This window comes from Salmo salar, chromosome ssa23 (genome assembly GCF_905237065.1).
Source record: "Salmo salar chromosome ssa23, Ssal_v3.1, whole genome shotgun sequence".
Classification (NCBI taxonomy): Eukaryota; Metazoa; Chordata; class Actinopteri; order Salmoniformes; family Salmonidae; genus Salmo; species Salmo salar.
In genome coordinates, this window is record NC_059464.1 from 39511953 (window position 1) to 39789969 (window position 278017).

Sequence of the window (278017 nt, forward strand, 5' to 3'; positions counted from 1 at the left end):
GGGCCAGAAGTATACAGAATGGTGTCGTTTGCGTAGAGGTGGATCAGAGATTCACCAGCAGCAAGAGCGACATCATTGATGTATACAGAGAAAAGAGTTTGCCCAAGAATTGAACCCTGTGGTACCCCCATAGAGACTGCCAGAGGTATGGACAGCAGGCCCTCCGATTTGACACACTGAACTCTATCAGAGAAGTAGTTGGTGAACCAGGCGACGCAATCGTTTGAGAAACCAAGGCTACTGAGTCTGCCGATGAGGATGTGGTGATTAACAGAGTCAAAAGCTTTGGCCAGGTCAATGAATACGGCAGCACAGTATTGTTTCTTATCGATGGCGGTTACGATGTCGTTTAGGACCTTGAGCGTGGCTGAGGTGCACCCATGACCAGCTCTGAAACCAGATTGCATAGAGGAGAGGGTGCGGTGGGATTCGAAATGGTCGGTAATCTGTTTGTTGACTTGGCTTTCGAAGACCTTAGAAAGGCAGGGTAGGATGGATATAGGTCTGTAGCAATTTGTGTCAAGAGTGTCACCTCCTTTGAAGAGGGGGATGACAGCAGCTGCTTTCCAATCTATGCGAATCTCAGACGACACGAAAGAGAGGTTGAACAGGCTAGTAATAGGGGTTGCAATAATTTCGGCAGAATTTTAGAAAGAAAGGGTCCAGATTGTCAAGCCCAGCTGATTTGTAGGGGTCCAGATTTTGCAGCTCTTTCAGAACATCAGCTGAATGGATTTGGGAGAAAGAGAAATGGGGGAGGCTTGGGCGAGTAGCTGTGGGGGGTGCAGTGCTGTTGAATGCAGTAGGGGTAGTTAGGTGGAAAGCATGGCCAGCCGTAGAAAAATGCTTATTGAAATTCTCAATTATAGTGGGCTTATCGGTGGTGACAGAGTTTCCTATCCTCAGTGCAGTGGGCAGTTGGGAGGAGGTGTTCTTATTCTCCATGGACTTTACAGTGTCCCAGAACTTTTTAGAGTTTGAGTTGCAGGAAGCAAATTTCTGTTTATAAAAAGCTAGCCTTGGCGTTTCTAACTGCCTGTGTGTATTGGTTTCTAACTTCTCTGAAAAGTTGCATATCGCGGGGGCAGTTCGATGCTAATGCAGAACGCCACAGGATATTTTTGTGTTGGTTAAGGGCAGTCAGGTCTGGGGAGAACCAAGGGCTATATCTGTTCCTGGTTCTAAATTTCTTGAAAGGGGCATGCTTATTTAAGATGGTGAGGAAGGCATTTAAAAAAAATAACCAGGCATCCTCTACTGACGGGATGAGGTCAATATCTTTCCAGGATACCAGGGCCAGGTCGATTAGAAAGGCTTGCTCGTTGAAATGTTTCAGGGAGCGTTTGACAGTGATGAGTGGAGGGCGTTTGACCTCTGAACCATTACGGGTGCAGGCAATGAGGCAGTGATCGCTGAGATCTTGGTTGAAAACAGCAGAGGTGTATTTAGAGGGCACGTTGGTTAGGATGAAATCTATGAGGGTGCCAGTGTTTGCGGCTTTGGGGTTGTACCTGGTGGGTTCATTAATAATTTGTGTGAGATTGAGGGCATCAAGCTTGGATTGTAGGATGGCTGGGGTGTTAATGTCCCAGTTTAGGTCACCTAGTAGCACGAGCTCTGAAGATAGATGGGGGGCAATCAGTTCACATATGGTGTCCAGAGCACAGCTAGGGGCCGAGGGGGGTCTATAGCAGGCGGCGACGGTGAGAGACTTGTTTTTGGAGAGGTGGATTTTTAAAAGTAGAAGTTCAAATTGTTTGGGTACAGACCTGGATAGCAGAACAGAGCTCTGCAGGCTATCTCTGCAGTAGATTGCAACACCGCCCCCTTTGGTCGTTCTATCTTGTCTGAAAACGTTGTAGTTAGGGATGAAGATTTCAGAGTTTTTGGTGGACTTCCTAAGCCAAGATTCAGACACAGCTAGGACATCCGGGTTGGCAGAGTGAGCTAAAGCAGTGAATAAAACAAACTTAGGGAGGAGGCTTCTAATGTTAACATGCATGAAACCAAGGCTATTACGGTTACAGAAGTCATCAAAAGAGAGCGCCTGGGGAGTAGGAGTGGAGCCAGGCACTGCAGGGCCTGGATTCACCTCTACATCCCCAGAGGAGCAGAGAAGAATGAGTATAAGGGTACGGCTAAAAGCTATAAGAATTGGTCGTCTGTGACGTCCAGAATAGAGAGAAAAAGGAGCAGGTTTCTGGGGGCGATAAAATAGCTTCAAGGTATAATGTACAGACAAAGGTATGGTGGGATGTGAATACAGAGGAGGTAAACCAAGGCATTTAGTGATGATGAGAGAGATATTGTCTCTAGAAACATCATTGAAACCAGAAGATGTGTCATAGCATGTGTGGGTGGAGGAACTGAGAGGTTGGATAAGGTATAATGAGCAGGGCTAGAGGCTCTACAGTGAAATAAGCCAATAAACACTAACCAGAACAGCAATGGACATTGCATATTGACATTGAGGAGAGGCATGCTTAGCCGAGTGATCAAAGGGTCCAGTGAGATTCAGACAGCTAGCCGGGCCATAGGAAGCAAGCTGGTGGAAGATGGAGGGAGGTCTGTTTTTAGCCACCTCGTGCGTTTCCGTCTGTGGGTTAGTGGGGTTCCGTGTGGAAGGGGGGACCAGTCCAAGTTGGCAAAATAGTTAGTTATAGTGGCCCAAGAAAAGTGTCCGATAGACCTATTCAGATCGCAGCCGATAAGACAGCTAACGATTAACGATTAGTGGGCCGCAGATGGGCGATCAGGTTACGTCGCGACAGAGGGGCCAGTTGGATAACTCCCTCGGGCAGATAAAGTCGGTGGTCCAGTCGTGAGGGCCCGATGGGGCTCCGCATCGGCAGTAAAGCGGGTCAGGATAGGTGATTGTAGCCCAGGAGACACTTCAGCTGGCTAGCTCAGGAAAAGCCCACGAGTGGCTGACGGAACTCTTCAGCTGGCTAGCTCCGGGATAATGTGTGTTAATTCCGGGACCGACGTTGCCAATAGTCACTCAGGTAGCAGCTAGTTAGCTGCAAGATCCAGGTGTAAATGTCCAGAGCCTGCGGTAGAAATCGGGGAAAGGAGAGAGAATAGGTCCGGTGTGCTCTGGTCTGAGTCGCGCTGTACAAAAACTGGCGATAGCTTTTCGAGCTAATGGATAGCTGAGGACAGCTAACCGTGGCTAGCTGAACTCCAACGTTAGCCAGTGAAAATGGCTAACCTCTGGCTAGCTTCTGTATAGTTATAGTTACTCGGGGAGTATAGTTAGTCACTCAGGGAATATATCCACTTCTGGAGTATAGTTAGTTACTCATTGAGTATAGTTAGTTACTCAGAGAGCATAGTTACTCAGTGAGTATAGTTACTCACAGAGTATAGTTATTCGGGGAGTATAGTTACACTCTTGTCATCTCTGAAGAAATTAGTTTTGATGGGCTCATGTTGTGAATTAGATGTGAACCCGATGTTTCCCAAAATGTCTCTATTTCAACTTAATGTCATTTGAACCCATCCTCTCGTCTCCCTCAGGTAAGTCTAAGGGTGGTGCAGGCGTGGAGATGCAGCCCCTAAACAGTGACGATGGAGGAGAGGAGAAGAAGAAAGCCAACCTACCAAAGAAGGAAAAGTCTGTGCTCCAGGGGAAGTTGACCAAATTAGCGGTGCAGATCGGCAAAGCAGGTAAAACCATCACAAGGGAAGCCCTCTATTTCAGCCAAGCAAAATTCAGAATTCTGAAAGTGCGTTTGATTTCCACAGCGGATTGTCTCAGTTTGTCATCATTAAAGATATTTTCCTCTTTCCTATCCTTTCCCCTGTCCAGGCCTGTTCATGTCGGGATTAACAGTAATCATCCTGATAACTCTGTTTATGGTGGACACTTTCTGGATCCAGGGCCTACCATGGGTCGCGGACTGCACACCCATCTACATACAGTTCTGTGTCAAGTTCTTCATCATTGGCGTAACTGTGCTAGTGGTGGCCGTGCCCGAAGGGCTCCCCTTGGCCGTCACCATCTCATTGGCATACTCTGTCAAAGTAGGTATCACTACTATGTTAATACAGTATGTATAATTCAGACAGGAGTAATTAAGAAACGCATTGCCAGATCACAAATAATAGCCTCCTCTCTTCCTCAGAAAATGATGAAAGACAACAACCTGGTGAGGCACCTGGATGCCTGTGAAACCATGGGCAATGCCACAGCCATCTGCTCTGACAAAACGGGGACATTAACCATGAACAGGATGACCGTGGTCCAGGCTTATCTGGGAGCCAGGCACTACAGGGTGGTTCCTGAGCCTGACCTCATCCCAGGCAAAGTCTTGGACCTGCTCATTATGGGCATCGGAGTCAACTGTGCTTACACTTCCAAGATCATGGTAAGTGAAAATATTTCATTCTGTTGAGATTTTCAACTCTGGCAAACAGAACACAAAAAGATCTGCAATAAAGCTCTTTTCTTGGCAATCTTTTATTGACATCTGTGCAAATACATTGAGTGCCAGGTCAGGGATTTCAAGCCAGAGCCAAATCCTCTTGCATTGATATCAATGGGAAATATTTGTAAAGAATTTCATTTATGTTAGCTGATTTGAAGTTTGGAACTGACCTTAATGTGTAAATGGTGTGTCTCAGTCTCCTGAGAAGGAGGGCGGGCTGCCGCGCCAAGTGGGCAACAAGACTGAATGTGCCTTGCTGGGCTTTGTCTTGGATCTGAGACGGGACTATATGACCATCCGCAATGAGATCCCAGAGGAGAAGCTCTTCAAGGTCTACACCTTCAACTCAGTCAGGAAGTCCATGAGCACGGTGCTAAAGAACGCAGATGGGAGCTACCGCATGTTCAGCAAAGGAGCATCAGAGATCCTCCTGAAGAAGTAGGCCGGGACTTTCTGTTTTTCCCTTTCGTGCAAATTAACTCAACAAATTAACTTGCTCAGTATTATTTGTCAGAAACCTAATATGAATATAAACTTAATATAAATATAAACCTAATATATATATATATATAGTATATAAATATAAACCTAATATATACAGTATATAAACTTAATATAAATATAAACCTAATATAAATATAAACCTAATATATACAGTATATAAATATAAACCTAATATATACAGTATATAAACTTAATATAAACCTAATAGAAATATAAACCTAAAATAAATTCTCTCTTTATCTCAACGCAGGTGTTGTAAGATCATGACAGCCAATGGGGAGGCTAAGGTCTTCAAGTCCAGGGACAGAGATGACGTGGTGAAGAAGGTGATCGAGCCCATGGCCTCCGAGGGCCTCAGGACCATCTGCCTGGCCTACAGGGACTTCCCCCCTGCCGATGGCGAGCCTGACTGGGAAAACGAAACTGACATCCTCACTGGCCTCACCTGTTTGTGTGTGGTGGGCATCGAGGACCCCGTACGGCCAGAGGTAAAAGGGCCATTGGAGCCCAAACAAAGGTTCTTGTTGCAAAGGTCCAATTAATTGAAGAAGGTAAATGTTTGTGTTGCTATAACACTCAACAATGTACATGTATAATCACCCTAAAAAGGAAAGCAGGTGTTTGTGAGTGTGTCTCTGGGGCGTTGGATTATAAGCAAAACACGCATTTCCATAATCTGAAGAGAAAAAATGGACAGTAAGGTATTCTTCTTCCACCCTAGGTCCCTGACGCCATTAAGAGGTGTCAGCGCGCTGGCATCACGGTGCGCATGGTCACAGGTGACAACATCAACACGGCTCGGGCTATCGCTAGCAAGTGCGGCATACTGCAGCCCGGAGATGACTTCCTCTGTATAGACGGCAAAGAGTTCAACCGACGAATTAGAAACGAACTGGGAGAGGTAATATTCCTCTCACAAAATAGAACTGTTTCTGTAAAAAAAAAATGGGATGATACAGTAACCCAAGGAACTGTCTACTTCCAGATTGAGCAGGAGCGCATTGATAAGATTTGGCCCAAACTCCGTGTGCTTGCAAGATCCTCACCCACTGACAAACATACCTTAGTGAAAGGTATGTTTGTGGTTATTCTTTTTCATTCATCACTATCTTTGGAAAGTTACAGATACATTTTTGGGTCACACATATTATTATCTAAAGGGATGATGCTTGCCTCTGTTCACAGGTATAATGGATAGCACTGTACAAGAACCAAGACAAGTTGTTGCTGTAACAGGAGATGGTACTAATGACGGCCCTGCCTTGAAGAAAGCTGATGTTGGATTTGCCATGGTATTATTATACTCCAAGATCTGGCACATGTTATGTCCCATCAATATTACATGAGTAGGTTCTCTCTCTCATTCAACCAGACAGATACTTTTGGTGCTGTGACTAATACGCTGTGACATGATGTGCCCACAGGGCATTGCAGGCACGGATGTGGCCAAAGAGGCCTCAGACATCATCCTGACAGATGACAACTTCAGCAGCATCGTCAAGGCGGTGATGTGGGGACGGAACGTCTACGATAGCATCTCCAAGTTTCTCCAGTTCCAGCTGACGGTTAATGTGGTGGCTGTCATTGTGGCCTTCACCGGAGCCTGCATCACACAGGTGAGACACTCTCTATTTCTGCCATGTTCATCCTTCCCATCTTGCCTTTCTGCTTGTAAAGTTGAGGCACAGAGAGTCTAACTGCCTATAGGGAGTTTTTATTATCTACTCTACAAGTTACAACTGTCTTTGAAAAGTGGAGCGCTACACATAACTCAAACTACATCTCCCCTCAGGACTCTCCTCTCAAAGCTGTCCAGATGCTGTGGGTGAACCTGATCATGGACACCTTTGCCTCGCTGGCCCTGGCCACTGAGCCCCCAACTGAGTCTCTCCTGCTGAGGAAGCCATACGGCCGCAACAAGCCCCTCATCTCTCGAACCATGATGAAGAACATCCTGGGCCACGCCGTCTACCAGCTCACCATCATCTTCACTCTGTTGTTCGCCGGTGAGTACCGCCTGGGGTCAATTCAGTTAGTCGTGCCAATTGGACATTGACATTAAAATTCATGTATTTTTTTCCCCTCTATGAAATCTAACTTTGTTCTTGATAAAGTTATGAAAGCAAATATATCGTATTACGTGATCGTATTGCTGGTCTCCAGTGGGCCTGTCAGTATGCACTGCACCTATGTTTCCACCACAGGGGAGCAGATGTTCGACATTGATAGTGGGAGGTACGCGCCACTCCACGCCCCTCCCTCAGAACATTACACAATTGTCTTCAACACCTTCGTCATGATGCAACTCTTCAACGAGATCAACGCCCGCAAGATCCACGGCGAGCGCAACGTCTTTGACGGCATCTTCAAAAATATGATCTTCTGCTCCATTGTGTTCGGAACGTTCATCATCCAGGTGAGCAGCATTCAGATCCATACAGGAAATTCACACAGGGGATTTCATATTGGAAAGAAAGTAGCAATGCTCTCCAATCACCCTGTGTTTTGTCATCCAGATTGTGATAGTGCAGTTTGGAGGGAAACCTTTCAGCTGTGTGGGCCTCACCATCGACCAATGGCTCTGGTGTGTCTTCTTGGGCTTTGGATGTCTACTGTGGGGTCAGGTGAGCTTCTTGCCGGTTTCTAATGTCCTTCAAAGTCCCTGTGATCTACTTGCCTGTTAATAAATGACAAGAGGTAAGCTGAATGACTCTACCTCGCACACAGTTCCTTCCTCCTCTGTCTCTCCTTCAGTACTGCATCGTCACTCTGCCTCCCGCTTTGTATGTTTTCACCATTTGAGTTTGTGTTTCATTTATAGGTGGTCACCACTGTCCCCACCAGCCGGCTGAAGTTCCTGAAGTCTGCAGGCCATGGCACACAGCAGGCGGAGATCCCTGAGGAGGAGCTGGAGGAGATGGAGGACCTAGACGAGATCGACCACGCTGAGATGGAGATGAGGAGGGGACAGGTTCTCTGGTGCAGAGGTCTAGGCAGGATCCAGACTCAGGTATGTATGGTCAACTCACAATTACATCTCAGCTCACAATCATCCCTCAGCTTTACACCAAACCATAGCTACCATTGGCCTGGATACAAACTCAGTATTGTGCTTTATTAACTTTCAATGGGGTCTCAATACTCATATTTTGACTGTGTCTTTGTCCCCAAACTGTCCAGATCCGCGTAGTGAATGCCTTCCGAGACACTATGTCCCCCTACGAGGGCCTGGAGACCCCGGAGTCCCGCAACTCCATCCACAACTTCATGACAACCCCAGAGTTCAGGATAGAAGACTCAGAGCCACAGATCCCACTCATCGACGACACAGAGGGGGAGGACGATGCTCCCACCAAGCGCAACGCTACACAGACTCTGCCCCCACACTCCAAACTGGCCACCCTCCCGTCCTCGCCCAACCAGAACAATAACGCTGTGGACATGGTCATCCCCCTCCACAAGGAGAGCCCAAAGATTAGCGGGAATGAGAGTGCTGTGCTTCCGACATGCCCTGGGAGCCCGCTGAACAGCCTGGAGACCTCCCTCTGAGCTGGACCGTAGTACCAGTAATGGCCCACTGACCTCAGCCCACTTAACAATACCAAGATGTGGGGAGAGGGGGCTTCTAGAAGTTTTGGTTTGGACTGGAATTGAGGACATCAGATATTTCAGATTTTGATGGTCTTGTATCGATGGAGAGGTGCACATTTTGAGTGAAAGAGGCTGGGACGCATTGCTGTACATCAGCAATACTTCTAAAGAATTAATGCATTGGCTATGTATATTTTTACGATTTCATTCATGTTGTGAAAGCAGACCTGTTTACACATTTGTGAATCTTTGATTGTCTGTGAAAGACCTACGTAATAACATGTACAACGTGGGGCTGTGAAATTAAAAAAATATATATACTGTATTTTAGATATTGCTGTTTTTTAGGAGAAAACAGGTTTCTATTGAAACTGAACTATTTTGCCTGCAAGTTCTATTTGGTATGTATTTTGCTAGGTACATAGAAATATCTAGCAAAATAAGAATACTTGTGTAGAAACTTGTGTAAGAAAGTGGTTTTATGGTCTGTTAGGAGAGGTTACAATAACTGGAAAACAGCCACAAATATCCATGAACACAATTCCACACTGTAAATATTCACTCTGTTCCCAATCATTCCAAAACTAAATTTCATGTTTACTGGAAAGTGGAGCTTCCATTTGTCACTAGTGCTATAAATCTAGACCACAGATGATAAGCACCGACTCCATGGAAAGGCTCATTATGAATCAAGGATACTATACATACTCTACATACTGTACAATGTGTCTGTAGAGATAATTATGTGTAGTGGGTGTATTGTTGGTTTTAAGTCATTTTTTACCATTTTAAATCAGGAGTAGGTTGTTGCCTGATCAAAAAGCACGTAATTCAAAGACGTTCAATGTGCTGAATGGTTTTGATGACCTGGGTTGTATTTCACAAATAGGATCAAAGGGTTTGCCCAGCTAACTGATATAACTTGATTCTCCTTATCATTAACATGTACAGTGAGTTGATAAAGTAATACTTACCCATTGATGCCCCTTTCCATTTGACCTCTCCTGTGAACTGACCTGGGAGATTTGGGTTGTTATTATTTTAAAGCTGACTACCATATTGATTCTGCTTTTTGAAATACCCTCCAGGAAACATAGAACTACTCAAGATACAGGGGACTTTAGACTCTCAGCACAGTACTTTAATGCATTAAACCTCCTTCAGAGAGACTTGATATTTTGTCAAATATAGCCTAGCTTTGTATCTTCTTTGAGAAAACTAAGTAGTTTTCATCCCTCACAAAAGTCAGAGTATCATCATTTTGGAGGTAGGATTGAAAAGGATTCAAAACAGTTTTTGGGGGGGCGGGGGGGGGGGCAAGCCTACAGTAAAAACACCATTTATCTCATTGGAAATAGTTTACATGTTTACCCAATGAATTGCTTTTGGGTGCTATTCAACAAACACAGAAAGCAAAAATCCTGAAATGCCAAAATAAAAACGTTGTCCTGGGCTGTGGAGATTGTTTTGTTACGTTACTATTGTTTTATTACATTTTCACAGTGCAGGACCAATTCTATGTTTCTGGAATCCAGGGCCCATATCCATAAACCATCTGAGTAGGAGTGCTGATCTAGGATCTGTCCATTTAATCTTGTTCATTATGATCTAACAGATTCAAATGATCCTAGATCAGCACTTCTACTCTGAGATACTTTGTGGATACGGACATATTTATTTGGGATTTCTTCTCTGTATTGCAATTTCAAACTTCATATTAAGAAGAAAGAAGGTATAAATCACAATCCAATGGAAGTACTGTAGGTGGTAAAAAATGAAGAAAGATTCCATAAGCAACTTTTGTTTGTTTCTCTGTAGTTTCATTCCACATTGGGAATTACTGTTTATCCACCTCTTTAAGTATTTTTTTTATCTCAATATTTGGTAATAAAGTACTTTGTGTCTGTTTATTTTGAGCAGTGTAAATGGCTGTTGTGGTCGATATTCATTTTCGAAACTTGTTGAGTAATGTGTATGGTTTTTGAAAATAAAATATGAATATTTAGCTTATCTAAATGGTTTTGAATCTGTCCTCTATATATTTTACCTTTTCTCAACATTCAGTCATTATTGCAACACTAATTTAAAAAGACTACACCACACCATCATTCCCGCAACAAGGTGGATAAGTTAGTGCTATCCATCATCCCAAGGATCCCGATTAGCATGGACCATGGTGGCTATGTCCTAAGGATTCCAAAGAGCATGGACCATGGTGGAGACTATTTTACTTTCAGTTTTTTTCCACCAACTTCAAACAGCCGTAAACACTATTTTTTGTTATTGGAAATATATTTCACAGCAATTTAGATGGTACAATGACTCCCTACACCGTTCAGGGCTTTTTGTATCACATAAACTGAAATTGAAGAGTGTAGAATTTCAGCAACCAGGAAATGACAGAGCGATTTCTACATTGACGCTTGCGCCAGTCTGCCATTTTTCGTTGTGCTCGAGGAGATTACCACACTTTTTAGTGATGCCAATATAAGAGAGGGAGGGTGGTTTTCCCCTCTCCGGTCTGGCTTTTTTTGTCAGAAAATCTGCAATCTGCAATTTTTGTATTGGCCAAAATGTTTTTTTTTTTTTGTGAAAAGAAATTGTGAAACACTATCATTCCACTATTACTGCAGATATATTATGCACATTTTCTGAAATTACAATCCAAAAATTCTACATGTAGCTCCTTTAATGAGGGATTTTTCGCTTTTACTTCAGTCATTTTCTGTTAAGGAATTTCACTTTAACTCAGGTATGACAGGTATTACTTTTTCAATAATATACTATTATAATACTAGCATTGTAAACAGGGAGAACCAGATACTGGTTGGGAATGGGATCAGTGTTGCCAACAAATTTTCAGGGGAAGTTGCTAGAGGCAGGTCGATTTGTTGCTAAAAGACATTGTGATGTCATTGCGTGATGACGTCATTACGTAATAACGTAAAACTGCATCATTACGTAGAATACACAATAGCGTTACTCAAATTGACTGGCCATCTCGGCTAAAAATATGATTTGACATTTGTTAGTTTACATTTGTTTGTTTATTATCATATATTTTTATTTGTAAAAGTAATAGAAACACAACACATTTTATATGATCAGATATTTTTATTTTTAAACACAACACATTGAATTATTAAACAATTACACATTATTGAACAATTACATTTTATTTATTTTATTTTCAACTAGTAAACCTACACATTCTGAACAATTATAGTTTTAAGCAGTGTATTGGTAGTTAACATGCTACCTAACTGATCAACAATTATAGGTACAAGCTAATAACAAGGTATATATGCTATCTTATTGAACAAGCAACTTAACTCAAATAATGATGTGTGCGCTAGGCATCTCTCTCCAGCTCTCTCCATGTTGTTGTGCTGCTTGGCTGGCTAGCTGCTCAATGGTTTCCTCCAGATATTGCCACTGTTCTCGCACACACTGCAGTACACACTGCCACCATCAGCTGTGTGTCTCCGCCAGTTCCAGAAAGTCCACTCCTTGCATACGTACTGTAGATATGATGAATCATAGATAGGCAAGGAAATCCTCTTCATCTTCACAGTCCAACTGCATTGTCACGGAGCTGGAACCAGCAGTAGAGGATGGAGTGGCCTTAAAGCTGTATGCTGCTGTGGTGCCAACCTGCTGCAGAACTTCACTTGGTAGTTTATGCTGGTAACAGGTATCACCAGCCAGCTTCAGTCCATACTGCACCAGGAGTATGGAGTTGAGAGTGTGCAGTGACATTCTATTTCTTAACTTTGACTTGACCACACTCATTAGGCTGAACAGCCGTTCAACCTCCGCATTTGAGTGTGGCAAGGAGAGGGCAGCGAGTGCAGCTTTGCACAGTTCTTCAAATGGATTTGACCCGGAAGAGTCCGTGTAGTTATTGACTTCACTCCAACACTTGACTGTATTTTCAGTTGAGTCCCACCTAAACAGATGGATGTTTCTCCATTGGGAAATATTGTATCAATTGTTTGGGGCTGGTATCCCAGTAGCTCAGCTACATTAATCATTTCAGTGGTGCCTTTATTATGCTTTAGCGTTTCCTTAACACAGAACAAGGCCATGTTTCGCAAGGCTTCAAGGTTGTCTGGGAGCCTTGCTTGCAGCTTCTTGCTTAAAGCAACAATGTAGTTGATGCACCGTCTCCAAATTACCTTTTTGTCCTCTGGCGCAAGACTGAGTTGGTACACCGTGCTCTCGAAAAGGTACTCAATGGTGATGGACTGAGATGTCCATCAATGGCATCCTTCAGGACATACATTTTTTGCCACTGAGTTGACTACTCTGCTGCAAATTGATGTTAAGAGGTGTACCAGATTGTCCAAAAGCTTGACAGGATCTGTTTGCTCTCCCTCAAATGACTTTACTGCAACTTGTACGTTGGACAGGATTGATTTCAAGAATGTCAGGTAGACATAGTTGGTATTGTCCATGTACATGGCGTGGAGCACATCCGCCATGTAGCAATGCTCACTGGCCTTGGTCACCTCAAAGTGGAGTTTCAGTTCTTCCCACTGGCTCAATATACGAGTTACCGCAGGTTCAATCGATAGCCAACGTGTGGCACACACTTTGGTGATCTGCAGGGGATTCTGGCCACAATTAATGGAGGCATACACTGCTTTGTACGACTCGCGCCGTTTTGTGGGAATCGAAAACCAGTTGTAGGTTTCCCTGATTAAGTACTCAACACTCCTAGGGATGGTTTCTTTGGATGCTGCACTGACAGCCAATTGTAAAGAATGGCACACACAGCAGATGAGTACCAAATTGGGCAATGCACATTCTTCCTTTAAAGTCTTGTGCACCCCATTGTGCACCCCAGTCATCACGGACGCATTATCAGTGCCAATACCATGAAGATTCTCTTTTTTAAGGTTACACTTCTCAAGAAACTCAACTACCGCCTTTGCTATTGATCTGGCATCGCCCCCCCTCCAATTCAACCAGCCCAAGAAATGTGGACAACAACGGTTATTTTTTTTAGCACTGAAATACCGAATCACCACACCAGGTATTTCGAGACACTGACATCAGTGGACTCATCCAGAAGGAGACTGAACTTCTCATCCCCCACATCTGATGTTACCCTTTTGAGAAAATAAGGAGCCGGTACTCCCCTAATCATTTCCGTGCACTTGGTGCGGTGCATTTGGAAGTTTGTTGCTGCCACAGAATCTGAAAAGGCAGCTTTGCAAGCCATACCTAAATGGTCGCATGCTAGCAGAGAACAATGCTCCGCAATGGCCATTGCCATAGTAATTTCTGCACTTTTGCAGTTATCCACTTTCTTAACCAACTGTGGTAATGTAGACTGCGTTGTGGGGTTGTACGGTTTAGATTTCTTTATATGCTTTGCTGTAGTACAATGGTTTTTGATGTCATATATTTTTGCAAGCATATCTGATTTGCAGTACGCACAGTATGCCAGACAATCATCCCGAATTACTGGCTTCAGCCACCCTTTAAATTCAGGTACAGACTCCCACTCTTTTCTGTACTTCTGGCTGTACAATTTTGATTGAGACATGTTGATTGATGTTGTAAGTTCTGTTCAAGATCAAACATTTGTGACCAACTATATTCATTGGGTTTGTCTCGTCAAATGCATACTACTGCTGCTGCAGTCAGCCAACAATGACTTGCAATTTGCTGAAATTGGTGCTGGCCTGCTGCTGCCTGTGCACGAGCTGCACGCCTGCTGGTGACGTCACTCACAATGCACTTTTGCAGCCAGGCAATATATATATATATTTCCTCTCTCTCTCTCTCTCTCTCTCTCTCTATATATATATATATATATATTTTTTTTTTAAATAATTTACTTAACCTAGTTTACACATGAGTGAGATATTTTAGATGTAGCACCTTTAAAAGTCAGAAAGTGTCTGGTTTTAAATGTAGGGTACTTGAGTATAAAACTAATGGCTGTAAATCCAAATCCCTTATATTACAAAACAATCTTTATTGGTCCATACACAGGGTAAACCGGTACCACACAACAGGCTGGGAGCAACAGGGTCTTGATCAAGGGCACATCAGCAGTTAGTGGCAGCTGATATGTTGATTCCGATTGCTAGCTCACACCCGACAGATTTATTTCCATCAACATTGGGATGCTAAGTTGCAACCCTCCGTTTGCCTACTTCTCTGAGGCTAGTTCCGCCGCAGTTGGCCAAATTAGTTTGATTTTGTTTTATAAAGTTGTTCTCAAATAGGTGGGCTACTCCAACACTCAGAATCAGATGCCATTTACCGATGCAGCTATGCCAGAGGCGAAACAGAAGGGACGATTGCGCGTTCTCTTGATAAGCCTGCGAATGGGAATATGTTGCTGTCATGCAAGAATAGTCTCCACCAGGAATTATAAATGTATCGGAGTAAAAAGTACATACATTTTTTTAGAAAATGTAACGTTAGCTAGGAATGTAGCTAGTTAAGTAAAAATAAAAGTTGTTAGAAATATAAATACTCAAGTAAGTACAGATACCCCTGCCCCTGTAAAAAAAAAGTATTTGTTGGCTACTTACTTTATATTTCTGTTTTTGCCCAGTCTAAATAAATGTTAAATAAAAATGTAAAGGCAAAATTACTACAATTCCCATGAGCGCTCTGGTGTCGCTTCTGCCAGACGTTTCAACCAATGTCGATGTAGCCTGCATGTCACATGGACTTGTTTGTTCACGAAATTTGAAATATCTCTTACTCTCGGACCAAATACATGTTTTTGAAATAGATGTTGAACTGCATGACATCGATTTATCAGAATATAACTAGCAAAGATTTATTTACTAACATAAGACGGTAGGTGCTGTTTTGATGTATTGGAAATACGACATTTGTCCAAACGACCTACGTAGCTAGCCAGATGCATTTTATTGTGTGTTGTGCCAGCTAACGCGTTAGCTAGATTGCTGCTAGCTAGCTAGATTTTTAAAACGGCCACAAATACATTACCAACTAGAATAAGGATTGGGCTAAAGTTAGCTAGCTAACCAACAATGTAAATGAATTCTGATATGTTAGCTAGTTACGTTCATAATACATGCTAGTCAGTCAAAACTAGCTAGTTAATGTTAACGTAGTTTTATTAGATAGAGAAGCTAGCTAAAAGCTATCGTTATATCACACTGTTTTTCATAAGTTTTCAATTTCTGATTTCCCTATTTAGGACGACTAACGTTAACCAACTAAGACATCTGCACTCTGGGCCCTAGCGACCTGTCCTTGTCCCGTGAGGAGTATGGATTCCCATGCCAACAGTGGTAACTCGGCTTTCTTATCCTTATTTCTTGTTAACTATGTAATATATTCCATTGCGATTCACATTGTCAACTGTTTAACGTTATGGTCCATAAGTCAGACACCCAAGTTTGGGCCGTCGAGTTCACTTGGGTTGACAAAGTCGCATATGATTGTGACATAACTAGGTTTGTTAGACATTCAAGAAAATCACTGCGAAATCGTCACCCCAAGTGAGCCGACCAACCCCCATGGCTCATGTACTATTAGTACCGAGACAAAAACTGTCCTTCCTATCAAAGGATTTTATATTTTTGATGCATTGTTTGTTTAAATTTCCTTGTTCCTTTCCCACAAGAATTCTTCTCATTGGCCGAAGAGAAGTTTGATTTTGACATTTCACTGTCACCTGCCAGGTTGGTGTCATAGATATCTTTGATTTCCATTTCTTTGGTTTGTATGTATTTCTCTCTTGAATGCATTGCCACTGAACTCACAATCTCTCTTTGTATTTGATACTACCATTGTCTATACATTTTACTTGGGAAATGTTACATCACTTACATATGAAAAATAACATTGTAAAATCAATCCCCCTTGTTTAAAGCTCAAGAGGAGATGAAGACGATGACGAGGTCTTTGTGGGTCCGATCTGTCACAAGGAGAGGTGTATCTCCGTCGGTCTGGAGACCAGTGTCAAGGAAAACGTCAACAGTTGGCCTTCAGTGGGTGAGGGGCCCAGCTGGAGTCCTTTGGCTGTGGACAAGTTTGAGGAAATCTGCACGGAAGCCAACCTATTAGCCAGTCAACTAGTAGTCAACCAGCAGCACCCTGATGTAAGGGTAACCAATGGTACACTCGCATTGAGTAAAGAAGAACCGAAAGAAGACTTTGTGCAGGATGCTGGGGCCAAACTGGGCATGTTCAGAAAGCCAGTTGATGCTGTGCTAAGCCCTATCAAAAGGGAGACCTTCTGTGTGCAGGACAGTCCATTGAAGCAGCTCCCACCTGCTATTCAGCAGCGGCTGTTAAGGGATGGTGGGGGTTCTAACTCCACTAAGAGCAGTGTTGGCACTTCCAGCCCTGTGAGAGCAGGGACTACGACTCGGACAAAGATGGTGCGCCGAGGCAGGGTGGGGCTGGCCTGCAACACCGGGGTGCTCCCTAGCAAACAACAACCAGCAGCCAGAGGAGCGACCGCAATGACAGCGCTGCAGACAGCCAAGACCAGACCGTCGCCTGCTGAAAGGACCACCATGCTGGCTCCTCTAAGCAAAGTATGGCCTCTTAGAAGATATCTAGCCACATGGACCATACAGAATGATCGAGGCTAAGGTCAAATCAGTACTGGAGAAAGTTTTCTCAACTCATGTAGTCTGTTTCTTTCAGGGTAACTTGGGGCTGAGGCATAGCCCAGGTAGTCGTAACTCCAGCAGAGCAGCCTCCTGCGAGGACCTTCTCTCTGACACGGCCAGCATAGCCTCCGACATCAGCGACACCTCCCTCAACTCCAGTCTGCAGGGGAAGAGGACCCTCGTACCCCCTAGCAAGGTAACCCAGAGGAATTTGCTGATATAATCAGACACTGACATTTTAAACAGAATTCTTCATTCATATATATATATATTATGAGACTTCAGATCAGGTGGTAAAATATGTGAATACTCTCTGATAAAATGGCAGGTGTTGAAACATGAATGTCCTTGTTCTATTCAGAGTGGGATGCGGGCTCCGTCAGCCGTCAAAGCCCCCCCTCAGACCAGGAGAGTGACTGACCGGAGGAGAAACACGTCTTCCTCCTCTTCCTCAGTGTCCAGCTTCAACTCCAGTCTGTCTGTGTCACCCACAGGGAAAGGTGAGGCCCTATGTAGAGCTTCAGTGTATTTTCAAGGTGCTGTCTACAGTTCAACCATTTCAAAGATGTGAAGTGTATGGAAAGTGCAATGCAAATATCTGACCTGTCTCTGATTTTAGGTAAACTCAGCACGTCCCTCAACTCCAGCGTCAGTGGCCCTAATGGCCGCCTGCCCGCTGGCAAGAGCCGACTCACCAATCCTGTTGTGAGTGCCACCAAGACCTACAGGTCTACCCTCATCAGCCGAGCTCCGGAGCTGCCCTCTTCCACCATAGTAGCGCGCCGTGTCATCTCAGACCCGGGAAGGAAGCTCTCTGAGCAAGACCGGTTTAAAATGGTTCAGTCCACCCCTTTGAAGAGAGTTGAACCGGCGGCCACAACCACCCCCTTGCACCAGACCCCAGCAAAGATGAACATGGAGAGAATGTCCTCTGTGCCCAACATCCCCACCTCATCTTCAGCGAAGACGAAGAGCATTGTCAAGGGCAACCCCAAACTCAAGGTGTTCATTGCTCCAACCCCTACTAGTCAGTTCAAGAGGAGGTTGGAAGGTGAGGACTGGTCAACTGTTGGCTAACTATGAGCAGCTACTACTGATCACTGGCTTGTCTTACTTCATGTTTCTGAATAGAAAGGCTCATAATTGTTTGCTTGCAAAAATGTAAACGTATTTATTTGTCTTCCCTTCAAAGCTGTTTCATCCCCTGATGCCCCTCGCATCTTGAAGCCAAAGAGATTGATGTCTACTTGCAGTGTGGAAAGGTACTGTAACTAGGATTTAAAAAAAAAAAAAGTGTCCTAAGCATCTGGAGTCGGAAATTGTACACCATTGAAGATTATTAGAATGCAGAAGATGTTAGTCATCCTAATCATACCATTAGCATTGAATATGCCCCCCCTTCTATCCTTCAGTCTCCCCCACAAACTAGCACTTCCAGTTCCAGAGCTGTTCCAGACGCCCCCTGCTGGGGGGAACAAGGCAGTGCAGCCCAAGATGAGACGCCCCTCTGCCCTTCCCACCCCTGTGAACCGGAGGATCTCTGGTATCCCCATGCTCACCCCGAATAGCATTTCACGGCCAGGCAGGCCCTCCCTGAGCATGGCCATCCTGCCAGCCTCAATCCAGAGGGCCAGCTACTGGAGGTGAGAAAGCAGCTGCCACACTTGGACCACCACACTGGACTCTGTCTAAAAGGGCCAAGATAATAGTCTTGCCATAAGTGACAATGAACCAGTGTTAGGGTAAGGTGTTGTGATGTAATAAAAATAGGTGTATTATCAGCTAGTTTGTGATAACATGGCTTTTTTTTATTTTCTCCAGTCCCGCCCAGGTGAAAGGGAGCCACCAAGAGGACGTGGCAGCAGCACCAGAAGAGGAGACCGTCCAGCCCTTTTCCCTGGAGGACGAGCCAGAGGTGCAGCCCCCCATCCCTGCTACAGTCCCCCATCCAGAGGAGCAGGAGGTATGTCAGGATGACCCAGAACCAGGAGTGGACCAGGCGTCTCCTCCGACTAACAAGCAAAACAACCACTCTGAGCCGAATGAAGAATCCAAGGTGCTCGAGAACACTGAAAATCTGCTAGAGCAGCCTCAATGCAATTGGATGAAAACTCAGGATGTTAATGAGGTAATGTATTGATATGTGGAAGTAGTTGATATGTTGTCTTGTTTCAGCTTGCATAACTTATTTGTCTTTGGTTGAATGACATTTGTATGTTCTGGGTTGTTTCTTGTCCAATAGGTTTTTCTGGTAGATGCCCCGGCACCTGTGTTGAGGCCATATGAGAAACTCCTAATTGACCTCTCCAGCACTCCTGTCCTGATCAGAACAGCCTCTGCGAAGCCCTCTGGTGGTCAGGTGAGAGAATGCACTCCATACATTATGATGACTGACTCAAATTATTTAAAAATTCCTATTGAGAAAGGCAGTGCCATGATAGCCAGTTGACTCATCACATATGTTGTTAGGATTCATGACCACACTGATTTCTGGTAATTGTATGTGCATTTTTTTCCCACTTACAGCTGATTGACCTGAGCTCGCCCCTGATCAAATGGAGTCCAGAAGTCAAGGACCATGCCTTAAATGAAGCACCCCTGATCAACTTATCCTTTTGATTAATAATATCGCAATAGAGCTAGATTCCAGCATTTCCTCTACACGTATATTGATTCCAATAGCCTTCCTGCTGAGCTGACGCTTGTGCCTGTACCATTCACAAATGACATTTATAATGAGAAAACTAGCTGCTGATGATCAAGGGTTTAAGAAAAGAAAAGATTGTGTTTTAAGTCGAGACTGTTAGTATACATACTATGTAAGTCACCAATCTGATTTCTTTTTAAGAATGGTACTGTACCTTTTTATTTTTGTTTGTTACCGTCTTGCAGCTCTGTGTGATTCTTTTAAAATCTCTAATAAATGTTCTTCATTTAACTTATTGTGATGCTGAGTCTTGCATGTAAATTAATGCAGGTCTAGTATTAGGGCCAGAGAGCTGACCTGTGCTCATTGCCTCGGAGACAGTCTACTCCACTATTGGCTGGGCACCCAGAAGTTTGACTTTGACTGAAGGAACAGCTCCTGCCCACAGACAGCTTTTGCTGTGCCTTCATAAATAAGATATCATCCACTACATATACAAAAGTACGCGGACACCCCCTCAAATGAGTAGATTCGGCTAGTTCAGCCACACCCTTGCTGACAGGTGTATAAAATTGAGAACACAGCCATGCAATCTCCATAGATGAACATTGGAAGTAGAATGGCCTTACTGAATAGCTCAGTGACTTAATGTGGCACCGTCATAGGATGCCACCTTTCCAACAAGTCAGTTTGTCAAATTTCTGCCATGCTAGAGCTGCCCCAGTCAACTGTAAGTGCTGTTATTGTGAAATGGAAACGTCTAGGATCAACAGCTACCGCAGACTGCTGTAGTGCGTAAGAATCGTCTGGCTCGGTTGCAACACTGACTACCGAGTTCCAAACTGCCTTTGGAAGCAATGTCAGCACAAGAACTGTTCATCAGGAGCTTCATGAAAGGGGTTTCCATGGCCGAGCAGCCGCACACAAGCCTAAGATCATCACGCGCAATGCCAAGCATTGGCTGGAGTAGTGTAAAGCTGGCCTCCATTGGACTCTCCAGCAGTGGAAACGGGTTCGCTGGAGTGATGAATCACAATTCACTATCTGGCAGTCCGACTGACAAATCTGGCTTTGGCGGATGCCAGGAGAAGACTACCTGCCCAAATGTATAGTGTCAACTGTAAAGTTTGGTGGAGATGGAATAATGGTCTGGGGCTGTTTTTCATGGTTCGGTCTAGGTCCCTTAGTTCCAGGGAAGGGACATCTTAACACTACAGCATACAATGACATTCTAGATGATTTTGTGCTTTCAACTTAATTTTTTTATTTCACCTTTATTTAACCAGGTAGGCCAGTTGAGAACAAGTTCTCATTTACAACTGTGACCTGGCCAAGATAAAACAAAGCAGTGTGACAAAAACAACAACACAGAGTAACACATGGAATAAACGAATGTACAGTCAATAATACATTAGAAAATCTGTATACAGTGGGTGCAAATAAAGTGAGGAGGTAAGGCAATAAATAGGCCGTAGTGGCGAAGTAATTACAATTTATCAATTAACACGAGTGCTAGATGTGCAGGTGAGGATGTGCAAGTACAAATACTGGTGTGCAAAAGAGCTGAAAATAAATAATATATATGGGGATGAGGTAGGTAGTTGGTTGGATGGGCTATTTACAGATGGGCTGTGTATAGCTGCAGGGATCGGTAAGCTGCTCTGACAGCCGATGCTTGATAGTGAGGGAGATATGTCTTCAACTTCATTGATTTTTGCAATTCGTTAGTCATTGACAGCAGAGAACTGGAAGGAAAGGCGGCCAAAGGAGGTGTTGGCTTTGGGGATGACCAGTGAAATATACCTGCTGGAGCGTGTGCTACGGGTGGGTGTTGGTTTGGTGACCAGTGAGCTGAGATAAGGCAGAGCTTTACCTAGCAAAGACTTATAGATGGCCTGGAGCCAGTGTGTTTGGCAACGAATATGTAGCGAGGACCAGCCAACGAGAGCATACAGGTCGCAATGGTGTAGTATATGGGGCTTTGGTGACAAAACGGATGGCACTGTGATAGACTGCATCCAATTTGCTGAGTAGAGTGTTGGAGGCTATTTTGTAAATTACATCGCCGAAGTCAAGGATTGGCAGGATAGTCAGTTTTACGAGGGTATGTTTGGCCGCATGAGTGAAGGAGGCTTTGTTGCGAAATAGGAAGCCAATTCTAGATTTTATTTTGGATTGGAGATGCTTAATATGAGTCTGGAAGGAGAGTTTACAGTCTAGCCGAACACCTAGGTATTTATAGTTGTCCACATATTCTAAGTCAGAACCGTCCAGAGTAGTGATGCTACTTTGTGGCAACAGTTTGGGGAAGGCCCTTTCCTTTTTCAGCATGATAATGCCCCCATGCACAAAGTGAGGTTCATACAGAAATGGTTTGTCGAGATCGGTGTAGAAGAACTTGACTGGCCTGCATAGAGCCCTAACCTCAACCCCATCAAACACCTTTGAGATGAATTGGAACGCCGACTGCGAGCCAGGCCTAATCGCCCAACATCAGTGCCCGACCTCACTAATTATTTTGTGGATGAATGGAAGCAAGTCCCTGCAGCAATGATCCAACATCCACATACAGAACGTTTGGTTATGTAGTGTACTTGGTATAGGTGTCAAATGTGAGATAAGATGCTGATGTTTTGTATCCTTGGACATTTAGTAGAGCATCTTATGATGTAATGATGTTCTACCTGTATGTACCAAGAAATATAAAATTCCGATGCATTTTAGAAATGCCAAACATTTGATATATAAAATTAGATCATTTGTAGTAGACAGAGAATTTAGGCAAGTCTGGTTATCAGTCTCTGTAACATTCCACTCCCTGTACTCTGTGTCCTGCGCCAAAGACATGGGCAAATGACACAGAGTACAAGGAGTGGAATGTAATATCTAAATTATGACTGGCAACCAGGCTAACTTTAGGCCACATGATAGTAGATTCTTCCTATAGCAGGATTCCCCAACTGGTGGCCTGAGGGTGGTTTATTTGGCCCTCCAAGTTTTCTGACCAATTAATTAAAAAATAAATACATGTTGGACATAAAATACTGTAAAAACACCAGGAAATCAGCTCCAAGTGATTTTAATTTAGGAAATCTGTTCCCAAGTATTCCCACGCATAATAGAGACTTGTGATTGTATACAAATGCAAGCAAGGTTTGAAATGAATATGTTTTAGTCAAATAATAGATCTGTTTGGGCTTCAGCCCCCCGACCATCCTCTCAAGAAAAGAATCGTCCCGCAGCCGAATCTAGATGATCCCTGGCCTATAGGAAAGTATGTCCACTAGGTGACATCATTTAATCAATCTTCAATTGTCTGTGAATTTCTTTATGATTTTTTTAATACGTTATACAATGAGGACAGTTTTAAAATGTGAATGTAATTTTGCAAACCTAAGTCAGACGTCGCAGAAAAACCATGTGCCTGTACAAATAGGAGGTTTTTAGAGATCATTACCCACATCACTTCATAGTACATTGTGATCGGCTGCTGAGATTTGCGAATCAGCGTTTGACTGACAAACAGTTTGACTGACAAACAGTGCAAGTAGTCCAATTCTGAACTCTATTCCACTAAATTATCTTTTAACCAACCACATCAGATCTTTTTTAATCAATGATCTGTTTCAGAGCAGATCGGTCAAAATACCAATTATTGAACAAAAATATAATTTGGTTGCCTGTGTAAACGCAGTCTAGAGTTGGGGAGCAGGGTGGCTTTCAGATGTGGGGCGGTGAGAGAGTGCACAGATGATCGATATACTGACAAGACACATCTCTGCCCTAACAATGGGCGGTCTGCCCTAACTGTGGGCGGTCTGGTCTCCGCCTATACTTTCTTTGGATTGGTGGATAGATCTCACTACTGTAATCTAGTTGTGTATATTCAATGACGGTTGTTGAAGTCAACCGCCGGAATTCAACGGAGATGCTATGCTACTAGCCTCAAATCATGAATATGCATAGCCATCTCGAGACAACTCCGATATAGAGTTTTTTTGTCAAAGTTGGCGGTGTGTAACGTGTCCTACTTATATCAATACACTAGTAACAACCTAAGCGTTATGAAACTTATATTTGATCAATAAACCTCACATAGCAAATATGCCATACATTTTTTGTTAGCCATCTCGAGACAACTCCGATACTGAGTGTTTTTTGTTATAGTTGGCGGGATGTAACGCATAGCAAATAAGCCAAACATTTTGTGTTTACCAAATTCGACACCCATTTACTGCCATACAGAAACTTGCTTGGAGGGCAAAACAACGAGAAAAAAAACACCTGCTGGAGGGGGACTGATTTTCCGCTGAGTTGGGCCTCTCTCTTGTTCTGTGGAGAGTGAGACCAGTTCGAACTATTTAATGGGCGCGCTGTGCTCTGCTCCGATCCTCGCAACATTCTAACTCACCATGGAACTGGATTGGACGGCGAGGACCCGGAAAAAAGTTGTTCAGTGGATTTTATAGATGTTCTTGACAGATTCGGTGGATGCCATGCGTTTTAAACCATGGCATTACAAATGCTTTGGCCGTGGATGTGTTTTCTATCACACGTTCCAGTAAATGCATGTTTTGATGTACACGTTTCGGATACTCTGCAGCCTGGAGTAGTGCTCGGAAATGTATCTCTTGGACGGGGTTGGATCTATCAAATAGACAGGACTTTAACTCCTAAATACGTGAGACACATTTTCAATATCGAGAGACAACACGGAATTGTATATTTCTCAGGAAAAGTTAATTGTGCGCTGTTGCAGAAGAACCCTGCGCCGCTTTACGTTCAGATCAAATCAAGTACCTCGGATAACTTTATTTTAATTCACTTCAATACTTTTGTGCACGGACAGAATTGTTTCATTAAATATAGGAGAAAGATAAACGAAGGTAAGCCCAAGATTTACATGAACATTCTCTCAAAAGTAGAGCCATATCCATGCGTCTCAAATAGTATTTTGCTTTTGAACATTTATGAACATTTACCACTTTTTACTCGAAAACCTCACTCTTACCTTTCGTTATGTAAGGGAGGGAACTGGAAAGTAGTTTTTCATAACGGGAGTGTTTTGCCAAACTGTCTGCAACCCAATGAGCGAAACGAGTTGGATTTATTCTGCAGGGTGCAACATCTTTGGAATTACACCACTGTTCGTGTGAAAGTGCGATTTAATTATCTTCATAGTCATGCCATGTTTACAGACGGGGATTTGGGTAGACTGGGTTCATGGACCAAACGTAAAAAAAGAAATGTGAATACCGCTCCCCAGTTTCAACTGCCCAACTATCAGGTGTCTGTCCCGGAGAATGAACCGGCGGGAACTCGCGTAATTACGCTCAAAGCACTGGATACCGACGATGATGATGCTGGTGAAGTAGAATATGATATTGAAGCTCTGTTCGATAGCAGATCCAATGATTATTTCAAAATCAATTTGCAGACCGGCAGCATAATAACGTTGCAGCCTTTGGACAGGGAGGTCAAGGACACACATATCTTCAAAGTTATTGCTACAGACAATGGCACCCCTAAGAGGTCGGCCACTGCTTACCTCACTGTCACTATAAGTGACACTAATGATCATGGGCCTGTGTTTGAGCAGACAGAGTACAGGGTCAGCATTAGGGAAAATGTGGAGATAGGTTTTGAAGTGTTGACTATAAGGGCCACAGATGGGGATGCCCCATCAAATGCCAACATGATCTATAAGATTGTGAATGAGGGGGAAGATAATGCTGGTTTTGAAATCGATTCTAGAAATGGACTAGTCAAGATTAGGGTTCGGCCTGACAGAGAAACCTTGACCCAGTATCAACTGATAGTGGAGGCTAATGACCAGGGTAAAGACCCAGGCCCCCGCAGTGCCACGGCTACAGTGTATATCTCTGTGGAGGATGAGAATGATAATTACCCCCAGTTCAGTGAGAATAGGTATGTAGTCCAAGTGCTTGAGAGCGTGGCAGTGAACACCAAAGTGGCCCAGGTGAAGGCCACAGACAAAGACGAGGGCAACAATGCAAAAGTCCACTACAGCATCATCAGTGGCAACGTGAAGGGCCAGTTCTACATCCATTCTCCTACAGGTGTCATTGACATAATCAACCCTCTAGATTATGAGATGATCAGGGAATATAATTTGAGAATAAAGGCACAGGATGGGGGAAGACCACCTCTGATTAATGGCACAGGGATAGTTGTAGTGCAAGTTGTGGATGTCAACGATAATGCCCCTATGTTTGTTAGCACACCCTTTCAAGCCACATTATTGGAAAATGTGGCCATTGGTTGTTCTGTGATCCATATTCAGGCTATTGATGCAGACTCCGGTGACAACTCTCATTTGGAGTACAGATTAACAGCTATGGCTCCAGGCTTCCCCTTCATCATCAACAACAGCACAGGGTGGATTACAGTTAGTGTTGAACTGGACAGGGAGACCACTGACTTTTACACGTTTGGCGTTGAAGCAGTTGATCATGGGGTCCCTGTCATGTCTTCCTCGGCCAGCGTCAGTGTGACGGTGCTCGACGTGAACGACAACGTTCCCACTTTCACTCAGAGGTTGTATAGCCTGAAGATGAATGAGGATGCTTTGGTGGGTACGAGCGTGCTAGCACTCTCTGCCATAGATCGGGACACCAACAGTGTGGTAACATACCAGATTTCCAGCGGCAACACGCGGAACAGGTTCGCCATCACCAGTCAGACTGCAGGGGCAGTCATCACCCTAGCACTGCCACTGGACTACAAACAGGAGCGCCAGTATGTCCTGACGGTGACCGCCTCAGATGGCACGCGTTACGACACAGCACAGGTCTTTATCAACGTCACTGATGCCAACACCCACCAGCCCGTGTTCCAGAGCGCCAACTACCAGGTAATGATCGGCGAGGACCGGCCTGTGGGCTCCACCGTGGTGGTGATCAGTGCCATGGATGAGGACACTGGGGAGAACGCACGCATCAGCTATGTTATGGAGGACAACGTGCCACAGTTCAAGATCAACCCTGACACAGGTGCCATAACCACACAGATAGAAATCGACTATGAGGATCAGGCCTCCTACACGCTAGCTATCATTGCCCGCGACAACGGCATCCCCCAGAAATCTGACACCACATATGTGGAGATCATCGTTCTGGATGCTAACGATAACGCGCCACAGTTCCTCAGAGACATATACCAGGGGACAGTGTTTGAGGATGCACCCGTGTATACCAGCATCCTCCAGATTTCTGCATCTGACAGGGACTCAGCGTCCAATGGGAGACTTAGTTACACTTTCCAGGGTGGGAATGATGGAGAGGGTGACTTCTTCATTGAGCCGTACTCTGGCATTATTAGAACAGCCAGGAAACTTGACAGGGAGAATGTGCCTGTGTACAATCTGAAGGCCTTTGCTGTGGATAAGGGGTTTCCGCCTCTTAAGGCATCCATGGACGTCCAAGTGTCCGTCCTGGACATCAACGACAATGCTCCTGTGTTTGAAAAGGACGAACTGTACGTATATGTGGTGGAGAACAGTCCTGTGGGTTCCATTGTAGCCCGCATCACTGCTACAGATCCTGACGAGGGAACCAATGCGCAAATCCTGTTCCAAATCGTGGAAGGAAACATCCCAGAGGTCTTCCAACTAGACATCTTCAACGGGGATCTTATCGCTCTCACTGATTTAGACTACGAGTCCAAGATGGAGTACACCATCATTGTCCAGGCGACCTCTGCACCGTTAGTCAGCCGCGCCATTGTGCACATCCACCTGCTGGACGTCAACGATAATGACCCTGTCCTACGCGACTTTGAGATCATCTTTAACAACTACGTCACCAACAGGTCCAACAGCTTTCCGGCTGGGGTGATCGGGAAGGTTCCTGCCCAGGACCCGGATGTGTCAGATAACCTCCACTACAATTTTGTGGAGGGCAACGAGCTGAGTCTACTAATCCTGAACAAGGACAACGGGGACTTGAGGCTGAGCAGAGACCTGGACAACAACCGGCCCCTTGAGGCCACCATGAAGATATCAGTCACAGGTAATTAAACTGTGTTCATTTAAATGCAATAGCTCTCCATATGCATGGCAGATATTTTCTATTTTGTCTGTCCCTTCCACCTCCTCTCTTCATTCTGCCATGTTGTTTAATTTTCTTGCTCTTGTCTTGCAATGTGACCTCTACTAATTCTGCTAGTTGTAAATCTGTTTTATCACTGGTACTTGTCTCTACTTTGAAAGGGAGTCTGTCGCATGTCTACTATGGTAAGATTGGTGCTTGTGCCTAAATCACCACATTACTCATTACGGGCTGGTTATCTGCTAAAAGATCCACAAAATGTTGTCCAACGGTATTGTTGCCATGACAACTACACCGTTTGTTCCCTTTGAGGTTCCTGAGGGGTTCTTTGTCTGGGGTTCTTTGTTCATGCCATGAAATGCTACACTGTTAAAAAAAATACGGTACACTACAGGCAACTGGTTGCAGTGAAAGTACGGTAAACACAAGTTACTGAATTTTGTGCCAACTGTCAGTGGAAGTGTTGCACCAGTTTAAGTGGTTGATGGTTATGTTGGATGCAGTCTATCACAGTGCCATCCGCTTTGTTACTAAAGCCCCTTATAACACCTACCACTGCGACCTGTATTCTCTAGTCGGCTGGCCCTCGCTACATATTTGTCACCAGACTCACTGGCTCCAGGTCATCTATAAGTCGATGCTAGGTAAAGCTCCGCCTTATTGCAGCTTACTGGTCACGATAACAACACCCACCCATAGCAAGTATGTTTCACTGGCCATCCCCAAAGCCAACACATCCTTTGGCCACCTTTCCTTCCAGTTCTCTGCTGCCAATGACTTGAATGAATTGCAAAAATCGCTGAAGCTGGAGACTTATATTTCCCTCACTAACTTTAAACATCAGCTATCTGACCAGCTAACCAATCGCTGCAGCTGTACATAGTCCATCTGTAAATAGCCCACCCAATCTACTTACCTCCTCCCCATATTGTTTTTATGGACTTTTCTTCTCTTTTGCACACCAGTAGTTCTACTTGCACATCATCATCTGCTCCATCATCTGTCACTCCAGTATTAATTTGCTAAATTGTAACTACTTCGCTACTATGGCCTATTTATTGCCTTACCTCCTCACGCCATTTGCACACACTGTATATAGACTTTCTTTTTTTTCTATTGTGTTATTGACTGTACGCTTGTTTATTCCATGTGTAACTCTGCGTTGTTGTTTGTGTCGCACTGCTTTGCTTTATCTTGGCCTGGTCGCAGTTGTAAATGAGAACTTGTTCTCAACTAGCTTACCTGGTTAAATAAAGGTGAAATAAAAATAAAATAAAATGTTGTCAACGGTTGAGCACATTATCAGTTCTGCAAACTTTGCAAGGGCATGTGATAATAAAGAGCTGGAATATTAACAGGTTACTGTGCATTCCACAGTCATTTAATGGCAGTTAGTTGTCTGGAAGTTGCTGTGAATATTGCGTTACCTAACTGGAAACTAGCTGTCAGTAAGTTATTGTAAAATTCTCAGTAACTTAATTGCTAGTAACTTACTTGCAACTTACTTGCAACTTTCCCTTAACTATACTGATTACAAGATAGCTTAACTAAGTATTCTTTGTGGTGAGCACACTTGGTTCTCAACCTCTTGGTTGACAGCACACTGACCTTCCTACCACACCATCAGGTCAGTGAGTGTGACAGAGACCAGCCACAGTAAGTTACTGTGAATTTTACAATAACTACTTGCAGCAAGCTGACAGTAAGTTATTGAAAAAGACTTTCTGGTGACCAACTGCAGTTAAGTTACTGGAAAATACACAGTAACCTTTTAACCTTTTAACAGTGCAGCTCTTGATTGTCACAAGCTTTTACAACAATGATAGAACTGGGAGTGGACAAATTATGTGCTCAACCTCCATCAACACAACGATAAAACCACTTAAACTAGCACAACACTTCCACTAGCGGTTGGCAAAAATACAAAATGTTTTACCATGCTCCCAAAGGTGCCAAGGAGCCCCCGCCAGCACATTGCACTCACCTACATTTAAAAGTACAGTAATGATTGTACCTTATAGTGAATATAATTGCTTGACATTTTTTTAAACATTATTCTAGATTTTGCACACATGTACCCTTAAAAGTTCCGAACAGAACCATGGGAGTACGTAACAGTGTGTGCCACAAGCAAATCTGAAGTATCCTTTAAGTATAACGGTTGAACCTGTCATTGTTTCTACCTGGAATCAGAAGGTTCTTCATGAGAGGGTTCTAAATGGAACTCTAAAGGGTCCCCCTACAGGGATAAATTAAAGGGTTCTACACGGCACCCACAAGGATTCCCCCATAGGGACAAATGACAGAATGTCTATTAGTTCTAATATTCTAACAATCTCTGTCATACCCATGAACCAGGTGGTGTAGCAGGAATGTCAGGTCGCTGGTAACCGAGAGGTTGAGAGTTCAAATCCCGGAGTGCGATTAACTCCTAAGTAAGCAGAATACAGCAGCATGCTGTTCCTTACAGCAATAATACCTTAATCCAGCTCAAAAATACAGTAACTTTTGTATATTTACTGTATTTTCACTGCAATAAGTAGCCGGGAAAGGTTTTACAGTGTAATGAAGAACCCTCTGGTTCCATCAGTGTAATGGAGAACCATACAGATGTTTATATTATGGGTTATTCTGATATAAAAAGGTTCTCCACAGTCTAAAAAAGGGTTCCCCTACAGCATTTTCCCAACTCCAGTCCTCGAGTACCCCCAACAGCACACATTTTTTTGTAGTCCCTGACAAACTCACCTGATTCAACTCATTGAGGACTTGATTATTAGTTGACATGTTGAATCAGGTGTGCTTGTCCAGGGCTTCAACAAAAATGTACTGTTGGGGGTACTCGAGGACTGGAGTTGGGAAACACTACCCTTCAGGGAAAAAATTAAGAACACTTTTTTGGTACTAACTAGCGCCTTTTTTGAGGGTGTATGGCCTGACTTGACGTATTCAACATTAGTGATCAGTGCTATGCTTGTAGCAGAAATAGCGACAGCATTGCATGAAGTTGTCAAAATTCTATAGTGTCTGGGTATCCCTTTGCAAGACCATCCTCAGGCAATGTGCTCTAATGTTATCTGAAATCATGTGACAGTAGTTACCATGGTATTGACTGTGCGTCTTCCAGAGAAAGGGTTTTCTTGAAGTAGTTCACAGTAGTTTCCATTATCCATTTGGTAATCTATACTCAATTTCAGCAACTTGTTTATTGTTATTCCTGAGAGTCACATGCTATTTATTACCCAAGCTTGTTGTATTGGTACAAGAAGAACTAAGGAGGGACTTTTTCAAAGTTGATGCACTTGTCACCACATTTCTGTTGAGACAAGCAGACTTTAAAGTCAAACCATTTCATGATAAGACACATTCAAACCAGCATCACAAATAATAGAAATGCATAGAAAATATTTGAACTCATTTCAGCTAACCAGACGTTCATTTGAGGCCTACATTCCAAGCGTACTCCCTACACAAGCTTTGCCCCAAGCTCTGGCTTACATATTCATTATAAAACAATGATTGATTAGGCCTATGTGTCAGGAAGAAATTCCTCGTAACTTATGATTCCTAGTGCGTCTCATACGCACGCCAGTCTAAGATCAGAGCATGCTGCAACTAGCCCACTCTTGGGTTAATTTGAGTGTCTGGGCAGAGTATCAGTATATGTCTTCATTTTTTTCTTTCTCTCAGAAACATACACAAACATAATCACCATCTTTCATTTCGAGATCTGTGTCTCCGTTAGTACGAGTCTTGCTGCTACTAGATACAAACCAACACTGCTGCTACTAGATACAAACCAACATGTCTTTCAATTTTTTGCTCATGTACTCCATTCTGTTCAAACAATTCTAAACAGAGTTATCTTGAATCTCTGGGCATTGCTTCTCTACCCTTGAGATTTGAATTAGCGTCCATGCCTAGCCCAGAATATTGGCAGGTCGTAGTGTCTGCGCTCACTGGACTTCTATCAGACCCAGTTCCCCCTTACTAATTCAATTTGGAGAAATTACCAACAGCATGTTCTGCTGCTTATGACATGTCCTAATGCAAACGAATGGCCTTAATTTCTTACAGTGGGTTTGACAACGTTGAGGCATATAAGGAACCAGGCAAATACATTTTCCAGAGTTTGTCACGCGAACCCCATGTTCACTTTGAAACAAATGTAGCTTTTTCCTGATCATGTTTTGTCTTGCGATTTGTTTTGGGAAAGGGACTGTTGAGATTGTAGCATCTTCGGTGAGGGAAACATCAAGGGTTCTTGCAGTGCCTCAGAGTACTTATAAAAAAACTGTGTTGTTCATTCTTTGCACTTTTGGTTGAATTGTGCTTATCTCGCTGTGGAGTTTAATATTGGGTCGTTCCATATGAAACTGTCACAGTATCTAATGAAGGTGGCGCCCCTCCTCGGTCGGGCGGCGCTCGGCGGTCGTCGTCGCCGGGCCTATTAGCTGCCACCGATCGTTGTTTCTGTGTCTTTTGGTTTTGTCTGTCTATCCCGCACCTGTTTTGTGTTTGTCATTAGTGGGGGGTTATTTAGTGTGTATTTTCAGTTGGGGTTCTCGTGCGGGATTGTTTATTGTCCACTCAGGACAGTTGCGAGTGTAAGCTGTTATTGTCCATTATATGCTTTTTTCAGTGCGCTTATTTTGGGAATGTGTTTTCCCCTGGCGGACTTCGCCACGCGTCCTGTGCCCTACGGCTATTGCGTTTGCAATTATTATTATTAAAACACAGTTGCTCCGGCCCTCTGTCTCCTGCTCCTGATTCCACACCTCCACTGGTCCTAGACAGCCGTGACAGAAACTCTAACATTTGAGTTGACGTGTTTTTAGATAACTGGCGTTTTAAGGTAAAAAAATAAATCAGTTATTATTATTATTCTTTTAAATCAAGACATTTTTACATATTTTGACAACTCTGTAATCTTTCAAATTATATGACACGCAAACATTTATATTTTTCAGTGAGGAAGACATGGATGTCTCATGGTAGGGTGGAGTCATGCAAAATGGGTCAACTTCTACCACTTCTACCATGGGCAAACATGTATGGAAGGTTTAGTTCAAATCAAAAGTCAGAAAGGGATTGAAATCATATGGAACAACCCTATTACAGTAATACCATAGCCTTGGAGATATAAGATGGCCAGCAATTCAGGACTCAAACTCAGACTGGGTTGGGTTCATTTTGGCCACTCTACAGAAGATGTTCGTATACGTTAGAATATCATCTGATTTTACTCATGTCACCTCAAGGGAAAGTTTGGGAGGACAGCGTTCGGCAGCACATTTCTCCTCAGTGTCTTCACAGTGAGTGAGTGTCAAATGAAATGTAGTAAGTACCATAGCGAATGATCAATGATGAATGTGTTCCTGTTGAAACATTTGTTCCCAGTGGAGATTTATGATTTCCTTAATCTCTATTGACAATCTCTTCAGGCGATCCAATGACGAAAAGCAGGTAATGACATATCCGCGTAATTTGTCATGCTCTCCCTGTTATGTGAACAATGGTTACATGTACTGGTCAACAAAAGCATGTCTGTTTGGAATGTACAGATGTCAGCACTTAAAGGTACAACTTCATGAAAGGTAATTTTGTGGGTGTCATATTGTACATCTTTATGTTGGAATGTACTTCATTTGATGTTAACTGCCCAGTGATTTAATTATATTTTATGCTCCTCAAGAACAATGTCTCCATGTACTGTATTCTCACCCTGCATGCAATCTAGGGATGGGGGAGGGATCGATACAATAGAGTATTGCGATATTAATTTTGACTATATTATACCGATTCTATGACTCGAAGTATCGATCCTCAAAAAAAGAAAAAGTATATTTTTGCTAGTTAGTTACCATTAGCTAGCACTAGTCTGCTGTACCAGCACTAGTCTGCTGTACCAGTGCCAAAACTCTGGTATTTCTCCTTCTACAGCTTTGCCTCAATCTTCTTTTTAAATGGTGAGCCAAAATCACCATTTAAAAAGACGATTGAGGCAAAGCTGTAGAATTTTATTTCCTTGACTGATCAAAAGTCTTTATTATGGCTCTCGCTTGTCCCGTTGCAGCAGACATGGTGAGCAATACTTTTGGAACATCGGGCAATTCAGGCGGATGTTAGAGGGACTTTTTTTTTACTGAAGAATGTATTTGTTCCATATAATTGTGTTATGATTTTATTGTTTTGTGTTTGCTTTTCATGTATTGTGTAATTGATGTGTACATACTGTATATATATGTGTAGTGTAATTGTTGTTCATGCAGGTCTAAACTGCGAAAGAGACCATGGTCTCAGCATGACTACCTGCTTAAATAAAGGTAAAAATAATAATAAATTGAATCACAACAAAATCACAGTATCAAATTGCAATACAGAATCGTGATACATATCGTATTAATACCGTATCATGAGGTCCCTGGCAATTCTCAGCCCTAATGCAAACCACATTTTCTGATAAGACAATAAAGAGAAATGGTTTACATTGACGGTAGGCCTATATCATAAAGCATAGGCTATATTACACATACATATACTGTGTATACAGTGCCTTTCGGAAAGTATTCAGACCCCTTGACTTTTTCCATATTTTTTTAGGTTACAGCCTTATTCTAAAATTGATTTAATTGTTTTTTTCCCTCATCAAACTACACACAATAACCCATTATGAAAAAGCAAAAACAAGTTTTTAGAATTTTTTGCTAATTTATAAAAAATAAAAAACAGAAATACAGCACATTTACATAAGTATTCAGACCCTTTAATCAGTACTTTGTTGAAGCCCCTTGGGCAGCAATTAGAGCCTTGAGTCTTTTGGGGTATGACTCTACAAGTTTGGCACATCTGTACTTGGAGAGTTTCTCTCATTCTTCTCTGCAGATCCTATTAAGCTCTGTCAGGTTGGATGGCGAGCATCGCTGCACAGCTATTTCCAGGTCTCCAGAGATGTTCGATTAGGTCAAGTCCGGGTCTCTGACTGGCCCACTCAAGGACATTCAGAGACTTGTCCCAAAGCCACTCCTGTGTTTCTTTTGGCTGTGTGCTTAGGGTCATTGTCTTGTTGGAAGGTGAACCTTCACCCCAATCAGAGATCTTGAGCATTCTGGAGCTGGTTATCATCAAGGATCTCTCTGTACTTTGCTCCGTAATCTTTGCCTCGATCCTGACTAGTCTCTCAGTCCATGCCGCTGAAAAACACCCCCACACCATGATGCTACCACCACCATGCTTCACAGTAGGGATGGGGCCAGGTTTCCTCCAGACATGACTCTTGGCATTCAGGCAAAAGAGTTGAATCTTGGTTCTATCAAACCAGAGAATCTTGGTTCTCATGGTCTGAGAGTCTTTAGGTGCCTTTTTGGCAAACTCCAAGCAGGCTGTCATGTGCCTTTTACTGAGGAGTGACTTCCGTCTCGCAACTCTACCATAAAGGCCTGATTGGTGGAGTGCTGCAGAGATGGTTGTCCTTCTGGAAGGTTCTCCCATCTCTACAGAGGAACTCAAGAGATCTGTCAGAGTGACCATCGGGTACTTGGTCACCTCCCTGACCAAGGCCCTTCTCCCCCGATTGCTCAGTTTGGCTGGGCGGCCAGCTCTAGAAAGAGTCTTGGTGGCTCCAAACTTCTTCCATTTAAGAATGATGGAGGCCACTGTGTTCTTGCGGACCTTCAATGCTACATTATTATTTTGGTACCCTTCCCAGGATCTGTGCCTCGACACAATCCTGTCTCGGCGCTCTACGGAAAATTCTTTCGAACTCATGACTTGGTTTTCGCTCTGACATACACTGTCAACTGTGGGACCTTATATAGACAGGTGTGTGCCTTTCCAAATCATGTCCATTCAATTGAATTTACCACAGGTGGACTCCAATCAAGTTGTAGAAACATCTCAAGGATGATCAATGGAAACAGGATCCACCTGAGCTCAATTTAATTTAGAGTCTCATAGCAAAGGGTCTGAATTTTTTTTTTTTTATACATTTGCAAAAATGTCTAAAAACCTGTTTTCACATTGTCATTATGGGGTATTGTGTGTAGTTTGCTGAGGATTATTTTTATTTAATCAATTTTAGAATACGTCTAACGTAACAAAATGTGGAAAAAGTCAAGGGGTCTGAATACTTTCCAAATGCACTGTATATATTATATGTGTGTGTGTTATATATATATATATATATATGTATATGTGTGTGTGTGTGTGTGTGTGTGTGTGTGTGTGTGTGTGTGTGTGTGTGTGTGTATTGGCATTGTTGAATACTTGTTGAATACCAGAAATACAGTGTAGACATTTTTTATGGAATATTTACATAGGCCCATTATCAGCAACCATCACTCCTGTGTTCAAATGGCACGTTGTGTTAGCTAATCCAAGTTGATCATTTTAAAAGGCTAATTGATCATTAGAAAACCCTTTTGCAATTATGTTAGCACAGCTGAAAACTGTTGTCCTGATTAAAGAAGCAATAAAACTGGCCTTCTTTAGACTAGTTGAGTATCTGGAGCATCAGCATTTGTGGGTTCGATTACAGGCTCAAAATGGCCAGAAACAAGGAACTCTCTTCTGAAACTCGTCAGTCTATTCTTGGTCTGAGAAATGAAGGCTATTCTATGCGAGAAATTGCCAAGAAACTGAAGATCTGGTACAACGCTGTGTACTACTCCCTTCACAGAACAGCGCAAACTGGCTCTAACCAGAATATAAAGAGGAGTGGGAGGCCCCGGTGCACAACTGCGCAAGAATACCAGTACATTAGAGTGTCTAGTTTGAGAAACAGATGCCTCACAAGTCCTCAACTGGCAGCTTCATTAAATAGTACCCCCAAACACCAGTCTCAACGTCAACAGTGAAGAGGCGACTCCGGGATGTTGGCCTTCTAGGCAGAGTTGCAAAGAAAAAGCCATATCTCAGACTGGCCAATAAAAATAAAAGATTAAGCTGGGCAAAAGAACACAGACACTGGACAGAGGAACTCTGCCTAGAATGCCAGCATCCCGGAGTCGCCGCTTCACGATTGATGTTGAGACTGGTGTTTTGCGGGTACTATTTAATGAATCTGTCATTTGAGGACTTCAAATACAGATTCAACCACAACGACCAGTGAGGTTTTCCAATGTCTTGCAAAGAAGGCAACCTATTGGTAGATGGGTCAAAATGAAAAAGCAGACTTTGAATATCCCTTTGGGCATGGTGAAGATATTAATTACACTTTGGATGGTGTATCAGTACACCCAGTTTCTATAAAGATACAGGCATCCTTCCTAACTCAGTTGCTGGAAGGAAACCGCTCAGGGATTTCATCATGAGGTCAATGGCGACCTTAAAGCAGTTACAGAGTTAAGTGGCTGTGATAGGAGAAAACTGTAAATGGATCAACAACATTTTATTTACTCCACAATACTAATCTAAATGATAGAGTGAAAAGAAGGAAGCCTGTACAGAATAAAACTATTCAAAACATGCATCCTGTTTGCAACAAGGCACTGAAGTAATACTGCAAAAATTGTGGCAAAGCAATTCACTTTTTGTCCTGAATACACAGTGTTGTGTTTGGGGCAAATCCAATACAACACATTACTGAGTTCCACTCTCCATATTTTCAAACATAGTTGTGGCTGCTTCATGTTATGGGTATGCTTGTAATCATTAAGGACTGGGGAGTTTTTCATGATAAAAAAATAAACGGAATGGAGATAAACACAGGCAAAATCCTAGAGGAAAACCTGGTTCAGTCTGATTTCCACCAGACAATGGGAGATTAATTCACCTTTCAGGACAATAATCTAAAACACAAGGCCAAATCTACACTGAAGTTGCTTACCAAGAAGACAGTGAATGATCCTGAGTGGCTGAGTTACAGTTTTAACTTAAATCTACTTAAAAATCTATGGCAAGACATGAAAATGGTTGTCTAGCAATGATCAGCAACCATTTTGATAGAGATTGAATAATTTTTTCATGAATAATAGGCAGATGTTGTGAAATCCAGGTGTGGAAAGCTCTTAGAGACTTGCCCAGAAATGCTCACAGCTGTAATCACTGCCAAAAGTGCTTCCACAAAGAATTTACTTATGTAAATGAGACATTTCTGTATTTCATTCTTAATAAATTTGCTAACATTTTTATAAACATGTTTTCACTTTATCATTATGGGGTATGTAGATGGATGAGAAAAAAATATATTTAATCAATTTAAATTCAGGCTGTAACACAATAAAATGTGGACTAAGTCAAGGGGTATGAATACTTTTTGAAGGCACTGTACGCTCATCATATACCTTTTTTATTTTTGTACTTATAATACATTCTGTTTGCAGTCACAATATCTATTGTATTCAGAGCTTTCTGAGCTGTCAGTGCTTTCTCTATGTAGCTATAATGACGTTTAAATGTGTAATACATCCTGAATTATATACATAAACAGTGCTTGACTTGGGCAGGAGCTCACCGGAACTGTGTTCCGGCAACTGAAATGTTCTACTGCTTCAGTTCCTGCACCTCTTAGAAAATATGGGCTTAAAGTTATTATAGAGTTCCCGAGTGGCGCAGCTATCTAAGGCACTGCATCTCAGTACCAGAGGCATCACAACAGACCCTGGTTCAGCCCTGGCTGCATCACAACCGGCTGTGACCGGGAGTCCTATAGGGCAGTGCACAATTGGACCAGTGTCATCTGGGTTAGGGTTTGGCTGAGGTAGGCTGTCATTGTAAATAAGAATTTGTTCTTAACTGACTTGCCTAGTTAAATAAAGGTTAAACATCCATTTGAGATTTTACATTAAGGACTGTTTTCTTCCCTCGGAAATCATTGCATGCGAGATAGAACAGCAGAATATGTACTGCAATTATTTTTCCCACTCTGCCAAAGGCTCCTCCCACTCCGCCAGAGGCTCCTCCCACTCTCCCAGAGGCTCCTCTTACTTACTGACTGACTTTATTGTCCCCATGGGGAAATTTTGTTGCAGTGTCATGTACACGTTTAAAGTGGCGTTTAAATACAAAACAAAATTGACAATACAACTTTCATAACAGTTACATACCAATATTTTTTTTTTAAAGACTAGCCTGCTGGCCTTACTGAGTCGATAAGAACATTAGCCCGAGCTATTTAGGAGGGATATCACACCTGGCACAAATGATTGTCTACTCTGTTTCAACAACAAAACAAAAGCAATGAATGTGCTGGGATGAACAGTGGTGCTGTTTCCTCTAATGTGCATTTGATCTCAATGTTCAACTTGAAAGCTGTTTCGGGTTGGAGGGATTGTAGTTGATGAAAGGTGAGGGCCAATGTAAGGGGCCGATGTGTCACTTCCCAAACCAGAAAAACTTTCATGATAATCCTCCAAAGCTTTCGCTAAGCCCACAAAATTTTCTCAGATCACTCGCCCTTTACAATTCAGGATTTTCCCAAGTTTTCTTAAATGCATTCCCATTCCCTGGGAAAAAGGCCTACCTTATTTGAACAAGTTTGATCAAAGTCTTACCCTTTCGTTTGAGTGAATGGTACTACTGGATAGCAGCACACACTCCTCTCAGCTTTGCACTTAATTTCCGTGGTTACTAGACTAAGCACATAGGAATGATGACATCATCGTGACTTAAAGTGCTTCAAGTCCTGACGGATGGTGATTAGGGGAGAATCTGAATTGCATTTCCTTGATTCTTCACGTCCTCTCTCCTCGCCTCCTTCTCAAAACCTATTGGATGAGATGGTCAGCGGGGAGGGACTTCTGACTTTCTCATCCAATGGGTTTTGAGAAAGAGGTGAGGAGAGAGGACGTGAGGAATCAAGGAAATGCAATTGAGATTTTTCCATAGGATGTGTGACGATGGGGTTGGACTCTTCAACTGATGTCATTCAGTAGTTAATGTCTTGAGCTATCCCGTGAAGTCATATCACAGCTCATGTTGACTTTAGCATGCCAATTGTCAGTGACTTTTCAGTCAGATCCTTTAATGGTAGTATGAATCCCAGTAGCCCATGTTGGTATACTTGCTGGCGTACTTTTTGGATAACAGGAATGGGTTTAGGGGCTTGGGGCGGCAGGTAGCCTAGTGGTTAGAGCGTTGGACTAGTAACCAAAAGGTTGCAAGATCAAATCCCTGAGCTGACAAGGTACAAATCTGTTGTTCCACCCCTGAACAAGGCAGTTAACCCACTGTTCCTAGGCCGTCATTGAAAATAAGAATTTGTTCTTAACTGACTTGCCTAGACAAATACAATTTAAAATAAATTAGGCTGTCAAGTTGGCCACTGTTTAATTTGTTTACTACTACACACAGCACTGATGTTTTGGGCCTTTTTTTAACCTTACTTGGGGTTGGACTTTAACTTTAGGATGTGATTCACCTTATATGTATGACATTTTTTTCTTTTCAACTTATAAGACTACCTTTTTTTGTTACTGTAGTTAATGGCCCGCTTTCAACTCTTTGGGCTACCCCCAGTTCAAGTAATGGTTAACCTGGCCGTCCCTCCTAAAGAGACTGTGGGGGAGGTGTCTTTCTCCCTCTACACCCAAAGTGGTTCAGCCCTGGAGAAAGGGGCAAAGAGGGGGTAATTCAGAGGCTGAGAGGCTTTGGCAATTTGTGGGGTGTCACCATAGCAACCGGAAGCATTTTTGCTCCTTGGGACATTATTGGGGAGGGGTGGGGATTCTAGAACGGGCCCCTTTTTTGGGAGTTACAGAGAGGGGGACCTCTCGGGCCCATTAGAAGCAGGGCATTGGGGAGCTATTGTTCCCATGCAGATTTCTGTCACGCTCACACAAAGCTGTTTGTGGGACAGCGACTCGGAGGAAAGACAAAACCGCTGAAAGAAGGGATTAGTTTTTTCTCTTCATGTCTGGGGCTGTCAGACAAGGATCAGACAGTGGGCCTGTCAAAACAGGGATTTCATCCAACTAGCTCACATTTGATCATATAAGCTATTTCACACTGGGCTTCTAAGCAAAAGTTCAGCTTTTTTTGTGTGAGATGCTGAACAGCGTTGGTTCTAGGTTGGCTGTTATATTTTGTATTTTGAGTTGGTTGCTTTTTCAGTTAGCTGCTAACTATATAGTATCTGTGCAAAATAAGCATTCTGCGTTTTGTTTCACTGTTCATCATGAAGCTGCAATTTATTGACAGCATTGATTCAGAGTTTGTTGGGAAATTATATTTGTTGAGTGTCAAGGCATTGGTTGCTTTTTTTATTTGAGTTGCACATATTGTTCCCCTTTTCCTCAGCTACCCACTCACCAGAGAGGAGCTTTATTTTCAAATGGAATAAAGGGTTGCTGCGGGATACAAAAGGAATTGTTGAAATCTGAGACAGAAAGCATGAGTTCTGTGATGGTATTTTCTCTGAGATTACACAAATACACTGGGGCCAATAGGGGCCAATAGGGCATCAGCCACTGCTAGTACTAAGCTCTCTCTAACCTCTGAATTCCTCAAACACAATTGTGGGAAACAATGGTTTATTACAGAACATTTTGATTGAACATTTTGAGGAGAAAAACAAGGCAATCTGTTTAACAATTGCATTTCTGACATTCCAGAGTTAATGAATGCTGTTATTTCACCTCAGATATAGACCAGAGAAAAATAGAATGCCGACACAGTTAACACCCACTCACCCCTCAGCGTTTTTGGTAAAAGTTAAATTCCCTTTCAGTTGTGGAAATCCCCAAGCATTCTATTCAATTTATGGTCATTTGTCATAATGGTAAGTCAGCTATCACTATTAGAATGACAGTGTAGTGATTTATGTGTTGAACACCTACAGTAGCGGGCAAGTTATACAGTGTACATGCAAACCTAGTCATTTGTAGCAATATGTCTGGATTCTTGACACCTGGCAGGGTTCCACTGAAAGTGGAGGAGTGCACTGAAATCCATTCCAAATTTGAAATCCTTTCTCATTGATGCAAATTTGAAATCCCATATGGTTATTTGCACTTTAAATTCCCCCAAAATGCCACCGTCATAAGTACTGTAGATCTAGGCTATACTATTAAAACGATGCTAGTTAGTAGCCATTAGGCCTAATTCTTTTTTCTATATCTCTTCCCCATCACTTTACTTCCATATAGGCTTAGTGTTTTTATTCACCCAGCTCCCTGTCTGCAGTAGCATCTCCTTATGGCACTGTTGAACAGACATGCCCATAAACTAAAATACCATGGTTAGTTGAGGACCACCCCATGCTATTCTCTCCTGGTGTTTTATACCTTTACCATGATCAAAGCCTCAATGTTCCCCACCGATGTTGTTTAGAACCAGAGTCGGATGAATGGGGACAAGCTCAGTCCCTTCCCCTCCCTCCACTCCACTTTCTCTCCTCTCTGTGTTCTATCTCCCCCCACCACTCTCTTTTCCCTCTCTCCCTTTAACATGTTTTTAAAATGTTTATTTCACCTTTATTTAACCAGGTAGGCTAGTTGAGAACAAGTTATCATTTGCAACTGCGACCTGGCCAAGATGAAGCAAAGCAGTTCAACACATACAACAACACAGAGTTACTTAAATTTTTTTTTTTTTTACATTTTCCACTCCTTTCTTTCCCCATCATCCTTCTTCTCCCCCTCTTTTGTCTCAGGTCTGAATGAAAAGCAGTCGACTTGAACTGGCCGACTTCCATTGTGAGCCTCATCCATTCCTGAGTGCCTATAAGATCCTTATCATGAGCTTTATGGCACAACATGGACACGTTTACTGCTACAGGCTTCATGAATGAACCTGGCGGTGCCTCACTCCGCTTTGATGGCATTCCTCTGGGGTTGTGTTGGGGCGGGTATGACCGTATAATGTCTGTATTGTGGCAGTAGAATGCAGCCCAAACGCGTGTAAGGGAAAGTAATAGAGTAACTTCCAGTTGCATGTCAGGCAAATGAATAGACCTACTCCTGAGTTAGCCATCTTCAGTCAAAGCTGATAGTTTTGTTTCCAGGAAATGGCTAAATGCGTGTTAGAGCTCTGATGAAGGCCATGTGGCTGAAAGGTTGGCACAAAATAAGAACGTGCAAGCTCAGTGTGCGCAAGCTTCTTTTCACTGAACTACAGCATGTTTTAATGTCACGTGCAAAGTACGGTGAAATGCCTTTCTTCAAAGCTCTACACCCAACAATGCAGTAATCAATATCAATGTAGTACTAAAAATAACTTTAGGTAGAACAAAAACACAATAAATAAAACTAGAAGAAATAAGAAGCACACGAGTAGTAAGTAAGCATACTATATACAGGGACAGTTTTAATACCATATTTACAATGTGCAGGGATACTGGAGTGATAGAGGTAGATATGTATAGGGGTAAGGTGACAGGGATACTGGAGTGATAGAGGTAGATATATATAGGGGTAAGGTGACAGGGATACTGGAGTGATAGAGGTAGATATATATAGGGGTAAGGTGACAGGGATACTGGAGTGATAGAGGTAGATATGTATAGGGGTAAGGTGACAGGGATACTGGAGTGATAGAGGTAGATATATAAAGGGGTAAGGTGACAGGGATACTGGAGTGATAGAGGTAGATATATATAGGGGTAAGGTGACAGGGATACTGGAGTGATAGAGGTAGATATATATAGGGGTAAGGTGACAGGGATACTGGAGTGATAGAGGTAGATATATATAGGGGTAAGGTGACAGGGATACTGGAGTGATAGAGGTAGATATATATAGGGGTAAGGTGACAGGGATACTGGAGTGATAGAGGTAGATATGTATAGGAGTAAGGTGACTATGCATCAGGATATATGACAAACGGAGTAGCAGCAGCGTATATGATGATTGTATGTGAGTGGGTGTGCATGTGTGTAGAGTCAGTATAAATGTGTGTGCATGTTATGTGTGTGTTGCAGTGTGCGTGAATGTGCATAAAGACAGTGCAAAAAAAAGGGCTCAACTCAGATATTCTGTTAGCTGTTTAGCAGTCTTATGGCTTGGGAATAGAAGCTGTTCAGGAGCCTGTTGGTGTCAGATTCGATGCACCGGTACCACTTGGCATGTGGAAGCAAAGAGAACAGTCTATGGCTTGGGTGGCTGGATTCTTTAAGGATTTTCCAGGTGTGTGTCAACATTTCTGAAGCATCTCCTGCAATCCCTAGATTTAGTTTGTTCTGTGTAAAGTATAACAAAGCTATTTGACATGGATTCAAGTAAGGTGTCATTACTTTTCTCCACCATGTGCTGCTGAATAAATGTCATCAAATTTCTCTATGACGGGCTGGGAAATGCTCATGTTCGGGTGCCGCTCCACGCTCAAAGTGTGCACTTGGGGAGGCAGATTGGCACACTGACTGTTGTCTTTCCCAGGGCTCTTTGTGCGATGGCTGGCCACTGGCCCAGCACCAAGCACCAATGCATTATTTGGGTCAGCCACCAGCAATGCTGTTGCCAAGGCTTTTTTGGGGAGGTAGAACATCTTGTATGTTGTGCTACTGATCTAGCAGACATACTATAATCTTCTACATAAAGAGCGATTGACAAAGCCGGAATGGGAGGAGGATCCTAGATTTGTGGAACATAGACCCTGTTAATGATGGAAAGCGAAGGGATGTCATTTGATTAGCTACAATTCAGACGCAGAAGGATCCAATACAGAGTCAACAGTGCGACATTGCCTTTGACAATCTGTTGAGCTAAAATAAATGTTAGATTTCTCAGTGTTAGCCTACATCCACCCAAATTATATTGTACGGTATTTTCAAACCTATGGATTCAATGGTGGGTAATGACATGGATTAGTGTACTCAGACGGGTTACATTCCAACTGTGAGGACTTGAACATTCACAGGGACATTCATTTAGAAAAGTATCTCTCTCTTTGTTTACGTCATTTCAATTTTAAAGCTTCTCATCTTAAACTCTTACTTTCAACATTGTTTCAACCTAATCCGTATTATTTATATCAACCGTACTTGTCTGCACGACCAGTTGATGTAATAAGACAGACCACAGCTAAAAGCTAAACGAAGTAGCTAACCTCAAACCTCCCAGGAGTAAAGAAATAGTTAGCCCCTCAGTGCAGCTGCTTGTCATTTTGGTATAACAGTGCTCTGCCTGGCTATAACAGTGACCCCATTCTTCCTCACATCGCTAAGAGGTCATGGACAATTAAGAGCACTCCTTGTCTGCCAAAATGCAATGCCTATGCCTGTGATGGGGCGTAGTGGAGTTGATTGTTTGTTAATTTACTTTTTAGACCCTGAAATAAAAACATGCCAAATGCTCAGTTTGTTGTTTTTGTTATTTACCAAAAATATGTTATAAAGACAGTATTGATGGCAAAAAACAAATATTATGTCCAGTATATCTGAAGATCTAAAGCATCACTATGCCATTTAAGATTTATCGATTTGTGTTTGAGGTGGTGAATCAAATTCTATGTTGGGTCGGGTGTTTGTCATTGGAAAGAAAAGGGAGGTTGGGTCTTGAAAGAGCATAGATAAAAGTAGTTGTTTGTCTCAGTAGGGTCATTCTGTGAGAAACAGAAACATCTTCCTCCAAAGGACATTTCTTTGTGCTAAATTCCTGGAAAATACTGAATCCGATTGACGTTTTTTGTTCCATGTTCACACAGAATAACCCTATTGGGAGGAGGGAGGGTGTCTTGTCAAGGAATAACCAACCCTATTGGGAGGAGGGAGGGTGTCTTGTCAAGGAATAACCAACCCTATTGGGAGGAGGGAGGGTGTTTTGTCAAGGAATAACCAACCCTATTGGGAGGAGGGAGGGTGTCTTGTCAAGGAATAACCAACCCTATTGGGAGGAGGGAGGGTGTCTTGTCAAGGAATAACCAACCCTATTGGGAGGAGGGAGGGTGTTTTGTCAAGGAATAACCAACCCTATTGGGAGGAGGGAGGGTGTTTTGTCAAGGAATAACCAACCCTATTGGGAGGAGGGAGGGTGTTTTGTCAAGGAATAACCAACCCTATTGGGAGGAGGGAGGGTGTCTTTGTCAAGGAATAACCAACCCTATTGGGAGGAGGGAGGGTGTCTTATCAAGGAATAACCAACCCTATTGGGAGGAGGGAGGGTGTCTTGGCAGGGAAGAGCTAATGGCTAATGTTGACATTTGATCCGTCTGTGTCCCCCAGCCTGCTGAACTCCCATCTGTCACTCCCCTGTCCATAATGCATAGCTAGTAGTCTCCCAGTCCCACACACAACTCACCTTAACCCAGTCCTACACACAACTCACCTTAACCCAGTCCTACACACAACTCACCTTAACCCAGTCCTACACACAACTCACCTTAACTCAGTCCCACACACAACTCACCTTAACCCAGTCCCACACACAACTCACCTTAACCCAGTCCCACACACAACTCACCTTAACTCAGTCCCACACACAACTTACCTTAACCCAGTCCTACACACAACTCACCTTAACCCAGTCCTACACACAACTCACCTTAACCCAGTCCCACACACAACTCACCTTAACTCAGTCCCACACACAACTCACCTTAACCCAGTCCTACACACAACTCACCTTAACCCAGTCCCACACACAACTCACCTTAACTCAGTCCTACACACAACTCACCTTAACCCAGTCCCACACACAACTCACCTTAACCCAGTCCTACACACAGCTCACCTTAACTCAGTCCTACACACAACTCACCTTAACTCAGTCCTACACACAACTCACCTTAACCCAGTCCTACACACAACTCACCTTAACTCAGTCCTACACACAACTCACCTTAACCCAGTCCTACACACAACTCACCGTAACCCAGTCCTACACACAGCTCACCTTAACCCAGTCCTACACACAACTCACCCCAACCTAGTCCCACACACAACTCACCTTAACCCAGTCCTACACACAGCTCACCTTAACCCAGTCCTACACACAACTCACCTTAACCCAGTCCTACACACAGCTCACCTTAACCCAGTCCTACACACAACTCACCTTAACTCAGTCCTACACACAACTCACCCCAACCTAGTCCCACACACAGCTCACCTTAACCCAGTCCCACACACAGCTCACCTTAACCCAGTCCTACACACAACTCACCTTAACCCAGTCCCACACACAGCTCACCTTAACCCAGTCCTACACACAGCTCACCTTAACCCAGTCCTACACACAACTCACCTCAACCTAGTCCCACACACAACTCACCCCAACCTAGTCCCACACACAGCTCACCTTAACCCAGTCCTACACACAGCTCACCTTAACCCAGTCCTACACACAACTCACCTTAACCCAGTCCCACACACAACTCACCTTAACCCAGTCCTACACACAGCTCACCTTAACCCAGTCCCACACACAGCTCACCTTAACCCAGTCCCACACACAGCTCACCTTAACCCAGTCCTACACACAGCTCACCTTAACCCAGTCCCACACACAACTCACCTTAACCCAGTCCTACACACAGCTCACCTTAACCCAGTCCCACACACAGCTCACCTTAACCCAGTCCTACACACAGCTCACCTTAACCCAGTCCTACACACAGCTCACCTTATCCCAGTCCTACACACAACTCACCTTAACCCAGTCCTACACACAACTCACCTTAACCCAGTCCTACACACAGCTCACCTTAACCTAGTCCCATTTCAAAGGTCTTAATATCTGTGTTTGATAACTGTACTAATTGGCTTTGTCATCGTCTCATTTGAAGGAATGGTCTCGTTATCTAGGAGAGGTGCTGATGCTCGCATGCCCAGGCAAACAGGACACCCTGGTCTGTGTCTGTCGGACACTGAGATACCCGCCACTAGAGTTGGCACACAAGCCAAAGAGGTGCTCTTTATCTCATGGGTGCCAAGCAGACCACTCTCTGAATTCATGACTGGGTTGTAATTGTGTTAGACTGGGATTTTAATGCACTATTTATTACCAGGGTCTGCACCACCACGCTACTGCCTACTAATTCATTATTGCTGATCAGACTATTCCGTTTAATTTAAAGCGAAAAAGCATTTCGATTTTTTAAAGTAGTTCATTTGTTTGCTGGTGGTATCTGCAACCTTGTCATCTGCTATTTGCCCTTGAATGAACCTTGTTGTGTTTTTAAACTGAAGTAACAAGTTGTCTGGCAAATGCTGCCTCTTCAATTTACTGCATATTTCTTCTGTTTGTACCAGTCTTCTCATTTTACAATGCAAAGATATGCTGTTAAGCAATAGTTCATCATTATTAAGAGTTTAGAACCACCCAGAGGGGGTTCTAAATCTGAGGCATTCGCCGTATCCTATGTTTATGTAACCAATTTGATCTAACCACCTAATCACTTATAATAAATGCTAATGCAGGGAACAGGGTGCAGACATCTTACCAAATGTACAGTGCCTGGCCTTTAGCAAGTTGTTGGTTGTGTATCACCCTGTTTGTCTTCAGTCAGAGTGCCTTTGAATTTCTATTGTGATCAAAGCATTTTATAGCTCAAGATTATTTACCAGGATGGGCTTGGTAGGCCTATTTAATGTTTACCTCAAATGTACAGCTTTTATATTGTATTGCATGATACAACACAAATAAAAGCCTTGAAAGATGTTCTTTAGGCAAATATTCAGATAGCTTTCGTTCTCATCTTGTTACTTGGGTTTTGAAAGACGTAATGGGAATTAGAGGTTGACTGAATAATCGGAATGGCCGATTAATTAAGGCCGATTTCAAGTTTTCATAACAATCGGTAATCGGTATTTTTTGCCACCGATTTGCCGATTTTAAAAAAAATAAAAAATTGTACACCTTTATTTATCTAGGCAAGTCAGATTAAGAACACATTCTTATTTTCAATGATGGCCTAGGAACGGGGGTTAACTGCCTTGTTCAGGGGGGATACGGGGATTTGTTTTTGCAACCTTCTGGTTACTAGTCCAACGCTCTAACCACCTGCCTTACATTGCACTCCACGAGGAGCCTGCATGGCAGGCTGACTACCTGTTACGTGAGGGCAGCAAGAAGCCAAGGTAAGTTGCTAGCTAGCATTAAACTTATCTTATAAAAAGCTATCAATCTTAACATAATCACTAGTTAACTACACATGGTTGATGATATTACTAGTTTATCTAACGTGTCCTGCGTTGCATATAATCGATGCGGTGCCTGTTAATTTCTCATCGAATCACAGCCTACTTCGACAAACGGGTGATGATTTAACAAGCGCATTTGCAAAAAAAGCACTGTCATTGCACCAATGTACCTAACCATAAACATCAATGCCTTTCTTTAAAATCAATACACAAGTATATATTTTTAAACCTGCATATTTAGTTAATATTGCCTGCTAACATGAAATTGTGTCACTGCTCTTGCGTTCATTGCCTGGCTCGTTGCGAACTAATTTGCCAGAATTGTACGTAATTATGACATACCATTGAAGGTTGTGCAATGTAACAGGAATATTTAGACTTAGGGATGCCACCCGTTAGATATAATACGGACCGGTTCCGTATTTCACTAAAATAAAAAAACGTTTGTTTTCGAGATGATAGTTTCCGGATTCGACCATATTAATAACCTAAGGCTCGTATTTCTGTGTGTTATTATATTATAATTAAGTCTATGATTTGATAGAGCAGTCTGACTGAGCGGTGGTAGGCACCAGCAGGCTCATAAGCATTCATTCAAACAGCACTTTCGTGCATTTTGCCAGCAGCTCTTCGCAATGCATTGCGCTGTTTATGACTTCAAGCCTGTCAACTCCCAAGATTAGGCTGGTGTAACCGATGTGAAATGGCTAGCTAGTTAGCGGGTATGCGCTAATAGCATTTCAAACGTCACTCGCTCTGAGACTTGGAGTAGTTGTTCCCCTTGCTCTACATGCTGCTTCGAGGGTGGCTGTTGTCGATGTGTTCCTGGTTCGAGCCCAGGTAGGAGTGAGGAGAGGGACGGAAGCAATACTGTTACACTGGAAATACTAAAGTGCCTATAAGAACATCCAATAGTCAAAGGTATATGAAATACAAATCGTATAGAGAGAAATAGTCCTATAATTCCTATAATAACTACAACCTAAAACTTCTTACCTGGGAATATTGAAGACTCATGTTAAAAGGAACCACCAGCTTTCGTATGTTCCCATGTTCTGAGCAAGGCTCTTAAACGTTAGCTTTCTTACATGGCACATATTGTACTTTTACTTTCTTCTCCAACACTTTGTTTTTGCATTATTTAAACCAAATTGAACATGTTTCATTATTTATTTCAGGCTAAATTGATTTTATTTATATATTATATTAAGTTAAAATAAGTGTTCATTCAGTATTGTTGTAATTGTCATTATTACAAATAACCAAAAAAATCGGCCGATTAATCGGTATCCGGTTTTTGGGTCCTCCAATAATCGGTATCGGTATCGGCATTGAAAAATCATAATCAGTCGACCTCTAATGGGAATGTGGTCATTGGATCCTGAGGTAAAGTAAACGGTATCTGAGTGGGGTAGGGACAAGCATGGATTTGGACTGCGGTAGAGTTTCCCAGATTGTAGATACTTAATATACACAAATACATGTTCCTTGTAATTATGTGGTGCATATCAAGGTCACAAGTACAGAAAATCTCTTTTTTGTCTACAAACCTTTGTGTGTCTTGCACCATATGTCTTTGTATGACCAGCTGCTACTGGGGATCTTTCATGTGTGTGTGTGTTGGGGGGGGGGGGCTTTTGTTGTGTCTACCCTTGCGTGTCTGGCTGAGTTGACAGTATGTGAGAGGACAGTGTAACAAGAGTCGAAACCTTGTCCTCTTTGTTTGGTAATTATACCACTCTGCGTTCACATGGTAGAGGGGTACTGTGAAGAACCATCAGGGGAGAGAGAAAGGAGCACGCCAAACAAAGCCTTAACAATCTGGAAATAATTCCCTTGACCCTATTCAACCCACTGGTTTTAGGCATAGTCCTTCATCTCTTACTATAGGGCTATGGTGTAGGGCTATGGTGTAGGGCTATGGTGTAGGGCTATGGTGTAGGGCTATGGTGTAGGACTATGGTGTAGGGCAATGGTGTAGGACGATGGTGTAGGGCTATGGTGTAGGGCTATGGTGTATGGCAATGGTGTAGGGCTATGGTGTAGGGCGATGGTGTAGGGCTATGGTGTAGGGCTATGGTGTAGGGCGATGGTGCAGGGCTATGGTGTAGCGCTATGGTGTAGGGCGATGGTGTAGCGCTATGGTGTAGGGCTATGGTGTAGGGCTATGGTGTAGGGCTATGGTGTAGCGCTATGGTGTAGGGCGCTATGGTGTAGCGCTATGGTGTAGGGCTATGGTTTATTGGACATTATGTCTGTCAGATACTGACAAGGAACACTACACCATGTAATTTATTAATGCACTGTATTGTTAGTGTTGCAACAGTGAACTTGAAAGTGCTTCTACCTACTTTGCTAGCCTATATCCCAAATCCCCAAACACTTTGTATAAAAGTGAGAAGGTGCTGTGAGATTTAAGCGCCAGTCGAACACTGTCAGGAAATTTCAGTTTAAATGTAGGAAACACTGTCTGCGCTAATGTTCACAGGTTGGAGTTTTACCTTGGATTTGGCACTGGATAAAAAAGTGGGCACAGTCAGTAGGAATCTTTCTCCAGTGATCATTGTTGAAGAATCTTGCTTTATTGTGGTGATAAAGTTGAAAAGTTACTGGAGCATTCTTCAAACCAAAAGGCATTACTTTAAAGTGGAACAAGCCAGCAGAGGTGAAAAGCAGTGCTTTGTTTGCAATTAGGTTAATGGGGTATGTTTGTAAATGTTGACTGACATGACCTTTGTGTCTTTAATGTATCTTTAAAGTGTTATTCTGTGACCCTTGTTGATCCTGGTTGTCTTTGATTCCAGACGGTGTCCACCGTGTAACGGCCTTCTGCACCCTGCGTGTCACCATCATCACCGACGACATGCTGACCAACAGCATCACGGTGCGCCTTGAGAACATGTCCCAAGAGCGCTTCTTGTCTCCGCTGCTCGCCCTCTTTATGGAGGGAGTGGCAGCGGTCCTGTCCACCCGCCCTGATGGCGTCTTTGTCTTCAACATCCAGAAGGACACACACGTCCAAGGGAGCATCCTCAACGTCACCTTCTCCGCCCTGCGCCCTATTGGAGGATCCGGGGGCACCATCCCCCCTGGACCTTTCTTCCCCTCAGAAGCCCTGCAGGAGCAGATTTATCTGAACCGGACTCTGCTCACCCTGGTGTCCAGCCAGCGTGTGCTGCCCTTTGACGATAACATCTGCCTCCGCGAGCCCTGTGAGAACTACATGAAGTGTGTGTCGGTGCTGAGGTTCAACAGCTCGGCACCCTTCGTGTCCTCGGATACGGTGCTGTTCCGGCCTATCCACCCGGTGACGGGGCTGCGCTGCCGATGCCCAGCAGGTTTCACGGGGGACTACTGTGAGATGGAGATTGACCTGTGCTACTCAGGGCCCTGCCAGAATAACGGCAAGTGCCGGAGCAGGGAAGGCGGGTACACTTGTGAGTGTCCGGAGGACTTCACCGGTGAGTGTTGTTATCCACTTTTTGGTTTCCTACTTGACTCTTTTTCTTTCACCCCATTCTTGATCTGCTATTTTTCACGTCAGTCTTTCTTTCACCTTTCACTCTGACTTTGCTTTGGTCTTTCTTTCCCATCTCTCTGTTGTTAGGGTTAGGGTTAGCCTCTCTGTTGTTAGGGTTAGGGTTAGTCTCTCTGTTGTTAGGGTTAGGGTTAGTCTCTCTGTTGTTAGGGTTAGTCTCTCTGTTTTTACATTTACATTTAAGTCATTTAGCAGACGCTCTTATCCAGAGCGACTTACAAATTGGTGCATTCACCTTAAATATCCAGTGGAACAACCACTTTACAATAGTGCATCTAAATCTTTTAAGGGGGGTTAGAAGGATTACTTTATCCTATCCCAGGTATTCCTTGAAGAGGTGGGGTTTCAGGTGTCTCCGGAAGGTGGTGATTGACTCCGCCGTCCTGGCGTCGTGAGGGAGCTTGTTCCACCATTGGGGTGCCAGAGCAGCGAACAGTTTTGACTGGGCTGAGCGGGAACTGTGCTTCCTCAGAGGTAGGGAGGCGAGCAGGCCAGAGGTGGATGAACGGAGTGCCCTTGTTTGGGTGTAGGGCCTGATCAGAGCCTGAAGGTACGGAGGTGCCGTTCCCCTCACAGCTCCGTAGGCAAGCACCATGGTCTTGTAGCGGATGCGAGCTTCGACTGGAAGCCAACTCTGTTGTTAGGGTTAGTCTCTGTTGTTAGGGTTAGGGTTAGTTTCTCTGTTGTTAGGGTTAGAGTTAGTCTCTCTGTTGTTAGGGTTAGTCTCTGTGTCATTAGTACTTAGATAGAGACATGCCTACCCCCACCGAGAACTCACATCTGCTTTGACATAGCGTCTGTCTGCAGAGCTTAATATTCCCGCTATATTAAAGACATGGCCCACAGCCAAAACCATGATTCTGCAGAGAGGCTATTACCTGTTAATCAAACCCTAGCCTTCTATGCTTTGAAGACTCTTGGCCAGCTCCAGGTAGTCTCAAGTCATAACGTGGCTGATGATGGTTGACCTGACAGTGTTGGCCTCAGGTTTCTCACACTTTCGGGAAAAAGATCCCTTGTAATTCCCTCCAAACCGGAGATTATCTGTCTTGCAGTCGGGTCATTACCTGCTGGAATTCCGTGCTCCGTAAGTCATAGGTGTTCTCTTTATCCAGATCTTGTCAGGGTAATTTGCAACACACAACACCCCACACTAGGAGCTGGAAATAGATCTGGTAGTGGCACATTGGAATGCAAAGACCTTGTGGTGTTGACAATGCAACTTTTGACCTGTGGGAAAATCATCTCTTGACTCCTTGGTGCTCTCTTTCATAATATGTAATACAATGACCCTTAAACGGTGACATAATCCCACTTCACTTTCCACACACATTTCTCTGTGGTCTTCCTGTCTCTGTTCCCTATCGCTTCAATATAAAAGCCTTGGCGTGTAATACATTGTTACCATACTGTAAATGATCCTTTCCTGTTTTTTTTATTGGGAGCTATCTTTCAGCTCAGTACGTGACCCCTTAATGGTCACCCCAAGCTGTTAGGGAAAGGAAAACAGAGTGATGTCATCACTACTGACATCAGCATCCATTTGAATGGTGTCACCTCTGGAACACATCTCAGGTCTAGTTAACCAGGCAGGACAGTGTCAGTGTGGGTTGCTGACAGGTCGTGACAGGTGTCTTACAGACCACCAAGGTGGCCTGCTGCTTGGCCAAAGACACTCCATTGTCCTGTTGTCATTATGCCACAGGCCGTTTGGTTCCAGCAAAGAGCCAAGGGTCAGTCTGGGTCACAGAGCATGGTGGTTACAATCTACTGTGTTTTGACATGCTTGTGAAGGGGGCCCCAACCCCCCTCTTTCTGAGTCCATTCAGACTAGCTTGTAGGTTGTGTTGTAATGGAGTTGAACTTGTGTCTGCTGAAAACCTGACTGATTTCAGCTTGTTCCCCAAAATATATTTGTGGGGCTTCGTCGAGGACACATCACAATATATAGGCCTGAAAGGAGGATTTAAAGGAGAACATGTGTACCCGTTTACACACCTACCTCAACTTTTGTCAATAACAGTTTTTCAGTTTTTTATACTCAGCAGTTTTTTATACCCCGGCCGCCCGGCCGCCCGTTTCTGTTCCCTTCCTACAGGTGAGCATTGTGAGGTGAACTCCCGCTCTGGCCGTTGCGTCCCGGGGGTGTGTAAGAACGGGGCCAGGTGTGTGGATCTCCTGGTGGGGGGGGTTTGTGTGCCAGTGCCCCCCAGGGGAGTACCAGAAACCCTATTGTGAGATGAGCACCCGCAGCTTCCCTGGCCAGTCCTTCATCACCTTCAGAGGGCTACGGCAGAGGTTTCACTTCACTGTGTCCTTCATGTAAGTACACCTATGTATCTTATAACATGTCTCTATAATAATGTGTACGTGTGTATGAGTGGCTTTTTGTTGGGGGGGGGGGGGGGAGGGGTGGTGTTCTCTTTGCACTCAAGAACACCTGGAGATTTTTTGACATAGTACTCAGCCAAATGGTACACATCTAACGCCATGTCTGAATATACAGTACCAGTCAAATGTTTGGATACATCTACTCATTCAAGGGTTTTTATATATTTTTTACTATTTTCTACATTGTAGAATAATAGTGAAGACATCAAAACTATGAAATAACACATATGGAATCATGTAGTAAACAAAAAAGTGTTAAACAAATAAAAATGCCTTGATGACAGCTGGCATTCTCTCAACCAGCTTCATGAAGTAGTCACCTGGAATGCATTTCAATTAACAGGTGTGCCTTGTTAAAAGTTAATTTGTGGAATTTCTTTTGTGCTTAATGTGTTTGAGCCAATCAGTTGTGTTGTGACAAGGTAGACGTGGTATACAGAAGATAGGCCTAATTGGTAAAAGACCAAGTCCATATTATGGCAAGAACAGCTCAAATAAGCAAAGATAAACCACCGTCCATCATTACTTAAAGACATGAAGGTCAGTCAAAATGGAAAATTTCAAGAACTTTGAAAGTTTCTTCAAGTGCAGTCGCAAAAACTATCAAGCGCTATGATGAAACTGCCTCTCATGATGACTGCCACAGGAAAGGAAGACCCAGAGTCACCTCTGCTGCAGAGGATAAGTTCATTAGAGTTACCAGCCTCAGAAATTGCAGCCCAAATAAATGCTTCACAGAGTTCAAGTAACAGACACATCTGAACATCAACTGTTCAGAGGAGACTGTGTGAATCAGACCTTCATGGTCGAATTGCTGCAAAGAAACCACTACTAAAGGACACCAATAATAAGTAGACACTTGCTTGGGCCAAGAAACACGAGCAATGAACATTTGGTCTCATGAGTCCAAATTTGACATTTTTGGTTCCAACTGCTGTGAGATGCAGAGTAGGTGTACGGATGATCTCTGCATGTGTGGTTCCCACTGTGAAGCATGGAGGAGGAGGTGTGAGGGTGCTTTGCTGACACTGTCAGTGATTTATTTATAATTCAAGGCACACTTAACCAGCATGGCTACCACAGCATTCTGCATCGATACATCATCCATCATCTGGTTTGCGCTTGTGGGACTATCATTTGTTTTTCAACAGGACAATGACCCAACACACCTCCAGGCTGTGTAAGGGCTATTTGACCAAGAAGTAGAGTGATGGAGAGCTGCATCAGATGACCTGGTCTCCACAATCACCCGACCTCAACCCAATTGAGAAGGTTTGGGATAAGTTGGACTGCAGAGTGAAGGAAAAGCAGCCAACAAGCGCTCATCATATGTGGGAACTCCTTCAAGACTGTTGGAAAAGCATTCCTCATGAAACTGGTTGAGAGAATGCTAATAGTGTGCAACGCTGTCATCAAGGCAAAGAGTGGCTACTTTGAAATTGCTAAAGTATATTTTGATTTGTTTAACATTTTCTTGGTTACTATATGATTCCATATGTGTTAGTTCATAGTTTTGATGTCTTTACTATTATTCTACAATGTAGAAAATAGGAAAAATAAATAAAAACTCTTGAATGAGTAGGTGTGTCCAAACTTTTGACTGGTACTGTACATACAACCCTTTGTAATAAGCAGTAATGGCTGTATCCATGGAAACACAAATAAATATCGCCCCATTCTCTTTGTCTCACTCACTGGACATGCTTAGGCATAGGCACATCTGAACCTCAAATCACAGAAGTGCTGAATCACAGGGCTGGTACATCAGCCTTGACATTTGTGTTCTCTTTTCATGAAAGAAGCACAAGCCATTTCATCCAGTGGTTAGATGCAGATATTGGTTCAAATAGTATTCATTTTTAATTTGAAATACATTAAAAGTTTAAGAGCTTGCCTGGAGTGACATTTTATATATCAAGGCTGTAGTGAAACATCTCTTCCTAGCGTCCAGCTCAGGTTCCCTGGCAAAGGTAAAAACAGGAAGTGATGCGTGGAGCCAGGGGACTCTAGATGTTTGGCTTTGTTGATCATGGTTTCCTGTGACGCTGCCCTGTGCCATATGGCTTTTGACTTTTGTGTCCGTACCCGCTTCGTGCCAAAGGGTTCATGACACACAGCGGAATGCCTCCCAGTACTAGCTCTGGTTCTATGTCTGTCCGCACCAATCTTCCTTCCCTCCGTAATTTTCCAAATTCCTTTTGCTCCTCTCATTGTCCCTAGTTCAATAGGATAATTTTTTTAATTTTCCCTTTTCACTCTCATTGTCCGTCATTTCCCAGGTTCATTTGTCTCTCAATGTGTCCCACTCTCCCCCATTCTTTCACCTCAAGACAGGTTTAAGTCTTGAGACAATTGAGACACGGATTGTGTATGTGTGCCATTCAGTGGGTGAATGGGCAATACAAAATATTTAAGCGACTTTGAACGGGGTATGGTAGTAGGAGCCAGGCGCACCGGTTTGCCAGGCGCACCGGTTTGTGTCAACAGTTTCCCGTGTGTATCAAGAATGGTCCATCACCCAAAGGACATCCAGCCAACTTGACACAACTGTGGGAAGCATTGGAGTCAACATGGGCCAGCATCCCTGTGGATTTCTTTCAGGATTTCTTTCAGGAAGGTATTCTTAATGTTTTGTACACTCAGTGTACTGTATAATCAATGATAATATAATATATTGTACTGTATAATAAGTTATAATATACTATACAATCAATGATTATATACTGTACCAGGGTTAGGGTCAATTCCATTTCAATTTCAGTCAATTCAGAAAGTAAATGAATTTCCAATTCCAAATTTTCCTAATTGAAAAGCATTGGAAAATAATTGGAATTGGAGTTAGAATTTCATTGTACTTCTGGAATTTAAATGTTTTTTACCCTAAGCCTGTACTGTACAATCAATGTGACCTTTGCTCCTGTCTGACCTCCTGTATGGCCTGCAGGTTTGCCACCAGAGAGAGGAATGCCCTGCTGCTTTACAACGGAAGGTTTAACGAGAAGCATGACTTCATCGCCTTGGAGATCATCGAGGAACAAATCCAGCTCACCTTCTCAGCAGGTAAGGACGTAAAGGATGCTGAGATGGCCGCCAGACTTCCATTTACTCTGTTCCTTTTGCTTCACTTCACTTCACTTCTCTCTCCTATCCCCCTCTCTGTGAAATACTAAATCTCATTAACAGGGAGGTTCTGACCAACTGGGCAGGGGTCAGAGTTTATGGAGCCCACCCTCAGATACCTGAGAAAATTGAGGGTAAACAGTGATCATGCAGTTCACCCAGTGGACCGTGTTGTGTTGAGTTTGGCAGGGAATTACGGCCATGGAGGTATTAGCCTAAGTAAACAATCATTAACCGACAGTCTATCTAACTATAATAGTGTTCACTGATCTGGATCACTAGCACCGATATTAAAATAACCAAAACTTCCCCTTCCCCAGCCCCATCCCTCAGCTTTATACCAAACCTTCCCCAGCCCCATCCCTCAGCTTTATACCAAACCTTCCCCAGCCCCATCCCTCAGCTTTATACCAAACCTTCCCCAGCCCCATCCCTCAGCTTTATACCAAACCTTCCCCAGCCCCATCCCTCAGCTTTATACCAAACCTTCCCCAGCCCCATCCCTCAGCTTTATACCAAACCTTCCCCTGCCCCATCCCTCAGCTTTATACCAACCCTTCCCCAGCCCCATCCCTCAGCTTTATACCAAACCTTCCCCAGCCCCATCCCTCAGCTTTATACCAAACCTTCCCCAGCCCCATCCCTCAGCTTTATACCAAACCTTCCCCAGCCCCATCCCTCAGCTTTATACCAAACCTTCCCCTGCCCCATCCCTCAGCTTTATACCAACCCTTCCCCAGCCCCATCCCTCAGCTTTATACCAAACCTTCCCCAGCCCCATCCCTCAGCTTTATACCAAACCTTCCCCAGCCCCATCCCTCAGCTTTATACCAAACCTTCCCCAGCCCCATCCCTCAGCTTTATACCAAACCTTCCCCTGCCCCATCCCTCAGCTTTATACCAAACCTTCCCCAGCCCCATCCCTCAGCTTTATACCAAACCTTCCCCAGCCCCATCCCTCAGCTTTATACCAAATCTTCCCCAGCCCCATCCCTCAGCTTTATACCAAACTTTCCCCAGCCCCATCCCTCAGCTTTATACCAAACCTTCCCCAGCCCCATCCCTCAGCTTTATACCAAACCTTCCCCTGCCCCATCCCTCAGCTTTATACCAACCCTTCCCCAGCCCCATCCCTCAGCTTTATACCAAACCTTCCCCAGCCCCATCCCTCAGCTTTATACCAAACCTTCCCCAGCCCCATCCCTCAGCTTTATACCAACCCTTCCCCAGCCCCATCCCTCAGCTTTATACCAAACCTTCCCCAGCCCCATCCCTCAGCTTTATACCAAACCTTCCCCTGCCCCATCCCTCAGCTTTATACCAAACCTTCCCCAGCCCCATCCCTCAGCTTTATACCAAACCTTCCCCTGCCCCATCCCTCAGCTTTATACCAAACCTTCCCCAGCCCCATCCCTCAGCTTTATACCAAACCTTCCCCTGTCCCATCCCTCAGCTTTATACCAAACCTTCCCCTGTCCCATCCCTCAGCTTTATACCAAACCTTCCCCAGCCCCATCCCTCAGCTTTATACCAAACCTTCCCCAGCCCCATCCCTCAGCTTTATACCAAACCTTCCCCAGCCCCATCCCTCAGCTTTATACCAAACCTTCCCCAGCCCCATCCCTCAGCTTTATACCAAACCTTCCCCAGCCCCATCCCTCAGCTTTATACCAAACCTTCCCCAGCCCCATCCCTCAGCTTTATACCAAACCTTCCCCTGCCCCATCCCTCAGCTTTATACCAAACCTTCCCCAGCCCCATCCCTCAGCTTTATACCAAACCTTCCCCTGCCCCATCCCTCAGCTTTATACCAAACCTTCCCCAACACCATCCCTCAGCTTTATACTAAACCTTCCCCAGCCCCATCCCTCAGCTTTATACCAAACCTTCCCCAGCCCCATCCCTCAGCTTTATACCAAACCTTCCCCAGCCCCATCCCTCAGCTTTATACCAAACCTTCCCCAGCCCCATCCCTCAGCTTTATACCAAACCTTCCCCAGCCCCATCCCTCAGCTTTATACCAAACCTTCCCCAGCCCCATCCCTCAGCTTTATACCAAACCTTCCCCTGCCCCATCCCTCAGCTTTATACCAACCCTTCCCCAGCCCCATCCCTCAGCTTTATACCAAACCTTCCCCAGCCCCATCCCTCAGCTTTATACCAAACCTTCCCCTGCCCCATCCCTCAGCTTTATACCAACCCTTCCCCAGCCCCATCCCTCAGCTTTATACCAAACCTTCCCCAGCCCCATCCCTCAGCTTTATACCAAACCTTCCCCAGCCCCATCCCTCAGCTTTATACCAAACCTTCCCCAGCCCCATCCCTCAGCTTTATACCAAACCTTCCCCTGCCCCATCCCTCAGCTTTATACCAAACCTTCCCCAGCCCCATCCCTCAGCTTTATACCAAACCTTCCCCAGCCCCATCCCTCAGCTTTATACCAAACCTTCCCCAGCCCCATCCCTCAGCTTTATACCAAACTTTCCCCAGCCCCATCCCTCAGCTTTATACCAAACCTTCCCCAGCCCCATCCCTCAGCTTTATACCAAACCTTCCCCTGCCCCATCCCTCAGCTTTATACCAACCCTTCCCCAGCCCCATCCCTCAGCTTTATACCAAACCTTCCCCAGCCCCATCCCTCAGCTTTATACCAAACCTTCCCCAGCCCCATCCCTCAGCTTTATACCAACCCTTCCCCAGCCCCATCCCTCAGCTTTATACCAAACCTTCCCCAGCCCCATCCCTCAGCTTTATACCAAACCTTCCCCTGCCCCATCCCTCAGCTTTATACCAAACCTTCCCCAGCCCCATCCCTCAGCTTTATACCAAACCTTCCCCTGCCCCATCCCTCAGCTTTATACCAAACCATCCCCAGCCCCATCCCTCAGCTTTATACCAAACCTTCCCCAGCCCCATCCCTCAGCTTTATACCAAACCTTCCCCAGCCCCATCCCTCAGCTTTATACCAAACCTTCCCCAGCCCCATCCCTCAGCTTTATACCAAACCTTCCCCAGCCCCATCCCTCAGCTTTATACCAAACCTTCCCCAGCCCCATCCCTCAGCTTTATACCAAACCTTCCCCAGCCCCATCCCTCAGCTTTATACCAAACCTTCCCCAGCCCCATCCCTCAGCTTTATACCAAACCTTCCCCAGCCCCATCCCTCAGCTTTATACCAAACCTTCCCCTGCCCCATCCCTCAGCTTTATACCACCCCTCCCCAGCCCCATCCCTCAGCTTTATACCAAACCTTCCCCTGCCCCATCCCTCAGCTTTATACTAAACCTTCCCCAGCCCCATCCCTCAGCTTTATACCAAACCTTCCCCTGCCCCATCCCTCAGCTTTATACCAAACCTTCCCCAACACCATCCCTCAGCTTTATACTAAACCTTCCCCAGCCCCATCCCTCAGCTTTATACCAAACCTTCCCCAGCCCCATCCCTCAGCTTTATACCAAACCTTCCCCTGCCCCATCCCTCATCTTTATACCAAACCTTCCCCAGCCCCATCCCTCAGCTTTATACCAAACCTTCCCCAGCCCCATCCCTCAGCTTTATACCAAACCTTCCCCAGCCCCATCCCTCAGCTTTATACCAAACCTTCCCCAGCCCCATCCCTCAGCTTTATACCAAACCTTCCCCAGCCCCATCCCTCAGCTTTATACCAAACCTTCCCCAGCCCCATCCCTCAGCTTTATACCAAACCTTCCCCAGCCCCATCCCTCAGCTTTATACCAAACCTTCCCCAGCCCCATCCCTCAGCTTTATACCAAACCTTCCCCTGCCCCATCCCTCAGCTTTATACCACCCCTCCCCAGCCCCATCCCTCAGCTTTATACCAAACCTTCCGCAGCCCCATCCCTCAGCTTTATACCAAACCTTCCCCAACACTATTCCTCAGCTTTATACCAAACCTTCCCCAGCCCCATCCCTCAGCTTTATACCAAACCTTCCCCTGCCCCATCCCTCAGCTTTATACCAACCCTTCCCCAGCCCCATCCCTCAGCTTTATACCAAACCTTCCCCAGCCCCATCCCTCAGCTTTATACCAAACCTTCCCCTGCCCCATCCCTCATCTTTATACCAAACCTTCCCCTGCCCCATCCCTCAGCTTTATACCAAACTTTCCCCTGCCCCATCCCTCAGCTTTATACTAAACCTTCCCCAGCCCCATCCCTCAGCTTTATACCAAACCTTCCCCAGCCCCATCCCTCAGCTTTATACCAAACCTTCCCCTGCCCCATCCCTCAGCTTTATACCAAACCTTCCCCAGCCCCATCCCTCAGCTTTATACCAAACCTTCCCCAGCCCCATCCCTCAGCTTTATACCAAACCTTCCCCAGCCCCATCCCTCAGCTTTATACCAAACCTTCCCCAGCCCCATCCCTCAGCTTTATACCAAACCTTCCCCAGCCCCATCCCTCAGCTTTATACCAAACCTTCCCCAGCCCCATCCCTCAGCTTTATACCAAACCTTCCCCAGCCCCATCCCTCAGCTTTATACCAAACCTTCCCCAGCCCCATCCCTCAGCTTTATACCAAACCTTCCCCAGCCCCATCCCTCAGCTTTATACCAAACCTTCCCCAGCCCCATCCCTCAGCTTTATACCAAACCTTCCCTGCCCCATCCCTCAGCTTTATACCAAACCTTCCCCAGCCCCATCCCTCAGCTTTATACCAAACCTTCCCCAGCCCCATCCCTCAGCTTTATACCAAACCTTCCCCAGCCCCATCCCTCAGCTTTATACCAAACCTTCCCCTGTCCCATCCCTCAGCTTTATACCAAACCTTCCCCAGCCCCATCCCTCAGCTTTATACCAAACCTTCCCCAGCCCCATCCCTCAGCTTTATACCAAACCTTCCCCAGCCCCATCCCTCAGCTTTATACCAAACCTTCCCCAGCCCCATCCCTCAGCTTTATACCAAACCTTCCCCAGCCCCATCCCTCAGCTTTATACCAAACCTTCCCCAGCCCCATCCCTCAGCTTTATACCAAACCTTCCCCTGCCCCATCCCTCAGCTTTATACCAAACCTTCCCCAGCCCCATCCCTCAGCTTTATACCAAACCTTCCCCTGCCCCATCCCTCAGCTTTATACCAAACCTTCCCCAACACCATCCCTCAGCTTTATACTAAACCTTCCCCAGCCCCATCCCTCAGCTTTATACCAAACCTTCCCCAGCCCCATCCCTCAGCTTTATACCAAACCTTCCCCAGCCCCATCCCTCAGCTTTATACCAAACCTTCCCCTGCCCCATCCCTCATCTTTATACCAAACCTTCCCCAGCCCCATCCCTCAGCTTTATACCAAACCTTCCCCAGCGCCATCCCTCAGCTTTATACCAAACCTTCCCCAGCCCCATCCCTCAGCTTTATACCAAACCTTCCCCAGCCCCATCCCTCAGCTTTATACCAAACCTTCCCCAGCCCCATCCCTCAGCTTTATACCAAACCTTCCCCAGCCCCATCCCTCAGCTTTATACCAAACTTTCCCTGTCCCATCCCTCAGCTTTATACCAAACCTTCCCCAGCCCCATCCCTCAGCTTTATACCAAACCTTCCCCAGCCCCATCCCTCAGCTTTATACCAAACCTTCCCCAGCCCCATCCCTCAGCTTTATACCAAACCTTCCCCTGCCCCATCCCTCAGCTTTATACCAAACCTTCCCCAGCCCCATCCCTCAGCTTTATACCAAACCTTCCCCTGCCCCATCCCTCAGCTTTATACCAAACCTTCCCCAACACCATCCCTCAGCTTTATACTAAACCTTCCCCAGCCCCATCCCTCAGCTTTATACCAAACCTTCCCCAGCCCCATCCCTCAGCTTTATACCAAACCTTCCCCTGCCCCATCCCTCATCTTTATACCAAACCTTCCCCAGCCCCATCCCTCAGCTTTATACCAAACCTTCCCCAGCCCCATCCCTCAGCTTTATACCAAACCTTCCCCAGCCCCATCCCTCAGCTTTATACCAAACCTTCCCCAGCCCCATCCCTCAGCTTTATACCAAACCTTCCCCAGCCCCATCCCTCAGCTTTATACCAAACCTTCCCCAGCCCCATCCCTCAGCTTTATACCAAACCTTCCCCAGCCCCATCCCTCAGCTTTATACCAAACCTTCCCCAGCCCCATCCCTCAGCTTTATACCAAACCTTCCCCAGCCCCATCCCTCAGCTTTATACCAAACCTTCCCCTGCCCCATCCCTCAGCTTTATACCAAACCTTCCCCAGCCCCATCCCTCAGCTTTATACCAAACCTTCCCCAGCCCCATCCCTCAGCTTTATACCAAACCTTCCCCAGCCTATCCCTCAGCTTTATACCAAACCTTCCCCAGCCCCATCCCTCAGCTTTATACCAAACCTTCCCCAGCCCCATCCCTCAGCTTTATACCAAACCTTCCCCTGCCCCATCCCTCAGCTTTATACCAAACCTTCCCCAGCCCCATCCCTCAGCTTTATACCAAACCTTCCCCAGCCCCATCCCTCAGCTTTATACCAAACCTTCCCCAGCCCCATCCCTCAGCTTTATACCAAACCTTCCCCAGCCCCATCCCTCAGCTTTATACCAAACCTTCCCCAGCCCCATCCCTCAGCTTTATACCAAACCTTCCCCAGCCCCATCCCTCAGCTTTATACCAAACCTTCCCCTGTCCCATCCCTCAGCTTTATACCAAACCTTCCCCAGCCCCATCCCTCAGCTTTATACCAAACCTTCCCCAGCCCCATCCCTCAGCTTTATACCAAACCTTCCCCAGCCCCATCCCTCAGCTTTATACCAAACCTTCCCCAGCCCCATCCCTCAGCTTTATACCAAACCTTCCCCAGCCCCATCCCTCAGCTTTATACCAAACCTTCCCCAGCCCCATCCCTCAGCTTTATACCAAACCTTCCCCTGCCCCATCCCTCAGCTTTATACCAAACCTTCCCCAACACCATCCCTCAGCTTTATACTAAACCTTCCCCAGCCCCATCCCTCAGCTTTATACCAAACCTTCCCCAGCCCCATCCCTCAGCTTTATACCAAACCTTCCCCAGCCCCATCCCTCAGCTTTATACCAAACCTTCCCCAACACCATCCCTCAGCTTTATACTAAACCTTCCCCAGCCCCATCCCTCAGCTTTATACCAAACCTTCCCCAGCCCCATCCCTCAGCTTTATACCAAACCTTCCCCAGCCCCATCCCTCAGCTTTATACCAAACCTTCCCTGCCCCATCCCTCATCTTTATACCAAACCTTCCCCAGCCCCATCCCTCAGCTTTATACCAAACCTTCCCCAGCCCCATCCCTCAGCTTTATACCAAACCTTCCCCAGCCCCATCCCTCAGCTTTATACCAAACCTTCCCCAGCCCCATCCCTCAGCTTTATACCAAACCTTCCCCAGCCCCATCCCTCAGCTTTATACCAAACCTTCCCCTGCCCCATCCCTCAGCTTTATACCAAACTTTCCCCTGCCCCATCCCTCAGCTTTATACTAAACCTTCCCCAGCCCCATCCCTCAGCTTTATACCAAACCTTCCCCAGCCCCATCCCTCAGCTTTATACCAAACCTTCCCCTGCCCCATCCCTCAGCTTTATACCAAACCTTCCCCAGCCCCATCCCTCAGCTTTATACCAAACCTTCCCCAGCCCCATCCCTCAGCTTTATACCAAACCTTCCCCAGCCCCATCCCTCAGCTTTATACCAAACCTTCCCCAGCCCCATCCCTCAGCTTTATACCAAACCTTCCCCAGCCCCATCCCTCAGCTTTATACCAAACCTTCCCCAGCCCCATCCCTCAGCTTTATACCAAACCTTCCCCAGCCCCATCCCTCAGCTTTATACCAAACCTTCCCCAGCCCCATCCCTCAGCTTTATACCAAACCTTCCCCAGCCCCATCCCTCAGCTTTATACCAAACCTTCCCCTGCCCCATCCCTCAGCTTTATACCAAACCTTCCCCAGCCCCATCCCTCAGCTTTATACCAAACCTTCCCCAGCCCCATCCCTCAGCTTTATACCAAACCTCCCCGCCCCATCCCTCAGCTTTATACCAAACCTTCCCCAGCCCCATCCCTCAGCTTTATACCAAACCTTCCCCAGCCCCATCCCTCAGCTTTATACCAAACCTTCCCCAGCCCCATCCCTCAGCTTTATACCAAACCTTCCCCAGCCCCATCCCTCAGCTTTATACCAAACCTTCCCCAGCCCCATCCCTCAGCTTTATACCAAACCTTCCCCAGCCCCATCCCTCAGCTTTATACCAAACCTTCCCCTGCCCCATCCCTCAGCTTTATACCAAACCTTCCCCAGCCCCATCCCTCAGCTTTATACCAAACCTTCCCCAGCCCCATCCCTCAGCTTTATACCAAACCTTCCCCAGCCCCATCCCTCAGCTTTATACCAAACCTTCCCCAGCCCCATCCCTCAGCTTTATACCAAACCTTCCCCAGCCCCATCCCTCAGCTTTATACCAAACCTTCCCCAGCCCCATCCCTCAGCTTTATACCAAACCTTCCCCAGCCCCATCCCTCAGCTTTATACCAAACCTTCCCCAGCCCCATCCCTCAGCTTTATACCAAACCTTCCCCAGCCCCATCCCTCAGCTTTATACCAAACCTTCCCCAGCCCCATCCCTCAGCTTTATACCAAACCTTCCCCAGCCCCATCCCTCAGCTTTATACCAAACCTTCCCCTGCCCCATCCCTCAGCTTTATACCAAACCTTCCCCAGCCCCATCCCTCAGCTTTATACCAAACCTTCCCCAGCCCCATCCCTCAGCTTTATACCAAACCTTCCCCAGCCTATCCCTCAGCTTTATACCAAACCTTCCCCAGCCCCATCCCTCAGCTTTATACCAAACCTTCCCCAGCCCCATCCCTCAGCTTTATACCAAACCTTCCCCAGCCCCATCCCTCAGCTTTATACCAAACCTTCCCCAGCACCATCCCTCAGCTTTATACCAAACCTTCCCCAGCTCCATCCCTCAGCTTTATACTAAACCTTCCCCAGCACCATCCCTCAGCTTTATACCAAACCTTCCCCAGCCCCATCCCTCAGCTGTATACCACCCCTCCCCAGCCCCATCCCTCAGCTTTATACCAAACCTTCCGCAGCCCCATCCCTCAGCTTTATACCAAACCTTCCCCAACACTATCCCTCAGCTTTATACCAAACCTTCCCCAGCCCCATCCCTCAGCTTTATACCAAACCTTCCCCTGCCCCATCCCTCAGCTTTATACCAACCCTTCCCCAGCCCCATCCCTCAGCTTTATACCAAACCTTCCCCAGCCCCATCCCTCAGCTTTATACCAAACCTTCCCCTGCCCCATCCCTCAGCTTTATACCAAACTTTCCCCTGCCCCATCCCTCAGCTTTATACTAAACCTTCCCCAGCCCCATCCCTCAGCTTTATACCAAACCTTCCCCAGCCCCATCCCTCAGCATTATACCAAACCTTCCCCTGCCCCATCCCTCAGCTTTATACCAAACCTTCCCCAGCCCCATCCCTCAGCTTTATACCAAACCTTCCCCAGCCCCATCCCTCAGCTTTATACCAAACCTTCCCCAGCCCCATCCCTCAGCTTTATACCAAACCTTCCCCTGCCCCATCCCTCAGCTTTATACCAAACCTTCCCCAGCCCCATCCCTCAGCTTTATACCAAACCTTCCCCAGCCCCATCCCTCAGCTTTATACCAAACCTTCCCCAGCCTATCCCTCAGCTTTATACCAAACCTTCCCCAGCCCCATCCCTCAGCTTTATACCAAACCTTCCCCAGCCCCATCCCTCAGCTTTATACCAAACCTTCCCCAGCCCCATCCCTCAGCTTTATACCAAACCTTCCCCAGCACCATCCCTCAGCTTTATACCAAACCTTCCCCAGCCCCATCCCTCAGCTTTATACTAAACCTTCCCCAGCACCATCCCTCAGCTTTATACCAAACCTTCCCCAGCCCCATCCCTCAGCTGTATACCACCCCTCCCCAGCCCCATCCCTCAGCTTTATACCAAACCTTCCGCAGCCCCATCCCTCAGCTTTATACCAAACCTTCCCCAACACTATCCCTCAGCTTTATACCAAACCTTCCCCAGCCCCATCCCTCAGCTTTATACCAAACCTTCCCCTGCCCCATCCCTCAGCTTTATACCAACCCTTCCCCAGCCCCATCCCTCAGCTTTATACCAAACCTTCCCCAGCCCCATCCCTCAGCTTTATACCAAACCTTCCCCTGCCCCATCCCTCAGCTTTATACCAAACTTTCCCCTGCCCCATCCCTCAGCTTTATACTAAACCTTCCCCAGCCCCATCCCTCAGCTTTATACCAAACCTTCCCCAGCCCCATCCCTCAGCTTTATACCAAACCTTCCCCTGCCCCATCCCTCAGCTTTATACCAAACCTTCCCCAGCCCCATCCCTCAGCTTTATACCAAACCTTCCCCAGCCCCATCCCTCAGCTTTATACCAACCCTTCCCCTGCCCCATCCCTCAGCTTTATACCAAACCTTCCCCTGCCCCATCCCTCAGCTTTATACCAACCCTTCCCCAGCCCCATCCCTCAGCTTTATACCAAACCTTCCCCAGCCCCATCCCTCAGCTTTATACCAAACCTTCCCCTGCCCCATCCCTCAGCTTTATACCAAACTTTCCCCTGCCCCATCCCTCAGCTTTATACCAAACCTTCCCCAGCCCCATTCCTCAGCTTTATACCAAACCTTCCCCAGCCCCATCCCTCAGCTTTATACCAAACTTTCCCCTGCCCCATCCCTCAGCTTTATACCAAACCTTCCCCAGCCCCATCCCTCAGCTTTATACCAAACCTTCCCCAGCCCCATCCCTCAGCTTTATACCAAACCTTCCCCTGCCCCATCCCTCAGCTTTATACCAAACCTTCCCCAGCCCCATCCCTCAGCTTTATACCAAACCTTCCCCAGCCCCATCCCTCAGCTTTATACCAAACCTTCCCCAGCCCCATCCCTCAGCTTTATACCAACCCTTCCCCAGCCCCATCCCTCAGCTTTATACCAAACCTTCCCCAGCCCCATCCCTCAGCTTTATACCAAACCTTCCCCAGCCCCATCCCTCAGCTTTATACCAAACCTTCCCCTGCCCCATCCCTCAGCTTTATACCAAACCTTCCCCTGCCCCATCCCTCAGCTTTATACCAACCCTTCCCCAGCCCCATCCCTCAGCTTTATACCAAACCTTCCCCAGCACCATCCCTCAGCTTTATACCAAACCTTCCCCAGCCCCATCCCTCAGCTTTATACCAAACCAAGTGGCAGGGCTGCCATTGGGTGTCACACACTCAGGGTTGTGACTTCAAAGATAGAAAGAGAAGTGAGAGGAGGTATCTATGAAAAGCGCCAAACTCAGTTGGAATGGATTCCGTGTCGATTTAACTCTTTCCTGTTTGACTTTGTCCTGTTTCCATCGCTCTAGGAGAAGCCAAAACCACCGTATTACCCTTTGTCCTGAGTGGGGTCAGTGATGGTCAGTGGCATAGAGTACAGCTACACTACTACAACAAGGTAAGCACGCATCCTGGATAGGTGGAGGCTATCATGATAACATAAGATTTGATCCCTAAAAGAATGATGCATGTCCCTGTTTACTTGTTGTGCTTCGTGCCTACACCCAGACCACGCTTGGTCTGTGGGGTAAGTGACGAGTGGTGTGGTGGGCGCAGGGGAGAGGGGGGTGGTCATTGTTTGGAAATCCTTCAATTACAGTTACTAGGGCACCAGTAGGATTAGCATGTTATGAACCCAGATGAAGTGCCCTCATAAACCTCCAGGCCAAAGGTCATTCCAACCTCCTCAAACTCCAAACAGAGTTCAGAGTTTGAAAGGGTTGTCATGGGAACAAACACGCTGGTCTTTGTTTTGGGCGATTTTAGAGTTGATTTGAGGCCATTGTATTGACAAAGAATAGAATTATTGAGATTCCATTTTGAGCTTTGTACTCTTGTTTTGAAAGACAATCTGGTTTAGGCCTGTGTAACTTAACGGGATGGCCTCAAACAGAGAAGTATTTCTGGATCCAGGACTTTCTATGCAGGATTTTTTATGTTTATGGGCAGTGGAAGTTATTGTGGTCACCTTCAAAGATGGAACCCACTGAGAGTACTGTTCCTGGAAAGATATTAGTTGTTTTTAGCCTTGCTAAACCTTTGAAAATGACCCAGTAGTGTGAGAATGTACTACGGTGCCCCTACTCATACATACATTCATAGTTGGTCATATGCAGACATACACTATCATTTTGTAAGCTGTAAGAACATGAGCCTGGTCCTAGACTGTCTTCTGGTTTACACATTTCCCCATGTGTACAACATCTACATTAGTGATGCAACGATATGACATTTTTGGACGATACCGATATCCAATATTTTACTTGCCAAAAAAAAGATACCGATTACCAATATAAAAAAATGTTGCGGCCTTTTAATCATTCTAGTACAGTTAAATAGTTAACACACACACGTAGACGCAGTGGTCTAATGCACTGCATCTCAGTGCAAGAGGCGTCACTACAGTCCCACGTTCAAATCCAGGCTGTATCACATCCGGCCGTGATTGGGAGTCCCATAGGGATGAAGTTGAAGTTTACACACACACACACACACACACACACACACACACACACACACACACACACACACACACACTGACCAAAAAGTTATTTTGTTGGAATTTACATATGTCCCCATTACCAGTAAAACATAATCAAAACTTATTTCTTTCACTTACTTTCTGTGCTGTTTCGTAATCTGTTTCAGTAGCTATATAGTTAGCTAGCTAACTATATAGCTAGATGTCATCATCTAAAATAACCCTAATTTATAAGACAGTTCTTATTTGATTAATGGTGGGTCGGACCCATCTATGTTAAGCTAGCCACAATAAGGATTAGCCACAATAGTGGACTTTGCGATTAACCTTCAAAATAAAAGTATGGCATAATTATACTATTTGTATTCATTTGCATCACTGTCAATGACATACTTTCATTTTGAAAGCAACCCGCAAATTCCACTATTGTGCCTAATCCTTATTGTGGCTAGCTTCACAACACATTTTTATTTTTTTATTTCACCTTTATTTAACCAGGTAGGCTACTTGAGAACAAGTTCTCATTTGCAACTGCGACTTGGCCAAGATAAAGCATAGCAGTTAGACACATACAACAACACAGAGTTACACATGGAATAAACAAAACATACAGTCAATAATACAGTAGATCAAAAAGAAAACGAAAAGTCTATATACAGTGCAAATGAGGTAAGATAAGGGAGTTAAGGCAATAAATAGGCCATGGTGGCGAAGTAATTACAATATCGCAATTAAACACTGGAATGGTAGATGTGCAGAAGATGAATGTGCAAGTAGAGATACTGGGGTGCAAAGGAGCAAGATAAATAAATAAATACAGTATGGGGATGAGGTAGATAGATGGGCTGTTTACAGATGGGCTATGTACAGGTGCAGTGATCTGTGAGCTGCTCTGACAGCTGGTGCTTAAAGCTAGTGATGGAGATATGAGTCTCCAGCTTCAGTGATTTTTGCAGTTCGTTCCAGTCATTGGCAGCAGAGAACTGGAAGGAAAGGCGACCAAATGAGGAATTGGCTTTGGGGGTGACCAGTGAGATATACCTGCTGGAGCGCTGCTACGAGTGGGTGCTGCTATGGTGACCAGTGAGCTGAGATAAGGTGGGGCTTTACCTAGCGGAGGCTTGTAGATAACCTGTGGCCAGTGGGTTTGGCGACGAGTATGAAGCGAGGGCCAACCAACGAGAGCGTACAGGTCGCAGTGGTGGGTAGTGTATGGGGCTTTGGTGACAAAACGGATGGAACTGTGATAGACTGCATCCAATTTGTTGAGTAGAGTGTTGGAGGCTATTTTATAGATGACATCGCCGAAGTCGAGGATCGGTAGGATGGTCAGTTTTACGAGGGTATGTTTGGCAGCATGAGTGAAAGATGCTTTGTTGCGATATAGGAAGCCAATTCTAGATTTAATTTTGGATTGGAGATGCTTAATGTGAGTCTGGAAGGAGAGTTTACAGTCTAACCAGACACCTAGGTATTTGTAGTTGTCCACGTATTCTAAGTCAGAGCCGTCCAGAATAGTGATGCTGGACGGTCGGGCAGGTGCGGGCCAGAAGTATACAGAATGGTGTCGTCTGCGTAGAGGTGGATCAGAGAATCACCAGCAGTAAGAGCGACATCATTGATGTATACAGAGAAGAGAGTCGGCCCGAGAATTGAACCCTGTGGCACCCCATAGAGACTGCCAGAGGTCCGGACAACAGGCCCTCCGATTTGACACACTGAACTCTATCTGAGAAGTAATTGTTAAACCAGGCGAGGCAATCATTTGAGAAACCAAGGCTGTTGAGTCTGCCAATAAGAATGTGGTGATTGACAGAGTCAAAAGCCTTGGCCAGGTCAATGAATACAGCTGCACAGTAATGTCTCTTATCGATGGCGGTTATGATGACGTTTAGGACCTTGAGCGTGGCTGAGGTGCACCCATGACCAGCTCTGAAACCAGATTGCATAACGGAGAAGGTACGGTGGGATTCGAAATGGTCGGAAATCTGTTTGTTAACTTGGCTTTCGAAGACCTTAGAAAGACAGGGTAGGATAGATATAGGTCTGTAGCAGTTTGTGTCTAGAGTGTCACCCCCTTTGAAGAGGGGGATGACCGCGGCAGCTTTCCAATCTTTGGGAATCTCAGACGATATGAAAGAGAGGTTGAACAGGCTAGTAATAGGGGTTGCAACAATTTCGGCAGATAATTTTAGAAAGAGAGGGTCCAGATTGTCTAGCCCGGCTGATTTGTAGGGTTCCAAACATCAGCTATCTGGATTTGGGTGAAGGAGAAATGGTGGGGGCTTGGGCGGGTTGCTGTGGAGGGTGCCGGGCAGCTGACCGGGGTAGGAGTAGTCAGGTGGAAAGCATGGCTAGCCATAGAGAAATGCTTATAGCGGATTTATCGGTGGTAACAGTGTTTCCTAGCCTCAGAGCAGTGGGCAGCTGGGAGGAGGTGCTCTTATTCTCCATGGACTTTACAGTGTCCCAGAACATTTTGAAATTTGTACTACAGATGCAGATTTCTGTTTGAAAAAGCTAGCCTTAGCTTTCCTAACTGCCTGTGTATATTCGATGCTATTGCAGAATGCCACAGGATGTTTTTGTGCTGGTCAAGGGCAGACAGGTCTGGAGTGAACCAAGGACTATATCTTTTCCTTGTTCAATTTTTTTTGAATGGGGCATGCTTATTTAAGATGGTGAGGAAGGCACTTTTAAAGAATAACCAGGCTTCCTCTACTGACGGGATGAGGCCAATGTCATTCCAGGATACCCCGGCCAGATAGATTAGAAAGGCCTGCTCGCAGAAGTGTTTTAGGGTGTGTTTGACAGTGATGAGGGGTGGTCATTTGGTCGCAGACCCATTACGGATACAGGCAATGAGGCAGTGATCACTGAGATCTTCATTGAAAACAGCAGAGGTGTATTTGGAGGGCGAGTTAGTTAGGATGATATCTATGAGGGTGCCCGTGTTTACGGATTTGAGGTTGTACCTGGTAGGTTCATTGATAATTTGTGTGAGATTGAGGGCATCATGCTTAGATTGTAGGATGGCTGGGGTGTTAAGCATGTCCCAGTTTAGGTCACTTAGTAGCACGAGCTAAGAAGATAGATGGTGGGCAAACAATTCACATATGGTGTCGAGGGCACAACTGGGGGCAGAGGGAGGTCTATAGCAAGCGGCAACAGTGAGAGACTCGTTTCTGGAAAGGTGAATTTTTTTAAGTAGAAGCTCTAATTGTTTGGGTACCGACCTGGATAGTAATACAGAACTCTGCAGGCTATCTTTGCAGTAGATTGCAACACCGCCCCAGTCCGGTCGACCCTCACTAGCCAGATGAAGCTAGCTGGCTGCTTATAACTTTAGCTTTGGGCAACAGGGTTAAGTAGCTGGCTAGCTATTTATTTTCATGAACTGAAGTTAAATTTCAATAGGCGAACAACAAGTGGCAACCTAGCTAATACTTACTCACAAGGATTCCTAAATCATTCCTAAATTTCAGGCTGGTTGTATTGGTGCTAGCTAGGTACCAAGCTAATGCTAGCTACCCCAGAAGTTGCGGTCGAAACAAATGATGCTTTATTACCAACGCGATATTGTAAGCACATCGTTCGTGGCCGGTGTTTGCTTGTTTACTGACTTTTTTGTACAGCTTTGACAGTGCTACTGAATCTTTTTTGACACGCAAAGACCCAAATGGCTTTCCATAGTGTGTATGTCGTTAAGCTAATAGCATTGACGCTATTACTGTGTAACTCCGGGTAACATCGGAAAAATAGCACACTTGGTAGTGTTAACCAGTGCTTGACCAGTCGGCGAAAGCCAACATCACCCACAACAGACAACGGTTGATTGTCAAGGGCAATGAATTCCATTATCTTGGCTTTAATGGATTTCGCCTTTGAGTTGTCTCGCTGAAATGTTCTTACTCTTTCAAATGACTGCTTGACTTGGTGACTGCTCGATCCACACAGCAGACATTGTGGGCTAGTTTAGGAATGCTGTGTTGCACATATAGCGCAACATTTTACGTGGCATCATTACTTTATGTACCTTCGTTATATAGGTATGCACGTCAGCTTTGACATCGGTTTTGCACATTGGGCGTTAAACTAGATATCGGCTGATACCGACGTTGCCATTTTTAGCTAATCTCGTCCGATTCCGATATGTTCACCGATATATCGTGCATCCCTATCTAACAAGGTTGGGATCGATTCCATTTTCATGTGTACAACATCTAACATGGTTTGGGTCAATTCCATTTTCATGTGTACAATATCTAACAGGGTTGGGGTGAATTCCTTTTTAACTCCAGTCAATTCAGGAAGTATACTGAAATTCCAAATGGAATTTGGTTAAAATGGAATTAAAATGTTAAAATGGAATTGACCCCAAACCTGTGGCACAGTGTCTCAAATAAATATGTTTTTCAGTCAATTTTACAGACATATCCGAAATATCTTTCGACAAACAAATGGCAAAATTTTCGAAACTGAAGGGAAACTAGCCTGTGTCGTCCTGTGATGTTAAGGGCAGCTGAGAGAGTACTGCTCCCTCTCCTGACTTCATGTTCACTCCCCATTGAGCCACACAAGCCCTGGCCGGGCACTCTTCCCCTGTGGGGTCATTCTCGGAGGGGTCGCCCGACAGTGAGTGGCTTGGGGTCCCACTACGACACCAGCCGTTACCTATTTACTCTGTTAGAACATATTTAGTCCCTTCTAAGATTTTGAAATCTCATTATTGATCAAGAAAGAGGATTCAATCTGGTTTGGTTTGAAACTTTAGTTGAATACCTTTTTTTGGGATGTTGATTGAAAGTTTTCTTTGTGACTATCCAGCAGAACTTGAAATATTTGAACAATTCCCAACCCCCTTCTCTTCAACATATGTGCTAAATCAGGGTCACACAGTGTTTCTTGGCAGTCTTATACAAATCCACAAAAGTATACACCTCACACCCTTATGGGCTTAAAAAAAGAGGACTGTACCATGTCAGATATATATTACATGTTGAGTTTGCATCCCAATATTACACTTTATATACATCACAGAAGACTGAAATATAACAAAACCATTTGAAATAGATTCTTTGAAGTAGATTCTCTACATAAAAACAAAAAAAGTGTATTAATTATGAAATTATTAAAAATATGAATAACTTCGCTCTATTAGGCCATTAGAGGGCGCTTTGGTCATTCGACTGCAGGAAAGGGTTTTAAGTAGGGGTAAAATGGTAGGTGTATTCGAATTGAACCGTTCGGTACAGGGTCCACGGTGCACGGTACGCACTGCGAACCGAACAATACATGAATCATATATTATAGCTAGGAAAATATATATATATTTTATTGTAAAAAAAAAAAATGATTGCATAAACCAATGGCGTATAAATTAACGTGTGAAAAATATCCACATAGTAATAAAGTTGTTTATAGTTGTCTGCAGCTCCGCTCATTAGTTATTTCACTCCAGCGAGAACAGAGCTGAGAGACCGTCATAGCAGCAATTAGCTTATGAAGGAATTAGCAGTTAGCTAAATGCAAAGGAGCAACATGGCGAGCCAGAACTTGAAGACGCCCCAGTATCATTCAGGTCTGCCGTCTGGGAACATTTCGGTTTCCCTGTAAACTATAACTATATGGTGGATAAAATGTCTACAACATGTAGGCTCTGTTCATTGCTGATAGCATATTCGAGTGGCAATACGAGTAACATGACTACTCATTTGCGCCGACATCACCCCAAAGTGCCAATCGGTGGGAATAGGCGAAAAAATGAAACGGCAACCACTTCTCCCCACGGCCTTCAGACAACAATATGCAGCTGACTCCGGTAGGGCTAAAGAAATCAACGCAGCGACAGCAAAATTCATAGCGGCAGATATGAGCCCTTTCTCTGTGGTAGAGAATGCGGGGTTCAGAAACATGTTTAAAGTGATCGAGCCGCGCTTCAATTTTCCTTCCCGTACACATTTTGCCCAGACATGAATACCTGCCTTATACAAAAAAACAACTTGAGAGCGAGTTGTCAGAAACGCGGTCTGTTGCTCTAACAACAGACAGTTGGACGTCTAGAGCTAGATAGAGCTACTTTACTGTAACGGTTCATTTCATTACGGAAGAGTGGGAGATAAAAAGCCATGTCCTTCAAACACGTCCCCTTGAGAGTAGTCACACCAGTGTAAACTTGGGGGAAGAGCTAAGGGAAGTAGTTGCAGTGTGGAAGTTGGAGAGGGATAATGTAACGATTCATGTGACCACTGACAACGCTAGAAATATTGTAAATTCAGTTGCGTTAGCTGGATTGGGGCCACAGACAGGATGCTTTGCTCACGTTATTAATCTAGCATCTCAAAAAGCAATGTCAGTGAATCCAATCTCTCGCCTCCTAGCAAAGATCAGGAAGGTGGTATCCTTCTTTCATAAAACCACATCTGCTGCACATGTTTCAAGACAAACAGGAGATGCTGGAGCTGCCAAACCACAAACTAATCCAAGATGTCCCTACTAGATGGAATTCAAGCCATGACATGGCTGAGAGATACCTTGAGCAGAAAGTTGCGGTGTATTCTACACTGACTGATCAAGCTGTGAGGAAGAATGTCAAAGATATTGTGACTTTGTCTGAAAATTATATAAGACTAGCAGAGGAAGTTATCAAAGTGTGCAAACCTCTCAAAACAGTGAGATAATTCCATCAGTTTCCATGGTCCTGTCTATCAAATGAAATGAAATCTAATTTATTTATAAAGCCCTTCTTACATCAGCTGATATCTCAAAGTGCTGTACAGAAACCCAGCCTAAAACCCCAAACAGCAAGCAATGCAGGTGTAGAAGCACGGTGGCTAGGAAAAACTCCCTAGAAAGGCCAGAACCTAAGAAGAAACCTAGAGAGGAACAAGGCTATGAGGGGTGGCCAGTCCTCTTTTGGCTGTGCCGGGTGGAGATTATAACAGAACATGGCCAAGATATTCAAATGTTCATAGATGACCAGCAGGGTCAAATAATAATAATCACAGTGGATGTCGAGGGTGCAACATGTCAGCACCTCAGGAGTAAATGTCAGTTGGCTTTTCATAGCTGATCATTCAGTGTATCTCTACCGCTCCTGCTGTCTCTAGAGAGTTGAAAACAGTAGGTCTGGGACAGGTAGCACGTCCGGTGAACAGTTGAAACTGGAGCAGCAGCACGGCCAGGTAGTCCTGAGGCATGGTCCTAGGGCTCAGGTCTTCCAAGAGAAAGAAAGAAAGAAAGAAAGAAAGAAAGAAAGAAAGAAAGAAAGAAAGAAAGAAAGAAAGAAAGAAAGAAAGAAAGAAAGAAAGAAAGAAAGAAAGAAAGAAAGAGAATTAGAGAGAGCATACTTAAATTCACACAGGACACCGGATAAGACAGGAGAAATACTCCAGATATAACAGACTGAGCCTAGCCCCCCGACACATAAACTACTGCATCATAAATACTGGAGGCTGAGACAGGAGGGGTCAGAAGACACTGTGGCCCCATCCGATGATACCCCCGGACAGGGTCAAACAGGCAGGATATAACCCCACCCACTTTGCCAAAGCACAGCCCCCACACCACTAGAGGGATATCTCCAACCACCAACTTACCATCCTGAGACAAGGCCGAGTATAGCCCACAAAGATCTCCGCCACGGCACAACCCCTCCTAGGGACGGCATGGAAAGCAGTGATCCTGAAATCAATGGTGGCATCTGATGAAGATGAACCCGCAGTAAGGGATGTCAAGACTGCTATCAGAGTTAACCTGGAGCCTAGATATGCTGACCCTGGTGTCCAAGACTTCTTACACAAGAGCACCGCTGTGGACCCCCGGTTCAAGTCCCTGCTGCACCTGGATGCTGCTCGTCTGAGAGTCTACAATGAACTCACAGCAGAGATCGTGACCAATATACAACAGGTATTGCATTTATTTTGTTTTATTTTGTTAATGTGACATTTATTATTTTATTAATTAGTGATTTTACAATTAATTATAAAGTAATAATTGTAATTGTCATAATAGTGTCTGATGTATATTTCTAACAACAAATCATATTTTTAAAGCCACTTCAGAGATAGTAATTTTCATCTAATTTAATTCTACAGGGTCAAGCCACAGATACCACAGGAGCCAACACCAAAGACGGCAGACAGGGGTTCTCCTCCAGAAAATAAGTCTGCCATGGCTGAGCTTTTTGGGGTGTTGCTCACGACCCAGGAGCAGGGAACCAAGTCAAAGGTCAAGGTCATAGAGGAGGAGGTGACCTCATACAGGGAAGTGGACTGTATTCCCATGGATGCTGATCCACTTACATGGTGGAAGACCAAAGAGTTAATATACCCTCATATTGCCATTTTAGCAAGGCGCTACCTAGCTGTGCCTGGGATCTCTGTCCCTAGCGAGAGGGTATTCTCCACAGCGGCTGACATTGTCACAGCAAGCCGATCTGTGCTCACTGCAGATAATGTGGATAGACTAATCTTCTTAAAGAAAAACTTGGAAATCTGATTAAAATGTTTTTATTTTTTATTTTTGTCAAGTAACCAGTCTTAAGTGGTCCTATTTTGTTTAAGGCACTGCTATGTGACTTAATGTTGATATATGCTGCTGGACTATACACTCTTGTTGAAGTTCTGTTTCAAATGATTATTTTATTTCATGTTATAAGGCAGGCACTGCTGTTTTTTGTTGTCCCTTTGTTTCCAAATGCTCCTGGGAATTCAAGCTACCCATGTTTACTATTATAATAAATCGAAAATCTAAATACCAATTACATATTTCTCAGGCGTTGATTTTGTCGATGTATCGAAACCGTACCGAACCGTGACACCACTGTACCGTATCGTACCGAACCATGAGTTTTGTGAACCTTTTCACCCCTACTTTTAAGACAGTTCAGTATAAAGTTAGGCTTAAACTGCTTCTCCAATGGAAATCCCCGATCACACTTGTAGGCGATCATGGCGACGTTGGCTAGCTAAGCTCATGCGTAGAAACACATAATCGGGTTTAACAGGTCATTTTGCTCCAAACTGTACATGTGCAGGCCATCTAATCAAAGGCACTTCTTTGATAAAAAGTTGTTTTTGATGAAAATCAAAATGTGTCAGTTCGTCAGTTTCACGAGGTTGGAGTAATACCAAGTTCAACTACTTAAGACATTGGCTCAAATCTAGGTTATGCCTTTAGATTTCAAGAAAATGTACATCTGAGGAAGAATGTTTCACTTCTCTCATTGACTTCTCTAAACCCCGGCCTGGTCTGCTTGGTCTGCTTCCCAAGGGTTCCCAGAAGTCTGGTGATGTTGCGCCTCTGGGTTTAGAAACTCTGTACTTTCACTCTCAATACAAGAGAGGGATAGAGCAGCTAGTTGTTTGTCTTGTTCATCCTGGCCTTCACAGCCGTGGCATGCACCATCTGCATCATATGCACACGCATGCACGCACTTATGCAGACACACACATACGCACACACACACATACAGACATGGTTTAGAATTTTCATCATTCAGCACATTCTGCACATTTTGGAGAAGATATGCTAAAAGCATTGTTTTAGTGATTGTTTTGTACTCAGGCTTTCCTAGCGGACAGGAAGATGGAACACACGTGATTCATGTCTGAATTTATGAGAGTGTTTGTTTGGAATGTGTGGAAAAGAGAGGGGAACAAGTGTCACTGAGTTCCTGTTGTTTGGATTGACCTTGACATGGTGACATAATGTGAATAGAATGCAGCCTGTATATGGCAACAACAAGGGAGATCTTGTATACTTTACAGTAGTTTTGCTATAATTAGGCTAGTAAGAGCTCTATTCTGAGTATGCCCTCTCTCATATTAAACATAGTGCCAAACCAAACAGTCCAGGGCTCTGCAACAACAGTCTTCCAGGTCCCTTCTATCAGAGCCCAGAGGTCTGAAAGCTAAACCAGAACAGCACAAACAGATGGCAAACACAGTCAATTTACTACCTTTTTATCTACCCCCCATATCCCAACCATGAGAAAAGAGGGATAAAGGAAACAGATGCCCAAAGAGTAGTATCTATGTTACTCTGCAGTTATTAATGAAGGCCAGAACAATATAAAGTAGTGTGGAGTGCAGCAGGCATTTGTGATTGGTCCATAATCAAGTTATTTCAATTCAGTATGCAAATTTGGAAACTTTTGAACTGGGTAGAATGTATTGTGTGAAAAGAGCAAGACAATGTTAGTATTGCAGTAGCTACATTGTAGTACAATGTTCAGGCCTCTCCTCTGTCAACAGAATTACTTCATGATTCATTTCTCCCCAGGGCCTGTGGTCTTTCACTATGATGCTTTCACATTGCTCAGTGTACTGTGTAAACCTAGTGGTGCCTATTACCAAACTGGCGATCATATAGCCTATGTTGTAACCTAGCCTTAGGACCAATGTTTCCCCTAAGCTGCGCGCGTTAGCGGGAGCCCAGCTCCCCCAGGACTGCTGCAGAAGAAATATCAGCCTGCGCAGAGAAGCACGAGATTGAACTTCACTCAACTTTCTAGTTTTTCCCGTTAGTCAACACTATCAAATTAACTTTTAACAAGGAACACCTGTTAATTGAAATGCGTTCCAGGTGACTACCTAATGAAGCTGGTTGAGAGAATGCCAAGAGTGTGCAAAGCTGTCGTCAAGGCAAAGGGTGGCTACATTGAAGAATCTAAAATCTATTTTGATTTGTTTAACACTTTTTTTGGTTACTACATGAGTCCATGTGTGTTATTTCATAGTTTTGATGTCTTCACTATTATTCTACAATGTATAAAATAGTACAAATAAAGAAAAACCCTTGAATGAGTAGGTGTGTCCAAACTGACTGGTACTGTACATGTAGTGACATGTGAACATTTGTACATTTGTTCATATCCTTTGCTAGTTACTGAGTTATTAGCCCAGTTATAGATTATTTGTAGTCAGCAATGGGGGAGTGATTGCTTCCTACAAGAGCACAACAATCTTTTTTTTTTGTCTTACAGGGCCAGTGTTGTATTTTGAGAGTAGCCAATAGGCAGAGGATAGCATCATTTGTCAGATTTTCTGTAATAATGGTATGGAAATAATGATGCATTGTATTTTGTAAAGTGGTTTCTTGCATCAAACAACACAACAGCATTTTCAGTCACCTACATGTCTGAAGGACAAGTGGATAAACAGGTTAATGTCAAGCCCTACATGTTTTCTTCAATAGTCTCATGGAATGTAGACCTACATTGAACACCACACATTGGCTGCTACTGTAGACTGAATGATAGAACAGCTATTTCCATGTTAAAATGTTATGGGATGCATTTTCTCCATTGTTTTTAATGGTAGGCCACTCAGGTAGGCTTGCATTATGGTTAAATAGCCACAGTAGCCGCCTTGACCACTATTAAAACTAACTTAAACCGAGTACAGCCTCAGTGTTCAGAGTAAACGCACGCCGGAAGTTGCACAGAATTTTCACAACGTTCAAGTTTGCGCTCAGCAGACCTGAAATTTTCTCAGTGAGGAAAATGTTTTGAGGGAACATTGCTTACAACTTATGCTTCATGTTTGCCTATTGTCCAGTAGGTGTACATTAGGTACATTTCAAGGCTATAGATTATAGTCCTCACCATTCCAAAGTGAAAGTCTGTATTTATCAAGGCTTGGCTGGATGAGAGAAGAGTGATACGTCTTTATCTTTGTTCCATGGTGTTGTTTTCATGTTCAGAATAAATGACCAAGAGAGAGGGGAAACGGACAGTGGTATACATCAAAATGTCTACATTCAACTATAAACCAGTGGAGTCTCAAGTCTCTGCAGTTCAATGGGAAAATTGCTATTGTTTTTTTTAAGTTAAATGAATTGTCTGCTAAAAGGTTGAGTTAAATGTTGGTCTCTGCTAAACTCGGTTAAAGTAGGGCATCTTTGTTTTACAGATTATATTACAGATTTTAATAGTCACATTTACAGGGCTGCAGATGTAATTACATGGTACAGTGAAATTCTTAAACTCCGAGCACCAACAATGCAGGACAAGGTAATGTCTCTAGTGTGGAGGGAAGGAGGAGAAGTGATGTTTGCCAGAAACACTACCTCTACTAGCAGACACACAGTTGACAGATTAGAGAGATAAAGACTTGGGCGTCTGGAGATTAAACGTAGATGACAGACGTTCCCAAGAGCTTAATCCCACCAACAGAAATATGCTCTTGGTGGGAATTATAATGATCATCCCAATTCCTGAATGGAGGTGTTTTCAGAAGTAACAGTCTTATTCGTATCCTGTGCTGTTACTCAGTAGGGGATATTTGGACACTTCACAACAAAGTTGCTTTGATCACATGTTGGTAGCTTTTAGCATGAATCTTGGCAATGGGGCTTGAAAGGCCAACAGTTAGAGCGTGAAGTCCTCTATTTTCCAACAACCCAGAATATTTAAGCAAATATGTCATCAGGGAATCTGATATGCTCATTGTGTGGAATGTCATCCCTGCTAGAGTAATCAGTTGTCTGAAACTCGACTCTTAGCACCCAATGGGCATCCTCCGTTTGACTTGTGACACCTGGAATGCTGTCATCAATTAGGGAATGTCTCAGAGATTGATCGTAGTCTATATGACTATTGGGGGGGAAGTAATGTGATTATTGTGACTAGCCTGATATTTCGACCAGGGAGATTACTCTTAAACACATTACAATGAGCAATTGAGTTTGGTTTGTACTAAAGTCTCAGCATGCATCTCTAAAAGAAACAGCTGTTCCTACAATATTGTTGTACCTCTTCCTGTTGTCACACCTGCAGTTGCACAGGTCATCCTCCCTGCAATGTCACATCCCCACAGGAAAGAGATCGAAGGTCCACACACACACAGATAGACACACACACACAGACAGACACACACACAGACATACAGTTTGATAGAAACACACATACAGAGTTTGTATTTGCACGCACAGATACACATTGAGGTGAAATAAGGTCACTGAACGTGACGCTGCTTGGGGAGAACTAGGTGGATGTGGTGTTAATAGCTTGAAAAAGGGCAGCAGGGGGGTTAACACTGACAGTTGCTGACGATATCTCCAATTGTTGTTGCCACTTGGTGGAAACTGGGGTCCCAGGGGAGGATTTGACATAGAATGGTGTTCTCAGTCTATGGTATCTCTTCACCCACCAGTGTCCCCCTCTCATAATCCAATTACACTCCATTCAATCAACGGCACCTCAGCTTCACTGAGCGATAACAGCCTCTTCACGCTGGGCTTGAGCCCAGGGGTTCTGCTATCCCCAAATACTGTAGCACCAAACAAACAGTCCTGCGCTTCAAAAAGGGAAAACCATGACCTTCATTAGTCATCGAGAAGATGGTCCCCTTCCAAGAACGACAGTATGGTTCCTCACTTGTATGGCTGAAAGCCCCAATTTTCTCACTGGATATTGGTACCTTAGTTTATTAGCTGCGACGTCCTTACATTTCATATGACCTCCCTTCTCTTTCCAGCCCAATATTGGTCACCTTGGCATCCCCCACGGACCATCAGGAGAGAAGGTGGCAGTCGTTGCTGTGGACGACTGCGACATCGCCATGGCAATTGGCTTTGGTGGCCAGATCGGGAACTACTCTTGTGCCGCCCAGGGCATACAGACAGGACAGAAGAAGTGAGTGCAGTCTCATAGGGTTTATCCAGCCACCTGTCGGACCAATCTTAGCTTTTCTCCCCTCAAGTGGAAAGTGACAGCAATTGACCATTTGGTTTCCCATATTACATCTTAGCAAGTTCTCATGCAGTAGACATAAAACCTACATCAGTATTAGCATGTCCTATTCACTTCTTAACCTCGTGATTCTTTATTCTTATGCAAATGCCCATATCTAAATGTGTTTCTTATTCAAATGTAAATCGCCCCCTGCTAGGGAAAAGGTTGTTGGGTATTAGTAAATCACAAGATTTGACAATAGAGGGCATTTTGTTATATGCGAGCAGTGCATTTTTTTCATAACTTATGAGTTCAGGTTACGCCAGCATTGGTCCCACTAAACAGTGGAGGTTTTGATGCAGGGGTAAAGTAGTTGTAAGAGGCTTGATCAGCCTTTCTCTTTGCCTTTTGGTTTGTGTGTTGAGTCACAATGTTAATAACAATGTTCTAGTGTGGTTGTAGCGTGATTGGTGCACTGTAATGTCAATCAGAGAATCATATTCATAACAAAAGGTCTTGACTCTCCACTCAGAATCAGACCCAGTTGATGGTTGTTCTATGATGTCCATCTCTAGGTCTCTGGACCTGACCGGTCCACTACTTCTGGGCGGTGTTCCCAACCTGCCGGAGGATTTCCCCGTCCGGAACCGAGACTTTGTGGGCTGCATGAGAGACCTGACTATAGACAGCAAGCCTGTGGACATGGCCAGTTATGTGGCCAACAATGGCACGGCCGCAGGTCTGTTCTAATCCTCGCATGTGTGATATTCATTTGATAGTTGTCATCTGTAGCTTAGTTGGTAGAGCATGGTGCTTGTAACGCCAGGATAGTGGGTTCGATTCTTGGGACAACCCTGAATGTACAATGTATGCACCCATGACTAAGTTGCTTTGGATAAAAGCGTCTGCTAAATGGCATATTTCAACGTATTAGTTAGATATTTTTGTCTAACCCTATTGATTCCACTGATTATCATAAGCCTGTATTACATGTCTGTATTCAGGGTGCGCAGCGAAGAAGGACTTCTGCACTCAACATGTGTGTCTGAATGGAGGAGTCTGTGTGAACAAGTGGAGCACGTACAGCTGTGGCTGTCCCCTGGGTTACGGAGGGAAGAACTGTGAACAAGGTAAAGGATTTTAGGAAAAGTGTATTGGATATATTTTTGGGGGGTTTCCTGTACGGTTGTGTGTCAGTCTGCATATCCTGCATGTGTGTGTGCATGTGCCCTGGGTGTATGTAGCTATGTGTTTTATTGTGTGTCTCATAATTAATGGAGTTCAAAAAGTTTCAGTCACGCTCTTCAAGGCTAGCGGTGAGTAAACAGACAAGGTCAATGTGGACAAGTTTCCTGAATCTCCACATTCCTACATTCCACATAAACACTGACCCTACCTCTGGACCTGTTGGAGTACTTTACTAATGCATCCTTCCATCCCTGCCTGCTTGAGGTAATCACAGATGTCAACTGGCCTTATTGGTGGAAGTAATAGACTGATGGTAACCTGGTTTTCACCTATCCTTAAGGAAGGAAGGAAGGATTTTTAAAAGTATTTACACTTGGCCCAGGTCCAAATGACCACTATTACATATAATTGGTGATCTGATTATTACCCAGAAGCATTATGGTGCAGTCAGTGGTACTTGTCAGTTGCAATGCTTGTTTTTATGTCTATAGTTGACTAATGCAGTATATAGAGGTAGGAGAGCAATTCATAGTTTATGGTTGTCACGTCCTGACCATGGTAAGCTGTTATTTTCTATGGTAGAGTAGGTCAGGGCATGACAGGGGGGTTTATTCTATGTGTTCTATTTCTATGTTGTTAGGTTCTAGTTTTTGTTTTTCTATGTTGGTTTGTTTGAGATGATCTCCAATTAGAGGCAGCTGGTCCTCGTTGTCTCTAATTGGAGATCATACTTAAGTAGGGGTTTTTCTACCTGGGTTTTGTGGGTAATTATTTTTGAGTAGTGGTTGTTTCACCTCTGCGTCACGGTTTGTTTTGTTCATTCAGTTTATTTATGTATTGCATAGTTTCACAGAGTAAATAAAATGCGGAACGACACACACGCTGCACCTTGGTCCTCTTCTTCCTACGACAGCAGACCATAGTCCCTGTGCCCAAGAACACAAAGGCAAGCAGCCTAAATGACTACAGACCCGTAGCACTCACGTCCGTAGCCATGAAGTGCTTTGAAAGGCTAGTAATGGCTCACATCAACACCATTATCCTAGAATCCCTAGACCCACTCCAATTTGCATACCGCCAAAACAAATCCACAGATGATGCAATCTCTATTTCACTCCATACTGCCCTTTCCCACCTGGACAAAAGGAACACCTACGTGAGAATGCTATTCATTGACTACAGCTCAGCGTTCAACACCATAGTACCCTCAGAGCTCATCACTAAGCTAAGGATCCTGGGACTAAACACCTCCCTCTGCAACTGGATCCTGGACTTCCTGACGGGCCGCCCCCAGGTGGTGAGGGTAGGTAGCAACACATCTGCCACACTGATCCTCAACACTGGAGCTCCCCAGGGGTGCGTGCTCAGTCCCCTCCTGTACTCCCTGTTCACCCACGACTGCATGGCCAGGCACGACTCCAACACCATCATTAAGTTTGCTGACGACACAACAGTGGTAGGCCTGATCACCGACAACGACGAGACAGCCTATAGGGAGGAGGTCAGAGACCTGGCCAGGTGGTGCCAGAATAACAACATATCCCTCAACGTAACCAAGACTAAGGAGATGATTGTGGACTACAGGAAAGGAGGACCCATTCTCATCAACGAGGCTGTAGTGGAGCAGGTTGAGAGCTTCAAGTTCCTTGGTGTCCACATCACCAACAAACTAGAATGGTCCAAACATACCAAGACAGTCGTGAAGAGGGCACGACAAAGCCTATTCCCCCTCATGAAACTAAAAGATTTGTCATGGGTCCTCAGATCCTGAAAAGGTTCTTCAGCTGCAACATCGAGAGCATCCTGACTGGTTGCATCACTGCCTGGTACGGCAATTGCTCTGCCTCCGACCGCAAGGCACTACAGATGGTAGTGCGTACGTCCCAGTACATCACTGGGGCTAAGCTGCCTGCCATCCAGGACCTCTACACCGGGCAGTGTCAGAGGAAGGCCCTTTAAATTGTCAAAGACCCCAGCCACCCCAGTCATAGACTGTTCTCTCTACTACTGCATGGCAAGCTGTACCGGAGTGCCAAGTCTAGGACAAAAAGGCTTCTCAACAGTTTTTACCCCCAAGCCATAAGTCTCCTGAACAGGTAATCAAATGGCTACCCGGACTACTTGCATTGTGTGCCCCCCCACCCCTGTTTTACACTGCTGGTACTCTCTGTTTATCATATATGCCTCAATTGACCCAACCAACCGGTGCCTGTATATAGCCTCGCTACTGTTATTTTTCATTGTCTTTTTACTGTTGTTTTTATTTCTTTACTTACCCATTGTTCACCTAATACCTTTTTTGCACTGTGGCTAGAGCCTGTAAGTAAACATTTCACTGTATAATACTGTTGTATTCTGCGCACGTGACAAATAAGATTTGATTTGATTTGATTTTTGACTCCAGGATTCTGGCCTTCTAGGCAGAGTTGCAAAGAAAAAGCCATATCTCAGACTGGCCAAAAAAAGAAAATATTAAGATGCCTAGAAGGTCAGCATCCCAGAGTCCCCTCTTCACTGTTGACGTTGAGACTGGTTTCCATGGATAATCCAACTAGGCTCGTAATTTAACAATTGTATTTGTATTTCCAGATTGCATACAAGTTTGTTACTAAGGCACATGAAAGTTTACATGTTCCAGAAGGCATTTCTGCCCCAGAAACAAATTTTGATAAAATATCTAAGTTTACATACAAATTGCACTACTGTGAGTCACATTTGTATATCATTAATTGTCAATCCTTGCATCCATAGCTCTTTCTATGAATTTGTGAGTGATTAAATTACATGGGGTGGGAGATTATTTAAAAAAAAAGTTACTTTAACTATAGGTACCATAGATCTGAGCAAAATAGCTGTAAGTAGCAGTAGAAGTTTTGTTGTCAATTAGGGTAGGGATGGTAGGGTAGGGGTGATTAGAAATTATGCAGACAATGATAGATAGATCCTTCAATCTATCTGTAATATTAAAGCTGATCTACCCCCCACCCCAAAATTAAATAAATAAAACATGTCAAATAGCTTTATTTTTTCAGAAGGCTTAGTTTGACCCAATTTATAGAAGCACCTTAAAAGGACACAGTGAGTGTAAACTCTGTTGCAACCAATGACCTGGTGGGATGTCTCTATATGTCTCAGGTTAATCTAGGTGTGTCCACGTGTGTTTCTCAATCTCATCAAAATCAATGTTCTTACAAGAATGTGATACTGAAGATTTGTGTGTTTGTACAGTATGTACATTTTTCAAATGTTGTTACGTTACAGCCTTATTCTAAAATTTATTAAATAGTTTTTTTCCCCCCTCGTCAATCTACACAAAAAAAAAACATAATGACAAAGCAAAAACAGGTTTTTAGAAATGTTTGCAAACTTTGGCAGCGATTACAGCCTCGAGCCTCCTTGGGTATGACGCTACAAGCTTGGCACACCTGTATTGGGGAATTTCTCCCAATTCTTCTCTGCAGATTCTCTCAAGCTCTGTCAGGTTGGATGCGTAGCATCGCTGCACAGCTATTTTCAGGTCTCTCCAAACATGTGAGATCGGGTTGAAGTCCGGGCTCTGGCTGGGCGACTCAAGGATGTTCAGAGACCTGTCCCGAAGCCACTCCTGCGTTGTCTTGGCTGTGTGCTTAGGGTCGTTGTCCTGTTGGAAGGTGAACCTTCGCCCCAATCTGGAGCAGGTTTTCATCAAAGATCTCTCTGTACTTTGCTCCGTCCATCTTTTCCTCGATCCTGACTAGTCTCCCAGTCCCTGTCGCTGAAAAACATCCCTACAGCATAATGCTGCTACCACCATGCTTCATTGTAGGGATGGTGTCAGGTTTCCTCCAGAGTTCAATCTTGGTTTCATCAGACCAGAGAATCTTGTTTCTCATGGTCTGAGAGTCCTTTAGGTGCCTTTTGGCAAACTCCAAGTGGGCTGTCATGTGCCTTTTACTGAGGAGTGGCATCCATCTAGCCATAAAAGCCTGATTGGTAGGAGTGCTGCAGAGATCCTTGTCCATCTGGAAGGTTCTGCCATCACCACAGAGAAACTCTGGAGCTCTGTCAGAGTGACCGTCAGGTCCTTGGTCACCTCCCTGACCAAGGCCCTTCTCCCCCGATTGCTCAGTTTGGCGGTCAGCTCTAAGAAAAGTATTGGTGGTTCCACACTTCTTCCATTTAATAATGATGGAGGCCAATGTGTTCTTGGGGACCCTCAATGCTGCACAATGTTTCGGTACCTTTCCCCAGATCTGTTCTCTCGAAACAATCCTGTCTCGGAGCTCTACGGACAATTTCTTTGACCTCATGGCTCTGACATGCACTGTCAACTGTGGGACCTTATTTAGACAGGGGTGTGCCTTTCCAAATCATGTCCAATCAATTGAATTTACCACAGGTGGACTCCAATCAAGTTGTGGAAACATCTCAAGGATGATCAATGGAAACAGGATGCACCTGAGCTCAATTTAGAGTCTCATAGCAAAGGGTCTGAATTCTTATGTAAATAAGGTATAATGTGGAAAAAGTCAAGGGGTCTGAAAACTTTACGAATGCACTGTATAACAAACAGTTTCATGATTGTGAATCACAATAATAGGGTCATTCCACCGATTCGGAGCCTTTTGAGAAGTAAAACTTTGGATTTCACCTCATTTTTACATTCTGTCATTTTACATGTTCAACCATAAAAAAAACGAGTTTTCTCATCTCAAGAGATTAAATGAAAAAAGTACTATAGTAAGTGCCTATTAAGTGCCAAATAAAGTAACAGGGTTGACCGTAACAGGGATGACCATTTCTTATTAAATCAGCCAACATGGAAACATGTTGTGTGCAATAGGGAGTGGCAATTGAAGGCAAGCTTCACAAAAAAAAGGAAATTGTTAAACATTTCTAGCTTGTCTATCTATGAGTAACGGGGTTGACAAGTTATGCTCAACCGGCTCAGTTTTCCACCACAAAACACCAGGAAATGGCCAAAAAGAGTAGAAACAGCTCACCTGCTTTTGACTGTTATATGTTCAATCTTTCTTTAGATTTTTTTTTCCTTTTTAAGGAATAGTTTCACCACATTAAAACAAGAGTTCAGGTCACTTAACAGGGTTAACCTTAAAGGACAGATGTAAGTAAATCAGTAATCACAAAATAATTATAATCTTCAGAAATTACTTTGTCAAAACAACAAAATAACTAGGGCTTTACAATGATGGTGAAACCTGGAGAAATGTTGTTATTAAGTGGTTTAATAAAATCTTCCTAGAAGTGACACAGGGTTGATGGAGAGACATGTCAAAATGCTGAACATTGGCACTTTAGCAAGCCTTTATTCATAAAAAAAATCACATTTATTGAGTTGTCCTTGTGGTCTATATTAAAGGGCACTTAATTTAATATAACAGGCTTTTAAATTTCAATATTGGTTTACAATTTCTACTTACAGTATCAAAGTGACGCAAAAGGCACTCATTTCGTGGAACGACCCATCAATCACCATTTCACGGGAAGCAATGAACAAGTACAGACTCTATCCACAACTTTTACTGCTGAGCTCATCGTCTGCAAGACCATACACACAGAAGAACTACCTGTATGGCAATGATGTAATGATAGCCCCTGGATGTGTTGCCATGGATTTGTAGTCAGGATTTAGTCAGGCTGTTTGGAACAAGCCTAGAAAGGACCTAGTCAATAAGTAAAAGTTTACTTGTATTCATTTTACTCTTGTTGGTTCTCCAACTGAAGTGTCCCTATCTGTTTCCCTTCCTCCAGTCATGCCCTCCCCGCAACACTTTGACGGCCATGCCCTGGTGTGGTGGCGAGAGCCAGAGGTCACCATCAGTGTGCCCTGGTACATGGGCTTGATGTTCAGAACCAGGCAGAGCTCTGGCACCCTGCTGCAGGCCAACGCTGGGGACTTCTCCAAGATACACCTTCTGGTGAGTGGAGCCGGGTAGCCCAGAGCCTACACAACACCCAGGGCCTTCCTCCATGTTATTAATGCTGGGTAAAGGCTAAGCTAATGCTATGATACGGCTAAGCTAATGCTATGATAAGGTTAAGCTAATGCTATGATAGCTAATGCTATGATAAGGTTAAGCTAATGCTATGATAAGGTTAAGCTAATATGCTGGCGTTAAATGACTCAAATTCATCTTCTCTCTTTCTTGTCACCCCCCCTTTCTCTCATGTCACCCTCCTCTCTCCCTCTTTCTCTGCCTTCCATCTGCTTTCTCTCACCATCTTCCTGACTCCAGATCAGCGGCAAACATGTGCGTTTCCAGGTGTTCCTGGGGGTGAAGCGGGTTGCCCTGCTGGACTTCTTTCAGGTCAGGGTGAATGACGGGGAGTGGCACCACGTCCTGGTGGAGCTGAAGACTATCAAAGATGGGAAGGACATCAAATACATGGCCCTGGTATCACTGGACTACGGCATGTTCCAGGTACTCACTGCCTCACTGGCTGGCAGCACCATATTTGTGTGTTCTGTACTAGTGTTTGTGAATGTAATGGATGATCTAGTGTAATATCGTATGTATGCACAATACACATGGTCTCTGCAAGTGTTCTATGGGTGGGTGCGTTCCACAGAGGTCAGTGGAGATAGGCAACAAGCTGCCAGGTCTGAGGCTGAGGAGTCTGTTTGTGGGGGGGCTGAGGAAGAAGGATGGGACGGTCCAGAGTGGACTCAAGGGCTGCATGCAGGTGAGCCTCACACACACCATGTAACTGTACCGTACTCATCTTTAGAAAGCAAAATCAGTCAACACCAACACAGCACTGATGGTCCTCTACTCTCCTATGTTGCCAGGGCGTGCGGATGGGCGAGACGTCCACCAACCTGGCCAACGTCAACATGCTTCAGGGTCAGAAGGTCAGAGTGGAGGATGGTTGTGAGGTGGTCAACCCCTGCACCCCTAACGTCTGCCCTGAGCACAGCCGCTGCACCGACAACTGGAGCTCACACACCTGCATGTGCCTACCCGGTAAGCCCCCTGGATGGGACCCACTAAAATTGACATTTCACTTCCTTATATTATAAAATATATTTTACCAAGACAAATATGATTCATCATGTTCTGAATCGTTCAGTCTGGTCTTTATCCGTCATTTCATAAAAATAAAAAAAAATGTTGACCTTTTATTTAACCATTTCATTGACAGTATATCCAAATAGTCAGATTTCGTAACCGAATACGTCCGATAATAAGCACCGAGCTCTGTTGACATGGCGGTACAGGTTTCTCATAATAACCTTTTGAGGATTAATATGAAAAGTGTATACTCAAATATGAAAATACTACATGTCATGTCTCAAAATCGATATCCATCTTACCTCTATATTGTTTTATGTCCTGCGGGGTTCAAGAAGAAAGATGAAGAGTTCAACAGGTTTTTTCTCTGGCCTCCATTGATTTAATCACCCTAATTCTAGCCATCTGTAACAAGCGTCATTGTAGGTAGACCAAAATGCAGCGGGTATATTTATCATCTTCTTTTATTGAAGGAAAAACAAAACACTTACACAAAACAAACGACGAAAACAGTCCCGTAAGGTGCACAGACTAAACAGGAAACAACCACCCACAAACACAAGTGAAAACACACACAACTAAATATGGCCTCCAATCAGAGATAACAACAAACAGCTGCCTCTGATTGGAGGTCATTGACAAAACTAACATAGACGTAGAAAAACTAGAAAAACCCCATAGAAATAGAAAACATAGAACATTAACCAAAAACCCCGAAACACACTAAACAAACACCCCCTGCCACGCCCTGACCAAACTACAATAACAAACAACCCCTTTTACTGGTCAGGACGTGACACCATCCTACAAGGGTAAAAACTCCAAGAACTTTTGAACGGATTATGATAGAGACATGGGGTTTGGACCATTGGTTGTTTTAGAGGATTATTCACCCATTGTTCAAACGATGCATTAATATAATTTTTTCCCAGGGTACTTTGGGAGGGACTGTGTGGACGCATGTTTTCTGAATCCCTGTCAGCATGTGTCCACCTGCGTCCACCAGCCCAGCTCCCCCCACGGCTACGGCTGCCAGTGTGGTCACAACTCCTACGGACAATACTGCCAGAACAAGTGAGTACCAACACTGATCTAAGGACAGTTTACTTTTTTTAGTTTTTGTCTTTTTAGATTCCGTTTTTTTAAACCCCCACCTGCTGTGAGTCAGTGCCAGTTCTGATGTTTCTGGAAAACAATTCACTTTGTTTCAGAGCTTACCCCAGTAACCCCACTTCACCCCTACCGTACCACGCAGCACATTCCATCAACCTCTGTAGTAATTTGGTTTTGTAAACTGTTGCCCCTTGGCTTTGGTACTCGTTGGCGTTAAACAGATTTATAGTAGTTTTGGCTTAGCATATTTCAACTCCCTAATGATTTGCTCATGGTTTTCATCGGTGCATCCTTGCTTGCTATGATAAATAGGTTTCTAAGTGGAATAACACATAGTTCTGTTGTTGTCCAGAGCCAACCTGCCCTGTGCTCGCGGATGGTGGGGGAACCCTATCTGTGGCCCATGTAACTGTGATGTCAGCAAAGGTTTCAATCGAGACTGCAACAAGACCACTGGGGAGTGCAGCTGTAAGGTACGGAAAAGTATTAACCACACGTAGTCTCATCTGGGCATGTGTTCTAGCTGTCCCCATTCCCTCCTGTATTGCTTGCTCAGTTCACGCTCTCTCCTGCCTTCAGGATAACTACTACCGGCCCGAGGGAGGGGACACTTGCTACTCCTGTGAGTGTTTCCAGCTTGGCGCCATGTCGCGCTCTTGCCACCCCCACACGGGCCAGTGTCAGTGCAGGACCGGCGTGATCGGGCGCCAGTGTAACCGCTGTGACAACCCCTTTGCCGAGGTCACCTCCAGCGGGTGCATGGGTAAGGATCTTACTAACTCTTACTAACGCGTCTTACCATCTCATTCGCTCCCTGACCCTAACCGTAACCCTTACTAACTCATTCGCTCCCTGACCCTGATCCTAACTCATTAGCTCCCTGACCCCAACCCTTACTAACTCATTGGCTCCCTGACCCTGATCCTGACCCTAACTCATTAGCTCCCTGACCCTAACTCTTACTAACTCATTGGCTCCCTGACCCTAACTCATTAGCTCCCTGACCCTAAACCTTACTAACTCATTGGCTCCCTGATCCTGACCCTAACTCATTAGCTCCCTGATCCTGATCCTGACCCTAACCCCAACCCTTACTAATTCATTGGCTCCCTGACCCTGATCCTGACCCTAACTCATTAGCTCCCTGACCCTAAACCTTACTAACTCATTGGCTCCCTGATCCTGACTCTAACTCATTAGCTCCCTGACCCTAACCCTTACTAACTCATTGGCTTCCTGATCCTGACCCTAACTCATTAGCTCCCTGACCCTAAACCTTACTAACTCATTGGCTCCCTGATCCTGACTCTAACTCATTAACTCCCTGACCCTAACCCTTACTAACTCATTGGCTCCCTGATCTTGACCCTAACTCATTAGCTCCCTGACCCCAACCCTTACTAACTCATTGGCTCCCTGACCCTGATCCTGACCCTAACTCATTAGCTCCCTGACCCTGATCCTGACCCTAACCCCAACCCTTACTAAATCATTGGCTCCCTGACCCTAACCCTTACTAAATCATTGGCTCCCTGACCCTAACTCATTGGCTCCCTGACCCTGACCTTAACTCATTGGCTCCCTGTGCTTGGTTGTTCTAATCTCTTCACCAGTTGTATATGAGGGCTGTCCCAAGGCCTTTGATGCAGGGATCTGGTGGCCAATGACCCAGTTTGAACAACCTGCTGCCATGAAGTGTCCCAAGGGATCCACTGGTAAGCACAGCAACCCTTTTCAGAATGGGAAAATGGATTGGAAATGCATATATTTGATAAAAATTTGGCCAGACTATACTGTTCATACTGTTGTTATCCTGTGTCAGCTAAAAGGCAATAGAGGTCAACAGAGAATCGTCACAATCAGTCCTGCTCTTCCTTACCCTTATCTCCCCATGTCTTTCTCCTCCCCACTAGGCACGGCCATCCGCCACTGCAGCGATGAGAACGGCTGGCTGCCTCCCAATCTCTTCAACTGCACCTCTATCACCTTCTCTCAGCTGAAAAAAGAGGTATGTCTTGATTTAACCTTTATTCAAACCAGGAAGTCCCATTGATAGTAAAACCCTCCTTTATCATTGAGACACCTGTCTGACCTCTGACGTCTCCCTGACCTCTGGCCTTCAGGACGAGGAGTTGCACCTTAACAGCTCCAGGATGGACGGTGAGAGGTCAAAGGGCATGGCCAGCATGCTGTGGAGCGCCACCAACCGCACGGAAGACCTCCAGGGCAACGACGTGAAGACGGCCTACAGCCTCCTGACCCGCCTGCTGCAGTACGAGAGCCAACAGCTGGGCTTCGACATGGCCACCACAAGAGACATTCACTTCCATGAGGTGGGCCTCTGGAAACATGCTTCAACTAGTGTTGAATGTTTAGTGCCATTCGGTGCCTTGTAGTGGTCTTCATCAGCTCTCAAATAATGTGTTGAGCTTGAAATGATAAGATAGACAGGATAGTTGTGGAGTTAGCTTGTTCATTGGCCTTAGCAGCACTTCTACTTACAATGACGTCACGAACTCATACACTCTTAGAAAAAAGGGTTCCAAGAGAGTTCTTTGGCTGTCCCCATAGGATAAGCCTTTTTGGTTCCAGGTAGAACTCTTTTGGGTTTCATGTAGAACCCTCTATGGAAAGGGTTCTACATGAAACTCAAAAAGGTTCTACCTGGAACCAAAAGGGTTCTACCTGGAACCAAAAATAGTTATTCAAAGGGTTCTCATTTGGGGACAGCCGAAGAACCCTTTTAGGTTCTAGATAACACCTTTTTTTCTAAGAGTGTAGAAATATACCCTCAAATAGTTCTCTATCATATGTTTACCCTAAATGTTCTCTCACAGTTTTCAGAGACTCGCTCAAAGTTGAATGAATGACCCACATTGTTAAGCTCAACTGCTTAAGGATCCTACAAGCTTTAAGTCGCTAATAGTTTCTCACAAATCCTGCTTATACTTGGTGGTACCGGTTTTCTAAGAACCTGTTTTCCCAGTTGGAGATTTCTCCCCCTATAGAAAATGTGATCTAGAGCCTATTATGTGTAAGTAATACAGCGTAATGATTAGCATGTTCTCTATGAGCTTTATTAAGGCTATGACCATAATGGGCGCTGATGGCTAACAGTGTGCATTCTTTGCACCAGACCCAGCTCGATACCAGAAGGTGCATCTGGAAGGGTTTAAGGGATCAAGAACCAATTAGAAAAGAGTGTGTTGGGTGATTGAGCCAATGGGAGTAGCAGTTCCCCCCCCCCCCCCATCCTTTATAGGACAGCTCTCCTTTCCTTCTCTTGTTTTCTTCATTTATCTCTGTTCTTTTGGCATTGTTTTCACATGCTTCATTGAGGATATATGATACTGATTATGTATTCTGTTTGTCTCTGATGTATACTGGCCACACAGGCCAATACAGAGTAGTGCATAGTATCGATGTGATGTAGGTGTATGACATGCCCTGTTAATGTTCTAGAACATGGTCCGAGCGGGCAGTGCCATCCTGGACCCTGCTAACAGAGGACACTGGGAGCAGATCCAGCGTTCCCGAAGGTGGCACAGCTCTACTACTGCACAGCTTTGAAGAGTACGCCCAAGCCCTAGCCCAAAACATGAGGAAGACCTACCTGAAACCCTTTACTGTTGTCACGGAAAACATGAGTGAGTCCATCTGCAGTGCAATGACACAATTATTTTGTTGCTGTAACATCATTTTCATTACTCATTAATGCACAGTAAGGTTACATTGTGCATTTCAAACAACCTACCACCAATACCTCGTGTGATACAAGCATAATTATCACACATTCTCTCTCTCTGTGCTCACAGTTGTTTCTTTGGATTACTTGGACCCGTCCAGGCCAGAACGGACAAACATCCCACATTTCCAAGAGATCCAGGAGGCCTATTCCAAAGAAATGGAATCTTCTGTCCGCTTCCCAGAATTCCCAACACAGCAAGAGCAGCCAGAGGAGGTTAAAGGTGGGATTAAAGTAGTAGTACAGCATAGACATTTTGTGGTTCATTACGTCACTTTCACAACGTAAATAGTCAGTTAATTAAAGAGGCAATCTGTGACTGTGACATACTTTTTTTACTTTTAAATGAATGATATATACTCATTCATTATTGAAGATTATAACTTAACGATCAAATCAAAATCAAATCAAATGTATTTATATAACCCTTCTTACATCAGCTGATATATCAAAGTGCTGTACAGAAACCCAGCCTAAAACCCCAAACAGCAAGCAATGCAGGTGTAGAAGCACGGTAGCTAGGAAAAACTCCCTAGAAAGGCCAAAACCAAGGGAGAAACCTAGAGAGGAACCAGACTATGAGGGGTGGCCAGTCCTCTTCTGGCTGTGCCGGGTGGAGATTATAACAGAACATGGCCAAGATGTTCAAATGTTCATAGATGACCAGCATGGTCAAATAATAATAATAACAGTAGTTGTCGAGGGTGGAACAGGTCAGCACCTCAGGAGTAAATGTCAGTTGGCTTTTCATAGCTGATCATTGAGAGTATCTCTACCTCTCCTGCTGTCTCTAGAGAGTTGAAAACAGCAGGTCTGGGACAGGTAGCACGTCCGGTGAACAGGTCAGGGTTCCATAGCCGCAGGCAGAACAGTTGAAACTGGAGCAGCAGCACGGCCAGGTGGACTGGGGACAGCAAGGAGTCATCATGCCAGGTAGTCCTGAGGCATGGTCCTAGGGCTCAGGTCCTCCAAGAGAGAGAGAAAGAAAGAGAGAAAGAGCGAAAGAGAGAATTAGAGAGAGCATACTTAAATTCACACAGGACACCTGATAAGACAGGAGAAATACTGCAGATATAACAAACGGATCCTAGCCCCCCGACACATAAACTACTGCAGCATAAATACTGTAGGCTGAGACAGGAGGGGTCAGGAGACACTGTGGCCCCATCCGATGATACCCCCGGACAGGGCCAAACAGGCAGGATATAACCCCACCCACTTTGCCAAAGCACAGCCCCCACACCACTAGAGGGATATCTTCAACCACCAACAAACCATCCTAAGACAAGGCCGAGTATAGCCCACAAAGATGTCTGCCACAGCACAAACCGGGGGGGGGGGCCAACCCAGACAGGAAGACCACGTCAGTGACTCAACCCACTCAAGTGACGCACCCCTCCTAGGGACGGCATGGAAGAGCACCAGTAAGCCAGTGACTCAGCCCCTGTAATAGGGTTAGAGGCAGAGAATCCCAGTGGAGAGAGGGGAACCGGCCAGGCAGAGACAGCAAGGGCGGTTCGTTGCTCCAGTGCCTTTCCGTTCACCTTCACACTCCTGGGCCAGGCTACACTCAATCATATGACCTACTGAAGAGATGAGTCTTCAGTAAAGGCTTAAAGGTTGAGGCCGAGTCTGCGTCTCTCACATGGGTAGGCAGACCATTCCATAAATATGGAGCTCTATAGGAGAAAGCCCTGCCTCCAGCTGTTTGCTTAGAAATTCTAGGGACAATTAGGAGGCCTGCGTCTTGTGACCGTAGCGTACGTGTAGGCATGTACGGCAGGACCAAATCGGAAAGATAGGTAGGAGCAAGCCCATGTAATGCTTTGTAGGTTAGCAGTAAAACCTTGAAATCAGCCCTTGCCTTAACAGGAAGCCAGTGTAGGGAGGCTAGCACTGGAGTAATATGATCACATTTTTTGGTTCTAGTCAGGATTCTAGCAGCCGTATTTAGCACTAACTGAAGTTTATTTAGTGCTTTATCTGGGTAGCCGGAAAGTAGAGCATTGCAGTAGTCTAACCTAGAAGTAACAAAAGCATGGATACATTTTTCTGCATCATTTTTGGACAGAAAGTTTCTGATTTTTGCAATGTTACGTAGATGGAAAAAAGCTGTCCTTGAAACAGTCTTGATATGTTCGTCAAACGAGAGATCAGGGTCCAGATTAACGCCAAGGTCCTTCACAGTTTTATTTGAGACGACTGTACAACCATCAAGATTAATTGTCAGATTCAACAGAAGATCTCTTTGTTTCTTGGGACCTAGAACAAGCATCACTGTTTTGTCCGAGTTTAAAAGTAGAAAGTTTGCAGCCATCCACTTCCTTATGTCTGAAACACAGGCTTCTAGCGAGGGCAATTTTGGGGCTTCACCATGTTTCTGTCACGACTTCCGCCGAGGTCGGTCCCTCTCCTTGTTCGGGCGGCGTACGGCGGTCGACGTCACCAGTCTTCTAGCCATCGCCGATCCACCTTTCATTTCCATTTGTTTTGTCTTGTTTCCCGCAGAGCTGGTTTGCATTCCCTCATTACTCATCTTGCATATAACCCTCTGTTTCCCCCCATGTCTGTGTGTGGAATTGTTATGTGTAAATGTATGTGTACTCCAGGCTGGTTTGCGCCGGGTTATTGTAACCCGTGCATGGTTAGTTTTCTGAGTGCCGTGTTTTGTTCGCCTCAATAAAGGGCTCCGTTTGCTCCGCATTTCTGCTCTCCTGCGCCTGACTTCCCTGCAGCCAGTTACGCACTCCTTTACAGTTTCCTTGAAATGTACAGCTGTGTGTCATCCGCATAGCAGTGAAAGTTAACATTATGTTTTCGAATGACATCCCCAAGAGGTAAAATATATAGGGAAAACAATAGTGGTCCTAAAACTGAGTGGAGTCACAAGTGGAGTCTCAGTGCTATGATGGGGTCTAAAACTAGACTGAAGCATTTCGTATACATTGTTTGTCTTCAGGAAGGCAGTGAGTTGCTGCGCAACAGCTTTTTCAAAACATTTTCAGAGGAATGGAAGATTCGATATAGGCCGATAGTTTTTTATATTTTCTGGGTCAAGGTTTGGCTTTTTCAAGAGAGGCTTTATTACTGCCACTTTTACTGAGTTTGGTACACCTCCGGTGGATAGAGAGCCGTTTATTATGTTCAACATAGGAAGGCCAAGCGCAGGAAGCAGCTCTTTCAGTAGTTTAGTTGGAATAGGGTCCAGTATGCAGCTTGAAGGTTTAGAGGCCATGATTTTTTTCATCATTGTGTCAAGAGATATAGTACTAAAACACTTGAGTGTCTCCCTTGATCCTAGGTCCTGGTAGAGTTGTGCAGACTCAGGACAACTGAGCTTTGGAGGAATACGCAGATTTAAAGAGGAGTCCGTAATTTGCTTTCTAATGATCATGATCTTTTCCTCAAAGAAGTTCATGAATTTATCACTGCTGAAGTGAAAGTCATGCTCTCTTGGGGAATGCTGCTTTTTAGTTAGCTTTGCGACAGTATCAAAAAGAAATTTCGGATTGTTCTTATTTTCCTTAATTAAGTTGTAAAAATAGGATGATCGAGCAGCAGTGAGGGCTCTTCGATACTGCACGGTACTGTCTTTCCAAGCTAGTCAGAAGACTTCCAGTTTGGTGGGGCGCAATTTCCAGTCCAATTTTCTGGAAGCTTGCTTCAGAGCTCGGGTATTTTCTGTATACCAGGGAGCTAGTTTCTTATGACAATGTTTTTAGTTTTTAGGGGTGCAACTGCATCTAGGGTATTGTGCAAGGCTAAATTGAGTTCCTCAGTTAGGTGGTTAACTGATTTTTGTCCTCTGACGTCCTTGGGTAGGCAGAGGGAGTCTGGAAGAGCATCAAGGAATCTTTGGGTTGTCTGAGAATTTATAGCACGACTTTTGATGCTCCTTGGTTGGGGTCTGAGCAGATTATTTGTTGCGATTGCAAACGTAATAAAATGTTGGTCCGATAGTCCAGGATTATGAGCAAAAACATTAAGATCCACAACATTTATTCCATGGGACAAAACTAGGTCCAGAGTATGACTGTGGCAGTGAGTAGGTTCGGAGACATGTTGGACAAAACCCACTGAGTCGATGATGTCTCCGAAAGCCTTTGGGAGTGGGTCTGTGGACTTTTCCATGTGAATATTAAAGTAATCAAAAATTAGAATATTATCTGCTATGACTACAAGGTCCGATAGGAATTCAGAGAACGCAGTGAGGAACGCTGTATATGGCCCAGGAGGCCTGTAAACAGTAGCTATAAAAAGTGATTGAGTAGGCTGCATAGATTTCATGACTAGAAGCTTTTTTTTTGTAAATTGAAATTTGCTATCGTAAATGTTAGCAACACCTCCGCCTTTGCGGGAGGCGCGGGGGATATGGTCACTACTGTAACCAGGAAGTGAGGCCTCATTTAACACAGTAAATTCATCAGACTTAAGCCATGTTTCAGTCAGGCCAATCACATCAAGATTATGATCAGTGATTAGTTCATTGACTATAACTGCCTTTGAAGTGAGGGATCTAACATTAAGTAGCCCTATTTTGAGATGTGAGGTATCACGATCTCTTTCAATAATGGCAGGAATGGAGGAGGTCTTTATTCCAGTGAGATTGCTAAGGCGAACACCGCCATGTTTAGTTTTGCCCAACCTAGGTCGAGGCACAGACACGGTCTCAATGGGGATAGCTGAGCTGACTACACTGACTGTGCTAGTGGCAGACTCCACTAAGCTGGCAGGCTGGCTAACAGCCTGCTGCCTGGCCTGCACCCTATTTCATTGTGGAGCTAGGGGAGTTAGGGCCCTGTCTATGTTCGTAGATAAGATGCAGCAGTCTCCCCATTCTCATCTGCCCTGTCTATGTTTGAAGATAAGATATAGCAGTCTCTCCATTCTCATCTTTCAACTGTTCGCTAAAACAATTGTGCGGTGGCCACTTTGTTATTGTTTTAACTGCAGATTGCCCCTTTAAGTCTGAGCTGTTGTATTGTATAAACAGTTGGTCAAGTTTTTCAACCAGTCTGCTAGTTTTTTATGTGAGATTCATTCATTCATTCATTGTCATAGTATCGGTTTCAATCGTTATAGCAGTCTCGATAGCAGCAGCCACAGACGCAACAGCCATAAACGTGCCCCCTGTCCAGGCTGAATCCACCACCGTGGGTCACCAGGCGTCTGCCAAGAAAATGCGTCGTCACGCTGAGGTCCCAGGCCCTCTCCCTGTTGCCGTGGTGATCATCTATAGGACCCTGGGACAGCTACTGCCTGAGAACTACGACGTTGATCGCAGGAGCCTGAGGTATTGTTTACCACTGGGAATGCTGGGTTTGGTTTTTGCCTAGTTTTCCTTGTGATATATGTTTTTATGCTACCTCACTATAGGCCAGGGATGTGGCTATAGGCCAGGGATATGCAACTTTGAAGGGCCGCAGTGGCTCACGGGTCTGTGTACCCACATCCACACCTAGCGAAACAAAACATTTTAGCGGCCCTCTTGACAGCGGAGAGAAAAAAGTATTATTTAATTTCCTGCAATTCTTAAAATGTTGCCATGGGCGTAGAGAAAAGTGTGCAGTTTTAAAGCAAGTTTACTGCAATTCTACACATTTTGCCATGGGGCGGACAGAAGATTTAGCAATTTTTTTATAACAAATTTCATGCAATTCTATACATTTTGCCATGGGGCGGACAGAAGATTTATAATTTTTTTTATAACAAATTTCATGCAATTCTACAAATTTTGCAATGGGGCAGAGAGAAAACTTTGCAGTTTTTAATATGATAACTTAGTGAGAGTGGCTAACAAAATCAATGGGGCCCTCCGATTGGTAATTTGACCATGATTACTACAAGTTTAGATAGCTGGCTAGACTACTGTATCAATCAACAACAAAAAATGACCTGACATGGGCTAATTGAGTGACTGTCAGTGACTAACATACCAAGAGAAGAACTGCTGGTACACAACCACATTTTTTTTTGGGGGGGGGGGGGGGGCACCATTTTCCCTGCTATAGGTCCTTGTGGAAAGTCACTCTCGACATGAACATCTCTTGTATGACTAAAGTCAATGTAAACATAAATGTGTGTGTGTGTGTGTTTAGACTCCCCAAGCGGCCCATCATCAACACACCTATTGTGAGCACTGTGGTCTACAGCGAGGGGGTGCCTCTTCTGGCACAGCCCATCACACTCGAATACACACTACTGGAGACAGAGGAGAGGACCAAACCTGTCTGTGTCTACTGGAATCATTCCATCCCGTAAGGAAAAGCATACCTATCAATACTCTTAATCAGATCGTAAATTTAGAATGGAGTTTAGCTTGATTATGTTCAAGAACATACAGTATCTGTCAAAAGTTTGGACACACCTACACATTCAAGGGTTTTTCTTTATTTGTACTATTTTCTACATTGTAGAATAATAGTGAATATAACAAAACTATGAAATAACACATATGGAATCATGTAGTAACCAAAAAAAGTGTTAAACCAAAATATATTTATATTTTAGATTCTTCAAAGTAGCTACCCTTCGCCTTGATGACAGCTTTGCACAATCTTGGTATTCTCTCAACCAGCATCACCTGGAATGCTTTTCCAACAGTCTTGAAGGAGTTCCCACATATGCTGAGCACTTGTTGGCTGCTTTTCCTTCATTCTGCAGTCCAACTCTTCCATAACCATCTCAATTGGGTTGAGGTCGGTTGATTGTGGACCAGATGGGATGGCGTATCGCTGCAGAATGCTGTGGTAACCATGCTGGTTAAGTATGCCTTGAATTCTAAATAAATCACTGACAGTGTCACCAGCAAAGCACCATCACACCTCCTCCTCCATGCTTTACAGTGGGAACCACACATGCGGAGATCATCCGTTCACCTACTCTGCGTCTACAAAGACACAGCGGTTAGAACCAAAAATCGTAGATTTCCACCGGTCTAATGTCCATTGCTCATGTTTCTTGGTCCAAGCAAGTCTCTTCTTATTATTGGTGTCCTTTTGTAGTAGTTTCTTTGCAGCAATTCGACCATGAAGGCCTGATTCATAAAGTCTTCTCTGAACAGTTGATGTTGAGATGTGTCTGTTACTTGAACTCTGTGAAGCATTTATTTGGCCAGCAATTTCTGAGACTGGTAACTCGAATGAACTTGGCCTCTGCAGCAGAGGTAACTCTGGGTCGTCCTTTCCTGTGGCGGTCCTCATGAGAGCAAGTTTCATCAAAGCACTTGATGGTTTTTGCGACTGCACTTGAAGGAACTTTAAAAGTTCTTGAAATTTTCCGTATTGACTGACCTTCATGTCTTAAAGTAGTGATGGACTGTCATTTCTCTTTGCTTGTTTGAGCTGTTCTTGCCATAATATGGACTCGGTCTTTTACTAAATAGGGCTATCTTCTGTATACCACCCCTACCTTGTCACAACACAACTTATTGGCTCAAACGCATAAAAAGGAAAGACATTCCACAAATGAACTTTTAACAAGGCACACCTGTTAATTGAAATGCATTCCTGGTGACTACCTCATGAAGCTGGTTGAGAGAATGCCAAGAGTGTGCAAAGCTGTCATCAAGGTAAAGGGTGGCTGCTTTGAAGAATCTCAAATATAACATATATTTTGATTTGTTTAACAATTTTTTGGTTACTACATGATTTCATATGTGTTATTTCATAATTTGATGTCTACACTATTATTCTACAATGTAGAAAATAGTAAAAATAAAGAAAAACCCTTGAATGAGTAGATGTGTCCAAACTTTTGACTGGTACTGTAAATCATATAAAACAATATCTATTTTGGGTCCAGATTTCAAGGAACGGGAGGCTGGTCTGCCAAGGGGTGTGAGCTGGTGTTCAGGAACAGCACCCACATCAGCTGCCAGTGCAGTCACATGTCCAGCTCTGCTGTGCTCATGGACATCTCCAAGAGAGAGGTACCACCCCGAGCCCCCTACCAAACATTCAGTTATGGTGACTCAGCTTATGTTAACTTCTATTATTTGATCTTACCCCTGGCCGTGTTTACCTCCTCAGCATGGAGAGGTCTTGCCCCTGAAGATCATCACCTACACCACGGTGTCAGCCTCGCTGGTGGCCCTCCTCATCACCTTCCTCCTGCTGGCCATTCACCGGAAGCTCCGCTCTAACCTCCACAGCATACACAAGAACCTGGTGGTGTCAATCTTCCTCTCCCAGCTCGTCTTACTCTTCGGAATCAATCAGACTGAAAATGCGGTGAGGCACACAACCCTGAGGCACACCCGAAATACACTTTATTTTGTCTTATTGCATTATTATATACTGTTGACTTGTCAATATACACTACATGACCAAAAGTATGCTCGTCGAACATCTCATTCCAAAATCATGGGCATTAATATGGAGTTGGTACCCCAATTCTCTGGGAAGGCTTTCCACTAGATGTTGGAACATTGCTATGGGGACTTGCTTCCATTCCGCCACAAGAGCATTAGTGCAGTTGGGCACTGATGTTGGGCGATTAGGCCTGCACGCAGTCAGCGTTCCAATTCATCCCAAATGTGTTCGATGGGGTTGAGGTCAGGGCTCTGTGCAGGCCAGTCAAGTTCTTCTACACCGATCTTGACAAACCATTTCTGTATGGACCTCGTTTGTGCACAGGGGCATTGTCATGATGAAACAGGAAAGGGCCTTCCCCAAACTGTTGCCACAAGGTTGGAAGAACAGAATCGCCTTAAATGTCATTGCATGCTATAATGTTAAGATTTCCCTTCACTGGAACTAAGGGGCCTAGCACGAACATGAAAATCAGCCCCAGACCATTATTCCTCCTCCAACAAACTGTACAGTTGGCACTATGCAATGGGGCAGGTAATGTTCTTCTGGCATCCACCAAACCCAGATTCATCTGTCGGACTGCCAGATGGTGAAGCGTGATTCATCATTCCAGAGAATGTGTTTCCACTGCTCCAGAGTCCAATAGCAGCGAGCTTTACACCACTCCAGCGGACGCTTGGCATTGTGGTGATCTTAGGCTTGTGTGCGGCTGCTCAGCCATGGAAACCCATTTTATGAAGCTCCCGACAAACATTTATTGTGCTGAAAATTGGTAGTGAGTGTTGCAACCGAGGACAGATGTTTTTTTGAAGGGATGTCCACATACTTTTGTACATATGGTGTACCTGCAGTCTACCCCCCCTACCCTTCTCGCCGGGGAAAGGCCATTCTGTGCCATATCTGCCAGTGCACCAAGGCCATTTTCTAGGGCACCAAGGCCATTAACCAAAATAGCCATTTAAATTGATTTGAAAACCAAAAACAGTAGCTATTCTGTTAAGAAATACATAAGTGTATGTAAATAAATAATTAGCCTACATGTCAAAGTGCGTAGGTGATAGCCTATGCGTATTGGCTACAGCCTGCCCTGTCCAGGCCAATGCTGACATGAGGAAGGCTAGTCCCCCTTGAGTACATTTTAGTCATTTAGCAGACACTCTTATCCAGGGTGACTTACAGGAGCAATTAGGGTTAAGTGCCTTGCTCAAGGGCACATCAACAGATTTCTCAGTTAGTTGGCTCGGGGATTCAAACCAGCAACCTTCCAATTACTGGCCCAACACTCCAAACAGCAGTGCTAAGTGGCTTTATCTTTGATAATAATAGTTCTGTGTCTGTTTGGCAATGTGTGGATTTGGCCTCAGCCATTGCATTGTGTTCTGTTGTTATAGATTAGCAGTTACTGAACCAGACTTAGTTCACAGACAGCTTAATTAACAATTAGCACAGTTGGCTTTCAAAACAGTGGCTTTAATCATCTTTCCCTACCTCTCTGTCCCTCAGTTCATGTGTACAGTGGTAGCCATCCTGCTACACTACTTCTACATGTGTACGTTTGCCTGGATGTTGGTGGTGGGCCTTCACATCTACCGCATGCTGACTGAAGTCAGGAACATCAACCATGGCTGCATGAGGTTTTACTACGCCATTGGCTGGGGCATTCCTGCCATTATCACCGGTGAGTGAGAGACACACACACACACACACACACACATGCATGCAAAGACAGAGAGGGACACTGATGCATTGAAACAACATAATCTGGAAGCACATGCTCACTGTGTGTAATTTTCTTCTCTTGTAGGCCTGGCGGTAGGGTTGGACCCTGAGGGCTATGGGAACCCAGACTTCTGTTGGCTTTCTGTCCACGACACACTCATCTGGAGTATCGCTGGGCCCATCGCTATAGTAGTACTGGTGAGTGTGTATGTAGACGCTGTTTATTTGTTGGACTATACTGGATTGGTTCTGGCCAGTGGATTATATTATTCATCTCCATCTCATGTATCTCCCATAGGTCAACATTGCTTTATTCTTCATGGCCGCCAAGGCCTCATGCGGAAAAAGGACAGTGGACATTTGAGAAGACTGGAGCAATGTGAGTACTTCGAGACAGGATAACCATGTAGAGTTAGAAAATAGTTAGCATGTAGCATACCATGTTGGCTGGATTCCATTCAAAACAATAACAAACATTTCCTCTCTAGCTGTTCCCTACATGTAGCCTTCCTCCTCCTGTTGCTCCTCAGTGTGACCTGGCTCCTGGGCCTCATGGCGGTCAACAGTGACATCCTCTCTCTACACTACCTCTTTGCCATCTTCAGCTGCCTTCAGGTACTTGGCTTTTTGACTTGTCAAAAACAGTGCTTCAAAAAGCCTTACTGTGGGTATATTTATCTGATGTGCAATTATCCATCTCTCTCTCTCTCTCTCTCTCTCTCTCTCTCTCTCTCTCTCAGGGTGTGTGCATATTCTTCTTCCACTGTGTTTTCAACAAGGAGGTGAGGACCAACCTAATGAACATCCTCACAGGGAGGAAATCCATAGTGGAGGAGCCTACTGCCACCCACTCCACTCTCCTCACAGTGAGTACACATCAGTCCATAGTTAAGTGTATTATACCTGTAGATTTATGTTGAGAAATTAGTTATGAGTTGTATCGGGCGGCAGGCAGCCTAGCGGTTAAGAGCCCTGGGCCAGTAACCGAAATGTCACTTGTTCGAATCCCCGATCCGACTAGTTGAAAGATCTGTCAATGTGCCCTTGAGGAAGCCACTTAACCCTAATTGCTCTTGTAAGTCACTCTGGATAAGAGTGTCTGCTGAATGACTACAATTTAGTTTATTACTTCTTTGTGTCCCCAGCGTTCACTGAACGCTAAGCATTCGTACACAGAGGAGGACAGTCTGTACCGCACGGCCATCGGAGAGTCCACTGCCTCCCTGGACAGCACAGTTAGATCAGTCCGCAGCTTCAGCAGAAGCCAGGCCAGGTGACTTACTGGGTGGGAACTGGGTTCTACTTAGCTAACAGATTGTGCCGGGCTAATGTGATGCTCTATTAGCCATTACAGGATAGGTGCTGTTTGGCGTAGCACAGATCATTTTCTATCAACCTTAACTTGGCGATACTTCCTCAATTCCCAACATGGAAGACAACCAACGTCTTCTAAACGTCCATGTCTAGTTGCAGGGACTTGGTTTGAATTTAGAAAATTCTCCATGAAGTAATCCAACAATGTGTATGCCGCCATCTTGTCTATTTCAAATCTTCTCTCATTGATCAAGACAGGTGATTGTCATCATGACATGCGTTACTTTGGGGTGGACCCACCTGTCTCAATCAATGAGAGAAAATTTGAGATAGACAAGATGGTGGCGGACACATTGTTGGACTACTTAAAGTGGAACATACAGCGCCTTAACTACTTTGCAGATATCAAACAAACAGATAATCATAATATCAGTCAAAAATATCAAATGTCCAGTATATACTAAAAAATCTACTTTATAAGAGGTTTAAAAAATAGGCTCTATTTGACAAAGAAATTCCATGATGTAGAGTATGGCATTGTTGGCCGAATAAATTACATTTGTTGGTAGTCCCAAAAATATTGCTCTCAGGTTGTAAATCACAGCTGTCCAAGTATATATTTTGCTGCCTCCACCCATTCGGGATGCACTTTTTCAGTTTCAATTACTCAATATTTTGGATATAAACTTACGAATTTAACTAAGGCATGCATATCGCTTAGTTGTCAATCAAATGTATTTGGCATCGATCAAATGGGCGGGCAGGCATTTTCCATTCAGTTGTCACAACGTGGGTTGGGACAAGCATGCATTTGCTGGCAAGCTGCAGAAGGTGAGCAGGCTACTATTCCCCATTGTTTATCAGTGAAAATTTTATGGCCAACTACAAACGGAAAAAAATTCAGAGAGTTTATCTACTCTTGCCTCATTAGATTTTAGCTCATCCCTCTCTGGCTAACATTATATGTTTATCGTAGGGAGGGAGAATAACCTACCTGTTCATGGTTGTCTGATCAATAGGACTGTAAAGTTCCCAAATGTAAGAGGACACCCTTGGTATTTAAATATTTGCAGAAATCCATTCAGGTGTATTTTCCATATTGTAAAATGTAAAAAAAAAGAAAGAAAAAAAAAAAGAAGTGTCATATTCTTTCTGGGGGTGTATGGGAACACATTTTTATAAGATGTCATGTTGATAAAACCCTGTCCGTTCCACTTTAGTGGAGAATTTTTACATTTAATTTAATAATGGAACATTTTCTAAATTCAAACAAACCCCCTGCAGCTAGACGTGAAGCTTTAGAAGACATTAGATTTCTTCCAAGTCGAGAATTGAGGAAGTATCGACAAGTTAAGGTTTGTTGAAAATTACATTTTCTATGTCAAAAAGTACCTACCTAATAACACCCCATCAGCCAGCTGGAACAGAGTAATGGTCTGACTAGGCAATATTTTTAATGGCTAGGTTCTACTTAGGTTTGCAAAACTCCAGTAACCTTCCCAAAATTCCCAGATTTTTCATGATTTTCAAGATTCTGGATTTCATGCTTATTCCTTCCTGATTCAGGGAATCTTCCAACCAGAATTTCTGGAAAACCTGGGAATTTTAGGAAAGTTAATGGAATATCGTGACCACATTTCATACTCAAGTTATTATTTCTGTACTCATCATGTCTCCTTCTTCCAACAGGAACGACTCAGGGCAGAAGCGCACGACATCCTCCGGCTCAGCCAAAAAGAGTTCCCATGGGGAGGGAGACTCCTCCATCTTCCTCTGCAAGCGCTCCAAGAGAGATGGTACAAGTCCTATATAGTTACATTGAGTGTCATCAAATTTGATTGGTTACATACATGTGTTTAGCAGATGTTATTGCGGGTGTAGCGAAATGCATGTAACAGGGAATATTAATGCATCCGAATGTCTCAATAATTTACGTGCCATTGGCTGCTCAGGCCTATAGAGTGGTGAGGAGAAGGATTCTACCGTGTCCGGAAGTGAATTCACCATTCATTTTCGGGATTCAGGGTTCACTCATACACCGTTTTAAGCTTTGTTTTACTATTGACCGTTTCAGCTGATTTCGGGATTGTATATCGATTCGCTCTTAAATATTAGTCGTCTGATGTATTTGTTTCAGTCTCTGAATTGTTTAATAAAACTTTTCGCGACCAGCTCTTGATATCAGGGCATAAAAATATAATTTGTCTCCTGAATTAGCCTAGCATGCATAGCGTACGGTGCCTTCAGAAAGTATTCACACCCCTTGACTTATTCCACATTTTGTTGTGTTACAGCCTGAATTCAAAATGGGTTAAATAAATTAAATCATCGCACCCATATACTGTGTACACAATACCCCATAAGGAAAGTGAAAACATATTTTTAGATGTATTTATTTTTTAATTAAAGACATAAATATTTCATTTACATAAATATTCACAACCCTGAGTCAAAATATGTTAAAAAAGTCAAGGGGTGTGAATACTTTCTGAAGGCGCTGTATACCTGGTCCGAGCTCGTTTTCCCTGACTAAACTTGCTGGCTAGCTGAACTATGCTAGTTTTAGTCCTCATTGCTAAACTTCATAAATACTGTACCCTCAACTTCAAAACTCATTTGCTAGCTATACTGTCATGTAACTAAGAAATTTGCTGGAAAGAAACTTGAAAACTATTGTCTTGTTGAATAGTCATGACTGGTTCGAGCTATCTGTTGTAAGACAATGGTGGTGAATTATATCATTGCTACGCAGATCCAAGTTCAGTTTTGAGATTCACCAACGTCACTAGCGTAGGGTTAGCAGGACGTTTCTGACTGGTCTTGGAACTGTGACAACGGGCAGCCTCTCCCCACTTGGTTCGATGGGATATGTAGGGATTTTGCCAACACAGCCAGATATGCAAACAGTCTTGTACCCTTAACCGTTTGTAAACTGACTATCATATTGGTTGATTAAATCAGACTTTATTAATATAATGAGTAATCTAGGAATGTCCCAAGTTAATTGACACGAGAAAACGCAAAAATAGCAACTAATCAGAGTCCTAATGAATACAATGAATGGCTAAACTATTTCCGAACACTACGGGTCCGCGGAGCACCTCCTCCTCACCACTCTATAGTTCAGAGGTCAGAGAGTAAGTTATAGCTCCTGTGTTTCCATGGTAACAGATTCAGACTCAGACAGTGAGCTCTCGGTGGATGAGCACAGCAGCTCCTATGCCTCGTCCCACTCCTCAGACAGTGATGATCACAGAGGAAGCCGCAAGCATAGGTGGAACAACGAGAGACTGTCCGAGCACAACACACCCAAAGGTAACGGGACTCATGTTCAAACACACACACACATTTTGCATTTGCACATACACGCGCACACACACACACACACACACACACACACACACACGCACACGCACACCTCATATATTTAAAAGTGTTTATTTTTCTACTGTATCTGAAGTGGATACTGTGGCCAATCACGTGAAGCCCTACTGGCCAGTGGAGCCGCCGACAGCCAGTGAGAGCGAGGAGCCCTGCGGGGTGGAGTTGCTGCGTGTGGAGACCAAGGTCAACGTGGAGCTCCACCAGGACAACAAGGTCAACAGGGAGTCCCTCTCCCAGAATGATAGTGCCCCTCCCAGCTCACCTGACTGCAACCAGACTGAGAAGAGAAGGGGTGAGCGAGCGACAGAGAGAGAAAAAGAGAGAGTCGTCACTAGCTTCCATAGCCGCAAAGTCATAAACCCTGCCCATTTCTACAAATTGTATTCTTAAATTCTATTTGAAACCTAACCCAATCTTAACCACACTACTAACCTTAAAATTTATATTTAAAAGCACATTTTTGTAGCAAATGTTTACCTCTGTAGTTCACTACCTCTCTCAGGAATATCTCAAATGAAATATCTGATTGAATCAACATGTCAAAATTCTAATCTAGTACCTAAAATGTTATTCCTATCCAAATAAGTTGCATGTGTCTGTTTGTGTGTGTGTGTGTTTTCTTGTATGACTGACTGGGGTTTGTGCATTCACCCTCTGCGTTTGCAACCAGGCATTCTGAAAAACAAGATCACCTCCCCTCCTCCCCTGACTGACAAGAACATGAAGAATCGCCTGCGGGAGAAACTGAGTGACTACAACCCCCACCACATCTCCACCAGGACTACCCCAGTCCCCCCGTCTCCCGTCTCCTCCCATCTACGCCATGTAATCGGAGGCAACGGGGTCCTCATCAAATCCCCGCCTCGCCCGCCCGTGCCTCCGCACCTTCCGTTGTCTCCATGGGACCTGCACAATGGGGTTGTCATGACAACGATGAGGACGATGATGTCGCCATTAGCCAATGGGGTCAACGGGGTTCAAGACGCCCAAGACTCAGACTCCGAGTGAGTGTTTACGAGATATTGGTGGCCATGTTGCATTTCTAACAGATATGTTGGATAATACGTCAGTCACTTTTGACTTTAGCAACTCTCTCTGTCTCTGCCTCTCAACAGCGGTAGCAACGAAATCTCAATCTGACCTGGAGAGAATTCCAGATAGACAACCAGCTCTCAAGGCAAGAGGGGCTACAGCGCCGATACCATGCGTGCAGTTCAAAGGTCACTATGGGACCCCTAAGCTCCTATGGAGACCAGTGTTAGCCCAGACAGCTGCCTGCCTGAGAGAAAAGGGGAAGAATGGAGAGAGCCTGAGAACTACATCTCCCAGCATGCAGCAGCTAGTTGGAAAAACAAAACAATGCACTTCACGGCACGGCTACCAAGTGGCGCTGTCTGTAGTTGTTCATTGCGGGAGGCAACTGACAGCAGGTTGGGATTGAGGACTTTTCTAGGACCAGATGTGTCATGATGTGATATTGACCTCATGAATCAGTAAGACATTCACCAAGTGCCCAGCTGTTTGCCCACAGAGACAGAAACGTCCAAAAAACAAATCAATGTATTTGGTCCGTGTAATTACTTTGTAGATATTTTGTATTTTTACTTTTTGGACTTGTTTATAGGAGAGGAATAACTAATCTGTACATTGTAAGTAGTGTATTGTAATGTCATATTATTGGGAGAGCATGTGTAGATATGACAGTCAACAAGGTTTTTTACAGCTGTTTACAAATTTGGCACATTTTAAGAAAACAAAAATGCTGCCATCCGCAGCATGTAAAGTACTCTCAGTCTGAAAATACTCTACTGATAATATGATTTTGAAGTATTCAAACACTCACATAGTAATTCTAGTAATACAAAAGCCATCTTAAAATAGTAATTCTAACATAGGGAGGAGACATGTTCATCTCCGTATTACAGTGAAGGTCTTGTCCATTCCAATTGTGTCCTGATGGTTGAATGAGGAAAACGCACTGAAATCTTAATACTTGCATTACAAGTTCCAGTAAATGGCAGAGTAATATAGAAATCAATTGCTACTCTTGAATGTTAGTAGAAAACAACGGTATGTGCCTTTTGATTATTACCATGTTGTCTCATTGTAACCCTTTTCACATTGTGCTTCTGAGTTTGTGTAGATCCTTATATTAGTCCTACACATCATCTCTGGAGATCCTATCACCAAGTGTTCAGCCAGTAACATGTCTGTACTCTGATTTTTAACTCTTTAGAATAGTATGTTGCAGTATTATTTCAGTCTGCCTCCACAGAGCATGGTGTCTAAACCCAAGGTAACCAAGGTAACCACTATTACTAGTTTTAGTACTGACCTCCCCATCCTCATTCCCCTGTTGAGCTGTAAACACCAGTGTACATGACCTAGTTATAATACTGTCATCCCTCAGTCCTCCTATTTCATGTTTATAGATGAGCCATATCTCTTTAAAGCTGATATTGTGTCAGACACTGGAATCGTTATTGTAACATACACATATTTATTTTTTGTGAAAAGACACTGTCAATCAGACTTTAGGAACACTAAAATAAACCACATTTTGATTTTCTTCCTTACTTTTTTTTTTTTTTTTGTGTTTCTTGTGTCATTAAGAATTGATAGGTATATGACATATTTGTATGTTTTCAGAATGGCCTGTCAAGAGGTTTGGATAAAGGGTAAACAAGAAATGTGCAAGCATTTAGGCTTTTTTCAAACAGACATTTTATTCAATGGCTTCTCTTATTTACATCAGTAAAAAGCAATATCTAGTAACAGGACTCGTTGATACGCCTCATGCTCATGAGCCTACCCATAGAGCCCATCTGACTGAAGTTTCTGTACTCTCCAGGCCTCATGTACATCATCCTGCCTCTGTACTGGGGCTGCTCATACATGAGCCAGTGGCCGTCCATAACGTTGCAGGACATGCAGTTGTTCATGCGGTAACGATCCATGATGCTGTCACAGTCGTCCATCATCTCGTGCATCTGACCTCCAAAGTTCTCCCTCTCGTAGATCCTCATCCTGAAAGATCCTCTGTGCTGTAACATGATGAACAACATGTTTTAGGGAGAAATCTGCACAGCTCAAAAGCTCTGGAACCATCCCCCCAAAAAATGTTATGGAGTATCATTGGTTGTAGACAAATTGAGTAATGGACATAGATCAAAAAAGCTAGAAGAGGTGACAAACTGAACGTTTTTGTGCTTACCATGGGGATCATGCGGCAGGACCTGATGTCGGTCATTCCCATCATGCGCTGGTAGTCAGAATACTCTCCCCTCTTCATGAACCACTGGTTTCCCATGTAGTTGGGGCGGTCGTACACCATGAAGCAGCCACTCTCAACCCTGCAGGACTGGCAGCGGCTTAGGTAGGAGGACATGTCAGGGCAGTCGCTGCTGCACTCATAGGAACGACCCTGGAAGTTCCTGTCCTCGTAGAAGGTGATCTGAAAATAAGCAAGAATCATTAATATTCCCCATTTAAACATATAAAAACACATTGCTACATGTTAGGCCTTGCCCAATCCCACTGACTATCAGGTTTCTGGGATTAAGGTTGCCTTGTGCTCTGACACTAGAGTACTAAAGTGCACTCAGTCTAACAAGCTAGGAACATTTATATTAATAAATACACTAAATATAATACTTACTCTGCCGTTCATGTTCATGCCGGTGGAGGTCATTTTGTCTCTCTGTGCTGCTGCTGCTCTTGCTGGGGAACTGTTATCCTACTGGTTTAAAACCTTTCTTTTTATACCTGTGAACCCCATTGTACTAACCCCTGACTCAGCAACATGGAATAGAGGGCCATAGAGCACCGAGGTCTGTCCACATGTCCAGGGACACGGGTCTCTCAAAAGACTTTAAAAATGCTGTTTCTCTCAGAACAAAGTAACAATGAGCCTTTGTGAAAGGGTTAACAACAGTGATGTAGTGCAGGGTAAACACCGTTAATGCACTTTTTTTTTATTTTGCACGAGCGTTTACCCAAATTTTGTAGAAAAATGCATTGAAAGCATAGGGACTGTTACTTCTCTAATCCTGAACAGCGATCAGCGTTCTGCCACCTATTTTTTCACCACTACATCACTGGTTAAAGGGATAGTTCAGTCAAATAAAAAAATTACGCATCGGTTTCCTTAACCTGTAAGCAGTATATAGACAAGGTCCGACAGGAATCCATGCTTCGGTTTAGTTTCCTTGGTACTGTTTCCACATGCTAACGTTTTGGCATGTCTGGCACAAATCCCATTCAATTAATGGGACCGATATTAGAATTTTTCACACATCATGTCCAAAGCATCTGAAAGTGTCTAAACTTGTGAAGCTCAACAAAGTCACTAATGCTTTGAACATGGGTGAAAAATTCTAGTATCGGTCCCATGTCTTGAATGGGATTTGTGATTTTGTGCCACAAATGCAATTGAGCACAATTGGTAACTAACTATCAGGTTACCAGTGGTACAAATTGGTGCTTGTTTCAATGAATCTAAAATGAAGTATTTTATCCCAGTTAGTGTAGCCTAATTTAACAAAGTCTTGGGTCGTTGTCTCAATCAACACTATGGACATGGTGGCCAAATAGTAAAACAGAGAGCTCACATTAGACACTTGTAGAGAGAAAAGGGTAACATTTTTAATCACAGTGTTGACCGATGGAAGGATACAAAAATCTTCACCTTTTCCTCATTTGCATTGTACCAGCAAGCATCACATAGTATCTCACACAGCATCGTAAAAAAAATCCTAAAACTTCCTAAAACTCTTGAGGAAGACTATTGGCGGAGTCTGCTTTGCTTATGAGCTCCACTGAGTAATATTATCAATAGAAATAAGTGCTTTGAAGAACTTAAGCAATGTGCATTGTGATACAAAGACAGTAAAACAATATCAGCATAGTGGCTTTACATTTAATCAATCACAGCTGGTCTGTAAATCTATGACCTATGTCCAGAAACACCCCTTATATCCATAGTCCTTAGGCCTTTATGGTCACTTGTGTAGATGGCTAGGCAGAACCAATACCGTCATTGATTTAACCAATCCTGTTCTTTAGGGAGTAGAGGTTGGTTTTGGACTGGTCCCATGCATACACTATATATAACCACATAGTTAGAAAAAGGGGAAATCGCCTCATGGGAAAAACGTTTTCCTGATCCTATGATAGAAGCATCACAGATAGGCAGTATGCACAGCATTACATGAACTACTTTCTATAGAACATACATTAGGGAAACAACAAACAGTAGGGAGACAGTTCATAATGCGTAACCTCCGAGTTACTGAGAGAGGAGCTGAGTTGACAGACTGACGTGTGAATGGGAATTTGCTATTGCACAAAGTGGGTTTTAACAGCGGAGGAGGACCACAGGCTCTCACAGCAGTTTCGCAATCATTTCTCATGATCATAAGAATATTTACACCAACCATAATAAAACATCAATAGGAGAATTTAAAAAGTACAGTGTAAAAACCTAAATGCATCCGGTGCATTATGCAGAACAGGGTATAGGAAGCACAACAGTTCTCACGAAAATCCTCATTTTAAACTTGTTTAGATATCAACATTATCTGGAGTGAAAGGTTAACATTTGACTTTGAAGATCTAATATTAAATAATATATTCATAGGCCTATTGTCAGGAAAGTTCTCGTTTCCTCTAAAACAGTGCATTGTGCTTATCCTGTCACGTAAAAAGGAATGTATTGTAATGTTTTAAAAATTGTATAACTGCCATAATTTTGCCGGGCCCCAGGAAGAGTAGTTTCTGCCTTGGCAGCAGCTAATGGGGATCCATAAAAATACAAATACAAATGTATTACACCACTTATTGGAGACTTGAGAGGGCACAGAAGAGAGGGGAGGTTGTTTCGTATTACATGTTTTAGGACAGTTATTTTGGGTGCTGATCCTATACCTAAAGCGGGAGATACATTTCAACATAACATTGGTCTCATTTAACAATAATCTACATCTGCATTACATTATTATATTAATATATAAACCTTTGATTTCAATTACAAAGGTATGGCACATTCAGTTTAACCACACATAATTTCTTAAAACATTGGCATTACAATCATAAAAAGAGAGTACCGTAATTTCCGGACTATTGAGCGCACCTGAATATAAGCCGCACCCACTGAATTACATTTTTATTTTTATTGTGAACATAAATAAGCCGCACATGTCTATAAGCCGCAGGTGCCTACCGGTACATTGAAACAAATGAACTTTACACAGGCTTTAACGAAACACGGCTTGTAACAAAAATAAATAGGCTTTAACGAAACACGGCTTGTGACAAAAAAATAATAATTTGCAGTAAGCTATAGTTGTCTTTTTGCACTGAGTCAATTCCTCACGCTGCTGTTTCCAACGTCTTATCATCGACTCATTAAGACCAAGCTCCCGTGCAGCAGCTCTATTTCCTTTTCCAACAGCCAGATCAATCGCCTTCAACTTGAAAGCTGCATCATATGCATTTCTCCGTGTCTTTGCCATGATGAGGGTGACAAAATGACTACCGTAATCAGAATGATGGGAAGTTTGAGAGCGCTCGATTTAATCTAAACAGTAAACAAAAAAGTTGTTTGACCTTAAGCCGTTCGGCAATTTCATTGGTCTAATGAAAGCTTCATGCCGCCAAAAAAACTGAGCACGTCACAGAATGTGTTTTTTTTATTTTTTATTTACATTTAAAGCGGGAAAAATCCATATATTAGCCGCGTCATTGTATAAGCCGCGAGGTTCAATGCTGGGAAAAAAGTTGCGGCTTATAGTCCGGAATTTACGGTAAGCAGATATTCGGAAGTAGCAGCAATATACAAATATGGAAATATAAGAATTACATCTCTAAAATATAATTTGATGTACATTCCATTATTGGTCTTTGGATGGAATTTGTGCATCCGTTCCTCTCAACAAACCGTTATCTTTCATGTTATTTTTCCAACTATCATAAAACGTGACCAAATAAATACTAGAAAACCAGTTTGATTTGAAAAAAGACTACAGTGTAAGGCAACATGATCAGTGCAAGTGAACAATCCCTTTTCTAAACCCTTCTCTACAGGCCTGTCTGACAGACGGGAGGATGGGAGAGACAGAGCAGTGGACGTGAGGCCTATGTGTTATGGTAGCCATTCTTAGCTGTATCTTTCCTGGGTTCTACGTTCTCGTAGATGCTGAGTGCAGCCGTGTTCTGGTAGATTAAGTCCACGTTGGTTCCAGTTCTGGATCGGATTATGTCTATGGCACACTGGTTTAGGAACAAATACTGGTCCTGTAAGACAGTAACACAATATAGTTCAATATGATGAAGCAAACTGACCATTCAGATGTCAAAACATTTCACCTAGAGACCACATAAGCCTCCATTAGCATAACTTCCACTTTTAACAACAGGGATGGATTTTACAGTAAGCCTTTAATTAACCCCCAAACATGCTGAAAAGTAGAACAGTGACCTCGGTCTGAACCATGAGGGGCCGGTGCATGCGCAGGTCGTGGATGGTGCCGTACACATCCACCATACTGTCCCTCTCTATCTGGAAGATCAGCCGGTCGATGGCTATGAAGGTACCGGTACGACCCACACCCGCACTGAGGGGAGAGAGACAGAAAGAGAAAGAGGGAGAGAGATGAGAAAGAAGTAATGTTAATTTACTGTTCAAGCCAATAACACTTCTTGAAGTTAATTGTGAGAAACTGTGTGTTTACCTGCAGTGGACGACAGTGGGGGAGTGGCGTGAGTACTGGTCCATGTGTTCTCGGACCAGGTGTCTGAAGTTGATGAGCAGCTCCGTGGTCTCGGGGACGCCGTGGTCCGGCCAGGCTGTGAAGTGGAAGTGACGCACCGAGCGTGTCTCTGCTGTCCTCACCTGTCAGCCAATCATATACACAGAGACCGTCCCTGATTACCATTAATATATGTGTAACATGTAATGCCCTCTTCCAGGATCCGATTCACAGAGTCGCAGTAAGATAAAAAAAAAAATTGACATATTTTTACGTCTTTTGTTTATAGGGAAGGGATCGTTTTTCCCAGAGCCATGTTTTACCCACTAAGTAGCTGAAGAGGGATACATCAGTAATATTTGTTTCACTCATTATCACAGGAACTTACATTTTTTACGTCAAAATCCCTGATGGTCCAGTCTTCTAGGGGGATTTCAGAGGTTGTTGTCACGGTGATATTCTGAAAGTGCTTGGTCTCAGATGGCCAGTATTTCTCACATTTCACCTGAGAGGAGAGAGGTGGGTGTGTGAGTGTTATGAATTGGGGTAGCTTAGTGCAGTTCTTCTCAAACCTCTCCCCTGGGAACTCCAGACAATTCACAATACTACACCTGATTCAAGGGCTTGTGCATAAGTCGATAAGTGGAATCAGGTGAACTAGAGTAGTTCAAATACATGGAATGTGTACAAACTAGAGTCCCAGAGGAGAGGTTTGAGAAAGGCTGGTTTAGTCAGAACAACAGATTTTTACCATGTCAGCTCGGGGATTCAATCTAGCAACCTTTCGGTTACTGGCCCAACACTCTACCACTTGGCTATCTGCTGGTATGCCTTTTGGGTTTTCTGTTTCTGTAAATATGATCATTTTGGTTTTCTATTTCTGTAAATATGATCATTTTGGTTGTCTGTTTCTGTATATACAGTTGAAGTCGGAAGTTTACATACTCCTTAGGCAAATACATTTAAACTCTGTTTTTCACAATTCCTGACATTTAATCCTAGTAAAAATTCCCTGCCTTAGGTCAGTTAGGATCACCACTGAAATGTCAGAATAATAGTAGAGAGAATGATTTATTTCAGCTTTTATTTCTTTCATCACATTCCCAGTGGGTCAGAAGTTTACATACACTCAATTAGTATTTGGTAGCATTGCCTTTAAATTGTTTAACCTGGGTCAAACGTTTCGGGGAGCCTTCCACAAGCTTCCCACAATAAGTTGGGTACATTTTGGCCCATTCCTCCTGACCTAGCTGCTGTAACTGAGTCAGGTTTGTAGGCCTCCTTGCTCATACACGCTTTTTCAGTTCTGCCCACAAATTTTCTATAGGATTGAGGTCAGGGCTTTGTGATGGCCACTCCAATACCTTGACTTTGTTGTCCTTAAGCCATTTTGCCACAACTTTGGAAGTATGCTTGGGGTCATTGTCCATTTGGAAGACCCATTTGCGACATAGCTTTAACTTAGCGACTGATGTCTTGAGATGTTGCTTCAATATAGCCAAATAATTTTCTTTCCTCATGATGCCATTTATTTTGTGAAGTGCACCAGTCCTTCCTGCAGCAAAGCATCTCCACAACATGATGCTGCCAACCCCGTGCGTCACGGTTGGGAGGGTGTTCTTCGGCTTGCAAGCCTCCCCGTTTTCCTCCAAACATAACGATGGTCATTTATGGCCAAACATTTCTATTTTTGTTTCATCAGACCAGAGGACATTTCTCCAAAAAGTACGATCTTTGTCCCCATTTGCAGTTGCAATCCGTAGTCTGGCTTTTTTATGGCGGTTTTGGAGCAGTGGCTTCTTCCTTGCTGAGCGGCCTTTCGGACTCGTTTTACTATGGATAGAGATACTTTGTACCTGTTTCCTCTAGCATGTTCACAAGGTCTTTTGCTGTTGATCTGGGATTGATTTGCACTTTTCGCACCACAGTACGTTAATCTCTAGGAAACAGAACGCGTCTCCTTCCTGAGCTGTATGACGGCTGAGTGGTCCCATGGTGTTTATACTTGCGTACTATCGTTTGTACAGAAGAATGTGGTACCTTCAGGCATTTGGAAATTGCTCACAAGGATGAACCAGATTTGTGGAGGTCTACAATTATTTTTCTGAGGTCTTGGCTGATTTCTTTTGATTTTCCGACGATGTCAAGCAAAGAGGCACTGAGTTTGAAGGTAGGCCTTGAAATACATCCACAAGTACACCTCCAATTGATTCAAATTATGTCAATTAGCCTATCAGAAGCTTCTAAAGCCATTACATCATTTTCTGGAATTTTCCAAGCTGTTTAAAGGCACAGTCAACTTAGTGTATGTAAACTTCTGACCCACTGGAATTGTGATACAGTACATTATAAAGGAAAAAATCTGTCTGTAAACAATCGTTGGAAAAATGGCTTGTGTCATGCACAAAGTGGATGTCCTAACCGACTTACCAAAACTATAGTTTGTAAACAAGAAATTTGTGGAGTGGTGGAAAAACGAGTTTTAATGACTCCAACCTAAATGTATGTAAACTTCCGACTTCAACTGTATGATCATTTGGCGTTTTACATTTCTGTAAATATGATTATTTTCTTTTTTTTTCTGTCAATATATATATATTTTTTCACACCCTCATCTGTTTCACCTGTCTTGGTGCTTGTCTCCACCCCCCCTCCATGTCACGTCCTGGCCAGTATAAGGTTAATTGTTTTTGTAGTTTGGTCAGGACGTGGCAGAGGGTATTTGTTTTATGTGGTTCGGGGTGGTGTGTTTGTGTAAAGGGGTGTTTGATTTAGTATTTCCGGGTTTTTGGTTGATGGTCTATGTGTTTGTAGTCTATGGTTAGTCTGGTGTGTGTGTTTCTATGTTTGGTTAATTGGGGTTGGGACTCTCAGTTGAAGGCAGGTGTTGTCTATCTGCCTTTGATTGAGAGTCCCATATATTAGGGTGTGTTTGTGTGTGTGATTTGTGGGTGATTGTTCTGTGCTTAGCCGTGTGCCTAGTCAGACTGTTATTGTCGTTCGTTTTTCGTGTTTTGTTATTTTGTATGTTCATTTTGAGAGTAATTAAAAATCAAGATGAGCATTCACGTACCTGCTGCGTTTTGGTCTTCCATTTCTACCAACAACAAGCGTGACACTCCAGGTATTGCCAGTTGCCGCCTAGGGCTAGAGCAGGTTAGAGTATTGAGCTATTAACCGGAAGGTTGCAGGATCGAATCCCTGAGCTGACAAGGTAAAAATCTGTTGTTCTACCTCTGAGCAAGGCAGTTAACCCATTGTTCCCTGGGTGCCAAAGACATGAATGTTGATGAAGGCAGCCCCCTGCACCTCTCTGATTCAGAGGGGTTGGGTTAAATGCAGAAGATGCATTCAGTTGGACAACTGACTAGGTATCTCCCCTATCTTCTCATTATACCTCTGTTGCCAGTTCGTCTTTTCTTACCGGCGGTCTTTCCGGTTTCCTAGTTTTTCCCGGTTCTGACCATTCTGCCTGCCCTGACCCCGAGCCTGTCTGCTGTCCTGTACCTGTCTGACTCTGACCTGATCACGAACCTCTGCCTGCCCTTGACTTGCCCCTTTCCTGCCCCGTGTTTCTAATAAATGATCTGAGAACTGTACTATCTGCCTCCTGTGTCTGCATCTGGGTCATATCCTGAGTCCTGATAAATTTGGGATTTTCTGTTTCTATCAATATGATTATTTGGGATTTTCTGTTTCTATCAATATGATTATTTGGGGTTTTCTGTTTCTGTAAATATGATCATTTGGGGTTTTCTGTTTCTGTAAATATGATCATTTGGGGTTTCCTGTTTCTGTAAATATGATCATTTGGGGTTTTCTGTTTCTGTAAATATGATCATTTGGGGTTTTCTGTTTCTGTAAATATGATCATTTGGGGTTTCCTGTTTCTGTAAATATGATCATTTGGGGTTTTCTGTTTCTGTAAATATGATCATTTGGGGTTTCCTGTTTCTGTAAATATGATCATTTGGGGTTTCCTGTTTCTGTAAATATGATTATTTTGGTCACCATCTTTTGAACAACAACCTGCTTGGGCTGGCCGACTGAAGAGTCAAGACCGAGCTGGTCTTGAATCTGTTAAGTGTGCTGTCTCGTGTGTGTGTGTGTGTGTGTGCGCACACGTATATCTGTGTGTCTGAGTGTGTGTGCGCACACGTATATGTGTGTGTCTGAGTGTGTGCGCGCACGTGTATATATGTGTGTATGCACTCACTCGTCCCTGTTCATTACAGCGTGTCAGCATGACCAGAGTCTGGACGTTCTTCTCCCAGATCATCCTCCAGAACTCATTGACGGTGATCGGCAAAGGACCTTGGGCCGCAATAAACTCCTTCCTGGAGTTGTAACCCTGGCAAAGGACACATATTGACCCAGTACGTAAGCATCTACTACAATCACCATCTAACTTTCCTAAACCTTTTCATACTTGTCTGTATCTCCTGGTTAATGTGAGATGGATGTGATGTAACTGATTCAATACTACTAACTCTAGCTATAACCTGACAATGAAGACCTATATCTGAGTCTTAATTGAAGTTATCTAGCTATATCGATCATATTTGTGAAATAACTCCAGAGCTGAAGCGCAGAGTGTCGGAGAAAGCTGATTATGATGAAGATGATGATGATGACAGGTCAGTATTTACCGGGATGTAGTTAGAATTGATGTAGTCGTCGAATGGACTCCCATGGATGGACAGTTTCACTCTAGAGGAATCATCTGGGATGTGGGAAAGAGGAGGAATGAGGATCGATAGAAATGAAAGAGAATTCCTGTCACTCTGCCCCAGTGGCAGCCTGTCATCCAGAGCCCCACCTGTTTTGAGCCCCACAGCTTGGCTGTTTAGCATGTTATTTTGGCATTAATACGTGTCACATATTAGTTTGCAAACAATGTAAAAATATATATATCATTGAGTTAATAAAACTGCATACAAACATGGTCTCTTTTTTGTTTTCTTGAGTATTGCAGCTCCAAAATGCTGGTGTTCCAGCCTAGCTCAGTCCTTTCTGTGGTGGTGGTGGTGGGGCAAGCCAGCAGAAAATACGGAGCATTGCGCTGTGATTGGCTCCGTGTTCTGTCACTCATGGGGACACTACGTCACCCCGAAGTGTTAGGGGAGACCTCGAAAATTCTAGCCCTTTGGCTTCTGACATAGAGTTACATTATAAGTGCCCATCCAAGAAGGCTCAAGGTTATTGGCCACAGATAAAATGACGTCAAATCACGTTATATGTACAGTAGCTTTGATTGGACTGATCATGTCAACATACTTTCAAAATCTTAGCTAACGGTCATGATCATGAATCAAGTCGACAATCTACTGGCAAATCCTTTTCAATCGTTGTCATATGAAGAGAAATAATGAAGAAAAATTATAGATAAAACGTATTGGTGCTCATCGGCCATTGGACATAAACATTACACAACAAGTTGGAAATGGCAAATTCAACAATGAGGAAGTGAGCACAGCACAACAATGTAAGTCCAAAAATGTATTGTATGCTGCTGCATAAATTATGTAATATACCAGGGAGATATGTATACTCTAGCTAAGAAAGTAATAATGTTACAAAGTCTATATTGTGTAGTAAGCTCTTAGTAGCCCATGTGCCTCACGCTAATCATTTGGTCCCTTTTCTGACTTTGTGGTGCACATGTAGCCTATAGTCAAACTCTGAGCTATTGAATAAACAAAGGAGTTAGTTAGTCTGTTCGACAATGAGGATGGAGGATTGGTTATGATTAGCAATGGTAGCTGTGGCTAGCTGTGGCAGGAGGACAGGGGCCATTGTCATGGAGACAGGGGTCAAGGGTCAGGGGTTATGGTAGACTCACAGGGAAGCACGTTGTTGTAGCGGTTCTTCGACTTGTTCTCCATGGCCTGAGCGCTGATTTTAGCTTGGGCTGTTCCCACTGGCTTCAGGTCCTAGAAGGAGAGGGAGATATTAGGCCACCAGGCACCAGTAGCGAACAAGCAAACACAGGCATATTTACCGAATACAGAAAATCAACTGCTGCCTGATGGAATATCCATATCATGTGTATGATTGAATAAATAGCTTTATGTTTTACCTCAAACTCCTCGGCGAAACCACAGTTGGAGTCTGCTTTCTGCCTCTTGTAATAAGCCTCGTAGTCCTCCACCCTCACGGCCACGCTTCTGCTCATAGAGACACAGGAGACTAGCATTAACACAAACACATGCGTGACACCAAGCAACAGTGCTGCATCATTCAATGGGTCAAGTCTACTGTTACCATAAGAGTTAATACTCACACTTTAGCTCTGGAAATAAAGATAGAGAAATAAAAAGAGAGTTATGTTAGAAGTTAAAGAAAAACTTAAGTCATTTTATGACAAATATTCTCTTATTTTGCTATTACAGAATTAGTTTCATTAACTTTCAAACTGAGACAGAAACAAGTGAAAGATCAGAAGAAATCACCTCATGGAGTGAATCTGGATGTCTGAAGAGTCTTTCTTGGTTTGTCTGTAACAACAAAAGCACACAATCATATGACCTTCCAAAAACATCTAATTTATCGAGTGATGATGATGATCGCTCACCTCCTCCAGTAGATGATTAAGCCAACGGTGATGATGAAGAGGATGGCAAAAACTCCAATCGTTACCCCGACAGCCACACCGATGACAGCTACAGAGAAGAAGGAAGAGAAAAAAAGGTAAGAGGACGCCTTGTGATACACTCTGAAAACCTTCATAATGCCTTTTATGACCCTATAGCGTATTATAAGATTTGCTATAAGCATTCATAATGGTCAAAGTGCCTTATAAGTGCCTATATGAATACATTACTATGAATAATTGTATAAATGTATTACATACAGGTGGTTTGTACAGTAAAAGAGCAGTAGCTACCTGGGTCCTGAGGGAGTTCCACAGGACTTTGGTTGAACAGAGTTACCGAGACATAACGGTTTTAATATCTGTCAACGTCTTGTGTGAAAACATATATTTTCAAATTGTGAGGGTAATTATGTTGTTATATTCTATCCTATTCCATCAAATTTGAGCCAACATTGCAATTGTTTTATCACATACCATTAATGGCAGTCTTGCAGGTGAGGGATTGGATGGTGCTGGAACTCCCACAGCCCAGAGTGGTTACAGTCAGGATGTAGTCTGTATTGTGCTTAAGGTCAGAGACTGTGTGGCCACAGGCTGGCGTACAGTCACCACTAGTGTTATAGTGTACCTAAACCAATCAATAAATCATGAAATTATTAATGAAATCAATAATGAATTAATTCAATTAATCAATCAATCAGCCAATCATAAATGTATTCAATCAATCAATATTTGTTTTTATTTTGTGACCAATTTCTACTGTACTCACCTGGTCCTGGGGGAGTTGGTTGGTTTCATAAGCAGTGATCTGGAAGCCCTGGTACAGACCTTTGGGTTTGGTCCAGGACAGGATCACCTTGGGGCCGTTAGGAGAGTCACACTTCAGGTTGGACACAGGGCTGGCATCTATGGCACAGTGAAGGAGACACAGAGGTTTTCAGTTTAGATTTTTATTACTAGGAAATGTGTAGACCATGTCTGAATTTCATTATAATTACAAGACATCAAAACACAGTTAAAAAATAAAATACATCTAAAATAAGATCCATATCTGGATCAGTGTCTGTAGGTGATAGTAAATCTGGATCAGTGTCTGTAGGTGATAGTAAATCTGGATCGGTGTCTGTAGGTGATAGTAAATCTGGATCAGTGTCTGTAGGTGATAGTAAATCTGGATCAGTGTCTGTAGGTGATAGTAAATCTGGATCAGTGTCTGTAGGTGATAGTAAATCTGGATCGGTGTCTGTAGGTGATAGTAAATCTGGATCAGTGTCTGTAGGTGATAGTAAATCTGGATCGGTGTCTGTAGGTGATAGTAAATCTGGATCAGTGTCTGTAGGTGATAGTAAATCTGGATCGGTGTCTGTAGGTGATAGTAAATCTGGATCAGTGTCTGTAGGTGATAGTAAGTCTGGATCAGTGTCTGTAGGTGATAGTAAATCTGGATCGGTGTCTGTAGGTGATAGTAAATCTGGATCAGTGTCTGTAGGTGATAGTAAATCTGGATCGGTGTCTGTAGGTGATAGTAAATCTGGATCAGTGTCTGTAGGTGATAGTAAATCTGGATCAGTGTCTGTAGGTGATAGTAAATCTGGATCAGTGTCTGTAGGTGATAGTAAATCTGGATCAGTGTCTGTAGGTGATAGTAAATCTGGATCAGTGTCTGTAGGTGATAGTAAATCTGGATCAGTGTCTGTAGGTGATAGTAAATCTGGATCAGTGTCTGTAGGTGATAGTAATGATAGTATGTCCTTTATAAATCCCTTTATGCATTATCAATGCATCACACACTGGTGGTACAGTATGGTAGCCTACATGTGAAAGCATGTAAAGTATGTTATGATCTTACTGGTGCAGCTGGAGTATGAGACTGGAGCTCCCTTTGTTCCGTCAGCTGTCTCTGTTGTCACTGTGAAATTATACAGACTACCAGGAACCAATTGATCGATCATTAGGTTTTCCATAAGTGTGGTTGTGTTACTGATGATTAACCCAGAGTTGGTCCAGATCACATAGTAGTGGTAGCTTGGTTTGTGATCCACAGGCTTGTTCCAGGTCAATGCTATGTTCTCCTCTGCTGTCACTACACTGAGGGACTGCACACTCTCTGGTCCTGGGAAATGAGATGTAATGAAGTATAGAGAGGTTAGTGTAACAATAGCTATGAACACAGAATACAAACGTCTCAGGGCTGGAATTGTAAGTGGGTGTGCTTGAGTGTATGTGCTCAGAAATTAGTCTGTGTGTGTGTGCATGCTTGCATGTCATGTATGTAGTATGTGTGTGTGTGCTTGTATGTCATGTATGTAGTGTGTGTGTGTGTGTGTGTGTGTGTGTGTGTGTGTGTGTGTGTGTGTGTGTGTGTGTGTGTGTGTGTGTGTGTGTGTGTGTGTGTGGGTGTTGTGTGTGTGCTCGCATGTCATGCATGTAGTGTGTGTGTGCTCACATGTCATATACAGTGGCAAGAAAAAGTATGTTAACTCTTGAAAATACCTGGATTTCTGCATAAATTGGTCATAAAATTTTATCTGATCTTTATCTAAGTCACAGCAATAGACAAACACAGTCTGCTTAAACTAATAACACACACAAATTATACGTTTTCATGTCTTTATTGAACACACCATGTAAACATTCACAGTGCAGGGTGGAAAAAGTATGTGAACCCTTGGATTTAATAACTGGTTGACCCTCCTTTGGCAGCAATAACCTCAACCAAACGTTTTCTGTAGTTGCAGATCAGACCTGCACAACGGTCAGGAGGAATTTTGGACCATTCCTCTTTACAAAACATTTTCCGTTCAGCAATATTCTTGGGATGTCTGGTGTGAACTGCACTCGAGGTCATGCCACAGCATCTCAATCGGGTTGAGGTCAGGACTCTGACTGGGCCACTACAGAAGGTGTATTTTCTTCTGTTGAAGCCATTCTGTTGTTGATTTACTTCTGTTGTTTGGGTTGTTGTCCTATTGCATCACCCAACTGTCCACATCATGGTTTGGGAATTCATTTTTCCAACGATGATAGCAAGCTGTCCAGGCCCTGAGGCAGCAAAGCAGCCCCAAATCATGATGCTCCCTCCACCATACTTTACAGTTGGGATGAGGTTTTGATGTTGGTGTGCTGTGCCTTTTTTTCGCCGCACAGTGTTGTGTGTTCCTTCCAAGCAACTCAACTGTAGTTTCATCTGTCCACAAAATATTTTGCCAGTAGTGCTGGAACATCCAGGTGCACTTTTGCAAACTTCAGACGTGCAGCAATGTTTTTTTTGGACAACAGTGGCTTCTTCCGTAGTGTCCTCCCATGAACACCATTCTTGTTTAGTGTTTTTTACATATCGTAGACTCGTCAACAGAGATGTTAGTATGTTCCAGAGATATCTGTAGGATTCTTCTTAACCTCATTGAGTATTCTGCGCTGTGCTCTTGCAGTCATCTTTGCAGGACGGCCACTCCTAGGGAGAGTAGCAACAGTGCTGAACTTTCTTCACTGATAGACAATTTGTCTTACCGTGGACTGATGAACATCAAGGCTTTTAGAGATACTTTTGTAACCCTTTCCAGCTTCTTACTCTTACGTCTTCTGAGATCTATTTTGTTCGAGGCATGGTTCACATCAGGCAATGCTTCTTGTGAATAGCAAACTCCAATTGTGAGTGTTTTTTATAGGGCAAGGCAGCTCTAAACAACATCTCCAATCTCATCTCATTGATTGTACTCCAGGTTAGATGACTCCTGACTCCAATTAGCTTTTGGAGAAGTCATTAGCCTAGGGGTTCACATACCTTTTTCCAACCTACACTGTGAATGTTTAAATTATATATTCGATATAGACAAGAAAAATGTGTGCGTTATTAGTTTAAGCACACTATGTCTGTCTATTGTTGTGAATTAGATGAAGATCAGATCAAATTTGATGACCAATTTATGCAGAAATCCAGATAATTCCAAAGGGTTCACATACTTTTTCTTGCCACTGTGTGTAGTGTGTGTGTGTGTGTGTGTGTGTGTGTGTGTGTGTGTGTGTGTGTGTGTGTGTGTGTGTGTGTGTGTGTGTGTGTGTGTGTGTGTGTGTGTGTGTGTGTGTGTGTGTGCTCGTATGTCATGTATGTAGTATGTGTGTGTTGACACTCACTGGTCGTGACCAAACTGCTCCAGACCTTCTCACTCTGGAGCCCTAGCACTCCCACTGTAGCCACAGAGATATTGTAGGGTGTTCCAGAGGACAGATTGGGCAGTGTGTGACTGGTGTTTGTCAGAGTGACTGTCTTGTTGTTTAGTTGCGTTGAAAGGTAGGTCACTAGGTAACTGAAGGTGGTGTTGGTCATCAGAGGAGCTTCACCCCACTCCACAGAGATAGAACTAGTGGTCTTCTCCAAGATCACGATGGGCCCAGGCTGGTTGGGATCTGAGAGAGATTTGGACAGGAATGTCAGTTTATATAAGTTGCCAATAACATCTGTGAATTGAATTTCCTTGTACAAATAATCTTGAAAGTTATCTCTGGTTAAGTGAGAAAGAGAAAAAATATTTGTCTTAGACTAAACAGTGGAAACTCTAACAGATAAAAGAGGCATAATTAGTAGAACTCTGGGACTTTTCCCTCCATCTCCTCCCTCAAACTCACAAGTTGCTGTAGTTGCAGGTTCTGATGAAGCGTTGAAGGGCCCACTGATAGTGGTCACCACGGCTGTGTAGTTTCTGCCAGCTGACAGGTTAAGGAAGGATGTTGACCGAATGCTGGAGTTCAGCAAATCTGAGAAAAGGACCTTGTTCAGATAGACTATATAATGCTCTACGTTTCCTCTGGGCGCTTCCCAGCGCACCACTATGGTACTGTTGCTGCCATTGTTGTAGATGAACGTATTGACAGACTCAGGCTCTGGTAGAGAGGGAGAGAGGAACAGAGAGGGGGGGATGTTAGACAGAAGAGAGGGGGCAGATATGAAGCGATAAGAAATCCTTTTGAGAGTTTTTAGAAAAACACCAAATAACTAAAAAGATAAAAAGGAAGGAGATCTGACTTGTGTACTGAGAGGTTGAGACAGATTCTCCCTCTATGCTGTTCAGTGCCTTGACGGAAACACTGAAGGTGCATCTGGTTCCTGGTGTGAGTTCTGAGATGAGGTCCCCCTCTCCTGTCGCCGTGGTGTGGTTTGTGGGAGCGGACACGCACCCCTCAGTCTGGATACGGTATGTGTAACCACTCTGGTACTGAGGGGGTTTGGTCCAGGTCAGATTCACAGTGGTTGTGTTCACTGTAGAGGCTACCAAACCACTAATGGCGAATGGTCCTGGAAACAGAGGATCTTAGGTTAGTCTTCAGTATACAAAGAAGTGAATACTGATCAACATATGCTGTACTCTTATTAATACCAATTTAGAAAGATAAAATAACTCTTAAAGTTAAACTGAGGTTAGTTGTATTGCCATGGGAACATACTTGTAAAATAAGACACCATCACCGGGGTTGCCATGGTGCCGTCCCCTGTGAGTGTTGTCACTGTAAAGGTGTAGTTGCTCCCAGACTGTAGCCCGGTGATGGTGGTGTAGTTGTAGTTGCTCATCCTGGTGTTGGCGGTGACAGACCAGTTGGTGACCTCCACCCTGAAGGAGTAGCCTGGTTTGCTCTCTGGCTGAAACCAGACTAGAGTCACATTGGTGGTTGTGATTCCTGCCTCAATCAGCCTGATCACAGACTGGGGTCCTGGGACAAAGGAACAACAAAGATAATTAACGAACATGTTCAATCTGTGTGTGTGTAATGGACGTCATGCTTTGCGAGTACTGCTTCCTCCTGATTCGGCTCACACCGAGGCTCAAACCCAGGACCTCCTTGCTAGCACACGTGCTGTGCAGATACTGTGTAAATGTGTGTGTTCAGTAGTCACTCACTGGTAGAGTTGGCCGTCGTCACCACTGTGCTCCTGTAGTCAAACGGCCCTACAGTTACCACAGAGATGTTGTAGAGTGTTCCAGACTGGAGGTTCTCCAGGAGGGTCCAGTTGTGTTCCGTCAGGTTCTGCTGGTCCAGATGGAACACAGAGAAGCTGTACTGACCTAGGTCCATGTTCAGGGGCTGGGCCCAGCTGATGTTGATGGAACCAGTGGTCTGGCCCACCACTATGATGCCTCCAGGAGGGTTGGGATCTGGGAACAAACCAGGGAGAAGTCACTTATGGAAGAGATTGCCGATGGAGTGACTCAGGCATGGGATGACATCAGACAACATTCCATCTAGATTATGATCTATCTCTGGCATTGTGCTGTATATGCTATTCAGAAAAATATAGAATGAACTCATGTGGGTTAATGAAGACTTGAAAACCCAGACGTGGAATCTCCACCACCAAATATGAATTTACACAAATTGGTCCATGCTAAACAAATGGAATACAGTTGGAATGTTGGACTTTTATAAACATTGACTGACTTACAAGTTGCATTTGTAACATTTAGTGCCTCAGTGAGCGGTCCACTATTGGTGGCCACTTTGACAACATAGACGTTCCCTGGCTTCAGGTTCTGGAACACAACTTGTAGATAGTTGTTGGTTATGGTACGGTTGTTTTCCATCACATTGTTTTTGTATATAGTAACGGTGTAGTTGTCCACCTGTCCCATAGGTTTATACCAGCTCACACTCATGTTGGTTGTTGTTCCTATGGCGACGAGGTTTTCCACCACCGCAGGTTCTGAAGGGTGGATAGAAGGGGAAAAAACGTTAACATTTAACATTTTAGACTAGAGATACAGAGATCCTAAAAGTGTGATGTTAAATGTGTTAATTGTGTAAGTGTCTTTAACTTGGCTTATATATGAAATACGCACTGTCACCCATCTCGGATGAAATCCACTTTGCTATGTAAAAAAGGTAAAAGTGAGAAGGGGAGAAAGCCAAGGGATGAAGAGTTGAAGGGATGAAGGGATCAAGGGAGGAAGGGATGAAGGGTTGAAGGGATGAAGGGTTGAAGAGTTGAAGGGAGGAAGGGATGAAGGGTTGAACGGATGAAGGGATGAAGAGTTGAAGGGATAAAGGGAGGAAGGGTTGAAGGAAGGAAGAGTTGAAGGGATGAAGGGTCGAAGAGAGGAAGGGTTGAAAGGTTGAAGGTTTGAAGGAGTGAAGGGATGAAGGGTTGAAGGGATGAAGCGTTGAAGGGTTGAAGGGATGAAGGGTCAAAGGGAGGAAGGGTTTAAGGGTTAAAGGGGGAAGGGATGAAGGGATGAAGGGATGAAGGGTTGAAGGAAGGGTTGAAGGAAAGGTTGAAGGAAGGGTTGAAGGGATGAAGGGTTGAAGGGATGAAGGGTTGAAGGGATGAAGGGATGAAGGGTTGAAGGGAGGAAGGGTTGAAGGAAGGGTCGAAGGGATGAAGGGTCAAAGGGAGGAAGGGTTGAAAGGATGAAGGGTTGAAGGGTTGAAGGGATGAAGAGTTGAAGGGATGAAGTGTTGAAGGGATGAAGGGTTGAAGGGATGAAGGGTTGAAGTGAGGAAGGGTTGAAGGGTTGAAGAGTTGAAGGGATGAAGTGTTGAAGGGATGAAGGTTTGAAGGGTTGAAGGGTTGAAGGGATGAAGGGTTGAAGGGAGGAAGGGTTGAAAGAATGAAGGGTTGAAGGATTGAAGGGTTGAAGGGATGAAGCGTTGAAGGGTTGAAGGGATGAAGGGTCAAAGGGAGGAAGGGTTGAAGGGTTGAAGGGTTGAAGGGATGAAGGAAAGGTTGAAGGAAGGGTTGAAGGAAGGGTTGAAGGGGTGAAGGGTTGAAGGGAGGAAGGGATGAAAGGATGAAGGGATGAAGGGATGAAGGGTTGAAGGGAGGAAGGGTTGAAGGAAGGGTCGAAGGGATGACGGGTCAAAGGGAGGAAGGGTTGAAAGGATGAAGGGTTGAAGTGAGGAAGGGTTGAAGGGTTGAAGGGATGAACAGTTAAAGGGATGAAGTGTTGAAGGATTGAAGGGTTGAAGGGATGAAGGGTTGAAGGGATGAAGGGTTGAAGTGAGGAAGGGTTGAAGGGTTGAAGGGATGAAGGGTTGAAGAAGAGAGGGGGATCTTTAGAACTGTACTTGTGCAGATTATCTTCTCCATTGAATCAGACTTAACATCCTGGACGACCGTGACCACAGAGCAGTTATAACAGTTCCCAGGCATGAGATTGGTGAAGGTGTACTTCTCGACCGTGGTGATCACTACCACAGACACACTCTTGGAGATGGTCACCAGATAAGAGTAGGTTGTTTTGTAGTCATTCGGCTTGGGCCAGGAAAGTCTGATAGCAGTTGTGTTCAGACCCTCAACCATGAGGCTACTGACCACGTTGGGCTCTGAAGGGCAAAGAGGGCAGATATCGTATTAATATCATCTATAACACAGAATCATTTCGCAGACACTGTTATACACCTCCTGACTACCCCCAGAGTTAATGAAACTGCAGTTTGTAACTGCAGTTTGCTGGCTAACTACAATGCACTTGCATTGCTCTTGGATTCCTCTATGAATACCTTTGGAAGTTTAGAACACTGGCTTACTAGTGTAACATAACGTGCGTTCCGGAGTTCCTTCGCTTCCCGTTGCTGCTACCGAGGTAACAGTGAAGTTGTAGCCAGTCCCAGGTGCTAGGTCATTGACTTGTGTGAAGTTGGTACTGACTGTTAGCTGTTCAGGGCCTGTAGTCTTTTGGTACTGGACTCTATAGGTGTAGTAGTTCTTAACCTCCACGGGGTCAGTCCACTGTAGCTTCACTGAGGAGTTGGACAACGGGGTGGCTGTGAGGTTCACCACTGGTTTGGGCACTAGGAGGAAGGAAGAGAAAAAAAATCTACCTTAAATCAGTGATCTCACTAGGATATGAAATGTGTTAAAGCATGTAGGATTATTAGAAAGGTTTCAGAATATTTCTGGAACATTTTCACAGTCAAAACATCACCCAGAGCACAGTCTACTGTACGGTTGTCACAAGTGTACTCACAGGTACATTCCGATGTATAAACACTGGTGCTTTCTAGATTCTGGGGTCCCATGGTTTTCACTGTGATGGTGTAGCAAGTCCCAGAGGACAGAGAGGTCAGGTTACTGCTGAGACCAGCTGTAGAGGAAGACTGGTTTCTCTCTCCTAAACCAGTCCCATTAAGCTGGTAGCTGATGTTATAGGAGATGCCTTGCGCTCCAGTCATTAGATCCGGGGTTGTCCATTGGACAACGAGGGAGCTGGTTGTCCTCTCTGTGATGTTGAGGGGTCCAGGTGGGTTGGGCTCTATGGAGGAGAAATAAGAGTGATGTTAGGAGAGTTGCAAACACAAATTCTCGTTCACACAAACACACATTAGGTACATTAGCTTTTTCTTCGGGACAAAACCAGAGAAAACATTCTCACACTCTCATACAAACTCTCAGAAACTACAACTACAGTAAATGCATAGTATAGGCACCATTGACCATGACTTACTGGTGGCTAACTGGACCCGAGCAGACTGGTTCGTAAAGGTTCCAGCAACAGAAGTCACTGTGACCTCATAAACCCTCCCAGGCTGTAACCCAGTGAAGCTGGCCTCCCTGCTCTGTGTGGTATTGCTGGATGTATTGTTCAAAGCAGCATTAGATATGTTCACGATGTAGTAGTCCACTCTCCCGTTACGCAAGGTCCAGGTCACATTCAGCTGACTGGTTCCTCGTCCCGTAGCCACAATGTCCACAGGTTGTTCAGGCTCTGTCAAAAGCACAATCGAAAAGGTTCATTGCAATGACTGACAGAAAAGAGAAAACCACAACCAATTATGGTTAGATTGTTTAGCCATTTTCGACATTGACATTTTCACCTTATCCATGAATCCATATCCTTTGAATCATAAAATAATACTTGCAAAATAACATACTTGTTAAAGTGGTTGTTTGACTGCCTTCTCCTTCAGTTGTGTTATCTCCAGCCACTGCAGTGACTGTGAAGTTGTACTGCATTCCAGCAGTGAGAGCAGTAACATTAACAGAAGTTCCTGTGGTATTCTGACTGCCACTGATATTGCCATCAGTCCATTCTACTCTGTAGAAGGATCTGTTTCCCTCTGGTTGAGTCCAGTTCAGAGACACAGATGATGTTGTGATTTTAGAGACAGAGAGGTTGCGGACAACTGCAGGCTCTGTAAAGCAAAATGGAGGAATAGGGATTTTTTTTAAATGACACTTTAATATAAACATTTAAAAACAATGTGATTTTATTTTTATTTAATCAGGTAAGTTGACTGAGAACACACTCTCATTTACAGCAACGACCTGAGGAATAGTTACAGGGGAGATGATGAATGAGCCAATTGTAAACTGGGGATGATTAGGTGGCCATGATGGTATGAGGGCCAGCTTGGGAATTTAGCCAGGACACCGGGGTTAACACCCCTACTCTTACGATATGTGCCATGGGATATTTAGTGACCATAGAGAGTCAGGACACCCGTTTAAAGTCCCATCCAAAAGACAGCACCCTACACAGGGAAACATTTTTAGACCTGAGGAAAGAGTGCCTCCTACTGGCCCTCCAACACCACTTCCAGCAGCATCTGGTCTCCCATCAAGGAACTAACTGGACCAATCATGACCAACCCTGCTTAGCTTCAGAAACAAGCCAGCAGCGGGATGCAGGGTGGTATGCTGCTGACCAGGACCAACCCTGCTTAGCTTCAGAAACAAGCCAGCAGTGGGATGCAGGGTGGTATGCTGCTGACCAGGACCAACCCTGCTTAGCTTCAGAAACAAGCCAGCAGTGGGATGCAGGGTGATATGCTGCTGACCTGGACCAACCCTGCTTAGCTTCAGAAACAAGCCAGCAGTGGGATGCAGGGTGGTATGCTGCTGACCAGGACCAACCCTGCTTAGCTTCAGAAACAAGCCAGCAGTGGGATGCAGGGTGGTATGCTGCTGACCAGGACCAACCCTGCTTAGCTTCAGAAACAAGCCAGCAGTGGGATGCAGGGTGGTATGCTACTGATCAGGACCAACCCTGCTTAGCTTCAGAAACAAGCCAGCAGTGGGATGTAGGGTGGTATGCTGCTGACTAATATTTTTCTTTTCATTAATTTTCTTATTTTACCTTTATTTAACTAGGCAAGTCAGTGAAGAACAAATTCTTATTTACGACCTAGGAACAGTGGGTTAACTGCCTTGTGAGCTCGGGTATTCAATCTAGCAACCTTTCGGTTACCGGCCCAACGCTCTAAACACTAGGTTACTTGCCATCTCATTGATTGATTGCTTGCTACATCATTTGTTTTTACTTTTGCATTATTTACATACACTAGATATACAAAAGTATGTGGACACCCCATCAAATTAGTGGATTTGGCTATAGTGTCTTAGCTCATATTACTAATTGATATAATAAGAAAGACTCCCGATACAAGGAAGTGAACTGGAGCTTCACATTTACTAAAGCTAGTTAGTACAAGAATAACATAGAGCAACACTGCGCATGACCAAGGGCGCTCTGTTCTTAAAGGGGACAGTAATTAACATAACGTAACATTCCTTCTCTAATACAATGAGAATTACTTTTACCAAACCACAAGTGAAACATTTCCCAGAAATTGTTGTAGTTATTTTGCATCTTTGATTTGAACTTGAACAGTGTTTGTTTGCTTATAAGTCCAGTCTGTCTGGACAGTGCCTTCGTTCTGGGTAGCGCCTTGGATTGTCTGGAGACTCCTGCACATCTTCAGTGTGTGCTTACTCCATAATAGTTTCTGCTATAGCAGCACCTTCATCAACACATTCACTTCTTTCAGCCTGGTGTCTCTGTACTGCCCCACCGTCCTCTACAGTTCCCTGTGTGTCACTCCCAGGAGCTCTCTGTGCCTGTTCTCTCTCGGTTGTTGTGCTGTTTTCCGTGGAATGCATTTGGTTAATGTGACGCCACCACATTATGACTGGGGTCACTTGAACCTGGTAAGTTCTGGGTTCCGTTTGTGCGTGTACTGTACCTCTTGTCCATTTCGCTCCCCTTCTGTAGTCTTGCACCATCACTTCCTGTCCTGTTTGGAGATGGCGCTCCCGGTTACCGGAGAACATCTTGGCTTCTTTGTTAAGCACTTCATTACGCCTGTTTGGCTTCATGATGTCCAGCTGTGTGCGGTGAGGCATCCCAAACATCAGTGCTGCTGGGCTTTCATTTGTCGAGTCCTTGCTCTAGGGTTTTCACAAAGCGTTCTGCCAGCCCATTGGTGGCAAGGTGGTATGGAGCAGAGGTTGATTCCATTTACTGACATGAATCTTGTAAACTCGTCACTTACGAAAGCTTGCGTGTTGTCGCATACCAGCTGCAGAGGCAATCCGAAGCATGCAAACGTTGTTCTGAGACACTCTATAGTCTGATCTGAGGTGGAGGAGTCAGTGCAAAACACCTCTGGCCATTTGGAATGGGCATCAACTATAACCAGAAACGTATGCTTTTCAAAGGGGCCGGCATTGTCCACATGAATATTCTGCCATGGCTCTGTGGGCCATTCCCATAGGTGGACTCGGGCAGGAGCAGGCATATGAAGGGTTTCCAAACATCCGGTATCAAATCAAATCAAATTTGTATAAGTCACATGCTTACTTACAAGCCCCTAACCAACAATGCAGTTTAAAAAATATGAATAAGAATAAGAAATAAATGGAAGAAGTAATTAAAGAGCAGCAGTAAAATAACAATAGCGAGACTATATACAGGGGGTACTGGTACAGAGTCAATGTGCAGGGGCCCCAGTTAGTTGAGGTAATTGAGGTAATATGTACATGTAGGTAGAGTTATTAAAGTGATTATGCATAGATAATAACAGAGAGTAGCAGCGGCGTAAAAGAAGGGGTGGGGAGGGGGGCAACGCAAATAGTCTGGGTAGCTATTAGATTAGATGTTCAGGAGTCTTATGGCTTGGGGGTAGAAGCTGTTAAGAAGCCTCTTGGACCTAGACTTGGCACACCGGTGCCGCTTGCCGTTCATTGTTTTCTATCTGTTGATCCAGACCAGACCACCAGAAGTGGCTCCTCGCGAACAGCTTCATTGTTTGTTGATCCAGACCAGACCACCAGAAGTGGCTCCTCGCGAACAGCTTCATTGTTTGTTGATCCAGACCAGGCCACCAGAAGTGGCTCCTCGCGAACAGCTTCATTGTTTGTTGATCCAGACCAGGCCACCAGAAGTGGCTCCTCGCGAACAGCTTCATTGTTTGTTGATCCAGACCAGGCCACCAGAAGTGGCTCCTCATGAGCAGCTTCCTTTTGACAATTCCAACATGCCCTTTATGTAGTTGATGCAAAACCTGATGTTGGCATTGACTCTCATTCCCCACATCAAACATCCTTGGTACATTGTGTTAGGTTCTACATTTATTTTCTTATTTAACAAGGCAAGTCAGTTAAGAACAAATTATTATTTACAATGACGGCCTAGGAACAGTGAGTTAACTGCCTTGTTCAGGGGCAGAACGACAGATTTTTACCTTGTCAGCTCGGGGATTCGACCTAGAAACTTTTCAGTTACTGGCCCAATGCTCTAACCATTAGGCTACCTGCCGCCCTGGCAAACTAACCTTATAACATTTCACGGGACAGCTAAAATCATGTTTATTCACCCATTGGGTCATACAGCTGCATAAGACAAAGACATGGTTCCACCAGTGGTAGTATATATACCACAATTTAGGTGGATTCTCCTCCTCTCTAAACATAACTTCCTGTCTAGTAATAAAGATGTAAAGTGATGATGTCAACAAACTGTTCCTTCTCCCTTAATGTGACCTGACCAGACCTCGACACCCTTCCTCACTAAACCACATCTCCACCCTTATCAGTGCCTGCCAGCATGTGATCGTTTTTCTTTCACTCAGCACATTCCAAGCTTAATTGCCTCCACCATATACATTCCTCCTTCAGATAACCATTCACTTCTGGTGTATAAACCAGACTATGGCACTCCTCATGTCTCTAGTACAACTGATGATTAACAATATTTAAAGTTTAGAAATCTGAACCCATCAGTTGTAATTTCTATTTTTCGCTGGAAATACGGTGTCAGCTCCTTTCTGCCCGTAGCTGGCCATCCTGACATGGTGTAGGTGTATACTTTTGACAATGTCAGATCTTTCCTTGTCTCCCGTTTGATAATTGTGCTTGTGACAGGTAGTGCCTCGAGCTGAGAGGTATGCAAAATCTCCACTGCATCCACACTCCTGTGTCTTTCTCTTGTACAGGGCAGTCTGGATAATCCATCTGCATTTGTGTGGAGGGATGACGGCTTAAACTCAATGTCATACCTATGACTGGCAAGGAACAAGGCGTATCGCTGTAACCTGGCCGCTGTCATTGCCGGAATGACCTTTCTTTGGACTGAAAATGGAAAGCAACGGCTGGTGATCCGTAACCAGTGTGAAACGCTTGCCATAAAAGTATGCGTGGAATTTCTTGATGCCCCTAGCGCCAGTGCTTCTTTGTCGATTTGTGAGTAGTTCTTCTCTGCATCATTCCACGTTCGTGACGCAAAGGCCGCTGGCCTCTCTGACCCATCTTTCAGTGTGTGTGAAAGGACGGCCCCTAAGCCATAAGGGGACGCATCACAAGCCAACTTCACGCAGTTCGGGGTTGCATTTTCACACTGTTCTGTCCACTGCCAGGTCATATTCTTTTCCAGGAGCTGATTGAGAGGCTGGAGTACTGCTGAAAGGTTTGGGAGGAATCTTCTGTAGTCATTGATCAGTCCCGTGAAAGATCTCACTTCTGTGATATTTTGCGGTTGTGGTGCCTGTACCACTGCATCGATTTTGTCCTGTGTTTTGTGCAATACATTGCGGTCGATTTCACGTCCACAGAAGACAATCTTGTCCTTGAAGAACTCACACTTCTGTAATTTACCTGTAGTCCATACCCTTTGCCTTTGCTGTTTCCGTATGACAATGCCTCCGTGCACAAAGCAACATCCATATAGAAATGGTTGAGATCGGTGTGGAAGAACTTGACTGACCTGCATAGAGCCCTGACCTCAACCCCATAGAACACCTTTGGGATGAATTGGAACGTCGACTGCGAGCCAGGCCTAATCACTCAACAGTGCCCGACCTCACTCATACTCTTCTAGCCAAATTAAAGCAAGACCCAGCCACAATGTTCCAACATGTAGTGGAAAGCCTTCCCAGAAGAGTTGAGGCTGTTATAGCATCAAAGGGAGGACCAACTCTATATTAATACTCTGTCCACATACTTCTTGTGATTTAGTGTATATAACAATTGAATCTTGAAGAATATAACTTATGAATGCCTCATGAAATTAGTTGAACTATCATACCCCATCAGAACCCAAAATATAATATTGTTTTACTCAAATTTTAAACAAACACTGCATAGCCTCACAATAAGAATAGGATATGTTTCTAACTAATTCTATATTAATGTGGATGCTGGCATTATTATGGATAATCCTGAATAAATTGTGAATAATGATGAGTGAGAGAGTTACAGACGCACAAATGTCATACCCCCCAAGACATAGTACCCTCTCACTATTACAATAACAGGGCAAGTCAGCATTTTTTGGGGGGTATGACACATTGAAGAAAAATATTAATGCAATATGCAACAATTGAAAATATTTTACTGAGCTACAGTTCTAATAAGGAAATCAGTCAATTGAAATACATTGATTAAGCCCTAATCTATGGATTTCACATGCCTGGGAATACAGACATGCATCTGTTGGTCACAGATACCTTAAAAAATTTGTCCCCCCATTTTAGGTGACCAAAAGTATTGGGACAAATTCAATTATTTGTTGAGTAAAGTAGTAAAAGGTGAAGTATGTGGTCCCATATTCATAGCATGCCATGGCTACATTCAGCTCGTAACTTAAAGTTTGTTGGATGTGTTTGCTTTTTGTTTTGCATGTGTTAGAGAATATTTTGTGCCTAATAGAAATGAACGGTGTGTAATTTAATTTCTTTTTAATGTAAATAAGAACAGAATGTTTCAAAACAATTCTACATTAATGTAGATGCTACAATGATTATTAATGCCTAATCCTGAATAAATTATGAATAATTATGAGTGAGGAATTTAGACACACAAATATTATACCCCCCCAGAAATGCTAACCTCCCCTGTTATTGTAATAGTGAGAGGTTAGCATTGGGGGGGAGACAACTTTAAAATCATCACATGTTCTTGGATCCAAACAACTAACGTATAAATGAATACAAATCGTATCTGAGGCATTGAAACAATCTGACATTAAAGTATCTGAGTTACTTACTTGTATACTTAGAAACTGTCTTGCTCTCTCCTACAGTTGTGTTATCTCCAGCCACTGCAGTGACTGTGAAGTTGTACTGCACTCCAGCAGTGAGAGAAGTAACATTAACAGAAGTTTCTGTGGTATTCTGACTGCCACTGATATTGCCATCAGTCCATTCTACTCTGTAGAAGGATCTGTTTCCCAATGGTTCAGTCCAGTTCAGAGACACAGATGATGTTGTGATTTCAGAGAACATGAGGTGTCTGATGATTGCGGGCTCTGTGTGTGCAAGAAAGGGGGTTTGAGGGACAATAGACAATAGTGTCTTTAAACATTGACATTGCAGGCTGACTTGTGCAATCCAGCACACATTGTGAGAGAGTTTGTGTAAATCTTGACGAAACAAGTGTCACTCAACACTAGTCTCGGATAGAAATACCATCAAATAAACAATAACTTCTGAACAAAGATATGAAACAAAACATGCAGTGTTTCCCCTATATTCATTTAGAAAATTGTTGCCGCACTCCAAAAAATATGATAAAATAAAAAATATACAGTGAGCCTCAAAAGTATTGGGACAGTGACATATTTTTGTTTTGTTTTGGCTCTGTACTCCAGCACTTTGAATGAGGTTAAATTGCAGACAGTCAAATTTAATTTGAGGATATTTTCATCCATATCAGATGATCCGTTTTGAAATTACAGCACTTTTTGTACATAGTCCCCCCCCACCCTCATTTTAGTGGACCAAAATGTCTATTAAGTAGTAAAATTTAAAATATTTGGTCCCATATTCAGAGCATGCAATGGCTGGAACCAGGTTGTGACTTTACAAATTTGTTGGACGCATTTACTATTTGTTTTGGTTGTGTTTCAGATTATTTTGTGCCTAATAGAAATTAATGGTAATTAATGTATTATGTCATTTTGGAGTCACTTTTATTGTAACTAAGAATAGAATATACACTACATGACCAAAAGTACGTGGAAACCTGCTCGTCGAACATGTCATTCCAACATCATGGGCATTAATATTGAGTTGACTCCCCTTTGCTGCTATATCAGCCTCCAGTCTTCTGGGATGTTGGAACATTGCTATGGGTACTTTCTTCCAGTCAGCGACAAGCACATTAGTGAGGTCGAGCACTGATGTTGGGCGATTAGGCCTGGCTCGCAGTCAGCGTTCCAATTCATCCCAAAGGTGTTCGATGGGGTTGAGGTCAGGGCTCTGTGCAGGCCAGTCAAATTCTTCTATACCGATCTTGGCAAACCATTTCTGTATGGACCTCGCTTTGTGCTCAGGGGCATTGTCATGCTGAAAAAGGAAAGGGCCTTCCCCAAACTGTCGCCACAAAGTCATTGTATACTGTAGTGTTAAGATTTCTCTTCACTGGAACTAAGGGACCTAGCCCGAACAATGAAAAACAGCCCCAGACCATTATTCCTCCTCCACCAAACTTTACAGTTGGCACTATGCATTGGGGCAGGTAGCGTTCTCCTGGCATCCTCCAAAACCAGATTTGTCTGTCGGACTGCCAGATGCTGAAGCGTGATTCATTACTCCAGAGAACATGTTTCCACTGCTCCAGAGTCCAACGGCGGCGAGCTTTACTCCACTCAGGCAGATGCTTGGCATTGCGCATGGTTATCTTAGGCTATCTTAGGTTATCTTGTGTGCCCTACCACTTGGCGGCTGAGCCGTTGTTGCTCTTAGGCGTTTCCATTTTACAATAACAGCACCTACAATTGACCGGGGCAGGTCGATCAGGGAAGAAATTTGACTAACTGATTAGTTGGAAAGGTGGCATCCGATGACACGTTGGAAGTCACTGAGCTCTTCAGCAAGGCCTTTCTACTGCCAATGTTTGTCTATGGCTGTGTGCTCGATATTATATACAGTTGAAGTCGGAAGTATACATACACCTTAGCCAAATACATTTAAACTCAGTTTTTCACAGTTCCTGACATTTAATCCTAGTAAAAATTCCCTGTCTCAGGTCAGTTAAGATCACCACTTTATTTTAAGAATGTGAAATGTCAGAATAATAGTAGAGAGAATTAATTATTTTAGCTTTTATTTCTATCATCACATTCCCAGTGGGTCAGAAGTTTACATACACTCAATTAGTATTTGGTAGCATTGCCTTTAAATTGTTTAACTTGGGTCAAAAATGTTGGTTAGCCTTCCACAAGCTTCCCACAGTAAGTTGGGTGGATTTTGGCCCATTACTCTTGACAGAGTTGGTGTAACGGAGTCAGGTTTGTAGGCCTCCTTGCTCTCGCATGCTTTTTTAGTTCTGCCCACACATTTTCTGTGGGATTGAAGTCAGTGCTTTGTGATGGCCACTCCAATACCTTGACTATGTTGTCTTTAAGCCATTTTTGCCACAACTTTGGAAGTATGCTTGGGGTCATTGTCCATTTAGAAGACCCATTTGCGACCAAGCTTAACTTCCTGACTGATGTCTTGAGATGTTGCTTCAATATATCCACATAATTTTCCTACCTCATGATGCCATCTATTTTGTGAAGTGCACCAGTCCCTTCTGCAACAAAGCACCCCCACAACATGATGCTGCCACTCCCGTGCTTCACAGTTGGGATGGTGTTCTTCGGCTTGCAAGCCTCCCCCTTTTTCCTCCAAACATAACTATGGTCATTATGGCCAAACAGTTCTATTTTTGTTTCATCAGACCAGAGGACACTTCTCCAAAAAAGTACGATCTTTGTCCCCATGTGCAGTTGCAAACCGTAGTCTGGCTTTTTTATGGCGGTTTTTGAGCAGTGGCTTCTTCCTTGCTGTCGATATAGGACTCGTTTTACTGTGGACATAGATACTTTTGTACCCATTTCCTCCAGCATCTTCACAAGGTCCTTTGCTGTTATTCTGGGATTGATTTGCACTTTTCGCACCAAAGTACATTAATCTCTAGGAGACAGAACGCGTCTCCTTCCTGAGCGGTATGACGGCTGCGTGGTCCCATAGTGTTTATACTTGCGTACTATTGTTTGTACAGATGAACGTGGTACCTTCAGGTGTTTGGAAATGACTCCCCAAGATGAACCAGACTTGTGGAGGTCTACAATTTTTTTCTGAGGTCTTGGCTGATTTCTTTTAATTTTACTATGATGTCAAGCCAAGAGACACTAGGTTTGAAGGTAGGCCTTGAAATACATCCACAGGTACACCTCCAATTGACTCAAAACATGTAAATTAGCCTATTAGAAGCTTCTAAAGCCATGACATCATTTTCTGGAATTTTCCAAGCTGTTTAATGGCGCAGTCAACTTAGTGTATGTAAACTTCTGACCCACTGGAATTGTGATACAGTGAATTATAAGTGAAATAATCTGTCTGTAAACAATTGTTGGAAATATTACTTGTGTCATGCACAAAATAGATTTCCTAACCGACTTGCCAAAATGATAGTTTTCTAACAAGACATTTTTGGAGTGGTTGAAAAACGAGTTTTAATGACTCCAACCTAAGTGTATGTAAACTTCCGACTTCAACTGTACCTGTCAGCAACAGGTGTGGCTGAAATAGCCAAATCCATTAATTTGAAGGGTTGTCCACATACTTTTGTATATATAGCGTATTTCTTAACACTTCTACATTAATGTGGATGCTACCATGATTATGGAAAATCCTGAATGAATCATGAATAATGATGAGTGAGAAAGCTACAGATGCACAAACACAGTATCATACCCCCCAAGACATGCTAACATCTCACCATTACAATAACAGGGGAGGTAAGCATTTTTGGAGGAAGGGGTATTATATGTTGTGCGTCAAACTTCCTCACTCATAACTATTCACAATTCATTCAGGACTATCTGTAATCATGGTAGCATCCACATTAATGTAGAACTGTTTAGAAACACTCTATTCTTATTTATAATAAAAGTGACTACAAGATGACATAATACATTATTTACCATTCATTTCAATTCATTTCTATTGGGCACAAATCATCTGAAATTTCTCATTGCAGAAAGACATGGCATCTTTCAAATCATCACATGTTCTTGGATCCAAACAACTAACGTATAAATGAATACAAATCGTATCTGAGGCATTGAAACAATCTGACATTAAAGTATCTGAGTTACTTACTTGTATACTTAGAAACTGTCTTGCTCTGTCCTACAGTTGTGTTATCTCCAGCCACTGCAGTGACTGTGAAGTTGTACTGCACTCCAGCAGTGAGAGCAGTAACATTAACAGACGTTTTTGTGGTATTCTGACTGCCTCTGATATTGCCATCAGTCCATTCTACTCTGTAGAAGGATCTGTTTCCCAATGGTTCAATCCAGCTCAGAAACACAGATGATGTTGTGATTTCAGAGACAGTCAGGTTCCTGATGACTGCAGGCTCTGTGCGTGCAAGAAAGTTATATTTTGGGAAAAGATCACCAGAATCATTATTATTCATAGTATTCACCATACACTCTATATAAATGATCAGAAGCATGCTAATTCTACATACATTTAAGGTAAGTATGTAGGACACAAAAGTGGTACCTCTAAAAACATATTTAAAGATAGTAAGTAAGCATTATCAATGACATGAAATGTTTTGGGGACAAAAAAATGAGTTTTCAATAAAGGACAAGCACTTAATCATACTATCCAAGCCCAATTTTGCAGTTGAATGCAGATAAACACATTTCCTAAAATGTTCTGGATCAGTTGGAGTCTACACTCCCTTCTCAAGAGAGAATTATGTGAACCAAAACTACAGTGACTGACAGATATACTGGTTAAAAATGATGGGTAATCCTTATCAGTAGTCTTATCAGCAGCGACTGCAGCAACTATGAGTCTGTACTGCACTCCAGCAGTTAGCTCGGTTACATTAAAGGCTGTCTCATTGGTAGTTCGATTCATATCTCTACTGACATTAGTTCACTCTACTCTATAGAAGGATCTGTTTCCCAATGGTTCAATCCAGTGCAGAGACAATGAAGATGTCGTGATTTCAGAGACAGAGAGGCTCCTAATGACTTCAAGTTGTACGTGAGCAAGAAAGGTGATTTTAGGGGACACTAGACTAGGGTTGGGCGGTATTCACATTTTCATATCATCATAACGTCCTTCTCTCATGCAGGATTTTACGGTATTACAGGCTTAGTACAGAAGAGGGCACCAAGGGGGCGCCCAAAAAAAGAAGCCCTTTGGGAGTCTATTACCAGAATGCTAACAAAATTAGCACAAATTATAACAAATTTCCATGGAGGTTGCTCGCTAAATATGCAAACGAGCACAAACGAAAACATTTTTTATTAAGAGACAGGCAGTCCAGCTCAATACGTTATACATATATAGGAGCTACCGATTGTAATTTTTGGTGAGTTTGGACAATTGCAAGCGAATGTGAACAAGAGACGTTGTGCAAATGAACAGTACTGGCTCTGGAGCAGCAGGTGTACATGCTGTGTCTGTGTGGAGTCCGGAGTTGCTAGGGCAACGGGACTGCCTGCTCTGTTCGAAGAAGAAGGAAGACGATGGGCTGATGGGGGAGAAGGCAACGGACCGAGAACAGACAGGAGAAAAAACTCAAGGAAATCAAAAGATAGTTGTGGCAGCTGTGCAGATAACTCATCCTAAAGGCCTTTAACTTCTCAAACACGGATGACAGACAACACAATATGACGTCCCATCACCTTATTAATTCAGCCACATACTTAGATAACTAGCAAATTAAACTTAGGGGTCGCATTAATGCAGAATTCTTACTTTTACACACAGGAAAAACATAAATGCTCAAGAAATATCATGCTGCGTTTTGTAAATGCAAATCTAAAATTATTCTTATTGTGATTTCTGCTCAGCATCAGACAAATGTTGTGCTTCAGTTGCACATGAACGGGCATTCTACCAGCAGACAGTTCTCTGACTGATTTACTCCAGCACTTTTCTCAGTCTAGCCAGCGTACTTTTCTTTGGTAAAATGCAAGATTAACTTCAAGAAAAACATTAGGAAATGTTGCTGGCTACACCCTCTCTATGATAAACATTAGAAATATGATGGCTAGCAAAGGTTTTGCAAGAAAAGACTGTACTTTATCTTTGTAAGCTGATTTAGCCTGCTTGTGTGGCTTCCAGCCAAATAGCATTGCACTTCTGTTGTCATCTGATGAAAATGAAGCTGTTTTCTGCCGAATATAATGCACTAATGTATTTTCAGTGAAGGACAACTATACTGTAGTTGTACGTCCCTGATCACTCTGTTGAAGCAAAAAACAACTGGTGACTTTCAATATAAAACGCAACCCCTGTCAATACACAGCTTGACTCACCGGCTCCCGCTCTCACCAGTTGTGCTATTTATAAAGTAAAACGTGACTGGCTCAACTATTCTGGGGAACTACGGTAAGCTTAATAATGTAAAATAATGTGACAGGTGAAATAAAGAACGCAATCTGCGTTATCTTCTAACATATTGCACAAGTTGACTGCAGGTATTTACTTAAAAGGTAGCTACAAAAATGAAACTGTATAGAAAAACCTCAAAGAAATTGTTTCAACAGTATTGACGGTATTGAAAAACCATCTCGTGGCTATTTCATAATACCCCGGTATACAGTATACACGGTATACCGCAAAAGCCGACACTAGGCAATAATATATCTTCAAAGACATCAGTATTAAAAGTCCAATGCCGCCATTTTTATCTCAAAATCAAATCATTTCTGGGGAACAATTAAGTACCTTACTGTGATTGTTTTCAATAAAATGGTAAAAAATAAACAAATAGAGCAATATGTCAAGCAGGAATTTAGCTAGGACTGTCTGGGAGAGGTCTGAGTGGGGTTGGGGAAAACTTTAAACTAGCTGTTATTGGCAGAGAGGTTTGAAACTCTTTCTTATTGAAATGTATCGCCAGGTGATGTCACAGGGCAGGCCAAAACTCCGTCCCACCAAAACAGATTGAAATTTCAGCCGTTTTTTTCAAACAGCTCCTACTTTAAAAGGAAATTAACATAGTCTTCACAATTTCAGAGTATTATTCCAACATCATAGTGTAGAAAAATATAATACACAGGAAAATCACGTGACTACACTGGGCCTTTAACGGCCACAATATACACTGCCCAGAGGGATGGATCAGCCTCTAGACATGAAAAATGTCCATTAATACCAAGAGTTCCGCAACTCAAAAATATCAGATACAGAATGTTGCATGAAGCAGTTAAGAAATAGAGCCCAGACAATTTAAACTTCATCTTACTTGTAAAGAGTGAAACACTGATATTTTTGCCTTCAGTCATCTCATCTCCAGCCACTGCGGTGACCCTGAATGTGTACTTCACTCCAGCAGTCAGCTCAGTTACGTTAAAGGCTGTCTCATTGGAAGTTGTATTCATATCTCTACTGCCACCAGTCCATTCTACTCTATAGAAGGAGCTGTTTCCCAATGGTTCAATCCAGCTCAGAAACACAGATGATGTTGTGATTTCAGAGACAGTCAGGTTCCTGATGACTGCAGGCTCTGTGCGTGCAAGAAAGTTATATTTTGGGAAAAGATCACCAGAATCATTATTATTCATAGTATTCACCATACACTCTATATAAAGGATCAGAAGCATGCTAATTCTACATACATTTAAGGTAAGTATGTAGGACACAAAAGTGGTACCTCTAAAAACATATTTAAAGATAGTAAGTAAGCATTATCAATGACATGAAATGTTTTGGGGACAAAAAAAGGAGTTTTCAATAAAGGACAAGCACTTAATCATACTATCCAAGCCCAATTTTGCAGTTGAATGCAGATAAACACATTTCCTAAAATGTTCTGGATCAGTTGGAGTCTACACTCCCTTCTCGAGAGAGAATTATGTGAACCAAAACTACAGTGACTGACAGATATACTGGTTAAAAATGATGGGTAATCCTTCAGTAGTCTTATCAGCAGCGACTGCAGCAACTATGAGTCTGTAATGCACTCCAGCAGTTAGCTCGGCTACATTAAAGGCTGTCTCATTGGTAGTTCGGTTCCTATCTCTACTGCCATCAGTCCACTCTACTCTATAGAAGGATCTGTTTCCCAATGGTTCAATCCAGTGCAGAGACACAGATGATGTCATGATTTCAGAGACAGAGAGGTTCCTGATGACTTCAAGTTGTACATGAGCAAGAAAGGTGATTTTAGGGGACACTAGACTAGGGTTGGGCGGTATTCACATTTTCATATCATCATAACGTCCTTCTCTCATGCAGGAATTAACGGTATTACAGGCTTAGTACAGAAGGGTGCGCCAAGGGGGCGCCCCAAAAGAAGAAGCCCTTTGGGAGTCTATTACCAGAATGCTAACAAAATTAGCACAAATGATAGCAAATTTCCATGGAGGTTGCTCGTTAAATATGCAATTGAGCACAAACGAAAGCATTTTTTATTAAGAGACAGGCAGTCCAGCTCAATACGTTATACATATATAGGAGCTACCGATCGTAATTTCTGGTGAGTTTGGACATTTGCAAGCGAATGTGAACAAGAGACATTGTGCAAATGAACAGTACTGGCTCTGGAGCAGCAGGTGTACATGCTGTGTCTGTGTGGAGTCCGGAGTTGCTAGGGCAACGGGACTGCCTGCTCTGTTCGAAGAAGAAGGAAGACGATGGGCTGATGGGGGAGAAGACAACGGGCCGAGAACAGACAGGAGAAAAAACTCAAGGAAATCGAAAGATAGTTGTGGCAGCTGTGCAGATAACTCATCCGAAAGGCCTTTAACTTCTCAAACACGGATGAAACACAACACAATATGACGCCCCATCACCTTATTAATTCAGCCACATACTTAGATAACTAGCAAATTAAACTTAGGGGTCGCATTAATGCAGAATTTTTACTTTAACACACAGGAAAAACATATAAATGCTCAAGAAATATCATGCTGCGTTTTGTAAACGCAGATCGAAAATGATTCTTATTGTGATTTCTGCTCAGCATCAGACAAATGTTGTGCTTCAGTTGCACATGAACGGGCATTCTACCAGCAGACAGTTCTCTGACTGATGTGCGGCTACTTTACTCCAGCACTTTTCTCAGTCTAGCCAGCGTACTTTTCTTTGGTAAAATGCAAGATTAACTTCAAGAAAAACATTAGGAAATGTTGCTGGCTACACCCTCTCTATGATAAACATTAGAAATATGATGGCTAGCAAAGGTTTTGCAAGAAAAGACTGTACTTTATCTTTGTAAGCTGATTTAGCCTGCTTGTGTGGCTTCCAGCCAAATAGCATTGCACTTCTGTTGTCATCTGATGAAAATGAAGCTGTTTTCTGCCGAATATAATGCACTAATGTATTTTCAGAGAAGGACAACTATACTGTAGTTGTACGTCCCTGATCACTCTGTTGAAGCAAAAAACAACTGGTCACTTTCAATATAAAACGCAACCCCTGTCAATACACAGCTTGACTCACCGGCTCCCGCTCTCACCAGTTGTGCTATTTATAAAGTAAAACGTGACTGGCTCAACTATTCTGGGGAACTACGGTAAGCTTAATAATGTAAAATAATGTGACAGGTGAAATAAAGAACGCAATCTGCGTTATCTTCTAACATATTGCACAAGTTGACTGCAGGTATTTACTTAAAAGGTAGCTACAAAAATGAAACTGTATAGAAAAACCTCAAAGAAATAGTTTCAACAGTATTGACGGTATTGAAAAACCATCTCGTGGCTATTTCATAATACCCCGGTATACAGTATACACGGTATACCGCAAAAGCCGACACTAGGCAATAATATATCTTCAAAGACATCAGTATTAAAAGTCCAATGCCGCCATTTTTATCTCAAAATCAAATCATTTCTGGGGAACAATTAAGTACCTTACTGTGATTGTTTTCAATTAAATGGTAAAAAATAAACAAATAGAGCAATTTGTCAAGCAGGAATTTAGCTAGGACTGTCTGGGAGAGGTCTGAGTGGGGTTGGGGAAAACTTTAAACTAGCTGTTATTGGCAGAGAGGTTTGAAACTCTTTCTTATTGAAATGTATCGCCAGGTGATGTCACAGGGCAGGCCAAAACTCCGTCCCACCAAAACAGATTGAAATTTCAGCCATTTTTTTCAAACAGCTCCTACATTAAAAGGAAATTAACATAGTCTTCACAATTTCAGAGTTTTATTCCAACATCATAGTGTAGAAAAATATAATACACAGGAATATCACGTGACTACACTGGGCCTTTAACGGCCACAATATACACTGCCCAGAGGGATGGATCAGCCTCTAGACATGAAAAATGTCCATTAATACCAAGAGTTCCGCAACTCAAAAATATCAGATACAGAATGTTGCATGAAGCAGTTAAGAAATAGAGCCCAGACAATGTAAACTTCATCTTACTTGTAAAGAGTGAAACACTGATATTTTTGCCTTCTGTCATCTCATCTCCAGCCACTGCAGTGACCCTGAATGTGTACTTCACTCCAGCAGTCAGCTCAGTTACGTTAAAGGCTGTCTCATTGGAAGTTGTATTCATATCTCTACTGCCACCAGTCCATTCTACTCTATAGAAGGAGCTGTTTCCCAATGGTTCAATCCAGCTCAGAAACACAGATGATGTTGTGATTTCAGAGACAGTAAGGTTCCTGATGACTTCAGGTTCTGTGCATGCAAGAAATGTACATTTTGGGAGAAGACCATACCATTAGATTACTTAGTACCTACCTACAGTACTCTATCCCAGGATTTCATCACTTTGATTCAAAAAAAGAAAGAGGACTTTACCCTTCCTCCTATAGCCCTCTCATTGTTAAATACAGATATTAACATAATCATTATATGGTTCCACTTCAGAGAAAATATTAACACCATTCCAATGAAAAGGCTTACTTGTAAAGAGGGCTTTCTCCTGAGAATTTCCTTTAGTTATATTATCACCAGCCACTGCAGTGACCTTGAATGTGTATTTCACTCCAGCAGTCAGCTCAGTTACATTAAAGGCTGTCTCATTGGTAGTTGTATTCATATCTCTACTGCCACTAGTCCATTCTACTCTATAGAAGGACCTGTTTCCCAATGGTTCAATCCAGCTCAGAAACACAGATGATGTTGTGATTTCAGAGACAGTCAGGTTCCTGATGACTGCAGGCTCTGTGCGTGCAAGAAAGTTATATTTTGGGAAAAGATCACCAGAATCATTATTATTCATAGTATTCACCATACACTGTATATAAAGGATCAGAAGCATGCCAATTCTACATACATTTAAGGTAAGTATGTAGGACACAAAAGTGGTACCTCTAAAAACATATTTAAAGATAGTAAGTAAGCATTATCAATGACATGAAATGTTTTGGGGACAAAAAAAGGAGTTTTCAATAAAGGACAAGCACTTAATCATACTATCCAAGCCCAATTTTGCAGTTGAATGCAGATAAACACATTTCCTAAAATGTTCTGGATCAGTTGGAGTCTACACTCCCTTCTCGAGAGAGAATTATGTGAACCAAAACTACAGTGACTGACAGATATACTGGTTAAAAATGATGGGTAATCCTTCAGTAGTCTTATCAGCAGCGACTGCAGCAACTATGAGTCTGTACTGCACTCCAGCAGTTAGCTCGGTTACATTAAAGGCTGTCTCATTGGTAGTTCGGTTCCTATCTCTACTGCCATCAGTCCACTCTACTCTATAGAAGGATCTGTTTCCCAATGGTTCAATCCAGCGCAGAGACACAGATGATGTCATGATTTCAGAGACAGAGAGGTTCCTGATGACTTCAAGTTGTACATGAGCAAGAAAGGTGATTTTAGGGGACACTAGACTAGGGTTGGGCGGTATTCACATTTTCATATCATCATAACGTCCTTCTCTCATGCAGGAATTAACGGTATTACAGGCTTAGTACAGAAGGGTGCGCCAAGGGGGCGCCCCAAAAGAAGAAGCCCTTTGGGAGTCTATTACCAGAATGCTAACAAAATTAGCACAAATGATAGCAAATTTCCATGGAGGTTGCTCGCTAAATATGCAATTGAGCACAAACGAAAGCATTTTTTATTAAGAGACAGGCAGTCCAGCTCAATACGTTATACATATATAGGAGCTACCGATCGTAATTTCTGGTGAGTTTGGACATTTGCAAGCGAATGTGAACAAGAGACATTGTGCAAATGAACAGTACTGGCTCTGGAGCAGCAGGTGTACATGCTGTGTCTGTGTGGAGTCCGGAGTTGCTAGGGCAACGGGACTGCCTGCTCTGTTCGAAGAAGAAGGAAGACGATGGGCTGATGGGGGAGAAGACAACGGGCCGAGAACAGACAGGAGAAAAAACTCAAGGAAATCGAAAGATAGTTGTGGCAGCTGTGCAGATAACTCATCCGAAAGGCCTTTAACTTCTCAAACACGGATGAAACACAACACAATATGACGTCCCATCACCTTATTAATTCAGCCACATACTTAGATAACTAGCAAATTAAACTTAGGGGTCGCATTAATGCAGAATTTTTACTTTTACACACAGGAAAAACATATAAATGCTCAAGAAATATCATGCTGCGTTTTGTAAACGCAGATCGAAAATGATTCTTATTGTGATTTCTGCTCAGCATCAGACAAATGTTGTGCTTCAGTTGCACATGAACGGGCATTCTACCAGCAGACAGTTCTCTGACTGATGTGCGGCTACTTTACTCCAGCACTTTTCTCAGTCTAGCCAGCGTACTTTTCTTTGGTAAAATGCAAGATTAACTTCAAGAAAAACATTAGGAAATGTTGCTGGCTACACCCTCTCTATGATAAACATTAGAAATATGATGGCTAGCAAAGGTTTTGCAAGAAAAGACTGTACTTTATCTTTGTAAGCTGATTTAGCCTGCTTGTGTGGCTTCCAGCCAAATAGCATTGCACTTCTGTTGTCATCTGATGAAAATGAAGCTGTTTTCTGCCGAATATAATGCACTAATGTATTTTCAGAGAAGGACAACTATACTGTAGTTGTACGTCCCTGATCACTCTGTTGAAGCAAAAAACAACTGGTCACTTTCAATATAAAACGCAACCCCTGTCAATACACAGCTTGACTCACCGGCTCCCGCTCTCACCAGTTGTGCTATTTATAAAGTAAAACGTGACTGGCTCAACTATTCTGGGGAACTACGGTAAGCTTAATAATGTAAAATAATGTGACAGGTGAAATAAAGAACGCAATCTGCGTTATCTTCTAACATATTGCACAAGTTGACTGCAGGTATTTACTTAAAAGGTAGCTACAAAAATGAAACTGTATAGAAAAACCTCAAAGAAATAGTTTCAACAGTATTGACGGTATTGAAAAACCATCTCGTGGCTATTTCATAATACCCCGGTATACAGTATACACGGTATACCGCAAAAGCCGACACTAGGCAATAATATATCTTCAAAGACATCAGTATTAAAAGTCCAATGCCGCCATTTTTATCTCAAAATCAAATCATTTCTGGGGAACAATTAAGTACCTTACTGTGATTGTTTTCAATTAAATGGTAAAAAATAAACAAATAGAGCAATTTGTCAAGCAGGAATTTAGCTAGGACTGTCTGGGAGAGGTCTGAGTGGGGTTGGGGAAAACTTTAAACTAGCTGTTATTGGCAGAGAGGTTTGAAACTCTTTCTTATTGAAATGTATCGCCAGGTGATGTCACAGGGCAGGCCAAAACTCCGTCCCACCAAAACAGATTGAAATTTCAGCCGTTTTTTTCAAACAGCTCCTACATTAAAAGGAAATTAACATAGTCTTCACAATTTCAGAGTTTTATTCCAACATCATAGTGTAGAAAAATATAATACACAGGAATATCACGTGACTACACTGGGCCTTTAACGGCCACAATATACACTGCCCAGAGGGATGGATCAGCCTCTAGACATGAAAAATTTCCATTAATACCAAGAGTTCCGCAACTCAAAAATATCAGATACAGAATGTTGCATGAAGCAGTTAAGAAATAGAGCCCAGACAATTTAAACTTCATCTTACTTGTAAAGAGTGAAACACTGATATTTTTGCCTTCTGTCATCTCATCTCCAGCCACTGCAGTGACCCTGAATGTGTATTTCACTCCAGCAGTCAGCTCAGTTACATTAAAGGCTGTCTCATTGGTAGTTGTATTCATATCTCTACTGCCACCAGTCCATTCTACTCTATAGAAGGAGCTGTTTCCCAATGGTTCAATCCAGCTCAGAAACACAGATGATGTTGTGATTTCAGAGACAGTCAGGTTCCTGATGACTGCAGGCTCTGTGCGTGCAAGAAAGTTATATTTTGGGAAAAGATCACCAGAATCATTATTATTCATAGTATTCACCATACACTCTATATAAAGGATCAGAAGCATGCTAATTCTACATACATTTAAGGTAAGTATGTAGGACACAAAAGTGGGACCTCTAAAAACATATTTAAAGATAGTAAGTAAGCATTATCAATGACATGAAATGTTTTGGGGACAAAAAAAGGAGTTTTCAATAAATGACAAGCACTTAATCATACTATCCAAGCCCAATTTTGCAGTTGAATGCAGATAAACACATTTCCTAAAATGTTCTGGATCAGTTGGAGTCTACACTCCCTTCTCAAGAGAGAATTATGTGAACCAAAACTACAGTGACTGACAGATATACTGGTTAAAAATGATGGGTAATCCTTCAGTAGTCTTATCAGCAGCGACTGCAGCAACTATGAGTCTGTACTGCACTCCAGCAGTTAGCTCGATTACATTAAAGGCTGTCTCATTGGTAGTTCGATTCCTATCTCTACTGCCATCAGTCCACTCTACTCTATAGAAGGATCTGTTTCCCAATGTTTCAATCCAGTGCAGAGACACAGATGATGTCATGATTTCAGAGACAGAGGTTCCTGATGACTTCAGGTTCTATGTGAGCAATGAATTTGATTTTACGGGACAATAGAAAATATTATATCTTGAAAGACATCTGAATTAAAAGTCCAGTGTAGCCATTTGTTTCTCAATATCGAATCCTTCTGGGTAACAATTCGGTACCTTACTGTCATTGTTTTCAATTAAAATGTTCAAAAAGAAACAAAAATAGTTTCTCAGCAAAGAGCATATTCTCAAGGAAGAATTCAGCTTGGAATGTCTGGGAGTGGTCTGAGTGGGGAGGGGAAAACTGGATGATATTTTTAATAAATTTAGCTCCTGGAGATGTCACCATTCAGGCCAAAACATCATCCAACCAAAACAGGCTGACATTCCAGACTGACTTTTCAAACAGCTCTTACACTAAAAAGGCATGTTCATAATTTTCACAATTTCACAGTATTATTCCAACCTCATTCTGTGGAAATATATGTAAAACACACAAAAATCCAAATGTTGACTGCACTGGGCCTTTAAATGCTACAATATACACTGCCCAGAGGGATGGATCAGCCTCTAGACATAATAAATATATACTGCTCAAAAAAATAAAGGGAACACTTAAACAACACATCCTAGATCTGAATGAAAGAAATAATCGTATTAAATACTTTTTTCTTTACATAGTTGAATGTGCTGACAAGAAAATCACACAAAAATAATCAATGGAAATCCAATTTATCAACCCATGGAGGTCTGGATTTGGAGTCACACTCAAAATTAAAGTGGAAAACCACACTACACACTACATCCAACTTTGATGTAATGTCCTTAAAACAAGTCAAAATGAGGCTCAGTAGTGTGTGTGGCCTCCACGTGCCTGTATGACCTCCCTACAACGCCTAGGCATGCTCCTGATGAGGTGGCGGATGGTCTCCTGAGGGATCTCCTCCCAGACCTGGACTAAAGCATCCGCCAACTCCTGGACAGTCTGTGGTGCAATGTGGCATTGGTGGATGGAGCGAGACATGATGTCCCTGATGTGCTCAATTGGATTCAGGACTGGGCCAGTCCATAGCATCAATGCCTTCCTCTTGCAGGAACTGCTGACACACTCCAGCCACATGAGGTCTAGCATTGTCTTGCATTAGGAGGAACCCAGGGCCAACCGCACCAGCATATGGTCTCACAAGGGGTCTGAGGATCTCATCTCGGTACCTAATGGCAGTCAGGCTACCTCTGGCGAGCACATGGAGGGCTGTGCGGCCCCCCAAAGAAATGCCACCCCACACCATGACTGACCCACCGCCAAACCGGTCATGCTGGAGGATGTTGCAGGCAGCAGAACGTTCTCCACGGCGTCTCCAGACTCTGTCACGTCTGTCACGTGCTCAGTGTGAACCTGCTTTCATCTGTGAAGAGCACAGGGCGCCAGTTGCGAATTTGCCATTCTTGGTGTTCTCTGGCAAATGCCAAACATCCTGCACGGTGTTGGGCTGTAAGCACAACCGCCACCTGTGGACGTCGGGCCCTCATACCACCCTCATGGAGTCTGTTTCTGACCGTTTGAGCAGACACATGCACATTTGTGGCCTGCTGGAGGTCATTTTGCAGGGCTCTGGCAGTGCTCCTCCAACTCCTCCTTGCACAAAGGCGGAGGTAGCGGTCCTGCTGCTGGGTTGTTGCCCTCCTACGGCCTCCTCCACGTCTCCTGATGTACTGGCCTGTCTCCTGGTAGCGCCGCCATGCTCTGGACACTACGCTGACAGACACAGCAAACCTTCTTGCCACAGCTTGCATTGATGTGCCATCCTGGATGAGCTGCACTACCTGAGCCACTTGTGTGGGTTGTAGACTCCGTCTCGTGCTACCACTAGAGTGAAAGCACCGCCAGCATTCAAAAGTGAACAAAACATCAGCCAGGAAGCATAGGAATTGAGAAGTGGTCTGTGGTCCCCACCTGCAGAACCACTCCTTTATTGGGGGTGTCTTGCTAATTGCCTATAATTTCCACCTGTTGTCTATTCCATTTGCACAACAGCATGTGAAATTTATTGTCAATCAGTGTTGCTTCCTAAGTGGACAGTTTGATTTCACAGAAGTGTGATTGACTTGGAGTTACATTGTGTTGTTTAAGTGTTCCCTTTATTTTTTTGAGCAGTGTATATTAATACCCAGAGTTCCGCAACTCAATAATATCAAATACAGACTGCTGCATGAAGCAGTCAATAAATAAAGCCCAGACAATGTGAACTTCATCTAATTTGTAAAGCGTGAAACACTAATATTTTTGCCTTCAGTCATCTCATCCCCATTAATTGCAAGGATCCTGCATGTGTACTGCACTCCAGCAGTCAGCTCAGTTACGTTAAAGGCTGTCTCATTGGTAGTTTCATTCATATCTCTACTGCCATCAATCCATTCTACACAGACAAGGCAACTTTCAAATCATCACATGTTCTTGGATCCAAACAACTAACGTATAAATGAATACAAATCGTATCTGAGGCATTGAAACAATCTGACATTAAAGTATCTGAGTTACTTACTTGTATACTTAGAAACTGTCTTGCTCTGTCCTACAGTTGTGTTATCTCCAGCCACTGCAGTGACTGTGAAGAGGTACTGCACTCCAGCAGTGAGAGAAGTAACATTAACAGACGTTTCTGTGGTATTCTGACTGCCACTGATATTGCCATCAGTCCATTCTACTCTGTAGAAGGATCTGTTTCCCAATGGTTCAGTCCAGTTCAGAGACACAGATGATGTTGTGATTTCAGTGAACATGAGGTTTCTGATGATTGCGGGCTCTGTGTGTGCAAGAAAGGGGGTTTGAGGGACAATAGACAATAGTGTCTTTAAACATTGACATTGCAGGCTGATTTGTGCAATCCAGCACACATTGTGAGAGAGTTTGTGTAAATCTTGACGAAACAAGTGTCACTCAACACTAGTCTCGGATAGAAATACCATCAAATAAACAATAACTTCTGAACAAAGATATGAAACAAAACATGCAGTGTTTCCCCTATATTCATTTAGCAAATTGTTGCCGCACTCCAAAAAATATGATAAAATAAAAAATATACAGTGAGCCTCAAAAGTATTGGGACAGTGACATATTTTTGTTTTGTTTTGGCTCTGTACTCCAGCACTTTGAATGAGGTTAAATTGCAGACAGTCAAATTTAATTTGAGGATATTTTCATCCATATCAGATGATCCGTTTTGAAATTACAGCACTTTTTGTACATAGTCCCCCCCCACCCTCATTTTAGTGGACCAAAATGTCTATTAAGTAGTAAAATTTAAAATATTTGGTCCCATATTCAGAGCATGCAATGGCTGGAACCAGGTTGTGACTTTACAAATTTGTTGGACGCATTTACTATTTGTTTTGGTTGTGTTTCAGATTATTTTGTGCCTAATAGAAATTAATGGTAATTAATGTATTATGTCATTTTGGAGTCACTTTTATTGTAACTAAGAATAGAATATACACTACATGACCAAAAGTACGTGGAAACCTGCTCGTCGAACATGTCATTCCAACATCATGGGCATTAATATTGAGTTGACCCCCCTTTGTTGCTATATCAGCCTCCACTCTTCTGGGATGTTGGAACATTGCTATGGGTACTTTCTTCCAGTCAGCGACAAGCACATTAGTGAGGTCGAGCACTGATGTTGGGCGATTAGGCCTGGCTCGCAGTCAGCGTTCCAATTCATCCCAAAGGTGTTCGATGGGGTTGAGGTCAGGGCTCTGTGCAGGCCAGTCAAATTCTTCTATACCGATCTTGACAAACCATTTCTGTATGGACCTCGCTTTGTGCTCAGGGGCATTGTCATGCTGAAAAAGGAAAGGGCCTTCCCCAAACTGTCGCCACGAAGTTGGCAGCACAGAATCGTCTATAATGTCATTGTATACTGTAGTGTTAAGATTTCTCTTCACTGGAACTAAGGGACCTAGCCCGAACAATGAAAAACAGCCCCAGACCATTATTCCTCCTCCACCAAACTTTACAGTTGGCACTATGCATTGGGGCAGGTAGCGTTCTCCTGGCATCCTCCAAAACCAGATTTGTCTGTCGGACTGCAAGATGCTGAAGCGTGATTCATTACTCCAGAGAACATGTTTCCACTGCTCCAGAGTCCAACGGCGGCGAGCTTTACTCCACTCAGGCAGATGCTTGGCATTGCGCATGGTTATCTTAGGCTATCTTAGGTTATCTTGTGTGCCCTACCACTTGGCGGCTGAGCCGTTGTTGCTCTTAGGCGTTTCCATTTTACAATAACAGCACCTACAATTGACCGGGGCAGGTCGATCAGGGAAGAAATTTGACTAACTGATTAGTTGGAAAGGTGGCATCCGATGACACGTTGGAAGTCACTGAGCTCTTCAGCAAGGCCTTTCTACTGCCAATGTTTGTCTATGGCTGTGTGCTCGATATTATATACAGTTGAAGTCGGAAGTATACATACACCTTAGCCAAATACATTTAAACTCAGTTTTTCACAGTTCCTGACATTTAATCCTAGTAAAAATTCCCTGTCTCAGGTCAGTTAAGATCACCACTTTATTTTAAGAATGTGAAATGTCAGAATAATAGTAGAGAGAATTAATTATTTTAGCTTTTATTTCTATCATCACATTCCCAGTGGGTCAGAAGTTTACATACACTCAATTAGTATTTGGTAGCATTGCCTTTAAATTGTTTAACTTGGGTCAAAAATGTTGGTTAGCCTTCCACAAGCTTCCCACAGTAAGTTGGGTGGATTTTGGCCCATTACTCTTGACAGAGTTGGTGTAACGGAGTCAGGTTTGTAGGCCTCCTTGCTCTCGCATGCTTTTTTAGTTCTGCCCACACATTTTCTGTGGGATTGAAGTCAGTGCTTTGTGATGGCCACTCCAATACCTTGACTATGTTGTCTTTAAGCCATTTTGCCACAACTTTGGAAGTATGCTTGGGGTCATTGTCCATTTAGAAGACCCATTTGCGACCAAGCTTAACTTCCTGACTGATGTCTTGAGATGTTGCTTCAATATATCCACATAATTTTCCTACCTCATGATGCCATCTATTTTGTGAAGTGCACCAGTCCCTTCTGCAACAAAGCACCCCCACAACATGATGCTGCCACTCCCGTGCTTCACAGTTGGGATGGTGTTCTTCGGCTTGCAAGCCTCCCCTTTTCCTCCAAACATAACTATGGTCATTATGGCCAAACAGTTCTATTTTTGTTTCATCAGACCAGAGGACACTTCTCCAAAAAGTACGATCTTTGTCCCCATGTGCAGTTGCAAGTAGCCGTAGTCTGGCTTTGGTTTGGTCTTCTTGGTTTGGATAGAATTTTGTACCCATTCTCGGCATCTTCACAAGGTCCTTTGCTGTTATTCTGGGATTGATTTGCACTTTTCGCACCAAAGTACATTAATCTCTAGGAGACAGAACGTGTCTCCTTCCTGAGCGGTATGACGGCTGCGTGGTCCCATAGTGTTTATACTTGCGTACTATTGTTTGTACAGATGAACGTGGTACCTTCAGGTGTTTGGAAATGACTCCCAAAGATGAACCAGACTTGTGGAGGTCTACAATTTTTTTCTGAGGTCTTGGCTGATTTCTTTTAATTTTACTATGATGTCAAGCCAAGAGACACTAGGTTTGAAGGTAGGCCTTGAAATACATCCACAGGTACACCTCCAATTGACTCAAAACATGTAAATTAGCCTATTAGAAGCTTCTAAAGCCATGACATCATTTTCTGGAATTTTCCAAGCTGTTTAATGGCGCAGTCAACTTAGTGTATGTAAACTTCTGACCCACTGGAATTGTGATACAGTGAATTATAAGTGAAATAATCTGTCTGTAAACAATTGTTGGAAATATTACTTGTGTCATGCACAAAATAGATTTCCTAACCGACTTGCCAAAATTATAGTTTTCTAACAAGACATTTTTGGAGTGGTTGAAAACGAGTTTTAATGACTCCAACCTAAGTGTATGTAAACTTCCGACTTCAACTGTACCTGTCAGCAACAGGTGTGGCTGAAATAGCCAAATCCATTAATTTGAAGGGTTGTCCACATACTTTTGTATATATAGCGTATTTCTTAACACTTCTACATTAATGTGGATGCTACCATGATTATGGAAAATCCTGAATGAATCATGAATAATGATGAGTGAGAAAGCTACAGATGCACAAACACAGTATCATACCCCCCAAGACATGCTAACATCTCACCATTACAATAACAGAGGAGGTAAGCATTTTTGGAGGAAGGGGTATTATATGTTGTGCGTCTGACTTCCTCACTCATAATTATTCACAATTCATTCAGGACTATCTGTAATCATGGTAACATCCACATTAATGTAGAAGTGTTTAGAAACACTCTATTCTTATTTATAATAAAAGTGACTACAAGATGACATAATACATTATTTACCATTCATTTCTATTGGGCACAAATCATCTGAAATTTCTCATTGCAGAAAGACATGGCATCTTTAAAATCATCACATGTTCTTGGATCCAAACAACTAACGTATAAATGAATACAAATCGTATCTGAGGCATTGAAACAATCTGACATTAAAGTATCTGAGTTACTTACTTGTATACTTAGAAACTGTCTTGCTCTGTCCTACAGTTGTGTTATCTCCAGCCACTGCAGTGACTGTGAAGAGGTACTGCACTCCAGCAGTGAGAGAAGTAACATTAACAGACGTTTCTGTGGTATTCTGACTGCCACTGATATTGCCATCAGTCCATTCTACTCTGTAGAAGGATCTGTTTCCCAATGGTTCAGTCCAGTTCAGAGACACAGATGATGTTGTGATTTCAGTGAACATGAGGTTTCTGATGATTGCGGGCTCTGTGTGTGCAAGAAAGGGGGGTTTGAGGGACAATAGACAATAGTGTCTTTAAACATTGACATTGCAGGCTGACTTGTGCAATCCAGCACACATTGTGAGAGAGTTTGTGTAAATCTTGACGAAACAAGTGTCACTCAACACTAGTCTCGGATAGAAATACCATCAAATAAACAATAACTTCTGAACAAAGATATGAAACAAAACATGCAGTGTTTCCCCTATATTCATTTAGCAAATTGTTGCCGCACTCCAAAAAATATGATAAAATAAAAAATATACAGTGAGCCTCAAAAGTATTGGGACAGTGACATATTTTTGTTTTGTTTTGGCTCTGTACTCCAGCACTTTGAATGAGGTTAAATTGCAGACAGTCAAATTTAATTTGAGGATATTTTCATCCATATCAGATGATCCGTTTTGAAATTACAGCACTTTTTGTACATAGTCCCCCCCCACCCTCATTTTAGTGGACCAAAATGTCTATTAAGTAGTAAAATTTAAAATATTTGGTCCCATATTCAGAGCATGCAATGGCTGGAACCAGGTTGTGACTTTACAAATTTGTTGGACGCATTTACTATTTGTTTTGGTTGTGTTTCAGATTGTTTTGTGCCTAATAGAAATTAATGGTAATTAATGTATTATGTCATTTTGGAGTCACTTTTATTGTAACTAAGAATAGAATATACACTACATGACCAAAAGTACGTGGAAACCTGCTCGTCGAACATGTCATTCCAACATCATGGGCATTAATATTGAGTTGACCCCCCTTTGTTGCTATATCAGCCTCCACTCTTCTGGGATGTTGGAACATTGCTATGGGTACTTTCTTCCAGTCAGCGACAAGCACATTAGTGAGGTCGAGCACTGATGTTGGGCGATTAGGCCTGGCTCGCAGTCAGCGTTCCAATTCATCCCAAAGGTGTTCGATGGGGTTGAGGTCAGGGCTCTGTGCAGGCCAGTCAAATTCTTCTATACCGATCTTGACAAACCATTTCTGTATGGACCTCGCTTTGTGCTCAGGGGCATTGTCATGCTGAAAAAGGAAAGGGCCTTCCCCAAACTGTCGCCACGGGGTTGGCAGCACAGAACCGTCTATAATGTCATTGTATACTGTAGTGTTAAGATTTCTCTTCACTGGAACTAAGGGACCTAGCCCGAACAATGAAAAACAGCCCCAGACCATTATTCCTCCTCCACCAAACTTTACAGTTGGCACTATGCATTGGGGCAGGTAGCGTTCTCCTGGCATCCTCCAAAACCAGATTTGTCTGTCGGACTGCAAGATGCTGAAGCGTGATTCATTACTCCAGAGAACATGTTTCCACTGCTCCAGAGTCCAACGGCGGCGAGCTTTACTCCACTCAGGCAGATGCTTGGCATTGCGCATGGTTATCTTAGGCTATCTTAGGTTATCTTGTGTGCCCTACCACTTGGCGGCTGAGCCGTTGTTGCTCTTAGGCGTTTCCATTTTACAATAACAGCACCTACAATTGACCGGGGCAGGTCGATCAGGGAAGAAATTTGACTAACTGATTAGTTGGAAAGGTGGCATCCGATGACACGTTGGAAGTCACTGAGCTCTTCAGCAAGGCCTTTCTACTGCCAATGTTTGTCTATGGCTGTGTGCTCGATATTATATACAGTTGAAGTCGGAAGTATACATACACCTTAGCCAAATACATTTAAACTCAGTTTTTCACAGTTCCTGACATTTAATCCTAGTAAAAATTCCCTGTCTCAGGTCAGTTAAGATCACCACTTTATTTTAAGAATGTGAAATGTCAGAATAATAGTAGAGAGAATTAATTATTTTAGCTTTTATTTCTATCATCACATTCCCAGTGGGTCAGAAGTTTACATACACTCAATTAGTATTTGGTAGCATTGCCTTTAAATTGTTTAACTTGGGTCAAAAATGTTGGTTAGCCTTCCACAAGCTTCCCACAGTAAGTTGGGTGGATTTTGGCCCATTACTCTTGACAGAGTTGGTGTAACGGAGTCAGGTTTGTAGGCCTCCTTGCTCTCGCATGCTTTTTTAGTTCTGCCCACACATTTTCTGTGGGATTGAAGTCAGTGCTTTGTGATGGCCACTCCAATACCTTGACTATGTTGTCTTTAAGCCATTTTGCCACAACTTTGGAAGTATGCTTGGGGTCATTGTCCATTTAGAAGACCCATTTGCGACCAAGCTTAACTTCCTGACTGATGTCTTGAGATGTTGCTTCAATATATCCACATAATTTTCCTACCTCATGATGCCATCTATTTTGTGAAGTGCACCAGTCCCTTCTGCAACAAAGCACCCCCACAACATGATGCTGCCACTCCCGTGCTTCACAGTTGGGATGGTGTTCTTCGGCTTGCAAGCCTCCCCCTTTTTCCTCCAAACATAACTATGGTCATTATGGCCAAACAGTTCTATTTTTGTTTCATCAGACCAGAGGACACTTCTCCAAAAAGTACGATCTTTGTCCCCATGTGCAGTTGCAAACCGTAGTCTGGCTTTTTTATGGCGGTTTTTGAGCAGTGGCTTCTTCCTTGCTGTCGATATAGGACTCGTTTTACTGTGGACATAGATACTTTTGTACCCATTTCCTCCAGCATCTTCACAAGGTCCTTTGCTGTTATTCTGGGATTGATTTGCACTTTTCGCACCAAAGTACATTAATCTCTAGGAGACAGAACGTGTCTCCTTCCTGAGCGGTATGACGGCTGCGTGGTCCCATAGTGTTTATACTTGCGTACTATTGTTTGTACAGATGAACGTGGTACCTTCAGGTGTTTGGAAATGACTCCCAAAGATGAACCAGACTTGTGGAGGTCTACAATTTTTTCTGAGGTCTTGGCTGATTTCTTTTAATTTTACTATGATGTCAAGCCAAGAGACACTAGGTTTGAAGGTAGGCCTTGAAATACATCCACAGGTACACCTCCAATTGACTCAAAACATGTAAATTAGCCTATTAGAAGCTTCTAAAGCCATGACATCATTTTCTGGAATTTTCCAAGCTGTTTAAAGGCACAGTCAACTTAGTGTATGTAAACTTCTGACCCACTGGAATTGTGATACAGTGAATTATAAGTGAAATAATCTGTCTGTAAACAATTGTTGGAAATATTACTTGTGTCATGCACAAAATAGATTTCCTAACCGACTTGCCAAAATTATAGTTTTCTAACAAGACATTTTTGGAGTGGTTGAAAAACGAGTTTTAATGACTCCAACCTAAGTGTATGTAAACTTCCGACTTCAACTGTACCTGTCAGCAACAGGTGTGGCTGAAATAGCCAAATCCATTAATTTGAAGGGTTGTCCACATACTTTTGTATATATAGCGTATTTCTTAACACTTCTACATTAATGTGGATGCTACCATGATTATGGAAAATCCTGAATGAATCATGAATAATGATGAGTGAGAAAGCTACAGATGCACAAACACAGTATCATACCCCCCAAGACATGCTAACATCTCACCATTACAATAACAGAGGAGGTAAGCATTTTTGGAGGAAGGGGTATTATATGTTGTGCGTCTGACTTCCTCACTCATAATTATTCACAATTCATTCAGGACTATCTGTAATCATGGTAACATCCACATTAATGTAGAAGTGTTTAGAAACACTCTATTCTTATTTATAATAAAAGTGACTACAAGATGACATAATACATTATTTACCATTCATTTCTATTGGGCACAAATCATCTGAAATTTCTCATTGCAGAAAGACATGGCATCTTTAAAATCATCACATGTTCTTGGATCCAAACAACTAACGTATAAATGAATACAAATCGTATCTGAGGCATTGAAACAATCTGACATTAAAGTATCTGAGTTACTTACTTGTATACTTAGAAACTGTCTTGCTCTGTCCTACAGTTGTGTTATCTCCAGCCACTGCAGTGACTGTGAAGAGGTACTGCACTCCAGCAGTGAGAGCAGTAACATTAACAGACGTTTCTGTGGTATTCTGACTGCCACTGATATTGCCATCAGTCCATTCTACTCTGTAGAAGGATCTGTTTCCCAATGGTTCAGTCCAGTTCAGAGACACAGATGATGTTGTGATTTCAGTGAACATGAGGTTTCTGATGATTGCGGGCTCTGTGTGTGCAAGAAAGGGGGTTTGAGGGACAATAGACAATAGTGTCTTTAAACATTGACATTGCAGGCTGACTTGTGCAATCCAGCACACATTGTGAGAGAGTTTGTGTAAATCTTGACGAAACAAGTGTCACTCAACACTAGTCTCGGATAGAAATACCATCAAATAAACAATAACTTCTGAACAAAGATATGAAACAAAACATGCAGTGTTTCCCCTATATTCATTTAGCAAATTGTTGCCGCACTCCAAAAAATATGATAAAATAAAAAATATACAGTGAGCCTCAAAAGTATTGGGACAGTGACATATTTTTGTTTTGTTTTGGCTCTGTACTCCAGCACTTTGAATGAGGTTAAATTGCAGACAGTCAAATTTAATTTGAGGATATTTTCATCCATATCAGATGATCCGTTTTGAAATTACAGCACTTTTTGTACATAGTCCCCCCCACCCTCATTTTAGTGGACCAAAATGTCTATTAAGTAGTAAAATTTAAAATATTTGGTCCCATATTCAGAGCATGCAATGGCTGGAACCAGGTTGTGACTTTACAAATTTGTTGGACGCATTTACTATTTGTTTTGGTTGTGTTTCAGATTGTTTTGTGCCTAATAGAAATTAATGGTAATTAATGTATTATGTCATTTTGGAGTCACTTTTATTGTAACTAAGAATAGAATATACACTACATGACCAAAAGTACGTGGAAACCTGCTCGTCGAACATGTCATTCCAACATCATGGGCATTAATATTGAGTTGACCCCCCTTTGTTGCTATATCAGCCTCCACTCTTCTGGGATGTTGGAACATTGCTATGGGTACTTTCTTCCAGTCAGCGACAAGCACATTAGTGAGGTCGAGCACTGATGTTGGGCGATTAGGCCTGGCTCGCAGTCAGCGTTCCAATTCATCCCAAAGGTGTTCGATGGGGTTGAGGTCAGGGCTCTGTGCAGGCCAGTCAAATTCTTCTATACCGATCTTGACAAACCATTTCTGTATGGACCTCGCTTTGTGCTCAGGGGCATTGTCATGCTGAAAAAGGAAAGGGCCTTCCCCAAACTGTCGCCACGAAGTTGGCAGCACAGAACCGTCTATAATGTCATTGTATACTGTAGTGTTAAGATTTCTCTTCACTGGAACTAAGGGACCTAGCCCGAACAATGAAAAACAGCCCCAGACCATTATTCCTCCTCCACCAAACTTTACAGTTGGCACTATGCATTGGGGCAGGTAGCGTTCTCCTGGCATCCTCCAAAACCAGATTTGTCTGTCGGACTGCCAGATGCTGAAGCGTGATTCATTACTCCAGAGAACATGTTTCCACTGCTCCAGAGTCCAACGGCGGCGAGCTTTACTCCACTCAGGCAGATGCTTGGCATTGCGCATGGTTATCTTAGGCTATCTTAGGTTATCTTGTGTGCCCTACCACTTGGCGGCTGAGCCGTTGTTGCTCTTAGGCGTTTCCATTTTACAATAACAGCACCTACAATTGACCGGGGCAGGTCGATCAGGGAAGAAATTTGACTAACTGATTAGTTGGAAAGGTGGCATCCGATGACACGTTGGAAGTCACTGAGCTCTTCAGCAAGGCCTTTCTACTGCCAATGTTTGTCTATGGCTGTGTGCTCGATATTATATACAGTTGAAGTCGGAAGTATACATACACCTTAGCCAAATACATTTAAACTCAGTTTTTCACAGTTCCTGACATTTAATCCTAGTAAAAATTCCCTGTCTCAGGTCAGTTAAGATCACCACTTTATTTTAAGAATGTGAAATGTCAGAATAATAGTAGAGAGAATTAATTATTTTAGCTTTTATTTCTATCATCACATTCCCAGTGGGTCAGAAGTTTACATACACTCAATTAGTATTTGGTAGCATTGCCTTTAAATTGTTTAACTTGGGTCAAAAATGTTGGTTAGCCTTCCACAAGCTTCCCACAGTAAGTTGGGTGGATTTTGGCCCATTACTCTTGACAGAGTTGGTGTAACGGAGTCAGGTTTGTAGGCCTCCTTGCTCTCGCATGCTTTTTTAGTTCTGCCCACACATTTTCTGTGGGATTGAAGTCAGTGCTTTGTGATGGCCACTCCAATACCTTGACTATGTTGTCTTTAAGCCATTTTGCCACAACTTTGGAAGTATGCTTGGGGTCATTGTCCATTTAGAAGACCCATTTGCGACCAAGCTTAACTTCCTGACTGATGTCTTGAGATGTTGCTTCAATATATCCACATAATTTTCCTACCTCATGATGCCATCTATTTTGTGAAGTGCACCAGTCCCTTCTGCAACAAAGCACCCCCACAACATGATGCTGCCACTCCCGTGCTTCACAGTTGGGATGGTGTTCTTCGGCTTGCAAGCCTCCCCCTTTTTCCTCCAAACATAACTATGGTCATTATGGCCAAACAGTTCTATTTTTGTTTCATCAGACCAGAGGACACTTCTCCAAAAAGTACGATCTTTGTCCCCATGTGCAGTTGCAAACCGTAGTCTGGCTTTTTTATGGCGGTTTTTGAGCAGTGGCTTCTTCCTTGCTGTCGATATAGGACTCGTTTTACTGTGGACATAGATACTTTTGTACCCATTTCCTCCAGCATCTTCACAAGGTCCTTTGCTGTTATTCTGGGATTGATTTGCACTTTTCGCACCAAAGTACATTAATCTCTAGGAGACAGAACGTGTCTCCTTCCTGAGCGGTATGACGGCTGCGTGGTCCCATAGTGTTTATACTTGCGTACTATTGTTTGTACAGATGAACGTGGTACCTTCAGGTGTTTGGAAATGACTCCCAAAGATGAACCAGACTTGTGGAGGTCTACAATTTTTTCTGAGGTCTTGGCTGATTTCTTTTAATTTTACTATGATGTCAAGCCAAGAGACACTAGGTTTGAAGGTAGGCCTTGAAATACATCCACAGGTACACCTCCAATTGACTGAAAACATGTAAATTAGCCTATTAGAAGCTTCTAAAGCCATGACATCATTTTCTGGAATTTTCCAAGCTGTTTAATGGCGCAGTCAACTTAGTGTATGTAAACTTCTGACCCACTGGAATTGTGATACAGTGAATTATAAGTGAAATAATCTGTCTGTAAACAATTGTTGGAAATATTACTTGTGTCATGCACAAAATAGATTTCCTAACCGACTTGCCAAAATTATAGTTTTCTAACAAGACATTTTTGGAGTGGTTGAAAAACGAGTTTTAATGACTCCAACCTAAGTGTATGTAAACTTCCGACTTCAACTGTACCTGTCAGCAACAGGTGTGGCTGAAATAGCCAAATCCATTAATTTGAAGGGTTGTCCACATACTTTTGTATATATAGCGTATTTCTTAACACTTCTACATTAATGTGGATGCTACCATGATTATGGAAAATCCTGAATGAATCATGAATAATGATGAGTGAGAAAGCTACAGATGCACAAACACAGTATCATACCCCCCAAGACATGCTAACATCTCACCATTACAATAACAGAGGAGGTAAGCATTTTTGGAGGAACGGGTATTATATGTTGTGCGTCTGACTTCCTCACTCATAATTATTCACAATTCATTCAGGACTATCTGTAATCATGGTAACATCCACATTAATGTAGAAGTGTTTAGAAACACTCTATTCTTATTTATAATAAAAGTGACTACAAGATGACATAATACATTATTTACCATTCATTTCTATTGGGCACAAATCATCTGAAATTTCTCATTGCAGAAAGACATGGCATCTTTAAAATCATCACATGTTCTTGGATCCAAACAACTAACGTATAAATGAATACAAATCGTATCTGAGGCATTGAAACAATCTGACATTAAAGTATCTGAGTTACTTACTTGTATACTTAGAAACTGTCTTGCTCTGTCCTACAGTTGTGTTATCTCCAGCCACTGCAGTGACTGTGAAGAGGTACTGCACTCCAGCAGTGAGAGCAGTAACATTAACAGAAGTTCCTGTGGTAATCTGACTGCCACTGATATTGCAATCAGTCCATTCTACTCTGTAGAAGGATCTGTTTCCCAATGGTTCAGTCCAGTTCAGAAACACAGATGATGTTGTGATTTCAGAGGCTGTAAGGTTCATGATGACTTCAGGCTCTGTGCATGCAAGAGAGGTGGGTGGGGGAGAGAGAATAAATATTTCTGGAATTATTACAGAAGTAGGTGTTGTGAGTAAGAGCCATGAACATACAACGTAGGGTAGGAAGGCATTGCGGAGGTACCGTAAAGATTTTGTAGAAAGAAGACCACAGTTTTAAAAACCATAGTTGTTTAAGGAGAGCTTGTCAGGATCAACATTGAAAGTTATTTTGAGTCCAGGACAAGACTTAATCATGGTCAAAACCAGCCCTTAGTGTAAAATACTCACTTGTTGTGCAGCAGCAGTTGAAGTTTTGGTCATTGTTACACAGGACATTGACAGTTACAGTGGCTGTAGTTAAGTTGGAGGGAACTGGGACATTGCCAGTACACACAGTGCAGTTGGCATCTACCTGAACAGTACTCCCAGTGTGTGTTGCAACACCTTTGAAATCCGTACCGGGAGTGCCTAAAATGGTAGGAGAGTTCAGGGTTGAGGGAAACAAAATCAGGACTTATTAGGATATTATATAGTGTACATGTTTGAATAACATGTGCCTTGGCTATGTTTCTGGAACTTTAACATGAAGTTTACTTTGAATTATGAATCAACTATCTAAATAATATATTTACTTCAGATTCATCTTTCATAAATTCTTCAAGTGGAAAAGACTATACTTACATTGAGCTTCTGAGCACTGTAAGGAAGAAAAGGAGGACAGTTAGCAGACATACCAGTAGAGGTCAGAATTGTCTCAGAAAAGCGTTGTCAGAACTAGTTGTCTCGACAAGGCTTGGCCTATACCAACACTCTTACCATCATGGGCCACTTAGTATCTGCCTTCGTACATTTCACATTAGGATTCTGTGCAGTAATACACATGACTCTTCTCTTGCTCTAATAGTCTCTACACAACTTTTCAAACATAGACTAAATATGCATCCTCATTTGAGTATGTTTAGTAGGTTTGAGAGAACACACACATAGAAGCACCCTTTGTCAGGAATCCAAAATCAGATAAAACATCAACAGGCATCTTATAACTTGTTTATTTCGTAACATGGCAGTATAGCTACCGGTTCTCTAAGGCTATGGGTGGGAAAAACCTGTTTTCTCCAGTGTTATAGGCATGCAGGGACCTGTGGCTCAATCTCTGGCTCCTACATATTCCACAACCTGAATAAACTCTTTCTATGTCCCCTTGGGACAGCCAGGTCATGACACACACTCTTGAGGGGTTGTTTATCAAGGGTGAGGGTGATATGTGTAACAATATAATTTTTTTGCACATCAGGAAGGGTTATTTACACTTGTGATGGTTGTGAAAAACCATCCTGTTCTTTCCCTCTCCACCATGGTTTCCTTTATGCCATGAAATGCTACACTGTTAAAAAGATCCTGTAATTGTACGATACACTACAGGCTACTGGTTGCAGTGAAAGTACAATAAGCAACAAGTTCTGTTGTATACTTTTAGCCAGTACTCCTGAAAGTAGAGTCCATGAGCCAAAAGTGGTCCCCAAAAATTGAGTACTACATCACGTATGTGCAGATATGTACAATAAGTAAACGCTCTATCTATCTCACTCTGCTGTTTCTGATTTTTTGAAAGGGCTTTATAAATAAATTTGATTGAAATTTGATTGAATACCCAGTAACTGCTAGTAACTTATTTGCAATTAGCTGCCAATAACTTACTGTGCTTTAACTGAACTTTACTGATTACAAGATAAATCAAATTGTATTTATCACATGCTATGAATACAACAGGTGTAGTAGACCTTAACATGAAATGTTACAGTTCAAGAAAAAGTTAAGAAAAGATTGACAGAATAAACTCCTGGAGGGCAGGTAGTTTGCACCCGGTGATGTGTTGTGCAGACCTCACTACACTCTGGAGAGCCTTCCGGTTATGGGCGGAACAGCTGCCATACCAGGCGGTGATACAGCCCGACAGGATGCTCTCGATTATGCATTGTGCATCACCACCTGGGGGCGGCCCGTCAGGAAGTCCAGGACCCAGTTGCACAGGGCGGGGTCGAGACCCAGGGTCTCTAGCTTAATGACAAGTTTGGAGGGTACTATGGTGTTAAATGCTGAGCTGTAATCAATGAACAGCATTCTTACATAGGTATTCCTCTTGTCCAGATGGGTTAGGGCAGTGTGCAGTGTGATGGCGATTGCGTCGTCTGTGGACCTATTGGGTCGGTAAGCAAATTGGAGTGGGTCTAGGGTGTCAGGTAGGGTGGAGGTGATATGGTCCTTGACTAGTCTCTAAAAGCACTTCATGATAACGGAAGTGAGTGCTACAGGGCGGTAGTCATTTAGCTCAGTTACCTTAGCTTTATTGGGAACAGGAACAATGGTGGCCCTCTTGAAGCATGTGGGCACAGCAGACTGGGATAAGGATTGATTGAATATGTCTGTAAACACACCAGCCAGCTGGTCTGCGCATGCTCTGAGGACGCGGCCGGGGATGCCGTCTGGGCCTGCAGCCTTGCGAAGGTTAACACGTTTAAATGTTTTACTCACGTTGGCTGCAGTGAAGGAGAGCACACAGGTTTTGGTAGCGGGCCGTGTTAGTGGCACTGTATTGTCCTCAAAGTGAGCAAAAAACTTGTTTAGTCTGTCTGGGAGCAAGGCATCGTGATCCGCGACGGGGCTGGTTTTTCTTTTGTAGTCCGTGATTGACTGTAGACCCTGCCACATACCTCTCGTGTCTGAGCCGTTGAATTGCGACTCCACTTTGTCTCTGTACTGACGCTTAGCTTGTTTGATTGCCTTGCGGAGGGAATAGCTACACTGTCCCTTACAGAAATAATACCTGAAAATACAGTCACTTTTTTATATTTACAGTGTAATAAAGAGCCCTCTGGTTCGGGTAACCATACAAATGGTTATATAAAAGGTTATTCAAAAAACTGATAGAAAATAGGTTGTCCACAGCAGCCCAAAAAAGGGTTCCCCTATGTGGACCAAATGAAGAACCACTTTTTGGTACTAACTAGCACCTTCTTTTGGAGAGTGTAGGTAATCTGTAGTCTCCAAGCCTGATACCATATTACCCACCCGTAGAACACCTTCCTAATATTGAGAGCAGGTGTTCATAATGTTTGTATACTCAGTGTATAAGACAGTCTAGTGACATACAGTGGTTCCTCCTTTAAAAGTTGCATCATACTGCAGCACCACTTGTGGGCTGCTGCAGCATTCCGTTGCACGTTAATTATTTGTCAGCCATTTTCTCTGTTAATGTGAGTTAGTGCTAATTTGACCACCAGAGGTCAACTTTGAGAAGCATTTGATAGTCTTCGATATTGGCATTACCAGAGATTTTAAAAGCTTTTTTGTAATAACATAGTTTATGGGGTTGATTTTAAGAAATTAGGCTTAATTCATTTGATTAATATTATGGTGTTTCTATTCTGAGAAAAATGAAAAATGAAACCCTCAGGGTTTCCATTAGGATGGAATAGAAAATATGGCGCTGTACAACGTGACGGTCGGGAGTAGGCTACAGCATAAGAGGATTGGAGGATTCTAAATTAATATCTAAGGGGCATAACATTTCCACACCCTAATTGTAGTGTAACCAAACTTTCAGTTGAGTGTACTTGCTCTTTGCTTTCTCTACTTTTCTACTGGAAGTTGATGCTGTTGCTATGCAAACTCTTGCTAGCTAGTTAGCATAACAAATTACTAGTTAGAAATTTTTAGACTTTGGGTGTGTTCTTAAATTGAATCTGGAGTGCCTGAGCTCATAAATTCAGAGCATTGTCAGATTGTCTGTTTGTAAATTCAGACTGTTTCGTTCTTGGACAACACACTGGACGTTCAGGCCGAGGAGTAGGGTTGATTTGAGCGTTCTGGCCTTACAACGGCAGTCAAGCACCCAAGCTAATGTTGGCTAGCTTGCTAGCAACTTCCAGACACAAATGAGACCACTATGAGCATTTTACTCGCCCTAGCAGAGCTGGTTAGGCACTTTTGTGTTAACCAGAGCGTTGGTCACTGTAACTGTGCTGCTGGAAAAAATGTAATTACGCTTTTTTGCCGACGTTTACTGACACCGGCCATATTCAACAGGTGTTGAGCACTCGTAAATTCATTATTCTGCGCTCTGGTACACTCAGACGAGAGTGCTCTGAAATTGGAGAAGATAGCCAGAGCGAATTTACGAAAGCACCCGAATGTCCATTGAGAACGCACAATGACTATACCATTTAGCTAAGCTAAGAATGACGGGAAAAATCAAGTCAACAAATTTTGGGTAGTTAGATAGCCTATAGTTAATATACTGTCAAGTTTGATGTATAACTACTAACGTTAGGTAGATAGCATATCATTACAGCAGTATGTACCGGTATGTTAGCTATGTGGTTCGTAAGGACAGCGTAGCTAAGAAATTGTCAGCCAACATAATGTGTAAGGTATCTTATTTGAAAAGTCATTACTTTATTACATTGAGTAGCAAGCTACCACGAGGATGTGCTCTATTGATGCTGCGGCTTGACCATGCTTTTGGTACACAGTTGATAGCGCACTGGACTTCGGGCAAGAATGATGAGGATGAGTGTTCGAAACCTGCTCACTGCTTGTTTCATCTGAAGTCGTGCACATTTATCAGTTTATTATTTGGTTTATATTGCCCATTCATTGTCAGTTAGAGACACAGTAGTGCATTGGGACCCAAAAGCATAATCAATCTGGTCTGTGATAGGGGGGGTTCACACCTAGCTCGGCTATTAGACTATCCTTTAGTAAAGGTTGAATAGTCTGTTGTTCAGTTATTAGCCCCCCTCCCTAACTTGCAACAAATACTTGCTCCTCGCCCTCTTCCACGCGTCATTCTCCGCCTGTGTTGCTCGCTTGTGGGTGTGCTGGCAGCATATGGCAGCACCTTCGGTTGTGCGTCAAGAATTCTGCATAGCAAGTTTGTATGAAGGTCTGGTTATTCACAGGCAAATCGTTATATGCTATGGAGGTACATTTGTGTCTTTTTGTCAAGAGCAAAACTTTATTTTCGATCCAAAATAATATAATTATTTTAACTTTTTTATTCTTACTTATTTGTAGACAAATTTTCAATGATGTATGAGATTGGAGTTGTTCTTCATCAACAGGTAATACATAAATCATGAAGCAGGTAAAACATTTCACTTTCAATTTCAATGCTTTTTTTCAAGATACAACAATGTCATCTTTGGCGGTATAGATGGATTTTCAAGGAACGTAAGTATATTATTTTGTATGCATATTGAATATTTCCGGTCACCTAATGAAAAACCAAAATACCATTCTGGTGTTAAGCTTTCTGTGCTGTATTGACCTATCCTGAAAATGACATCTGCTGCTTTAGAGTGGACAGTCTTATCTCAGTTATTGTTTTCATATTTACAAAAAATAGCTATTTTCTTTACTTTCAGAATGCGAGGTGATCAAGGGGTCGAAAATGTAGATATTGCCAGATGTACAGTTGAAGTTGGAAGTTTACATACCCCTTAGCCAAATACATTTAAACTCAGTTTTTCACAATTCCTGACATTTCTTTCATCACATTCCCAGTGGGTCAGAAGTTTACATACACTCAATTAGTATTTGGTAGCATTGCCTTTCAATTGTTTAATCTGGGTCAAACATTTCGGGAAGCCTTCCACAAGCTTCCCACAATAAGTTGTGTGAATTTTGGCCCATTCCTCCTGACAGAGCTGGTGTAACTGAGTCAGGTTTGTAGGCCTCCTTGGTCGCACACGCTTTTTCAGTTCTGCCCACAAATTTTCTGTGGGATTGAGGTCAGGGCTTTGTTATGGCCACTCCAATACCTTGACGATGTTGTCCTTAAGCCATTTTGCCACAACTTTGGAAGTATGCTTGGGGTCATTGTCCATTTGGAAGGCCCATTTGTGACCAAGCCTAACTTCCTGACTGATGTCTTGAGATGTTGCTTCAATATATCCACAGAATTTTCCTACCTCATGATGCCATTTATTTTGTGAAGTGCACCAGTCCATCCTGCAGCAAAGCACCCCCACAACATGATGCTGCCACCCCCATGATTCACGGTTGGGATGATGTTCTTCGGCTTGCAAGCCTCCCCCTTTTTCCTCCAAACATAATGATGGTCATTATGGCCAAACAGTTCTATTTTTGTTTCATCAGACCAGAGGACATCCCGCATCTTCACAAGGTCCTTTGCTGTTGTCCTGGGATTGATTTGCACTTTTTGCACCAAAGTACATTCATCTCTAGGAGACAGAACGTGTCTCCTTCCTGAGTGGTATGACGGCTGCGTGGTCCCATGGTGTTTATACTTATGTACTATTGTTTGTACAGATGAATGTGGTACCTTCATGTGTTTGGAAATTGCTCCCAAGGATGAACCAGACTTGTGGAGGTCTTGGCTGATTTCTTTTGTTTTTCCCATGATGTCAAGCAAAGATGCACTGAGTTTGAAGGTAGGGCTTGAAATACATCCACAGGTACACCTCCAATTAACTCAAACGATGTCAATTAGTCTATCAGACGCTTCTAAAGCTATGACATCATTTTCTGGAATTTTCCAAGCTGTTTAAAGGCACAGTCAACTTAGTGTATGTAAACTTCTGACCCACTGGAATTGTGATACAGTGAATTATAAGTGAAATAATCTGTCTGTAAACAATTGTTGGAAAAATGACTTGTGTAATGCACAAAGTAGATGTCCTAAACAACTTGCCAAACTATAGTTTGTTAACAAGACATTTGTGGAGTGGTTGAAAAATGAGTTTTAATGACTCCAACCAAAGTGTATGTAAACTTCCGACTTCAACTGTATGTTCACTGTCCGAGGAACAGGCCGTGGAAGCTTATTGCTGGCAAAAGTGTCCATAACCAGAGGTAATTAAACTGTTCTGTGTTCTTTTTCTCTCTTCCTCTCTGCCTGTCTTGTTGTACATGGAACCTGTCTCACATGCATTAATTAAAAAACCCTTAAGATGTCAGCTGTTCATTTTCATATTTACACCACATAAACACTCAGCCATTTTCACTGGACGATCAAGCCCCTGTTGCTGCCAAGTCATGATTTGCCTGGTGGTTAGCCTTGCAATAAGTGGTGAGACACATAGCCCTCTATTTTTAAATGTTTCAGGTACACTCAGATAGGTGTCTGCGTCACATACAGTCAGTCAGTAACCACTCACAACTTGCATTTCTATAACCTCAGACCCAACTATTCATGGAGGAAGACCACATTACCACAGAGATTACGTCCCCCCCCCCCACAAAACCTTTTCTTTCTCTCTGTTAGAGTAGAACAATAATGGAGAGATGTTTGGAGTGCTGTGACATGTCAGTCCTACAAATTGCTGCACAGTTTGGAGGAAGAAGGCTAACTTGACCTGTCAAATTCTATCCACCTCTTCTGTGTGGGATATGTGTTTTTTTAACCCTTATTTAACTAGGCAAGTCAGTTAAGAACAAATTCTTATTTACAATGACAGCCTAGAAACAGTGGGTTAACTGTCTTGTTCAGGGGTAGATTGACAGATTTTTTCCTTGTCAGCTCAGGGATTCGATCTAGCAACCTTACACTCTAACCACTAGGCTACCTGCCATGTTCATACCTCGTCTGCGGGCAGATCTGCAGCATTTCACAGAGAGTTGGAATAATCACCCTTTAAGTACAGAGGCGAACCTGACACCTCACCAGATGTTGCCTTAACACTACACAACATTCAAATGATCAAGTCATCATCAAGCTTCAAGTGGTTTTTATGTATTCATTTGTGATCTGGTAATGTAAAAGTCCAATAATGACATTATCTTATATTGTTTGTCCACATGTGTCTGTTTTTTAGCATACAGTACTCTGTAGCCACTTAGTGTGGACACCAGGGGAGACTACCCACACACAGAATCCTGTTGAACAGTCTCTAACTACCTTATTTTCTCAATAACAGTCTCGCTCCTTCACTTCATCCCTCTCCCTCTCCCCTTCTCCCTAAATCCACTAGGTTATATCAGCTGTGTTGGTGAACCCCTCCCGCATCTGAATTGGCTGACACAGAGGGCACAGCATGATCATTGGTGAGAGGTCACTTGGTCTGGTCAACACAAACTAATAGTAAAGAGATACTTTACATTAAAATACAGATAGAGATGTAGTAGTCCCAGAGTTAATGATCCAAGGTCAGTTTTGCATTTCACCTCCTGATGATTATGATGACTGACTGTGTTAGAATAAAAAAACAAGACTTAATCATGCTCTCTCTCTATCCATCTGTCTCTCATCTGCAGGTATGTTTTGATGTGAGAGAGGAAGCCAGTCCCATCATCGCCAGCTCATCCACTCTTAAGATAACCGTCGGGCCAACTGGGGGCCCAAGGCTGGTTATGAGACACCACTAGAGACACTAATTGTGATGAACTGAGAGAATATTAGGGTAGCACTGTGATTCATGAATCATATGCTGTCTTCCCTGCTCCTCTGTTTTACCTCTTTTCTGTCTTCTACACCCCTCTCTCCACCTCTTCCTTTATAATGCACACCATGTGCATTGAAGTACAGATTGAACTTGTATTTATAATATATTACAAATATAATATTTATAATGCATGTATTATGTATTTATAACACCTGAATAATGAACTTTAAATAAAGCGTTTCACGTTCTCCACTGGTTGAAATGAAGTATCTCATTGAAATACTAGACCTTTATTTCACCAGGTAGGCCAGTTGAGAACAAGTTCTCATTTACAACCTGCCCAAGATAAAGCAAAGCAGTGTGACAAACACAGAGTTACAAACGTACAGTCAATAGCACAATATAAAAGAAAAATAGAAAAATCTATGTACAGTGTGTGCAAATGTAGAAGAGTAGGGAGGTAGGCAATAAATAGGCCATAGAGGCGAAATAATTTACATTTTGCATTAACACTGGAGTGATAGATGTGCAGATGATGATGTGCAAGTAGAGATACTGGGGTGTAAAAGAGGAAGAGGGTAAGTAATAATATGGTGATGAGGTAGTTGGGTGTGTTATCCTGTGTCCTAATGCAGATGAAGGGAGTTAGATATGCATAGGAAGTGTAGTGTACTGTTTATTTTCTGTATCTTAATTACAAATCAGCCTTTACTTAAATCATGTTTCTAGTCTATTGCATAGTTACAATGTGGAATCATGGATGTACCAGGTGTATAACTGTAATACATACATGCAGACACAGAATCATTCAAAGAATGGAGTTTGATACACCTGGTACTGGAAATGACTGAGAAATAATGTCAGAGATTCATACCTGAACTGCAACTTTACTTGCCAAGGAACAACAATGGAAACAAGATGACCCTGAGCTCAATTTTGAGTATAAATATAATATAATATAAATATAATATACATTTGCAAACCTGTTTTTACTTTGTCATCATGGGGTATTGTGTGTAGATTGAGGAAAATTGTATTTAATCAATTTTAGAATAAGGCTGTAACGTAAATAAATGTGAAAAAAGTGAAGTGGTCTGAATACTTTCCGAATGCACTGCATGTCCAGAGACCAGTGTAGTGTGTACCTTTAGATGCTATCAGGTGGTGCACATCAAGGTTTTCCCCATTCTTACACCACACAGGGAAATGGAACAGAAAAATAGTTCCCTTTATTGTATGATTAGCTGTTATAGAACCCACTCTCATACAATGAATACACTCAATAGACACACACACACACACACACACACACACACACACACACACACACACACACACACACACACACACACACACACACACACACACACACACACACACACACATAGCCCTTTTCCTACTATTTTCTCTGTGCTCTGATGTATCATGGTAACTTGCCAGTTTCCTGGTCCAGACCAACACAATCTTAATGATTAGTCAAAACTAAACATTCCACCAACACAAACCGCAGGCCTTGGCTGATATCCTGCGGTCCACTCTGTTTACCAGACGGCTAAACATTAAACCCACATCACCGGCCCACTATACAAACCCTGTTCTCTCCCACACATCCACAGCTATGCAGTCCAGTAGATGAGGAGATTCATTTACTCCACTTAACATACTGGTTACTGTCTGGTTAGAAGAGTCCTACCCTTCATTACATCAGCCATAATAAGGGCACACTTCACAACTTAGGTAACAACAATGATGAGGAAGTTGATTAAAATGTTGTAATATAAAAACCCGGACCCAGATCCAGATCAAAACCTGGACCCAGAGCAAAACCCGGACCCAGATCCAGATCAAAACCTGGACCCAGAGCAAAACCCGGACCCAGATCAAAACCTGGACCGAGAGCAAAACCCGGACAAAAATCCGGACCCAGATCCAGACCAAAACCCAGACCCAGACCAAGATCCAGACATTTCAGATCCAGACCTAAAGATAGCACAGTCATTGGGACATTCAGTGGGGCAGGAGGGTGATGTCCTCAGTCATCACCCCCCGCTACTCTCTGGAGACCCTTCTCCCCTCCTTAGCCTTTCAATCGCTATTCACATCACCAACCCTACCCTTCCTCCCCACTCCCTCCCTCCCTCCCAACCTTCCGCTCTCTTCTCCCACCCCCCTCTGTTCTCATATTCTTCCTGAAGGCCAGGGGCACCACACAGGGTGTGGGTTGGTGAGATTAGGTTCTCTGATGTAATGAAGGTCTGGCAGTGCTCACATTGTGATAAAGTGAAGAGACCGAGACTTACTGGCATCTTGTAACTTGAAATACAGCTATAGATGTTTTTCATAAACTGACATTAACAATCTGTTACCCTGACATCACGTGTTTGATTCCTAAAAACATTTCCATTACTTATAAGGGAATTTGGAGGGAACAGTAGTCGAAATGGGACTTGAACCTACAACTGTGCGATTGTCAGTAAAAAACCTAAGACATTATGCCCAAAAGGTCCAAACATCTTCATAGAGTTGTTGATGTTATACTATGAATGTTATAAAAATGTCCCGTTCACCAGATACTTGTGTATATTCATACATAGAAGGAGGAACTAATTCACTGTAGTTCTGCTCTCTGTGGATTGTTGCGTGACAACATATTATAGCCCTGTCAAAGCCAACAATCAGATGATATTTGACGTTAAAGGGGGGCTTTTGGGGGCTCCCGAGTGGCGCAGCGGTCTAAGGCACTGCATCTCAGTGCTTGAGGTGTCATTACAGACACCCTGTTTTGAATCCAGGCTGTATCACAACCGACCGTGATTGGGAGTCCCATAGGGCAGCGCACAATTGGCCCAGCGTCATCCAGGTTTGGCTGGTGTATGCCATCATTGTAAATAAGAAGTTGTTCTTAACTGACTTGCCTAGTTAAATTAAATGCAATTAAAGTGGCAGTACAGTCAGAAATGTGATTTTCCAGTTTGTTTATGATATTTATGATATTTTATGATTGATATTGTGAAAATGATAATATTATGGCCTTACAGTGTAAGAGCTTTTTGAAGAAAGAAAATGTCTGGAATTTCAGCCTGTTCAGGTGGGATGGACATTTTGGCCCACAGCTTGACATCACAATTGGATCTGATTATTCTGACCAATGACCCACATGATCAGACTGAGCATTTCAATGGCAAAATTGGGCTCATGGAAATAAATGATACAACATTTTATTGAGTGGGGGCTTTAAGACAGTATAATAGCGCTGAAATAATGTGTTTAATATCAATTCACTAGACCAGGCTTAATAACCATAGAATAATCTAAATCTATCTTTAAAGATGTATTCTGTTCTGTGGGTGTTTCCCACGCCTTTAACAACCACTGATGGGTGTTTGCAGAACACAAGTCTGAATTAAGAGACATTAGAACGAGAAATTTGTAATGGGTGACACACTTTTACTACTTGTCAAGTCAACTTGTGAAAAAGTAATGCAGCACTTCAGCATCAGCAGATACAGTCCCTCTTCAGAGGAAGAGAATGTGGTCGCCAAGTATAGTAAGTTACTAGTGGTGGATAAACACTCACAGACAAATGGTTCCTGGACTCTGTGAGAAAAACTGACAACAAGAACATGATTGTCGCTACTATGGCAACCTTATGTGTTGATATATTTATGTTTTATTGACCTCTGGGGATATGAGATCCGAGATCAACTGGCATGAGCTATTTGGGAGACACTAGCTACTGTACTAGAGCACAACAGTAGGCGAGAGTAAGGACATTCTCCTGTTTACAATATCCTGGGAGGTTTATCATCATCCTTACCCCCCAGCCCTACAGTACTCTACTGTCGCAGATCCACAGTCCCCCTGGGTCATACTGACCGTTGATTTCTTTCCAGACAAACATTTTCCAAGACCTGACTGCCCATAGGCCAAAAGCTAAAGTCTTGACCCCCTTAGTTTTTCAGTACATGGTTTAGATAAGTTTTCTGCAGTGTTTAAATGCCATAACAGATCCAGTGGGAAGCTACAGTAAATTGTACCAAAAGTAGGTGAATTCGTTAAACATTATATAAGTTCTTTATCAGTACCAGGGAATTAGGAATATAATTGTTGCTTGACCACAGCATTTTGCAGATAACGAGAACTGAGAAGCACTATCGTCCACTTGATTGTCTCATGTTACAGGAGCACTTTCAAACACAATTCTTTAAGATGCTGTGAAATTGTAATACATTTGTCTCAGACTGTGCCTGTGACCTCCTGTATGGTGTATCTCTGCCCCTTGGCTCGGCCAGGCCGACTCAGAGAGAGGAAATAGCTGTGCTGAGCATTAAGTAAACATTACATCAACCCTGAGTGGGACTGCTCTGCCCGCCTCCATCACTCCTACCCATTTGCTCTCTCTCTCTGCCTAGCTTCTGATAGAATTTCAGTTCCTTCCTTCATAATAACAGTCCCAGTTGAGAAACAATGAAGAAATCCCTTTCGAGACGTTTATTCAACGACCAAACCCACTCAACCCAATTCCTTGTGGCTAGATAACAAGAAAGAAAGAACACAGAGAGAAATCCCAGAGGCTTTTGTTTGTGATTACTACCGCACGTTCTATCCTGGGATAGGTGGTGGTGCTGCCCTAAACTGGCAGCAGGGTCTGTCCTAGGATAGGTGGTGGCAATGCATGACTTGTTGTTCCAAGAGCAGCATATCCAGCCAAGTAAAGTGTTATTCTTTGCGCTTATAAATGATCTAGCTCTAATCAAAGTACATCTAGACAACTGGGGGGGGGGGGCTTGGCCTAGATGGGTGGAGGGAGGGTGGGTCTTCAAAGTTAAATCAATGTGGCCTTAGATGTCCTTTTTGGTAGTGTGTCTGTGCGTGCTCACGTGCAACCTAGACCTGATTGAGCTCCTCTGATATGAGCATTTTTGGGGGGTTTTGAACATTTTAATACTTCATTGAGACAGGAAAAACTAAAACTGGACCTCATATTTTGTAGTATTTTATGCAATAAACCCTGAATTGCTGATGTTATGTATTGACCATTGAGAGGCTTTGAAGCCACCGGTCAGCCATATTGGCACTCCCCAGTAGGAGCAGTCCTCCATAGGAATGAATGGAATTCTACAGTGTTTCAACTACATGTTTCAAGGTCAAAATTACATGTATTTATTATGTTTTGTTGTTGTAGTGGGGACAGTAACATTAGTAATCTCAAACAATTATACTTGAGGGAAAATGTTTTTATATATTAAAACAAATATATTTAAGTTTAGCTCACATAATATAATTTACAAATATACAGTAAGGTGTCTGTAATAGAATGAATGTGGCAAAAACGAATGTAGACATTAATAAAGGCATTTCCATAGCTTCCAAAATATGCTTTACAACGTGGAGGAGTGCCAAGATGGAGGCAAGGTGGCTTCAACACAGCAACCCCTATCTGTCATCTAGTGTATATATAAATAATATCTTTTATTGCTAAATTTCAGTATAACTAGGCTGATATTCTGTAGTGCAGGAGTGGGTAGAGCATGGGAAGCCAGTATGAGGGTTCTGAAGCTGAAGTTCTACATTCTACACCGTGGGTAGAAATCATAGAAACAGAATACATAAATCACACAGGACCACTGGTGCAAAGTACTTAAGTAAAACTACTTTAAAGTACTACTTAAGTATTTTTGGGGGTATCTGTACTTTACTATTTATATTTTTTACAACTTTTACTTCACTACATTCCTAAAGAAAATAATGTACTTTTTACTCAATACATTTTCCCTGACACCCAAAAGTACTCGTTACATTTTGAATGCTTAACAGGACAAAAAAAAAAATCCAAATCACACACTTATCAAGAGAACATCCCTGGTCATCCCTATTGCCTCTGATCTGGCAGACTCACTACACACTTGCTTTGTTTGTAAATTATGTCTGAGTGTTGGAGTGTGCTCCTGGCTATCCATACATTTTAAAAACAAGAAAACGGTGCCATCTGGTTTGCTTAACATAAAGAATTTGAAGTGATTTATACTTTTACTTTCCATACTTAAGTATATTTAAAACCAAATACTTTTAGACTTTTACTGAAGTAGTATTTTACTGGGTGACTTTCACTTTTACTTGAGTCATTTTCTATTAAGGTATCTATACTTTCCCTCAGGTATGTTAATTGGGTACTTTTTCCACCACTGCACAGCACCATATGTGAACTTATCATTTGAAAATGCTGGACCTCACATTTATTCTTGCTGGTCATGAAACCAGCACCACCCATATACGCTTTAGAAAATTAAGAGTTCTAGTAACTATACATCTATGGTAGAAATGGCACAGAATAGGCCTACCCAGGCTGAAGACTGCTAGAGCTCAAGACTCATCCATCACCAAGGCCGTAGCTGCAGTGAAGGCTTAAGTGTGTTGACTTTGCTGCTCGATCTGTTATTGACTTTTGACCTTGTATTTTGCACAACAACTTGAATATTTGCACTTCTTATTGTACTTGCACTTATTGTATGCATATGTTGTATCATATGGTTTTATGTTGTGTGTTTGGCACTGTATTATGAGAACTCTACTCTTGGAGGTGTGGCAGGTAGCCTAGCAATTAGAGAGGTGAGTAACCAAATGGTTGCAGGTTCAAATCCTGGGTCCTGTGTGAAAAACCTGACACCGAGTGAGCTGGGTACCAGAGGGTTTGCGGCTATCAAATCCTAGATGCCCTTGAGCAAGGGACTTAACCCCACACAACAACACTGCCCAGTGTGGCAGTGCTCCAAAACCTGTTTGTGTGTGACTCTCTGAGGGGTTCAAAAAGGAGGTCAAATTCCAGTTGGACCTTGTGTGCAATTAACCAATAAAGTGATGGGACAATTTCAGCTTCCAGGAATTGTGTACTGATCCTTGCGACATGGGGCCGTTCATTACCAGTAGCGGATGATAGCAAGATGGTGCTGATAGAGATGGTCGCGTTGTGTTCTTAGGAAACTATGCAGTATTTTGTTTTCTTATGTATTATTTCTTACATTGTTACCCCAGGAAATCTTAAGTATTATTACATACAGCAGGGAAGAACTATTGGATATAAGAGCAACGTCAACTCACCAACATTACGACCAGGAATACGACTTTCCCGAAGCGGATCCTCTGTTCGGACCACCACCCAGGACAATGGATCGGATCCCAACCCAAAACAACGGCGCCACAGAAGGGGCAGACGGAGCGGTCTTCTGGTCAGGCTCCGTAGACGGACACATCGCTCACAGCTCCCGAGTATACTACTCATCAATGTCCAGTCTCATGACAACAAGGTAGACGAAATTCGAGCAAGCGTTGCCTTCCAGAGAGACATCCGAGACAGTAACATTCTCTGTTTCACGGAAACATGGCTCACTCGGGATATGTTATCAGAGTCGGTACAGCTACCCGGTTTCTTCACACGTCGCGCCGACAGAAACAAACATCTCTCTAGTAAGAAGAAGGGCGGGGGTGAATGCCTTATGATTAACGACTCGTGGTGTAACCATAACAACATACAGGAACTCAAGTCCTTTTGTTCACCTGACCTAGAATTTCTTACAATCAAATACCGACCGCATTATCAACCAAGAGAATTCTCTTCGATTATAGTCACAGCCATGTATATCCCCCCAAGCAGACACCTCGACCGCCCTGAAAGAACATCACTGGACTCTATGTAAACTGGAAACCATATATCCTGAGGCTGCATTTATTGTAGCTGGGGATTTTAACAAAGCTAATCTGAAAACAAGGCTCCCTAAATTTGATCAGCATATCGGATGTGCGACTCGAGCTGGCAGCATTGTGGATCATTGCTACTCTAACTTCTGCAACACATACGAAGCCCGTACCCGCCCTCCTTTCGGCAAATATGACCACAACTCCATTTTGTTGCTCCCAGCCTACAGGCAGAAACTAAAACAGGAAACGCCTGTGCTCAGGTCTGTTCAACGCTGGTCCAACCAATCGGATTTCACGCTTCAAGACTGCTTCAATCACGTGGACTGGGATATGTTCCGGATAGCCTCAGACAACAACATTGATGTAGACACTGACTCGGTGAGTGAGTATATTAGCAAGTGCATTGATGATGTTGTACCCACGGTGACTATTATAACCTTCCCTAACCAGAAACCGGGGATTGATGGCAGCATTTGCGCAAAACTGAAATCGCAAACCACTGCTTTTAATCATGGTAACGCGACCGGAAACATGACCGAATACAAACAGTGTGGCTATTCCCTCCACAAGGCAATCAAACAAGCTAAGCGTCAGTATAGAGACAAAGTAGAGTTGCAATTCAACGGCTCAAACACGAGACATATGTGGAAGGGTCTACAGTCAATCAAGGATTACAAAAAGAAAACCAGCCCCGTTGCAGACACCGACGTCTTGCTCCCAGGCAAATTAAACAACTTCTTTGCTCGCTTTGAGGACAATACAGTGCCACTGACACGGCCCGCTACCAAAACCTGTGGGCTCTCCTTCACCGTGGCCAACGTGAGTAAAACAGTTCGATGTGTTAACCCTCGCAAGGCTGCTGAACCTGGTTGAGAGAATGCCAAGAGTGTGCAAAGCTGCCATCAAGGCAAAGTGTGGCTACTTTGAAGAATCTCAAATCTCAAATATATATTTGTTTGGTTTAACACTTTTTTGGTTACTACATGATTCCATGTGTGTTATTTCATAGTTTTGATGTCTTCACTATTATTCTACAATGTAGAAAATTGTAAAAATAAAGATGGCAACAGACCTTAAGCAGAAAATGCAGGTTGCTGGCATCCAAGAGGTTTTGAGTTCAAATCCTAAGTCTGATTGTTTCCGAAGTGTGCTAACCAATGTTGAGGTCAATTCAATTTAAGTTTGAGTCATTTCAGAAAGTGAACCAAATTCCAATTCAAAATTCTCTGGCATTGAAAATAATTGGAATTTCTGTGTACCTTCTTAATGCAGTTTGTTGCTGTTAGTATATTTACTGCAAAGAATACAGTTCAGCTGTAAAAATATATTAAAAGTTGTTTCCATCTATTTTCACTGCAACTCAGTAGCCGATAACTTACTGTAAAATAACAGGATTATTTAAAAACATTTTGTGTCATAAGCGCATCTAAAGAAGTATCCTATCAGTTTTAATGCAATTGCAAGCGAGGCGTGCCAAGTTAATTTGCAGGATGGGACAAAAAGTACCCAAGTGCATTGCGATTCACAGTAAATATATAGCAAAACACTATTACTGTAGAAATTGACCGTAAAATGACAAAAATGTACCTCAAAATGTACAGAAATGGCAAAAAAAATGGTTTTATTGTAATCACATGTTGAACCACATGATTTCACATGTGGAAAATCATATGATTGCACATGACATGTGAAAATGTATTTTTGGAACACTTCATACACGTTTTCAAATTTGGAATAACTGTTTAGCTAAAGTATGACCCAACCTAGGATTTGAACTTTCAACCTCTAGATTTAAGGTACACAGACCTTTCTTCTGAGCCACCAAGTCTGTAGCATTCCATTACACATTCATTACCTATACACTTAGCAAAAGACTCAGCTGCGCTGCTATTTTAGTTATCAGTTATTTTTACTATTCTCTCATCACTGATTTAATTGACTTATTTCAGCAATATTAGGGTTTTCTGTATTGTTGCCTAATGTTGGTATGGCATATTATTCTGTTTTAATGTTACTCCTGAATCACTATGATAAATATAATAGTTTTTCTTGAGGAATACAGTTGAAATCAGTTATTGACACAGACATTGTGGTGTAACAGGAAGATTGGAAAACTGTGAAGCAAGAGATTGTGAGTTCAAATTCCAATTAAGAACATATTGAATCATTATTACTGTATAAATAAAAGTTAATAGTACTGTGTGAGTATCATGTTTGCAGGGCATCACCTATCAAATCTTGTGTGAAAATGTAAATCCACATGAGAAATATCATCATGTGAAGTGTTCCAAAAACACATGGTTTCATTTTATTTTACTAGGCAAGCCAGTTAAGAACAAATTCTTATTTACAATGATGACCTACCCCGGCCAACCCCCAATTGTGCGCCCTATGGGACTCTCAATCACGGCCGGTTGTGATACAGTCTGTAGTGACACCTCTAGCACTGAGATGCAGTGCCTTGGACCGCTGCACCATTTGAGAGGCCCACATGTGAAACTTAATGTGAAAAATCACATGTGAAGTGTTCCAAAAACACTTGGTTTCAAATGTGCAAAACGTGTAAATGTCACGTGAAATCATGTGGTTTTTCCATAAGGGTAGACCAACTAAGTTCATGAATAACTATGTCATGGTGAAATTATGTGGTGTTTATCAAATGAGTGGGGACATTTTCTCACAATGCATGGTCTCTGTCCCTGCCAGCCATCCAGCCATGTCAGGTTAGTTCTGTCTGGACAGTCTGTACAGTTCACTAACTGGTAATAACAAATCAACGACAAGGAAGTAAAAAAAGTAGCTAAAACATTAACTAACCATGCAGGTGAATGACAAAACTATGATACACATTATAAACTGGGTGGTTTGAGCCCTGAATTCTGATTGGCTGACAGCTGTTGTATATCAGACAGGATACCACGGGTATGACAAAACATTTATTTTTACTGCTCTAATTATGTTGGTAACCAGTTTATAATAGCAATAAGGCACCTTGGGATTTGTGGTATATGTCCAATATAACACGGCTACAGGCTGTGTCCAGGCACTCCCTGATGCGTCACGCCTATGAACAGCCCTTGGCCAAATACCACACCCCCTCGGGCCTTATGCTTAAATAGCCTCTGCCTGTTCACAGTAGGGTTGCAAAGGGTCGGAAACTTTCCGGTAAATGTCTGGAATGTTTCCTGAAATTTTCCATGGGAAGTTAAGCCCTGGAATTTTGGGAATTTTGCTTAAATTCATCAAAAAACGTTAGCTTATAACAGTGAAACTTTTTTGTGGGATACACATAAGGCAATTCTTGGTCTTGTGGCATATTTTGGTTAAACTATCCCCAATGCAATGGAATTGCAACCCTCTGCATGCAAAGTGCATTCCTCCATCACATGTGCAGTGCACTATTCCATCACTAGTTTATCTAGCCTGTCCTGCGTTGCATATAATCGCTTAGGTACACGTTGCTCCAACCATAAACATCAATGCCTTTCTTAAAATCAATACACAAGTATATATTTTTAAACCTGCATATTTAGTTAATATTGCCTGCTAACATGAGTTTTTTTTAACTAGGGAAAATGTGTCACTTCTCTTGCAACAGAGTCAGGGTATATGCAGCAGTTTGGGCCGGCTGGCTCGTTGCGAACTGTGAAGACTATTTCTTCCTAACAAAGACGCCCAACTTCGCCAAACGGGGGATGATTTAACAAAAGCGCATTTGCGAAAAAAAGCACAATCGTTGCACGGCTGTACCTAACCATAAACATCAATGCCTTTCTTAAAATCAATACACAGAAGTATATATTTTTAAACCTGCATATTTAGCTAAATGAAATCCAGGTTAGCAGGCAATATAAACCAGGTGAAATTGTGTCATTTTGCGTTCATTGCACGCAGTCAGTGTATATGCAACACTTTGGGTAATTTGTCAGAATTTTACATAATTATGACATAACACTGAAGGTTGTGCAATGTAACGTTTTGTTTTCGAGATGATAGTTTCCAGATTCGACCATATTAATGACCTAAGGCTCGTGTTTCTGTGTGTTATTATGTTATAATTAAGTCTATGATTTGATAGAGCAGTCTGACTGAGCGATGGTAGGCACCAGCAGGCTCATAAGCATTCATTGAAAATAGCACTTTCGTGCGTTTTGCCAGCAGCCATTCACAATGCATTGTGCTGTTTATGACTTCAAGCCTATCAACTCCCGAGATTAGGCTGGTGTAAAAGATGTGAAATGGCTAGCTAGTTAGCGGGTACGCGCTAATAGCGTTTCAAACGTCACTCGCTCTGAGACTTGGAGTAGTTTTTTCCCTTCCTCTGCATGGGTAACGCTGCTTCAAGGGTGGCTGTTGTCGATGTGTTCCTGGTTCGAGCCCAGGTAGGGGCGAGGAGAGGGACGGAAGCTATACTGTTACACTGGCAATACTAAAGTGCTTATAAGAACATCCAATAGTCAAAGGTATATGAAATACAAATCGTATAGAGAGAAATAGTCCTATAATTCCTATAATAACTACAACCTAAAACATCTTACCTGGGAATATTGAAGACTCATGTTAAAAGGAACCACCAGCTTTCATATGTTCTCATGTTCTGAGCAAGGAACTTAAACGTTAGCTTTTTTACATGGCACATATTGCACTTTTACTTTCTTCTCCAACACGTTGTTTTTGCATTATTTAAATCAAATTGAACATGTTTCATTATTTATTTGAGGCTAAATAGATTTTATTGATGTATTATATTAAGTTAAAATAAGTGTTCATTCAGTATTGTTGCAATTGTCATTATTATAAATAAATAAATCGGCCGATTAATCGGTATATTTGTTTTGGGGTCCTCCAATAATCGGTATCGGTATCGAAAAATCATAATCGGTCGACCTCTAGTTTCCATACATGCTTCATTTTAAAACATTTATCTTAAAAAGGAGTTGTTTAATCTAACTGCTTAACTATTTATTTGTAGATGGAATTGTATTTATTTAGTTTTACAATTTTTTTTCAAATCTTTACAGGAAAATGCTACGGGCACTATCTGATGTGTGGAGACATTTCACTGTAGCTAATGTAGAAGGAAAAGCTGTGTACATTTGCAAAAACTGTGCCAAATCATATGTGAAGAATGCAACAAAGATGGAGAATCATCTGGCCAAGGACATAAAGTTCCATCAGCGCTCACAACAAGCAACCTCTGACAAAAGTCCCTCTACTTCTATTCGAGGTGAAAATTATGAATCAGACACCTTATCGATAGCAACAGCTCATGATCCTCCTCGAATGAGATGGGTTTTTTTACTCAATGGAGGAACATAGTCAGAGAAATGCTGACGAATGTCTTGCTCGAGCTGTGTATGCAACTGGTTCACCTCTGATGCTCACAGGCAAGGTGTATTGGAAGAGATTTCTGAATGTTCTTCGCCCAGCATACACCCCTCCAACCAGACATGCTTTATCTACTAATTTGCTGGATGCAGAGTTCAACAGAGTTCAAGTGAAGGTCAAGCAAATCATAAAGAAAGCTGACTGTATTGCAATCATCTCTGATCGGTGGTCAAATGTTCCTTGGCAAGGAATAATTAACTACATCATCTCCACCCTTCAAACAGTATTTTACAAGAGCACAGACACAAGGGACAACAGACACACCGGTCTCTACATTGCAGATGACCTGAAGGCAGCCATCAATGACCTTGGACCACAGAAGGTATTTGCACTGATGACAGACAATGCTGTGAACATGAAGGCAGCTTGGTCTAAAGTGGAGGAGTTCTACTCTCACTGCCTGTGCTGCTCATGCATGGAATCTGCTCCTCAAGGACATCATGGCACTGAAAACAATGGATTCACTCTACAAGAGAGCCAAGAAAATGGTTAGGTATGTGAAGGGTTATCAAGTTATAGCAGCACTCTACCTCACCAAGCAAAGTGAGAAGAATAAGCGCACCACATTGAAGCTGCCCAGCAACACTCCCAGAGGGCAAGGAGTCTCTCCAAGAAATGGCCATATCACAGTCTGCCAATATGACCAGCCCCATCAAGAGGATCCTCCTGGATGACGTATTTTGGGAGAGAGTGGTAAGCAGCATGAAACTCCTGAAACCTATAGCAGTGGCAATTGCACAGATTGAGGGAGACAATGCCATCCTGTTTGATGTTCAGACTCTGCTTGCAGATGTAAGAGAAGAAATCCGTACTGCACTGCCCACTTCACTGTTGCTCCAATCAGAGGAAACTGCAGTTGTGAAATACATCAAAAACCGTGACGACCTCTGCCTGAAGCCCATACACGCCGCAGCGTACATGTTGGACCCCAAGTACAGTTGAAGTCGGAAGTTTACATACACCTTAGCCAAAAACATTTAAACTCAGTTTTTCACAATTCCTGACATTTAATCCAAGTAAAAATTCCCTGTCTTACGTCAGTTAGGATCACTACTTTATTTTAAGAATGTGAAATCTCAGAACAATAGTTGAGAGAATTATTTATTTTAGCTTTTATTTCTTTCATTACATTCCCAGTGGGTCAGAAGTTTACATACAGTCAATTAATATTTGGTAGCATTGCCTTTAAATTGTTTAACTTTGGTCAAACATTTCGGTTAGCCTTCCACAAGCTTCCCACAATAAGTTGGGTGAATTTTGGCCCATTCCTCCTGAAAGAGCTGGTGTAACTGAGTCAGGTTTGTAGGCCTTCCTCGCCCAGGCTTTTTCAGTTCTGCCCACAAATGTTCTATAGGATTGAGGTCAGTGCTTTGTGATGGCCACTCCAATACCTTGACGTTGTTGTCCTTAAGCCATTTTGCCACAACTTTGGAATTATGCTTGGGGTCATTGTCCATTTGGAAGACCCATTTGCGACCAAGCTTTAACTTCCTGACTGATGTTTTGAGATGTTGCTTCAATATATCCACATACGTTTCCTACCTCATGATGCCATTTATTTTGTGAAGTGCACCAAACATAACGATGGTCATTATGGCCAAACAGTTCTATTTTTGTTTCATCAGACCAGAGGACATTTCTCCAAAAAGTATGATCTTCGTCCCCATGTGTAGTTGCAAACCGTAGTCTGGCTTTTTTATGGGGGTTTTTGAGCAGTGGCTTCTTCCTTGCTGAGCGGCCTTTTAGGTTATGTCGATATAGGACTCATTTTACTGTGGATATAGATACTTTTGTACCTGTTTCCTCCAGCATCTTCACAAGGTCCTTTGCTGATGTTCTGGGATTGTTTTGTACTTTTCGCACCAAAGTACGTTCATCTCTAGAAGACAGAACGTGTCTCCCTCCTGAGCGGTATGATGGCTGCGTGGTCCCATGGTGTTTATACTTGCACACTATTGTTTGTATAGATGAACATTGTGTTTGGAAATTGCTCCCAAGGATGAAGCAGACTTGTGGAGGTCTACAAACATTTTTCTGAGGTCTTGGCTGATTTCTTTGAATTTTCCCATGATGTCAAGCAAAAGAGGCACTGAGTTTGAAGGTAGGCCTTGAAATACATCCACAGGTACACCTCCAATTGACTCAAATGATGACAATTAGCCTATCAGAAGCTTCTAAAGCCATGACATCTTTTCCTGGAATTTTCCAAGCTGTTTAAAGGCACAGTCAACTTAGTGTATGTAAACTTCTGCCCCACTGGAATTGTGATACAGTGAATTATAAGTGAAATAATCTCTCTGTAAACAATGGTTGGAAAAATGACTTGTGTCATGCACAAAGTAGACGTCATAACTGACTTGCCAAAACTATAGTTTGTTAACAAGAAATTTGTGGAGTGGTTGAAAAATGAGTTTTAATGACTCCAACCTAACTCCAACCTTCAACTCTATGCTGGCAAGAGCATCCTGTCTGGTGCAGAGATCAACAAGGCCTATGGTGTCATCACTACTGTGTCTTGCCACCTTGGCCTGGATGAGGGCAAGATTTTTGGCAGTCTGGCGAGGTACACTTCCAAGCAAGGGCTTTGGGATAGAGATGCAATATGGCATGCGTGCCAACATATCTCATCAGCCACCTGGTGGAAGGGACTTTGTGGATCTGAGGCTCTTTCCCCTGTTGCCTCCATCATCCTCCAGATCCCACCAACATCAGCTGCCTCAGAGCCCAACTGGTCCTTGTTTGGGAACACACACACCAAAGCACGCAACAGGCTGACGAATACAAGGGTTGAAGAATTGGTGGCCATCCGGGTAAATTTGAGCCATCCTCAACAAGGTTGGAAAGTGACAGTGAAGATGAGGCCTCAGAGTCTGATGTTCAAGAGGTGGACATTGAGGAGGTCCAGGGAGAAGACATGGAAGCCTGAGAGGAAGACAACCAAAGCTTTAGTTTCTAGACTATCGTTTTACAGATGTATGTGGAAAACGTTTTTGGAAAATGCGATGAATCATTTGGGATCATTCAATATTCCCTTTCTTTTGTTGTTCAGTGAAATCAGCCCATGTGAAGAGTCAACTCATTTAATTAAAGTTCAATTCATAACTAAATTGTTTTTTAACATTTTATTGGAAGGATTTAATCATTTGCAATTATGTCTACGGTAAAATGTGTATGTTTCTGTCTCCATATGACATGGTAAATATATCCAATGCAAAAAACATCTACATTTGAATGTTATTAATATTAATTTGCATATATTTCTGTTAATTCCCATATATTCCTGTTAATTCCAAAGGGATGTTTCCACCTCTGAACATTCCCCAAAATGTGCAACCCTAGTTCACAGCACATGTATTATACAGGCTTGGAGCTTATAAATCTTACTATCTCTGTATGCCAGACTGTTTCTGGCAGTGTGTCTGCAGTGTTCAGGCAGACATTTTGTATCTGCCAAAAATGAATTGCACCCATGGTTTTTCTATGGTAGTCATACGTTGAAGGCCGATGGAGACGACAAAAAAGTGGATGGCCATGACTAGGTGATAGCATACCCATCTAACACTCCACAACAGCAATAGCATTTGCACCGTTTACAACCCAAATCCATTTTACAATGGTATATTTGAGACCACATTTACAACTTGAAAAGCATCATCTAACACCACAGTACGGATTGAAACGTTCTGAATCGATCGTTCTGTCTTTGTAGAAGATAAGGGTTTTAGGAGAACACTTTTTAACAGAAGAGACAGAAAATTTGTGTGTCACACCACGTTCCCCAGAGAGAGCTCAATGCACAGTCTGTTTGATGATTATGCATAAACAAATGTGCCTCTCTGTTGTGTTGAGTTTCCTGGACTCAGTGGACATGGCTGGTAGACGTGACAGAGGCGCTGTCAGTGGGATTGTTTTCCAGTTAGGGTTTAGCCAGTCACTACTTTGGCCCAAATTAGTCAATTAAAATGGAAAGTCCCTTATTGGTAATCTAATTGAAGTATTAAAAATAAAAGACAAGTTTTCCACCTCAGTGGATTTCTAAAAACATAATTCCACTTTGACATTATAGGGTATTGTGTGTAGGCCAGTGACACAAAATCTCAATTGAATCTATTTAAAATTAAGGCTGTAACACAACAAAACATGGAAAAATTAAAGGGGTGTGAATACTTTCTGAAGGTGCTGTAGCTGTGTGTTTTCCCCATCCCACCTCCTACTACACTAATGTCCCACACCTGCTATCGCGGCTCTGATCGGGAGCTATGGAAATCAGCTGGGTGGTATTTAGCGTCACAGCCTGGAGGTGCTGTACTATAGTACTGTAGTGTACTGTGTGGTAGAGTGCTGTGTTGAGATGCCTATCTGCCCTTAATGTATAACCATTTAGCACTGCTGCTTCCTGCTCAGGTTACTGGCCCAGCTGCAGCCCCAATCACGCAAAGACAGCAGCCAGGCAGCCCAGCAAACAGCGGACAACAGGGTGTTTGTGTTTGTGACACCTGTGTCTATCGATACGATCAGCAGCTGTGCACCACAGCACCACACGTGGTCCCAGACAGGTCCTGACAGCAAACCACCACAGCACCACACGTGGTCCCAGACAGGTCCTGACAGCAAACCACCACAGCACCACACGTGGTCCCAGACAGGTACTGAGAGCAAACCACCACAGCACCACACGTGGTCCCAGACAGGTACTGAGAGCAAACCACCACAGCACCACACGTGGTCCCAGACAGGTCCTGAGAGCAAACCACCACAGCACCACACGTGGTCCCAGACAGGTACTGAGAGCAAACCACCACAGCACCACACGTGGTCCCAGACAGGTCCTGAGAGCAAACCACCACAGCACCACACGTGGTCCCAGACAGGTACTGAGAGCAAACCACCACAGCACCACACGTGGTCCCAGACAGGTCCTGAGAGCAAACCACCACAGCACCACACATGGTCCCAGACAGGTACTGAGAGCGAATGACCACAGAAACAGAGCACCATATACAGTGGGGTGTGAAATTATTGACACACTTGATAAAGATGAGCAAAAATGCAAATACTATTTGGGAAGTTATGTTATTTAAAACTTATACAATTGCTCAGAGAAATATTTTGTTTAACAAGAAATACTTTTTTCTGGAAAAAATTTACACCCGTTTTCAATTCCTTTCAATCCCTCACATTGCGAGGATAACGGCAATGAGCCTTTTTCTAAAATGTTTTATGAATTTGAGAATACATTGGGAGGCATCTTAGACCGTTCCTACATACAGAATCCTTCCAGATCCTTGATATCCTTAATCTGCACTTATGGACTGACCTCTTCAATTTCAAGTCTGGAGACTGAGATGGCCATTGCAAAATGTTGATTTTGAGGCCAATTAAAAATGTCTTTGTGGATTTTGATGTGTGCTCAGGGTTATTGTCTTGCTGGAAGATTCACTTGCGGTCAAGTTTCAGCCTCCTGGCAGAGACTGTAATGATTTTGTTTGGAGAAGTATGGGAGTCAGGCGCAGGACACAGGGATGAGTGCAAACAAACGTGTTTACTCAAAAAACACAATAAAACTTCTCCCACAGCAAAATAACAGAGTTGGGAGAAACACCTCCAACAACCACCAAACATGAACAATCACAGACAAGACAAAAAGGGAAGCCAGAGGGTTAAATAAGGAACATAATCAGGGAATTGAAAACAGGTGTGTATAATTAAGACAAAACAAAAAGAACAGGGAAACATAGATCGGTGGTGACTAGTAAGCCGGTGACGTCGACCGCCGAACGCTTCCCGAACAAGGAGAGGGGCCGACTTCGGCGGAAGCCGTGACAGAGACAACTAGGTTTTTGGCTAAAATGTCATGGTACTTGGTAAAGTTCATGATGCCATTGACCTTAACAAGGGCCCCAGGACCAATGGAAGTAAAATAGCCCCATAACATCAAAGATCCATCAGCATATTTTAAAGTAGGTATGTTTTTTTCTTTCTGCTCATGCCTTCTAATTTTGATGACAAAACCCACCACTGGTGTGCGTGGCTAAAGAGCTCTATTTTTATGTCATCCAAGAAATGTAAATGTCTGGAGTTTGCTAAAAAGCATTGGCACTTGGATTGGAACTGGTGCTTTGGTCAGATGACATGAAAATGTAGCTCTTTGGCCACGCACACCAGTGGTGCGTTTGGTGTTGAAATGAGAACGTATGAGCAGAACCCCATACCTACTGTAAAATATGGCGATGTACACCCCTCATAAGCCACGAGTGATAGAGCTGACAGTAAGAGCTTTGAGTCAGTCAGTCAGAGTAGCTAGTCTCTCATTTCCATGTGGCTGTAGCACTGAGTATTTTGGTCAGGCCCGTTCAACATGTTTGGGGCGATTAACTTGGAAGTGGCCTGTCTGGGTTCTGTTGGGGGAGGGGGAAGGCATTATTCCACAAAAGCACACTTGATACAGCCAATTGTGTGACAGCAGCACTTTTGACCCGCGATGGACACAGGCATCTCTGCGCTGTCTGAGAGCAGGCTTAATACGTTCTGATTTCCTCAAGGCAGCACAGATAAAGGATAACATGTCAGTTGTATAAATTGCGTGCCACCAAACCTGACTTCAAAGGTCTGTGTTAGTGTAAATGGAGAGAGGAAATGAACAGTGTTCTTGTGGCACAATTTGAAAACAAAGTACAGTAAAACATTTGCTCATAAGTCTTCTGTCCCCATCTGACCCTTAGCCGTGTGCATGCGTCTGTCCCCATCTGACCCTTAGCTGTGTGCGTGTGTCTGTCCCCATCTGACCCTTAGCTGTGTGCATGCATCTGTCCCCATCTGACCCTTAGCCCCATGCATGCGTCTGTCCCCATCTGACCCTTAGCTGTGTGCGTGTGTCTGTCCCCATCTGACCCTTAGCTGTGTGCATGCATCTGTCCCCATCTGACCCTTAGCCCCATGCATGCGTCTGTCCCCATCTGACCCTTAGCTGTGTGCGTGTGTCTGTCCCCATCTGACCCTTAGCTGTGTACATGCATCTGTCCCGATCTGAGCCTTAGATGTGTGCATGTGTCTGTCCCCATCTGACCCTTAGCTGTGTGCGTGCGCACAACCTTGCTTTTAGTCCAGGATTGGGCTTCATCTGTGTCCAGGAAACCACCCTTACATGTACAGTAGATGAGGCAGAATCTTGTACACTGCTACATACGTAACAACCTCTGGCCAGAGAGATGTCATGGTGGACTGACTGACGCCCACACAGACACAGACGAGGCTATCCATTTACCATTTTCCCACCATTAAAGAGTTTATGGGCAAAGAAGACATTTCTCACACACACACACACACACACACACACACACACACACACACACACACACACACACACACACACACACAGAGACACAGACGGGGCTATCCATTCCATGACAAACTCATGCAAAGCAATGTACTTTTCCCGGCTTTACTTGCTGATGGTTAAGCCGTGACTCAGCACGCAGTCTCTTTCCTAACTGTAGCTAATGTCTCACCACCCACACACAAGACTATTTGATCTGAAAGGCCATAATGATACTGCCATCTGAAATCCTTTCATGTATACAAATCACATGCAAAGTTCATTGTTATGAAATAAATGCAAATGTGAACACCTATCATTAGGCTGTTTTCTTGTTTGGTTGGGTGCTGGAAGTTACAATCAACACAAAGAAATGACTTCTGAAGATTGATGATTGATACTGGAACAGGTGAACCAGTTTAGTTCCCTGTTTGAATGTCAACTTCCCTTCTGCTTTTACTACATACATTTTCAGCATTTCAATATGAAAACACAATCTCTCACGTTGATCTATTATCATCTATCATGCCAGCAAGTCTCACAAACTTAAAACCCAAGATGGAAACGGTAGGAGAGAAGGGGGCACAGAGATGGAAACGGTAGGAGAGAGGGGGGCACAGAGATGGAAACGGTAGGAGAGAGGGGGGCACCAGAGATGGAAACGGTAGCAGAGAGGAGGCCACAGAGATGGAAACTGTAGGAGAGAGGGGGGCACAGAGATGGAAACGGTAGCAGAGAGGAGGCCACAGAGATGGAAACTGTAGGAGAGAGGGGGACACAGAGATGGAAACGGTAGCAGAGAGGAGGCCACAGAGATGGAAACGGTAGGAGAGAGGAGGCCACAGAGATGGAAACGGTAGGAGAGAGGAGGGCACAGAGATGGAAACGGTAGGAGAGAGGAGGGCACAGAGATGGAAACGGTAGGAGAGAGGAGGGCACAGAGATGGAAACGGTAGGAGAGAGGAGGGCACAGAGATGGAAACGGTAGGAGAGAGGAGGGCACAGAGATGGAAACGGTAGGAGAGAGGGAGGCACAGAGATGGAAACGGTAGTGGGGAAACTGGATGCTCTTCAGATCCAATGTTAACCTATCAGTTTCATCACTCTCTCAGCTTTTTACATCCTTCCATTGGGCTCCCAGAAGGGAGCGAGTGCAACTATCCCGACCTGTACCTGTCACTACCTGTGTGGCTGCTTTAAGGAGAATTGCAGTCCTCCGCAAACTTCCTGTCAGCAAACAGATTCCTGGTCCCCCTCCCTGCAGGATGCTCGGGGATAGGAACAGACAGGACAACACACAGTAGGAGAGAAGAGGGCATAGAGATGGAAACGGTAGGAGAGAGGGGGGCAAAGACATGGAAACGGTATGAGAGAGGAGGGCACAGAGATGGAAACGGTAGGAAAGGGGGGGGAAGGATGAGAAAGTGGGGAAGAGAGTGATCAATGTAGTCAGTATGGAGGAAAACAGAATATACAAAGGGAGCAAAAGAGAGAGAAAGTGAGGGAAAGAGAGAGCATACAAATGAAAGCGAGCGAGCAAGAAGAATAACAAGAAAGAGATTATGTAAAATGTCGCCTCCCTCTTGACCTCTCGACCCCAGGGTCCTTGGAGCTGTGAAACACAAACCTGCCCTCCTCTGAGACACCTTATCTGGTCCCACCATCATTACCATCATCATCATCACCATCATCATCCCCACTATCATCCCCATCATCATTACCATCATCATCCCCATCATCATCATCCCACTCATTACCATAATCACCATCATCATCACCATCCCACTCATTACCATAATCACCAATATCATCACCATCATCATCACCATCATCATCACCATCATCATTATCATCATCATCATCATCATCATCCCCATCATCCCCATTATCATCACCATCATCATCATCATTACCATCACCACACCATCATCATCACCACCATCATCACCATCATCATCCCCATGCTTAACATCATCATTACCATCATCATCCCCATCATTACCATCATTATCATCACCATGATCATCACCATCATCATCCCCCTCATTACCATCATCATCATCATTACCATCATCATCCCATCCTCATCCCCCTCATCATCCCACTCCTTACCATAATCATTACCATAATCACCAATATCATCACCATCATCATCACCATCATCATCATCTCTGCTAATAAGGGCTTTCAAGGGGCAGGACTCTAACACGGAAGCTTATAAGAAATTCCGCTATGCCATCCGACAAACCATCAAACAGGCAAAGTGACAATACAGGACTAAGATCGAGTCGTATTACACTGGCTCTGATGCTCGTCGGATGTGGCAGGGCCTGCAAACCATTACAGACTACAAAGGGAAGCACAGCCAAGACCTGCCCAGTGACACGAGACTACCGGACAAGCTAAACTACTTCTATGCTCGCATTGAGGCAAATAACACTGGAGAGAGCACCAGCTGTTCCGGAAGACTGTGTGATCACGCTCTCCGCAGCCGATGTGAGTAAGACCTTTAAACAGGTCAACATTCTCAAGGCCGCAGGGCCAGACGGATTACCAGGACGTGACCTTGCGAGCATTTGCTGACCAACTGGCAAGTGTCTTCACTGACATTTTCAACCTCTCCCTGTCCGAGTCTGTAATACCAACATGTTTTAAGCAGACCACCATAGTGCTTGTGCCCAAGAACCCTAAAGTAACCTGCCTAAATGACTACCGACCCGTAGCACTCACGTCTGTAGCCATGAAATGCTTTGAAAGGCTGGTCATGGCTCACATCAACACCATCATCTCAGAAACCAGAGACCCACTCCAATTTGCATACCGCCCCAACAAATCCACATATGATGCAGTCTCTACTGCACTCCACACTGCCCTTTCCCACCTGGACAAAAGGAACACCTATGTGAGAATGCTATTCATTGACTACAGCTCAGCGTTCGACACCATAGTGCCCTCAAAGCCCATCAATAAGCTAAGGACCCTGGGACTAAATACCTCCCTCTACAACTGGATCCTGGACTTCCTGATGGGCCGCCCCCAGGTGGTGAGGGTAGGTAACAACACATCCGCCACGCTGATCCTCAACACAGGGGCCCTTCAGGGGTGCGTGCTCAACCACCTCCTGTACTCTCTGTTCACTCATGACTGCACGGCCAGGCACGACTCCACCATCATAAAATTTGCCAATGACACAACAGTGGTAGGCCTGATCACCGACAACAACGAGACAGCTTACAGGGAGGAGGTCAGAGACCTGGCCGTGTGGTGCCAGAATAACAACCTCTCCCTCAACGTGATCAAGACAAAGTAGATGATTGAGGACTACAGGAAAAGGAGGACCGAGCACACCCCCATTCTCATCAAAGGGGCTGTAGTGGAGCAGGTTGAGAGCTTCAAGTTCCTTGGTGTCCACATTACCAACAAACTATCATGGTCCAAGTACACCATGACAGTCGTGAAGCGGGCACGACAAAACCTATTCCCCCTCAGGAGACTGAAAAGATTTGGCATGGGTCCTCAGATCCTCAAAAGGTTTTACAGCTGCACCATCGAGAGCATCCTGACTGGTTGCATCACTGCCTGGTACGGCAACTGCTCGGCCTCCGACTGCAAGGCACAGCAGAGGGTAGTGCGAACGGCCCAGTACATCACTGGGGCCAAGCTTCCTGCCATCCAGGACCTCTATACTTTATGTCAGAGGAAGGCCCTAAAAATTGTCAAAGACTCCAGCCACCCTAGTCATAGACTGTTCTCTCTGCTACCACACGGCAAGCAGTACCGGAGCGCCAAGTCTAGGTCCAAACAGCTTCTACCCCCAAGGAAAATGACTCCTGAACATCTAGTCAAATGGCTACCCAGACAATTTGCATTGCCCAACCCCTCCCTCCCCCCTCTCCTCTCCACACCACTGCCACGCTATGCTGTCATCTATGCATAGTCACTTTAATTAAAGCGGCTCTCCTTTAAGTGTTCTACTCCGCTAGCCAGCACCTCGTCTAAATAGGTGTGCGTTTCTTTCGCCTCTAATTAACTCTACCTACATGTACATACTACCTCAACTAAACGGTGCCCCCGCACATTGACTCTCACCCCCCTGTATATATTGTTATTTTTTACTGCTGCTCTTTAATTACTTGTTACTTTTACCTCTTATTCTTATCCATATTTAACTTTTACCCCTTATTCTTATCCATATTTAACTTTTACCTCTTATTCTTATCCATATTTAACTTTTACCTCTTATTCTTATCCATATTTAACTTTTACCCCTTATTCTTATCCATATTTAACTTTTACCTCTTATTCTTATCCATATTTAACTTTTACCTCTTATTCTTATCCATATTTAACTTTTACCTCTTATTCTTATCCATATTTAACTTTTACCTCTTATTCTTATCCATATTTAACTTTTATCTCTTATTCTTATCCATATTTAACTTTTACCTCTTATTCTTATCCATATTTAACATTTATCTCTTATTCTTATCCATATTTAACTTTTATCTCTTATTCTTATCCGTATTTTTTGAAACTGCACTGTTGGTTAAGGGCTTGTAAGTAAGCATTTCACTGTAAGGTCTACACCTGTTGTATTTGGCGCATGTGACTAATAAAACTTGATTTGATTTGATAATTTAGCCCTTTGGTGGCACTGTCAGACGCTGTTCTATCACACATACACACACAGACACACACAGACACACACACACACACACACACACACACACACACACACACACACACACACACACACACACACACACACACACACACACTCCCACAGACACACACACAACCATGGTTAGCAGGACCAGAGAGCTATCAGCAGGTGTAGCGAAATGCTTGTGTTCCTAGCTCCAACAGTGTAGTAGTATCTAACTAAATGCTTGTGTTCCTAGCTCCAACAGTGTAGTAGTATCTAACTAAATGCTTGTGTTCCTAGCTCCAACAGTGCAGTAGTATCTAACTAAATGCTTGTGTTCCTAGCTCCAACAGTGCAGTAGTATCTAACTAAATGCTTGTGTTCCTAGCTCCAACAGTGCAGTAGTATCTAACTAAATGCTTGTGTTCCTAGCTCCAACAGTGCAGTAGTATCTAACTAAATGCTTGTGTTCCTAGCTCCAACAGTGCAGTAGTATCTAACTAAATGCTTGTGTTCCTAGCTCCAACAGTACAGTAGTATCTAACTAAATGCTTGTGTTCCTAGCTCCAACAGTGCAGTAGTATCTAACTAAATGCTTGTGTTCCTAGCTCCAACAGTGCAGTAGTATCTGACAATATCAGTGAAGAATTCTGTTCAACAAACAACCCTATATCCAAAATGTTGTTGTTTAAAATAAAGCTTCCTTAATCTCTATAAACCCATTATCATACGGCCAATCACTATTCGCATGATCCACCTTGGAAAGAAACCGTTGCCCAACAGTACATTCCTCCCAGAGCTCTTTCACTCCTCTCAGCACTTCCATTTCTCCTTTTTCTTCTACCCCTTCAAATAATTATCATAAGGCAGACAGATTGTGTCAACTTCCCTTGTGATATCCACCCGTTAAATATTTTGCAGTTCCCCTGCTCTTCCTGTGTTACAGTAGCAGGGTTAAAAGTCTGTTTTGCAATTTTATTTATTTAACTAGGCAAGTCAGTTAAGAACAAATTCTTATTTTCAATGACAACCTAGGAACAGTGGGTTAACTGCCTGTTCAGGGGCAGAACGACAGATTTGTACCTTGTCAGCTCAGGGATTTGAACTTGCAACCTTTCAGTTACTAGACCAAAGCTGTAACCACTGCCACCCCAAATGTACCATGGCCTGTTCCCATTACAGACCACTGTGTGTACTCTTCACAGAAGTTGGCAAGGTATCATTAAGGCATCACCTTACCACATCCCTTCCTCATCACCTTTAACCTGTTAGGCTGGGAGGAAACACCAAACCACAGTTTGTCACCCAAGCAACTTTTTATATGTAGCTTTTCAAATGCTGTGTCCTAACTACCGCACTATCACTTACAAAGTATAACATCAAATCACTGCGATATCAGTCTTACATGCTGACCAGACCGGACATGTCGCGTGCACGAGCGTCGCTAAATAAATCTATTCAATTATTGCACCCACATTACTCGCGTGCGCCAACGAGCGTCTGCGATGCCAAGGGCTAAAATAGAACTCCTTTCTATTTCTGACGCAGATCGCGCTGCAAGTCCTGCCTCTCCCATCTCCTCATTGGTTTATAGAAGCAGGTACCCACGTGCCATCTCCTCATTGGTTATACCCACGTGGGTGATTGAAAGACGAACTGTTTTGCCGGTTGTCGTGGTAATACTATGAAAGTTTAGATGCCAATCACCAAATAAGTTCAAAGATGAAAAAGCCTGGAAGGAGGAGAGATGACTAGAAACGATTTGGTTGACCATTTTATGTGTGGATTAATTGTCGGAGTAGAGGACCTTGTGCATTTCAGGTAAAATAACAACTCAATGTTTATATCCCAGGACAAATTAGCTAGCAACAGCAAGCTAGCTAAATAGGACAAATTAGCTAGCAAGTGCAAGCTAACTGCCATACATGTTTAATGCTTTTCAACCTGTCCCCAAATGAATGTCATTGGTTCAGAGTTTGTTTTGATATTTTAACCTGCGTGTCGTAATTGCGTTTGGTGTAGGGGGACAAAATGAATGTATGCACGATAGCGCACGATGGCGCACGCTCGCAGCCGGTTTGGGTTCCGTGTTATACCACAGTAGCTACCAGTAAAAAAACCTATGTAATTATCCTGTAATAAGATAGTCGATAAACGCAGTTTATGGAATCCTAAAGGTACTATAGTTTAACATGATATGCCAATGTAAAGTGTTAACCATGACTCTCTGTCATCTCTACCTGAAGTGTTACTCCTGTAGTCTATACATTATAAATGAGAACTTGTCGGGATACCAGCACAGCACTCTGACTCAGTCACACACACACACACACACACACACACACACACACACACACACACACACACACACACACACACACACACACACACACACACACACCAGTGGCAGTCAGTGCCACTCACGATTAGGGAGGACCATTTATTTTATGTGCATGGCCTTATTTCTAGTACAGCATATAGGATAACTGTCATTGAATGTATTCCATTCACCCAGCTCACTAAAACAATGATAGGTTTAGGCTACAACATGATACTGGAATTTGCCCTGTACCCCTCATGAGGTTGCTACAACCTAGCCTCTGAATTAAAGTTTACAACGTAGGTGCACACACAGACAGTGACACATTCAATACCACCTTGCACACTCTTGCCTGCATCTAGCTGATCTAAGGTGTAATCATCAGTCCAACAGTTGATACAACCTAGCCTACAAAAATACTTTTATAATGAAGGTGTACAGGTTGAGAGACAAATGAAAGTAATCAAAGTTACAGACAGTAACCACATTTCCATCCACACTTTTTATGCGAGTAAGGTTATACAGTATAAAAAAACATCACAACAGCTGTGATGGAAACTGGAAGTTTTGTTACAATTTTATAAATGTAGACAGATAATTTGTTTGCTCGACATGGTGGGGACTTTTTGTGTCTGTAAAATAAATGATGCGTGAAATGGAGGTGGAAACACCTTTATGTGCAAATATTAATATAATAACCATCATATTAAAGTAAACTTGGAGTCACACGATGACATGTTGTGTGGTCCTACCACTACGATTTGGGAAAACTTGTAGTTTATTAGACTACAGATTAAATCAATTATGATGAACTTCACAGGGTGGTGAATGTGCAAGGTGATGAGCTTGATGCTCCTTTCCAATAAATATTTTCGCTCTTAACCATAATAATCTCATCATGTAGACTAGCCTACCAGCACAGCCTATCTGCACTGTATAGGCAAGCTGTTAGCTAGAGCGCAGGAGCTGTCTGTGACCAGAAGCAAAAACCTCTACAATTAAGCCAAACCTCCACACCATAACTGCTAACCGCTACACAGCCTACATCATTGTCACCATATTAATGTTATAGTAAACAAACTAGATCTAACGGGTTAGTAAACCCACAATCCAATCCATGTGTACAATCACGCAGTACAGTGCAAGCAGTTTAAATCAAATCAAATGTTATTAGTCACATGCGTCGAATACAACAGGTGTAGACATTACAGTGAAATGCTTACTGACGAGCCCCCAACCAACAACGCAGTTTCAAAAAATACGGACAAGAATAAGAGATAAAAGTAACAAGTAATTAAAGAGCAGCAGTAAAACAACAATAGCAAGACTATATACAGGGGGGTACCGGTACAGAGTCAATGTGGAGACTATATACAGGGGGTACCGGTACAGAGTCAATGTGGAGACTATATACAGGGGGGTACCAGTACAGAGTCAATGTGGAGACTATATACAGGGGGGTACCGGTACAGAGTCAATGTGGAGACTATATACAGGGGGGTACCGGTACAGAGTCAATGTGGAGACTATATACAGGGGGGTACCGGTACAGAGTCAATGTGGAGACTATATACAGGGGGGTACCGGTACAGAGTCAATGTGGAGACTATATACAGGGGGGTACCGGTGCAGAGTCAATGTGCGGGGGCACCGGTTAGTTGAGGTAGTATGTACATGTAGATAGAGTTATTGAAGTGACTATGCATAGATGACAACAACAGAGAGTAGCAGCAGTGTAAAGACGGGGGGGCAATGCAAATAGTCTGGGTAGCCATTTGATTAGATGGAGAACAGGTAGAAGGGTCCCATGTAGCTCAGTTGGTAGAGCATGGTGTTTGCAACGCCAGGGTTGTGGGTTCGATTCCCATGGGCGACCAGTACGGGGAAGAAAAAAAAAATGTATGAAATGTATGCATTCACTACTGTAAGTTGCTCTGGATAAGAGTGTCTGCTAAATGACTAAAATGTTGTTTTTTTTAAAGTACATGTAAGCTGTTTAGAAGCCTCTTGGGCCTAGACTCCAGTACCGCTTCCCATGCGGTAGCAGAGAGAACAGTCTATGACTAGGGTGGCTGGAGTCTTTGACAATTTAAAGGGCCTTCCTCTGACACAGCCTGGTATAGAGGTCCTGGATGACAGGCAGCTTAGCCCCAGTGATGTACTGGGCCATACGCACTACCCTCTGTAGTGCCTTGTGGTCGGAGGCAGAGCAATTGCCATATTAGGCAGTACATTTTACTCATTTAGCAGACACTCTTATCCAGAGCAACTTACAGTAGTGAATGCATACATTTAATTTCATACATTTTTTCCCCCACACTGGTCCCCCGTGGGAATCAAACCCACAACTCTGGCGTTGCAAACACCATGCTCTACCAACTGAGCCACACGGGTGATGCAACCAGTCAGGATGCTCTCAATGGTGCAGCTGTAGAACCTTTTGAGGATCTGAGGACCCATGCCAAATTTTTTCAGTCTCATGAGGGGGAATAAGTTTTGTCGTGCCCTCTTCACGACTGTCTTGGTGTGCTTGGACCATGTTAGTTTGTTGGTAATGTGGACACCAAGGAACTTGAAGCTCTCAACCTGCTCCACTGCAGCCCCATTGATGAGAATGGGGGAGTGCTCGGTCCTCCTTTTCCTGTAGTCCACAATCATCTCCTTTGTCTTGATCACGTTGAGGGAGAGGTTGTTATTCTGGCACCACCCGGCCAGGTCTCTGACCTCCTCCCTATAGACTGTCTCGTCGTTGTCTGTGATCAGGCCTACCACTGCTGTGTCATCGGAAAATTAAATGATGGTGTTGGAGTCGTGCCAGGCCGTGCAGTCATGAGTGAACAGGGAGTACACGAGGGGGCTGAGCACGCACCCCTGAGGGGCGGATGTGTTGTTACCTACCCTCACCACCTGGGGGCGGCCCGTCAGTAAGTCCAGCATCCAGTTGCAGAGGGAGATATTTAGTCCCAGGGTCCTTAGCTTATTGATGAGCTTTGAGGGGACTATGGTGTCGAACGCTGAGCTGTAGTCAATGAATAGCATTCTCATATAGGTGTTCCTTTTTTCCAGGTGGGAAAGGGCAGTGTGGAGTGCAATAGAGATTGCTTCATCTGTGGATCTGTTGGGGCGGTATGCAAATTGCAGTGGGTCTAGGGTTTCTGGGATGATGGTGTTGATGTGAGCCATGACCAGCCTTTCAAAGCACTTCATGACTACAGACGTGAGTGCTACGGGTCGGTAGTCATTTAGGCAGGTTACCTTAGTGTTCTTGGGTACAAGTACTATGGTGGTCTGCTTAAAACATGTTGGTATTACAGACTTGGACAGGGAGAGGTTGAAAATGTCAGTGAAGACACTTGCCATTTGGTCGGTATATGCTCGCAGTACACATCCTGCTTATCCGTCTGGCCCTGCGGCCTTGAGAATGTTGACCTGTTTTAAAGGTCTTACTCACATCGGCTGCGGAGAGCGTGATCACACAGTGTTCCGGAACAGCTGGTGCTCTCATGCATGTTTCAGTGTTATTTGCCTCAAAGCGAGCATAGAAGTAATTTTGCTCATCCGGTAGGCTCATGTCACTGGGCAGATCTTGTCTGTGCTTCCCTTTGTAGTCTGTAATGGTTTGCAAGCCCTGCCACATCCGACGAGCGTCAGAGCCAGTGTAGTATGATTCGATCTTAGTCCCGTGTTGACGCTTTTCCTGTTTGATGGTTCATTGGAGGCTTAGCGGTTACACCGGCGGGCCCCGGTGGAAATGAATGAATAATTCCGAAAGCTTACCTTGACTTGGAAGAGTTGCAGTGTTGGGTGCCTTAACCAGCTAACATAAATGCATTACTCTCTGTTTGAGTCAGGTTGCTGAATAGGCTAAATTAGCTGCGTTAAATAAGTAAGTGAAAGGGAAACCAAGAAGAAAATGATATGCAATGAAATATAGCTGTCTTTATCTCTCTCTTTTCTTTGCTACTTCTCCTTAATTTTTGAAGAAATGTATTTGTTCAAAACTGTTCAACTATTGTCTTTCTCTCTCTTTGAGTCAACTACCAAGCACACTTTATGAACGACAATGCTATCTAGTTGTTGCTTATTCTTTCCATAATAGATCCATTCTCTGATCCTTTGATTGGACAAGATTTTAGTTCATACTGCAAGATAGGGTTGGGTGGTATCCAGATGTCCATACAGTGCCTTGCAAAAGTATTCACCCCCTTACTTTTTCTTATTTTGTTGCATTGCAATCTGTAATATAAATAGATTTTTATTTGGATTTCATGTAATGGATTTATACAAAATAGTCCAAATTAGTGAAGTGAAATGAAAACAATAACCTGTTTCAAACAATTAAAAAAAATGTAAAACGTCAGGGGTGCGTGCAAATGTCTTCACCCCATTTGCTATGAAGCCCTAAATAAGATCTGGTGCAACCAATTACCTTCAGAAGTCACATAATTAATTAAATAAAGTCCACCTGTGTGCACTCCAGGTGTCACATGATCTGTCACATGATCTAAGTATATATACACCTATTCTGAAAGGCCCCAGAGTCTGCAACACCACTAAGCAAGGGGCACCACCAAGCAAGCGATGCCATGGAGACCAAGGAGCTCTCCAAACAGGTCAGGGACAAAGTTGTGGAGAAGTAAAGATCAGGGTTGGGTTATAAAAAAAAATTTGAAACGTTGACATCCCACGGAGCACCATTAAATCCATTATTAAAAAATTGAAAGAATACGGCACATCAACAATCCTGCCAAGAGAGGGCCGCCCACCAAAACTCACAGACCAGGCAAGGAAGGCATTAATCAGAGGCAACAAAGAGACCAAAGATAACCCTGAAGGAGCTGCAAAGTACCACAGCAGAGATTGGAGTATCTGTCCATAGGACCACTTTAAGCCGTACATTCCACAGAGCTGGGCTTTACAGAAGAGTGGCCAGAAAAAAAGCCATTGCTTAAAGAAAAAAACAAGCAAACACGTTCAGTGTTCGCCAAAAGGCATGTGGGAGACTCCCCAAACATATGGAAGAAGGTATTCTGGTCAGATGAGACTAACACTGAGCTATTTGGCCATCAAGGAAAATGCTATGTCTGGCACAAACCCAACACTTCTCCTCACCCCGGGAACAACTTCCCCACAGTGAAGCATGGTGGTGGCAGCATCATGCTGTGGGGATGTTTTTCATCGGCAGGGACTGGGAAACTGGTCAGAATTGAAGGAATGATGGAGGGTGCTAAATACAGGGAAATTCTTGAGGGAAAACTGTTTCAGTCTTCCAGAGATTTGAGACTGGGATGGAGGTTCACCTTCCAGCAGGACAATGACCCTAAGCATACTGCTAAAGCAACACTCGAGTGGTTTAAGGGAAAACATTTAAATGCCCAGACCTCAATCCAATTGAGAATCTGTGGTATGACTTAAAGATTTCTGTACACCAGTAGGAACCCATCCAACTTGAAGGAGCTGGAGCAGTTTTGCCTTGAAGAATGGGTAAAAATCCCAGTGGCTAGCTGTGCCAAGCTTATAGAGACATATCCCAAGAGACTTGCAGTTGTAAATGCTGCAAAAGGTGACTCTACAAAGTTTTGACTTTGGGGGGGTGAATAGTTATCCTCTCTAGGGTAGGGGGCAGTATTTGCACGGCCGGATAAAAAACGTACCCGATTTAATCTGGTTATTACTACTGCCCAGAAACTAGAATATGCATATAATTATTGGCTTTGGATAGAAAACATCCTAACGTTTCTAAAACTGTTTGAATGGTGTCTGTGAGTATAACAGAACTCATATGGCAGGCAAAAACCTGAGAAGATTCCTTACAGGAAGTGGCCTGTCTGACCATTTCTTGGGCTTCTACACTCTCTTTATTGAAAACTGAGGATCTCTGCTGTAACGTGACACTTCCTACGGCTCCCATAGGCTCTCAGAAGGCGGCTTCGAAGTACGGTAATGGAATATTTTGAATTTTTTTGTCACGATACGCATCTGCGCGTCACCTTTCGGATAGTCTTGAACGCACGAACAAAACGCCGCTATTTGGATATAACTATGGATTATTTGGAACCAAACCAACATTTGTTGTTGAAGTAGAAGTCCTGGGAGTGCATTCTGACGAAGAACAGCGAAGGTAATCCAATTTTTCTTATAGTAAATCGGAGTTTGGTGAGGACCAAACTTGGTGGGTGTCAAATTAGCTAGCCGTGAGGGAGCTATCTACTCAGAATATTGCAAAATGTGCTTTACGAAAAGCTATTTTAAAATCGGACATAGCGATTGCATAAAGGAGTTCTGTATCTATAATTCTTAAAATAATTGTTGTGTTTTTTGTGAACGTTTATCGTGAGTAATTTAGTAAATTCCCCGGAAGTGTTCGGTGGGAATGCTAGTTCTGAACGTCACATGCTAATGTAAAAAGCTGGTTTTTGATATAAATATGTACTTGATTGAACAAAACATGCATGTATTGTATAACATAATGTCCTAGGAGTGTTATCTGATGAAGATCATCAAAGGTTAGTGCTGCATTTAGCTGTGGTTTTGGTTTTTGTGACATTATATGCTAGCTTGAAAAATGGATGTCTGATTATTTCTGGCTGGGTACTCTGCTGACATAATCTAATGTTTTGCTTTCATTGTAAAGCCTTTTTGAAATCGGACAGTGTGGTTAGATAAAGGAGAGTCTTGTCTTTAAAATTGTGTAAAATAGTCTATGTTTGAAAAATTGAAGTTTTCGGATTTTCGAGGAGTTTGTATTTCGCGCCACGCCTTATCATTGGATATTGGAGTGGTGTTCCACTAGCGGAACGTCTAGATGTAAGAGTTAAAGCCCAAAAAACATCACTTAACAGAATGATAACAAAATGCTAACAAGTATTAAGGAATTCTCATAGAGAATGCTAACTAAATGCTAACGAGCACATTTTGTACAGTTTCTGACCTAAACTATAAAAGTATAAAAGTAACTGAAAAATGCAACTCACAGTTTGCTGCATGCACAAAATGAAATTTAACCAGGAGGGGATTCTCTGCTATTACAAAGCTCATGCTTGATTTTGGAAGTCACTAACCACTTAGCTAGATAGCGAACTAGCAACTAAATTAGCAAACCAAATGCACAACTGCAGGGCATTTAGTAGATTTTAGACAGTTAACGTAATAGTTATAAGATACCTAGCTGGCAAACATTTAGCTGTGAATTCCAAACTATACTTAGATCACCTCGCGCGTGGCAGTGAGTGACTCACAAGGCTCTGGTCTCTCATGGTTGTGTGCTTGCAAACAAACACCATGTGACACATGACTGGGGACTACCATAGGCTATATGGTAATGTGACAGCTGAAAATGAAGAATGCAATGGTCTTTATCCCCTAACGTATTGCACAAGTTGACTGCAGGTATTTACTTAAAAAGTATCTACAAATATTCAAATGTAGAAAACAAAACGTTAAATAAATAGTTTCAGCAGTATTGACGGTATTGAAAAACCATCCTGTGGCTTTTTCCAAATTCGCCAGTATACCAAGCCTACTGCAAGCGCTCTGATAGGTTGGAGGACAGACTCCGGTAGTTGTTAGAATTACTGTGTAAGTCTAGGGAAGGGAGTGAGAACCATGATCCTCCTAGGTTTTGTATTGATGTCAATGTACCCAGAGGAGTACGGAAAATAGCCGTCCTCCGGCTATACCTTGGTACTACCCTAGAGGGTGCTGTTGAGGCTACTGTAGACCTTCATTGCAAAACAGTGTGTTTTAATCATATATATGTTGGCATGAATATATTTAGTATAGTTTTATCTAAAAAGGATCACTTTAATGTTTCACAATTTTTTTTAAAGGAAATTCACTGAGTAGGAAGGTCCTCCTCTTCCTCCTCTGAAGAGCCTCTACTGACACACAACACACACACACACACACACACACACACACACACACACACACACACACACACACACACACACACACACACACACACACAACACTAACACATTCACTAACACACATCCACAGTCCTCATTCCATTCCTGAACCCTGAACCATTTCCTGTATGAAATAATGTGTAAAAACATTTTTTTTAAAAAGAAACATGAACAATGACAATCTGTCACATTAGAAAACTAAATGCAGAAAATCCTGGTACTGCATGCCAATAAATAGCTTGATATTGTTTAAACTAAAGGTCCGTGTAATAACTACTTAGTGACATGAATTGCCTCCAATACTAACAAGACCTTATTCATCGCACAATAGAAACACTGCCATAAACGGAATTAATTATCCAACCGTTCAAATTGAACGACCAACAATGGATTTGACAGAAAATCGGAAATAAATCCATTATTATTACTATTCAATTAGTTTATAAATTCATGGCTACATACTTTCTATACAGACTAGTAAATAGCCTACGTCCGTGAAATTGTGCATCCACCTGCTAACATAGAGCCGACAAAATAACAGTTAGCCTACCTGGCGCGACAGGTGCAGTGTTCGGCATCTTCATATATGACACAGTATTGTGGCTTTTAGAAAGACCTAAACACACATTTTCAAGATGTTCTTTGGTCAAATATAAATCAATCACTTACTTTGAGAAACAGATATAGGACAATAGACGTCCTGAGAAGAACACCGAAGCACGATAGTCTGCTCATGATGCCGGACAGTTATGAAAAACTTCACACGCGTTTCTTGCCGTTGCTCACTTGCATTTTCTAAACTTTCCTTTTCTTGAAAAAAAATCACCTTTACTTTTGATTCTATGTGCTGAGCCTTGTCGCTGGTGTGGTCCTGTTAACCGTTCCGATCGCCAAAGGAGCAGTGGTGTACAGGAAGAAGTCACTTTTCTGTGTCGCAAGTAACGGTGTGGAGCGGTAGCCAGTGGCGTCACTTTCAGAAGTTAAAGTTCTGTGCATGCCTGTAGCTTCCAGACAGCTTGGCTACGCGCCTCCCTCTCTTTCGGTCTCTGTCAATGTTCTCTGCCGTCATTTCATCGATGCTGTTGCTAAAGTTACCGCATCCTTTTCCTCTGCGAGGACTTTGGGGTGGGAGTCTGTCATCAGAAATGTAGCCATCCCACATTCTTACCATAACTCCATGAGAGAGGGTTAATGAATGCATCCATAGGGTCACGCAACAATACCAAGCACAGCTAAGGCAAATGTTTATCGAAACAAAAATCAATACCTTCTGTAAAAAACAATCTGAGTGGACATAAAAAGTCCTATGTCCACATACACTGAACAAACATATAAACGCAACATTTAAAGTGTTGGTTCAATGTTTCATGAGCTGAAATAAAATATCCCACACATTTTCAATATGCACAAAAAGCTTATTTCTCTAAAATGTTGTGCACAATTTTGTTTACAACCCTGTTAGTGAGCATTTCTCCTTTGCCCAGATATTCCACCCATCTGAGAGGTGTGGAATGTCAAGAAGCTGATTAAACAGCATGATCATTACACAGGTGCACCTTGTGCTGGGGACAATAAAAGGCCACATTTTAAAATGTACAGTTTTGTCACACAACACTATGCCACAGATGTCCCAAGTTTTGCGAGAGCGGGCAATTGGCATGCTGACTGCAGGAATGTCTACCAGAGCTGTTGCCAGAGAATGGAATGTTCATTTTTCTACTATAAGCCGCCTCCAACGTCGTTTTAGAGAATTTGGCAGTACATCCAACCGGCCTCACAACCTTAGACCAGGTGTACGGCGTCCTGTGGGTGAGCAGTTTGCTGATAGCAATTTGAATGCACAAAAATACTGCGACGAGATCCTGAGGCCCACTGTGAGGCCCATCTTTTTTAAGGTATCAGTGACCAACAGATGCATATATGTATTCCCAGTCTTGTGAAATCCATAGATTATGGCCTGATGAATTTATTTCAATTGACTGATCTCCTCACATGACCTGTAACTTAGTAAAATCTTTGAAATTGTTGCATGTTGCATTCATATTTTTGTTCAGTATAAATAATACCAATGTGATTTCTATTGTGTAAACCCTATCCAGAACATACAACGGTCATGCTTACGTTAGACACCCTACCAACAAATCCCTAACACCCTCATCTATGTCCATGGAGGTATTCAGTATTCTCCCTTGCTTAATGTATCTGAATTCCGTTGATGATTACATGTTGAGGGACTATTTTATGCACCACTTGTGTTTGACAACTGAACTGCCAACTCTGTCACTGGTCTCCCCTCATTCTGGGTCCCCGTCATCCTCTGACAGACAGACATCTGCATCTCAGAACAGCTTGATTGAACGTGGTTAAAAGAAACTCAGTTTGAAGTGACATTGAGTTGATTTTGCCATGCTATTTGGAATTTGTGTGTGAGTGCGTTTGTGTGTCTGTTTGCAGGACCAAGGCTCCTCATCTCCTCATGATGAGCTCATCTTCTTCCTGACTGAATGGATGGATGCATCACAGTGACCGCTGTCCACCAGGACGTCTGGGTAAGTTCCATCATTCCCCCCAGATCAGTACTGCCCTCTGTCTCTGTCTCTGTCTGCCTCTGCGTCTTTCTCTGTCTCGCTCTCTCTCTCTCTCTCGTTCTCTTTCTGAATCTTTGCGTCTCTCTCTCTCTCTCTGTGTCGCTCTTTTTCCCTTTTCACATGTTTCCCTCTCGCTCGCTCGCTCCCTCCCTCCCTTCCTTCACACCAGGGCAGAATGACTTCCCCTTGTCATTGAAGCCACGGAAGTTCAAGGCCGTACTGCAGGCACATTGTTTGCAGAAAACAGGTTCCCCATTATAGTAAATGGAAAAATGTTAATCTTCATGGTCAATCTTTGTGTAAATAAAAATGTTTTTGTCATAAGCGTCGTAAGGATTGGACCAAGGCGCAGCGGGTAAAGTGCTCATCTTCTTAATTTATTAGAAATAACACTTAAACAAAAGAAACAAACGACGAAACAGTCCCATAACAGACTATACAGGAAATAACCACCCACAAAATACAATTGAAACAAACCTCAACTAAATATGGCCTCCAATTAGAGACAACAACAACCAGCTGCCTCTAATTGGAGGTCCTACCAAAAACCCAACATAGAAATAGAAAACTAGATTTAAACATAGAAATAGAAAACATAGAACCTAAACCAAAACAAACACCCCCTGCCACGCCCTGACCAAACTACAATGACAAATAACCCCTTTTACTGGTCAGGACGTGACAGTACCCCCCCCTAAAGGTGCAGACCCCGAATGCACCTCAAAAACAAAAACCCCACAAAAACAACCCCAAACTTAAAGGGAGGGAAGGGAGGGTGGCCACCGTCAACGACGGTCCCTGTGCTACACCCCCCCTTCCCAATCCTCCCACTACGGAGATGGCTCTGGCTCTGGCTCTGGGCGTAGCTCCCGTTCAGAAGACTCTAGGCTGAGGAGCGTCGCTGGAGGCTCAGGAGCGTCGCTGGAGGCTCAGGGCTGAGGAGCGTCGCTGGAAGCTCAGGGCTGAGAAGCGTCGCTGGAAGCTCCGGGCTGAGGAGCGTTGCTAGAGGCCTCCTGCGTGGAGCTGGGACCGGTCTCCCCGGATTGGGGAGACTTACAGGAGATTGGGTGCGCAGAGCGGGCACGGGGCACACTGGGCCGTGGAGGCGCACCGGCGGTCTGGAACTCAGAGCTGGCACACTCCGTCCTGGCTGAGTGGTCACTGTAGCCCGGCACGGGCGGAGCGCTGGCACAGGGTGAACTGGGCTGTGCTGGAGAGTGAGGGCTGCCGTGCGTAGAGCAGGCGCAGGGTAAGCTGGACCGAGGAGACGCACTGGTGGCCAGATGTGCTGGGCCGGCACACTTCTCCCTGGCTGCCGGCCAACTCTCGCCCGGCAACGCTGCTGAGCCCTTACTGGCCGCACTGGACTGTGCGTGCGTATGGGCGACACCGTGCGCATTTCTGCGTAGCTCGGTGCTCTCCTCGTCACCCGCTCCCCACGGTAAGCACGGGGAGTTGGCTCAGGACTCCACCCTGACTCTGCCCAACTCGCCGTGTGCCCCCCCAAAAACATTTTTTTGGGGCTGCCTCTCGCACTTGCCTTTGGGCCTATACAGTGCCTCATAATAGCGCCGCTCTGCCTTTGCTGCCTCCAATTTCTCCCTCGGTCGCCGGTACACCCCAGCCTGCCTCCAGGGTCCCTTTCCGTCTAAGTTCTCCTCCCATGTCCACGACTCCAAATATTTCTCCTGCTGCTCCTTCTTCCGCTGCTTGGTCTTTTTCTGGTGGGTGGTTCTGTCACAAGCGTCGTAAGGATTGGACCAAGGCGCAGCGGGTAAAGTGCTCATCTTCTTAATTTATTAGAAATAACACTTAAACAAAAGAAACAAACGACGAAACAGTCCCATAACAGACTATACAGGAAATAACCATCCACAAAATACAATTGAAACAAACCTCAACTAAATATGGCCTCCAATTAGAGACAATGACAACCAGCTGCCTCTAATTGGAGGTCCTACCAAAAACCCAACATAGAAATAGAAAACTAGATTTAAACATAGAAATAGAAAACATAGAACCTAAACCAAAAACACCAAAACAAACACCCCCTGCCACGCCCTGACCAAACTACAATGACAAATAATCCCTTTTACTGGTCAGGACGTGACAGTTTTAGAAGACAATCATGATACCAATAATTGCTTCTAATACACCAGATGCATGTCCTTGAACCGATTATTTTAAAATCGCACACAGTATGTGCAGTATCCTGGTCGGTCTTCAACTTGAGTTGTAACTTCAGAGGGGGCAGCACTGAACTAGTCTGCAACATCACTTCCTGGAGTAGCTCAAACTGCACATGTTATGTCTCCATGAAATGCCATCTTAACCGACTTCATTTGACTTCAATGCGCTATTGAGTCTTCACACAGGAAGGAATGGTGTCATGTGATTGATGCCTGGGCCATTAATACATACAGTCGTTGCTTCAGACAGTCAAATTATTGCTTGACAGTTGTGAATTTATGGGCTAAGCATACATATTCATTCTATTTCTGTTGTGCAGATAGCCAAGTCAACAGTCTAATAAGCCTACATAGCTGTGTTTTCTGGACTACAGTTGAGAGCAGTGGCGGACGGTGCCTTTTAAGATGAGGGAGGACGATTTACATTTTTTTCATTAGCATGTCCTTATTTCTATTACAGCATATTGGATGACAGTCATTCATATTCCATTTACCCAGTTCAAAGTAACAGCGATAGGTTTAGGCTACTACATGATACACATATTGTCCCTATACCCCTCATGAGGTTGCTACATCCTAGCCTATGAATGAAAGTTTAAACATAGGTGCACACACAGACAGTGACACATTCAATACCACCTTGCACACTCTTGCCTGCATCTAGCTGATCAAGGGTGTAATCATCAGTCCAACAGTTGCAAACAAGAGTTGCTATTGGACAAATTCAGGTATATTTATCCCCGTTTTGTATCGTTTGCTTCCGTTAAGAAACGCTTTTCAACAAGATCGGCGGAGTGAATTCACCTCTGATCACACGTTTACTTTCTAGGAAGCCACGTTGTATTCCTTCTCGCATCTATGCGCTTTCCTCCTCTCATCTTTTCCCTTCGCTTGTGGACTTCAATGCACAACACATCAGCTATATGTGACCAGGCGAAAAAACCTTTCCAAGCCAAACCATATCATAACCGCTACACACATCCTACATCGTTGTCACCATATTAGCTAAAGTCATGTCATAGTCAACATAGCTAAAATAACTGAAGCGTTAGTAAACCCACTATAATCATGTAGTAATGTTACAGTGTATAGTCAGTAAGCAGTTACACCAGCAAAAATGAAATTCACTGAGGGTCTTCCCAAAGTGAAATATTGTCAATGCTATGGCCAAGCAATACACTTCCTTGCCTCTCCATAGCTCTTCTCTGTACGGGATTCTGTCCACCATCATAAGCACATGGCCAGTTGACCACAGGAGAGTGGTCACTCTGTTTTAGGACACAGTGGTGAGGTCACTAAGTTACTGTAATAGCCTTTCACATCCCACTGAGGAATTTGGAGCTGGGAGTGTGTGTTTCTGTGTGTTTGACTGTGACAGTGGGTGCACTTGTACACTTATTTTGTCAGTGTTGGTCTGTCTGTGTCTGTGAGCCAGATGATGCTTCACCCAAATGAACATTTAACGGAAAGCTAGACTGCCCATATCCTCCAATCCAGTGCATGTGAAGACTGAGTGTCTGTTAGTGGTAAGGGCTAAATATAGCAGCCAACTCCGTTGTGTGAGTTTCTTCCTTCCGTCTAAACAGGCCACAATGCAAATCAGTTGCACTCATTACCCCTGTATGACAGGCGCCAGGGCTGAACTACCATGCAAATGATGCATCCACATACCTATTCCCATAATACAGGACTGCATTCTGGGAAGAATGACTTAGTGTAAACAGGAGTTACTGTATGCTATTGTTCTGATGCGAAGTATCTCCACCTGTCTGCCTGTTGACTGGTTCCTTGCAGATCAGACAGTCTGTGGCTGTGCAGTTGAATCACTCGTATCTGATTGTCATGGTGGAAGCAGAAACACAATAACAATGTACTGGCCTATGACTCTGCCTAGGCCCAAGGAGCCCATTCTCATATGAGGCCTTGTATTTTTACATTCTGTACATTGGAAGTTACTGTATGCTCCATCATCACTCTTTGAAAAAATTGTTCCCAAAGGGTTCTTCGGCTCTCTCCATTGGAGATCCCAAAAAGGGATCCACCAGGAACCAAAAAGGGTTCTTCAAACGGTTCTCTTATGGGGATAGCCGAAGAGCCCTTTTAGGTTCTACATAGCACCTTTTTTACCACGAGTGTAGCAGTCACCTGGGTTAAGCAAGGAAGCCATTTTGTGCCAGTGTTCATCTCATGTCACATACAGTAAATCAACATGGAAACCAGTGTGTGCCCATGTAGACTGCTTGCTATAATTCTGGCCAGGACTAGGATTTGAGTAGAATTTACAAATAGTCTATACTACATCCTAGTTATAAAAGTATAATATATTACATTGGCATACAATAAAGTAGTATTTTCTCTTAATGAGGACAACTTTCACTTCTTTGTTTCAGTAGCTACTCACACCTACAGAAAACCCTCTGCCTCAAAACCCTTGAGCAGGCGATCCACACACTTCCTCTTTTTCATCTCATCTCTCTCTCTCTCTCTCTCTCTCTCTCTCTCTACCTCTCTCTCTCTCTACCTCTCTCTCACTCTACGTCGCTCTCTCTACCTCTTTCTCTCTCTACCTCTCTCTCTCTACCTCTCTCTATCTCTACCTCTCTCTCTCTACGTCTCTCTCATGTATTTCCCATCCAAGCATTGAGTTCACTGAGGCACAAAAATAAAAGCAAAACACACTATGAGAAATGTCCATGAAAGCAAATCTTCAATGTAACAAAAAATGTAAATGCGTGCCTCCATGCGTGCTTCCATGACGACGCCTCGATGGCCTTCTTTATCTCACACATAATAAAGGCACAGAGTTCTGTTGGTTCAGGAAGCTGCTGATTCTCTTCATAATTAAATACTGATTGTAGTATGCAGCCTACCTATATGATAATGAATATTATATTTCATACACACTGGCTTTGGTTTGAAACAGCTTCACAGAATAACACAATCCCAATGAGTGTGATTCTGGTCAAGTTTGAACATCACCCTGAGAGGCCAACCTGTCGAATGTTCGACCTCCTTCATAGAAGAAGAAAGGAGGAAAGGAAACAAAAGTACTCTGGTTCCAGAGAAAATACTGAAGACAATGAAATTTGGTACATATAGTGGCTGCTGGCACACATGTCCCGGGGTGTCTCGAAGGGATCAGGACCACACGTGTTCCGGGGTGTCTCGAAGAGGTCAGGGCCACATGTGTCCCGGGGTGTCTCGAAGGGATCAGGACCACATGTGTCCCGGGGTGTCTCGAAGGGATCAGGACCACATGTGTCCCGGGGTGTCTCGAAGGGATCAGGGCCACATGTGTCCCGGGGTGTCTCGAAGGGATCAGGACCACACGTGTCCCGGGGTGTCTCGAAGGGATCAGGACCACACATGTCCCGGGGTGTCTCGAAGGGATCAGGACCACATGTGTCCCGGGGTGTCTCGAAGGGATCAGGACCACACGTGTCCCGGGGTGTCTCGAAGGGATCAGGACCACATGTGTCCCGGGGTGTCTTGAAGGGGTCAGGACTACACATGTCCCGGGGTGTCTCGAAGAGGTCAGGACTACATGTGTCCCAGGGTGTCTTGAAGGGGTCAGGACTACACGTGTCCCGGGTGTCTCGAAGGGATCAGGACTACACGTGTTCCGGGGTGTCTCGAAGAGGTCAGGACTACACGTGTCCCGGGGTGTCTTGAAGGGGTCAGGACTACACGTGTCCCGGGGTGTCTTGAAGGGGTCAGGACTACACGTGTCCCAGGGTGTCTCGAAGGGGTCAGGGCCACCAGTGTCCCGGAGTGTCTCGAAGAGGTCAAGACTACACTTACAGTATCATCTAGACTAAGACAAGTAGAGTTATATTCTGTTATATTATACTAACTTCTCTTATCTATTCATTATTAAGAAATAATACATATTTATTATTATTTATTTATCTATATACTATCTACTGAACTATCTCCTTCTTTTAGATCATGAGGGCTCAACCAGGGGTGTTATTGGTATGACAGAGTACGGCAGTCACTAGCTCAACACCAACAATTTAAAAAATGTTATTAAAATCACTCCAATTCCAATTCAAAGGCAAATGCAGTTTAGCCGTATTAGAGGCTGGCTTTAGGATCATGCAGACCTCTCAGAGCAGGCGGACAAGCTCTGTGTTTACCAGTAGTAGGGTAGGGAGCATGTTTTAGCACCATGCGGATGCCTCAGAATGGCAGGTGAACAGCGTGACTTTTCCCTCAAAACAGTGCAGAGGTTGAAGATGGCTGTAGATGTCTAGGACGCTAGGTAACTGCTGTTTGACTTGACATGAAACTACACTAGAGTTTCTAATGCCGGTGCTGAGCTAGGGCGTAGCAGGTTGCCTAATTGCTGTATGACGTGTTTGAGGTGAATGAAACTACAGCAGTGATAATGACTGGATTCAATTTAGCTTGTTGTTGCTGTTCTCCAAATAGCATTTTAGAGATTTTATATTTGTGTATAAATGTAGTAATTTAACTTTTTTATTTACTGCATTTGTAGACTATTTAAAAACTCTAAAGAGTGTACTGCCTTTTGCGGTGCAGGTGTGGACAACCCTCCTGTAAATCTGCTGGGTAGGTGAGATTTTGCTCCTGCGCTAACAAACCTGATTCTGCTAATCAGCTGCCCTTCCGAACATTCATTACTCATATAAGATGGTCCCCTATGAGAGGTTGATTCTGTCTCACACAGGGAGATTAAGAGGTGGAGCATGTATACCAGTGGAGGCTGCTGAGGGGAGGACAGCTCATAATAATGGCTGGTATGGAGTAAATGGAATGGCATCAAACACATCATGTATTTGATACCATTGCATTAACTCCATTCCAGCAATTACACTCCATTCCAGACATTACACTCCATTCCAGACATTACACTCCATTCCAGACATTACACTCCATTCCAGCCATTACACTCCATTCCAGCAATTATACTACATTCCAGACATTATTATGAGCCATCCTCCCCTCAGCAGCCTCCACTGATGTATACACACCAGAGAGGTTGAGGCTGTCTGTATCACACCGGATGGGCAGACAGGATTTTCATAATGTTATTCCCTGCCAAGTTTATATATAATGTACATTACAAAACACCCGCTTTTGGTATTTTTTTTGTATTTTTTTTGTATTTTATTAGGATCCCCATTAGCTGTTGCAAAAGCAGCAGCTACTCTTGCAGGGGTCCACACAAAACATTACATATAATACAGAATGAAATAATACAGAACATCAACAGACAAGAGCAGCTCAAGGACAGAACTAAACTCAGAAAAAAAAGAAATGTCCTCTCACTGTCAACTTATTTTCAGCAAACATAACATGTGTAAATATTTGTATGAACATATCAAGATTCAACAACTGAGACATAAACTGAACAAGTTCCAAAGACGTGACTAACAGAAATTGAATGATGTGTCCCTGAACAAAGGGGGGGTCAAAATCAAAAGTAACAGTCAGTATCTGGTGTGGCCACCAGCTGCATTAAGTACTGCAGTGCATCTCCTCCTCATGCACTGCACCAGATTTGCCAGTTCTTGATGTGAGATGTTACCCGAGTCTTCCACCAAGGCACCTGCAAGTCCCCGGACATTTCTGGGGGGAATGGCCCTAGCACTCACCCTCCGATCCAACAGGTCCCAGACGTGCTCAATGGGATTGAGATCCGGGCTCTTCGCTGGCCATGGCAGAACACTGACATTCCTGTCTTGCAGGCAATCACACACAGAACAAGCAGTATGGCTGGTGGCATTGTCATGCTGGAGGGTCATGTCAGGATGAGCCTTCAGGATGGGTACCACATGAGGGAGGAGAATGTCTTCCGTCATCCGACCATCACCCCTGGTGAGACAAAACCGCGAGTCCTGTCTGGTCCAGCGACGGTGGGTTTGTGCTCATAGGTGACGTTGTTGCCGGTGATGTCTGGTGAGGACCTGCCTTACAACAGGCCTACAAGCCCTCAGTCCAGCCTCTCTCAGCCTATTGCGAACAGTCTGAGCACTGATGGAGGGATTGTGTGTTCCTGGTGTAACTCGGGCAGTTGTTGTTGCCATCCTGTACCTGTCCCGCAGGTGTGATGTTCGGATGTACCGATCCTGTGCAAGTGTTGTTACACGTGGTCTGCCACTGCGAGGACGATCAGCTGTCCGTCCTGTCTCCCTGTAGCGCTGTCTTAGGCGTCTCAAAGTACGGACATTGCAATTTATTGTCCTGGCCACATCTGCAGTCCTCATGCCTCCTTGCAGCATGCCTAAGGCACGTTCATGCAGATGAGTAGGGACCCTGGGGATCTTTCTTTTGGTGATTTTCAGAGTCAGTAGAAAGGTCTCTTTAGTGTCCTAAGTTTTCATAACTGTGACCTTAATTGCCTACCGTCTGTAAGCTGTTCGTGTCTTAACGACCATTCCACAAGTGCATGTTCATTAATTGTTTATGGTTCATTGAACAATCATGGCAAACAGTGCTTAAACCCTTTAAAATGAAGATCTGTGAAGGTATTTGGATTTTTACAAATTATCTTTGAAAGACAGGGTCCTGAAAAAGGGACGCTTCTTTTTTTGCTGAGTTTACATAAAACATTTTTTAAAGGCACGCCTACCGTAGCCTACATATCAATGCATACACACAAACTATCTAGGTCAAATAGGAGAGAGGCGTTGTGCCACAAGGTGTTGCTTTATCTGTTTTTTTAATCCACATTTGCTGTTTATTTGAGCAATATGAGATGGAAGGAAGTTTCATGCAATAAGGTCTCTATACAAAACTGCACACTTTCTTGACTTTGTTCTGGATTTGGGGACTGTGAAAAGACCCCTGGTGGCATGTCTGGTGGGATAAGTGTGTGTATCAGAGCTGTGTGTAAGTTGACTATGCGAACAATCTGGGATTTTCAACAAATTAATGTTTCTTATAAAAAGAGGAAGTGATGCAGTCAGTCTCTCATCAACTCTTAGCCAATATTTTCCTCCCTCATGGGATACCCTTCCTGCAGGCTCATCCTGACATGACCCTCCAGCATGACAAGCCACCAGCCATACTGCTCGTTGTACCAAATACAATGCTCTTAGTTTTAGAGATGTTCAGGACCAGTTTATTACTGGCCACCCATTCCAAAACAGACTGCAACTCTTTGTTAAGGGTTTCAGTGGCTTCATTAGCTGTGGTTGCTGATGCATATATGGTTGAATCATCAGCATACATGGACACACATGCTTTGTTTAATGCCAGTTGCAGGTCATTGGTAAAAATAGAAGAGCAGAGGGCCTAGAGAGCTGCCCTGGGGTACACCACGCATTGCATGTTTGACATTAGAAAACCCTCTGTGTTCTATTAGATAGATACAGTGCCTTGCAAAAGTATTCATCCCCCTTGGCGTTTTTCCTATTTTGTTGCATTACAACCTGTAATTTAAATTGATTTTTATTTGGATTTCATCTAATGGACATACACAAAATAGTCCAAATTGGTGAAGTGAAATGAAAAACATAACTTGTTACAAAAAAAAGAAAAAAACGGAAAAGTGGTGCGTCCATATGTATTCACCCCCTTTGCTATGAAGCCCTAAATAAGATCTGGTGCAACCAATTACCTTCAGAAGTCACATAATTAGTCAAATAAAGTCCACCTGTGTGCAGTCTAAGTGTCACATGATCTGTCACATGATCTCAGTATATATACACACACCTGTTCTGAAAGGCCCCAGAGTCTGCAACACCACTACGCAAGAATATGGCACCACAACAAACCTGCCAAGAGAGGGCTGCCCACCAAAATTCACTGACCAGGCAAGGGGGGCATTAATCAGAGAGGCAACAAAGAGACCAAAGATAAACCTGAAGAAGCTGCAAATCTCCACAGCGGAGATTGGAGTATCTGTCCATAGGACCACTTTAAGCTGTACACTCCACAGAGCTTGGCTTTATAGAAGAGTGTCCAGAAAAAAAAACATTACTTCAAGAAAAAAATAAGCAAACACGTTTGGTGTTCACCAAAAGTTATGTGGGAGACTCCCCAAACATATGGAAGAAGGTACTCTGGTCAGATGAGACATAAATTGAGCTTTTTGGCCATCAATGTGACAATCGTCGTAAGGAGTAGACCAAGGTGCAGCGTGTTGATCATGATAAATATTTATTTTTAAACTCAGAACACTAAAGCAAAACAAACAAACAATGGAAAAAAGAACGTAATGTTCTGCAGGCTATACTAAGCAATACAAAAGCAAGAGCCCACAAACCCAGGTGAAAAAAAAACCTACTTAAGTATGATCTCCAATTAGAGACAACGAGGACCAGCTGCCTCTAATTGGAGATCATCCAAAACAAACCCAACATAGAAATAGAAAACTGGAACCTGAACATAGAAATACTAACATAGAAAAACACCCCTGCCATGCCCTGACCAGTCTACCATAGAAAATAACAGCTTACCATGGTCAGGACGAGACAGCACCCCCCCAAAGGTGCAGACTCTGAATGCAACTAAAAAACAAAAAACAAAAGGGAGGGTAGGGAGGGTAACAAGTGTCAACGGCGGCACTGGTGCAGTACCCAGAACCTTACCATCCAGCGAAATCCTCTGTTAGAGGAGGCAGCTCTGGTTCGGGGCGTAACCCCCGCTCCGCCCGCTGATCCCTCTGCTTCTGTGCCACCAGACCGTGGATCATCGTCGGAGGCTCTGTACTGCAGACTGCCGCTGGAGGTTCTGGGCTGCAGGCCGCCGCTGGAGGTTCTGGGCTGCAGGCCGCCACTGGAGGTTCTGGGCTGCAGGCCGCCGCTGGAGGTTCTGGGCTGCAGGCCGCCGCTGAAGACTCCGGGCTGCAGGCCGTCTCAGGAGGTTCCGGACTGCAGGCCGTCTCAGGAGGTTCCGGACTGCAGGCCGTCTCAGGAGGTTCCGGACTGTAGGCCGTCACCGGAAGCTCTGGACTGGGAACTGTTGCCGGAAGCTCTGGACTGGGAACTGTCGCCGGAAGCTCTGGACTGGGAACTGTTGCCGGAAGCTCTGGACTGGGAACTGTCGCCAGAAGCTCAGGACTGGGAACTGTCGCCGGAAGCTCTGGACTGGGAATGCGCACTGGAGGCCTGATGCGTGGGGCTGGCACAGGTGACACCAGACTAGTAACACACATCAGGGCGTGTGCGGGGAGCAGGAACAGAACACCCTGGACTGGGCAGGCGCACTGGAGGCCTGATGCGTGGGAGTGGCACAGGTGGCGCCAGACTGGTGACACGCACCTCAGGACAAGTGCGAGGAGCAGGCACAGGACGTTCCAGGCTGGATAGACTCGCTGGAGGCCGGGTACGTGGGGCAGGCACAGGATATACTGGGCCGTGGAGGTGCACCGGAGGTCTTGAGCGTATAGCTGGCACAACCCGTCCTGGCTGCATGCTTACTTTCGCCCAGCAAACGCGGGGAGCTGGCACAGGACGAACTGGTCTGTGAATACACACTGGCGACACAGTGCGCAGCGCCGGCACGGGATATCCTGGACCGAGAAGGCGAACTGGAGACCAGGAGTGCTGAGCTGGCACCACCCTTCCTGGCTGAATGCTCAACCTAGCACGGTAAATGCGGGGCGCGGGCACAGATCGCACCGTGCTGTGAACCGCATAACACGGTGCTTGCTTCTTCACTCGCTTCCCATGGTAAGCACGGGGAGTTGGCTCAGGTCTCCACCCTGACTCTGCCAAACTCCCCGTGTGTCCCCCCAAAAAGATTTTTGGGGGTGCCTCTCGCACTTTCCTCGTGTTTGGTATAGTGGCTCATAATAACGCAGCGGAAAAAAAATCCACCTCTCCCACACTAACTTTACAACATTGAAAATTGCACTGCTTTTCTTTCATTATTAGTTTTTTTATGCATGAATACAATTGCTCATTGTTCGTTGTTGGCATTTCCCATGCCCGGTAAGCCAATGAAATAATCATTAAAATAATTGGCAACATCAAAAGGTTTTGTGATGAATAAGCCATCTGATTTGATGAAAGATGGAGTTGAATTAGTCTTTCTGCCTATAATTTCATTTAAAGTACTCCAAAGTTTTTTTTTCCCATCACTCTTTATATCATCGATCTTGGCTTCATAATAAAGTTTCTTCTACTTTTTGTTGAGTTTAGTTACATAATTTCTCATTTTGCAGTAAGTAAGCCAGTCAGATGTACAGCCAGACTTATTAGTCACTCCTTTTGCCCCATCTCTTTCAACCATACAGTTTTTTAAATTTCTCATCAATTCATGGAGCCTTAATAGTTCTAACAGTCAGTTTCTTAACAGGTTAATGTTTATCAATAATTGGAAGAAGCAATTTCATAAATTCATCAAGTGCAGCGTCTGGATGCTCCTCATTAATCACATCAGACCAACTAATATTTTTAACTTCATCCACATAAGAGTCACAGCTAAATCTTTTGTATGATCTCTTATACACTATTTTAGGCCCAGTTGTTGGAACTTTGGCTTTCGTGGATATAGCCACTATATTGTGATCACTGCATCCAATGGGTACAGATACAGCTTTTGAACAAAGTTCTACAGTATTAATAAAAATGTGATCGATACATGTGGATGATGTTGTTCCTGTAGTGTTTATAAACACCCTGGTAGGTTGATTAATAACCTGAACCAGATTACAGGCACTGGTCACTGTAAGAAGCTTCCTCTTGAGCGGACAGCTTGATGAAAACCAGTCAATATTCAGATCCCAAAGAAAGTAGATCTCTCTGTTCGCATCCCATACACTATCAAGCATTTGACACATATTATTTAGATCCTGACTGTTAGCACTTGGTGGCCTACAGCTACACCCCAAAAGAAAAGGCTTTAGATGTGTCAAGTGAACCTGCAACCACAACACTTCAATAACACTTGACATAAGATCTTCTCTAAGCATTACAGGGATATGGCTCTGAATATATACAGCAACACCTCCCCCATAAGCATTTCTTGCTGTTGCATGTTGCTTATGGGTGAGTTGTTGCATGTTTTCCATGACATAGACTGACCAGGTGAATCCAGGTGAAAGCTATGATCCCTTATTGATGTCACTTGTTAAATCCACTTCAATCAGTGTAGATGAAGGGGAGGAGACAGGTTAAAGAAGGATTTTTAAGCCTTCAGACAATTTAGACATGGATTGTGTATGTGTGACATTCAGAGGGTGAATGGGCAAGACAAAATATTTAAGTGCCCTTGAACAGGGGAATGGTATTGCAAAGCTACTGGGATTTTCACGCTCAACAGTTTCCCGTGTGAATCAACAATGGTCCACTACCCAAAGGACATCCGGCCTACTTGACCCAACTGTGGGAAGCATTGGAGTCAACATGGGCCAGCATCCCTGTGGAACTCTTTCGACACCTTGTAGCGTCCATGCCCTGAAGAATTGAGGCTGTTCTGATGGCAAAAGGGGGTGCAACTCAATATTAGGAAGGTGTTCCTAATGTTTTGGACACTCAATGTAGACCAGAGAGGTTGAGCCTGTCTGTATCATACCTTTACACCGGATGGGCAGACAGGATATTTATAACATTATTCCCCGCCAAGATTCCACTGGAGTTTTATTAAAATAAATGTAAAATAGCTATACGAGGATGTTGTCACGCCTGCTCCTGCTCCCCCTTTCTGGAGCTTGAGGGCACCAGGCGGCCCATCATTATGCACACCTGTCACCATCGTTATGCGCATCAGCGCTTCATTGGACTCACCTGGACTCCATCACTTATTGATTGCCTCCCCTATATGTAGTGTTCCGGAACTCCAATTTGAGCAGCAGCAGCTGAAAAATGAGCTCCTACAAATATTGAAATTTACATGGTTTTTAGAGTGAAGTACATCGGAAAAAAGCAAAAGAAAACTGCAAGACTGAATAGGAGAAAAAACAAGCAACAAAGAAGATAAGCTTTTGAAAAATAACTATTTTTCATAAAATTGTAGTTATCTTAGCTAGCTAAATTGTTTACCAGTTGCTAAGCAGTTGCTAGGGACTCTTTTGGAAGAAGCTAGCTAGCTAACGAAGAACAACAAAGAATATCTAGTTAACAGAAGAAAAGAAAGAGAAAATCAGGACAGAAGAAAAAGGATATCAAAGTGAAACAGTTCTCTAAAGACACAAGAGACAATAATACAAGAAACAACACTTCTGTAGCTTGTCAACTATGTGTCTGTCTATCCCTGTTCTCTCCTCTCTGCACAGGCCATACAAACGCTTCACACCGCGTGGCCGCTGCCACTCTAACCTGGTGGTCCCAGCGCGCACGACCCACGTAGAGTTCCAGGTCTCCGGCAGCCTCTGGAACTGCCGGTCTGCAGCCAACAAGGCTGAGTTCATCTCAGCCTATGCTACCCTCCAGTCCCTAGACTTCCTGGCGCTGACGGAAACATGGATTACCACAGATAACACTGCTACTCCTACTGCTCTCTCTTCGTCTGCCCACGTGTTCTCGCATACCCCTAGAGCATCGAGCCAGCGGGGTGGTGGCACTGGAATCCTCATCTCTCCCAAGTGGACATTCTCTCTTTCTCCCCTGACCCATCTGTCTATCTCCTCATTTGAATTCCATGCTGTCACAGTTACCAGCCCTTTCAAGCTTAACATCCTTATCATTTATCGCCCTCCAGGTTCCCTTGGAGAGTTCATCAATGAGCTTGACGCCTTGATAAGTTCCTTTCCTGAGGATGGCTCACCTCTCACAGTTCTGGGTGACTTTAACCTCCCCACGTCTACCTTTGACTCATTCCTCTCTGCCTCCTTCTTTCCACTCCTCTCCTCTTTTGACCTCACCCTCTCACCTTCCCCCCCTACTCACAAGGCAGGCAAAACGCTTGACCTCATCTTTACTAGATGCTGTTCTTCCACTAATCTCATTGCAACTCCCCTCCAAATCTCCGACCACTACCTTGTATCCTTTTCCCTCTTGCTCTCATCCAACACTTCTCACTCTGCCCCTACTCGGATGGTATTGCGCCGTCCCAACCTTCGCTCTCTCTCTCCCGCTACTCTCTCCTCTTCCATCCTATCATCTCTTCCCTCTGCTCAAACCTTCTCCAACCTATATCCTGATTCTGCCTCCTCAACCCTCCTCTCCTCCCTTTCTGCATCCTTTGATTTTCTCTGTCCCCTATCCTCCAGGCCGGCTCGGTCCTCCCCTCCTGCTCCGTGGCTCGACGACTCACTACGAGCTCACAGAACAGGGCTCCGGGCAGCCGAGCGGAAATGGAGGAAAACTCGCCTCCCTGCGGACCTGGCATCCTTTCACTCCCTCCTCTCTACATTCTCCTCTTCTGTCTCTGCTGCTAAAGCCACTTTCTACCACTCTAAATTCCAAGCATCTGCCTCTAACCCTAGGAAGCTCTTTGCTACCTTCTCCTCCCTCCTGAATCCCCCTCCTCCCTCTCTGCGAATGACTTCGTCAACCATTTTGAAAAGAAGGTTGACGATATCCGATCCTCGTTTGCTAAGTCAAACGACAGCGCTGGTCCTGCTCACACTGCCCTACCCTGTGCTTTGACCTCTTTCTCCCCTCTCTCTCCAGATGAAATCTCGCGTCTTGTGACGGCCGGCCGCCCAACAACCTGCCCACTTGACCCTATCCCCTCCTCTCTTCTCCAGACCATTTCCGGAGACCTTCTCCCCTTCCTCACCTCGTTCATCAACTCATCCTTGACCGCTGGCTACGTCCCTTCCGTCTTCAAGAGAGCGAGAGTTGCACCCCTTCTGGAAAAACCTACACTCGATCCCTCCGATGTCAACAACTACAGACCAGTATCCCTTCTTTCTTTTCTCTCCAAAACTCTTGAACGTGCCGTCCTTGGCCAGCTCTCCTGCTATCTCTCTCAGAATGACCTTCTTGATCCTAATCAGTCAGGTTTCAAGACTGGGCATTCAACTGAGACTGCTCTTCTCTGTGTCACGGAGGCTCTCCGCACTGCTAAAGCTAACTCTCTCTCCTCTGCTCTCATCCTTCTAGACCTATCTGCTGCCTTTGATACTGTGAACCATCAGATCATCCTCTCCACCCTCTCCGAGTTGGGCATCTCCGGCGCGGCCCACGCTTGGATTGCGTCCTACCTGACAGGTCGCTCCTACCAGGTGGCGTGGCAAGAATCTGTCTCCGCACCATGCGCTCTCACCACTGGTGTCCCCCAGGGCTCTGTTCTAGGCCCTCTCCTATTCTCGCTATACACCAAGTCACTTGGCTCTGTCATATCCTCACATGGTCTCTCCTATCATTGCTATGCAGACGACACACAATTAATCTTCTCCTTTCCCCCTTCTGATAACCAGGTGGCGAATCGCATCTCTGCATGTCTGTCAGACATATCAGTGTGGATGACGGATCACCAGCTCAAGCTGAACCTCGGCAAGACGGAGCTGCTCTTCCTCCCGGGGAAGGACTGCCCGTTCCATGATCTCGCCATCACGGTTGACAACTCCCTTGTGTCCTCCTCCCAGAGTGCTAAGAACCTTGGCGTGATCCTGGGCAACACCCTGTCGTTCTCCACTAACATCAAGGCGGTGACCCGATCCTGTAGGTTCATGCTCTACAACATTCGCAGAGTACGACCCTGCCTCACACAGGAAGCGGCGCAGGTCCTAATCCAGGCACTTGTCATCTCCCGTCTGGATTACTGCAACTCGCTGTTGGCTGGGCTCCCTGCCTGTGCCATTAAACCCCTACAACTCATCCAGAACGCCGCAGCCCGTCTGGTGTTCAACCTTCCCAAGTTCTCTCACGTCACCCCGCTCCTCCGCTCTCTCCACTGGCTTCCAGTTGAAGCTCGCATCCGCTACAAGACCATGGTGATTGCCTACGGAGCTGTGAAGGGAACGGCACCTCCATACCTTCAGGCCCTACACCCAAACAAGGGCACTGCGTTCGTCCACCTCTGGCCTGCTGGCCCCCCTACCTCTGAGGAAGCACAGTTCCCGCTCAGCCCAGTCAAAACTGTTCGCTGCTCTGGCACCCCAATGGTGGAACAAGCTCCCTCACGACGCCAGGACAGCGGAGTCAATCACCACCTTCCGGAGACACCTGAAACCCCACCTCTTTAAGGAATACCTAGGATAGGATAAAGTAATCCTTCTAACCCCCCCCTTAAAAGATTTAGATGCACTATTGTAAAGTGGTTGTTCCACTGGATATCATAAGGTGAATGCACCAATTTGTAAGTCGCTCTGGATAAGAGCGTCTGCTAAATGACTTAAATGTAAATGTAAATGTAAATATCTGTCTGTTCCTCAGTTTCATCCCTGTGTCAGCATTATTGTTGTTATGTTTCCCTTGTCCAGACGCTCTCCGTGTTTTGTTTCATGTCCGTTATTCATTAAATGTTCACTCCCTGTACTTGCTTCTCGTCTCCCAGCGTCTCTCCTCACAGAATGCTGACACAACAATTTGAAGCATCAGGGAGTTTTTTGTTTTTTGTTGGTGACATCGGGTGCCGCTGCCGAAGGAACCGGAGGTGCCTCAGCTGGCTCGTCAGGCTTCCATGCCTCGGATGGCTCGGCAGGCTCCCATCCCACGTCATACCTCAGCCGGCTCATTGGGCTCACACGCCTCAGCTGGCCCGTCAGGCTCGCCCAGGTGGGAAGCCGGGTGGCGCCCCTAGAGGGGGGTACTGTCCTCACAGATGTTTTCTAAACACTCTGATCCAAATGGGCCTTTCCTCTGTCCTATAGTCTAGTGACTGTACGGCAGTCTCCGTATGAAAACAAATGTATACGATGCTTGTGTCAGTGTTTCATGTTAGATACAGTGTATTCCGAAAGTATTCAGACCCCTTGACTTTTTCCACATTTTGCAACGTTACAGCCTTATTCTTAAATTGATTCAATGTTTTTTTACCATCAATCTACACACAATACCCCATAATGACAAAACAAAAACAGGTTTTACATTTTTTTGCACATTTATAAATAGAAACAACTGAAATGTCAAATTTACATAAGTATTTAGACCCTTTACTCAGTACTTTGTTGAAGCACCTTTGGCAGCGATTACTGCCTAGAGTCTTCTTGGGTATGATGCTACATGCTTGGCACACAGAGGGGAGTTTGGGGAGTTTCTCCCATTCTTCTCTGCAGATCCTCTCAAGCTCTGTCAGGTTGGATGAGGAGCGTTGCTGCACAGCTATTAACAGGTCTCTTCAGAGATGTTCGATCAGGTTCAAGTATGAGCTCTGGCTGGGCCACTCATGGACATTCAGATACTTGTCCCGAAGCCACTCCTGCGTTGCCTTGGCTGTGTGCTTAAGGTCGTTGTCCTGTTGGAAGGTGAACCTTTGCCCCAGTCTAAAGTCCTGAAGTTTTCATCAACGATCGCTCTGTAGTTTGCTCCATTGATCTTTCCCTCGATCCTGACTAGTCTCCCAGTCCCTGCCGCTGAAAAACATCCCCACAGCATGATGCTGCCACCACCATGCTTCACCGTAGGGATGGTGCCAGGTTTCCTCCAGACGTGATGCTTGGCATTCAGGCCAAAGAATTTAATATTGGTTTCATCAGACCAGAGAATCTTGTTTCTCATGGTCTGAGAGTCCGTTAGGTGCCTTTTGACAAACTCCAAGTGGCTGTCATGTGCATTTTATTGAGGAGTGGCTTCCTTCTGGCAACTCTACCACAAAGACCTGATTGGTGGAGTTCTGCAGAGATGGTTGTCCTTCTGGAAGGTTCTCCCATCTCCAGAGATTAACTCAGGAGCTCTGTCAGAGTGACCATCGGGTTCTTGGTCACCTTCCTGACCAAGGCCCTTCTCCCCGATTGCTCAGTTTGGCTGGGCGGCCAGCTCTATGAAAAGTTCATTGTATTGTTTGGGACCACTGTGTTCTTGGGGACCTTCAATGCAGCAGACATTTTGTGGTACCCTTCCCCAGATCTGTGCCTCGACACAATCCTGCACTGTCAACTGTGGAACCTTATATAGACAGGTGTGTGCCTTTCCAAAAAATGTCCCATCAGTATAATTTACCACAGGTGGACACCAATTAAGTTGTAGAAACATCTCAAGGATGATCAATGGAAACAGGATGCACCTAAGCTAAATTTTGAGTCTCATGGCATAGGGTCTGAATATTTATGTAAATAAGGTATTTCTGTTTTTTATTTGTAATACATTTGCAAAAAATTCTAAAAACCTGTTTTCACTTTGTCACTATGGGGTATTGTGTGTAGATTGATGAGGGAAAAAATTTATTCAATTAATTTTAGGTTAAGGCTGTAACGTAAAAAAATGTGGGAAAAAATCAAGGGGTCTGAATACTTTCTGAATGCGCTGTATTCCCTAAGGATCCCCATGAAGAAAATACCAGATTAAGCCACTATGGGACATTGACTGGGAATGTATCTTATTCACTTCCTGGAATATGAACTGTGCTTGTGAGTTCTTCTTACAGGGAATCTTTTAATGATGTATTACTCCCGGACACTCCACAGAATGATCATCCCAGAAAATCATGGACAGGGCCACTCACTGTGTTGTCTGCAGAAAGTGTTGTTTACGCTAATGCAGAGTTCAGGGTAGCCGGGTTTCCAGATCTACTTTTACATTAACCAGGAGTTTGCCACATCTGGCAAAAAGGATAGGAGAGGAGAGGAGAGGAGAGGAGAGGAGAGGAGAGGAGAGGAGAGGAGAGGAGAGGAGAGGAGAGGAGAGGAGAGGAGAGGAAGAGAGAGGAGAGGAGAGGAGAGGAGAGGAGGAGATGAGAGAAGGGGAGGAGAGGAGGGGAGGGCAGGGGAGGAGTGGAGGAGAGGAGGAGAGGAGGGGAGGGAAGGGGAGGAGAGGAGAGGAGAGGAGGGGAGGAGGAGAGGAGAGGAGGGGAGGAGAGGGGGGGAGGGCAGGGGAGGAGAGGAGGAGGGGAGGAAAGGAGGGGAGGAGAGGAGGAGAGGAGAAGCCCCTCACTCATACATGCCCTCTATTCTGTTCCCTCCTTTTTATTTTCAATGTGAAAAGAGATAGCTGTTATCTTTTGGAGGGGGATGAAATCTTACATTACTGTGTGTAGACAGACATTCTTTAGGCAAGGGAGGGAGGATGGAGGGGGGAGGCAGGGTACAGGGGGATTGTTTTTCTGGTTGTGCCTTAATTATAAGGTCAAGTCCCAGTTGGACTGGATCCACACTGCGAGGAGAGACACTAACACACACGCTCATACATACAGTACACTTCCATACCGTATTTACAGACAGTCATCCCCATCAGAACCTACTGTACATACTGAATGAAATGATCCATATTTAATCAGACCACCAGTACATGCTGTAACAGCTAGTGACCCTCCAGTGAACCCTCGTCTTGATACTAACCCCCCCCTCATACACTCCTCTTTAGTCAGGATTACAGAGTCCCTCTGTTGGACTGTGCTGTAATGTACTCGCTGTCCAAACCCTCAGTTAAAGGGTGAGTCCTTTTAAATGTCTGTTTACATTTGAAATCTCTGTCCCAACCATCCATTAAAGGGATAGAGTTTCACTTAAGCCCTTGTTTAGATTTGGAGGAAGCAGTTATAATTACTTCTGTATGAAATTGTCATTTTCGCTTTCAACCCCCATTAGAATACTGTCTGCTCTCCCTCTCTTTCTCCCCATCGCTCTCTCTCTCTCTCTCTCTCTCTCTCTCTCTCTCTCTCTCTCTCTCTCTCTCTCTCTCTCTCTCTCTCTCTCTCTCTCTTTCTCCCTCTCTTTCCTTCGCTCTTTCTCTCAATCTGGGTTCAGCCATAAGGTTCTATCTGCCACAGAATGTTAAAATGATTTAAATTTCAATAGAAAAGCACAGACATTTAATGATTAAATGAAGAGAATACCCTTCCTTCGTTCTAGTCACATCATCAAATACATGAATGAATGTTCATCACACATTTGTTAAAGTGATAGTTCCCTAAAATGACAGCTATACTACATCCTGTGCATAACATATCCCCCCCCCTTAAAAGATTTAGATGCACTATTGTAAAGTGGTTGTTCCACTGGATATCATAAGGTGAATGCACCATTTTGTAAGTCGCTCTGGATAAGAGCGTCTGCTAAATGACTTAAATGTAAATGTAAATGTAAACTAGCAACATTGCAAAAACTTAGCTCTGGATGAGTAAACTGATATTTTTCTGGTCTCTGACACCCAAAGTCAGTGAACTACTTGCTAGTTATCAATAAAATGTGGTAAGTTTGTAATTTTTGTGAAATACCCCTTCCATGGAGGTTTTTGTATTGATATAGAATAACACAAAACAGCAATGCCTCTCCTAAGGGCCTTAAACATGCTCTAAGGCACCTGTATTTATGTGTTTTTACAAGAGCTTACATTCTGGCCATTCTTCTTAAAAAGTGGTGGAAACAATCTAAATAATTTAAAAAGAGGACCAGAACCTATGATATGAATAATCAAGGACTTGAGACTATAAGGTTCAATCTGCAAAATCTATCATTTTTAGATAATGAGTATTTTATCATGTCCCAGATCTCAGTTTTGTGATATCTTCCTCTTTCATGACTCAGTAAGTATATCACCTTACATACAGTTCATTATTATTGACAACCCAGCATTGTGTGATTGGATTGAAGAAGGAACCTTGTAGCACCAAGTTAAAACGTGATTGTGCAGATAGAACAATGAATATTTTTCTTTCCATCGTACATTTACTTTTTTAATAAAAATCGGACATATCTCACATGCAAAGGACCACCTAGAGGAACTCTATGTGAATAACACATTTTTGACCTCATAGTTCTAAGGTAACAATTTGTCATAACCTGTGTGTTTACATCTTTACTGCCAGAACCATGTTACAGTTCAGATCCACCTAGTTTAGACCATCTGAATATATAGGGCATGTAATCTCTTTACAGATAATATGATGTTAATGAGGGGTTATCAGACGTCACTGTGTAATATGCCCCAGGGTGGGGGTGGGGACGTCACTGTGTAATAAGCCCCAGGGTGGGGGTGGGGACGTCACTGTGTAATATGCCCCAGGGTGGGGGTGGGGACGTCACTGTGTAATATGCCCCAGGGTGGGGGTGGGGACGTCACTGTGTAATATGCCCCAGGGTGGGGACGTCACTGTGTAATATGCCCCAGGGTGGGGGTGGGGGACGTCACTGTGTAATATGCCCCAGGGTGGGGGTGGGGACGTCACTGTGTCATATGCCCCAGGGTGGGGGTGGGGACGTCACTGTGTAATATGCCCCAGGGTGGGGGTGGGGACGTCACTGTGTAACAAGCCCCAGGGTGGGGGTGGGGACGTCACTGTGTAAGAAGCCCCAGGGTGGGGGTGGGGACGTCACTGTGTAATATGCCCCAGGGTGGGGGTGGGGACGTCACTGTGTCATATGCCCCAGGGTGGGGGTGGGGACGTCACTGTGTAAGAAGCCCCAGGGTGGGGGTGGGGACGTCACTGTGTAATATGCCCCAGGGTGGGGGTGGGGACGTCACTGTGTAATATGCCCCAGGGTGGGGGTGGGGACGTCACTGTGTAAGAAGCACCAGGTTGAGGGCGGGGGCCAATAGGGAATGAAATGATCTACACTCCATTCCTCTCGGAACAGAGAGAGAGAGAGAGTCATATAAACACACAGATATGTAAACACACACACAGTCATGCACTAAGATACACACACAAACACGCACGCACACAATGATACATACACACACACACACGCAATGATACATAAATACAAGCACACACACACACACACACACACACACACACACACACACACACACACACACACACACACACACACACACACACACACACACACACACACACACACACACACACACACACACACACACACACACACAGATAAACACACACACACAGATAAACACACACACACACACACTCCAGAGTCTAAGACGTTGGGGGGAGGGGGGAGGGGGTAGGGCTGTTACGGTGACCATATTACTTCCTCATTGGTGGTCACAAATCGTGATCGCAGTCAAATCCAATGTTGCACAACATTTCTATATGCTATGCAATTGCTTGAGTTTTGACGGCCTCTATTAAAAAGAGGAGGATCCCATCAGCTTTCTAAGGGCTAGGCCTACTATATTTATTTCTCAACTTTCCTAATATTAAGCACATTGCTTCTCTTTACAACAGGAGTATAGCCTACCTGGCTGGCATGAAAATGAAACACGGGAAAAGTGTCCTCCACTTGCTATTTAAGTCCATAGATGACACTTCTTTTTTTCCCCATGCCCATATTCCAAGACAGGTGCATGATAATGGTCCATTCTAAATCAAAACTAATTTCACACATACATTATTTAGTCTATGTAAAGACAACATTAAATTGAGAATAGTCGGATTGATGACAATATTAGCCTATCACTTGTGAATGATGTATTATCACTTGAACAGAAATGCAAGAAACAGCGAATGCCACACTACAGACGTTTATGTCAGAAGACTGATTTTCAGGATGTTTTATGGTCTGACAAACACAGCTCTAGTTATGCCACCTTTCACTGCAGATGTGGAAGAACTTGACTGGCCTGCACAGAGCCCTGACCTCAACCCCATCGAACACCTTTGGGATGAATTGGAACGTTGACTGCAATCCAGGTCTAATCACCCAACATCAGTGCCCAACCTCACTAATGATCTTGTGGCTGAATGGAAGTAAGTCCCCGCAACAGGGGGGACAACTCCATATTAATGCCTATGATTTTGGTATTAGATGTTTGACGAGCAGGTATCCACATACTGTAGTGTATCACAGATAGACTCTAGTTATGAACTATTGTGGCGGTACGTAGTTCTAAACAACATGCTGATAGTCCAATGAGGAAGTGATATGATCTCTATTGTAGCGAGATGAATGCTTTACTTCAGCAAAATGCAAATCCACTGGTTGATAGATTAGCATCCCTATAAGCCATGTGACACCGATAGACAGGAAGGCTGCTGACAATAACATTTACAATTGATAGAGGTCAAAGTAAATTCTGACATACTGATAACAATAGACCAGGGGTGGGCAACATAAGGCCCACGAGCCGGATCCAGCCCACGAGCCCATTCAATCCTGTCCCGGGGAAGGTTTTAGTAACATGATTATTTTGGGTGTTAAAAAACACTCCAGGCGACTCTTGAATGTCTAAATAAAAAGAATGTATAAATTATAATGGACCTGTAAGTTTTCAAATCACTTTTTCTGGCCCGCAAATTGCTTTTGACAAACAAAGCGGTTCTGAAAAACATCTGTGTGGCCCGATGTAGCCCTCAAGCCGAAATGATTGCCCACTCCTGCAATAGACTATAGGGTTGTCTATAGGGCTGCAGGAAGACACAATGTACTGTTCAGGTTATTTGTTTGTTCCTACTTACATGTAGACTACGGTTCAAAAGTTTGGGGTCACTTACAAATGTCCTTGTTTTTTAATTAAAAGCACATTTTTGGTCGATTAAAATAACATAAAATTGATCAGAAATACAGTGTAAACATTGTTAATGTTGTAAATGACTATTGTAGCTGGAAATGGCAGATTTTTTATGGAATATCTACATAGGAGTACAGAGGCCCATTATCAGCAACCACGTTGTGTTAGCTAATCCAAGTTAATCAAACAAATAACTTTCTTTTGAAACTCATCAGTCTATTCTTTCAAAAACAAGGACATTTCTAAGTGACCCCAAACTTTTGAACGGTAGTGTACATTTTTACTGAAGGATAAGAACTATGTTGATGAATATGTAAACACTGATCCAATAAGGTCTGCATAATCAGCTGGATATGTAAAACCTATCAATACTGAAAGTGTGATGTATTCCAGTAAGCCCCATGATGGTTCTGCAGTGACAGATATACACCACTAGATGTCCTACTTTTCCACCAGAGGAACACTCCCCTATGTTTAGGAGACCAGGTGAATCTTCATACATTACAGTAGACTGTTGCACACATTTGAGTTTGCATTAATGTAACCCCCACTGTACTCCCAAAAAATTCAGATTAGGTTGGAAATCAGTGCACTGGTTGATTATTCTAGGTTTGTCATTTCTAAACTATGTCCAGCTATGTTTGGGGGCTTCCAAGTGGCGCAGCGGTCTAAGGCACTGCATCTCAGTGCTAGAGGTGTCACTTCAGACCCTGATTCAATTCCAGGCTGTCTCACATCTGGCAGTGATTGGAAGTCCCATAGGGTGGTGCACAATTGGCCCAGTGTCATCCTGGTTTGGCCGGGGTAGGCCGTCATTGTAAATATGTTTTTTTTCGTAACTGACTTGCCTAGATATATAAAGGTTCAATAAAAGTTAAATAAAAAGTGAAATTGTGATTGGAAAGGAATGCAGTGGACATGATAACATCTCTATCATGGCAATAGTGATGTAAGAATTGGACATGGTGACCAGGGATCCTGTCAACTCAAGGCTGTTTGGTATCAGGCCTCACACAGTGTCATTGATCTGCAGTGTATCTACCCTGCCTGCCAATGACCTCTAGGGAAAAATGCATGTGTGTGCGTCACAAGACAGCATTAGCCTGCTGAGAGAGAGAGCATGTGTGGTACTGTATTTTTATTAAGCTGTTTTGGTGTTTATACGAGGGGGGACATACACAGAGACAGAGAGAGAGGGGGGGGGCATGTGGATTTGTGTTGATGGGTTATTGATTGTGTTTCTACTGTTCATTTCAGAGAGCTGCCAGAGGGAACTACCATATGGCAGGACAGGAGGGAGAGAGGGAGAGAGAGAGAGAGAGAGAGAGAGAGAGAGAGGGAGGGGAGGAGAGATCTAGTGAGAGATCGAGTGAGAGATATTGAGTGAGAGAGAGCGAGAGTGAGAGAGAGAGAGAGAGAGAGAGAGAGAGAGAGAGAGTATAAGTGAGAGAGTAAGTGAGGGAGTGAGTGAGTGAGTAGGAGAAAGGGATGGGATGGGAGCCGCAGTGGCTCAAAGGTTTTTCCTGCAATTCTACACATTTTGTCATGGGGCGGAGAGAAGAATTTGCAGTTTTACAACAAATGTTGTGCTGTTCTACCCATTTTGCAGTAAGGTGGAGAGAAATGTTTGCCATTCTTAATATGATATCTGAGTGAGATTGACTAACAAAATCAATGTGTGCCCTCACGGTCGGTAATTCAACCATGATTAAAACTAGTTTAGATATCTGGCTAGACTAATTTACCAATCCATTTTTTGGAGAGACTGACAGTGACTGACATAACAAGAGAAAAACTGCTGATCCACAACCGCATTTCAGAAGTGCATCTTGTGTATTCTACTATTCTAACACTCAACAGTAAGTTGAGAACCCAACTGAGTTCCTAAACAAGTGACTTTGTCCGCAGATGTATTCTGTGGACACTGATGCTATGTGCTTTATGTGGTGGTCTGAACAGTCGAATCTCCGATCTGAAAGGTTGTATAATTAAGCAATAAGACCCGAGGAGGTGTGGTATATGGCCAATAAACCACGGCTAAGGGCTGTTCATATGGATACAGCCCTTAGCCGTGGTATATTGGCAATATACCACAAACATCCCTGCGTGCCTTATTGCTATTATAAACTGGTTACCAATGTAATAAGAGCAGTAAAAATAAATGTTTTGTCACACCCATGGTATTTTATTTTTTAAACTAGGCAAGTCAGTTAAGAACAAATTCTTATTTTCAATGATGGCCTAGGAACAGTGGGTTAACTAACCTTTTCAGGGGCAGAATGACAGATTTTTACCTTGTCAGCTCAGGGATTCAATCTTGCAACCTTTCGCTTACTAGTCCAATGCTCTAACCACTAGGCTACTTACTGCACATGGTATACAGTCTGATATGACATGGCTTTCAGCCAATCTGCATTCACGGCTCGAACTACCCAGTTTATAATTAACATTGATGGTATTGCACCTTGAGTTGCTTTAGACACAGGTGGAAGTAGGCATGGGGAAACATTCATTGAATTCTTAAAGGATTCCAAGTGCTTCATTATGAATGATAGATTATCACCACAAAATTATAATTTCACATCAGTATCAACAAAGGGAAAAGCAGTTGTTGACTGTATTGTATCACCTCATGACTGTCTCAATACATGTGTGGAGTTCAATGTAATTACCTCAACTGAGCTTGTGGAAAGTAAAGTACCTGAATGTATTGGCCTGGTTGGAGACCACAGTAGACTGCCTGATCATTCATTGTTGTTTCTGAAATTCATGGTGGGAAACTGTACAGGGGAGGAAGGTGATGTAGGCTCATCTTAGAAGGTAGGCTCATCTAAGGAGGTAGATTAATCTAAGGAGGTAGGCTCATCTAAGGAGGTAGATTAATCTAAGGAGGTAGATTAATCTAAGGAGGTAGGCTCATCTAAGGAGGTAGGCTCATCTAAGGAGGTAGGCTCATCTTAGAAGGTAGGCTCATCTAAGGAGGTAGATTCATCTAAGGAGGTAGGCTCATCTAAGGAGGTAGATTCATCTAAGGAGGTAGGCTCATCTAAGGAGGTAGGCTCATCTAAGGAGGTAGGCTCATCTAAGGAGGTAGGCTCATCTAAGGAGGTAGATTCATCTAAGGAGGTAGGCTCATCTAAGGAGGTAGATTCATCTAAGGAGGTAGGCTCATCTAAGGAGGTAGGCTCATCTAAGGAGGTAGGCTCATCTAAGTATGTAGGCTCATTTCACACTTTTAGGCTCCTGAGTGGTGCAGCAGTCTAAGGCTCTGCATCTCAGTGCTAGAGGCATCACTACTAGACCCTGGTTCAATCCCAGGTTGTATCACAACCGGCTGTGATCAGGAGTCCCATAGGGCGGCGCACAATAGGCCCAGTGTCGTCTGGGTTAGGGGAGGGTTTGTCTGGGGTAGGCTGTCTTTTTAAAATAAGAATTTGTTCTTAACTGACTTGCCTGATTAAATAAAAACATCTAAGGAGGTAGTCAAGTCCAAATCATACCAAAAGAAGTCTTAGAAACCTACCTGACCATTTTCTTTCATCTGATATGTCCTGTACTGTTCTTATGAACCTTATTGATAACCTGGAAGTCTGCCAGAAAGCACAATATAATATTGGTCAGCATTATGGCCGGTTCTGAAATGTACTACATGAGGCAATGGAAAAGTGTTTAACTGTTAAATCAGTATCATCCAAGCCTGAGAGACCGCAGCAAATTGGTAAACTGTATTGGAATAAAGATAAGTCATTTGTGGTCTGTAATGAAAGTTGCAGAAAATAAGTTAATGAGAAGAGGTTTAAGAGAAGAGTTTAATCAATGTCAACATATCTTTGAAAACAAGCCTAGGTTCTATAAGAGGAGATTCAGAAGGGGCCAAGCACTGCATTTCGAACAACTGTAAAGTAACAACCCTCAGCAATTTTGAATGAAATCAGTAAACTGGGTCCAAAAAGAGTTAGAAAAATTCCCTGGTTTATGCCTACTAGTTGAAGATCCTTGCCATCATCTTGCTCTACATAGACAGAATATGATGCGTTTATGAGTTGTGAGTCCTCCTACCATCTCTGCCGAGCATTGTGCACAAACATTAAAATAGCAAAACATCATCTTTGAGGCCTGGAGCATTCAATATCCAGTTCTTATTTGCATGACTTATTCAAAACTGTCCATGACTGGCTGCAAAAATACCTATCGTCATATAATTCATTTTCAAAGAAACAAGTAGTCATATCAGATTTCAAACATGTGATTACACTGGCGAAACTGGGAGGAATAACAGTAGTGTTCTTGCTGGAAAGCACAGTAATTACCCTATATTTTAGCCCATTGTTAAGAATAATAATTGTTCCACGGATCAGACTATTAAGTAAATACAGTGCCTTGCAAAAGTATTCATCCCCCTTGGTGTTTTTCCTATTTTGTTGCATTACAACCTGTAATTTAAATTTATTTTTATTTGGACTTCATGTAATGCACATACACAAAATAGTCCAAATTGGTGAAGTGAAATGAAAAAATTACTTGTTTTTTTTCAAACGGAAAAGTGGTGCGTGCATATGCATTCACCCCCTTAGCAATGAAGCCCCTAAATACGATCTGGTGAAACCAATTACCTTCAGAAGTTACATAATTAGTTAAATAAAGTCCACCTGTGTGCAATCTAAGTGTCACATGTTCTATCACATGATCTCAGTATATATACACCTGTTCTGAAAGGCCCCAGAGTCTGCAACACCGCTAAGCAAGGGGCACCACCAAGAAAGCGGCACCATGAAGACCAATGAGCTCTCCAAGCAGGTCAGGGACAAAGTTGTGGAGAAGTACAGATCAGGGTTGGGTTATGAAAAAATATCTGAAACTTTGAACGTCCCACGGACCACCATTAAATCCATTATTAAAAAATGGAAAGAATATGGCATCACAACAAACCTGCCAAGAGAGGGCCGCCCACCAAAATTCACAGACCAGGCAAGGAGGGCATTAATCCGAGAGGCAACAAAGAGACCAAAGATAAACCTGAAGGAGCTGCAAATCTCCACAGCGGAGATTGGAGTATCTGTCTGTAGGACCACTTTAAGCTGTACACTCCACAGAGCTGGGCTTTACGGAAGAGTGGCCAGAAAAAAGCCATTGCTTAAAGAAATAAATAAGCAAACACGTTTGGTGTTCGCCAAAAGGCATGTAGGAGACTCCCCAAACATATGGAAGAAGGCACTCTGGTCAAATGAGACTAAAATTGAGCTTTTTGGCCATCAAGGAAAAAGCTATGTCTGGCGCAAACCCAACACCTCTCATCACCCTGAGGACACCATGTTTTTAATCGGCAGGGAATGGGAAACTAGTCAGAATTGAAGGAATGATTGATGGCGCTAAATACAGGGAAATTCTTGAGGGAAACCTGTTTCAGTCTTCCAGAGATTTGAGACTGGGACGGAGGTTCACCTTCCAGCAGGACAATGACCCTAAGCATACTGCTAAAGTAACACTCAAGTGGTTTAAGGGGAAACATTTAAATATTTTGGAATGGCCTAGTCAAAGCCCAGACCTCAATCCAATTGAGAATCTGTGGTATGACTTAAAGATTGCTGTACACCAGAGGAACCCATCCAACTTGAAGGAGCTGGAGCAGTTTTGCCTTGAAGAATGGGCAAACATCCCAGTGGCTAGACGTGCCAAGCTTATAGAGCCATACCCCAAGAGACTTGCAGCTGTAAGATCCTTTATAAACACAAACTCACTTCCTTGAGAACTTCATTCACAACAGCTCTGCTCCGCAAATTGCAAGAAGTATGAATGCTCTGACTTCAGCAGAGGCCGCATCGCGGTAAATACTGTACGGCCACTGCAGACATCAGATTGACCATGCAGAGCCTTTAAATTCCAATCACCAAATGAGGGGACTAATGCAAGTGTGGATATAAGCGACTTTAGTACATGATGTCAAAAGGCTGCATTCTGAAATACGGGCGGGAGTAACAGAAACCTAATTATGTTGACAACATTGTACATAAAACAGCGCTACCATGCTGCATTTTTTACAGTTGTATACACTCTCTCCATTCAGCTCCACTCTCCTAATCTTGAGGGGTGTTTCTTTAAAACGTGCATCCAATCCCCTTGATCCCTTACATAACTAGACCAATCATATGCTTCAATGTCCCGGGATTCACAGTGCTGTGGTAAGACAGGACAATGACAGAGGTTCTGCTCGTGATGTTAAATTGCAGGCGCAGATGCTACGATTTCAAAACAATTTGGAGCACAGATGAAATATTAACAGACTGACTATACAATGGACTGATTGGACAAATAGATGCAGTACTTTTCAATGCGTTCATATAAGAGGTGTGGCATGTGAGCGTGAGGAGAGGGTCAAATGCGTATGTCTGATCTCGGCCAATGTGTGCGAGTTGGCAGCTCTGTGTATGTTTTATTGATTTCCAAAAGTCCTTTGATTGGGTAAATAGAGATTTACTTGTTTTCAAACTTATAAATGTCGGCATACATGGTAAATGGATGTTAAATGCTCTGTATAGAGCTCCAGTCTCCTGTGGACCAGTAGATGAGTTGGAGACTGGATGGTTTCCTATATAGAGCTCCAGTCTCCTGTGGACCAGTAGATGAGTTGGAGACTGGATGGTTTCCTATATAGAGCTCCAGTCTTCTGTGGACCAGTAAATGAGTTGGAGACTGGATGGTTTCCTATAGAGAGCTCCAGTCTCCAGTGGACCATGGAGACTGGATGGTTTCCTATATAGAGCTCCAGTCTCCAGTGGACCAGTAAATGGGTTGGAGACTGGATGGTTTCCTATATAGAGCTCCAGTCTCCAGTGGACCAGTAAATGGGTTGGAGACTGGATGGTTTCCTATATAGAGCTCCAGTCTCCTGTGGACCAGTAGATGAGTTGGAGACTGGATGGTTTCCTATATAGAGCTCCAGTCTCCAGTGGACCAGTAAATGGGTTGGAGACTGGATGGTTTCCTAATACCAAATGGAGATTCATGATTAACCAAGATAAAACCAAGATAATGCACTTCAGACAAAAGGGTACAGTAAGAAGTATTCATGACTTCTCTTTTGGAGCAATGCCCCTAAAGTAAACTAGTTCATACTAATACCTTGGATTCCTTTTTCATGAGTGTATGACCTTGGTTTCCTTTTTGATGAATGTATGACCTTGGTTTCCTTTTTGATGAATGTATGACCTTTGAAGAGGGTATAAAATATTTATCAGATTCTGCAGGTAGAGCGTTGAGGTCTGTTGGTAGTACACTGAACATCTGTAAAGACCATGGCTAATGCACATACAGTTGAAGTCGGAAGTTTACATACAATTGAGATAAAACACACAACTACTCTTCGACAAAGAACGCAATGCTATATTTAAGGAAGCTGATCTACAACATATATATTGAAACAAGTTACGCTGCAATGTCAGTAGGATAAATAAAGGTAAAATACAAAAATAAAAATGTCAATAGGCTCAAACACAAGTTAACGCTTAGCTACAAAGAAAAATTGTCAACTGACATATGGCTAAAACCAAAACTCAGAACATCCAACCAGAAAACAGCTAAGATCCAGAACCTTATGTCACCTCTCAACTAACCAGAAACCAAAGGTCCTTGTATGCCCAGTTGAGAACCCGAATATTGCCTCTGGCAATTGAAGTAGGTAGGTTCAATGGCATAGATGAAGAATAGCGACTATAAAATCAAATCAAATTTATTTATATAGCCCTTCTTACATCAGCTGATATATCAAAGTGCTGTACAGAAACCCAGCCTAAAACCCCAAACAGCAAGCAATGCAGGTGTAGAAGCACGGTGGCTAGGAAAAACTCCCTAGAAAGGCCAAAACCTAGGAAGTTACCTAGAGAGGAACCAGGCTATGAGAGGTGGCCAGTCCTCTTCTGGCTGTGCCGGGTGGAGATTATAAAAGAACATGGCCAAGATGTTCAAATGTTCATAAATGACCAGCATGGTCAAATAATAATAATCACAGTAGTTGTCGAGGGAGAAACAAGTCAGCACCTCAGGAGTAAGTGTCAGTTGGCTTTTCATAGCCGATCATTGAGAGTATCTCTACCGCTCCTGCTGTCTCTAGAGAGTTGAAAACAGCAGGTCTGGGACAGGTAGCACGTCCGGTGAACAGGTCAGGGTTCCATAGCCGCAGGCAGAACAGTTGAAACTGGAGCAGCAGCATGGCCAGGTGGACTGGGGACAGCAAGGAGTCATCATGCCAGGTAGTCCTGAGGCATGGTCCTAGGGCTCAGGTCCTCCAAGAGAGAGAGAAAGAAAGAAAGGGAGAAAGAGAGAATTAGAGAGAGCATACTTAAATTCACACAGGACACTGGATAAGACAGGAGAAATACTCCAGATATAACAGACTGACCCTAGCCCCCCGACACATAAACTACTGCAGCATAAATACTGGAGGCTGAGACAGGTGGGGTGAGGAGACACTGTGGCCCCATCCGATGATACCGCCGGACAGGGCCAAACAGGCAGGATATAACCCTACCCACTTTGCCAAAGCACAGCCCCCACACCACTAGAGGGATAACTTCAACCACCAACTTACCATCCTGAGACAAGGCCGAGTATAGCCCACAAAGATCTCCGCCATGGCACAACCCAAGGGGGGACGCCAACCCAGAAAGGAAGACCACGTCAGTGACTCAACCCACTCAAGTGACGCACCCCACCTAGGGACGGCATGGAAGAGCACCAGTAAGCCAGTGACTCAGCCCCTGTAATAGGGTTAGAGGCAGAGAATCCCAGTGGAGAAAGGGGAACTGGCCAGGCAGACAGCAAGGGCGGTGTCAGGGATTTCTTCGTCGGAGGACGATATAACGAAATCATCGTCGGAAAAAGATGACCAATACGCAGCAGAGTTGATGTCGTTCATTTTGAACATTTAATAAACTCAAAATGGGTATACAAGATAACAAAACAAAACTCACGATAACCTGACAGTCCTGTTAGGCATACTTACACTATACACGGAACAATCACCCACACCTAACAAACACACCCTAATATATCGGATTCTCAATCAAAGGCAGATAGATAACACCTGCCTTCAACTGAGAGCCCCAACCCCAATTAACCCAACATAGAACCAGACATACTAGACTGAACATAGAATACATGGAAACCAAACAGTGCCCAAAAACCCCGGAATACTAAATCAAATGCCCCTTCAACAAACACACCACCCCGAACCACATAAAACGAATACCCTCTGCCACGTCCTGACCAAACTACAATACTAATTAACCTTTATACTGGCCAGGACGTGACAGTACCCCCCCCCTTAAAGGTGCTAATCCCGGAAGCACCTTAAAACGAAAAAAAACAACAAAAAAACAACCCCAAACAACAAAACCAAAATTCCCCTCTACTAAAGGGAGGGAAGGGAGGGTGGCTGCCGTCAACGACGGCACTGTGCTACACCCCCCCTCCCCAACCCACCTATATCTGGAGGTGGCTCTGGTTCCGGCCGTTTCAGGCTGTCGGGCCACTCTGGCATCGCCGGGGGGCAGTCGGGGCAGTCTGGCAGTTCGGGACAGTCGGGGCAGTCTGGCAACTCGGGACAGTCTGGGCAGTCTGGCAACTCGGGACAGTCTGGGCAGTCTGGCAACTCGGGACAGTCTGGGCAGTCTGGCAACTCGGGACAGTCTGGGCAGTCTGGCAACTCGGGACAGTCTGGGCAGTCTGGCAACTCGGGGCAGTCTGGCAACTCGGGACAGTCTGGGCAGTCTGGCAACTCGGGACAGTCTGGGCAGTCTGGCCACTCGGGACAGTCTGGGCAGTCTGGCCACTCGGGACAGTCTGGGCAGTCTGGCCACTCGGGACAGTCTGGGCAGTCTGGCCACTCGGGACAGTCTGGGCAGTCTGGCCACTCCGGCAGTTCAGGGCAGTCTGGCCACTCCGGCAGTTCAGGGCAGTCTGGCCACTCCGGCAGTTCAGGGCAGTCTGGCCACTCCGGCAGTTCAGGGCAGTCTGGCCACTCCGGCAGTTCAGCGCAGTCTGGCCACTCCGGCAGTTCAGCGCAGTCTGGCCACTCCGGCAGTTCAGCGCAGTCTGACCTCTCTGGCGACTGTTGACTGGCGGGCAGCTCTGACGACTGTTGACTGGCGGGCAGCTCTGACGACTGTTGACTGGCGGGCAGCTCTGACGACTGTTGACTGGCGGGCAGCTCTGACGACTGTTGACTGGCGGGCAGCTCTGACGACTGTTGACTGGCGGGCAGCTCTGACGACGACTGTTGACTGGCGGGCAGCTCTGACGACGACTGTTGACTGGCGGGCAGCTCTGATGACGACTGTTGACTGGCGGGCAGCTCTGATGACGACTGTTGACTGGCGGGCAGCTCTGATGACGACTGTTGACTGGCGGGCAGCTCTGATGACGACTGTTGACTGGCGGGCAGCTCTGATGACGACTGTTGACTGGCGGGCAGCTCTGGTGACGACTGTTGACTGGCGGGCAGCTCTGGTGACGACTGTTGACTGGCGGGCAGCTCTGGTGACTGTTGACTGGCGTGGCTGGGTTGACGCACTTGAAGGCTAGTGCGGGGAGCAGGAACAGGACGAGTCGGACTGGGTTGACGCACTTCCGGGTCCGCACGAGAGACAGGAGCTGGAAACCCAGGGCTATGGAGGCGCACAGTCGGTCTAGATCTTACCTCCTGCACAACCCGTCTTGGCTGGATGGAACTAGTAGCCCTGTAAGAGCGGGGTGCTGGTACAGGGCAGACTGGGCTGTGCAGGGGCCTGATGGTAGCCGTGCGTAGAGCGGGAGTTGGGTAGCCTGGTCCTCGGAGGCGTACCGGCGACCAGATGCGCTGCGCAGGCATCCTCCTACCAGGCTGGATGCCCGCTCTAGCATGGCACCTGCGAGGGGCTGGAACAACGCGCACCGGACTGTGCGTGCGTATGGGTGAGATAGTGCGCTCCTCAGCGAAACATGGTGCTCTCCACCCCATACGCTCCTCCATATAACCACGGGTAGCTGGCTTCCGGCTCTTCTTATGCCTAGCCAAACTACCCGTGTGCCCCCCCAAAAAAATTCTTGGGGGTGCCTCTCGTGCTTCAACGCCAGTCTTGATCTTCGGAAACGTTCCCGGTCCTTACCAGCCATACTCCATGGGCCTTCTCAGGCCATAACCTGCTCCCATGTCCATCTCTCCACATAGTCCGTATCCTGAGCGTGCTGCTCCTTTCTCCGCTGCTTGGTCTTGGTTTGGTGGGTGATTCTGTCAGGGATTTCTTTGTCGGAGGACGATATAACGAAATCATCGTCGGAAAAAGATGACCAATACGCAGCAGAGTTGATGTAGTTCATTTTGAACATTTAATAAACTCAAAATGGGTATACAAGATAACAAAACAAAACTCACGATAACCTGACAGTCCTGTTAGGCATACTTACACTATACACGGAACACGGAACAATCACCCACACCTAACAAACACAAACACACCCTAATATATGGGACTCTCAATCAAAGGCAGATAGACAACACCTGCCTTCAACTGAGAGCCCCAACCCCAATTAACCCAACATAGAACCAGACATACTAGACTGAACATAGAATACATGGAAACCAAACAGTGCCCCAAAACCCCGGAATACTAAATCAAATGCCCCTTCAACAAACACACCACCCCGAACCACATAAAACGAATACCCTCTGCCACGTCCTGACCAAACTACAATACTAATTAACCTTTATACTGGCCAGGACGTGACAGGCGGTTCGTTGCTCCAGAGCCTTTCCGTTCACCTTCACACTCCTGGGCCAGACTACACTCAATCATATGACCTACTGAAGAGATGAGTCATCAGTAAAGACTTAAAGGTTGAGACTGAGTCTGCGTCTCTCACATGGGTATCCTTTTCCCTCTCGCTCTCCTCCAACACTACTCACTCTGCCCCTACTCAGATGGTATTGCGCCGTCGCAACCTTCGCTCTCTCTCTCCTGCTACTCTCTCCTCTTCCATCCTATCATCTCTTCCCTCTGCTCAATCCTTCTCCAACCAATCTCCTGATTCTGCTTCCTCAACCCTCCTCTCCTCCCTTTCTGAATCCTTTGACTCTCTATGTCCCCTATCCTCCCAGCCGGCTCGGTCCTCCCCTCCTGCTCCGTGGCTTGACGACTCATTGCAAGCTCACAGAACAGGGCTCCGGGCAGCTGAGCGGAAATGGAGGAAAACTAGCCTCCCTGCAGACCTGGCATCTTTTCACTCCCTCCTCTCTACATTTTCTTCCTCTGTTTCTGCTGCTAAAGCCACTTTCTACCACTCTAAATTCTAAGCATCTGCCTCTAACCTTAAGAAGCTCTTTGCCACCTTCTCCTCCCTCCTGAAACCTCCTCCCCCTGCCCCCTCCTCCCTCTCTGCGGATGACTTCGTCAACCATTTTGAAAAGAAGGTTGACGACATCCGATCCTCGTTTGTTAAGTCAAACGACACCGCTGGTCCTGCTCACATTGCCCTACCCTATGCTTTGACCTCTTTCTCCCCTCTCTCTCCAGATGAAATCTTGCGACTTGTGATGGCCGGCCGCCCAACAACCTGCCCGCTTGACCCTATCCCCTCCTCTCTTCTCCAGACCATTTCCGGAGACCTTCTCCCCTACCTCACCTTGCTCATCAACTCATCCATGACCGCTGGCTACGTCCCTTCAGTCTTCAAGAGAGCAAGAGTTGCACCCCTACTCAAAAAACCTACACTCGATCCCTCCGATGTCAAGAACTACAGATCAGTATCCCTTCTTTCTTTTCTCTCCAAAACTCTTGAGCGTGCCGTCCTTGGCCAGCTCTCTTGCTATCTCTCTCAGAATGACCTTCTTGATCCAAATCAGTCAGGTTTCAAGACTGGTCATTCAACTGAGACTGGTCTCCGCACTGCTAAAGCTAACTCTCTCTCCTCTGCTCTCATCCTTCTAGACCTATCTGCTGCCTTTGATACTGTGAACCATCAGATCCTCCTCTCCACACTCTCCGAGTTGGGCATCTCTGGCGCGGCTCACTCTTGGATTGCGTCCTACCTGACAAGTCGCTCCTACCAGGTGGCGTGGCGAGAATCCGTCTCCGCACCATGTGCTCTCACCATTGGTGTCCCCCAGGGGTCAGTTCTAGGCCCTCTCCTATTCTCGCTATACACCAAGTCACTTGGCTCTGTCATATCCTCACATGGTCTCTCCTATCATTGCTATGCAGATGACACACAATTAATCTTCTCCTTTCCCCCTTCTGATAACCAGGTGCGAATCGCATCTCTGCATGTCTGGCAGACATATCAGTGTGGATGACGGATCACCACCTCAAGCTGAACCTCGGCAAGACGGAGCTGCTCTTCCTCCCGGCGAAGGACTGCCCGTTTCATGATCTCGCCATCACGGTTGACAACTCCATTGTGTCCTCCTCCCAGAGTGCTAAGAGCCTTGGTGTGACCCTGGACAACACCCTGTCGTTCTCCGCTAACATCAAGGCGGTGACCCGATCCTGTAGGTTCATGCTCTACAACATTCGCAGAGTACGACCCTGCCTTACACAGGAAGCGGCACAGGTCCTAATCCAGGCACTTGTCATCGCCCGTCTGGATTACTGCAACTCGCTGTTGGTGGGGCTCCCTGCCTGTGCCATTAAACCCCTACAACTTATCCAGAACGCCGCAGCCCGTCTTGTGTTCAACCTTCCCAAGTTCTTTCACGTCACCCCCGCTCCCCCGCACACTCCACTGGCTTCCAGTTGAAGCTCGCATCTGCTACAAGACCATGGTGCTTGCCTACGGAGCTGTGAGGGGAACGGCACCTCCGTACCTTCAGGCTCTGATCAGTCCCTACACCCAAAGAAGGGCAATGCGTTCATCCACCTCTGGCCTGCTCGCCTCCCTACCTCTGCGGAAGCACAGTTCCCACTCAGCCCACTCAAAACTGTTCGCTGCTCTGGCACCCCAATGGTGGAACAAGCTCCCTCACGACGCCAGGACAGCGGAGTCAATCACCACCTTCCGGAGACACCTGAAACCCCACCTCTTTAAGGAATACCTGGGATAGGATAAAGTAATCCTTCTAACCCACCCCCCTACTCTCCCCCCAAAAAAATATATAGACGTACTACTGTAAAGTGGTTGTTCCACTGGATATCATAAGGTGAATGCACCAATTTGTAAGTCGCTCTGGATAAGAGCGTCTGCTAAATGACGTAAATGTAAATGGGTAGGCAGACCATTCCATAAAAATGGAGAAAGCCCTGCCTCCAGCTGTTTGCTTAGAAATTCTAGGGACAATTAGGAGGCCTGCGTCTTGTGACCGTAGCATACGTGTAGGTATGTACGGCAGGACCAAATCGGAAACATAGGTAGGAGCAAGCCCATGTAATGCTTTGAAGGTTAGCAGTAAAACCTTGAAATCAGCCCTTGCCTTAACAGGAAGCCAGTGTAGGGAGGCTAGCACTGGAGTAATATGATCACATTTTTTGGTTCTAGTCAGGATTCTAGCAGCCGTATTTAGCACTAACTGAAGTTTATTTAGTGCTTTATCTGGGTAGCAAGAAAGTAGAGCATTGCAGTAGTTAACCTAGAAGTAACAAAAGCATGGATTAATTTTTCTGCATCATTTTTGGACAGAAAGTTTCAGATTTTTGCAATGTTACGTAAATGGTAAAAAGCTGTCCTTGAAACAGTCTTTATATGTTCGTCAAACGAGAGATCCAGAGAGATCCAGAGATCCAGGGTCCAGAGTAACGCCGAGGTCCTTCACAGTTGTATTTGAGACGACTGTACAACCATCAAGATTAATTGTCAGATTCAACAGAAGATCTCTTTGTTTCTTGGGATCTAGAACAAGCATCTCTGTTTCGTCCGAGTTTAAAAGTAGAACGTTTGCAGCCATCCACTTCCTTATGTCTGAAACACAGGCTTATAGCGAGGGCAATTTTGGGGCTTCACCATGTTTCATTGAAATGTATGTGTCATCCGCATAGCAGTGAAAGTTAACTTCTATGGGCTAGGTGGGACGCTAGCCAGTGAAAAATCAGGGCGGCAAATTCAAAAACAACAAAATGTCATAATTCAACTTTCTCAAACATACAACTATTTTACACCATTTTAAAGATACACGTCTCCTTGATGTAACCACATTGTCCAATTTCAAAAAGTCTAATCACACAGCCATTTTCCAAGCAAGTACATGTGTCAATAAAACCCAAAACACAGCTAAATGAAGCGCTAACCTTTGACGATCTTCGTCAGATGACACTCCTAGGACATTATGTTACACAATACATGTATGTTTTGTTCGATAAAGTTCATATTTATATCCAAAGACAGCATTTTACATTGGCGCGTGATGTTCAGAAAATGTATTCCCACCAAAACGTCCGGTGAATGTGCACATCAATTTACAAAAATACTAATCATAAATGTTGACAAAATATATAACAATTATTTAAAGAATTATAGATAGACTACCCCTGGATGCAAACGCTGTGTCAGATTTTAAAATAGCTTTACGGAGAAAGCACATTTTTCAATATTCTGAGTACATAGCTCAGCCATCACGGTGAGCTATACAGACACCCGCCAAGTTCGGGGCAACCTAAACTCAGAATTAGTATTAGAAATATTCTCTTACCTTTGCTGATCTTCGTCAGAATGCTCTCCCAGGACTGCTACTTCCACAAGAAATGTTGTTTTTGTTCCAAATAATCCATATTTATGTCCAAATACCTCAGTTTTTTCGTGTGTACAGATCACTTATGCAAAGGCATAACGCGCAAGCGCGGAACCAGAGACGAAAAGTCAAAATGTTCCATTACCGTACGCTGTTTAAAATCAATCTTTATGGTATTTTTAACGTAACATTGTGATAATATTCCAACCGGACAATAGCGTATTCATTCAAGGAGAAAAAGAAGGAACAGCATGCTCGTGTGACCACGCATATCCAATCCCTTTGGTGCCAGGCAGACCACTCAGTAACTGAGCTCCTATACTCTGCCCAGTGACAGGAGAAGGCTCAAACCACTTTCTGAAGGCTTTAGACAGCCAGTGGAAGCCTTAGGAAGTGCAACGTAACCCCAAGGATACTGTAGTTTCGAAAAGGACTAGAAAGAAGAACTACAATTCTCAGATCCTTCACTTCCTGGTTGACTTTTTCTCAGGTTTTTGCCAGCCTTATGAGTTCTGTTATACTCACAGACACCATTCAAACAGTTTTAGAAACTTCAGAGTGTTTTCTATCCAAATCTTTCTGGGTCAGAGTAGTAACCTGTTTAACCTGTTATGGCTAGGGGGCAGTATTTTCACGGCTGGATAAAAAACGTACCCGATTTAATCTGGTTACTACTCCTGCCCAGTAACTAGAATATGCATATAATTATTGGCTTTGGATAGAAAACTCTCCAACGTTTCTAAAACTGTTTGAATGGTGTCTGTGAGTATAACAGAACTCAAATGGCAGGTCAAAACCTGAGAGATTCCTTTACAGGAAGTGGCCTGTCTGACCATTTCTTGAACTTCTTTGCCATCTCTATCTTTAACAAAGGATCTCTGCTCTAACGTGACACTTCCTACGTCTTCCATGGGCGCTCAGAGCCCGGGAAAAAACAGAATGTCGTCATCCCAGCCCCAGGCTGAAACACATTATCGCCTTTCTCAAGTGGCCGATCAAGGGACTGTGGGCATTAGGCGCGTGCCCTGGCCGCCCCCGTCTTTGTGATTTTTCCTCTGTTTGCCGAAAAGGAGATTCCCGGTCGGAATATTATCGCTTTTTTACGAGATAAATCGCATAAAAATTGATTTTAAACAGCGGTTGACATGCTTCGAAGTACGGTAATGGAATATTTAGAATTTTTTTGTCACGAATTGCGCCATGCGCACGACCCTGATTTACCATTTCGGATAGTGTCTGGGACGCACGAACAAAACGCCGCTATTCGGATATAACGATGGATTATTTTGGACCAAACCAACATTTGTTATTGAAATAGCAGTCCTGGGAGTGCATTCTGACGAAGACAACAAAAGGTAATCAAACTTTTATAATAGTAAATCTGATATTGGTGAAGGCTAAACTTGCCAGGTGTCTAAATAGCTAGCCCGTGATGGCTGGGCTATGTACTTAGAATATTGCAAAATGTGCTTTCACCGAAAAGCTATTTTAAAATCGGACATATCGAGTGCATAGAGGAGTTCTGTATCTATAATTCTTAAAATAATTGTTATGCTTTTTGTGAACGTTTATCGTGAGTAATTTAGTAAATTGTTAGCAAATTCCCCGGAAGTTTGCGGGGGGTATGCTAGTTCTGAACATCACATGCTAATGTAAAAAGCTGTTTTTTGATATAAATATGAACTTGTTTGAACAAAACATGCATGTATTGTTTAACATAATGTCCTAGGTGTGTCATCTGATGAAGATCATCAAAGGTTAGTGCTGCATTTAGCTGTCTTCTGGGTTTTTGTGACATTATATGCTAGCTTGAAAAATGGGTGTCTGATTATTTCTGGCTTGGTACTCTGCTGACATAATCTAATGTTTTGCTTTCGCTGTAAAGCCTTTTTGAAATCGGACAGTGTGGTTAGATAAAGGAGAGTCTTGTCTTTAAAATGCTGTGAAATAGTCGTATTGTAACGTTCGTCGCCTGGTGACGAGGAAGCGGACCAAAACGCAGCTGGGAGCGAACACATGTTTATTCAACACACTGGAATTAAACATGTACACAAAAAATCAAGAAAAATGCAGATACGTTACGTGCTCAAACAAAGAGACAACACCCCACAAACAGCGTGGGGAAAACTGCAACTTAAATGTGATCCCAATCAGAGACAATTAGCGACAGCTGTCTCTGATTGGGAATCGACAGAACCCAACATAGAAATATCCCACCTAGAGCCTACACAAGGCTAAAACGTAAACCAAACACAAACCAATGAAAAATACCTAACATGACACACCCTGACCCAATATACCCGAGTTCACCTGGTCAGGGCGTGACAGAACCCCCCCCCCAACGGTGCGTACTCCCGGCGCACCAAACTTAAGTCTATTAGGGGGGGGGACCCGGGTGGGCGCCTCACCCTCGGTGGAGGCTCTGGCCCCGGGCGTGTTCTCTCCCCCGCCTTCACCTTAACCCTACCCCTCTGGCCCGGACTGGACCACTGTGGAGCGGCATGCTCAGGCTCCGGAGCGGAGCCGTCGACCGGAACAGGATTGGGGACACGCACCACTAACCTGGTGCGGGGAGCAGGGACGGGCCGGACTGGACTGGGGACACGCACCACTGACTTGGTGCGGGGAGCAGGGACGGGCCGGACAGGACTGGGGACACGCACCACTAACCTGGTGCGGGGAGCAGGAACGGGCCGGACAGGACTGGGGACACGCACCACTGACCTGGTGCGGGGAGCAGGGACAGGCCGGACAGGACTGGGGACACGCACCACTGACTTGGTGCGGGGAGCAGGGACGGGCCGGACAGGACTGGGGACACGCACCACTAACCTGGTGCGGGGAGCAGGGACGGGCCCGGACAGGACTGGGGACACGCACCACTAACCTGGTGCGGGGAGCAGGAACGGGCCGGACAGGACTGTGAACACGTACTGGTGACCTGAAGCATAGAGCCGGTTTAGCCACTCGTCCTGGCTGGATGCCCATCCTAGCACGGCATGTGCTGGGCATGTCCACCGGACGCACCGGGCTGTGCGAGCGCACTGGCGACACAGCGCGCAACTCCGCATACCATGGCTTGGTGCGGGGAGCAGGGACGGGCCGGGCAGGACTGTGGACACGCACCACTAGCCTGGTGCGGGGAGCAGGGACGGGCCAGACAGGACTGTGAACACGTACTGGTGACCTGAAGCGTGGAGCCGGTTTAGCCACTCGTCCTGGCTGGATGCCCATCCTAGCACGGCATGTGCTGGGCATGTCCACCGGACGCACCGGGCTGTGCGGGCGCACTGGCGACACAGCGCGCAACTCCGCATACCATGGTTCCTCCTCCAGATCTTCCCTCTGCAGGTCCTCAATCAACTGCCTCATCATCTTCGTCTCTTCCTCCGCCGTCATCCCCCACGAGAGCAGTGGTCTGGGCTCTTCCTCTGCCCTTCCGGACCACCCCATTAGCCCCCCCCCAAAAAAATTCTTGGGGGTGTTTTCCGGGCCTCCTCGACCGCCGCCTGCGACTCCGTCTACCGGCTGGCTTTACCTCCTCGACCTGGGAATCCTTCCGCCAGGGTCCTTTCCCCGACATTATCTCCTCCCAGGTCCAGAACTCCTTCCCCTCGTGAGCCCATCTCTCGCGCTCCTTTTCCTCCCGCTGCTTGGTCCTGGTTCGGTGGGGTGTTCTGTAACGTTCGTCGCCTGGTGACGAGGAAGCGGACCAAAACGCAGCTGGGAGCGAACACATGTTTATTCAACACACTGGAATTAAACATGTACACAAAAATCAAGAAAAATGCAGCTACGTTACGTGCTCAAACAAAGAGACAACACCCCACAAACAGCGTGGGGAAAACAGCAACTTAAATGTGATCCCAATCAGAGACAATTAGCGACAGCTGTCTCTGATTGGGAATCGACAGAACCCAACATAGAAATAAACCCACCTAGAGCCTACACAAGGCTAAAACGTAAACCAAACACAAACCAATGAAAAATACCTAACATGACACACCCTGACCCAATATACCCGAGTTCACCTGGTCAGGGCGTGACACGTATGTTTGAAAAATTGAAGTTTTTGTATTTTTGAGGAATTTGTAATTCGCGCCACGCCTATCATTGGATATTGGAGCAGGTGTTCCGCTAGCGGAACGTCTAGATGTAAGAGGTTAAATTGGGTACGTTTTTCATCCGGCCGTGAAAATACTGCCCCCTAGCCCAGACAGGTTAACATTATGTTTTTGAATGACATCCCCAAGAGGTAAAATATATAGTGAAAACAATAGTGGTCCTAAAACAGAACCCTGAGGAACACCAACATTTACAGTTGATTTGTCAGAGGACAAACCATTCACAGAGACAAACTGATATCTTTCTGACAGATAAGATCTAAACCAACCAATTTGGGTTTCCAATCTCTCCAAAAGGTCTAGGAGCACGAGGACAGATGCAGAGCCTCGGTCTGACGCCATTAAAAAGTAATTTACCACCTTCACAAGTGCAGTCTCAGTGCTATGATGGGGTCTAAAACCAGACTGAAGCATTTCGTATACATTGTTTGTCTTCAGGAAGGCAGTGAGTTGCTGTGCAACAGCTTCTTCAATTTGTTGAGAGGAATGGAAGATTCGATATAGGCCGATAGTTTTTTATATTTTCTGGGTCAAGGTTTGGCTTTTTCAAGAGAGGCTTTATTACTGCCACTTTTAGTGAGTTTGGTACACATCCGGTAGGTAGAGAGCTGTTTATTATGTTCAACATAGGAGGGCCAAGCACAGGAAGCAGCTCTTTCAGTAGTTTAGTTGGAATAGGGTCCAGTATGCAGCTTGAAGGTTTAGAGGCCATGATTATTTTCATCATTGTGTCAAGAGATATAGTACTAAAACACTTGAGTGTCTCCCTTGATCCTAAGTCCTGGCAGAGTTGTGCAGACTCAGGACAACTGAGCTTGGAGGAATACTCGGCCTTGTCTTAGGACGGTAAGTTGGTGGTTGGAGACATCCCTCTAGTGGTGTGGGGGCTGTGCTTTGGCAAAGTGGGTGGGGTTATATCCTGCCTGTTTGGCCCTGTCCGGGGGGTATCATCGGATGGGGCCACAGTGTCTTCTGATCCCTCCTGTCTCAGCCTCCAGTATTTATGCTGCAGTAGTTTATGTGTCAGGGGGGCTAGGGTCAGTCTGTTACATCTGGAGTATTTCTCTTGTCTTATCCGGTGTCCTGTGTGAATTTAAATATGCTCTCTCTAATTCTCTCTTTCTCTCTTTCTTTCTTTCTCTCGGAGGACCTAAGCCCTAGGACCATGCCTCAGGACTACCTGGCATGATGACTCCTTGCTGTCCCCAGTCCACCTGGCCGTGCTGCTGCTCCAGTTTCAACTGTTCTGCCTGCGGCTATAGAACCCTGACCTGTTCACCGGACATGCTTGTTGCACCCTCGAGAACTACTATGATTATTATTATTTGACCATGCTGGTCATTTATGAACATTTTAACATCTTGACCATGTTCTGTTATAATATCCACCCGGCACAGCCAGAAGAGGACTGGCCACCCCTCATAGCCTGGTTCCTCTCTAGGTTTCTTCCTAGGTTTTTGGCCTTTCTAGGGGTTTTCCTAGGGAGTTTTTCCTAGCCACCGTGCTTCTTTCACATGCATTGCTTGCTGTTTGGGGTTTTAGGCTGGGTTTCTGTACAGCACTTTGAGATATCAGCTGATGTACGAAGGGCTATATAAATACATTTGATTTGATTTGATTTGATATGCTATGCAGGTTTAAAGAGGAGTCCGTAATTTGCTTTCTAATGATCATGATCTTTTCCTCAAAGAAGTTGATGAATTTATTACTGCTGAAGTGAAAGCCATCCTCTCTTGGGGAATGCTGCTTTTTAGTTAGCTTTGTGACAGTATCAAAAATACATTTCGGATTGTTCTTATTTTCCTCAATTAAGTTGGAAAAATAGGATGATCGAGCAGCAGTGAGGGCTCTTTGACACTGCACGGTATTGTCTTTCCAAGCTAGTCGGAAGACTTCCAGTTTGGTGTGGCTGTCAGGCGGTCTATGTGTAGCTGGTGTATAGGAGTCAGGCGCAGGACAGCATATATGAGTAAATAAACGTATTTTACTCAACATATAATGAATGCAATAGAAAAACAGAGCCCACAATAACGGACCTACCTACATAGAAACAATCACTCACAAACAAACATGGGGGAACAGAGGGTTAAATAATGAACAGGTAATTGGGGGATTGAAACCAGGTGTGTAAGACAAAGAAAAAACAAATGGAAAATGAAAAGTGAATCGGCGATGGCTAGAAGGCCGGTGACGTCGACCGCCGAACGCCGACCGAACAAGGAGAGGGACCGACTTCGGCGGAAGTTGTGACAGTACCCCCTGACACCGACCTTGGGGACGACCTGGAGGACGAGGCGCAGGGCGATCTGGATGGAGACGGTGGAAATCCTGTAGCAACGAAAGGTCCAGGACGTCCTCCACCGGCACCCAGCATCTCTCCTCCGGACCGTACCCCTCCCACTCCACGAGGTACTGAAGGCCCCTCACCCGACGCCTCGAGTCCAGGATGGCTCGAACAGCATACGCCGGGCCCCGTCGATGTCCAGAGGAGTCGGAGGAACCTCCCGCACCTCAGCTTCCTGGAGTGGACCAGCCACCATCGGCCTGAGGAGAGACACATGGAACAAGGGATTAACCTCTCTGGGCTAGGTGGCACCAAATCGTCCCACCTACGCAACAGCCAGTGTAATCCCGTGGCGCGTTATTCAAATTCCTCAAAAATGCAAAAACTTCAATTTTTCAAACATATGACTATTTTACACCATTTTAAAGACAAGACTCTCGTTAATCTAACCACACTGTCCGATTTCAAAAAGGCTTTACCACGAAAGCAAAACATTAGATTATGTCAGCAGAGTACCAAGCCAGAAATAATCAGACAACCATTTTTCAAGCTAGCATATAATGTCACATAAACCCAAACCACAGCTAAATGCAGCACTAACCTTTGATGATCTTCATCAGATGACAACCCTAGGACATTATGTTATACAATACATGCATGTTTTGTTCAATCAAGTACATATTTATATCAAAAACCAGCTTTTTACATTAGCATGTGACTAGCATGTGACTAGCATTCCCACCGAACACTGCCGGTGAATTTACTAAATTACTCACGATAAACGTTCACAAAAAGCATAACAATTATTTTAAGAATTATAGATACAGAACTCCTCTATGCACTCGATATGTCCGATTTTAAAATAGCTTTTCGGTGAAAGCACATTTTGCAATATTCTCAGTAGATAGCCCGGCATCACAGGGCTAGCTATTTAGACACCCAGCAAGTTTAGCACTCACCAAAGTCAGCTTTACTATAAGAAAAATGTTATTACCTTTGCTGTCTTCGTCAGAATGCACTCCCAGGCCTTCTACTTCAATAACAAATGTTGGTTTGGTTCAAAATAATCCATAGTTATATCCAAACAGCGGCGTTTTGTTCGTGCGTTCAAGACACTATCCGAAAGGGTAAATAAGGGTGACGAGCATGGCGTAATTCGTGACAAAAGAATTCTAAATATTCCATTACCGTACTTCGAAGCATGTCAACCGCTGTTTAAAATACATTTTTATGCCATTTTTCTCATAAAAAAGCGATAATATTCCGACCGGGAATCTGCGTTTAGGTAAACAGACGAAAGAAAAATAAAGCATGGGGTCGACTCGGGCACGCGCCTAAGCCCATAGTACTCTGATCGGCCACTTGCCAAAAGCGATAATGTGTTTCAGCCAGAGGCTGCCTCGATATCGTTCAGCTTTTTCCTGGGTTCTGAGAGCCTATGGGAGCCGTAGGAAGTGTCACGTTAGAGCAAAGATCCTCAGTCTTCAATAAAAAGAGCCAAGATGAAACACAACTTCTCAGACAGGCCACTTCCTGCATGGAATCTTCTCAGGTTTTGGCCTGCCATTTGAGTTCTGTTATACTCACAGACACCATTCAAACAGTTTTAGAAACTTTAGGGTGTTTTCTATCCAAAGCCAATAATTATATGCATATTCTAGTTACTGGGCAGGAGTAGTAACCAGATTAAATCGGGTACGTTTTTTATCCGGCCGTGTCAATACTGCCCCCTAGCCCTAACAGGTTAATGCGATAATCTGGGGGAAGCTGTAACCTGTAGCTTACCTCGTTCAATCTCCTCAGGACTTTAAATGGCCCCACAAACCGCGGACCCAGCTTCCGGCAGGGCAGGTGGAGGGGCAGGTTTCAGGTCGAGAGCCAGACCGGGGCCTCACTGCGGTGGCGGTCGGCGCTCGCATTCTGCCGCCTCACGACCCGTTGCAGGAACACATGGGCGGCGCCCCAGGTCTCCTCCGAGCGCTTAAACCATTCGTCCACCACAGGAGCTTCGATCTGGCTCTGATGCCACGGTGCCAGAACCGGCTGATACCCCAGTACGCACTGGAAAGGAGAGAGGTTAGTGGAGGAGTGGCGGAGTGAGTTTTGGGCTATCTCTGTCCAGGGGATGAATGCCACCCACTCCCCCGGCCGGTCCTGGCAATATGACCGCAGAAACCTACCCACATCCTGATTTACTCTCTCCACCTGCCCATTACTCTCGGGGTGAAAACCTGAGGTGAGGCGGGCCGAGACCCCCAGACATTCCATGAACGCTCTCCAGACCCTGGACGTGAACTGGGGACCCCAATCAGAAACTATATCCTCAGGCACCCCGTAGTGTCAGAAGACGTGAGTGAACAGGGCCTCCGCAGTCTGTAGGGCCGTAGGGAGACAGGGCAAAGGGAGGAGATGGCAGGACTTAGAAAACCGATCCACAACGACCAGGATCATGGTGTTTCCCTGTGATGGAGGAAGATATGTCAGGAAGTCCACCGACAGGTGTGACCACGGCCGTTGTGGAACGAGTAGGGGTTATAACTTCCCTCTGGGCAGGTGCCTGGGAGCCATGCACTGGGCGCACACCGAACAGAAGGAAACATAAACCCTCACGTCCTTGGCCAAGGTGGACCACCAGTACTTCTCACTAAGGCAACGCACCGTCCGACCGATGCCAGGGTGACCAGAGGAGGGTGACATGTGGGCCCAATAGATCAAACGGTCATGGACAGCAGACGGAACATACAGGCGCCCAGCTGGACACTGAAGGAGAGTGGGCTCTGTGCGTAACGCCTGCTCTATGTCCACGTTCAACTCCCACACCACCGTGCCACCAGGCAAGAGGCCGGAAGTATGGGAGTGTGATCCATGGACCGCTCCTCTGTCATTCATCCGGGACAGTGCGTCTGCCCTAGTGTTCTGGGACCCTGGTCTGTAGGACAGAGTGAAAACAAAACAGGTAAAGAACATGGCCCACCTTGCCTGGCGAGGGTTCAGTCTCCTCGCCGCCCGGATGTACTCCAGATTGCGGTGGTCAGTCCAGAAGAGAAAAGGGTGTTTAGCCCCCTCAAGCTACTGTCTTCACGCCTTCAGAGCCTTGACAACAGCCAACAGCTCCCGGTCCCCCACATCATAGTTTCACTCCGCCGGGCTGAGCTTCTTTGAAAAGAAAGCACAGGGGCGGAGCTTTGGTGGCGTGCCCGAGGGCTGAGAGAGCACGGCTCTTATCCCAGCCTTGGACGCGTCCACCTCCACTATGAACGCCAAAGAGGGATCCGGATAAACCAGCACGGAAGCCGAGGTAAACAGAGCCTTCAGGTGACCAAAAGCCCTGTCCGCCTCAGCCGACCACTGCAGCCGCACCGGTCCCCCCTTCAGCAGTGAGGTTATGGTAGCTGCTACCTGACCAAAACCCCAGATAAACCTCCGGTAGTAGTTGGCAAACCCTAGAAACTGCTGCACTTCCTTTACCGTGGTGGGAGTCGGCCAATTACGCCCGGCTGAAATGCGGTCATTCTCCATCTCCACCCCTGACATGGAAATGCGGTACCCTAGGAAGGAGACGGACTGTTGGAAGAACAGACATTTCTCAGCCTTGACGTACAGGTCATGCTCCAACAGTCGACTAAGCACCCTGCGCACCAGGGACACATGCTTGGCGCGTGTGTATATCAGAGTATATCAGAATGTCGTTGATATACACCACTACATCCTGCCCGTGCAGGTCCCGGAAAATCTCGTCAACAAAGGTCTGGAAGACTGATGGAGCATTCATCAACCCGTACGGCATGATGAGGTACTCATAGTGCTCTGAGGTGGTACTAAATGCCGTCTTCCACTCGTCCCCCTCTCGGATACGCACCAGGTTGTAAGCGCTCCTGAGATCCAATTTTGTGAAGAAGCACGCCCCGTGCATTGACTCAATTGCACTGGCGATGAGAGGCACTGGGTAGCTGTACCTCACAGTGATCTGATTGATACCTTGAAAGTCAATACACGGGCGCAAACCCTCATCCTTCTTCTTCACAAAAAAGAAACTCAAGGAGGCAGGTGATGTGGAGGGCCGAATGTATCCCTACCCCAGGGATTCGGAGACATATGTTTCCATAGCCACCATCTCTTCCTTTGACAGAGGATACACGTGACTCCTGGGAAGTTCTGCGTCTACCAGGAGATTTATCACACAATCCCCCCGTCGATGAGGGGGTAATTTAGTCGCCCTCTTCTTACAGAAGGCGAGAGCCAAATCGGCATATTCTGAGGGGATGCGCACGGTGGAGACCTGGTCTGGACTTTCCACTGTAGCCGCACCGATGGAAACCCCCACACACCTCCCTGAGCACTCTTGTGACCACCCCTTGAGAGCCCTCTGTTGCCACAAAATAGTGGGGTTGTGACAGGCCAACCAGGGTAGGCCCAGCACCACGGGAAACGCAGGAGAATCAATAAGGAAGAGACTGATTCTCTCCTTATGACCCTCCTGCGTAACCATGTCTAGTGGAGCGGTGGCCTCCCTAATCAGCCCTGACCCTAATGGTCGACTATCAAGGGCGTGCACAGGGAAGGGCATATCCACAGGAACAAGGGGGATCCCTAAACTAAGGGCAAATGAATGGTCAATACAATTCCCAGCTGCACCTGAATCTACGAGCGCCTTATGCTGGGAATGCAGGGAAAACTCAGGAAATGAAATAAACACATACATGTGAGCAACAGGGGGCTCTGGGTGAGCCTGTTGCCAACTCACCTGGGATGACACAATAGTGCCCTGCCTGCTGCCTCGACTCCCTGAGGAACCCCCCCAGCACCGACCAGCAGTGTGCCCTCTGCGGCCACAGATGGTGCAGGGTGCAGCACCTCCCAGCTCCATGGGCGTCGGAGCAGAGGTGCTGGGGGATGGAACTGACAGGCCCAGATCCGGATGTCTGCGGGCAGTTAGCAGGTTGTCCAGCCGGATGGAAATGTCCACCAGCTGGCCCAATGTGAGGGTGGTGTCTCGGCAGGCCAACTCCCGACGGAAGTCCTCGCGTAGACTGCACCGATAGTGATCGATCAGGGCCCTGTCGTTCCATCCCACGCTGGCAGCCAGGGTCTGGAAGTCCAATGCAAAATCCTGTGCGCTCCTCGTTTCCAGCCTTAGGTGGAACAGTCGTTCGAACACCGCCCGAAAGCGACGGGTCGAACACTGCCCGAAAGCGGCAGGTGAACTCTGCGTAATGGTCCAACGCCGCGTCTCCCTCACTCCATACGGCGTTGGCCCACTCCAGGGCTTTGCCTGAGAGGCAGGAGACGAGGGTGGACACGCTTGGTCGCCAGGTAGAGTTCAAGCTGGAGTAGGAACCACTGGCATCCGGCAGCCGTCCCATCATACTCCCTCGGGAGCGTGAGCCAGATCCCGCTGGAACCGGGTGAAGGAGGGGTGGACAGTGGGACCTGCTGTAGTGGGGCTGTTGGGGGGATCCGTAGTGGGGCTCCTCCTCTCTCCCAACGATCCATCTTCTGCAGCACGCGATCGATGGCGGTGCCCAGATGTTGCAATATGGTCGCGTGCTGCTGGACGCGCTCCTCTATCTTTGAAGGGAGGGCGTCTGCTCCTGCTGACTCCATTCTTTGGGGTGAGTGATTCTGTCAGGCGGTCTATGTGTAGCTGGTGTATAGGAGTCAGGCGCAGGACAGCAGATATGAGTAAATAAACTTATTTTACTCAACATATAATAAATGCAATACAAAAACAGAGCCCAGAATAACGGACCTACCTACATAGAAACAATCACTCACAAACAAACATGGGGGAACAGAGGGTTAAATAATGAACAGGTACCCAAGGACGTCAGAGGACAAAAATCAGTTAACCACCTAACCGAGGAACTCAATTTAACCTTGCGCAATACCCTAGATGCAGTTGCACCCCTAAAAACTAAAAACATCTGTCATAAGAAACTAGCTCCCTGGTATACAGAAAATACACGAGCTCTGAAGCAAGCTTCCAGAAAATTGGAACGGAAATGGCGCCACACCAAACTGGAAGTCTTCCGACTAGCTTGGAAAGACAGTACCGTGCAGTATCGAAGAGCCCTTACTGCTGCTCGATCATCCTATTTTTCCAACTTAATTGAGGAAAATAAGAACAATCCGAAATTTCTTTTTGATACTGTCGCAAAGCTAACTAAAAAGCAGCCTTCGCAAATGGAGGATGGCTTTCACTTCAGCAGTAATAAATTTATGAACTTCTTTGAGGAAAAGATCATGATCATTAGAAAGCAAATTACAGACTCCTCTTTAAATCTGGGTATTCCTCCAAAGCTCCATTGTCCTGAGTCTGCACAACTCTGCCAGGACCTAGGATCAAGGGAGATACTAAAGTGTTTTAGTACTATATCCCTTGACGCAATGATGAAAATAATCATGGCCTCCAAACCCTCAAGCTGCATACTGGACCCTATTCCAACTAAACTACTGAAAGAGCTGCTTCCTGTGCTTGGCCCTCCTATGTTGAACATAATAAACGGCTCTCTATCCACCGGATGTGTACCAAGCTCACTAAAAGTGGCAGTAATAAAGCCTCTCTTGAAAAAGCCGAATCTTGATCCAGAAATTATAAAAAACTATCGGCCTATATCGAATCTTCCATTCCTCTCAAAAAATTTTGAAAAAGCTGTTGCACAGCAACTCACTGCCTTCCTGAAGACAAACAATGTATACGAAACGCTTCAGTATGGTTTTAGACCCCATCATAGCACTGAGACTGCACTTGTGAAGGTGGTAAATGACCTTTTAATGACGTCAGACCGAGGCTCTGCATCTGTCCTCGTGCTCCTAGATCTTAGTGCCGCTTTTGATACCATCGATCACCACATTCTTTTGGAGAGATTGGAAACCCAAATTGGTCTACATGGACAAGTTCTGGCCTGGTTTAGATCTTATCTGTCGGAAAGATATCAGTTTGTCTCTGTGAATGGTTTGTCCTCTGACAAATCAATTGTAAATTTCGGTGTTCCTCAAGGTTCCGTTTTAGGACCACTATTGTTTTCACTATATATTTTACCTCTTGGGGATGTCATTCGAAAACATAATGTTAAATTTCACTGCTATGCGGACGACACACAGCTGTACATTTCAATGAAACATGGTGAAGCCCCAAAATTGCCCTCGCTAGAAGCCTGTGTTTCAGACATAAAGAAGTGGATGGCTGCAAACTTTCTACTTTTAAACTCGGACAAAACAGAGATGCTTGTTCTTGGTCCCAAGAAACAAAGAGATCTTCTGTTGAATCTGACAATTAATCTGGATGGTTGTACAGTCGTCTCAAATAAAACTGTGAAGGACCTCGGCGTTACTCTGGACCCTGATCTCTCTTTTGAAGAACATATCAAGACTGTTTCAAGGACAGCTTTTTTCCATCTACGTAACATTGCAAAAATCAGAAATTTTCTGTCCAAAAATGACGCAGAAAAATTAATCCATGCTTTTGTTACTTCTAGGCTGGACTACTGCAATGCTCTACTTTCCGGCTACCCGGATAAAGCACTAAATAAACTTCAGTTAGTGCTAAATACGGCTGCTAGAATCCTGACTAGAACCAAAACATTTGATCATATTACTCCAGTGCTAGCCTCCCTACACTGGCTTCCTGTTAAGGCAAGGGCTGATTTCAAGGTTTTACTGCTAACCTACAAAGCATTAGATGGGCTTGCTCCTACCTATCTTTCTGATTTGGTCCTGCCGTACATACCTACACGTACGCTACGGTCACAAGACGCAGGCCTCCTAATTGTCCCTAGAATTTCTAAGCAAACGGCTGGAGGTAGGGCTTTCTCCTATAGAGCTCCATTTTTATGGAATGGTCTGCCTACCAATGTGAGAGACGCAGACTCAGTCTCAACCTTTAAGTCTTTACTGAAGACTTATCTCTTCAGTAGGTCCTATGATTAAGTATAGTCTGGCCCAGGAGTGTGAAGGTGAACGGAAAGGCTGGAGCAACGAACCGCCCTTGCTGTCTCTGCCTTGCCGGTTCCCCTCTTTCCACTGGGATTCTCTGCCTCTAACCCTTTTACAGGGGCTGAGTCACTGGCCTACTGGTGTTCTTCCATGCCGTCCATGGGAGGGGTGCGTCACTTGAGTGGGTTGAGTCACTGACGTGGTCTTCCTGTCTGGGTTGGCGCCCCCCCCTTGGGTTGTGCCATGGCGGAGATCGTTGTGGGCTATACTCGGCCTTGTCTTAGGATGGTAAGTTGGTGGTTGGAGACATCCCTCTAGTGGTGTGGGGGCTGAGCTTTGGCAAAGTGGGTGGGGTTATATCCTGCCTGTTTGGCCCTGTCCGGGGTATCATCGGATGGGGCCACAGTGTCTTCTGATCCCTCCTGTCTCAGCCTCCAGTATTTATGCTGCAGTAGTTTATGTGTCGGGGGCTAGGGTCAGTCTGTTACATCTGGAGTATTTCTCTTGTCTTATCCGGTGTCCTGTGTGTATTTAAATATGCTCTCTCTAATTCTCTCTTTCTCTCTTTCTGTCTTTCTCTCGGAGGACCTGAGCCCTAGGACCATGCCTCAGGACTACCTGGTATGATGACTCCTTGCTGTCCCCAGTCCACCTGGCCGTGCTGCTGCTCCAGTTTCAACTGTTCTGCCTGCGGCTATGGAACCCTGACCTGTTCACCGGACGTGCTTGTTGCACCCTCGACAACTACTATGATTATTATTATTTGACCATGCTGGTCATTTATGAACATTTTAACATTTTAATATTTTGACCATGTTCTGTTATAATATCCACCCTGCACAGCCAGAAGGGGACTGGCCACCCCTCATAGCCTGGTTCCTCTCTAGGTTTCTTCCTAGGTTTTTGGCCTTTCTAGGGAGTTTTTCCTAGGGAGTTTTTCCTAGCCACCGTGCTTCTTTCACATGCTTTGCTTGCTGTTTGGGGTTTTAGGCTGGGTTTCTGTACAGCACTTTGAGAATATCAGCTGATGTACGAAGGGCTATATAAAAATAAATTTGATTTGATTTGATTAATTGGGGGATTGAAACCAGGTGTGTAAGACAAAGACAAAACGAATGGAAAATGAAAAGTGGATGGGAAGGCGCCATTTCCGTTCCAATTTTCTGGAAGCTTGCTTCAGAGCTCGGGTATTTTCTGTATACCAGGGAGCTAGTTTCTTATGACAAATGTTTTTAGTTTTTAGGGGTGCAACTGTATCTAGGGTATTGCACAAGGTTAAATTGAGTTCCTCAGTTAGGTGGTTAACTGATTTTTGGCCTCTGACGTCCTTGGGTAGGCAGAGGGAGTCTGGAAGGGCATCAAGGAATCTTTGGGTTGTCTGAGAATTTCTAGCACAACTTTTGATGCTCCTTGGTTGGGGTCTGAGCAGATTATGTGTTGCGACTGCAAACATAATAAAATGGTGGTCCGATAGTCCAGGATTACGAGGAAAAACATTAAGATCCACAACATTTATTCCATGGGATAAAACTAGGTCCAGAGTATGACTGTGGCAGTGAGTAGGTCCAGAGACATGTTGGACAAAACCCACTGAGTCGATGATGGCTCCGAAAGCCTTTTGGAGTGGGTCTGTGGACTTTTCCATGTGAATATTAAAGTCACCAAAAATGTGAATATTATCTGCTATGACTACAAGGTCCGATAGGAATTCAGGGATCTCAGTGAGGAACGCTGTATATGGCCCAGGAGGCCTGTAAACAGTAGCTATAAAAAGTGATTGAGTAGGCTGCATAGATTTCATGACTAGAAGCTCAAAAGACAAAAACGTGTTTTTGCCATGTTTCAGTCAGGCCAATCACATCAAGATTATGATCAGTGATTAGTTCATTGACTAGAACTGCCATTGAAGTGAGGGATCTAACATTAAGTAACCCTATTTTGAGATGTGAGCTATCACGATCTCTTTCAATAATGGCAGGAATGGAGGAGGTCTTCATTCTAGTGAGATTGCTAAGGCGAACACCGCCATGTTTATTTTGCCCAACCTATGCCGAGGCACAGACACCGTCTCAATGGGGATAGCTGAGCTGACTACACTACACTGACTGTGCTAGTGGCAGACTCCACTAAGCTGGCAGGCTGGCTAACTGCCTGCTGCCTGGCCTGCACCCTATTTCATTGTGGAGCTAGGGGAGTTAGAGCCCTGTTTATGTTCATAGATAAGATGAAATCACCCCTCCAGCTAGGATGGAGTCCGTCACTCCTCAACAGGTCAGGCTTGGTCCTGTTTGTGGGTGAGTCCCAGAAAGAGGGCCAATTATCTACAAATTCTATCTTTTGGGAGGGGCAGAAAACTATGACTAAGTCTGTGATTTAGGGATGAAGAAGAGAGACTATGACTGTCTGTGATTTAGGAGCGGTCCAGATGAACTTTTTATTTTATTTGACTTTATATAATGATTTAAGAGCTGTACTGTTTGATATAATGTTGCGTGGAAATCAGGAACTATTCTGGATTAGAGATTAAGAATAACTTGAATGGCTATTTAGGAAATAAGTATTCCTGGTTGCAAATTTTACGTGCAAAGCTCGGAAGATGCTACAAGATAAGTTGTTTATTTTTTTATATTTCTAACATAAAATATACTTGCGGTGAAGCTGCTAAACAACTACATCACATTAGTCATCTAACAGACTCCCATCCAGAGCGACACACTGAAGCAAGCAGGGCCAACGCCCTGCTTGCTTCAGATCTCACACAAGTTAAAAAACGGGGACCCGAACCAGCGATCCATTAGCCACTGGCCCAAGCTCCCAACCGCCAGGCCACCAGCCCTCCAAGATCCCCCGCACAGTTCCCCAAGAGCTGCCCCTCAACCAAAAACAGGCTACCTGAGGGCAATACCAAAACCAAATGGTCTATTGATTCTGTATTCTCACAACAAAATCTGCAGAGCTGCGATGATTGCATGCCCCAAATATTCAACATTTTGTTGGTGTCAAGAATTCTATATAATAATTTTAGCTGAAAAGCACGAAATCTTGAATCTTGCATCATTTTATATATCAATCTCTTCCCAAATATTTTCTGAATGGCACAGCTGTATGGCACAGCTGTGCCAGGATTATGTATGGCACAACTGTCAACATCCTGGTCCTCAAATGAAACTGGTATACTCCTATTTATGCTATTTTTATTCCTCCGCATGTTTTGATCCTTTATATTGTGCAGACAGACCAGTTCCCTCCCTCCTCCCGCTGCCACCTGCCTCCTCCATTTTTGGGGTAATGCTGTAATCAATTGGTTATAATCTTGGATTGAGCAGACCTTCCCATACAATTCTGACAACTCCATGAAAGACATAACTCTACCATTCCAATTTACAATATAATTTAAAAACAAAATACCCTTTCCCATAAATACAGGTATTTTATCAACCAGCACATTTGAGTTCAGCCATAATATTTGTTGTAATATTTGTTCTAACTTTTCATGGGGGTGAAATTGTAGCCAGCTCTGCAAAACTTGTTTTAAAAAGCAAGAAACTTTGAAAAAAGTTACATTTTCAATTAATTGAAAATGAGATATGTCAAAGGCAAAAAGGCCCTTTTTAAACAATTTATGAGCTTTTCTTAGTAATCTACTTGAGAACCATTTAATTAAGGTTCAAGTAAAACTTTTGGATAAGTGAAGCTTTTAGAGAGAGGTTTAATGCTTTTATATTTAATAATCTCTCATTCATATTCATTATACACTGCTCAAAAAAATAAAGGGAACACAAACAACACATCCTAGATCAGAATGAAAGAAGTAATCTTATTAAATACTTTTTTCTTTACATAGTTGAATGTGCTGACAACAAAATCACACAAAATTAATCAATGGAAATCCAATTTATCAACCCATGGAGGTCTGGATTTGGAGTCACACTCAAAATTAAAGTGGAAAACCACACTACAGGCTGATCCAACTTTGATGTAATGTCCTTAAAACAAGTCAAAATGAGGCTCAGTAGTGTGTGTGACCTCCACATGCCTGTATGACCTCCCTACAATGCCTGGGCATGCTCCTGATGAGGTGGCGGATGGTCTCCTGAGGGATCTCCTCCCAGACCTGGACTAAAGCATCCACTAACTCCTGGACAGTCTGTTGTGCAACGTGGCGTTGGTGGATGGAGCGAGACATGATGTCCCAGATGTGCTCAATTGGATTCAGGTCTGGGGAACGGGTGGACAAGTCCATAGCATCAATGCCTTCCTCTTGCAGGAACTGCTGACACACTCCAGCCACATGACGTCTAGCATTGTCTTGCATTAGGAGGAACCCAGGGCCAACCGCACCAGCATATGGTCTCACAAGGGGTCTGAGGATCTCATCTCGGTACCTAATGGCAGTCAGGCTACCTCTGGCGAGCACATGGAGGGCTGTGCGGCCCCCCAAAGAAATGCCACCCCACACCATGACTGACCCACCGCCAAACCGGTCATGCTGGAGGATGTTGCAGGCAGCAGAACGTTCTCGAAGGCGTCTCCAGACTCTCCAGTCTGTCACATGTGCTCAGTGGAAACCTGCTTTCATCTGTGAAGAGCACAGGGCACCAGTGGCAAATTTGCCAATCTTGGTGTTCTCTGACAAATGCCAAACGTCCTGCACGGTGTTGGGCT

The 278017-nt window shown here is 43.9% G+C and overlaps 5 protein-coding genes across 10 annotated transcripts in view; 3 read left to right on the forward strand and 2 right to left on the reverse strand.

The window, feature by feature from the left end:
* The window catches only part of LOC106584599 (plasma membrane calcium-transporting ATPase 1), a 42935-nt gene extending 32394 nt beyond the window's left edge, over window positions 1–10541 (forward strand). For both annotated transcript variants that reach the window (XM_014170071.2, XM_014170072.2), the window contains exons 8-21: window positions 3520–3669; window positions 3812–4026; window positions 4128–4370; window positions 4627–4868; window positions 5185–5422; window positions 5656–5835; window positions 5920–6007; window positions 6120–6226; window positions 6359–6550; window positions 6727–6940; window positions 7139–7350; window positions 7451–7558; window positions 7756–7944; window positions 8115–10541. In XM_014170071.2, the coding sequence (XP_014025546.1) occupies window positions 3520–3669; window positions 3812–4026; window positions 4128–4370; window positions 4627–4868; window positions 5185–5422; window positions 5656–5835; window positions 5920–6007; window positions 6120–6226; window positions 6359–6550; window positions 6727–6940; window positions 7139–7350; window positions 7451–7558; window positions 7756–7944; window positions 8115–8483 (2747 nt within the window). In that variant the 3' untranslated portion in view covers window positions 8484–10541. The remainder of the gene's footprint in view (window positions 1–3519; window positions 3670–3811; window positions 4027–4127; window positions 4371–4626; window positions 4869–5184; window positions 5423–5655; window positions 5836–5919; window positions 6008–6119; window positions 6227–6358; window positions 6551–6726; window positions 6941–7138; window positions 7351–7450; window positions 7559–7755; window positions 7945–8114) is intronic.
* Window positions 10542–15192: 4651 nt separating this feature from the next.
* On the forward strand, window positions 15193–20084 carry gtse1 (G-2 and S-phase expressed 1). Its single transcript, XM_014170069.2, has 12 exons — window positions 15193–15353; window positions 15721–15814; window positions 16150–16207; window positions 16399–17068; window positions 17181–17342; window positions 17508–17646; window positions 17766–18197; window positions 18339–18408; window positions 18559–18789; window positions 18968–19274; window positions 19389–19505; window positions 19673–20084. The coding sequence occupies exons 2-12, from the start codon at window positions 15793–15795 to the stop codon at window positions 19763–19765; spliced, it is 2301 nt and encodes a 766-aa protein (XP_014025544.2). The 5' UTR covers window positions 15193–15353; window positions 15721–15792; the 3' UTR covers window positions 19766–20084.
* Window positions 20085–23698: 3614 nt separating this feature from the next.
* LOC106584596 (cadherin EGF LAG seven-pass G-type receptor 1) lies at window positions 23699–114559 on the forward strand. Its single transcript, XM_014170067.2, is given in 38 exon segments — window positions 23699–27823; window positions 51680–52336; window positions 54512–54597; window positions 54599–54735; window positions 57749–57864; window positions 69346–69434; window positions 83999–84156; window positions 84771–84934; window positions 85200–85325; window positions 91135–91301; window positions 91620–91805; window positions 91954–92067; window positions 92174–92348; window positions 93329–93470; window positions 93862–93982; window positions 94089–94272; window positions 95123–95224; window positions 95423–95517; window positions 95633–95842; window positions 96972–97043; window positions 97045–97156; window positions 97325–97477; window positions 102340–102547; window positions 103353–103511; window positions 105058–105184; window positions 105285–105485; window positions 107070–107244; window positions 107371–107483; window positions 107584–107634; window positions 107636–107664; window positions 107774–107900; window positions 108026–108151; window positions 108431–108558; window positions 110289–110395; window positions 111771–111914; window positions 112060–112275; window positions 112654–112987; window positions 113099–114559. Coding segments are annotated over 38 exon segments (9156 nt in total). The 5' UTR covers window positions 23699–24303; the 3' UTR covers window positions 113124–114559.
* Window positions 114560–114683: 124 nt separating this feature from the next.
* LOC106584597 (gamma-crystallin M2) lies at window positions 114684–115752 on the reverse strand. The gene is made up of 3 exons (XM_014170068.1): window positions 115642–115752; window positions 115198–115437; window positions 114684–115027 (listed from the first exon to the last, which is right to left on the reverse strand). Exons 1-3 carry the CDS (start codon window positions 115672–115674, stop codon window positions 114752–114754), a joined length of 549 nt encoding a protein of 182 aa, XP_014025543.1. The 5' UTR covers window positions 115675–115752; the 3' UTR covers window positions 114684–114751.
* A 2791-nt stretch (window positions 115753–118543) lies between these two features.
* Window positions 118544–217253, reverse strand: LOC106584595 (receptor-type tyrosine-protein phosphatase eta). Of its 5 annotated transcripts, XM_045706244.1 has the most exons (38): window positions 216835–217253; window positions 173169–173184; window positions 172776–172955; window positions 172244–172504; window positions 168127–168387; window positions 164008–164268; window positions 159939–160199; window positions 156549–156809; window positions 153419–153679; window positions 152930–153190; window positions 149800–150060; window positions 146682–146942; window positions 142577–142837; window positions 136188–136448; window positions 135761–136021; window positions 135284–135568; window positions 134844–135107; window positions 134382–134639; window positions 132763–133020; window positions 132221–132475; window positions 131769–132032; window positions 131350–131619; window positions 130953–131207; window positions 130461–130733; window positions 128176–128439; window positions 127096–127232; window positions 126801–126954; window positions 126306–126393; window positions 126184–126228; window positions 126015–126023; window positions 125811–125898; window positions 125574–125664; window positions 124381–124454; window positions 123948–124082; window positions 120120–120236; window positions 119714–119874; window positions 119461–119596; window positions 118544–119276 (listed from the first exon to the last, which is right to left on the reverse strand). In XM_045706244.1, the coding sequence occupies exons 1-38, from the start codon at window positions 216898–216900 to the stop codon at window positions 119118–119120; spliced, it is 7434 nt and encodes a 2477-aa protein (XP_045562200.1). In that variant the 5' UTR covers window positions 216901–217253; the 3' UTR covers window positions 118544–119117. The 5 variants fall into 5 exon arrangements, with proteins under 5 accessions (XP_045562200.1, XP_045562202.1, XP_045562201.1 ...); XM_045706246.1 differs by lacking the exon at window positions 142577–142837 and having other exon boundaries at window positions 216835–217252; XM_045706245.1 differs by lacking the exon at window positions 152930–153190 and having other exon boundaries at window positions 118545–119276; window positions 216835–217251.
* Between the last annotated feature and the right edge of the window lie 60764 nt (window positions 217254–278017).

What these genes read in the sequence shown, in the direction of transcription:
- gtse1 (XM_014170069.2), top strand. Translation starts at nt 15,793, where the DNA reads ATGGATTCCCATGCCAACAGTG. An exon ending in GGATTCCCATGCCAACAGTG is followed by an intron (nt 15,815 to 16,149) that starts GTAACTCGGCTT and finishes CTTTCCCACAAG; the next exon opens with AATTCTTCTCATTGGCCGAA. An exon ending in TGTGTCACCCACAGGGAAAG is followed by an intron (nt 17,647 to 17,765) that starts GTGAGGCCCTAT and finishes CTCTGATTTTAG; the next exon opens with GTAAACTCAGCACGTCCCTC.
- LOC106584597 (XM_014170068.1), bottom strand. Translation starts at nt 115,674, where the DNA reads ATGACCTCCACCGGCATGAACATGAACGGCAGA. An exon ending in GCATGAACATGAACGGCAGA is followed by an intron (nt 115,438 to 115,641) that starts GTAAGTATTATA and finishes GCTTATTTTCAG; the next exon opens with ATCACCTTCTACGAGGACAG. An exon ending in CCTGCCGCATGATCCCCATG is followed by an intron (nt 115,028 to 115,197) that starts GTAAGCACAAAA and finishes ATCATGTTACAG; the next exon opens with CACAGAGGATCTTTCAGGAT.
- LOC106584595 (XM_045706244.1), bottom strand. Translation starts at nt 216,900, where the DNA reads ATGAGCAGACTATCGTGCTTCGGTGTTCTTCTCAGGACGTCTATTGTC. An exon ending in CCCACTGTCGTCCACTGCAG is followed by an intron (nt 119,597 to 119,713) that starts GTAAACACACAG and finishes CTCTCCCCTCAG; the next exon opens with TGCGGGTGTGGGTCGTACCG. An exon ending in CCCTCATGGTTCAGACCGAG is followed by an intron (nt 119,277 to 119,460) that starts GTCACTGTTCTA and finishes ACTGTCTTACAG; the next exon opens with GACCAGTATTTGTTCCTAAA.